The following is a 247,455-nucleotide window of genomic DNA, read 5'->3' on the forward strand; positions in this document are numbered from 1 at the left end:
TATGCCGGGACCACAAGGGTCATAATTGTTGAGGATAGTCCTAATGTAACATTATAATACCATATTGTTGTCTGTAAATAAATTGTCGTTACCTGGTATATGGCCATTATCAATTTAATATTGGAACAAACAGGAAAGTAATCCGAGTATGTATGTTTGTTTGCAATATTACAAGGTCAATCCTGTTATTAAGTTTTTAAAAGACTTGCAAAACTTTTTTACTATTAAATTTGATATACATACATACATATATAGGTACATATCTGTCACGCCTGTCTCCCATTAGGGTAGGCAGAAACAAGGGAACATTGATATACACTACTAACTAAAGTTTCATCTTAACCGTCTGGACGAGTTGCGGTCCTCCACCGTTTTTCAAGGCACTCTCTTTCACGCACAACTGCTCTTTGGAATCAACTTCCAGCAGCGGTGTTTCCGAACCGATACGACAACATAACCTTCAAGAAAAGAGCATATTCCTTTTTAAAAGGCCGGCAACACACCTGCAATGCCGCTGGTGTTGTGAGTGATCATGGGCGGCGGTAGTCACTTACCATCAAGTGAGCTGCATGCTCGTTTGCACCTTGTGTTGTAAAAAAAAACACCTACTATATGGCATGGAAAAGGACAGGCTGCTTTTTATCCCGATCAGTACAGATGTTCCTGTCACGCGCACGAAGTCGCGGGTAAAAGCTAGTAGTTAATGAGACTAGTATACGGTAGTAAAATGCGCGTATATGTTATAGGGGGAAAGGGATTGTTAGTAATGGAGACTGAGAATCCCATTGCTAGCAATATACCCAACCAGGTCGGCCTCCTCGCGGTTCCCCCTGGAAACTATCATGGTAATTCAACAGGAATCTGTTGAATTCATCATGATGGGCTAACTGGCCTGTTTTCATTCTCACCTATCACTCTTCACTGGTGCTCCGCCAGTGTATACCGTTAGCGCAGGCGGGGTTGCCATACCTTTTTCACCTATTGAAAAAAAAATAGTAAAGCCATACATATGTAATTAATTCTCATATATTTATTGAATAACTATAAAATAACACATCGATCATTAATTGAAATACCGGTGGGCCTGCGATAACCTTTTGGTTCGCAGTTGGTTACGATGAGGTCACCTTCGTTGGCTCTTATTGACTGCGGCGTAAGGTGATAAACCGCTTGACAGAGCCGCCACAGACAAAGCACGCACATCAATGAGATGATGTCACCTCTCGGGAATATAGTTCTAATTGCCTTGAAATACTTTTTTTTGTTGCTGCAACGGTCGTAATGGCAACGGCAAATTGATAATTTAAAAAATTCTAAGAGAGACATCTACCCAAAGCAGGGAAGTTTGCTAGTAATTGCCTTGCTAAGCAAACGGATTGGCAACCGCAGTCAGGCCTTTGGCGATGTTTTAAGAGGAACGCTACTGCCCAGCCTTCGCCCTCCCTTAGTCGCCTCTTACGACGCCCATGGGAAAGGAAGGGGTAGTACATTCTATGCAGGGACTACACGGTTCTTCAAAAGGGGGTAAAGAGGTTTCTTCAGGGTCGGCAACGCGCGCGTAATACCTCTGGTATTGCAGGTGTTCATAAGCTACGGTAACCGCTTACCATCAGGTGGGCCGTATGCTTGTTTGCCACCTCAGTGGTATAAAAAAAACACGGCAATATATGGGTTGGTGGTATTATATTCCGATTTATGAACCTCAGAGGTTTCAAGTTTGGGACCTACTTGCTGTGCCCAACATAGGTTTATAATTGCAGTTGTTTTTTTTTTTTAATGAATGATAATGGAATGGTAACCCCACTCGCGCTATCGGTATACACCGGCGGGGCACCAGTGAAGGATGATAGGTGAGGATGAAGCAGGCCAGTTAGCATATCGTGACGAATTCAACAGGAATTGTTCACGATGGTTTCCAGGGGGAACCACGTGGAAGTCGACCTAATAGGGCATATTGCTAGCAATGGGGCTGTCAAACTCCATTGTTAACAATCTCCCCCCCCCCCCTTATAATTGCAGTTGAAATTTTATTTACTAATCGCATTGTGGAATGCAATAAGAAATAAATAAATAAATAAGCTTCCAAATAAACTTATTGACTCAATACAAAGTATTACAAAGATAGAGATGTACCTGTGTATTCTAGTTTTTTTATGCCACTGAGCTGGCGAACAAGCATACGGCCCGCCTGATGGTAAGTAGTTTTATACTAGACTTTACCCACGATTTCGTTACTGACCGCGATAAAAAAAGTAGTCTATCTTTCTCCACCCCATATTGTATGTGTATACCAAATTACACAGAGATCGGTTAAGCCGATAAGGCGTTATAAGGTAACAAACGCACTCACTTAGACATTTATAATATTAGTAAGTATTACCAGCGGGAGACTTTGCACAAAAGTCGATTGCTTGGGTACCTCTGTCCCACTCGTGTTTCAACCGTGAAGCAGTTGTGTTTGCATGGCTGTGTTTCGGTTTGATATGGCGTGAATTTACAGGGTACAGAGGAATAACACCCGAGTACTCAGGAATGGCAACGCATGGGGGGGTACCATGGGTGCAACAGTATACTCTGTTATGTCCATGGTACTGCTCATGTCTATAGGCGACGGTTACCATTTTCCTTCAGGTGGGCTGTCAGCTTGTTTGCCATTCTAAGTTGTATAAAAAAAAAAAGTTAATTAAATAAAAACCTAAACTCTAAATATAATAGTATTAAAACAGTCAACTCGTAAGTTTCATTCGTCGCCAGCCCTCCACCCTACAGCGAGGTCGTATATTTTCTATCGGACCTCAACAATGGGTCTGGCTGCATGGAATGTCCGAGTAACACACCAACCGAGGCGAGGTCCGCGATCTCCAATTACACAAAGCTTGTTGTGGCGTCGAAACAAAAGTTCTTTTATTGCCACCAATTAACAAAAACTCCTTTATGAGGGCCACAATGTTTTTGTTGTTTATTTTGAAACAATCCAAACTACAAGCTTATAAGTGTTTTTTAGGTTAAGTATATTTAATTTCCCGCCAAATTTCCAGTTGACATTTTGGACTAAAAAAATTAGATAAAGAACTATGTCAATTCAATAGTTTTTAAAGGCAAAAGCGCTACGCCCAGTCTGACGTGAGATTAGGATTTATGTAGATATTTAAAGGTATCTTTTGTGATTTTACACCAATACTAGATACATTGTAGTATAAAATAACAAAGCTACGAGTTATTTCTGCCTGTGACCGCATCTGTGCCCTGTAGGCCGTCTGAGTCACGACCACAGATTATCGTGCGCTTCCTGTTTTAGAAATATTAATACATTAAAATGTATGCTGCAAGTGCAAAATAAATTAAAATTTTAATATTACTAATTACAAACTTTCTATAAATGAGTTTTCTATATAGATAATTATAAAAATTGTTCTTTGTTTTTAAGTAAAAAATACCGCGATTTTTATTCGTGAAAAAATTCGTTACGATTCGAATAGATTTAGCGCTAAAGAAAGAAAAAGGACACTTTAAAGTTGGAGTGAATTTGTCGAGAGCAAAAGAATCCCCAAAATTTCAGAATCGGTGACGTAATCGGGTCATATAAGATACTAGCGAATCGGCCCGACTCCGTACGGTTACATTAGGAATACATACCAGAGGGAGACTTTGTACAAAAGTCGTTTGCTTGGCCACCTCTGTCCCATTTGTGTTTCTACCGTGAAGCGGTTGTGTTTGCGTGGCTGTGTTTCGGTTTGAAGGGTAGGATATGGCAGTGAATTTACAGGATACAGAGGAATAACACCCGAGTCCTCAGGAATGACAACGCATGGGGGGTATCATGGGTGCAACATTATACTCTGTTATGTCCACGGTACTGCTCATGTCTATAGGCGACGGTTGTTTCCAACAGGTGGGCCATCAGCCTGTTTGCCATTCTAAATTGCATAAAAAACGCCGGGCCGACCGGCGGCGCGCCGGTTCGCCGTGTGGCGCGCACGTGGTCTCACTCGGCTCGGATATATCTGGTAATTATTTAGTATTAACATCCAGGGGTCCGTATGTTCGAGGTTTTTTAAAAATAAATATCATTTTGCTCGCTACTTCGAAGTAGTAGTTAGTGTTGCCAGATCCGATTTGTTTTAAATCGGTACATGAGGTAAAAAAATCGGGATTTAGGATTGCAGATCGGGAAAGTAAACAAAAATAAGGGGTTTTTAACTCTGTGTTCGATTTATTGCGTTTTAAATTACTAGTGCAAGTATAGTATTACATTAATTATCTAAATTAAATATGTATTTAATCTTACATAACAGAGTCTTGCTGGACTAGTAGAAAAAACTATAAAATAAAATCAGTACTTTAAGTGTAAATATACATAATACGTAGTAATATACATATGTAGCGTAAATATATTTTCTTTTTTATGAAAAAACTTTTTCATTTTTTTTGTTAATCGGCACATTTAGCGTCCCGATCTGGTACAAATTGGGACGCGTCCCCACACCTTTGAAAATCGGGATATCTGGCAACACTAGTAATAGTAGTTTGCTTAGAAGTAGAAAACCCAATGCAACATACCACTTCTAACTGGCGCTTCAAGATGAAACATACACCAGACTTGAAGTATGACCTTCAAGGCCACAACTGTTGAAATTGTATCGAGGGAAACTTTGTACAAAAGTCGATTGCTTGAGTACCACTGTCCCATTCGTGTTTCAACCGTGAAGCAGCTGCATTTGCATGGCTGTGTTTCGGTTTGAAGGGTGGGATATGGCGTGAATTTACAGGGTACAGAGGAATAACACCCGAGTCCTCAGGAATGGCAACGCATGGGGGGTATCATGGGCGAAACAGTATACTCTGTTATGTCCATGGTACTGCTCATGTCTATAGGCGACGGTTACCACATTCCATTAGGTGGGCCGTCAGCTTGTTTGCCATTCTAAGTTGTATAAAAAAAATAAAAAAAAATCTACCCGTGCGTATCTGGGTCGGATCGCTAGTAATAAAGACTAGATAAAATATATAGGGGTCGTCATAAAATAATGGATTCTCAAAGTGTGCGGTGGACTGAATACATGTAACTTTGAGAACAAGGGGGGGGGGGGGAAGAGTCTGACAGCCCCATTGCTAGCAATATACCCTATTAGGTCGACCTCCACGTGGTTCCCCCTGGAAACCATCGTGAACAATTCTTGTTGAATTCGTCACGATGGGCTAACTGACCTGCTTCATCCTCATCTATCATCCTTCACTGGTGCCCCGCCGGTGTATACCGATAGCGCGGGCGGGGTTACCATTCCATTATCGTCTATTAAAAAAAGAACTAAGAGAACCTCCACGCCCATCTTATTCACGGTGAAGTATCAATAGGTGAAAGGAACGCGTCCGATGCGATGTTAACCCAGTTTGTTTTCATTGTATGGAGATGTGTAAATTGGCTGCTTCCTCGAGACGTCCGCGCGCTGCACCTTTTGTGTGTAACAAGTCGTTCGCCGATGTCCTCGCGCTGCTCCGATGGACTTTAAAAATATAACTGATAAACGGAGATAACGATAAGTGAAAAACCCTGGCAATGCGAGTAGAGCTCGCGCCGTGAGGGTTCCGTGTGTTTCGAAGTTTTTTTTTTAATGGATGACAATGGAGTGGTAACTCCGCTTGTGCGGGGGAAAGGGATTGTCAGTAATGGAGTCTAACTGACCCAAGGCTAGCAGGGTGTATCAAGTTGTCTTCCACGCGGTTCCCCCTGGAAACCATCGTGGTTAATTCTAGTGGAATTCGTCACGATGGGCTAACTGACCTGCGTTTTCATCGTCACCTATCATCCCTCACCAGTGACGGATGATAGGTGAGTATTTTTCGAAGTGACCCTTCAGGAAATGTTTTTTTTTTAAAGGTGAAAATGGATTGGTAACTCCGCCTGCGCTAACGGGATACGCTGGCGGAGCACCAGTGAAGGGTGATAGGTGAGGATGAAAACAGGCCAGTTAGCCCATCATGATGCATTCATCAGGAATTAACCATGATAGTTTCCAGGGGGAACCACGAGGGGGTCGACCTGGTTGGGTATATTACTAGCAATGGGATTTTTAGTCTCTATTACTAACAATCCCTTTCCCCCCCCCTCAGGAAATGTATTTATTAATTGTTTTTATAGTCCGTATGGTCCCGGCATAGAATGGACCACCCCTTCCTTTCCCGTGGGTGTCGTAAGAGGCGACAAGGAAATTTAATGGTTAAGCCTAGGCAGCAGAATCCCTCTTAAAACATCAAAAGGTGACGAAAAACGCTTATTTGCAGTGACAATTACTGGCGAAACCCTCCTTATGGGGGTGCTCTATGTTCCGCATTGCGTAGTTAACTCAAGACAATGATTATAATAAGGATATAACTGCGAAAACCGCATCCAATTTGGTGCAGTATGCTTTGCGTGAAGCTGAAGTAAACATATATACAGGAAACAGATGTACAAAATTTCTAAAAGATATTTATTTATTTGTTACATTACATCCACTTCAGCTGCCCGCTAGCAACATGTTTTCTAACTGCATTGGGTTGACTGGAAGAGATCTCTGTCAAAGATAAGTCCACCCTTGCTCACAATATTTATAAATGCATTAACATTGTAATTTACAAGTGCAATAAAGAATATATATACATCCACTGGGTGAGCCTTACAGTATTCCAATACGCTCACCCAGGAAAGCACGAGTACAATAACATATATTGGCTTCTATTACTCTATCCCTCTCATATCAGTTTTTCTTACCAGAGGGAGACTTTGTACAAAAGTCGATTGCTTGTGTACCTCTGTCGCATTCGTGTTTCTACCGTGAAGCAGTTGTGTTTGCATGGCTGTGTTTCGGTTTGAAGGGTGGGATATGGCGTGAATTTACTGAGTACAGAGGAATAACACCCGAGTCCTCAGGAATGACAACGCATGGGGGGTATCATGGGCGAAACAGTATACTCTGTTATGTCCACGGTACTGCTCATGTCTATAGGCGACGGTTACCACTTTCCATCAGGTGGGCCGTCAGCTTGTTTGCTGTTCTAAGTTGTATAAAAAGAAAATCTTTGACGTACAGACATCTAGCTACAATTTTTAATATATCAGTAAGATTTGGACTTAATGCTACTTCATGCATTCTCTCCAAGCTATCAAGGTTAATAGTTATGTAAAATAATTTAAATACCACACAGTAATATGTATTTTTAATTTTTTTTTCTCGGTCGCCGGTCATGGCAGACATATTAATCAAGCGGTCGCGCTTTTTAAGAAATGACGATGCGATATATTTAAAAAAAAAAACTCTATTTTGGTTAATACCTTCATGCCAAAGCCTAATATATTTAAAATAAAATAAAATATAAATTTAAAAAAAATATATATTTAGAAAAAAATATCATTAGAAAAAAGTAAAATTCGTTTTTTAAATATGAATTTTTGATTGCTATATCTAAGCCCTTTCTTTTAATGAGAATATCGTGTATGTATCATAAAAAATACAATGTAATTAAGACACTACAGGACTTTGTCGGTAAGAACAAGCAAGCGCAACAGTTGCTAATTAAAACGGTTTGTTTTTAGTCATACGTAACCCCAAAATTATCATCACGAATGGCGGAATTTATCCATACATGGTATTATGAGTACGTCATCATTTCCAGTCAGCGGTCGACGCTCAGCGCGTGAGTACGTTTCGCGCTTACAAACAAAGTGTCAACGGTCTGTGTCTATGGTGCTGAAGGTGATTCGGAAGCAGTGTATGTGACAAGTGAAAAAAATAATAATTCGAAATTCAAATTTTGGCGGAATCGCAGAGTTGCGACAGCAAACGTTTGTGCCTGCATTTTAGTGCAAAAAAAAAAGTATTGCTCGGTTTTTACGTTGTATGGTATAATAAGAATTTGCGTTTGGTTGGATGCGTTGCGAAATCGGGCCATTAGATGCATATGTTTACGTGTACCTATACATATTTGTTGGACATCCTGTTATTTTGATTAGGAAATAACCAACGACTGTATAAGTATGTGATAAAATTGTCAATGATGTCATATTTTAGAATTTTACAGCTAATTAAATATGACAGGCTGTTTTATGTATTTATACTAGGCAAAGCATACGACCAGCCGTTATCCGCTTATCATAGTCTAAAGACGCACGATACGCCAGGGGTGTCACGTGCGCGTTGCCTTTGCCTTTTTAATTTTTTTTTTTTTTTTTTTTTTTTTTTTTTATTTTTTATAAAATCAACGTGACCTTGTGATAGTGATGATTAGATAAAGAATGCACTAATCATTCTAGGCACCTTCTAAGTTTAAAATATTATAAAAATAAGCATTATTGAATTGAAAATATTGATTCAAAATAATTGTTATTATAATGTTATTTATTATTTATTACAAATGGTTTAAATAATGTCACATCTGTATTCTCTCTTCACTCACTCTATCTGTCTCTGTTTGTCTCTTCTATTAAGTAATTATGGGGTGACAAATGTCAAAAAACCTTCTAAAAATAACTATGGTCTACCAACTGTCGACTAGCGCTTAGTAGTACGTTATTTTTTTTTTTTTATAAAGCAAAGCGCGCATTTTTTCTATATAGCCAGTACTTTATAAGTAAAAATGGAATAGTAACCCCGCCTGCACTGTCGTTATACGCTGGCGGGGCACCAGTGAGAGATGATAGGTGAGGATGAAAGCAGGTCAGTTAGACCATCGTGATAAATTACATATGTACTAATCACAATGGTTTCTACGAAATCCGCGTGGAGGTCGACCCGACAGGAAGGGTCTGATAGGTGCGAGGTGCGGCAAAAAATAATTTGACATTAGAAGACGAAGCGAAATCCAAACGGAACAAACGTACTAAAAAAAAAAAAAAAAACGAAGCGAAATAAAGATAAGATAAACTACTGTATTAAACGATATGTATCATAAAAAAAAAAGAAATAATTGATAATTTTAAAAGAATGTACCGAAAATAGGTACGGTACGTTGATTGCTGATAATTAAAATTAAAAACAATAATTTTTAAGTCATAAACAAATTTTTTTTTTTAATCTATTATATTACAAGTATTAAATTATTTACTAAACAAAATGTTACCTATCGTCGTAAAATTGAAACTTTTATTAAACCATAGACAAATACAAAGTAACGCGGGCGGTTCAAAAGTCAAAAGTGAAACTGGAAGCGTGCGAATTGGCCCAGACACTTCCTATTGTCACAAAAACGCGGGAAACAAACGACTGTTCTACTTTGAACGTCATCTCGTCTCATTATAGAAATAAGAATAAACTTGTGTAATGTCTGTTCATTAATTTAGCAATTAAAGAAGTTTGGTTCGCTATATGATTTTACTCGTATTTTATACTAGCGGCCCGTCGCGGCGTCGCACGGGTGGAAATTTTTAACATTTCCCTTCACCGCTCCGCTCCTATTGATCGTAGCGTGATGAAAAGTATACTCTAACCTGCCCAGGAGTATGAAGAATAATTGTACCGAGTTTCGTTAAAATCCGTTGAGTAGTTTTTGTTTCTATAACGAACATACAAAAATTTTACTGATTGCATTTTTGGCATCAGTATCGATCACTAATCACCGCGTGATAGTTATTTTGTAAATATATTTCATGTACAGAATTGACCTCTCTACAGATTTATTATAAGTGTAGAATATTTTGTGTTGGCGGTTAAATATTATTTGCAAACATTTCGAGTTTTAAAAATGGGACAGTAAAGTAGTTTTACTCAATTTATAAGACAAAAGAAGAATGATAAGCTAGCAACTTATATCAGCTTTAATAGGCATGTTTTTGGTACCTTGGCTTACATTCGCCGTATGGTCCCAACACAGAATACGCCACCGCTTCCTTTCCCATGGGTGTTGTAAGAGGCGACAAAGAGAGAGCAAGGGATGGGCAGCAGCGTCTCTTTTAATACATCTCCAAAGCCTAACTGCTGTCGCCAGCTCGCCTGCCAAGCGTGGCAACAGGCAACAACAGGCGAATCTCTTCTCATATGGGGAAAGTTTATTTTTAGCAGTGGACAGTTAAAGCCTGATGATGGCTTTACATTATTCTTATTTTTGATGGGGTATCAAAGTTTTTGTCGTTGATAATATATGGCCCATGCTTAGATTGTGTAAAGAGAGCATCGAGTTTAAAAAACGGGTCAACTTTTTGTCAGCTGATTGTCAAATTAGCTGACTCGTTTTTTTTTATCAGTGTTCTATATACTTACGCATAAAATGTATTTTGACGTATTATTTAATAAATGAGTATTAATGCTTTAGAAAGATGCAGAATTTATAAGATAAAATAAATATAGAAGTCATAAAGGTAACTATTTATCACGCAAAATTGTATGAAAACGTTGACCTGTTTTTCTCGAAGCATTTCTATGGATATATTAGCTATTCTAAGGGTACATTTTACACACTGATAACGTAACTCTCTATAGGTGAAAGAATTCTTAAAATCCGCCGAGTTGCTTTTGAAATTAGATTATAGAATAGATACGACGTGCCAGTATGTTACTTGTGTTATCTGTGGTTCCGGGTTCACGAGAAAAACTAGCGAGGCATCAGTGTACACGGCAGAGGGCGAGTCTACATTGATGTTTACATCAAACTTGATATGATCACAGATTTTGGATATATTACGATCAAGAACAAGGAATTAAATAGCAGGAATCTACACTAATATTATAAAGAGGAAAGATTTGTATTTTTGTGTGCATGCATGTCGTGTCATATCAAGAGGTGAGGGGACTCGCTGACAATCGTAGTGAGTGGCGAGAGCTCCACCGACAAGAGCGCAGCTCTTAAATAGGATAGATAGATAGTATGTTTGTAATGAATAAACTCAAAAACTACTTTGCCGATTTTAAAAATTCTTTCACCATTAGAAAGCTACATTCACCCTGAGTAACATAGGCTATATTTATTGCTAGAAAAGATTAGGGATCCTTACTAAAACTTCAGTAACGTAACTCGAGGTGAAAACAATGCTATAAAATATCTTTGGTCGCGTGCGCTGCGGAAACTATTGGTGATAGAACAAAAGTATGTTGTACAATATTGAAGGAAATATCAATAACTACAAAAAACTTCGCGACACTACATGTCCAATTATTATCGTTATGTCACAATAACCACTTTTTAAAATGTTGTAAAAATGTCCACCCGTGCGAAGCCGGGACGGGCCGCTGGTGATAAAATAAAAAAATCACACGGTTTCCGTTGGAAACCATCGTGATTGATTTATTACTGAATTAGTCACGATATACCAACTGGCCTGCTTCATCGTCACCTATCATCCCTCACTGGTGCCCCGCCGGTGTATACCAATAGCGCAGGCGGGGTTACCATTCCATCATCACTCGTTTAGTGATACAGACTAGCTTATTACATAATTCACCAGAATAATTTACCAGAGGGAGACTTTGTACAAAAGTCGATTGCTTGGGTACCTCTGTCCCATTCGTGTTTCAACCGTGAAGCAGTTGTGTTTGCATGGCTGTGTTTCGGTTTGCAGGATGGGATATGGCGTGAATTTACTGAGTACAAAGGAATAACACCTGAGTCCTCAGGAATGGCAACGCATGGGGGGTATCATGAGCAAAACAGTATACTCTGTTATGTTCACGGTACTGCTTATGTCTATAGGTGACGGTTACCACTTTCCATCAGGTGGGCCGTCAGCTTGTTTGTCATTCTAAGTTGTATAAAAAAATTTTAATTTTATCCTCTTCGTGCAGTATGACAAATCGTTTCGTGTATCTGTGAAGGTCGTTCGATTGGAAATAATAAAAAAATTACATTGTCAACCCGAGCGCTGTGTCCGCGCGACCTTGGCAATGAACGTTATTTCAAATATGCCTCATTACTTATTCCAAATGATTCACGCCTGTCCACGAACGGATTTCTCTCAATAGACGCGGACCATCGCTCCCCGAGCGGAGCGGCTTACGTTATCACTCACATATGGCTTAAAAAGATGGCGTCATTGTATTTATTCTGCGTACGTTTTATCATCATGTCGCCCGTTAACTGTCCACCGTTGAGCTTTTTTTTTATACCACTGAGGTGGCAAGCATACTGCCCGCCTGATGGTAAGCGGTTACCGTAGCCTATGAACGCCTGCAATACCAGGGGTATGACGCGCGCTTTGCCGACCCTAAATACTAACCTATAAAACCTATTAAAAAAATATAGCTATGTCTCTATTTTTTTTTAATAGGTGATAATGGAATGGTAACTCCGCCTACGCTATGCATATACGCTAGCGGGCCACCAGAGAGATGATGATAGGTGATGATGAAGGCAGGTTAGTTAGTACATTGTGATATAAAGAAATACAGAAATACATATTTACTTTTTTTGTGTAAAAAGCTACGTAAACGAAGATTTGTTTTTTAAACATCTTTTTTTTAAATATTCTTTATCTAAGTTGCATAACTAAGACCATAGAGAAGTGGGCAGCTAAAGAGACGCTTGTAAAAACATAGATTAGTTTGTGAAAGTGATGTGAACGCGGTATACCTGTTCGAGTGAACCGCGCCGCGTCCCAGCTAGGTCAATATACGTATATGTGCGGCGGGGCCTGCGCGCGCGCATCAGAATGCAACGCGCGCGGGGAAAGCAGTGCGCGGTGACGTGCGAATCTGACTGCGGTAGGGTTGTCGACGATTTGTAATTATATTCATTATTTGCCAGTTCCTCTCGTCTGAAAATGCTTGCTGTACTAGACGGTCGGGTTAAAAATAATACATTACTGTAGCGGCCAGCAACTGAGGCATTGATGGACGAAGGTGCAAATGTGGGCCGAGGCATAGCCGAGGCACACATACGTGAGTCCATCAATGCCTAGTTGTGGCCAAGGCTTGTATAGTACTTTTCTCAAACAATGCGCGGAAATCAAAAACACAATTTTACTTTTTAAATTAAATGATGAATAACGAACAATAATAATTGTTCACGCGCCACAATGTTCCTTTGTTTTTTTTTTTTCAATAAACAGCTTTCTATTTGCACGCCAGTTCGAAATTTAAATTAAACCTTTTATTAATTACCTCCTTGGTAGCCATGTTTCGAAGTAAAAGGTCATTCCATTTTTAAATTACAGGACAGATATGAGTTTACATAGTAATTTATCTGGCCGCAAAACACGACAGATATGGATTTTCATACAACTTTTGCCGGCCGCTGCCCGCATGTATCTGGCCAGTACGGCAATTTTGATTTATCTCTAAGAAGATTGTCAAAATAATGCTCACATTTCCAAGCATGTTTGAGAAAAAGAATTTATTTTGTTACACACATAGTTATTACAGCAACTAACAATAAAAACAAATTCTAGTCAATATGTTATGTTCTTTTTTCAGCTATTTTAAAATTAAAGAGGTCTTTTATTAGGTTTTATGTTTTTATCGCTCCGTTACACGATTATGTCGCCAATTCGGAGTCGATTTTAACGATTATTTTTACAATTGATTGGGTTTACTCCTGTGGTAGCGAGAAACTGTAGTTTTTCCCTAAAAAAATTTATTTAGTCTTCTTGTTCAATTAATAACTGGTATATAAAACTCCTTGTGACGTTCATGTACAAATTATAATAAACACATTAAAGATCAAAAGATTTGACTTTATTTTTGTTCACTTCTGAATTAAAATATTTTCATATGAAATTTTTATATAAACACTAGCTGACCCCGTAAACGTTGTTTTACCACGTATTGAGAAATATAAAAATCGCTATTAAAAAATAGGGGTTGATCGTAAAAGGGTAAAAATTTGAAGCTATTGCTTTGAAGTATTTTTCGATGCTTAGTCATAATAAAATAAAAATAAAAAAAATGTCAAAAGAATTAAATAAAATATATTTAGGGGTGGGTCACCCTTATCATTGAGGGGTATGAAAAATAGATGTTGGCCGATTCTCAGACCTACCCAATATGTACACAAAATTTCATGAAAATCGGTAAAGCCGTTTCGTTTCGGAGGAGTTTGGTAACAAACACCGTGTCACGAGAATTTTATATATAAACATTTTGTCGAATGAATCGGAGCATTTGGCGTTCCATTGTTCCGCCCTACTCCGGTGGTAGACAGGCGCGGCGGATATGTATGTATGCACGTTTAAAACATGTCATTTTTAATTAGAATGTATGTGTTTTGTGTCTTCAACACAAATACAACACACAATTTACTTTTTTTTTATGCTAAATAAAAGATGCCTACAAGTTTAAATGTTTATTTTTCTTTTACATCGAAAGATTAACTTTCCGTGGCAACCCTAACACGCGTCGTGATAATAACCTAACCAGCGCCGGTGCTGCCATCTCTGCGTACGTGATCGGTATTTTTTACTGGGTTTACTTGTTTTTATGGATCCGCAAAATTGTTTAAGGAATTAACATTCAAAGTCATGCACCAAATTGCCTCTTCGATTTATTCGTGAAAGGAATTAAGAACTGTTTTCTATTTTTAATATCTCTTAAGAGATATACTTTCAGTTGTTTCCATTGAAATTAATTCAAAATAGTTTTTTTATACAACTTAGAATGGCAAACAAGCTGACGGCCCACCTGATGGAAAGTGGTAACCGTCGCCTATAGACATGAGCAGTACCATGGACATAACAGAGTATACTGTTTCGCCCATGATACCCCCCATGCGTTGCCATTCCTGAGGACTCAGGTGTTATTCCTCTGTACCCTGTAAATTCACTGTCATATCGCACCCTTCAAACCGAAACACAGCCATGCAAACACAACTGCTTCACGGTTGAAACACGAATGTGTATACATACATACTAAGAAATCGTTATTTTTTCGTCATTCTCTACTGAGTCATACGTATTTTTTTTTCATGTCGTGTTTGTTGTCATAACATAAACAACGCTACAAAAAAATTCCGCTCCTTACTGGCTCTACGGTCATGACCTAAATATAACCGCGCCGGGGTGGATGCATATGTATTGTTCCCCGTAAAACCAACCCCTCGACTTCCTTTACGATCACAATAACAAACTAGTTTCAAAGATAGCCGCAGGATTGTTTGTCGTTGCCTGTTTAAAAAGTTGAACGAGTGAGTTTGATTCGAATTTAAAAGCGATTAAAGTCTTCCAATTTTAAATTTGCCGCGTTTGTACAATGGACTTGGAAAAAGTCATAGATAATAGATGTAATGTTAATGTGGAACGCGAACCTCTATGATACATACGACTCCGTGTACATAATTTTAAAAATATCTCCCGTTTATCAGTGTGTTTTATGCATTTTCAACCAACTTAAAAAAATAAAGAGGTTCTTAATTCGCTTGTATTTTTTTATGTTTGCTACCTTCTAACTTTTTTTTTATACAACTTAGAATGGCAAACAAGCTGACGGTCCAAATGATGGAATGTGGTAACCGTCGCCTATAGACATGAGCAGTACCATGGACATAACAGAGTATACTGTTTCGCCCATGATACCCCCATGCGTTGCCATTCCTGAGGACTCAGGTGTTATTCCTCTGTACCCAGTAAATTCACATACATATTTCGCAAAGTCATCATATTTCCTTGTAATTGTTTGTGTCTATAATAAGTTTACTATTGTAATCTTATGGAGGGAACAATAGAGAGTATCTATCTATCTTAGTTTCAGCACGCTCTCTGTTCTGTGGTCTCTCTCTCTCACACTATTCTGTGTACAAAAGTCGATTGCTTGGGTACCTCTGTTCGATTCGTGTTTCAACCGTGAAGCAGTACTACTCATGTCTATAGGCGACGGTTACCACTTTACAACAGGTGGGCCGTCAGCTCGTTTGCCATTCTAAGTTGTATAAAATAAAATAGAAGCTCTCGAAGATTGTCTCTCGTAATAAATCGTCTTTAAAATTAAATCCTGTGTTAGCCCGTTTTAACGAATAAACCCACAACAATATATACAATATTGTGTAATAACAACACGTAATTATCTGTTTTGAACATTACAAATGTATAATAAAATTTATAATCCGTGAAAGGTCAGATAGTCGACTGTTAGTTTGACCTCCATCTTTGTGTGAATATGCAGTTTGGAAAGTGATCGTGGCTCATTGTGGTGCAGTCGACTTACGATGTTGACTTGGCGTTGCTCCAAAGAGTTAAGAAAGTCAATTTTTTTTATCGGTCACCAGTTGTGTACCGCTTTCGATCGTTAAGGTAGCCATCGGATCGAGTTACCTTAGAATTATGCTCGCTTTACATCCGGATTTAAGAACAAGGAGTAACAAAGAAGGAATGATAAAATAAAAACTGTAAATCATATGGTTGTCTCCTTTGTTGGTTGTAGGAGACAAAATGGAGACTGAGAATCCCATTGCTAGCAATATACCCAACAGGGTCGACCTCCCCGCGATTCCCCCTGGAAACTATCATGATTAATTCCTGATGAATTCATCATGATGTGCTAACTGGCCTGTTTTCATTCTCATCTATCACCCTTCATTGGTGCTCCGCCAGCGTATCCCGGTAGCGCAGGCGAGACCATTCCATTTTCACCCATCGAAAAAAAACTTTTTTACCGGGGGGAGGGGAGGGATTGTTAGTAATGCGGACCACCTGTCCCATTGCTGGCAATGTACCCAGTCAGATGGATCTCCGCGCAGTTCCCCCTGGAAACCATCGTGCTGAATTTCAGATATATTTGTCACGATGAGCTAACTGACCTGCTTTATCCTCACCTATTATCCTTCACTGGTGCCCCGCCGGTTTAAGCGCGGGCGGAGTTACCGTTCCATTATCATCCATTAAAAAAAAATCTTTAACGCCCAGAGGAACCCAATGTTTTTTTATACCACTGAGGTGGCAAACAAACATACGGCCCACCTGATGGTAAGCGGTTACCGTAGCCTATGAACATCTGCAACACCAGAGGTATTACGCGCGCGTTGCCGACCCTGAAGAAACCTCTTTACCCCCTAGTAGTCTGCTGTAGTCTCTTGGGAAAACCTCGGCATTCCATAGATTTAGATATATCATAAATGGCAAACTAAACTAAGCAATGTTAAAATAACATATTGTTAAAAACCCGATTAAAGGAGTGTAAACAAATACTCTTTAATACATATATTTGTATTGTTCGAGCATCGAACCCACGACATCATGAAAGACAATTCGTTTACTAACTAGTTTATGACAGTATAGTACTCGAAACAAGGTTAATTGCAGGTCATGCGATTCAACCGGCGCGGCCGGGGATTGAACCCACGACTGTCCTTCACCGTTGACCTTGACCGTCCGCGCGGGGTGGGGGGGGGGGGGCACTAAAGTTGGAATTAAAGGTTTACACTGATGTGAACGATAAATTTTTTTTTATACAACTTAGAATGGCAAACAAGCTGACGGCCCACCTGATGGAAAGTGGTAACCGTCGCCTATAGACATGAGCAGTACCATGGACATAACAGAGTATACTGTTTCGCGCATGATACACCCCATGCATTGCCATTCCTGAGGACTCGGGTGTTATTCCTCTGTACCCAGTAAATTCATGCCATATCCCACCCTTCAAACCGAAACACAGCCATGCAAACATAACTGCTTCACGGTTGAAACACGAATGGGACAGAGGTGGCCAAGCTAATGACTCTTGTACAAAGTCTCCCTTTGGTATAGTTTCTCGCATCTCTCTCTCTGGTAAGTATATTTGATTGAAAAAGTAAACTTTTTAACCGTTTTTGATTATGTTTTTATAGAACCAGTCTGAAAGTGCATGTTTCCTTTCAGATAAAAAGAATATTTTTTCAAATCCGCATTATAAATGACAGAGTTCTGATGTTTGTTGACGTAAAAAAATACAACCTCCTTTTTTTAAGTCGGTTGGAAAATACCGTGTCAAGATGTTCGTTCACGCTAATCTTCGAAACTGTTCCACGTATATATGATAAAAGAAATATGCATTGTTTGCTCCAAGTTGAGAGATACGATAGTTTTTGTTCTGATAAGGAAAATGGCCCTGTACAGAGCAGAGTAACTTTGACCGCATTCGTTAGTGTGTTTATAATATTTACCTGTCTACTAAGAACAAGGAATGAAATAGGAGTGATCAAATTGTCAATTCATAGCAGACTAGTGTATAGAAAATGTTACACGGCCGTATAACCCTACCAAATTCAGATGCAACCCGCTCGCATACTTTCTACATAAACTGTGTCCAATATATAATCTAGTAATGTAAAATTTGTCATTGACAAATAATTGACATATCAAACATTTTTTATAATCGAGAAAAAAAGTATATCTGATAGTATATCTCACGTCCTCTTTTTGCTAATAATATTACCATAGGAGAAAAAGAGGCAGCCTATGTAATTCCTTATTCTTAGGTCTACTTACACTTTAGAAAAAAAAAAAACAAGGAGTGATCTATTTTTGTTATCTTTTCTGTCGAAGGACACGGTCCCATACAGCAGACAACCACAAAACCAGTTTTACAACTTTTGAACTAGTTTTAAGCTCATCGTGACCAGCAATGATTTGTTGCAATAACACATAGATAATTAATTATTAGGTATATGTGTGTAACAAATTATCTAATCGTCCATTATTTATCTGTAGAAAAGTAATAAAACAAAAAACTCATAAATAACATTACCGAATCGTTAGTAAAAAAAAGGAATCAAAAAAAAAATATTCCCGCGCCAACCCGCGATACCTAGACGCTTGTCTGTGCCGTCGTTTAGAGCACGATATTCGAATTTCAACGGCCGTCCGTTATCGCGTAACCACAATGGAACGTGTGATTCCATGTTTAAATTTAAATCCGTAGAAGGCATGTGCGGTGCGAGCGTGACCTTGGATTTTCTAATCGCGTTATGCGTGAGGCGCGAGCGAGTAACGCGCGAGAGACAATTATCATTTACATATTTTTGTTTGTTATATTATAAAGTATAAGAGTTTCAAGTTATTAAGTGAGCTATGGAGAAGGCTATACTCGGAGTCACTTTGCGTGATAGAATCCGAAACGAGGATATCCGCAAAAGAACCAAAGTAACCGACATAGCTCGAGAGATAAGTAAGCTGAAGTGGCAATGGGTTGGTCACATTTTTTTTTTTATTCTAAGGACAAAATACATTGTATAGCATACTACATAATAACTGGACATCGGATGATATGCATTTGCATGTTTGCATATGCAAATGTATAAATTTCTATTTTTATAGCGCTATTGCGTATTTTGGTAATTTTTCATTGACTGCGCTTATTTTAGTAGTTATATAATACATGTTAGGTGTGATTTATTATGCCGTCTACACATCTGCCTCCAGAACGGTGGGATATGGCGTGAATTTACAGGGTACGGAGGAATAACACCTGAGTCCTCAGGAATGGCAACGCACGGGGGGTGTCATGGGCGAAACAGTATACTCTGTTATGTCCACGGTACTGCTCATGTCTATAGGCGACGGTTACCACTTCCCATCAGGTGGGCCGTCAGCTTGTTCGCCATTCTAAGTATTATAAAATTAACCGAATATTTTTTATCCCAATAACTACCTGTTTAACTTATGTGTAATTTGATCGAAAAGGCTCGATTAGTTTCGGAATCATTCAGGACCCTTAATCTTGAGCTGCTGTGACATCAGCGCGAATCTACTTAGGCTTTCACGATCTAATTATGTGTAAGTTAAGCTGGTAGTTATTATTACATTAAAATAAAATGTTATATTATATATTTTTACTAATAAAATTAAATTATTGTTACGTTTAAAGTGTAAAATTAGATAAGATAGCGTTATCTCTACTGCAATGGAGCAGTTTACACAATTGAATCACAGTCGATAGGAGTATGTACTTTTTTTTTTTATACAACTTAGAATGGCAAACAAGCTGACGGCACACCTGATGGAAAGTGGTAACCGTCGCCTATAGATATGAGCAGTACCGTGGAAATAACAGAGTATACTGTTTCGCCCATGATACCACCCCATGCGTTGCCATTCCTGCGGACTCGGGTGTTATTCCTCTGTACCCAGTAAATTCACGCACGGTGAAACACCGTTTAATGATTGTGGCGCCATCTAGGAGCGTGGGACGGTCGTCTGCTCGAGCCTGTTGGCCCACGAGGGCTCTGTTTCATTTCAATATTAAAAAGTTTATATATTATTAAAAAAAAAAGTACATACAATGTCAAGAGAGAAGAGACGCCAATTGCTTCATCGAAAGATGGAGAAAGATACCACGCCGGCATACACAGACTATCCGGGTATATCGGCTTAAAACCTCGTGACTCGGAGGTGGTAGCTTCCGGAGTTGAAGGGGTAGTGGGGTATGCCCCGAGGCCCCTACCTCGCCCGCCCACACCACCTGGCGGGCAATGAGAAGTCTCGTTGTTGTTTAGCCCACGAGGACTCGTGTCTCTCAGATTTTTGTCGTTGAGCAATTTGATTGTGTGCCGTAGTCCAATTTGAACTGTGAAATATTACTGTCTGTGTTTTTTATTCAATGGTTTAAAATATAACCCCATAATTTCTATAGGTTTACGATAGTGGAATAGTTTTTTTTTTATGTAGCTTAGAAAATGGTTGAAGGACGAGCAACAGCGTCCCTCTTAAAATACCTGTGAATGTCTAACTGCGGTCGCCAGAGGGAAATGGGATTGTTAGTAATGGAGATTGAGAATCCTATTGCTAGCAATATACTCAACCAGGTTGACCTCCTCGCGGTTCTCCCTGGAAACTTACATGGTTAACTCCTGATGAATTCATCATGATGTGCTAACTGGCCTGCTTTCATTCTCATCTATCACCCTTCACTGGTGCTCCGCCAGCGTATCCCGTTAGCGCAGGCGGGGTTACCATACCATTTTTACCCGTAAAAAATATAGTAGAGGAACACTGGTAAATTTAGAGGTTTCTAATGTGATGTGACGTGATGTGAACCCGTGCGAAGCCGGGGCGGGCCACTAGTATTTGAATAAGAAAGGATTGTAAAATATAGGTCACTCTGAGTATCACTAGTGTAGTATTGAAGTACGCGTGTAGATAAGCGCCCCGTGTTGTAAATTATCACTTGTATACTGACTGGAAGGTCGGACGGTAATTAACGGTAAGCAGTATGTCCGCTCCGCTCGGAACTGCGCCGCCCTTTGCATTCGTTATGCTTTATTTTTGTCTATTCTTTACATCTACACTTATATTATAAAGAGGAAAGATTTGTATTTTTGTGTGTATGCATGTCGTGTCGTATCAAGAGGTGAAGAGACTCGCTGACAATCGTATTGAGTGGCAAGAGCTCCACCGACAAGAGCGCAGCTCTTAAATAGGATAGATAGATAGTATGTTTGTAATGAATAAACTCAAAAACTACTTTGCCGATTTTAAAAATTCTTTCACCATTAGAAAGCTACATTCATCCTGAGTAACATAGGCTATATTTATTGCTAGAAAAGATTAGGGATCCTTACTAAAACTTTAGTAACGTAACTCGAGGTGTAAAAAAAATGCTATAAAATATCTTTGGTCGCGTGCGCTGCGGAAACTATTGGTGATAGAACAAAAGTATGTTGTACAATATTGAAGGAAATATCAGTAACTACAAAAAACTTGGCGACACTATATGTCCAACTGTTATCGTTCTATCACAATTGAAATAAAATTGAAACCTACTTTAACTGTTACACTGTTTTATCACTTCCTATCAAATTTGGAACTTAACTCGAAGGAGAAAACTATTGAATATTTAAAATTGGTTTATAAGAGGTTTGCCGATTTTATGAATAAGGGGCTTAATTTTTAAATTATTTTAAACATAAAAAAATCCGGACATACAAAAACCGGACGAATCCGGATAGAAGGCGAAAAACGGGAAAGATTGGGATGTATGGTAACCCTACACGTAGCATAAATAAATTGACACTACAAAAAAAAATTAAAAACTTCAGAATAGAAATGTATTTATTGACCTCAATCTGCCTACCTAAAGAAAGTCACACGTTCGGCCAAGCCAGCACCTACCCATCTATAGTTTTATAATGAATGACAAAATAAACTACAATTTTTATTATAATAATAGCTTCCAAATACGGCACGCAAAACCAGTTCGGGAAGCCGGTCGCCGGTCGTTATTCTAAATTCAAATCTATTCGGCGCTCGAGACAAAGAGGCAAAGATAAAATTCGTTGACGTTTTTTTATTTACCTTTTTTTTTTATCTGTGGCCCATCAGAAACAGGTTTTGGCGCGAAGTGTACACAGGCGGCTGGCACATTTGGTTCGCTAAAAATAGAAATTATTTGCAATGTAGACGATTGATAATGTTTACATTTTTGTACAGTGTCACTAGACAGTTTTAATATTAAGATAATAAAAGGTGTACAAGTATTGTAAAAATTATCAGAGCAATAAACTAGCTTTGTGTTCGTGATCTGTTGGCGAAGCCAAGGAACTACACACATACAGTTTTTTTTTTTTTCATTAACCGATACCTATTTATACAAAATTGCAGTAGTTCTCATTGCTTATTGTTTAAAATTATTTACGTCACATTGGAATCGATACTAAGACGCTATTTCTCTAAACCTATCAATTAACCTAACATTTTCGTTTAATAGTTTTGTGAAATTACTGTTATATGAATCATCATAAATCATATTTAAAATAATTTAAACGTAAATCTATTAGAAATTTAGTTCATATTAGTCTTTGAATTTGGTAGCGATATCAAATTGAAATTTTTATCATAAACATAGGTTTAGTGAAATGACGTCCCAGTATCGGACCCATTATGTAAAATAAAAAATCAACTTTCTTCCGGCATCCGGTCCGCGATCTTACTGGTTCAACTTCCGTCATTACGTCTACTTATTATAATTTGTCTATTTCCACTTCTGTCTATAAGAAAAAAAAAATATCGTAGACGCGAAATAAAAAAAAAAAAATTTTTTTTTGATAACGTGTAATATAAGTTCACATTGTTAATTTAAAAGGTGACCTAATTGTACTGTCATCTCTGTCATACCATAATTTTGTAAATGTAATTTTAGTATGTATGTATATCAATAATTACTAGTACCGCATTCGTGTATTCTGCCACTTCCCTACGGTTGACTGGGAGAGAATGCTTCTAGCATTAAGTCCGCCATGTATACATATTTGTACTAATGAATAAATAAATAAATAATAACTAAAGAAATAATAAGTAGTATATCTCTGCTTAGATTATACATATAGATAGAGTATCGAGGAGAGAAAAGAGAGAGAAAACAGATCAAAATTTAGTCCGCTAAATTGTACACATTTTTTTTTTAAATTAAAACAAAAGTACTAAGCAATGGGCACTTTTTTTTTCAGTGTTGCAAGTAATTGAATTAAAAATTTTCCAGTTCAGATTAAAAATTTAAATTGGCAGACATTTTCAACAATTTAAAAAACAATAAACATATTTTATGTCTGTACTTAGGTACAAATCTAAGTGTTAAGTAAATATAAGCATCAATCGAGGTTTTCCCAAGAGACTACAGCATGGGGTTCTTCAAAAGGGGGGTAAAGAGGTTTCTTCAGAGTCGGCAACGCGCGCGTAATATCTCTGGTATTGCAGATGTTCATAGGCTACGGTAACCGCTTACCATCAGGTGGGCCGTACGCGTGTTTGTCACCTCAGTGGTATAAAAAAAAATCATTATGTACTGTTTATTATGTTATTTCAAATGTATATTTGTAAGAATTCTGTATCGATTTTGTTTCAATGAAACCGTACAATATAATGTCTCCCATGTACTTAGTAATAAATGTACAATATGGTGATTCTAATAGGTGGGCCGTCAGCTTGCTTGTCATTCTAAGTAGTATAAAAAAAAAAACTCCGTCAGTTCTAAACCGATGTTGAAAATCTTTTTTAACTGAAATTGTATACTTACAGATTGGACCCATAGACGTTCTATCAAATCGTATTACTAGTTTAGTTTTTAAATCAACATAACTGGGTTTATTACAAATAGAATCAGTTTTTGTGGGATACAATATTTGATTATTAGCGAAGCACTGTATGGAGATACTCTATCTATATAATCTAAGTATATCAGACAAAATTATAATTGCAAACGCATTTGTCGACCGTTTGCAGTGATGTTATAATCTAGTGTAACAAACAATAATTTGTTTTTATCTGTGGAATGTCATTCAATGGAAATATTTGTGCACAGAGTAATTTATTTAGCTTATCTACATTTTTAAATTACTCGTGCTTTGCCAGAGATTAAGGATAGCATTTTCAATCTACGCTACGTACATTATCATCCCTTGGGATCGTTGACGTAATCTAACCTAAACACGTCAGACCTTAGGACAATGTGACCCAGCCTTACAAACATTGTACATAATAATTTGAAAGGAGTAACTGTTAAGTTTTTCATAATATTCATATTTCAAAATGTTTAATGACTAAAGAATTTGCATCCAAAACAAACGTCTAGTTAAAAAAAAAAGTAAATTCGCCCTTAGAGTTAGAGGGCGTTGTTTGTCGGCGACGAGCCGCTGCAGCGCTGATGTCAAGCGGTCCGGATCAGTCGATGATCTCACCCGATGCATCATTTGCTTACATGAGCGTGACGCTGCGCTGTTCACTTTTCTTACTTGCCTTATATGCTTGTAGATTTGTTGCCAACTCGCTCGTAGCGTCGTGATGAGAATATTGCATATTGATGACCTTGGTTTAGTTTGTCACACTACCTCACTTACTGGTTCATTAAATGTTGTTTAAATATTAGTGGAATTAAGCAAACCAACTAATCAACTAGTATTGATGTCCGCAAAATAACACCTAATTTATATGTATATATATATATATATGACTAATAAAACTGAATGGTCCAAGGATGGGCAGTAGCAACTCTCTAAAAACATCACCAAAGCCTAACTGCGGTTGTTTATCTGTCTGCCAAGCGTGGCAACTACTGGCAAAAACACCTTACACCTGTGATATGATATGATAATAATGATAGGAAATAATAGTTCAAAATTTTAATTTAAAAATCTACCTTTTGTGGGAAATTTTTGCACTCGCAACACTGATAAAAGTGCGTTTTTTTTATACAACTTAGAATTGCAAACAAGCTGACGGTCCACCTGATGGAACGTGGTAACCGTCACCTATAGACATGAGCAGTGCCATGGACATAACAGAGTATACTGTTTCGCTCATGATACCCCCCATGCGTTGCCATTCCTGAGGACTCAGGTGTTATTCCTCTGTACCGTGTAAATTCACTGCCATATCCCACCCTTCAAACCGAAACACAGCCATGCAAACACAACTGCTTCACGATTGAAACACGAATAGGACAGAGGTATCCAAGCAATCGACTTTTGTACAAAGTCTCCCTCTGGTAAAAGTTTGTTGTACTTGCTTCGACAGTACATTATATACATATACTACTTCGCGCTTTTTGTTTTCATTTTAAGAAATTTTTCGTCAGTCAAATATCAAATTAGCAGACGAAATGTTGACACGTTGATGCTCTATGTAAATAATTTAAGATTCTCTTATATTCATCGTGCTGTTCTTGTCTATAGGCGACAGTTACCACTGTCCATCAGGTGGGCCGTTAAAAAAAACACTATAGCTGTATCTCAATTAGTCTTAGCTTAACAATTTAAATGTTAAAAATTAATAGCCGTTATACGCACGCATGCGCGGCTAACGTATGGCTTGTTTTATTATAGCTGCCCAATAAAGATGTTGTTCCGTGATTTTGCTCAGTTCGAACTTTGAAACCGTGGGAAGATAAGTCAGACATGAAGGGACATTCTGGCCGGACAATAGATGTACTATATAGTACTACGTACTGACGGACTGGTAATAGAATTATAAAAACTAAGTTTACATTTACATATGGTAACATAGATTTTTGTTAAAAAAAATTGTATGAAGCTATGTCACCATTCCCTGCCAAAATTTTGGAATACAATAACGTAGTGATTGCTAACTCTGTGATGCCATTGGAATACCTCGACGCATACGTAATATGAAGGAGTGGCCCGCGGGTTATCAGTAACGACGCAAGATAACGGCCATATTGCATATAATTGCAAGCAATATTAGATTATTAAACATTCAATTAATATTATAAATGTACCATGTACAGATATTGTATAATTGATTAATTAAAAAAAAGCATTACAGTTTCCGCGTTTTTTATCTTTACAACCGATTTCGAAAAGAAGGAGCTTCTACGATTCTACGTTCTAAATTCAAATATTTTCATCCGAATGTGCCTATCTCTACAAGTATCTCGTTGTTTATTGGTATTTTTAATGGGCGAAAATTAAATGGTAACCCCGCCTGCACTGTCGGTATACGCTCACGCTTTATGAGGATGAAAGCAGGTCAGTTAGCCCATCATGATGAATTCATCAGGAATTAACCATGATAGTTTCCAGGGGGGATCGCGAGGAGGTCGACCTGGTTGGGTATATTGCTAGCAATGGGATTCTCAGTCTCCATTACTAACAATCCCTTTACCCCCACAGTCTTATGAGTTATATTGATAGCAATTGGTTCGCTACACTTCATTATCATCACCATTATATCAGCTTTTAACTGTCCACTGCTGAAAATAAGCCTCTTCCTAGGGGGGGTTTTGTCAGTAGTAGCTACGCTTGGCAGATGGATTGGCAACCGCAGTTAGCTCTTGGAGATGTTTTAAGAGGGATGCTGCTCCCCATGCCCTCCCTTAGTCGTCTCTTACGACACCCATGGGAAAGGAAGGGGTGGCCTATTCTATGCCGGGACCACAAGGGACTATACCTAATTACTAATAATCCCCTTTGCCCCTGTTAGTAGGGGTTGGTATTCCATTCATCTCATAAAAAAGTCGAAGAATTGAAACACCCGAGCGAAATCGAAGTACATAAATACTATACGGGTAGTAGCTATGCTACCAAATAGTGAAACATATAACTTTGCACCGAGTGGAGTAGGCAAGGTAGCAAGTACCTAGTAAACGAGAATGTATCGCGGCTGACCGCTCCAGTGAGAAACAAACATACAGAACAGTGCATTGACCTGCAGTCCCACGCCAATATTGAAATGAACTGTTTGACAAATATGAACTTTTAGTATTATTTATTCGAAGATACTAAGAAAAATATAACTACCACAGATTAAGTAAGATAAAACTCCAATCGTAACAAAACCATAGAAACAATTTTGATGTAATTTCCAAGGGATTAATCTGAAAATATATCTTTTTAAAAATAAAAGTGAATTTCAGATCGGTTTACAACTAAATATTTAAATCAGTTAATAAAGGACAAAGGCACCTCATAAATGGCAGCGCATGAAGGGTATCGCGAGCGTTCATGTCTTTGCGACGGTTATCACTTTCCATCAGGTGGGCCGTCAGCTTGTTTGCCGTTCTAAGTTGCATAAAAAAAATCTAACAAAATATAGCATAACATAGGTCATTTGAATGACCCAAATACCTACATATTTCTTCTTTCGATTTTGTGTGTACGTTCCACACGCTTTGTAAAACACACGCTACGTTATCCTACTAAGTTTGCCAATACTGTCAGCGCGTTTTACTCTTGATTTTTGAAGTTAGTAAGGATACGATTAGTATTTCAAATGGTTTGTTTTCCTTACTTGTACTCTAATAATATGTTAGAGTGGCTAGCCGCCTTGTTAGTATAGTACAAACAAACAGACAGGCCCCGTAGTCGGTTACAGTACAGTTACCCGATGAGTGCACGCGGACTGGTTCGCGCAAATGTTAATTATTGTAATGCGCCCGCGCCGGTCCGGCGGCCGCGCGTGCGCTCCACTGGCGGCGCGCACACTTTATATCCCATTAATTTTTCACTTAACGTGCCCTATGAATTTTTTATACACCGTCAGTTTGGTTGTCATTCTTAGTTGAATAAATATATACTATGTTATATTTATGCTCTGTTAATGTAGCTTTCTATTGGTGACAAATGGTCGTTGCCGTGTGTGCCCCGGCGCAAAATGGGCCATTCCTTCCTTTCCCGTGAGTGTTGTAAGAGGCGCTAAAGGAGGGCGAGGGATGGGCAGCAGCGTCCCTCTTAAAACATCTCTAAAAGCCTAACTGCGGTTGCCAACTCGCCTTCTAAACGTGGCTACTACGGGCAAAACAACCCTTTTCATTAGCCCATCATTAGAGCGCGGCGGCGCGTGTGCGCCTGCGGGTGAACTATGAAGCGTGCCATAACGGTGTCGGTTGGCTTGTAATCGACTAATTGCGTAATTTTCTATCGCTATTACTGTTCTAGTCATTTCTGTCTACCCTTCAATGTAAAGGCGTTACATTACGTACTATAGGGGTGATTTATTAAATGGATTGATAATCCCGCGCGTGCTATGTTAATTTGTATGGCCTTTTTAAAAGGCCGGCAGCACACCTGCAATGCCGCTGGTGTTGTGGGTGATCATGGGCGGCGGTAGTCACTTACCATCAGGTGAGCCGCGTGCTCGTTTGCCGCCTGTGTTGTAAAAAAAAAGCAATTAACAATTGCAGTTAGGGTTTTGGTGATGTTTTAAGATCCCTCTCTCCCGCTGCTGCCCATCGACTCGAATATTAAATTCTCTTAGTGACCTCTTACGGTACACACTAGAGAGGAAGGGGTGGTCCATACTGTGCCGGGACCACAGGGCAATTAGATAAATCTTATTAATATTATAAATGCAGGGGAAAGGGATAGTTAATGGGGTCTAACTGACCCATTGCTAGCAATACACCCTATCAGGTCGCCCTCCACGCGGTTCTCCCTAGAAACCATTGTGGTTAATTCTAGTGGAATTCATCACGATGGTCTAAGTGACCTGCTTTCATCGTCGCCTATCATCCCTCACTGGTGTCCCGCCAGCGTATACCGTTAGCGTAGGCGGAGTTACCATACCATTTTCACCCATCAAAAAAAAAAAACCCAGTGTATAGATATTGGCTAGGTATCCATATCACCCATAGACTACGTAATATCTACTTCATAATCTAAGATACTACCCATGCCTACCAACAGCACACCTTGAATTATTTTGTAATTAAAAATTTGATCCGTAAATCCGTGTTCATTATCGGTTTTCAATGTCGATTGTCAAACGATTTGGTAATACAGTTTGTTTTACTAATTTCATATTATTCACTCTACAAAAATGTCTATTGATACATTATCAGTTCAGTGTGTTACATTTTTTTTTTAATGCAACCGTTTTTTTTTAATCCACTTATCAGTTTATGACATTGGTATTGTAACACGATAAAGTACAAGAGCTACTAGTTGTGCCAAAGATAAAGTTATGCATTCACCTTTGCCTCAAAACTGCTTTAAGGCCATCTTACACGATTATATTACTTTTTCTGAACCATAGACTAATAACGTGCTCAATATACATACATACATATATACATATCTGTCACGCTTGTCTCTCATTAGGGTAGCGCAGAAACAATGGAACGCCAAATGCTTCGGTACAAACAAACCTCTTTCGCTTCTTCCACATTCATCAATCTTTTCATACACGCTCGCCGGTTACGGGTACTTTTAATTTGGCCCTTCTTCAGCACGTCGCCTATTTGGTCGACATACGTCCCTCTAGGGCGGCCCCTACCTCATGTAACATGCAAGACAAACGGTATCGAATTCTTAAGTCTTAGGAGAGATTTTACTTCACATTGCATGTTCTACCGCTTGTACAACGGACTGTACTCAGAGGAATTGTTCAATATGATGCCCACGTCCACTAACTCAGTTCACCCTCATACCCTACAGCCTAGATGGCCGCGTACAACGCGGTTTCTGAGATGTTTTCTCCCACGAACATTCAGGTTATGGAATGAGCTCCCTGCCGAGTTTCTCCCAAGAGACTACAGCATGGGGTTCTTCAAAAGGAGGGTAAAGTGGTTACTTCAGGGTCGGCAACGCTCGCTGAATACCTCTGGTATTGCAGGCGTTCACAGGCTACGGTAACCGCTTACTGTAAGGTGGGCCGTATGCTAGTGGTATAAAAAAAACAAAAAATTCCAACCGTATTGTGAACCTTCTTTTCGAAATGGTTTAAAATTGAAATATAAATGAATTAATAAATATTATTAGTGTTATTTAATTAACTACCTGTCCAGTTAAAAATTATACATCTAAATTTTTTAAAAATAAAACTACGATCCCTTTTGATGTTATTGTTCTGTTAATGACTTTTGTTTAAATGATTAAAGGTAATACTACGATGAAAAATAAATTTCAGTATCTACTAGTTTCAACTAGATGCGTAAATACGCATCCCGCCATTACGACGTGCTCGCGTTTTTTATGTTTCTTGACGTTGTTATCCCGCGATTTTTGTTTTCCTACATTGATATTGCTTCTCAAAATTATTTCCGAACCGATACGACAACATAACCTTCAAGAAAACAGCATATTCCTTTTCAAAAGGCCGGCAGCACGCCTGCAATGCCGCTGGTGTTGCGGGTGATCATGGGCGGCGGTAGTCACTTACAATCAGGTGTGCCGCACGCTCGTTTGCCCCCTGTGTTGTAAAAAAAAAAAGAATCTCGCTAGATGGCTAAATACTTGTACTGCTATTTGTTGTCAAAGCGATGTGCGAAAATTAAAAAAAAACGGTCAAAGAGTTAAATCCATACGAAGCCGGGCTGAGTCGCCACTTAATGATAAAAAAATTACAAAAGGCGCTATAGGTACATTACAGGTACAATTCAGATAAGAATTATAATCGTTATCTTGTGTTGATAATAATGTCATTTTAATGATATAAACATTATAAATATGGAGTTACGTCATCTATATCTGAAGCCATTACTGGTAACCCGAGAGCTGGTAGCTACTTTGCCCAAAAGTTTAGCAAACCAAAGAGGTAATGCTGCCAGCATCTTGGGTGCGCTGCCTCGGTGTGGTGCTTTGGGAGATTGCTTATAATTAGTAATAGTATTTAATAAATTGTATATTATAATACTTAAAAAGTATATGTATATATACATTGTTTTTTTTGTTAATCATTTTAATTCTAGATGGACAATATTTATCTAATAAGTACAAAAAACTTTCCAAACTCTGTGGTAGATTAAAAAAATGATGATTTTAAAGTGTTTATAAACAAAAGTCTATTTGAACAAAGATGATTTGAATTCGAATTTCAAAAAGAGCGTATTAAGGTTTCTTCAGGGTCGGCAACGCACGACTGACGCCTCTGGTATTGCAGGCGTCCATAGACTACGGCGACCTTTTACGATCAGATGGGCTGTATTTTTTTTTTTTTTATTAAAGCACTGTATGTGAGTACGACACCCCGAGCGAGTAGAGACAATATGGACTATGAATACGATCAACCGAAATAGAATGCTCTGCTCGCGGGTGGCCGGCTCACTAAGTGCTTTTTTTACGCTACGTTTGAATATATATCCGGAAAGCCTTAATCATATAAATTAAGGCTTGTTTGTCGCCTTTGTGATATAAAAAAAAGTATAATTACATTCTGGGTAGAGATCTATGTATGTATATGTAAAGCTAAATTAATTCTAGAAGGCAAACCCGCGTATTATAGATTGTAAAAAGTAAATTCGTATAAGAAGATATTACGAGCGTATAAAATTACTCACGGGAATTGTTTGTAACAAAAAATACTAAATTACAGGCACAAATAAAAACCAAAGAGTAGTGAAATAGAATCGTAGAATAGTGTAAATAGAAAAAAAAAAGTGAAATTATAGTTAAATCAGTGTTGTCAACCTGATGAGACATAGCGCGAAACATGCAGCGACAGCTGAGCAATGTTAGCATAGGGAGCTACCAGGACTACCAACCTAGCAGACGATATGGTGAGTATGCTAGTATTGTGTCGTATGGCTACACAGTTTTAACATGTTACAAATTAAACTGTGGAGTTAGTTCGCTCATGTAGTAAAAAATGGCGGCCATCATTTGAGTTTATATCTATTTCTGTTTTTAATTATTTTGTTTTCTTTTTTTTTTTAATTCTGCAGCAATTGTACAATTATCTTAACACTTAATTATTAAATAATCTATTTATACTAATGTGTCTTTAGTTTGACGTAAAATTTCTATTTTTTTATTTAAAAATTTCCGCAATAAAGCACCGATGTCATTCGCCAAACTAGATTTACTAAACTAAACTAAACTAAACTTAAACGATTTTGATAAAATATCTCTCGGATCAATTTTCCAAATTGGTTCACAGCTAACCGAGTATTTTTTTTTATGTTTGTTACGAGATACAAACATAAAAAATGCAGCCTCATTGAGGAGCTCTTTTTTTGATGTCGGTTGCCTCACTGGTGTCGATTTTGAGACGCCGTATCTTTTTTTTTTTACAACGCAGGGGGCAAACGAGCATGCGGCTCACCTGATGGTAAGTGACTACCGCCGCCCATGATCACCCACAACACCAACGGCATTGCAGGTGTGCTGCCGGCCTTTTATCTCTAAACCTATGTCTGAAATTAAAATTTCAGCTACAAGGAATGGATTTCTTTAGTGAACATAATCTATGTAAGCCGGATGGGCCAGCTCTCTTTCTCCTGTGGGTGTCGTAAGAGGCGATCAAGGAAACTTAATGGTAGCCAAACTGTGGTTACCAACCTATCTGCCAAGTGTGGCAACTGCTGGCAAAATTTTAAAAAAAGTGGGAGGTTTATGTCCGGCAGTGGGCAGTTAACGGCTGATAAAATAAAAGAATAGAAAATATTTATTGTCAGAAAATATAGTAATAATAAAAAATATAGTATAAAAAGTGTCCCGTATCAGGCAAGAGGAACTGGCTCGGCTGACGCTGCGAGTGTCCCAGTGCAGTGTGTACAGCTGCACAGCGCTGGTCCTCAGCCAGGCCCCCTCTTAATAAAATTTAATCATTGCATAAGAAATACCTGCTTTCTGGGGAAAGGGATTGTTAGTAATGAGGTCTAATAGCCCATTGCTAGCAATATACCCCTAACAGGTCGACCTCCACGCGGTTCCCCTCTGGAAACTATCATGGTTAATTCCTGATGAATTCATCATGATGGGCTGACTGGCCTGTTTTCATTCTCATCTATCACCCTTCACTGGTGCTCCGCCAGCGTATCCCGTTAGCGCAGGCGGGGTTACCATACCATTTTTACCCATAAAAAAAAGTTAGTTATGTTAGTAATGCAGAGGTTAATCCTCATTTGTATCAATATATCCTATCAGGTCGACATCCACGCGGTTCCCCCTGGAAACTATCGTGACTAATTTATCGTTGAATTCGCCACGATGGACTACCTGACCTGCCTTATCATCTTCATCTATCATCTCTCATTGGTTACCACTCCATTTCTTTTTTTATGGGTGATAATGGAATGGTAACCCCACCCGCGCTATCGGTATACACCGGCGGGGCACCAGTGAAGGATGATAGGCGAGGATGAAGCAGGTCAGTTAGCCCATCATGACGAATTCAACAAGAATTGTTCACGATGGTTTCCAGGGGGAACCACGTGGAAGTCGACCTAATGGGGCATATTGCTAGCAATGGGGCTGTCAAACTCCATTGCTAACAATCCCTTTCCCCCCGTTACCACTCCATTATCACCTATTAAGAAAAAAACCCTTAGTCGCTTCTTACGATGGTCACGGGAAAGGAAGGGGTGGCCTATTCTACGCTGGGAGCATAAGGTGAGCATAATGAAATGTGACCGGCGCCTCTGTCCGTGCTGCAGGGCCGCAGTATGAGCCGGGCGGGTACGCGGGCGCAGTGCAGCAGCGTACCAACATGACGCAACGCGAGGACGCGCTCAAGTTCGAGCAGGGCCGCATCAAGGCATTGCAGGATGAGCGCATGTACATACAGAAAAAGACTTTCACGAAATGGATCAACTCGTTCCTGCAGAAGGTGAGCGATAATTCTGCATTCTTAATTTTTATTTTTTGTTATAGCATAGACTAAGACTAAGAGAATTTAGAGGTTGAATGATGGGCAGCAGCTTCACTGTTTAAACATCACCAAAGCATGACAGCCGTTGCTAACATGTCTACCAAGCGTGGTAACTACTGGAAAAACCCCCTAATAGAGGGAAGAATTGTGTTCAACAGTGAAGAATTAACAGCTGATATGGTGGTAACGATAGAATGATAGGAACATATAAGTTACCCAATTAAAGTAGCTTTTTTACCAGAGGGAGACTTTGTACAAAAGTCGATTGCTCGGCCACCTCTGTTCCATTCGTGTTTCTACCGTGAAGCAGTTGTGTTTGCATGGCTGTGTTTCGGTTTGAAGGGTGGGATATGGCAGTGAATTTACAGGGTACAAAGGAATTACACTTGAGTCCTCAGGAATGGCAACGCACGGAGGGTATCATGGGCGAAACAGTATACTCTGTTATGTGCATGGTACTGCTCATGTCTATAGGCGACGGTTACCACTTTCCATCAGGTGGGCCGTCAGCTTGTTTGCCATTCTAAGTTGCATAAGAAAAATAGAAATTTTAGTATGTATGTATATCAATAATTACTAGTACCGCATTCGTGTATTCTGCCACTTGCCTACGGTTGACTGGGAGAGAATGCTTCTAGCATTAAGTCCGCCATGTACACATATATGTACTAATGAATAAATAAATAAATAAATAGACTACTAACTAATATTCATTTTGTCATTCTGGAAATCGTCATTTTTTCGATACAAAATCAACAAGTTACGTAAGAAACACTATACTGTGCTACCCACTTGTGTCTGCTAAAGGAATTATGATGACGTTATTGCTAATTAAAGTATCTATTTATTTAGAATTATTACATACCAGGCAACGTTAACAATGTTTAAATAGGCGTCAGTGATGTGCCCATGTGTCGGGTTGACTCGAGTAATCGAATAATTGTTTTTTTTTTTAATGGATGATAATGGAATGGTAACCCCGTTTGCGCTAACGGTGTACACTGGATGGGTACCAGTGATGGACGATAGGTGAGGATGAAGCAGGTCATTTGGCCTATCGAGACTAATTGAACGATAAATCAGTGACAAGAGTTTTCATGGGGAACCGTGTGGAGGTCGACCTGATAGGGATATATGGCTAGCAATGGGATTGCTAATCTCCATTACTAACACTCCCTTCTCCCCCCTATCAGTTACAACTAGTGAGCGGCGTCGTTCGATTATTAAATACACGTATGACAAAGTGGGTCGATTGGTTACGCCGCTGTGCTCGTATTGGGAGCCACGATGACCTCACCTCTGACACAATGTTTTCCGTATATTATATATACATATATATATAGGTGTTGATAATAAATAACATTTGTTCATATATACATATTGTTAACACATATGTATGTACAAAGTGTTACGTGTCTGAAACTTAAACAGTGTCTAGTTGAAAGTTTGTAGGAAATTAATTTTTTTTTTGATGGGTGAAAATGGTATGGTAACCCCGCCTGCGCTGACGGGATACGCTGGCGGAGTACCAGTGAAGGGTGATAGATGAGAATGAAAACAGGCCAGTTAGCCCATCATGATGAATTCATCAGGAATTAACCATGATAGTTTCCAGGGGGAACCGCGAGGAGGTCGACCTGGTTGGGTATATTGCTAGCAATGGGATTCTCAGTCTCCATTACTAACAATCCCTTTCCCCCTGTAGGAAATCAATTAAACACTCGTACACCACGTCTAGATGGAATAAAATAGAATAGGAATAGAATAGAAATAGAATAGAAATAGAATAGAAATAGAATAGAAATAGAATAGAAATAGAATAGAAATAGAATAGAAATAGAATAGAAATAGAATAGAAATAGAATAGAAATAGAATAGAAATAGAATAGAAATAGAATAGAAATAGAATAGAAATAGAATAGAAATAGAATAGAAATAGAATAGAAATAGAATAGAAATAGAATAGAAATAGAATAGAAATAGAATAGAAATAGAATAGAAATAGAATAGAAATAGAATAGAAATAGAATAGAAATAGAATAGAAATAGAATAGAAATAGAATAGAAATAGAAATAGAATAGAAATAGAATAGAAATAGAATAGAAATAGAATAGAAGTAGAATAGAAGTAGAATAGAAATAGAATAGAAATAGAATAGAAATAGAATAGAAATAGAATAGAAATAGAATAGAAATAGAATAGAAATAGAATAGAAATAGAATAGAAATAGAATAGAAATAGAATAGAAATAGAATAGAAATAGAATAGAAATAGAATAGAAATAGAATAGAAATAGAATAGAAATAGAATAGAAATAGAATAGAAATAGAATAGAAATAGAATAGAAATAGAATAGAAATAGAATAGAAATAGAACAGAAATAAAATAGAATAAATATTTATTGTTATTACATTACAACTTTTCGTAAGATGTTATTAACGTGTTAAAGTAAAACATTGTATTGTATGCCCGATGTATGGGTAGCCCACCCATACAATACAATTAATCACATAACATTAATTATTTTACAGTCATACAATAAAATCGTCAGTAAAGTTGAAAATAGACTAAAGCATGTCAATGGTGTATTAAAGTGGTTGGTTGGATCGGTGTATCAATCTGGGTCTTCTTTAGCCTTGAACGCGAGAGTATTGTTTTTTAATGGATGATAATGGAATGGCAATCCCGCCTGCGCAAACGGTATACGCTGTCGGGGCACCAGTGAGGGATGATAGGTGAGGATGGAAAGGCACTCAACAAGAAATGTTCACGATGGTTTCCAGGGGGAGCCACGTAGAGGTCGACCTAATAAGGTATATTGCTAGCAATGGGGCTGTCAAACTCCATTGCTAACAGTCCCTTTCCCCCCGATGATTTGAATTTGTATAAACTACTCCTCGGTCGTTCCGCAGGCCCGCATGGAGGTGGAGGACCTGTTCGTGGACCTGGCGGACGGGCGGCGGCTGCTGAAGCTGCTGGAGATCATCAGCGGCGAGCGGCTGCCGAGGCCCAACTCCGGCCGCATGCGGGTTCACAAGATTGAGAACGTCAACAAGAGTTTGAGCTTCCTGCACACGAAGGTGAGTGTTGGTATGATGCAGGGAAACCTTTTGAAATTTCAAGTATGGGCATAATTAAGGAGGGGGGGGGGGGCGAGTAGGTCACGCCCAAAGATGTTTTTTTAATAAAAGTGTTTTTTTTTTAATGGATGATTATGGAATGGTAACCCCGCCTGCGCTATCGGTATACACGGGCGGGGCACCAGTGAAGGATGATAGGTGAGAATGAAAAAGCATGTCAGTTAGCCCATCGTGATGACTACATACAGAATCTAGCACAATGGTTTCCAGAGGAAACCACGTGGAGGTCGACCTGTTAGGGTAAATTGCTAGCAATTGGGTAGTTAAACCCTATTACTAACAATTTACTATTTACTAACAATCCCATTGCTAGCAACAGGTCGACCTCCTCGCGGTTCTCCCTGGAAACTATGATGGTTAATTCCTGATGAATTCATCATGATGAGCTAACTGGCCTGTTTTCATTCTCATCTATCACCCTTCACTGGTGCTCCGCCAGCGTATCCCGTTAGCGCAGGCGGGGCTATCATACCATTTTCACCCATCAAAAAAAAAAAACTACCAATCCATATTATTAATAAGCCTAGTGAACTGCACTAAAGAATTACCAAAGGTGTCGATATCATAGTCCACGATACCACATGATAATTATGTCGTCGAAAATCGAACCCAATACCTCGTCTATACAAAGCAACTCTCTTCCCACCAGACCATGAAGATTCTAATACGAAATTCAATACGGGATTACTTGTTCGTTGTGTGTAGTATGCAGCATTCCTACAGATGCCTTATAAGTTCGGCTCCGGTGTCATTTGTGAGGCTTCTCCATGCACGATCCATTCCCAGCTCTATTACCTTGGTTTTCGGTTAAAAATGTCACTTGACGTAAATTATACTAGTCTATATGTCCTGGCATATAATGGGTCACCCCTTCCTTCCCCGTGGATGTCATCAGAGCCGACTAAGGGGACGAGGGATGGGTAGCAGCGTCCCTCTTAAAACATCTCCAAAGCCTAACTGTGGTTGCTATCCCGCCTGCAAGACGTGAGAACTACGGACAACCCCCCCCCCCCCCTATGAGCTAAGACATATGTCCAGCAGTGGACACTTAACGACTGATATCATCAAATATCAAAGAGGAAACATTAGATTTAATTGTTTGTCTGTAATAGATAAACTCAAGAACTACTCAATCTATTTTAAAAATTCCCTCACCTATAGAATAGGCTACATTATCAACTTGTAATTTATATTATTTTTGAAAATTATATCTACGCGTGCGAAGCAGGGTCGGATCGCTAGTCATAACAATAATAGAATAGTACATTAATGCAGCGGCCAGCAACTGAGGCATTGATGTACGAACGTGCAAATGTGGGCCGAGGCGTAGCCGAGGCACACATACGTGAGTCCATCAATGCCTAGTTGTGGCCAAGGCTTGTATAGTACTTTTCTCAAACAATGCGCGGAAATTAAAAAACACAATTTTACTTTTTAAGTTCAATGACGAATAACGAACAATCATAATTTTTCACGCGCCATAATGTTCCTTTGTTTTTTTTTTCAGTAAACAGCTTTCTATTTGCAAGCCAGTTCGGAATTTAAATAAAACCTTTTATTAGTTACTTCTTTGGTAGCCATGTTTCGAAGTAAAAGGTCATTCCATTTTTAAATTACAGGACAGATATGAGTTTACATAGTAATTTATCTGGCCGCAAAACACGACAGATATGGATTTTCATACAATTTTTGCCGGCCGCTGCCCGCATGTATCTGGCCAGTACGGCAATTTTGATTTATCTCTAAGAATATTGTCAAAATAATGCTCACATTTCCGAGCATGTTTGAGAAAATATATTTTACCACGTTCTGAGATAAATATATTAATATGAAATATGAAGGCTAGTATGGAAGGCTGGGGAAATGGTAGTAACAGTGGTGGTCCATCTTCGTGTGTTGGCAGTCACACGTGTACTGATGGTGGCGGGATTAAACAAAAAAAATTTTATCAACAAACCAGCTTCTTTCTTTCTCTCTAATCCAGGAAACTCTTTTAACTTTGTACTCTACCTTTCTTTCCCCTCTTATTTGGATGCATTGATCAATGATTGCGGTGTGCCTGCAGGTGCGGCTGGAGTCGATCGGCGCCGAGGACATCGTGGACGGCAACCCCCGCCTTATCCTCGGCCTCATCTGGACCATCATCCTGCGCTTCCAGATACAGGAGATTGAGATCGACGTGGTAAGTATATACTGACTTTACTGAATAGCTCTCTGGTGATCGGAAACGACGTTAGCAGACCAAATCGATGGCGTGATAGAGATACCACCATAACCGCAACAGGCCTCTGATGTCTCTGACTGCCCCATTTTGTTTATAGGTGATTGTAATATGGTATTTTCGCCCGCGTTATATCCAGGTAACATAGTGACAACGTCCAAACTATCGGTTTACACATATACTTTACCAGAGGGAGACTTTGTACAAAAGTCGATTACGTGAGTACCTCTGTCCCATTCGTGTTTCAATCGTGAAGCAGTTATGTTTGCATGGCTGTGTTTCAGTTTGAAGGGTGGGATATGGCGTGAATTTACAGGGTACAGAGGAATAACACCTGAGTCCTCAGGAATGGCAACGCATGGGGGGTATCATGGGCGAAACAGTATACTCTGTTATGTCCACGGTACTGCTCATGTCTATAGGCGACGGTTACCACTTTCCATCAGGTGGGCCGTCAGCTTGTTTGCTATTCTAAGTTGTATAAAAAAAGAAACCACTGGCGGGGCACCAGTGACACCTAGCGATTCCTGTCCCATGTAATTACGAGTATTTTACTAAAGTATCCAATGGTCGCACACAGTGCGGATTCAGAGATGTTTCCTCCCATGAACACTCAGGTTATGGAATGAGCTTCCTACCGAGGTTTTCCCAAGAGACTACAGCATGGGCTTCTTCAAAAGGGGGGTAAAGAGGTTTCTTCAGGGTCGGCAACGCGCGCGTAATACTTCTAGTATTGCAGGTGTTCATAACCACTTGCCATCAGGTGGGCCGTATGCTTGTTTTTTTTTTGTAATGGATGGTATACACCGGCAGGACACCAGTGAGTGATGATAGGTGAGGAAAAAGCAGGTCAATTAGCCCACCGTGACGAATCTAATAATAAATCAGACATGATGGTTTCCAGGGGAAACCACGAGGAGGTCGACCTGATATAGTATATTGCTAGCAATGGGGCTATTTACCCCCATTACTAACAATCCCTTCTCCCCCCGGCCGTATGCTGGTTTGCCACTTCAGTGCTAAAAAAATCCTAAAAATTGTCGTATCTGCGATCAGGACGAAGAGAATGAGTCGTCCGAGAAGAAGTCTGCGAAGGACGCGCTGCTGCTGTGGTGCCAGCGCAAGACCAGCGGCTACCACGGCGTCAACATCCACAACTTCACCGACTCGTGGCGCTCCGGGCTCGGGTTCAACGCCCTCATACACGCGCACAGGTACCGTGCCCGCCACTAGTTCAAAACACATACAGTACACGTATGTCCAGAGGGAGACTTTGTACAAAAGTCGATTGTTTGGGTAGCTCTGTCGCGTTCGTGTTTCAACCGTGAAGCAGTTGTGTTTGCATGGCTGTGTTTCGGTTTGAAGGGTGCGATATGGCAGTGAATTTACACGGTACAGAGGAATAACACCTGAGTCCTCAGGAATGGCAACGCATGGGGGGTATCATGGGCGAAACAGTATTGTTATGTCCATGGTACTGCTCATGTCTATAGGCGACGGTTACCACTTTCCATCAGGTGGGCAGTCAGCTTGTTTGCCAATCTGAGTTGTATAAAAAAAAAACTATTAGTACCGCATACGAGTACTCTGACACTTCCCTATGGTTGACTGCCTCCCTCTTAGGTTTTGCGAGTAGTTGCCAGGTTTGGCAAGCAGGTTGGCAACCGCAGTCAGGCTATAAAGATGTTTTAAGAGGGACGCTTCTGCCCATCCCTCGCCCTCCTTTAGTCGTCTTGCGACTCCCTTGGGAAAGGAAGGGGTAGCATATGCTATGCTGGGAACACACGACCGAAATGCTTACAATGAAGTTTATTTTAATAGTATTTTATATTTAATTAATTTATTTATTTATGTTGTCACGTGCCACAGGCCCGACCTGTTCCGGTGGGCGGAGGTGCCGGCGACGGACCACGTGGAGACCTTAAACCATGCGTTCGACGTGGCCCACAAACACCTCGGCATACCCAAGCTGCTTGACGCCGAGGGTACGTACCATTGATTACAGTAGATATTCTCCTGAACTAGGTGTTTTTTTTAATGGGTGATAATGGTATGGTAACCCCGTCTGCGCTATCGGTGTACACTGGCGGGGCACCAGTGATAGATGACTAATGAGGATGAAAGCAGGTCAGTTAGCCCATCGTGACGAATTCAACTAGAATTAACCAAGGTGGTTTTCAGGGGGAACCAAGTGGAGGTCGACGTGATAGAGGGTGTATTGCTGGCAATGGGTTTAACCCCCATTACTATCAATTACTCCCCCCCATTAAGTCTTTTTCAGTAAAGATTATTTGTATTCTATTCTCTTGTCTAGACGTGGACACGAGCCGCCCGGACGAGAAGTCGGTGATGACTTACGTGGCCAGCTACTACCACACCTTCGCCAGGATGAAGAACGAGCAGAAGAGTGGTCGCAGGATCGCCAACGTATGTCTACACTAATATTATAAAGAGGAAAGATTTGTATTTTTGTGTGTATGCATGTCGTGTCGTATCAAGTGGTGAGGGGACTCGCTGACAATCGTAGTGAGTGGCGAGAGCTCCACCGACAAGAGCGCAGCTCTTAAATAGGATAGATAGATAGTATGTTTGTAATGAATAAACACAAAAACTATTTTGCCGATTTCAAAAATTCTTCCACCATTAGAAAGCTACATTCACCCTGAGTAACATAGGCTATATTTATTGCTAGAAAACATTAGGGATCCTTACTAAAACTTTAGTAACGTAACTCGAGGTGTAGAAAAATGCTATAAAATATCTTTGGTCGCGTGCGCTGCGGAAACTATTGGTGATAGAACAAAAGTATGTTCTACAATATTGAAGAAAATATCAATAACTACAAAAAACTATATGTCCAACTATTATCGTTATGTCACAATAGCCATTTTTTAAAATGTTGTAAAAATGTCCACCCGTGCGAAGCCGGGACGGGCCGCTAGTGCATCCTAAAACAAACATATCAACAAGAATCTAACAATTTTCTGATTATTTTAAAAAGAGAGGATGGATGAAAGAAGATTTACGTAAGAGATTTATCGAGCAAGAATGAATGGAGATGTCGGTAGGTGCCGCCGTAGACGGACGTATGTCGACCAAATAGGCGAAGTGCTGAAGAAGGGCCAAATTAAAAGTACCCGTAACCGGCGAGCGTGTGTAAAAAAGATTGATGAATGTGGAAGTAGCGAAAGTGGTCCGTTTGAATCAAAGCATTTGGTGTTCCAATGTTTCTGCCTACCCTAATAGGAGACAGGCGTGACAAATATGTATGTATGTATTATAAAAAGCGCTCTGCTATCGAACTGCAATGTACTATGTTACTTTGATTTCCCACACAAGTACTTTCATCCCGTATTTCATCCCCTTCAAGTTTTATTTTTACTACAAAAACTAGTCTATGTCCTTCTTGAAGGTCCAATCTGTTTCTGTATCAAAATTCATCAATATTAGTTCAGTAGTTTAAGTGTAAAATAAGGTAACAGAGAGACAGTAACTTTTCCATTTATCAGTAAGTATGTGGAGACTAAGACAGTAAGTGCTTCTACCAGATCATCGGCCAACTGAAGGACTGCGACGACCGCAAGGCGGAGTACTCGCGGCTGGTGAGCGCGCTGCTGGAGTGGATCCGGCTCAAGATACAGGAGCTGAACGGCCGCCAGCTGCCCAACTCGCTGGACGGCATACAGCGGCTACTGCTCGCCTTCAAGCAGTACCGCACTGTCGAGAAACCGCCCAAGTGAGTTCTGATGCTCTTCATCATCAGAATGGAGTAGCCAGTACTTTTTATATACGACAGTGAGATGGTAACCCCGTCCGCCCTACCAGAATACGCTGATGGGGCTCCAGTGAGTGGTAATAGGTGAGAATGAAGTCAGATCTATTTAGTCTATTCTGGTGAATTCTCTAAAGAGTAAGCCACGATATTTTACAAGACCTCCTTACCTACTAGTAATAATATCTATTACAAACTCTAAGATATATGAAGTAAGTTAGTACCCCCGCTACTAACAATCCCGTCCCCCCGCCTACTGTAGGTCAGACTAGTCCTCCCGGATACATACCCCCGCTACTAACAATCCCGTCCCCCCGCCTACTGTAGGTCAGACTAGTCCTCCCGGATACATACCCCCGCTACTAACAATCCCGTCCCCCCGCCTACTGTAGGTCAGACTAGTCATCCCGGATACATACCCCCGCTACTAACAATCCCGTCCCCCCGCCTACTGTAGGTCAGACTAGTCATCCCGGATACATACCCCCGCTACTAACAATCCCGTCCCCCCGCCTACTGTAGGTCAGACTAGTCCTCCCGGATACATACCCCCGCTACTAACAATCCCGTCCCCCCGCCTACTGTAGGTCAGACTAGTCATCCCGGATACATACCCCCGCTACTAACAATCCCGTCCCCCCGCCTACTGTAGGTCAGACTAGTCATCCCGGATACATACCCCCGCTACTAACAATCCCGTCCCCCCGCCTACTGTAGGTCAGACTAGTCCTCCCGGATACATACCCCCGCTACTAACAATCTCGTCCCCCCGCCTACTGTAGGTCAGACTAGTCCTCCCGGATACATACCACCGCTACTAACAATCCCGTCCCCCTGATTACTCCCGGATACAGACCCCTACTAACTCTTAAGTCTTTTAGAAAAACCTCCATTCCATAACTTGAGCGTTCGTGGGAGGAAACATCTCTGAAACTGTGCTGTACGCGACCATCTAGGCTCTAAAGTATGGTGGTGAACTCCCCGTCGATGGCAAACCGTACGATGGTAGACAGAGGTAACATTTCCCCTGAGCACAGTTCGTTGTACAAGTGGTAGAACACGCAGAGTGAGGCAAAATCTCTTCTAAGACTTAAGGGTTCGATACCGCTTGTAAGCCTGGGATCATTGACAAATCTTCTAGCTTGTTGTAATTAAACTCTTGTTAAAACAGATACAAGGAGCGTTCAGAGATCGAAGCCCTGTACTTCCACATAAACACTATGCAGAAGAGTCTCATCGGCGAAGCGTGGGCCCCCCTCGAGGGCCAACTGCCCCAGGACCTGGAGAGGGCATGGCAGCAGCTTGAACAGGTTCTTATATTTAATTATATTCCAGGCGACATGATCTTCGTAAAGCAGTTGTATTTGCATGGCTGTGTTTCGGTTTGAAGGGTGGGATATGGCGTGAATTTACTGGGTACAGAGGAATGACACCTGAGTCCTCAGGAATGGCAACGCATGGAGGGTATCATGGGCGAAACAGTATACTCTGTTATGTCCATGGTACTGCTCATGTCTATAGGCGATGATTACCACTTTTCATTAGATGAAATGGTCCTTTCTAAGTTAAATAAAGACAAGTCCTCAGGAATGGAAATGCATGACGGGGTATTGGGGGCATCACAGTGTATCCTGTGATACTTATGATGCTGTCGAAGTCGTGCATAGTCCGCGGGACCGGTATATATCCACTGATCGGGATGAAAAGTAGCTTATGAAGGATATATAGATATATAGATTCATCCCATGTAGCGAATTTCATAATGATTGTTTTTTTTTAATGCATGATAATGGAATGGTAACCCCACCTGCGCTTTTAGAATACGCTGGCGGAACACCAGTAAGGGATGATAAGTGAGGATGAAAAGGCAGGTTAGTTTTTTTTTAATGGGTGAAAATGGTATGGTAACCCCGCCTGCGCTAACGGGGTACGCTGGCGGAGCACCAGTGAAGGGTGATAGATGAGAATGAAAACAGGCCAGTTAGCCCATCATGATGAATTCATCAGGAATTAACCATGATAGTTTCCAGGGGGAACCGCGAAGAGGTCGACCTGGTTGGGTATACTGCTAGCAATGGGATTCTCAGTCTCCATTACTAACAATCCCTTTCCCCCCAAGGCAGGTTAGTTAGCTCACCGTGACGAATTCAACAGGAATTAAACAAGATGGTTTCCATGGGGGACCGTGTGATGGTTTAACCTGATAGGGTACTCTTAGACCTCACTATTAAAAATCCCTTTCCCCGAGTAATATATCTATATATAACAATGTCTTTGACTTCTGTCTGTACCGTACTACGTGGGTGTTGTCCGCAGGCCGAGCATGCTCGCGAACTGGCGCTGCGTACCGAGCTGCTGAGGCAGCAGCGACTCGAGCAGCTCAACTACAAGTTCAACACCAAGGTAACGTGTCCACCAGTCCAGAACAACCCATTATGGGAGAGCGATGTGAGGAGGAGGGTAGTGTCTTTTTTAAAAAAAGATGGTAATGGAATGGTAACCCCGCCTGTGTTAACAGTATACACTGGCGGGGCACCAGTGAGGCATGATAGGTGTGGATGAAAAGCAGGTTAGTTTGGCCACCGTGATGAATACACCTGGAATTGAGCAGAATAGTTTCCAGGGGGGATCGCGGTGAGATCGATCTGAAAGGATATATTACTGGACATGGGAATAGAAATTCGCATTACTAACAACGAAGTGTAGTCGAACTACTGCCTGGGCAAGAATGGGAGGCGGCAATATTGCAAAGGAGGGGGGTTGAGAGGGGGTGCAGACGGCTAAAAAAGCTGTAACAGCTGCATCAATATTTATAAGGTATCGGTGAGATCGATTCCGACGCGCCGTTCCTCTAAATCTATCTTTTAACCTGACAATTTAATAGTTCCGAAATTTATAATAGTTTGTACCTAAATTTATTAGCAATAACCAATTAATTCATACTAGCTCTTACCCGCGACTTTGTGTGAAGAAACATTCATTGCTGTAGGCTCGCCTATTGTCACGTTGGATTCTAACATTTTTATACCACTAAGGTGGCAAACAAGCATACCAACCACCTGATGGTAAGCGGTTACCGTAGCCTGTGAACGCCTGCAATACCAGGATATTCAGCGCGCGTTGCCGACCCTGAAGAAACCTCTTTACCCCCCTTTTGAAGAAACCCATGCTGTAGTCTCTTGGGAAAACTTTGACGGTATGTTATATATACATAGCAGTGGTTATATCTGTTTTTGTCGTGGACAGTCGGTGCTGAGGAAGGGCTACCTGAAGGAGATGGTGCTGGTGCTGTCGGACCCCCGCTACGGGTCCAACCTGGCCCAGGTTGACGCTACTGTCAAGAAACATGAAGCCATATCGGCCGACATCCTCGCCAGGTAAGTTTACTAGCTAGATACTCAATTCAGCTTTGTACGAATGTGTTAATGTATTCATTATTATTTGTATGAGACAAAATCTTCCCTCTCGCTCACTTAATAACAAGATTTTGCAATTTAAATTTTTGACTTCCTGTACGATTTATTAAATTTCTTTCAAACAAACTATCATTTCATACAAACACAAAAAAATAGAATCAAATAGGTGATGGGTTCACTATATTCGGCAATTAAGTTTTATTTATTTATATTAAAGCGAATTTAATGACCTTTAAGGGCATATTTACAACAATCCGTGAAGTGCTATTGAATTATTTACCAGAGGGAGACTTTGTACAAAAGCCGATTGCTCGGGTACCTCTGTCACATTCGTGTTTCAACCGTGAAGCAGTTGTGTTTGCATGGCTGTGTTTCGGTTTGAAGGGTGGGATATGGCATGAATTTACTGGGTACAGAGAAATAACACCTGAGTCTTCAGGAATGGCAACGCATGGGGGGTATCATGGGCGAAACAGTACACTTTGTTATGTCCATGGTACTGCTCATGTCTATAGGCGACGGTTACCACGTTCCATCAGGTGGGCCGTCAGCTTGTTTGCCATTCTAAGTTGTTTAAAAAAAAAAATTCTTACATGTTTTAAACATAAAGTCCCATTGCCCTGAATCGCTACTTAAAAGAAAGTATAGTCCACAAAAACCTCCCTGACCAAGTGGCTTTGTATTGTTTTATTTCGAAGTTTCCTTTGCAAATAAAAGAATAATAGTCATGACACATTTATATTACTGTCCGCGTGGTCCCGGCATAGAATAAGCCACCTCTTCCTTTCCCGTGAGTGTCGTAAAAGACGGCTAAAAGAGGGCGAAGGATGGACAGCAGCGTCCCTCTTAAAACATCTCTAAAGCCTAACTACGATTGCCAATCTTCCTGCCAAGAATGACAACTACTGGCAAAACCTGTCTAAGGGGAGGCTTATGTTCAGCAGTGGACAGTTAAAGGCCGGTATGATGATGATGACGATTTTATTAAACAAAAATTGGTGGACTATGGGAAGCAGGTGTTAAAGTCAGAACATTTGTTTTAGAACCGAACGCTTCGAGGATCTATCGGCAATGGCAGCGGAGCTCGTCCGCGAGAACTATCACGGAGCTGAAGCGGTGTCCCGCACAGAACAAGCAGTGCTGCAGCGCTGGCGCGAGTTGCTGGAACTGCTGGAGAGGCACCGGACCTCGTTGGCGAGGCTCGCGCACCTGATGGCGCTGTTGCGGGAGGCTGACACGGTCGGACACACGCTAATGGAAATGAAGGTATGGTGGCACATGAGGGGTATCATGGGGTTTACCGTTTAAGTATTGTTTTTTAATGACGTTAATGAAATGGTTGTTAGTATTTTCTGGCGGAGTACCTGATTGCTCGGGTACCTCTGTCCTATTCGTGTTTCTACCGTGAAGCAGTTGTGTTTGGATGGCTGTGTTTCGGTTTGAAGGGTGGGATATGGCGTGAATTTACAGAGTACAGAGGAATAACACCTGAGTTCTTAGGAATGGCAACGCGTGGGGGGTATCAAGGGCAAAACATTAAACTCTGCTATGTCCATGGTATTGCTCATATCTATAGGCAACGGTTACCACTTTCCACCAGGTGGGCCGTCAGCTTGTTTGCCATTCTAAGTTGCATAAAAAACTATCAAATCCATCGTTAACACCAAAGGGCAACACCAATAGTAGCAATACTGACGTACATGGAACATTTCCATAGGCGCAGTTCCAGTCAGAGGAGGTGGGGCGGCACCTGGTGGACGTGGAGCGGCTGCTGCAGGCGCACGCGCTGCAAGAGCTGCAGCTGGGTGCGCTCGACGACTCGATCCGCCGCCTCGTGCGCCAGGGCGCTGCTGCTGAAGGTCCTCCGCAGCCCAAGCAGCAGCTCACACAGCAGCTGATGCAACTTGAAGAAGCTTATGACAGGTGGGAACCCAATGTGAATATTTTTAGAATGACAAGCTGATGTTCCACCTGATGGAAGGTGGTAACTGTCGCTTATAGACGTGAGCAACAAGGTGGACATCACAGAATATAATGCACAGCACTTAGTACCTCTCAAGCGTTGCTTTTCCTGAGGACTATGGTGTCTTTTTTAATAGGTGATAATGGAATGGTAACCCCGCCTGCGCTATTGGTATACGCTGACGGGGCACCAGGGAGAGATGATAGGTGAGGATGAAAGCAGATCAGTTGGCACATCGTGATGCCACTAGAACTAACTAGGATGGTTTTCAGGGGAAGTGGGGCTGTTAAAACCCCACTACTAACAATCCCTACTCTGACTATGGTATAACTACCTCCAGGCTTTGTAACTTCATTGCCATATCCCACCCTTCAAGCCGGAACACAGTCAAGTACAACTGCTTCACAGCAGAAAATGGGGGTTGTTAAAAAGGGTTTGTTAAGATTTCTTCAGGGTCTGCAACGTGCAGGTGATACCCCTAGTGTTGCAGGTGTCCATAGGCTCTACAGTGACCGTTTACTATCAGACGGGCTGTACGCTTATTTTTATGTGGTGTAAAAAAAAAAGAAAAATAGCCGAGACAGTTGTGTTTGCATGGCTGTGTTTCGGTTTGAAGGGTGGGATATGGCGTGAATTTACTGGGTACAGAGGAATAACACCTGAGTCCTCAGGAATGGCAACGCATGGGGGGTACCATGGGCGAAACAGTATACTCTGTTATATCCACGGTACTACTCATGTCTATAGGCGATGGTTACCATTTTCCATCAGGTGGGCCGTCAGCTTGTTTGCTATTATAGTTGTATACAAAAAAAGGTACTACTTATGTCGGCAGAAGTACCTCTGTTCCGTCTGTAGAGTTTCCTTTAAAAATATTTTTCGGCTAGTTTTCGTCCATGTAATTTATAATAACTAGGATCATAGATTGATCTTCTCCATCTCCAATGTTAAATCCTTTACTGCTGTTACAGCCTCCTGGCCGCAGCTAAGGATCGCAAGGCGAGACTGGAGGACGCCAGGAACCTCTACCAGTTCCTGGAAGACCACGACGAGGAAGAGGGTAAGACGCTCTTCCATTGGGCACTTTTGATCCCGGAATGATGTTTATAGTACAGCCTACGTTTCATTTGGATGTGTAAAACCGTGTGGCTTGAATCCTGTGGTGTCGTGTGCAGGCTGGGTGACGGACAAGCAGCGCATCTGCCGCGCGGACGTGGCGGCCAAGGACCTGCGCGGCGTGATGGCGCTGCGCCAGAAGCACACGGCGCTGCTGCACGAGCTGCGCGCGCGCGACCACGTCTCGCAGCGCCACCGCGCCAAGGGACAGAGGTACCTCCGCCACCACGCGCCACCACCGCCGCCACCACACACCATCACACTACCACCACTTCTATCACATATACCACCACCACCGTCACCACCACTACTACCACATTCCACCACCATCACTATCATACTCCACCACCATACGTCACTACCGCCACACATCATCACCGCCACATCATCCCCACCATGCATCACTCCCACCATACATCACCCCCACCACATCACTACCACCACACACATCATCCCCATCACATACATCACCACCACCACACACGTCACTACCACCACACACACATCACCACCACCACACACACCACCACCACCACACACATCACCACCACCACACACATCACCACCACACCACATATCACCACCACCACACACACCACCACCACCATACACATCACCACCACACACACCACCACCACCACCACACACATCACCACCACACCACATATCACCACCACCACACACCACCACCACCACACACACCACCACCACCACACACACCACCACCACCATACACTTCACCACCACCACACACACCACCACCACCACCACACACACCACCACACATATCACCACCACCATACACATCACCACCACACACACCACCATCACCACACACATCACCACCACACCACATGATTATCTATTGACCCACAAACTTTATGAAGTAGTCTACTTAATGTACTCCAACGTATGTTGCAGCTTAATCGACGCTAAGCACCCGAAGAGCGCGGAGATCGAGCGGCGGCTGTCGTCGCTGAACCAGCAGTGGGAGGTGCTGCGGGAGCTGGCCGCCGCCAGGGAGAAGCAGCTGGCCGACGCCGCTGAAGCGCACCAGGTACTGTGCCATCATATAATTAGGTACCCCGCATAATATATGCAGACGTGACATGTATATTGCAGCTCTATACCAGCGAGTTGGTCAAACACTGATTTATTTATTAAAAGAATAAATGGATTACATTTTTACTGGCCAGTACTTAAATTTTTTTTTTTGATGGGTAAAAATGGTATGGTAACCCCGCCTGCGCTAACGGGATACGCTGGCGGAGCACCAGTGAAGGGTGATAGATGAGAATGAAAACAGGCCAATTAGCCCATCATGATGACGATGGAATTAACCATGATAGTTTCCAGGGAGAACCGGGAGGAGGTCGACCTGGTTGGGTATATTGCTAGCAATGGGATTCTCAGTCTCCATAACAATCCCTTTCGTTACAATATTATTAGTGGCCAGTACGTGAACATAATATATGTCAACTTTATTTTTTGTTTGCAGTTCTACGGCGACGCCAACGAGGCGGAGTCGTGGATGAAGGAGAAGCGCCCCCTGGTGGCGACGGAGGACTGTGGGCGCGACGCGCCGTCGGCCGGCGCGCTGCTGGCCCGCCAGAGGGCGCTGCACGACGACATCCGCGCCTACAGCGCCGAGCTGGACACGCTCAGCGCACACGCCGCCCGGCTGCTGGCCGCCGGCATACACTCGCTGCAGGTACTGCACGGCACTGCGCCCGACACATGGCACGCTTTAACATTCATGATATTTATTATTTACTAGCGGCCCGTCCCGGCGTCGCACGGGTGAACATTTTTAACATTTCCCTTCACCGTTCCGCTCCTATTGATCGTAGCGTGATGAAAAGTATACTATAACCTGCCTGGGAGTATGAAGAATAATTGTACCAATTTTCGTTCAAATCCGTCGAGTAGTTTTTGTTTCTATAACGAACATACAGACAGGCAGACAAGAATTTTACTGATTGCATTTTCGGCATCAGTATCGATCACTAATCACCGCGTGATAGTTATTTTGTAAATATATTTCATGTACAGAATTGACCTCTCTACAGATTTATTATAAGTATAGATTAATAACAAATGTGTGTACCCACCAGCTGCCGACGGAGGTGGACTCGTCGCCGGCGATGGAGGAGGAGGAGTGGGTGAACGAGTCGCGGCTCGTGCCCACCGAGGTGTGGGAGGAGGAGCCGGTCGAGCGGCTCGAGCACCGCACCGTCACCGAGGAGCGCAGCGTGCCCCAGGTACGGCAAACACTGCTGGCTCTTTTTTAATGGGTGATAGTGGAATGGTAACCCCGCCCGCGCTAACGGTATATACGCTGGCGGGGCACCAGTGAGGGATGATAGGTGAGGATGGAAGCAGGTCAGTTAGGCCATCGTGATGAATACACCAGGAATAGAACACGATAATTTCCAGAAGGAACCGCAAGGATCAAGATTATTATCAACAGTCCCTTCCAAACTCTCCCCCACCCCCCATTACATTCCATTACTAACAATATCTTTACCAGTTATGAAGTATTTTTTTTTAATGGATGAAAATGGAATAGTAACCACGCCTGCGCGTTTAAAATCTGTTCCAATGTTGGGGGAAGGGATTGTTAGCAATGGAGTTTGACAGCCCCATTGCTAGCAATATGCCTTATTAGGTCGACCTCCACGTGGTTCCCCCTGGAAACCATTGTGAACAATTCTTGTTGAATTTGTCACGATAGGCTAACTGACGTACTTCATCCTCACCTATCATCCTTCACTGGTGCCCCACCGGGTGTATACCGATAGCGCGGGTGGGGTTGCCATTCCACTTTCATCTGTTAAAAAACAACCACGCCTGCGCTATCGGAATACGCTAGCGGGGCACCAGTGAGGGATGATAGGTGTGGATGAAAACAGGTACTGATCTGTCTAGCCCATCCTGACGAATTTCATAAGAATTTATCAAGATGATTTCCAGGGGGGGAACCGCGTGGAGGTCGACTTGATAAGGTATATTGCTAGCAAGGGAGCAGTTAATCCCTATTACTAACAACCCTTAACCAGCCCTTCCTCCCTAAGTTACGGGTTATACAACCCATTAGTACGTAGTACCCACTCTGATATCTTGCTTTTTGTCCACCAGGTGAAAGCGCTGTACGCGTTCACGGGGCAGGGCATCTCGATGCAGAAGGGCGAGGTGATGTTCCTTATCAACAAGACGAATCCAGACTGGTGGTCGGTGCGCAAGGCCGACCGCACCGACGGCTTCGTGCCCGCCAACTACGTAAGGGAGATCGAGCCCAGGCTCGTGCCGGTGAGTGCCTGTTCTTTATCAGCGTTTGACCCATTTAGGATCACTTTATAAGAAGAGTTACCTACTTTAGAGGGGGGGGGGGAAGGTTTATTTTTAATGAGTAATGATGTAATGGTAACCCCACCGGGGGAAAGGGATTGTTAGTAATGGAGACTGAGAATCCCATTGATAGCAGTATACCCAACCAGGTCGACCTCCTCGCGGTTCTCCTTGGAAACTATCATGGTTAATTTCTGATGAATTCATCATGATGGGCTAATTGGCCTGTTTTCATTCTCATCTATCACCCTTCACTGGTGCTCCGCCAGCGTATCCCGTTAGCGCAGGCGGGGTTACCATACCATTTTTACCCATCAAAAAAAAAAAAATGGTAACCCCGCCTGCGCTAACAGTTTACGCCGGCAGGGCACCAGTAAGGGGTGATAGGTGAGGATAAGAACAAATCAGTTAGCCCATCATGATAAATACACCTGGAATTCAGCCCGATGGTGTCCAGGGGGTACCTCGTGGAGGTCTTCCTGTCGGGGTATATTGCCAGCAATGGGACTGGTAGTTCTCATTCCCCCTCCCTCTGTTTGGCTGTATTTGGCGCATTTAGAATTACTTTATAGGAAGAGATACCTACTTTAGAGGAGTGTGGGGGGGGGGGGTTAATAAGTACCTACCTATTATCTACTTATACCTATCTTGATTACTTTTTTATAAATAAAAAATCATAACACAGTATCTTGCAACACTGGAATTGTGAGTTTACTGCATCGAATAAAAAGTCCAAAAATAAAAAGCTGTTCGTAGCAGAGAGCGGTAGAATATTGGTGTGGTGTTGTACGCAGGTGCAAGTGCGGCGGCCGGAGAAGGTGCGCACGGTGCAGCGCGTGAAGAAGACGGTGCTGGTGAAGCAGGTGGTGGCCGTGCGGCGCGGCCGACCCCCCGCCCGCCGCGCCTCGCGCACGCCCGCCGCGCCGCCGCCCGCCGCCGCCGTCGACGCGCGCATGGCCGACATACAGCGCGACTACGGTGAGCCCCAGCCACGCACTGCCGAGGACGGTTCACGCCACGCACGCGGCCCGTCGTTAAACCAAAAGCCGAAATCTCGAGTAATCGAGTAATAATACATGAAGTAGATCGACCTCCTGGTTCTCCTTGGAAACCATCGTGAACAATTCTTGTTGAATTCGTCACGATGGACTAACTGACCTGCTTCATCCTCATCTATCATTGTTTTGGCTTTACCACGGTTACCACTTTCCATCAGGTGGCCTGTCAGTTTATTTGCCATTCTAAGTATCTGACCTCACTGATCACCCTCGCCCATTCCAGACGAGCTGCTGACCCTGTCGGCCAACCGCCGCGCCCAGCTCGAGGACGCCATAAAGCTGTACAGCTTCTTCGCGGAGTGCGACGACTTCGACAAGTGGATACGAGACAAGGAGAAGATGCTGCGAGCGGACGACGCTGAAGATAGCGTCGACACCGCCAAGAGGAAGTATGAGGTGAGGAAGTGCAGCCAAAACAGTAAAATCATGGACTGAATTAGGTACAGTTATAAAAGAAATTTGGGTTCTTCAAAAGGGGGGGTAAAGAGGTTTCTTCAGGTTCGGCAACGCGCGCGTTATACCTCTGGTATTGCAGGCGTTCATAGGCTACGGTAACCGCTTACCATCAGGTGGGCCGTATGCTCGTTCGCCACCTCAGTGGTATAAAAAAAGACCACATTAAAAAGACTTCTTTAGTGGCATGCATTTGAGTGTTTGTGATTTGAATTATTCCATAGAAATTCGTGACGGATCTGTCTGCGGCCTCCAAACGGCTGGAGCATATCGACGCAGCTGCCGAGGAGCTGGTGGCTGCGAAGCACGGCCAAGCCGCTAAAGCTACCGCCAGAAAGCAGCAGTTGCGTCAACAATGGGACCGGCTGCTGCGGCTCAAAGAACAAAAGGAAAAGAGTTTGGAAGGCGCATCAAGGTGGGTTTTCAATAAAGTGTAATAACCCTGGATTTTTCAGGAGTTTGTGATTAATTCAAAGAAATTCATCTTTAAAATGGCTATTAGAATCCAACCTTGACCAGGCAATTAGGTCAACTCTGGACCAGTAACAATTATGAGGAGTTGGAGAGTCGTTCCACTTCAGTCGATTTCTTCTACTCTACTGTACATCCAAACCGTTTTGTCATCTAGATGAGTAGGTACCATGACTCTGTAAATTTAATATCTACTTGTTATGGAAAAAACCGCTGAGTTTCCAACAAGTTCTTCTCAGTAGATAAGAATATTCTTGATTAAGCTAATATTATTTACTTCCTTCCCAGCGTGGAACTCTTCAGCCGCACCTGCGACGATGCCCTCGACTGGATGGCCGAGAAGGAACAGCAGCTCGCGGCCAGCACCGACCCTGCTGCTGACCTACGAACCGTCAGGGCCTTGCAGCGTCGTCACGCGCAGCTCGAGAGGGAGCTGGAGCCGTTAAAGGAGAAAGTGAACACTGTGAGCCTGCTGGCAGACTCGTGAGTGAAATGACCTACTTTTATACCATTTTAACGGCATCAACGCAAGGCAGGACGATCCCACACTAGATGGAGTGATAACCTCGATGCAGGTGGATCAGGAGCGTTCCTTTTGGCAGTCTATGGGGAGGCCTATGTGTAACAGTAGGCAGATAATGGCTGAGATGTTGATGATGGTGTAATGGGGTCAAGCTAGCCCATTAGCCGTCACCAGAGGGAGACTTTCTTTTTTGTTCTTTGTTTGCCATTCTAAGTTGTATATAAAAAAAAACGTAAAGTGTCATAGACTTTATAGAATAATGTTGCTTAAGAACCTCTCATGCTTCGCCATTCCTGAGGATTCGAAGTATTTGAAGTGATTGTCCCCTTATTGATAAAAACGATTCATAAAAACTTACCAGAGGGAGACTTTGTACAAAAGTCGTTTGCTTGGCCACCTCTGTCCCCAGCTGTGTGTACCGTGAAGAAGCGATTGAATCGAAACTTTGTGGGGTTCTTATGGGCATATTGAACTGTAAAAGGCACACTCAACATTACTGGTTTTCTCGGTATTACCATTTTAGCGCCCGATTATCCCAGAAGCCACCAGAAGCCCTTTTTTCCTTGATTTTTCAAATTAATGTAAAGAATAAAAAAAAAAGAAGATAATGATACTAGGTTTATTAACAAGATCAATTAAAAAGTAAATTAGTTTCCAATGCAACGCGAAATCCTTACCATAAAAGTAACATTTCATACTGAGCAATAATTTTTCTCTCGCACGCAGCCTTTTGAAATGGTGTGAGAAGCATTGGTAAATAAATGTATAGCTAAATCCATGTTAATATTACAAAGTGTGTTTGTTTGTTACCTTATAGCACCTTAACGGCTTGACCGATTACTATGTAAATTTGGTATACGCGTACTATACGGGAGGGAGAAGGTCATGGGCTTTTTATCGTGATCAATGAGTCCCGCTCATGCGAACGAAGTCGCGGCTAAAGACTTGTAATAAATTAAGGAAAATATAAAACAAGATACTATTAAATGTTATAAGCAGAAATTTAAAAAAAAAAACTGTAATTACATTTAATACGTGAAAGAAGAGGATTTGATCGTGAATTCTCATAAGCGTTAAACGACGAGGTAATGTATACATACCCTGGTCCATCCACATGTCACTAATTCATATCCGGCTCGAAGGACCATATGAAAGCCTGAACTAGGGTCTTGTGTTTTGATTAAATTAAATAAAAAAAAAAACAATTACATTTAATACGAAAAATAACAATATTTTACAGAATCCCAACCTTGCCACACTTCGGCGTTGCTACTATACAATTCAAACACAATTATGCCAGTTCTTAAATGCACTAGCGTAAATTCTCCCCAAATTTTGAAGGGCTCTCAGTGATGCTCTTGGAGTTTCAACTAGTACTCCTGGATCCTTCACTCCCAGATCACAACTACACCACTGATGCTGTATTTAATTCCTCAGCGTCAAATCCCAGTACCCCAACGAGAGGAGCAACGTGGAGGGTCGCCAGCGGGAGATACAGCAGATGTGGGAGCGGTGCCAGGCGCAGGCGGCCGAGAGGAGGAACCGGCTCGAGAGCGCCGTCGGCCACCAGATATTCGGGAACAGCTCTGCGCAGCTGCAGGACTGGCTGCAGGTGAGTGCGGCAGGCTTGAGTAACTGATGACCACCATGGCATCGTGGTGAGCACCGTTGCTTTGTAGAAACGAGGTCCCAGGTTCGATTTCTGGTCGATTTAATTTAGTAAATGAACTTTCCTCGAGTGTGAGAGTTCGATGCCTGATTTCCCATAACCCTGAGTATCATTCTATGATATACGATTACACCAACCGCTGGATGACCATACAATTGGTGTCTGGTACTTATGATTATGGAAATTCACTAGGGATTAAATGATGGTTTCCAGGTGCAAAGTGTGTAAGTAGACCTGATCCCCTTCCCCATCAGGTATACTGCTGGTGGTGGAGCCACTATACACCATTATTAGCAACTAACAGACTACTGTATGGGGTTTTCCAAAAAGGGAATATTAAGGTTTCCTCAGGCTATAGGCTACAGTGACCGTTTACCATCAGACAGGGTATATCCTTGTTTGCTACATTCTCCCCCCTCGATTGGGATATTGAGATGAAAATATCAATAGGATTGCTGACATCTTGGTGAGGGGGGAGGGGGAAGTTTAACACAACCTTCAGTTTCTAGTCAATTAAAATAAATGTTGTTTGTGGGCAGACTGCGCAGGCGCAACTGGCGCAGGAGGCGACCGCGAAGGACGTGGCCACGGCGGAGGCTCTCCACAAGCAGCACCAGGAGTTACTCGATGATATCAAGACGCACAATGACGAGTTAGTATTGTACCAAATATTCTAAGGTGTAATTGAAAGGTGTGGTCCATTCTATGCCGGGACCACACGACAAATATAAATGTTTACTTTTGTTTTTTTTTTAAATGAGTGTTAATAAAATGGTAACCCCGCCTGCGCCAAAGGTGGTTTGTTGGTGGTGAAGTGTGTTTTGAGGGAATGGAAGGTCAGTTGGGCCATCGTGACAAATCACCAGTACACACTATGTCAGTTTCCAGAACCATGTGTACGACTGGAGTGAACATATAGCAATTGGAGTGTTTTCCCCTTTTACTGATGGTTTTTTTTTTATGATAATGGAATGGTAACAACGCCTGCGCTATCGGTATACGCTGGCGGGGCATCAGTGAGAGATGTTAGGTGAGGATGAAGCAGGTCAGTTAGCCCGTCGTGACGAATTCAGCAATAAATCAATCACGATGGTTTCCAGGGAACGCCGCGTGTAGGCCCTGACCTGATAGGGTATATTGCTTGCAATGGAATTGCTAATCTCCATTACTAACACTCCCTTGCCTCTCTTTACTCATGGCAACCATCATTCGCAGGTTCAAGGAGGTGATAGGGCTGGGTCAGCAGCTGCTCGCCAACAACCCGTCCCTCACCGACGTCGCGGAGAAGATCAAGCTGTTGCAGGACGAGCAGCGGGCACTCGACAAAGGTCTGTACTATAATCACCAGGAGGAGACTGTACATGAGTCGTCTGCAGCTGTGCTGTGCTTATAAATATTTCGATTTGAAGAGTCGGTGATAAGACATTAGTCCTCAGGTATGGCAACGCATGGGGGTATCATGGGTGAAACAGTATACTCTGTTATGTCCACGGTACTGTTCGTGTCTTTAGGCGACGGTTACCACTTTCCATCAGGTGGGCCGTCAACTTGTTTGCACAGTAGCGGGCACTTTGCTTTACCTAAATGCGGTTCCGGATTCGGTTCTTGGTCTAGTCATTCAGAAATGAACTATTCAGGGTGTTCCGGATAGTGCTCCTAGATATTCGTCGTGTGATTTTTTATAATACAAATATGATCGGTTTTTATTTCCAAATTTTAATTATCATCTTCCATTGCAGCCTGGCAGGAGAAGGAGGCGTACCTGAAACAGCTGGTTCAGCTGCAGTGCTTCAACCGCGAGGCGGACCAGATAGACGCGACCAGCGGCGCGCACGAGGCCTACCTGGAGTACAAGGAATGCGGGGTCGGTATAGTTGAATGACAGATAGATGTATTGATAAGTGTGTATTGTTGTGCTGAACACAACGAAACAGTATACTGCAACATAACACAGTAATACATTGATATCTATCAACAACACAACAATACGCTGCAACTCAACACTAACACAACAATGTAGTGTAACTCAGCAGCGACACAACAATACGCTGCAACTCAACACTAACACAACAATGTAGTGTAACTCGGCAGCGACACAACAATACGCTGCAACTCAGCACTAACACGCAACAATGTAGTGTAACTCAGCAGCGACACAACAATACGCTGCAACTCAACACTAACACAACAATGTAGTGTAACTCGGCAGCGACACAACAATACGCTGCAACTCAGCACTAACACGCAACAATGTAGTGTAACTCAGCAGCGACACAACAATACGCTGCAACTCAACACTAACACAACAATGTAGTGTAACTCGGCAGCGACACAACAATACGCTGCAACTCAACACTAACACAACAGTGTAGTGTAACTCAACAACGACACCAAAGGGAGATTTTGTACAAAATTCGTTTGCTTGGGTATCTCTGTCCCATTTGTGTTTCAACCGTAAAGCAGTTGTGTCTCGGTTGGAAGGGTGGGATATGGCGTGAATTTACAGGGTACAGAGGAATAACCTGAGTCCTCAGCAATGGCAACGCATGGGGGAGTATCATGGGCGAAACAGTGTACTCTGTTATGTCCACGGTACTGCTCATGTCTATAGGCGACGGTTACCACTTTCCATCAGGTGGGCCGTCAGCTTGTTTGCCATTGTAAATTGTATAAAAAACACAACAAATACACTGCAATTGAGCACTAACACACAACAATGTAGTGCAACTGAACAGCAACTGGTTGCGTGGTGCGCAGGCGTCGGTGGACGAGGCGGAGGCGCTGCTGAAGCGGCACGAGGAGCTGGAGGCGCGGCTGGCGGCGCAGGACGAGCGCCTGGCCGCCTTCCAGGCGCGCGCGCTGCAGCTGCAGCGCCTGCCGCACTACGCCGCCGCGCAGTCAGTACAGAGCCCGGGGACGTGCTCCACGCGTCTTTATAATATTCTTCATTTCAGAAAAACTACTCGACGGATTTTTTTAATTCTTTCACCTGTACAAAGCTACATTGTCAACGATTAATATAGTTTACGTATTATTTTGGAAAATTCTGTCTACCCGTGCGAAGTCGGGTTGGATTGCTAGTCACTACATAAAATAGTCACTTCCGTTTGTCTAAAAAATCAGAGAGTCAGTGGATGCAGGTGGCTCAGGACCGTTCCTTATGGCGGTCTATTGGGGAGGCCTACGTCCAGCAGTGGACGGATAGTAGCTGAAATGATGACCATGAAAGGCTGTGTGTTTTGACCTAAAACCTTGAATAATTAACTCGCCTGCTCCATGACTGCGTTCGCGCCAGCATACGGCTAGCCTGATGGTCTGTTGCAGTATCGCGGCGCGGCGCGAGGCTGCGCTAGCCCGCCGCGACGGCGTGCGGACGGCGGCCGCCACCCGCCGCCGCCACCTGCAGGCCGGGCTTGCTCATCACCAGGTGCGTACACTGTTCATACTTCACTTACAGAAGGGGGAGAGGATACAGTGGAACGGTAACTTGTAAAATGACCCCGGAGGCATCAAACTTTAGTCTTTGCTGTCGGTATACACTGACGGGGCACCAGTGACAGATGATAGGTGAGGAAGGAACAGGTCTGTTGGCCCACCAGAACGTATTTTTTTTTATTGGTTGAAAATGGCATGGTAACCCCGCCTGCGCTAACGGGATACGCTGGCGGAGCACCAGTGAAGGGTGATAGGTGAGAATGAAAACAGGCCAGTTAGCGCATCATGATGAATTCAACAGGAATTAACCGTGATAGTTTCCAGGGGGAACCGCGAGGAGGTCGACCTGGTTGGATATATCGCTAGCAATGGGATTCTCAGTCTCCATTACTAACAATCCCTTTCCCCCCACCAGAACGTATTGGCCAGGAGTTAATCCTGTCCGTTTCGAGATTTATCAGTTATTTTTTTAATTACATTGCTTACAGGCGTAAGAATCGAAATGTAATTGTCATATTTTAATAATTATTATCGATCAGTCGTTAATTGTCCACTGCTGGACATAGGTCTCCCGTTGGGGGGTTTTCCCAGTAGTTGCCACGCTTGGCAGGCGGATTGTCAACCGCAGTTAGGCTTTGGTGATGTTTTAAAAGAAACGCTGCTGCCCATCCCTCGCTGTCCCTTATTCGCGTCTTACGACACCCACGGGAAAGGAAACGGTGGTCCCATTCTATGCCGGGAATGTGGCGTGAATTTACTGGGTACGGAGGATTAACGCCTGAGTCCTCAGGAATGGCAACGCATGGGGGGTATCGTGGGCGAAACAGTATACTCTGTTATGTACACGGTACTGCTCGTGTGTATAGGCGACGGTTACCACTTTCCATCAGGTGGGCCGTCAGCTTGTTTGCCATTCTAAGTTGTATAAAAAAAAACAATCCACACGGCAATTTTAATATTTTTTTCAATGTAAATCTGTAATTAATAAATTGCCAAATACAAATCTATATATTTTTTTTATACAAGCGGTAGAACACGCAGAAGGTGGCAGTCTCGCCTTAGATTCGAAAGCTAGATACCGCCTGTGAGCTTGGTATCGCTTTTAACATAATAATTACTGTGTTAATTAATATTTATACTGTATGTTTCATTAATTAATTAAATATAGTATTTATGCATCATTTATATAAGTATCTATCTATCTATCTATATATATATATATATATATATATATATATATATATATATATATATATATATATAATGTGTGTGTATGTATGTAAAACGGGAAACAGTGTTAACGGTGCACTGTTCTCGAGTATGTCAAGTAAAAATGTATCGAGCAAAGCTCGCCTTGCCATAATTCAAGGAGCACTGACACCAGCACTCATGTATGTAAGCGAATCGTGGGTATGGCAGAAGCATGAAAGTAAGACAAATGCTGTAGAGATGAGAGCTCTGAGAAGTATGTGTGGTGTTACATTAAAAGATAGAGTAAGAAACAGTGTGATTAGAGAGAAGTGTGGACTGAAAGACGGTGTAGTGACAAAAATTGAAAAAGAAATGTTGCGTTGGTTTGGTCATTTGGAGAGGATGGATGAAAGAAGAATTACGAAAGTGATTTATCGAGCAAGAATGAATGGAGATGTCGGTAGGGGCCGCTCTAGACGGAAGTATGTCGACCGAACAGGCGACGTGCTGAAGGAGGGCCAAATTAAAAGTACCCGTAACCGGCGAGCGTGTATGACAAGATTGATGAATGTGGAGGAAGCGAAATAGGTTTGTTTGAATCGAAGCATTTGGCGTTCCATTGTTTATCCTAATGGGAGACAGGCGTGACAGATATGTATGTATGTATGTGTGTGTATGTATGTATTTTGCATATATAAAAACCGATCATTGTCATCACATAGATATAAATTTGATTATGTATGGACTGTAATACAGCTGTATGTTTTCCAAAAAATAAATAAATAAATATAATACAATTTTACCTTTGGCTGTTAAATTAACACAGGTTACACTCTGGGTTTGTTGCACGCGTCCGTGTAGCCTTACTTCAGGTTGCAGCTGAAAATCAGTGCTTTGCTTTTAAGCTAAACTCACTGAGCTGTAGCCTGTATGGGTCACTGCGACACACTTGGTGAAAACATATCTCCATACTTCATCTTTTGGTTTTTATTTGAAAAAGTGTAAATAATCTGATTGTATAAACTCATTTGTTAATTTGTCGTGTGTCGTAAATGGCTCAAATAAAGTGTTTATCTATCTATCTATCTATCTATCGTGGACTGATCTCGTAGTGGAATGTTTACTTAAAAAAAATATTTCGTACAACAGTTCGTGGCTGCCACGGAGGAGTTGCAGGGATGGATCCAGGACAAGACGAGAACTGCCAAGGACCAGAGCTACAGGTAAATAGGAAACGAGCTGACGGCTCGCCTGAATCGGAAGTGTAACAGGCGTGTAACATGAACAGCACCGTAAATGTAGTACGTAATCACGTACTGACAGACTGGAAATGCAAAAATTTTATTTATTATTATAACCACTTTTTTTTTATACAACTTAGAATGGCAAACAAGCTGACGGCCCACCTGATGGTAAGTGGTAACCGTCGCCAATAGACATGAGCAGTACCGTGGACATAACAGAGTGTACTGTTTCTGTGTAAATATTGTGAGCAAGGGTGGACTTATCTCTGACAGAGATCTCTTCCAGTCAACCCAGTACAGTGAGAAAGCATTTCGTTAGCGGGCAGCTGGAGTGCTACAACTATTAATACATAAACAAATATACAGTTAAATAAAATATTAAAATATATAATAAAATATTACATAAATACATACACTATAAATACATACAATACCTACCTACGTATATAATATTTTACCAGAGGGAGACTTTGTACAAAAGTCGATTGCTTGGGTACCTCTGTCCCATTCGTGTTTCTACCGTGAAGCAGTTGTGTTTGCATGGCTGTGTTTCGGTTTGAACGGTGGGATATGGCGTGAATTTACTGGGTACAGAGGAATAATACCTGAGTCCTCAGGAATGGCAACGCGTGGGGTGTATCATAGGCGAAACAGTATACTCTGTTATGTCCACGGTACTGTTCATGTCTATAGGCGACGGTTACCACTTTCCATCAGGTGGGCCGTCAGCTTGTTTGCCATTCTAAGTTGCATAAAAAAAAATGTTAAAATAAACGAATTATTATTATTAATACTTACATTAGAAATTTAGTCAAATGATTTTAAGATTTAACAGTTCAAGTAGTGTGATATATATGTTAAATCTAAAACTAATGCGATGTCCATACGAACAGAGACCTGGCCAACCTGGAGCGCAAGCTGCAGAAGCACGAGGCGTTCGAGCGCGAGCTGCAGGCCAACGAGAAGCAGCTCAGAAACGTGGAGAGCGTAAGTACATCCTTATTGATGCTGCAAACCAGCCGACCCCATACAAGTAGTCCTGTCAAACGCGCCAAGTTAACATGGTCGTTAGGTTTTTGTTACAAGACAGGAAGCAAACGAGCATACGGCTCACCTGATGGTAAGTGACTATCGCCGCCCATGATCACCCGCAACATCAGCGGCATTGCAGGTGTGCTGCCGGCCTTTTAAAAAGGAATATGCTCTTTTCTTGAAGGTTATGTTGTCGTATCGGTTCGGAAATACTGCTGCTGGAAGTTGATTCCAAAGGGTGGTTGGTTGGCAATTTTTTTAGATTTTTCAAATTTAAGCAAACTTGGCTCCGAATTTGCTGAAATTTACTTACTGTCCGGTTCGACCCTCTGAAACTGCGCAGAGATGTTGCATCTCTGTGCATCTTCTACCGAATTTATCATGGGGAGTGTTCTGAGGAATTGTTCAGATTGATACCTGCTGCTGATTTTCACCACCGTACAACCCGCCACAAACTAAAGTTTCATCCCAACCATCTGGACGAGCGGCGGTCCTCCACCGTGCGTTTTTCAAGGCACTTTCTTCCACGCACAACTGTTCTTTGGAATCAACTTCCAGCAGCGGTGTTTCCGAACCGATACGACAACATAACCTTCAAGAAAAGAGTATATTCCTTTTTAAAAGGCCGGCAACACACCTGCAATGCCGCTGGTGTTGTGAGTGATCATGGGCGGCGGTAGTCACTTACCATCAGGTGAGCCGCGTGCTCGTTTGCCCCCTGTGTTGTAAAAAAATATTTCAATTCACTGCGCAATCTTCTAATATTTTTGTATTTAATTATCTATTTATACTTTTGCATATATTACGTATATCTACAGTCTACAGGGCGGATTCAAAGCCTGATGGCATTCTCTACCAGTCTACCGTTACGATAAACAGAGAGAGTGAATGGCGGTGCACAAATTAAAAAAAAATGTTAATTAAATAAATATACTACCAGAGGGTGACTTTGTACAAAAGTCGATTGCTTGGGTACCTCTGTCTTATTCGTGTTTCTACCGTGAAGCAAAGAAAAAAAAAACAGCAAGCACTTTATCTTTTCAGGGCCGGGGTTATGGTTTAGTCTGATGTAAAAGATATTATATTTTTCTTAACATGATCTTGTTACATTAACTTTTTCTTACATTAATTGTCTTTAAAAAATTATAATGATTGCCTACAGACTTGAACAATACCATAGATATAGTATTTCACTGCCATATCCCACCATTGAAACTGATACAGCCGTGCAAGCATTGACACGACTGAAACATGATTGAACCAGAGCTGTCGATGGAGATGCCATAATAATAATAATAATATTTCTTTATTATAGATTACAAAGATCCATTTTTGTTAGTAACAATTGACTTAAACTATGTTAGTAGAAAAAAAAATACAAAATTCATTTTATGGCCCCTATAATAATTTTGAGCCACAATGAGAGGATCGGGCTATCGTATTTATTACACAATGCCCTCAGAATGCTGTTACTGCTGCCACGCAATCGGTATAAAAGAGATGCGATCCGTTTGCGTCTGATGGCGTAGAAGTCATCTGTCCATGCCGCTGCAAATATTATGGATGCAGTACAAAAACGTGGCAGCCGTAACAACACTCTGAAAACATTATTGTATTGAACACGCAGAGCGTTGTATGCCCGCTGTGTATAGTCAACCCACAGGCTGCTCGTGTAAAAAGATTGGCAATATGCCTTGAACAATATTATTTTGACTTCAGTCGAGCAACGAGCAAACCTGCGAGCCAACATATTACCCCTTACAGCCATCGTCCTGCGTTTACGTTCAATGTCAGCGTTATCTTTCAAGTCATCGGTAATAATATATCCTTAAACTCGCCCCTGTCTCCAGATCGGTCAGTCGCTGCAGCAGTCGGACCCGGCGCGCGCCGACGAGGTGTCCGCGCGGCTGCAATCGCTGCAAGCCGCTTGGGAGGAACTGGTGGCCGCCTCCCGCGACAAGGGCAGCAAGCTGCGGCAGGCTGCACTGCAGAGGAAGCACAGGAGGTACGTGCCAACTAAAATATTTGTTTAAGGCGTTTCCAAAAAGAAAATACTGATCAAACTCGTGTACGACACTCGGTGATTGTTTACTTCAATGTGACGTCACTGACGCCATATTGCTCAAAGTTGCGTTTCGGCGGCTTATTCTAATTGTACTATTTTTTTTTTACTATTTTCTTAAGAAATATGTGAAATAAAAATAGCCACTTTTTTTAGTATATTTAGAAATATTCGGACTCTAAATTAACACTGCCGGAAATCAAATCCGCGTCTTCATTTACGCAAAGCAACGTACTCAATACCGCGTTTCGGAGGTCGTCGAAACGTATGCTAATAAATATTTTAATATGAAAGCTCTTAAACAAATATACACGTGTCCAGGTCGGTGGAGGACGCGAAGGCGCGGCTGGTGGAGCTGGAGCGCGAGCTGCGCAGCGAGGAGGTGGGCACCGACCTCAGGAGCTGCAGGCGGCTGCTCAACCAGCACCAGGTAGCCACCACGACCGGGACTAACCATTTTAATGGGTATAGAAACCTAGGTGTCGGTAAACGCTGACGGCGCTCCAGTGACGGATGGTGGGTGAGGACGAAGCAGGGCAGTTAGCACATCGTAACGGATTCAACAATCATTAACCACTAAGGTTTCCAGGACATATACTGCATTGCTAATACCTTCTTCGACATTGTGATACATTATGAATAAGTATTTATCCCTTAATTCCGCAGCTGCTAGAACAAGAGCTATCGTCCTGGGAGCAGAAGGGCAAGAGTCTGGCAGCGCAGGGGGCGGACCTGGTCTCGGACGGCCACTTCGACGCGCCGGCCATAGAGAAGGAGTCGGCGGCGCTGCTGCAGGCCGTGCGCGCGCTGCAGCCGCGCACCGCGCAGCGGCGGCAGGCGCTCGACAGCAGCCTGCAGTACGTGCAGCCCGCACCATACTTTACTTATTTATATACATATTTGTTGAAATGAAATGAAATGAAATGAAATGAAATTTATTTGCTAGAAACATTGTAGAAAAGGTGTTGCATTTGTGAAGTTTATAAGATGTCCATTATGTTTCGCCACATCAAATGGCATGCAAATATTAATTATTGAATTTATCCATTTTCTATTTTATACAGGTACATCATATATTTAATTTTCAATTACATATACAATAAATCACTATTAGTACGAAGTGTCACTTTGGTCATGCATTACAAACAGTCAATAAAGCTACTACAAATAATAAAATAATAAAAATGTCAAATAAAATTAAAATTACAATTTAAATTTCAACTAAATCAATGTCACAGCATTTATATTTTACAAAAACTCATTAATATTGTAAAAATTATTTTCTATTAACCATGTTTTCAATTTTAATTTAAAATAATTTAATGGCAATTCTCTTATTTTTTTTGGTATCCTATTATAAATTCGAATAGCCATTACACCGCAATTTTGTTGATGCAGCGTTGACTTACAGGTGGGTAGTTTCAGTTGTGTGGGGTCTCTGGGTGTGAATTTATTATATTCTGTCATTGTTGTAAATAAATACAAATGTTTTTTACAAATATTCCCACCTCATAAATATACATTGAGGTAAGTGTCAAAAGCTTTAATTTTTTAAATAGAGGTTTACAAGATTCTGTTGGACCAACACCACAAATCGCTCTTATACATTTCTTTTGCGCGATAAAAACTTTTCTTACTACTTAAACAGTAAACATGCTTTAAAAGTGATTCCTGAACTCAAGGATTCATTCTATCTAGGCCTTTAACTGTCCACTGCTAGACAATAAGCCTCTTCCTTTGAGGAGAGGAGGGGTTGCCACTAGTTGCCACGCTTGGTAGGCGAATTGGCAACCGCAGATAGGCTTTAGAGATGTTTTAAGAAGGACAATGATGCCCATCCTTCTATGATTAAGTTCTCTTAATCGGGCCTTACGATACTCACGGGAAAGGAAGAGATGGCCCATAGAATACTATCGCCATGGCAACTATTAACTCCCCCCCCTTTCGGGGAGGCCTATGTCCAGCAGTGGACAGTTAACAGCTGATGTGATGTTGATGGGCATTCTTATTAACTTGTTACTAAAAATTTTGTTCATCTGACACGATTTTGTTTTATCGAAGTCTCCCAGATCATACTAACGTTTCCTTTATCACAGACTACACAAGTTCGCGGCCGAAGTGGCCGGCGAGCTAGACTGGCTGTCGGAGCGACAGGCGGCCGCGTCTTCAGAGACCATGCCTACTGACCTGCACGCGGCACAGTCCGCGCAGAAGAAGCACAGCAAGCTGCGCAACGAGCTGGTTGGGCGCCAACCCCTCATAGAGCGGGTCATCGCACAGGGGAGGGCGCTGATCGAGGACAAGCATCCGCAGGCTGAGAAGGTAATTTATTGTTTCAAATACAATCGATACGTTATGAGCCCAGTCATTATTCGGTCAGAGGGAGATAAATCATCTGCAGGTATCTATGTGTATAACAATTGTAACTCTTTTTAGTTATTTTTTATTTTATAGTCAAATTGGTATATATTTTTATTTTTAATGAAAGATATTACACAACTTTTAACAATATTAAATTATATGGTTTATTTCACACCAGTTGTATAAAAAAAAGGTGGTAATTTGTATGCAATTGTTTATAGATGTTATTTCGTTATATAATTTTATATTGTCCACGTATGCCAGACAGTTACATTTAAATGAGTCTAACATTAATAAATATAAGAAAAAATAAAGGTCCCAAGTTGGAACCTTGAGGTACGCCTGTTGATGCCGTAAATGGTACGGACTCATATCCATAAACTGCCACGAGTTGAGTTCGATTCTTTAAGTAACTTTCAGTCCATCTGAGCAGATCTCTCTGTATACCAATGTGAAATAATTTCTTTAAAAGAAAAGTTGAACGAATGAAACTTGTATACACCAAAAGATTGGATGTGGTCGAGTGATTTTTAAATCCATGTTGTTTATTACTAACTAGTGACCTGCCCCGGCTTCGCACGGGTGCAATGCTGATACTAAATATACCTACCCATTACAAAATGTTATAAACAACGTTTACAGCTTTTTTGTCATTACACAATACAAATATGATAAAGTGCTATAGGGCGATGCGCGGCCTTCGATGCGCTATTATATAGGCACACGCCGCCGGCCGAGCCGGTACCGCCGCACCGCTATGTCCCCGCATTTTAAATCTGTAATATCTTCGAATATATTCATTTAGATTACATGCTGTAAAGGGCAATATTGATCTATGTTGAATGGACAATGTGTTTAAGGTACTTAATTGGATAAAAATTAATGCTGTACTGCTTAAAATCACTTTGTAAGTAGCTCTATTAGACGGTGGTAGATGTTGTTGTGTGGCGGTGCAGATGGAGCGGCTGTGCGCGGAGCTGCAGCGGGCGTACTCGGCGCTGTCGGCGGCGGCGGCGGCGCGCGCGGCGCGGCTGGACGCGGCGCTGCGCGCGCAGCAGTTCCTGCACGACGCGCTCGAGCTGGACGCCTGGCTGGCCGACAAGGCCGCCGCGCTCGGCGCCGCCGACGTGGGCCGCGACCGCCACCGCGCCACGCAGCTGCTCACCAGGCACAAGGTGCGCCGCCTCTACCGTGCGCTGCCATCCCTCCCTAACTGCGGTTTATTTTTGTAATGGATAATAATAGAATAATAACTCCACCCGCACTAACGGTCTGTGGCAGGGTACCAGTGACGGGTGATAGGTGGAGATGAAAGCAGGGCAGTTAGTTTCCAGTGGAAACCGCATAGAAGATGACTTGATAAAGTATATTTCTAGTAATGAGACTGTTATGTCCCTAGTATTAACAATCCCTCCCCCTTCCACGCCCGTCGAATATACTAGAACTAATCACTTGGAGGTACAATAAAAACCTACTGCCATCACTTGAATTAATTTGATTTCTTATCAGTGTTTTTATTGCCTGAAAGTTTCGGGTACATTTTTTTATTGACTAGTCAAAAGTTTCTTGTCAGATACGAACTCACGACCTGTGTACTCTACAACTGGTATATATCACTAGGATATTATGAACTAAGTCTTCTTTTCATTTCAGAGTTTCCTCTTGTCGGTGCAACCAACTCATGCATCTTCCTCCAGCCAGCTCTATCCCAGGCCATATCCTTTATCTCCCTATACGACATGACGCCTAGTGTTTCCTCTATCTGTCCCATGTAGTTATTCCTCGGTCTTCCTCTTCCTCTTTTGCCCTCTATCTTTCCTTCTACTATGCTCTTAAAAAAATCGTCATGTGGTATAAGGTGGCCCAGCATTTTGGCTCTTCTCTTCTTATAAACTAAGCAGTAACATTATATTCAGGCTGTAGAATTGGAGTTGGACACATACGCTGCGATAATATCGGAGATGGGCCACGTGGCCAGCTCGATGGCCAACAGCGGCCACCCTGAAGGCCCGGCGCTGCTGGAGCGGCACGAGCTGCTGGCCGGCAGCCTCGCGCGCCTGCAGCGCCTCGCAGCGCAACGCCAGCGCGCGCTCGTCGAGAGCGTCTGCAGGTACGTCGTCAAGCACTTCGCCACACTCTCCCACGCACCACCAATTGTATGAAAACCACCGCACGTTACTTCACGCTACCACATGTAGCTATGCGCAATCTCACAATACTACAAAAGACGACATGTCACCAAATGAAATCTCACACATCCTTACACTATTCCACATATAGTCTGACACATATGGTATAACTCCACAAGAAGTGACTACGCACCACCATTCGTAACTACACGCTGTCACACTTAATGATTGTTACATTTATTTATCTATTAGGTTTTGCCGCCTACTTTTTACGTGTGGATTTCAGAAGTACAACAACGTAATAAACCAATTCTAGATAACGTATTACGATAAAACACCCACCAGATGGAGACTTTGTACAAAAGTCGATTGCTTGGCCACCTCTGTCCCTTTCGTGTTTCTACTGTGAAGCAGTTGTGTTTGCATGGCTGTGTTTCGGTTTGAAGGGTGAGATTTGGCGTGAATTTACAGAGTACAGAGGAATAACACCTGAGTCCTCAGGAATGGCAACGCATGGGGGGTATCATGGGTGAAACGGTACACTCTGTTATGTCCACGGTACTGCTCATGTCTATAGGCGACGGTTACCACTTTCCATCAGGTGGGCCGTCAGCTTGTTTGCCATTCTAAGTTGCACTAAACGACCTATTTTACAAAGTCCTACTCCCTCTAGTTACAATTTTATTACGTTATGACGATATATAGCACTTGCAATGATATTACAGGCATGAGTACATAGCGGAGAGTGCGGAACTCGAGACCTGGATACAGGAGCAGTACGCGGCCGCCTCCAGCGAGGACTACGGACAGGACTACGAACATTTGCTGGTCTGAATTTGTACTTTATTAGCAACGTTATAAAGTTTATTATATTATAAGCACGAGTTAAATCTATTTAATTGTGTTGCTAAATTTGTTGAAACAGAACTTAATTAATATTTTAACTATATTTTCCGTTTCGTATTCTGGTTACTAATTGCACAGGTTTAATTAAAACACTTCTAATTTTTTTAACCTTATTTCGTTAAAATCCGGCTCGATGGACCATAAATATGTTGATTGATTTGCAACTCAATTTTAAACAAGAATTTGAAAAAATAATTAATACAATGAACAAAAATCATACAATGAACTTAGCTAAGATCTGTTCCGATTCAGTCGGCGTTAAAAATGCTTTGAAATGATCCACTTGTTTGAAGCTGTTATCTATTTTAATCCGGCTCGACGGACCATAAGGATACAAAGTAAAATGTACCATACGTACAGATCTTAACGTCCAAATTCGACGAGCTGCGTCACCGCGTCGAGAGCGGCGCGGAGCGGTTCAACCAGTGCGAGGAATTGGCGAAGAAATTACTGGCGTCTGAGAGTCCTTACATTGCTGACATCGAGAAGCAGCAGGAGACGCTCGGGTGAGAGTCACTCGTGTAAAACTAGTCTTCCTGATTAAAACTATGATTACATCATTTCCTTTTATTTCTTTATCAACATTAAAAAATAACTATTTTTGTTAAAAACCAAATTACTGAACTGATTTTGATAAAATTTCTACGGGTCTAAGCTGAAAGTATATCCTTTCAAGTAAAAAAAGAATTCTTCCAATCGGTTTATAAATGACAGGGTTATGTAGTAACTGAGAGGCTCCTCGTTTCCAACCGGTTTCAATATGCCAGTGAACCGGTTATTACTTGGTCCCTCCCCCTGCGCCGCACGATTGTCGCGAGCGCGCGCAGTGTCTGTGTGTGTGTGGGCGTGTAGTGACGGCTGGCGGCGGCGCAGGGAGCGGTGGCAGCGGCTGGTGGAGCAGCTGGCGGCGCGCGGCGGGCGGCTGCGCGCGGCGGCCGCCATCCACCGCTACCACCGCGACGCGGCCGAGCTGCGCGCGCGCGCCGCCGACAAGCGCGCGCTGCTGGCCGCGCCGCCGCGCGCCGCGCGCGACCTGCCGCACGCCGCCGCGCTGCTGCGCCACCACGACAAGGCCGAGGCCGACCTGCTCGCCGTCGACGCGCAGCTCCAGGTCAGTGTCCCGCGCTGCACACCCTCCGCCTATTATACTGGGCGAACTGCGAACCGTACCGGTACACCGGCCAATCATTCAATACTAGGTGATAAATCTTTATGAGGGGGGAAAGGGATTGTTAGTAGTGGAGACTGAGAATCCCATTGCTAGCAATATACCCGACCAGGTCGACCGCCTCGCGGTTCCCCCTGGAAACTATTATGGTTAATTCCTGATGAATTCATCATGATGTACTAACTGGCGTGTTTTCATTCTCACCTATCACCCTTCACTGGTGCTCCGCCGGCGTATCCCGTTAGCGCAGGCGGGGTTACCATTCCACTTCCACCCATCAAAAAAAAAATCTTTATGAAGGATCGCCAAAAATATTTTGAACTCTTGTTCCCGCCGCGGTTAATTTTTTTATATTACCACTGCGCTTGAACTGGGACAAAAGTAAATTGTATTTTTTGTTACTTATTGAAGTTGTCATTCGATAATTTCGACTGGATGCGCTAGGTGGCCTCAGTGATCCTCGTGTACTTAAGAATACTAATGAGAAATAAGTTACAGCATAATCCTCGACATTCACTTTCCAGGTGCTCCAAGAGGAGGGCACCCGTCTCCAGAAGCTGTACCCGGGCGGCAATGTGCAGCAGATCAGCCTGCAGCAAGAGGCACTAGCCGAAGCGTGGACGGCGCTCCGAGCGGCCGCCGATGAGCGCAGACGTGTCCTGCAGCAGCATCTCGAGCTGCACCAGTTCCTCACACAGGTCAGTCATTGTGACCGTCCGGTTGTCTCTCCCGGTGTCGGTACGACTGTAGATGAGTTTGTTGTATTGTGACGGCGGCACGCGTGGTGACAGTGGACGTTAACGACGCAGGCGCGCGACCTGGGCGGCTGGGCGGCGGCGCTGCGCGCGCAGGTCGCGGGCGGCGGCCGCGTGCAGTCGGCGGCGCACGCGCACGCCGCGCGCGCCGACCACGAGGCGGCGCGCGCCGAGCTGGACGCGCGCGAGGACTCGTTCCGCAGCGTGCTGCAGCACGGCGACGCGCTCGTGCGCCAGGGGCATCCCGCCGCGCAGGTAATCACCTCTTTCTAATCTTACTTCTTGTTGCACCACATTCTGATGATGTCCACGTCGATTGGAGATTGACCAGAGAGCCTACCATGAAATATTTTCCGAAATTTCGGGGACGAACGAAATAGAAATTTGATGTTAAAATTACATGATACATGCCGTTTACAATTATTAAAAATATTAAAATATCGTTCCTCTGGACTATTAGGATAGGATTTATGATGAACGAAACGTTAAGCTCCATTTACTGAGTCGATTTAGGTACGAACAAAAGCACGAAATTGAGCGCGAAAATTCGGAATTTCATTTCATGGTAGGCCCCCAGATCTCAATGGTGTCGGATGGCAAAGTATAATGTTAGCAACGGAGTTGTTAGAATTTAAAATGCCTTCATTCCTCCATTGATTCTAACTTGTGTAACACTAAAGAGATATTTAATATGTAATTTTTATGTTAAAGGCAAAATAAATTTTACGAGATCAAGTTTGGATACAGGTTTCGTACGTATACGTTACAAATTTTTATAAAAACAAATAGCTGAAGCAAAATGGGGATTTCATGGAGATATAGTTTACTTTTTACAGCGTGTTAATTGACGCAGTCGGTTAGAAGGTAATGCGAAATGAAAACATTAAGGCGGTAAAATTATTGTGTTACAACGACCGCTGGCCATGCGTGTATAGAAGGCGGGGCGCGGGGGTGAGGGGCGCGGGAGGAATTATATAAACGCGCGCATATCAAATTGCTAATTAGGCCGTTCATTTTATAATTTTATTCATTTATTTAATTCTATATTGTACACACCAGTTACAAGAATATGTCAGAGGTAATCAAATGTACAGAGGCGAGCTTAACTCTAATAGAGTTCTCTTGCAGCGACACCCAAAGTGGATTTTATTTATTTATTTATTCATTAGTACATACGAGGTTTGTCCGGAAAGTACGTATAAAAGTTTTTTAAAAATTTTATTTTACAATTATTCAGGTAAATCAATTTTATCCCCTTCAAAGTACTCCCCCTGTGACATAATGCACTTGTGCCAACGCCGTTTCCACTGTGAGAAGGCTCCTTGAAAGTCCTCTGGTTGTAGGTTTCTCAGCTGCCCCGTCGTAGCTTTTTTTATCTCATTTATGTCCCCCAAATGCCGCCCCCGAAGTACCAATTTGGTTTTTGGGAACAAGAAGAAGTCACACGGGGCCAAATCCGGCGAATAGGGGGGTGTTCGGTCACCGTAATGGAATTTTTACTCAAAAACTCACGGAACGATCTTGGCGCAAATTTTTTTCATTTGAAGTTCGTTTCTTAGAATTTCGTGGACCACGGTTTTGCCCAAATTAAGCTCTTCAGCCACCTGTCTGACCGTTAAACGACGGTCCCCATTAACACAAGTTCGAATTCTTTCCACGTTTTCGTCGGAATGTGAAGTGGAAGGACGTCCTGAACGTGGGTCATCTTGAACGCTTTCTCGACCCTCTCTGAATCTTTTTAGCCACTTGTGGACGGTTGGTTCCTTCACAGCATCATCCCCATAAACTGTTCTGAGATCGGCAAAAATTTCACGGCCATTCTTGCCGAGTTTCGAGAGAAACTTGATTACGACGCGCTGCTCTTCAACGGAAGCGGGCTCCATGCCGACGGGGTTTCGTTAAGAGGTAACTTCACAGATGGCGTGACAAGCCAGTTCGCACCGCACGGCGGTCAGACCAGAACTGAAGCATTGTTAGGGACATAAGGAAGGGGTCCTGCGCTTACCTGGCCTCCCCACTCCTCTTTCTCGCATTCCAGAACACTTTTATACGAACTTTCCGGACAGACCTCGTATATGTGTACATGGCGGACTTAATGCTAGAAGCATTCTCTCCCAGTCAACCGTAGGGAAGTGGCAGAATACACGAATGCGGTACTAGTAATTATTGATATACATACATATTAGTGCAGCATTTTTACACACGCCGAAATACCAGCTTTACTAAAATGTGTTGGCAAGTTTAAAAGCTACACAAACAAGTATAGCACCCGTGCGAAGCCGCGGCGGGGTGCTTGTTTTTCCTTAGTATACAGATTTCGCTGTGACGTCAAATTGAAATTTTTATTTTAGTGGTAGGTTCAGATAGATGGCGCCTCAAGTAGAGCCCAGTGTATGAATAGTTAAGTTTTTTTCAGGTTGATGGTAATTCCTAAGCGAGCACATTTTTATAAGAGATATTTGAAATGTCATTGGGTATGTGGCCGCAGGAGATCCAGGAGAAGTGCTCGGCGCTGCTGGAGGAGCGCGCGCGGCTGCAGGCGGCGTGGGGCGCGCGGCTGGTGTCGCTGGACCAGCTCATCGACCTGCACTGCTTCCTGCGCGACGGCAAGCAGCTGCACGACCTGTGCGCCGCGCAGGAGGCCGCCCTCGGTCAGCCGCCCACGCACTCACTCGCTCACTCGCCCACTCACTTGCCTATCCACTTACTCGCCCGCCCGCTCTCTCGCCTACTCACTCACCCATTCACACTCCCGTCCACTCGACCACTCACTCGCTCGCCCACTCACTCGCCCACTCACTCGCCCGCCCACTCACCCACTCACTCGCTCGTCCATTCACTCACCCACTCACTCTCCCGTCCACTCGCCCGCCCACTTGTTCGCCCACTCACTCGCCCACTTACTCGCTCGCGCACTCTGCCGTCCACTCGCCCACTCACCCGCCCACTCACCCGCCCACTCACTTGCCCACTCACCCGCCCACTCACTCGCCCACTCACTCGCCCACTTACTCTCTCGTCCACTTGCCCACTCACTCACCCGCTCACTCACTTGTCTGCCCACTCACTCACTTGCCCGCCTACTCACTCGCCCGCCCGCCCACTTGCCCGCCCACTCACTCTCCCGCCCACTCACTCTCCCGCCCACTCACTCTCCCGTCCACTCGCTCTCCCGCCCACTCACTCTCCCGCCCACTTACTCATTCGCTCACCCACTCACTCTCCCGTCCACTCGCCCACTCACTCATCCGCTCACTCACTTGTCCGCCCACTCACTCGCCCGCCCGCCCACTCACTTGCCCGTCCACTCACTCTCCCGCCCACTCACTCACTCTCCCGCCCACTCACTCTCCCGCCCACTCACTCTCCCGTCCACTCGCTCTCCCGCCCACTCACTCTCCCGCCCACTTACTCATTCGCTCACCCACTCACTCTCCCGTCCACTCGCCCACTCACTCACCCGCTCACTCACTTGTCCGCCCACTCACTCGCCCGCCCGCCCACTCACTCACCCGCTCACTCACTTGTCCGCCCACTCACTCGCCCGCCCGCCCACTCACTTGCCCGTCCACTCACTCTCCCGCCCACTCACTCACTCTCCCGCCCACTCACTCTCCCGTCCACTCGCTCTCCCGCCCACTCACTCTCCCGCCCACTTACTCATTCGCTCACCCACTCACTCTCCCGTCCACTCGCCCACTCACTCACCCGCTCACTCACTTGTCCGCCCACTCACTAGCCCGCCCGCCCACTCACTCACCCGCTCACTCACTTGTCCGCCCACTCACTCGCCCGCCCGCCCACTCACTTGCCCGTCCACTCACTCTCCCGCCCACTCACTCACTCTCCCGCCCACTCACTCACTCTCCCGCCCACTCACTCTCCCGCCCACTCACTCGTCCACTCACTCTCTCGCTCGCCCACTCACTCGCCACTTTTTAATTGGTTCGTAATTAAACGACTCGTCTCCGCTCCAGGCACCGAGATATCACCGCAGAGCAGCGTGGAGGAAGTCGACAATTATTTGAAGAAACACGAGGCCTTCGAGAAGTTACTGGCCACTCAGGTAAGTACTGGTGTCCGCGTGGTCCCGGCATAGAATGGACCACCCCGTTCCTTTCCCGAGGGTGTCGTAAGAGGCGACTAAGAGAGGTCGACGGATAAGCAACAGCATCTATCTTAAAACATCACTAAAAGCCTAACTGCTGTTGCCAATCCACCCGCCAAGCGTGGCAACTATTGGCAACACCCTCCAAAGGTGTTAAAAGCTGATATGACGATGATGGAGGAAGTCACCGTGTTTATAGTTTTCCCCAATTGTTTCGACTTCATCAGGAAGTCTTCTTCAGGGAGCTTGAAGAGGACTGTCGGATTAAGGGAATGAATGAGACAAAACATCCTAATATTGTTAATTTCTCGTTATGTATGTATGTAGACATAAAGTATTTGAGGTACATTCATACATTTTACAATAAGGTAATACAATAATATTCCATGAAAGTATTTTTTTATGGATGATAATGAAATGGTAACCCCGCCTACGCTATCGGTATACACCGGCGGGGCACCAGGGAGGGATGATAGGTGAGGATGAAGCAGGTCAGTTAGCCCATCGTGACGAATTCAACGATAAGTTAGTCACGATGGTTTCCAGGGCGAACCGCGTGGAGGCCGACCTGATAAGGTATATTGATAGCGATGGGAACTAACCTCGCTATTACTAACAATCCCTTCCCCCCATGGGAGTATTTGCCCGTAATTACCACATTGGGGATCAACATTACATCATCCGTTACTTGTTCACTGCTGTACATAGGCCTCCCCCTATAAGGGGGTTTTGCCAGTAGTTGCCACTCTTGGCAGGTGGATTGGCAACAGCAGTTAGGCTTTGGTTATGTTTTAATGGGTTACCTGCCCTGCGGGGCACCAGTAAGGAATGATAGGTGAGTATGAAAGCTGGTTTATTAGCCAAGATGGTTTCCAGGGGGAACTGCGTGGAGGTCGACCTGTTAGGATGTTTTGCTAACAACGAGGCAGTTAAACCCCATTATTGACAATCCCCTTTCCCCCTAATAGAGGTATTTGGTACTGCTTTATTACTCGCAGTTATATAAAAAAGAAATTAATAGAGAAATAATGTTGTTTGTGTTAGGATGAGAAGCTGGTGACCCTGAACAGCCACGGCGCGAAGCTGCTGGAGCAAAACCACGTGGAGAGCCAGCAGATCGCTGACGAGCTGCAGAAGATCAACGACCGCAGGAGCAAGGTATCGCTCTTATACCATTCAGAATTGAATATTTTTTTATGCAACTTAGAATGGCAAACAAGCTGACGGCCCACCTGATGGAAAGTGGTAACCGCCGCCTGTAAACATGAGCAGTACCACGGACATAACAGAGTATACTGTTTCGCCCATGATACCCGCCATGCGTTGCCATTCCTGAGGACTCGGGTGTTATTCCTCTGTACCCTGTAAATTCACTGCCATATCGCACCCTTCAAACCGAAACACAGCCATGCAAACACAACTGCTTCACGGTTGAAACACGAATTTGTTTTGCTAGTTAGACAATATATTTGGTATAAAAAAAAAAGAACATTAGGTTTTAAAATAAAAGATCGCTCCCAGCAATAAGACCGGCTCACTGTACTCATACAACTGTATGGTTGCATTTATTAATTGTCTTGCTTGCTCCCTATATTGTATAATGCAAATAAAGTATACTCATTCATTCATTCATAAACATATAGTACATTACTGCAGCGGCAAGCAACTGAGGCATTGATGGACGAACGTACAAATGTGGGCCGAGGCGTAGCCGAGGCACACATACGTGAGTCCATCAATGCCTAGTTGTGGCCAAGGCTTGTATAGTACTTTTCTCAAACAATGCGCGGAAATCAAAAACACAATTTTACTTTTTAAGTTCAATGACGAATAACGAACATTAATAATTTTTCACGCGCCATAATGTTCCTTTGTTTTTTTTTTTTCAATAAACAGCTTTCTATTCGCAAGCCAGTTCGAAATTTAAATAAAACCTTTTATTAGTTACCTCCTTGGTAGCCATGTTTCGAAGTAAAAGGTCATTCCATTTTTAAATTACAGGTCAGATATGAGTTTACATAGTAATTTATCTGGCCGCAAAACACGACAGATATGGATTTTCATACAACTTTTGCCGGCCGCCGCATGTATGTGGCCAGTACGGCAATTTTGATTTATCTCGAAGAAAATTGTCAAAATAATGCTCACATTTCCAAGCATGTTTGAGAAAATTATATTTTAATTATTTTAAATTAACTACTATTGATAATCTTAAATTGATACCAAATGCTAACAATGACGACCTCTGTCGCGCTGTGGTGAGCACGGTGTTGCGTCAAGAAGGTCCCAGGTTCGATTTCCGATCGGGTCAATTTAAAAAACTATTTTTTTAAGTGTTCCATGTTGTGTCAAGCCAGTTGACGTGTAGGCGATTGGTATAATGGAGGGGGGGGGGGGGGCATTTATTATACTAATTTGCTTATTACTTGATGGAAGACATAACTAAGCGTATATTGTGTCCGGCAGCTGCACGCTCTGTCGGCGAAGCGGCGTGCGCAGCTGACGCGGCTGGCGGCGCGGGCGCAGTTCGCGCGGGACGCGGCCGAGACCCGCGGCTGGGTGGCCGACAAGCTGGCCAAGCTCAACGCCGACCAGCAGCTCGGTGAGTCACCGCTGTCTTATAGTAGCCTAGTATGGACCCCTGCAACACTAGGGGTGTCACATGCGCGTTGCTGACTCTGAAGAAACCTTAATACACCCTTTTGGAAGAACATCATACTGTAAGCTCTAGGAAGAACCTCAGTAAGGAGCTCATTTCACAGCTTGAGCGTTATTTTAACATTATCAGGTGAAGTCACCAGCCTAGACGACAAGATCAAGAAGCTACAGAAACACCAGGCGTTCACCGCCGAGCTGGCGGCCAACAGGGCCAGGCTCGACGAGATCCAGGCCTTGGCTGAACAGTTGAAACCGGACGAGGAGGTGGAGAAGCAGCTGGCGGCTCTGCAGGCCGACTGGCAGCTGCTGGAGCACGCGACCGAACAAAGAGGTTAGATTTCAAATGTACTTTGTAGTCTTTACCAGGGGCTTCCCAGAGTCCTATTACTTGGTCTCGGCGCTGTATATTTTTTTCAACTATCAGCTGTTATTTATCGACCTCTTTGGTAGACACGTTGTGAAGATATGATTTTCGGTTTGGTTCTCAGTTAAAACAAATATTTTCAAACTTATAAATTATAATTGGCTTCAAGTTCCACCAAGTGTCAAATTTTCCCGTGGTAATAGTATCTAATAAAACTTACCATCCTTTCATAGGTCGCGGTCTGGAAGAAGCTCAGGATATACTGGAATTCAACCAGCAGTTGGACAAAATAGAAGCTTGGTTAAGAGACAAGGAGATGATGGTGAGTCTGTCGCGTAATTAGCATTTCAGATGTAAATTTATTGACAGCCATTTATTTGTCATGTGTAATTTTTCATCTCACAAATGTTCAGGTGCAAGCGCACGAGCTGGGACGCGACTACGAGCACTGCAGCGCGCTGCTGCGCAAGCTGGACGACCTGGACAGCGACATGAAGGTCGACGATAAGCACGTGAAGAATATATGCGCGCTCGCCGACAAGCTGCTCGACCAGGTACTTAGCTCGCTACTATCGGAATAACCGGCTCGAAGGACCAATACGTCAGAATGGTTATTTATAGTAGCAATAAAACAACATACCGACAAACTGTTCGATTGGGTATCTACCTGGCTACTGTTGAGATGTCGGGCTGGAAAGACCAAACTTACTTCCTTACTTCTTGGGCAACTGTCCGCTTCGAAGGACTTAACTGGAGATAGATTAGTGTTATTTATAATCATAATAAAACGAAACTCTATCAAGCTGATCAATCTAGCTAGCTACTGTCTAGCCGGCTAAATATCCGGCTTGAAGGACCAAAATGCAGTTCGGTGTTACTTATAAAGATAAATAAATGCCAAACTAAGCCGATCTTGTATTATGAGTATTAGATAATTCACAGATATTTAATTGTTTTTTTTTTTTTGCAAATATATATTACATTTCTACAGCAAAACATACAGACCTCTTATCCAACCTCCACCTCTCCTCCCCAGGGTCCGACGCAGCAGGCGGACGCAGTGTCGGGACGGCGAGACGCCTTCCTTCAGAAGTGGCGAGCCCTCAGCGGCGCCCTGCAGCAATACAGGGACAACTTATCGGCCGCCCTCGAGATACATTCTTTCAACAGGTCAGTGACTTCACTATGTTCCAAACTGGCTAGCTGTTCCCGCTACTTTGTCTGTGCAGTAGCCAAATCTTTTTAACAATAATAATATCAAGTTGGTAACTGTCTGTCCGGCTTGAAGGACTAAAAAATATGTACAATATTGTAAATTTGATTATCTCTATTAAAAATAGAATCTATTTGATATACAATAAATAAAAATTATATGTGGCCAGTATTAAACAAGGCTATTTAGAAATTGTTAACATTAATCCCAGGAAAATTTTACTGATTTCACTATTTGAAAAGAGATGGCGCTGTGTTCATTTTTATATTTTATTTTGTAACTGGCCACAATAAAGTGATGTATATTTTATGTATATTGATTGTCAAAGTCAATATTATTTTTTTATTTAATTGTTTATGACCACTCCTCTCCATCCAAAGGTGGCGTGCAAGAGATCGCTCTCAGCGATAAGGCCGCCCATTGTTCTCTCAGTGTAATATTTCCTTGTAATTGTTTGTGTCTAATAATAAGTTTACTATCGTAATCTTATGGAGGGAACAATACAGAGTATCTATCCTCTCCCTTCCTCCACGGGCGTGTTTACTATTAATTTTAAATGGATGAAAATGGAGTGGTATCGGTATACGCTGACGGGGCATCAGAAAAGGATGTTGGGCGAGGAGCCCATCATCCTTTGGATGAGGCGGGCAGTAACGAGGGCGGGGGTGATGGTGCCGGCGGTGTCGCAGGGACGTGGAGGAGACGCAGGAGCGGCTGGCGAAGAAGGCGGCGTTGTTCAGCAGCCGCGAGCGCGGGCGCGAGCTGCGCGCGGCGCAGGAGCTGCAGCGGCGCCACGCCGCGCGCGCCGCCGAGGCGCTGGCCGTGCGCGGCCGCCTGCACGCGCTCGCCGCCGCCGGCCGCCGCCTCGCCGCCAGGTGCCACACGACCGCACACCACTACAGCGAACCTACACTCGACACTAATAGTGACGATTTTCCTTTGATAACTACACACAATAGTGAACCTAAACCACATAGTAATAAAGTCGATGTCTCTCTGATAGCTACACACAATAATGAACCTAAAGTTAATAGTAATAAAGACGATATTCCTTTGATAACTACACACAATATTGAACCTAAACATAAGAGTAATAAAGTCGATATCCTTCTGATAACTACACACAATAATGAACCTAAAGTCAGTAGTAATAAGGTCCATATCACTCTGATAGTTACACACAATACTGAACCTAAAGTCAATAGTAATAAAGACGATATTCCTTTGATAACTACACACAATAATGAACCTAAACTACATAGTAATAAGGTCGATATTCTTCTGATAACTACACAATAATGAACGTAAAGCCAATAGAAATGAGGTCGATATCCCACTAATAACTACACACAATAATGAACTTAAACTACATAGTAATAAGGCCGATATTCTTCTGATAACTACACAATAATGACATGAGGTCGATATCACACTAATAACTACACACAGTAATGAACCTAAAGTCAGTAGTAATAAGGTCCATATCACTCTGACAGCTACACACAATACTGAACCTAAAGTCAATAGTAATAAAGACGATATTCCTTTGATAACTACACACAACAGTGAACCTAAAGTCAATAATAATAAGGTCGATATCCCTCTGATAGCTACACACAATACTGAACCTAAAGTCAACAGTAATAAGGTCGATACTCTCTGACAGCTACACACAATAATGAACCTAAAGTTAATAGTAATAAAGACGATATTCCTTTGATAACTACACACAATATTGAACCTAAACATAAGAGTAATAAAGTCGATATCCTTCTGATAACTACACACAATAATAAACCTAAAGTCAGTAGTAATAAGGTCCATATCACTCTGATAGTTACACACAATACTGAACTTAAAATCAATAGTAATAAAGACGATATTCCTTTGATAACTACACAGAATATTGAACCTAAACTATATAGTAATAAGATCGATATTCTTCTGATAACTACACAATAATGAACGTAAAACCAATAGAAATGAGGTCGATATCACACTAATAACTACACACAATAATGAACCTAAAGTCAGTAGTAATAAGGTCGATATCTCTCTGATAATTACACACAATAATGAACCTAAAATCAATAGTAATAAGATTGATATTCCTCTGATAGCTACACACAATAATAAACCTAAATCACATAGTAATAAAGTCGATGTCTCTCTGATAGCTACACACAATAATGAACCTAAAGTCAACAGTAATAAGGTCGATACTCTCTGACAGCTACACACAATACTGAACCTTAAGTACATAGTAATAAAGTCGATATCTCTCTGATAGGTACACACAATAATGAACATAAAGTCAATAGTAATAAGATCGATGTCTCTCTGATAGCTACACACAATAATGAACCTAAAGTACATAGTAATAAGGGCGATATCCCTCTGATAACTACACAGAATATTGAACCTAAACTATATAGTAATAAGGTCGATATTCTTCTGATAACTACACAATAATGAACGTAAAACCAATAGAAATGAGGTCGATATCACACTAATAACTACACACAATAATGAACCTAAAGTCAGTAGTAATAAGGTCGATATCCCTCTAATAATTACACACAATAATGAACCTAAAATCAATAGTAATAAGATTGATATTCCTCTGATAGCTACACACAATAATAAACCTAAAGACAGTAGTAATAAAGACGATATTCCTCTGATAACACGAACACAGTCATTTGCCTCTAACAACAATAAACCTGACCACAATAGTAATAAAGTGGATATTCCCCGCAGCCACCCGGAGCACGCGGACCACATCGAGAAGTCCCTGAATGGGCTACAGGACGGGTGGGACAAACTGGAACAGCTCGCCGCCCAGCGCACCGCGCTGCTCGAACAAGCCATCGCGGAACACAAGTTCGACGAAAGCCTCAAGGTAAGTGTTTGATTATTTACTAGCATACTGCCCCGGCTTCGAATGGCCCCTATACTTGTTTGTGAAGCTTTTAAACTGTTCAACACATTTTAGTAAGGCTGGTATTTCGTGCGTGAAAGTACTGCACTAATATTCACTAAGATTTTAAAGTTTTTTTTTATACAACTTAGAATGGCAAACAAGCTGACGGTCCACCTGATGGAAAGTGGTAACCGTCGCCTATAGACATGAGCAGTATCATGGACATAACAGAGTGTACTGTTTCGCCCATGATACCCATTCGTTGCCATTCCTGAGGACTCAGGTGTTATTCCTCTGTACCTTGTAAATTCACTGCCATATCGCACCCTTCAAACCGAAACACAGCCATGCAAACACAACTGCTTCACGGTAGAAACATAAATAGGACAGAGGTGCCGAAGCAAACGACTTTTGTACAAAGTCTCCCTTTGGTATATTATTCATACACATTTTAAAAAACTTGTCTACAAATATTTAAAAGGCCTGCAATGCACAAGCAACTCCTCTTATGTTGCAGGTGTTAATGGGCGACGGTAGCCGCTTCCCATCAGGTGGACCGTCTGCTCGTTTGCCTCTGTAGAAATAAAAAAGCACGTTTGAACAACTTGTATCTTGTCTTCCAGGAATTGGAGGTGTGGGTGTCGGAGACTGTGAAGCGGATGGACGACAGCGAGCCGCCGGAGAGCGTCGCCGACGCCGAAGCTCTGCTCGAGACGCACAACGAGCGAAAGGTACAGTTCTAACGTACATACAGTCATAAGACCTAACGTACAATCACACTACCTAATACATAGTCACACTACGCAATACACAGTCATTCTAGCGGACACATAGTCACAGTACGCAATACGCAGTCATACTAGCCGACACATAGTCACACTACGCAATACACAGTCATACTAGTAGACACATAGTCACACTACGCAATACACAGTCATACTAGCAGACACATAGTCACACTACGCAATACACAGTCATACTAGCAGACACATAGTCACACTACGCAATATACAGTCATACTAGCAGACAGACAGTCACACTACGCAATACACAGTCATACTAGCAGACACACAGTCACACTACGCAATACACAGTCATACTAGCAGACACAGTCACACTACGCAATACAGTCATACTAGCAGACACATAGTCACACTACGCAATACACAGTCATACTAGCGGACACATAGTCACACTACGCAATACACAGTCATACTAGCCGACACACAGTCACACTACGCAATACACAATCATACTAGCCGACACATAGTCACACTACGCAATACACAGTCATACTAGCCGAAACATAGTCACACTACGCAATACACAGTCATACTAGCCGACACATAGTCACGCTACGCAATACACAGTCATACTAGCAGACACATAGTCACACTACGCAATACACAGTCATACTAGCAGACACATAGTCACACTACGCAATACACAGTCATACTAGCAGACACATAGTCACACTACGCAATACAGTCATACTAGCAGACACATAGTCACACTACGCAGTACACAGTCATACTAGCAGACACATAGTCACACTACGCAGTACACAGTCATACTAGCAGACACATACTCACACTATCCACACACACACACACTACTTATTAGTTACAATATCCAACATGAAAAGCTACTCAACACACAAACGTATCCACTACACCCATTTGATCTATACAGACACTGCCTACACACAGTCATACTATCCACCACTTAGTCATACTACCTACTCTATTCCCACTACACAGTTCGTCCACCCACCATCCCACAATCTATAATACTCAACTTTTATTTAAAAAACAGCAACAGCCGAGTTTATTGCCCGTTTTTCTCAACTGAAATTGCATTCCGAATTGGGTGTTAGATTTCATAAAAAAATAACTTTATAAAAATGCTTATAGTTAAGTTTACCATACCAGTTGTTACTTGTCTACTGGTGAACATAGACCATTCTCTATTGGAAAGGGTTTGCCAGTAGTTACCACGTTTGGCAGGAAGTTGGCAACCGCAGCTAGGTTTTGGCGATGTTTCAATTTCTGCTGCTTCCTATCTCTTCACCATTAAGTTCCTTTAATCGCCTCTTACAACACTTGAAAAGGTGTGGTCCATTCTATGCCGGGACCACACTGTCCATGGTTGAGTAAAAATTATTTTTAATTATATACATTTTAAGTTCAAAATCTGCCATTCCGTGCAGGCGGAGATCGCGGGGCGGCAGAAGGCGATAGCGGCGCTGCAGAAGGAGGCGCCCGTGGTGCAGGCGCCGGAGAAGCTGAAGCGGGTCGAGAGCCTCGCCGCCACCCTCGACAACGCCTGGCTCCAGAGGAAGCAGTACCTCACGCAGGTACGCAGTGCTGTAACCCATCTATTATTCCGCCGTTGGCGTCACTCCTGCTACGACATTTCTCTGAACCTATCTTTTAGCCTAGTTTTATTTATACCACTGGGATGGCAAACCTAAGAACAAGGAATTACGTAGAAGGGATGGTAAAATAAAAACTGTAAACCATATGGTTGCCTCCTTTCTTCTTATGCAAATATAACTAGTAAAAAGAGGACGGAAGATACACCATCAGTTGCTGTTTTTCTCAATTCACAGCAGGCTGGTGTATAGAAAATGTTTGATATGTCAATTATTTGTCAATGACAAATGTTACATTACTAGATTATACATTCGACACAGTTTATGTAGAAATTATGCAAGCAGGTTGTATCTGAATTTGGTAGGGTTATACGGTCGTATAACATTTTGTATACACTAGCCTCCAGAGAGACGAGACGCGGCAAGCGTTCTCATGAGAGGACTGGCTAGTTTATTTACAAACGTGTTTTTTTTTACAACTTAGAATGGCAAACAAGCTGACGGCCCACCTGATGGAAAGTGGTAACCGTCGCCTATACACATGAGCAGTACCATGGACATAACAGAGTATACTGTTTCGCTCATGATACCCCCCATGCGTTGCCATTCCTGAGGACTCGGGTGTTATTCCACTGTACCCTGTAAATTCACGCCATATCCCACCCTTCAAATCGAAACACAGCCATGCAAACACAACTGCTTCACGGTAGAAACACGAGTGGGAGGTTCACCGAAATCGGAGCTTGTAGCTGATTTTTGCCATCATTGACTGTACTAATATTGTCTCATGGTGATTTCACTGTAATACCATATTAAGTTTCAGAGTACACGACTCGTATAAGTGTTTACTAACTTCATAAGTTGACCACCATATGTTCGCGTGTGTCCAGGCCCACCAGCTGCAGCTGCTGAAGGACCAGGCGCGCCAGACTGAGGACTGGCTCGCTGCCAAGGAGGCCTTCCTCAACAACGACGACCTGGGAGACGACTTGGACGGTACGCACCAATTATATTAATTTCTTTTTTTTTTATACCACGAAGGTGACAAGCATACAGCCAGTCTGATGGTAAACGGTCACTGTAGCCAATGGACGCCTGTAACACTAGGGGTTTCACGTGCGCGTTATCGATCCTGAAGGAACCTTAATATAATCTTTTTGAAGAACCCCATACTGTAGTCTGTAGGGAAGACCTTGGCAGAGAGCTCATTCCACAGCCTCAGTGGTCGTAGGAGAGAATTCCTTTGATATCTTGAAACCTAAACATTTTTCTTTTTTAGGTGTCAAGGCATTCATCGACATTTGTTTTTATACAATTTAGAATGACAAACAAGCTGTCGGCCCACCTGATGGAAAGTGATAACCGTCGCCTACAGACGTGAGCAGTACCATGAACATAACAGAGTATACTGTTTCGCCCATGATACTCCCCATGCGTTGTCATTCCTGAGGACTCGGGTGTTATTCCTCTGTACCCAGTAAATTCACGCCATATCCCACCGTTCAAACCGAAACACAGCCATGCAAACACAACTGCTTCACGGTTGAAACACGAATGGGACAGAGGTGGCCAAGCAAACGATTTTTGTACAAACTCTCCCCCTGATAAAATCTGTTTTCTCTTTTTGTAAACATATTTTCGTGTTTTGTGCTTACACTGAGTGGACACTTTCCCCACCAGCGGTGGAGACGCTGATCCGCAAGCACGCGGAGTTCGCGAAGCTGCTGGACAGCCAGCTGGGCCGCGTGGACGAGCTGGAGCGGTTCGCGGCCGGCATGCTACAGGACGGACACTACGACCGGCCGTACATACAGCGCCGCCTCGCGGAGATACTCGCCAGGAGGGACAAGCTCAAGGTACGTGCGAGACAACATGTGCACCAACGAACTAGTTTATGTATGTATTAGCTGTTAGCAGTCCGCTGCTGAACATAGCCTCCCCCATTAGGGGGGGGGGGGGAGTTTATTGGATGAAAATGGAATGGTAACCCCGCCTGCGCTAACGGGATATGCTGGCGAGGCACCAGTGAAGGGTGATAGATGAGAATGAAAACAGGCCAGTTAGCCCATCATGATGAATTCATCAGGAATTAATCATGATAGTTTCCAGAGGGAACCGCGAGGGAACCATTACTAACAATCCCTTTCCCCCCGGGGGTTGGGGGGGGGTGTCAGTATTTACCACGCTTGGCAGGCGCAGTTTGGCTTCTAGTGGTGTTTTAACCCTTAAATACCTGAAGTTTCAAATTTGATGCCGGGGTTATAAATCGCATTGGGCGCCTACAATCGATTTTATTTTAATATTTGGCTGTTTACATGTTACCAAATGTTTTTTTCAAAATAAATATATAAAAGTATCGATTTGATTTTTTTTTTACTATTTTCCCCCATTAGTAAACACAGTAAAGGGTACACTTGTATATTTTTTAATTTGATTTAAAAAATCAGGCTTTAAAGGGTTAAGAGTGTCCTGCTGCTTATCCCTTGAATGTTCAGTTCCCTCAGTCGCCTCTTACGACACCCACGGGAAAGGAAGGGGTGGTCCATTCTATGCCGGGACCACACGGCTGTTAAACTAGTTATTATTGAGTGATATTTATAAAGGTGTGCATTTAATTAAGAGATTTACAAAAACGTCTCTTTTTGAACCACGATGAAGGCAAATATGCATACAGACCAACTAATGGTAAACGGCCATTATAGCTTATAGAGTTTGTATTTTTTATGAATACATCAGGTATGCGATATCGTACATTTTGGACCGATAGATAGATAGATACTCCCTTATTGTTCCCTCCATAAGATCACAATAGTAAACTTATTATAGATACAAACAATTACAAGGTAATATTGCACTGAGAGAACAATGCGCGGCCTTATCGCTGAGAGCGATCTCTTGCACGCCACCTTTGGATGGAGAGGAGTCGTCATCTTAGCCATTATCTGTCCAATGGTGAACATAGGTTTCCCCTATAGACTGCCATGAAGAACGGCCCTGAGCCACCTGCATCCTTGTCCAGAGTCATTGGATACAGTTACAAGTTAGTAGTTGTATCAATTCATATCGTGCGTCTCTCTCTCTCGCCAGGAGTCGTGCACCCACCGCGGCGAGATGCTGGAGCAGTCGCGGCAGCTGCACCAGTTCCTGCGCAACCTGAGCCACGAGCGGGAGTGGATCGCGCTCAAGATGCAGACCGCCAGCGACCAGAGCTACAGGTGACACGCACGCCGCTTTTTATCGCAGAAACTCGGATTTATCATGCAGTAACAGTATCTTTTTTATACAACTTAGAATGGCAAACAAGCTGACGGCCCACCTGATGGAAAGTGGTAACCGTCGCCTATACACATGAGCAGTACCACGGACATAACAGAGTATACTGTTTCGCCCATGATACCCGCCATGCGTTGCCATTCCTGAGGACTCGGGTGTTATTCCTCTGTACCCTGTAAATTCACTGCCATATCGCACCCTTCAAACCGAAACACAGCCATGCAAACACAACCGCTTCACGGTTCAAACACGAATGGGACAGAGGTGGCCAAGCAATTGACTTTTGTACAAAGTCTCCCTCTGGTGAGTTTATTGTATTTATTTATTTAATAAATACAAGAAATCTACAATGTGAACATATTGGAGCCTGCACTAGGCGAACCTGTATCGCCGGAGTCCATAAGAGATTACTAAGACACGGGTACAGAGGAATAACATCTGAGTCCTACACAATACTACTACAATATTAATTTTTTTTTTGCAGAGAACTATCGAACCTGCAAAGTAAAATCCAAAAGCACGCAGCCTTCGAGGCGGAACTGGCGGCGAGCAAGGGACGCATCGACGACGTGTCCAACAATGGGGAGGAGCTTATTGGTAACTATATTATATTAAATATAATATAAAAGAGGAATTGTTCAATATGATGCCTACGGCCACTTTCTATCATCGTACGGCTCGCCATCGACAGGGAGTTCACCCTCATACCTTACAGCCTAAATGGTCGCGTAAAACGCGGTTACAGAGATGTTTCCTCCCACGAACACTCAGGTTATGGAATGAGCTCCCTGCCGAGGTATTCCCAAGAGACTACAGCATGGGGTTCTTCAAAAGGGGGGTAAAGAGGTTTCTTCAGGGTCGACAACGCGCGCGTAATACCTCTGGTGTTGCAGGCGTTCATAGGCTACGGTAACCACTTAGCATCAGGTGGGCCGTATGCTTGTTTGCCACCTCAGTGGTATAAAAAAAATATGTCAACATATTTATTATTTCTTAATAGTAACAACTATACTGTCACCTCCTATACGCTGTCACTGTACGCGCACTGTCCGCTGGTAATCAACGCTCCTTACCACTCAGGGTGCGCTGCAAGAGAACTGTTACAGAGTGATGCTCGCCTGCTGTACAGCTTTATTTAATAGATATTATATTAATGTAATTTTTGTGTACAATAGAGTATAAATAAATAAATATAGATCTTCCCTATAGACTAATTATTATTATAGAAGTTTCAAATTAACATATACATGAAATTGATAGAACTAAATTACACCAGATTGTACAAAAGTCGTTTGCTCGGCCACCTCTGTCCCATTCGTGTTTCTACCGTGAAGCAGTTGTGTTTGCATGGCTGTGTTTCGGTTTGAAGGGTGGGATATGGCGTGAATTTACTGAGTACAGAGGAATAACACCCGAGTCCTCAGGAATGGCAACGCATGGGGGGTATCATGGGCGAAACAGTACACTCTGTTATGTCCACGGTACTGCTCATGTCTATAGGCGACGGTTACCACTTTCCATCAGGTGGGCCGTCAGCTTGTTTGCCATTCTAAGTTGTATAAAAAAATAATAATAAGGAAAGTAAAAAAGTGTATTTACTAAGAATTTGAACAATTCATTTTTTAGTTTTTTGCCCCTGTGTGGGTGTAGTCGTATATATGTGTAAAATAAAGTTTTTTTTTAAAAGACCACGTTAAAATGTCTGCTGCGTAAATTTCGCCCTATATCATCTTGCTACCCTTATCCCAATCATTTGGGGTCAGCATAATATGATTTTACCATATTACAAAAAGATTTGGTTTTTAGTTTTACGACCGGTCACCTGCCTAACGTCAACCCTCTATTATTATTACCCTCTGTTATTGCACTAACGTAACGAATTAAACAGCTAGCAAGGGGGGGGGGGAAGGAATTTCATCATAGGTAAACTGCAATGATAACAGTCGATCGAGTATGCCTCTGATTTATACTGTCGCGTCTGGCAATGTAGTGCTGAAAGAATTTTTATCTTTTTCAGAAATGGGACACTACGCGTCAAAGGAGATTTCGCAACACGTGGAGGACTTGGAGAATTTGTGGAGGGAACTGCAAGTGAGTATATAGGTTTAGGAAAATTAAAAAATAGATAGATAGATAGGTACTCTCTATTGTTCCCTCCATAAGATTACAATAGTAAACTTATTATAAATATAAATAATTACAATACAATAAAAAATAAATAGATGATTATACCTTTTGTTCTAGTGTTAAAGCTGCACAAGTAGTTTACTTCCAAAACGAAATATTTGCACGTCACACGGTTACTGTATATATAAGTATAGGTGTTGAAGTTTCATAGACCCGAGTACCTCTTTTCTATACTTAAATTCACCAGATTACATAATCACAGTACTAGAGAGTCACGTTTTCTTCTAGCTTGTAATCCCCATAAAACAGCAGCTTTTAATGGTAGCTTCCGATATCAAGCCACAAAATGTTGGAACAATATACCACCTTCCATAAGACTGATCGCCACTAAGTCCAGTTACAAAGTTAATTTCCAAAAATTCTTAATTGAGAGGCAAAAGTTAGACGTTCCTGCAAGTTGCCTCTATGTTCCATTTGTCTGCTAGTGAACTGTCATAATTGCAGAGGAATAACACCTGAGTCCTCAGGAATGGCAACGCGTGGGGGGTATCATGGGCGAAACAGTATACTCTGTTATGTCCACGGTACTGCTCATGTGTATAGGCGACGGTTACCACTTTCCATCAGGTGGGCCGTCAGCTTGTTTGCCATTCTAAGTTGCATAAAAAACGAGTCAGCTAATTTGACAATTAGCTGACAAAAAGTTAACCCGTTTTTGGGGCTCGAAGCTTTATGTATATAATCTAAGATTGTACCCTGTTTATCGGTGCAGGCGGCGGCGAAGCTCCGCCGCGAGCGGCTGCAGGAGGCGTACCAGGCTCGCGTGTACCTGCGCGGGCTGGACGACTTCACCGCCTGGCTCGACGACGTCGAGGCGCAGCTGCTCAGCGAGGACCACGGTCGGCCACCACCTACACACCCACACGCTTTCCAATATACATCAGCAGTTCCACGAGGTTCCCAGGAACCGTCGTTAATCCTTCTTTGCACTAATGGTTGAAATTTCCATCATAACATTGAATGTCCAAAAATTAAAAGGACAAGTTCACTTTAACTTGATCGTGTCTGGATACCTTTATAATGTTCATTTGCAGAAAAAAAAACATAGCTGTCAAATTTATTTTTTTAACCATTTTTCCTTTAATTTTGAACATGAATTATATCACCTTGATTTATTTCACCAATAAAAAAATCATGCAAAGAGCCGACCGACTTGGGTGTCTACCGTGGAATGAAATTTCGAATTGTTAGATTCAATTTCGTGTTTCGATCTCGTATCGATGTCGATCCAGTAAATGCACACACTTGGTTCGTTCAAACAGTTCGTTCGTCATAAATCCTATTATAAAAGTTCAAAGGAACGATATTTTAACATTTTTTTTTATATATATTTTAAAACGGTATGTGTATTATGTAGTTTTAATATAAAATTTGTATTTCTTCTGGTCCTCGTAGAGCCTCTGCTTTCGTTCGTTCTATCTTATCATCGCTCACACGATGAAAGCAGGTCAGTTGGCCCATCGTGATGAATTAAACAAAATTAATCACGATTTCTAATGGGAACCGCGTGGAAGTCGACCTGATAGGGTATATTGCTAGCAATGGGTCTATTAGACTTCATAAGTAAAGAAAGAATGAATAAATGAATTTATGAATGTATGAATATGTATGTATATGTATCTATGAATCTATGATCCTACGAATCTATGATCCTATGAATCTATGATCCTATAAATCTATGATCCTATAAATCTATGATCCTATAAATCTATGAACCCTAAATCTATGATCCTATAAATCTATGATCCTATAAATCTATGATCCTATAAATCTATGAACCCTAAATCTATGATCCTATAAATCTATGATCCTATAAATCTATTATCCTATGAATCTATGATCCTATGAATCTATGATCCTATAAATCTATGATCCTATAAATCTATGATACTATAAATCTATGATCCTATAAATCTATGACCCTATAAATCTATGATCCTATGAATCTATGATCCTATAAATCTATGACCCTATAAATCTATGATCTTATGAATCTATAAATCTATGATCCTATGAATCTATGATCCTATGAATCTATGATCCTATGAATCTATGACCCTATAAATCTATGATCCTATGAATCTATGATCCTATAAATCTATGATCCTATAAATCTATGATCCTATAAATCTATGATCCTATAAATCTATGATCCTATAAATCTATGATACTATAAATCTATGATCCTACGAATCTATGATCCTATGAATCTATGATCCTATAAATCTATGATCCTACGAATCTATGATCCTATAAATCTATGGCCCTATAAATCTATGATCCTATAAATCTATGATCCTATAAATCTATGATCCTATAAATCTATGATCCTATAAATCTATGATACTATAAATCTATGATCCTACGAATCTATGATCCTATGAATCTATGATCCTATAAATCTATGATCCTACGAATCTATGATCCTATAAATCTATGGCCCTATAAATCTATGATCCTATGAATCATTGATCCTATGAATCTATGATCCTATAAATCTATGATCCTATAAATCTATGATCCTATAAATCTATGATCCTATAAATCTATGATCCTATAAATCTATGATACTATAAATCTATGATCCTATAAATCTATGATCCTATAAATCTATGATCCTATGAATCTATGATCCTATAAATCTATGATCCTATGAATCTATGATCCTATAAATCTATGATCCTATAAATCTATGATCCTATGAATCTATGATCCTATAAATCTATAATCCTATAAATCTATGATCCTATAAATCTATGATCCTATAAATCTATGAACCCTAAATCTATGATCCTATGAATCTATGATCCTATAAATCTATGGCCCTATAAATCTATGATCCTATGAATCTATGATCCTATAAATCTATGATCCTATAAATCTATGATACTATAAATCTATGATCCTACGAATCTATGATCCTACGAATCTATGATCCTATGAATCTATGATCCTATAAATCTATGATCCTATAAATCTATGATCCTATAAATCTATGATACTATAAATCTATGATACTATAAATCTATGATCCTATAAATCTATGATCCTATGAGTCTATGATCCTATGTATCTACGAATCTATGATCCTATAAATCTATGATCCTATGAGTCTATGATCCTATGTGTCTAAGAATCTATGATCCTATGAATCTATGATCCTATGAATGTATGAACCTATGAATGTATGAACCTATGAATCTGTAAATCTATGAATCTATAAATTTGTTCATAGAAAGTGACTCACACAGTAGTATAAATAAAAAAAATAGGTCTAACAATATAATTTAAAACAAAAATTACTCACAATCCCTTTCCTCCCATGTACAACGAGTATACTCATGACGCGATGATGCACCAGGCAAGGACCTGGCGTCGGTGACGGCGCTGCTGAAGCGGCACACGCGCCTCGAGCAGCAAGTGTCGAGCAAGGCGGACACCGCCACGCAGCTGGGCGACAACGCACGCCAGCTGGCCGGCAGCGACCACTTCATGGCCGCCGAGATACTTGACAAGGCCGAAGTGGCTGTTAAAAGGTTAGTGGCCAGTTGCAAACTTGAGTTGTCTCTGGTTTGGATGTTTTGAAATATTTGCAGAGGGGGGGGGGGTATCATAGGCGAGACAGTATACTCTGTTATGTCCACAGTACTGCTCGTGTTTATAGGCGACGGTTACCACTTTCCATCAGGTTGGACGTCAGCTTGTTTGACATTTTTAGTTGTGTATAAAAAAAATTAAGACTAGCTTAGCGTAGAATGGGCCTTCCCTTCTTTTCCCGTGAGTGTCGTCAGAGGCGACTAAGGGAGGGCTAGGGATGGGCAGCAGCGTCCCTCTTAAAACTTATCTCTAAAAGCCTAACTGCGATTGCCAAGTCGCCTGCCAAGCGTGGCAACTACTGGCAAAACTCCTCATATGGGGAAGGCTTGTTATATATATTTGTTGCAGGTACCGACAACTACAGGAGCCGATGCAGAACCGCCGCGACAACCTGGAGGACGCCGCCCTCCTGCACCGCTGGGAGAGGGATGCCGACGAGGAGATGAAGTGGTGAGTAAGCTGGTATCTCCACTTCTGTCCCTCTCACTCTTGTTATAGTTAAATGAGACGACAATAGAATGGTAGCCCCGCCCGCGCTATCGGTGTACGCTGGCGGAGTACCAGGGAAACATGACAGGTGAGGAGGAAAGCAGGTCAGTCAGCCAATCGTGACGAATTCAACAAGAATCGTTCACGATGGTTTCCAGGGGGAACCACGTGGAGGTTGACCTGATAGGGCATATTGCTAGCAATGGGGCTGTCATACTCCATTGCTAACAATCCCTTCCCCCCCCCACCCTATTGTATTAGGTCTGTAAAATAGTAATAATGTGGATCTAAATAAATAAATAAATGTATTGCATCAGGCTGCGTGAGCGCGCGGCGACCGTCGGCTCCACGGAGTTGGGCAGCACGCTGGCGGATGCGCAGGCGCTGCTCAAGAAGCACCTGGCGCTGGAGGCGGAGATCATAGCCAGGTACATAGCCTCGCTTGCTTGTTGTTGTTGCAACCAGAGGGAGACTTTTTACAAAAGTCGTATGCTTGGCCACCTCTGTCCCGTTCGTGTTTCTACCGTGAAGCAGTTGTGTTTGCATGGCTGTGTTTCGGTTTGAAGGGTGGGATATGACAGTGAATTTACAGGGTACAGAGGAATAACAGCTGAGTCCTCAGGAATGGCAACGCATGGGGGGTATCATGGGCGAAACAGTATACTCTGTTATGTCCATGGTACTGCTCGTGTCTATAGGCGACGGTTACCACTTTCCATCAGGTGGGCCGTCAGCTTGTTTGCCATTCTAAGTTGTATAAAAAAAAGGCAAAATACGTTGTGCTTAAAGAAATAAAACGGGTTCATTCATAAAGAAATAAGACCAGTATAAGATGTTTCAGCGCAAACAAGTATATTTTAAACAGCATACAAGTGTTTAGATCAGCAATTAGAAGAATTTTTGCTCCGCATTTTGCTCCCAACGAGTTAAGATTTATTTTGCCCCACAAACAAAATTTGTTTTGCCCAGCAAACAAATGTATTTTGCTCCACAAAAATTATTTTGCTCCACAAACAAATGTATTTTGCTCCTCAAACAAAAGTATTTTGCTCCACAAGCAAATTTATTTTGCTCTACAAACAAATATAATTTGCCCAGCAAGGGAACCTATTTTGCCCCATAAAACAGTTTTTGCCCCACACACAAATACATTTTGCCCTATAAAAACAGCTATTTCCTCCCCTCCCAGATAACATTGTTGTTTACACGCTTGTTACAATCGCCAGAGAGCCAACGATCAGCGGCTTGATCGGGCGCGCGAACCAGCTGTCGAGACGCGGGCACTTCGCGGCGGCCGCGCTGGACGGCCGCAGCCGCGAGCTGGCGGCCGCGCTGCGGGCGCTGGTGGACGCGGCCGCCGTGCGCAGCACCAGGCTGCGCGAGCGCTGCGACCTGCTGCAGGTGCGTACCGACCGCCGCGGCCGGTCGTTTCTATGCCGGGACCACGCGGCAATTCAATGTATTCTATGGTGATAAATTGAGAAAAATATGAGGATTACTACATAGTATAAAACAAAGTCGCTTCCCACCTGTCTGTCTCTATGTATGCGTACATCCCATAGCTAGCCATATAGGCCGTATGCTTGCCATATGGCCCACCTGATGGTAAGCAGTTACCGTAGCCTATGAACGCCTGCAATACCAGAGGTATTACGCGCGCGTTGCCGACCCTGAAGTTACCTCTTTACCCCCCTTTTGAAGAACCCCATGCTGTAGTCTCTTGGGAAAACCTATGTATCTTTACATCTTTAAAACTACGCAACGGATTTTGATGCGGTTTTTTTAATAGATAGAGTGATTTAAGAGGAAGGTTTATATGTATAATACATGCATAATATTGTAGAGAAACACTGACAAATTTAGAGGTTTCTAATGAGATGTGATGTGAGCAGCCGTGCGAAGCCGGGCCGGGTCGCTAGTTAAAAAAATAAAAGTTATCTTTCTAATATGAATTCGAGTGGTTTGTGTCCGTGCGTCGTAACCTCACGTGAACGTTTTATGCGGCGGTGCGCACGCGCAGCTGACGTCGGAGATGGCGGAGGCGGAGGCGTGGCTGCTGGAGCGGCGGCCGGCGCTGGTGGCGGCCGACGTGGGCCGCGACCAGGACTCCGTGCTGGCGCTCAGCCGCCGCCTCGACGCCCTGCAGCGGGAGCTGCACGCCTTCGACGCCACCTACGCCCGCCTCGACAAGGCCGCCGCCGCTCTACTGGTCAGTACGCTCTTGTTGACCCTTGTTACTAGCGACGTAAGCTCGAAATTCGCTCTATAAAAGTGTGTGACATATGTAACTCTTAATACTAAAGAGGTAAGTTCGAAATTCGCTCTTTGAAAATGTATGCCAATCTCGATACAAGTCTTTAATAATGCAGTACTGGTTGGTAACTTGCTGGTTAATGGATAACTCTTATTGCTAAATGTTTATGATTGAAAATCGCTTGTTTTTCTTTTTAAAGAGCTAAAATGCTTGTTCATCCTACACGTGTAATTTTTTTATACCACGAAGGTAGCAAATAAGCATACAGCCCGTCTGATGGTAAACGGCCACTGTGTGTTACTAATGGTGTCGGTTTTTTTGGATGACAATGGAATGGTATTCTAGGAATTCAGCACGAAGATTTCCAGCACGTGGAGATCGACCTTACAGGATATATTGCTAGCAATGGGACTGGTAGTCCGCATTACTAACAATCCCTTTCCCCCCGGTAGGGGTCGTTTAAACAATGTATATTTGAACATGGATGTGTGTTACCAGGAGCGCAACACGTCAGACAAGGACATCGTGTCGGAGCGGCTGGCCGAGCTGCGGGACCGCTACGAAGAGATGAAGCTGCTGTCGGCCAAGCGGCAGCAGCGGCTCCAGCAGAGCCTCAAGTACTTCAAGTAAGTCGTGCCCCGTCACTGCCAGGAATTTATTGTATAATGTCTCATCCCAACCATCTGGACGAGTGATGGTCCTTCACCGTGCGGTTTTCAAGACACTTTCTTCCACGCGCAACCACTCTTTGGAATCGTCTTCCAGCAGCAGTATTTCTGAACAGATACGACAACATAGCCTTCAAGAAAAGAGCATATTCCTTTTAAAAAGCCGGCAGCACACCTGCAATGCCGTTGGTGTTGTGGGTGATCATGGGCGGCGGTAGTCACTTACCACCAAGTGAGCCGCATGCTTGTTTGCCCCCTGTGATATGCCGATTGTGTCCGCAGGTTCGTGCAGGAGTGCGAGGAGGTGCACGAATGGATCGGCGAACAGATGACGGTGGCGGCCAGTGAGGACTACGGCCTCGACGTGGAGCATGTAGAGACTCTGCAGCAGGCCTTCGACAACTTCTTCGCGCAGCTGCAAGGTCGGTCGACACACTGTACTGTGTTTTATTCGTGTACTTTGAGGATTGCCATGTTGATATGGCCAGAATGAGAGTGAATTCGAAAATGACTGTGAATAGGGAAGAATGGAAGCAAAGAACATTTTTTTTAATGGATGATAATGGAATGGTAATCCTGCTTGCGGTAACGGTATACGCCGAAGGGCACCAGTGAAGGGAGATAGGTGAGGATGAAAAGGCAGGTCAGTTAGCCTACCGTGACGAATACATCTGCAATTCAGTACGATGGTTTCTATGGGAGAACAGGTGGACGTTGATTTGACAGGGTATATTGCTGGTATGGGGCCGTTAAACCCTACCATATAATTAATAATCTTTAAGCACTGATTGCCAAATAATAAAAAAATGTAAAAATAGATTAGTAACAGGTATTTGTGTCTATTATAACCAGCGAGCGAGGGTCGCATCGAGGCGGTGTGCGAGGGAGGCCAGGCGCTGCTGGAAGAGAATGCGCCGGAAGGTGAACGCGTGCGGCAGAGGGTTGACGACTTGCGCGGCCTCTGGGACGACCTGCGCGAGTTAGCGCTCGCCAGGCAAGAGGTGAGCTTGCAAGTTTGGTCCTTCTGACCGGGTTACACTTGTTAATAATATGTTTAGGGTCTGTGTACACTTGCACTAGTTAGGGACGAGGATAATATTTTGATCCTTTGAGGCGGATTACAGTTCTGGATAATAGTACTAAGTATTTTGTAATAAAAAACAGTGGCGGATTAATGACTTGCATAAACATGCACTGTTTAGGCAGTAAATGAAGATAAGTGAGGTTCGGTCCTTTGAGCCGGATGGTAGTTATAAATAATAGAGATAAGAGTTAAAATGTGTATAGTGGCAGATCGATAAATTTTTGTGAGTTTACACTTACCAGAGGGTGCTTCAAACTTAAGACAGAGACGGAGAATTTGGTCCTTGGAGTTAATTTACAAATATGAGTAAAATGCAGTAAGTAGCCGAGTAGGATGAGGATAATAAGTTTGGTCCGTGGAGCCGGATGGTGGTGACGTGCGCGAGTGGTGGGTGTGCGCAGGCGCTGGCGGGCGCGCGGCGCGTGCACGAGTTCGACCGCGCGGCGGAGGAGACGGCGGCGTGGGTGGCCGGCAAGGAGGCGCTGTGGCGCGCGGACGGGCCCGCGCCGCTGCTGGCGCCGCACGCGCTGCACGCGCAGCGCCGCCGCCTGCGCGCGCTGCGGGCCGACCTCCTCGCCATCGCCGCCGCGCACCGCGCGCTGCAGCAGGAAGCCGCCAGGTACGCCACTCTGTAAATGTGCCTCTCATTTAGGCCGTTGTGCGTATGAATCGTGGCTAGTACAGCCGACCTAGCACCGCCCAGAAGCGCAGAAGCTTCCTGGGATCTTCACAGGCCTCACGGAGCGACCTCACCGTTCCGAGGATTTCTAAACGTTGATGGGCCACAGCCTCACATTCCAGGATTACGTGAGCAGCCGTTTCTTCAGCGTCGAAACAGCCTCGACATAGAGGGCTGTCTGTGGCTCCTATTGTGTATAAATGTTTGTTTAATGGACAATAGCCCGTTATTGTCCCTATCATTATTTTGATACGCCAGATCAGGTATGCCACATAGGATTAGAAAATAAAACGAAACGTCGTCTTATTCATACAGAAGCCATCCCCATAGTGTATTTAAATAGGGGAAAATTTCATTTAGAAACAATGGTCAGCAGTGGACGGTTACCGGCTCAAAGAATAAATTGTTTATAAAATTCAACTTTCTTGAAAAAGTAACAGCTGAGTTCCTTGTCCAATCTTTTCGGCCTGACATTGCATTCCGAACTGGGGAGCAGATCTTACTATTAGTAGTTTCATAAACACACAAAAATTATGATAAATTATTACTATATACTTGCGCGTCTTTTTCGGCTCTGCTACTCATCGGGCATAGTCCCAAAGTTTTGGAAGACTGCTCTGGTACATCCGATCCCTAAAAAGGGAGATCGCTCTGATCCGGCTAACTATAGACCCATAGCTATCACTTCTCGAAGGTTATGGAATCCATCATTGACCGTCAACTGCTCCGGTACCTAGAAGAGCGCTGGCTGATCTGTGATCGCCAGTACGGTTTTCGACAGGGACTTTCGGCCTGTGATCTTTCATTAAGCTTACTTAACACACCGATGGGCAGTGACAATCGAGAGTAAGGGAGAAGCCTTAGCTGTTGGTCTGGATATTGCGAATGCCTTTGATCGAGTGTGGCATAGAGCACTGCTTTCAAAGCTACCTTCGTTTGGGTTGCCTGCGAGACTGTGCATTTGGGTCGCCAGTTTCCTCAAGGAACGTAGCATTAAGGTCATAGTCGACGGAGCATGCTCTGATTTAAAACCTGTGAATGCTGGTGTCCCGCAAGGCTGTGTACTCTCCGACTCTGTTTCTTCTGCATATCAATGATATGTTACAGAACAGTAATATTCATTGCTATGCAGACGACAGTACAGGAGATACATTATATACCGGTCATGCAAAGGTCTCGCGGGCACATACCGATGAGTGCCGGAATAGACTTGTGTCTGAAATCGAAACTTCACTCCATCAAGTTTCGATTTGGGGTGAACAAAATCTTGTCCAATTTAACCCTAAGAAGACACAAGTCTGCACGTTCACCGCAAAAAAGATGCCGTTTGTCGTATTTCCTCACTTTCAGGGCACTTCCCTTGATAAAAAATCGAGTCTAGGAATTTTGGGCGTTGATATATCTTCCGACGTCCAGTTTTGGGGTCATCTGGAGGAGAAGCCTAAGATAGCTTCCAAAAAGTTAGGAGTGCTGAATAGGGTGAGACGGTATTTCATGCCGGAACACCGCCTGAAATTATATAAAGCTCAAGTCAGGCCGCATATGGAATACTGTTCTCACCTGTGGGCAGGAGCGCCACAGTATCAACTCCTTCCGTTAGACCGCATTCAAAGTCGGGCGGCTCGAATTATTGATAGTCAACGCCTTACTGTTCGACTTGACCCACTGAAACTGCGCAGAGATGTTGCATCTCTGTGCATCTTCTACCGAATTTATCATGGGGAGTGTTCTGAGGAATTGTTCAGATTGATACCTGCTGCTGATTTTCACCACCGTACAACCCTTCACAAACTAAAGTTTCATCCCAATCATCTGGATGAGTGGCGATCGTCCACCGTGCGTTTTTCAAGGCACTTTATTCCACGCACAACCATTCTTTGGAATCAACTTCCAGCAGCAGTATTTCCGAACCGATACGACATCGTAACCTCCAAGAAAAGAGTATATTCCTTTTTAAAAGACCGGCAGCACACCTGCAATGCCGCTGGTGTTGTGGTTGTATACTCGTTTGCCCCCTGTGTTGTAAAAAAAAATAACTGTCGGTTTACAATTGGTGACCATGAATTTGTATTACTTAATCATTGCCGTCAATATTTGAACTGTAACAACATGGATTTTAATTATTTTGTATATCAATTAACCTAACTTTATGGACACTCATTATCATACATGGTTTCTTTCATACATGCACTTGTATTACTTGCATACGCCCATTCTAACTTGCCTACCTCGCTTTGGAATCAAAATTTTTGTTTGTATAAATAAAATCCGTTATTGGCTGTACGAGTATTCATAAGAGACTTAGCATGTTAAGTTGTTTTTTAAGAGCTGTGGATTTTTGTATAAAATAAAATAAAAATAAAAATACGTTAAATTAGCTCGAAGAAAGCTCAACTATATTCGACTAGGGCGGTAGATTCATAAGAATTTAAGTTTACTTGTTTAAAAGTATTTCTTTCACGATAAATAGTATACTCATGTGAATTATTCGTCAGCCTGGGCGAAGCGTTCCCCGACGCGAAGGAGCACGTGACGGCGAAGCTGGAGGACGTGACGGAGGCCCTGGAGGCGCTCACGCAGCGAGCCGACCAGGCCGACCAGCAGCTCGACCTGGCCGAGCAGCTGCAGGCCTACTTCGGCACCTACCAGGAGCTGCTGTGAGTCACACACACACACACGCACACACATACATTGTCATATCCACCATTCATAACTCTCGTTCCCGCCATTCATATATAGCTTGTGGGAATGGGCGTACCTCAAGGGTCTATTTTGGGGCCATTCTTATTTTGAGTTTATATCAATGATCCCGCATTTGCCATGCAGGATAAATATGGCATAATATTATTCGCATATCGCACCTCTGTCCCATTCGTGTTTCTACCGTGAAGCAGTTGTGTTTGCATGGCTGTGTTTCGGTTTGAAGGGTGCGATATGGCAGTGAATTTACACGGTACAGAGGAATAACACCTGAGTCCTCAGGAATGGCAACGCATGCGGGGTATCGTGGGCGAAACATTATGCCCTGTTATGTCCACGGTACTGCTCATGTCTATAGGCGACGGTTACCACTTTCCATCAGGTGGGCCGTCAGCTTGTTTGCCATTCTAAGTTGCACAAAAGAAACTTATTGTTGCCTCTTTATCTTGCTTTTATGTAATGTAATTAACCCATTTTGTTTGTGTACATATTGTTCATATCTTTAGAATCTGTATCGTTCTTTGAAGGGAACGATAAAAGAGTTTCCATTCATTCATTCATTCAATAGTTGTTGTGTCAGCCATTGCTGGATACAGCGTCCCTCATAAGGAGTTTTTTTTTTTTATTGGTGAAAATGGTATGGTAACCCCGCCTGCGCTAACGGGATACGCAAGCAGAGCACCAGTGAAGGGTGATAGATGAGAATGAAAACAGGCCAGTTAGCCCATCATGATGAATTCATCAGGAATTAACCATGATAGTTTCCAGGGGGAATCGCAAGGAGGTCGACCTGGTTGGATATATTGCTAGCAATGGGATTCTTAGTCTCCATTACTGACAATCCCTTTCCCCCCCCCCCCATAAGGAGGGTTTTGCCAGTAGTTGGCATGCGGGCCTGGGTTCTAGACAAGTGGCAAGCGAATTCGTCGCTGGACTCGACATCGCTAGCGAGTCCGTGAGTTGGAATGAGTGGTCCGGTGTCGTTGTCTCATTCTGTCTCGCGGCCTCGCTAGCGATGTCGATGTAGAGTCGACGTACTGTGATGCATGCATGTGCTGTGCAGCGCGTGGACGAACGAGATGGTGGCGCGCGTGACGGCGGGCGAGCTGGCGCGGGACGTGGCGGGCGCCGAGCGGCTGCTGGCGCGCCACCACGACCTGCACGTCGAGGTCCTCGCCAAGGACGACGCCTTCCGCACGCTCTACGCCGACGGTGAGTACCCGTGGCCATGGCCTGCTCACGTATTGTTCATACGTTCATTTAATCCAGGTGTACCCAAACTTATTTTGTCTACTGCCCACTTTGAGAATAAATTATAATATTTAGCGCCCCCATTTTTTCACCTAATAAAAAATCACTATTACTTCTAATTACAACCCCCCCCCCCCTCCCCGGCTTCTACACGACGCCCTCATTTTTTTCTGGGTCTCCTACCGCCCTTTAGGCCTGCAGCGCCCACGAGGGGGCGTTATCGCCCACTTTGGGAAAGGCTGATTTAATCACTCACTAGTTGTATCCCGCGGCTTTGCTCGCGTGAATCAGTTTCATAAAGTATTCTATGTACTATGTTACAATATAAACAACCCATACCTCATTCCACTTTCTTCCACGCGCAACCACTCTTTGGAATCAACTTCCAGCAGCAGTATTTCCGAACCGATACGACAACATAACCTTCAAGAAAAGAGTATATTCCTTTTTAAAAGGCCGGCAGCACACCTGCAATGCCGCTGGTGTTGTGGGTGATCATGGGCGGCGGTAGTCACTTACCATCAGGTGAGCCGCATGCTCGTTTGCCACCTGTGTTGTAAAAAAATGTACCAAACTTCTTTCAAGTTTCTTCAGTGGTTTTTGCTTGAAAGAGTAAGAAACATCCATTTGTCCATCTTTAGTATGTATGTATTTATAATATTTTAACTCGGTTAGCTTCGTGGGATTCTAGAAAAACATGCACACTGCTTTAAATAGTTTTTTTTATTATAAAATCCCAATAACAAAGTTAGGTTTAACGTTTAGAGGTAGCATTTCGGCGCGTGAGAGACGCGGCGCCATCTGTAATTGGTCCGCGCGACGCATGCGCCTGGAGTTGGTTTTTCAGACGCGGAAGTGAGTTCGACGAACCACTAATAGATGGAGCTACTATATTAGAATAGAATGGAATTTATTCATTATTATTATTATTAGTTATTAATAGGATTTATTCGTTCATCTATTTTTTTCTCTATTAGTCTAAAATCCGAAGCCTAGTGTTGCCAGGTGAGAATAAATAAAACTTTTGATATATTTGGTAAACTTGTTATGATTTTTAATAAAATTTACACCAAAGGGTAAACTACCCCTTCTTTTATATTCACGGTAACATGTGGTTAAGTATGAAATATAGCCACCAGTGAGGGTTGCCAGCATCTAAAGAATCAGTTTCCTTCATTCATTTATTCACTCAATAACAAACTTGTTCGTTCTGTTATTCAATGCATGGTCTCGCAGGCGAGAAGCTGGTCCGCGAGGGCCACTTCATGTCGTCGGAGATCGAGGAGCGCATGACGACGCTGCGCGCGCGCCGCCAGACCCTGGACTCGGCCTGGGCTGCAAGAGCCACCATCTACGAACAACACCTAGACGCGCTCGTCTTCAAGCGGGACGCGGACGCACTGGACGCCTGGATTACCAACAGGTCAGCTACCACCACTACGACTAGTCGTGTGAGGGTAGCGCCCTCTGGAGTCGGGATTTTCTAGATCGCCTATGTAGTACATTCTAACGCAGTTTTTCCAGATTTGAAATTCAGAGAACTGGATAATATAGACGTATTTTATTTTAGGGTCTCTTCGCCGTATTTAAGGGTATTATATGAGTATAATAATGGAATGGTGTCCCCTCCCGCGCTATTGGTGTAGGCTGGCGAGGCACCGACGATGACAGGTGAGGATGAAGTTGGAGCAGTTGGCTCATCATAACCAATTCACCAGGAATTAACCATGATGATTTCTAGAACTGCGTGGAGGTCGACCAGACAGTACTATTAGCAGTGTTGCAGTAGGAAAGTCCCTGTAGCTGATTTTTTTTTATACCACTGAGGTGGCAAACAAGCATACGGCACACCTGATGATAAGTGGTTACCGTAGCCTATGAACACCTGCAATACCAGAGGTATTACGCGCGCGTCGCCGACCCTGAAGAAACCTCTTTACCCCCCTTTTGAAGAACCCCATGCTGTAGTTTCTTGGGAAAACCTCGAAAACCATATTCTTCTAAGAATAATAATAATTGAAGAAAAAAAATTTTCATATACAATTCGCTTCTATTGGTAATTTATTTTATTGGTCCTTTGAGCCGGATTCTTGTATTTTTTACCTGTAATTCCTCATTCCGCCGCAGGGTGCCGCTGGTGCGCGACGGCAAGTACGGCGACAGCGTGTCGCAGGTGGAGGAGCTGATCAACAAGCACCGCGACCTCGAGGAGACCATCGAGTCGCAGAAGGACAAGTTCAACGCCCTCAAGCGGATCACACTTGTGAGTATGCGGCGATTAATAAGGCTGATGGCCGCTGAATGCCGGAGGCAGCACGCATCTCCTGACCCTCAGGATGGAAAGAGTTTAAGTAATAACTCTACCATATGTTGTATTAGCCATTAGCTGTCCACTGCTGGTTAAGGTGAGGATGAAAGCAGGTCAGTTGGCCTATCTTGGTGAGTTCACCAGAAATTAACCAGGATAGTTACCTTCAGACATCGTGTGAAGGAAATACTTCACATGTTATATTGCTAGCTACCATTCCTTCTCCTTCAGTCAGAGCCATCTGTCGGCTGTTGTGGTGAACGAAATATTTAACTTACCTACATTTTGCTGAGCATGTTAGAATCCAACATCGCAGGATGCGAGTTTACTTCTGCCACACGGCTTAATTTGGTTTTTTGTGCCTCTCTCTTTACTAAATGGCTCCAAAAGATTTTTTTTAATAAATGATAATAAAATGGTAACCCCGCCTACGCTATCGGTATATGCTGGCGGGGCACCAGTGAGGGGTGATAGGTGAGGATGAAAGCAGGTCAGTTGGCCCACCGTGACGAATTGCATTAAAATTTACCAAAATGGTTTCCAGAGGGAACCACGTGGAGGTGGACCTGATAGGGTGTATACTTAGCAATGGGTCAGTTAGAGCCCATTACTAACAATCCCTTTCCCCCCACTCCAAAAGATTACATTTAAAATGTTATCGGGCAGGTGGAGAAGGCGTTCAAGGACCAGAAGGACGAAGAAGCGGAGGCGCGGAAGCGGTCGGCCGAGCGGCAGGAGGCGGAGAGACTGGAGCTGGTGCGGCGCCGCGAGGTGGAGAGGCTGGCCGAGCAGCGGCGGCGGGAGGCGCCGCCTGGACACCCGCCGGAGGTACGGCCTTCAGGCCAGGAGGGGAGAGCTAAGAGATGATGTCACGGCTCGTAACACGAGTAAATGAAGTCGAATTTTTAGAAGTTTTGTCTCTCTGTATGTTTGTTTGGATACCAAGCGAAATCTACTGCAAATTGAATGCAGTTTTCACAGTTGATTGTCTGACAATGCCTCACCTAAGTTTCTGTAAAAGTTTAGCTTAAAACCTGGTGTATGTTTCATTCTGATACGTCGTATGTACGCCACTTTAAAATTTTTTAAGTTTTTTAATACCACTGAGGTGGCAAACAAGCATACGGCCCGCCTGATGGTGAGCGGTCACCGTAACCTATGTAACGCCTGCATTAGTACGGACATTTCACGCGCTTTGCCGACCCTGAAGGGACTTCTTAACCTTTTTTATTTTTTGTTATTGGTATTAATTTTGAAAAAAGATGTAATGTAAAACTGTGTGCCGATTGTGATGGTTGTTCCCGTGCAGGCGGAGCGCGGCGCGGCGCCGCCGTCGCCCGAGACGCTGTCGCCGGCGCCGCAGTTCGACCGCCTGCCCAAGCACGAGGTGAAGCGCGCCGAGAGCATGAGCGTGAGTACCTCGTCATCATCACCCGTCACCATCGCTTAACACAGGGGTCCCCATTCCTTTTTTTTTGTTTTTTTTTTTGTATGGGTGAAAATGGTATGGTAACCCCGCCTGCGCTAACGGGATACGCTGGCGGAGCACCAGTGAAGGATGATAGGTGAGGGTGAAAGCAGGTCAGTTAGCTCATCGTGACGAATTCAACAAGAATTGTTCACGACGGTTTCTAGGGGGAGCCATGTTGAGGTCGACTTAGCAATAGGGCTGTCAAACTCCATTGCTAACAATCCCTTTCGCTTCCATGTAAAAATATTGCAATAAGAAATAATAAATAAACTTAAACTTAGAGTTAAGGAAAAGAGACAAATTATAAGAACTATTGAGGATAGAAGGGAGAAAATGTTGGGACACTTGATACGACAAGACGAACTTGTGAACATTATAATAGAAGGTAAGATAGAAGGAAGGAGGGGGAGAGGGAGGCCGAGGCATAGTTACAGCAGGCAGATCAAGGAAGGAGTAGGTGTCGTGTCGTATCAAGAGGTGAAGAGGCTCGCTGACAATCGTAGTGAGTGGCAAGAGCTCCACCGACAAGGGAGCAGCTCTTAAATAGGATAGATAGATAGATCCAAAAAGATAAATTTTGGTTTCACGACCAGCCGCCTGCCCGATGTCCATCCTCTTTAGTAAACAACGTATGTTGCAAGTTGAAAGCTGGTTTCGCTCGCAGGTGATGAAGACCCCGAAGCGGACGCCGTCGTTCACGACCCGGCGCCGCACGCAGAGCTTCAGGCGGCACCGCGCCGACGTCGACAAGCTGCCGCCCGTTGAAATAGAAGGCAAGCATTGTTTGTTAACTAAATCTTACTCCCAAGCTCCTCCCCATGATTACACACTGACATCACCATATCAGTCGTTAAGAGCCCACTGCTGAATATAGGCCTCTTCTAAAAGGAGAGCTTTGCCAGGAGTTACCACACTTGGCAGCCGAGTTGGCAACTGCAATTAAGCTTTGGTGATCTTTCAAGAGGGACGCTGCTGTATCTCTGTATCATTGAGTTCCCTTAGTCGCCTCCTTCGATACCTACGGGAAAGGAAGAGGTGGCCCATTCTTTGCCGAGACCATTTTATATCTTGCATATCAAATTTCATAGTGAAATGGTAACTCCGTCACGCTATCGGTATACGCTGGTGAGGTACCAGTGATAGATGATAGGCGAGGATGAAAACAGGGCAGTTAGCCCATCGTGACGAATTCCACTACGGTTAACTACGATGGTTTCCAGGCGGAACCGCGTAGAGTTCGACCTGACAGAGTATATTGCTGGCCATGGGTCAATTAGACCCCATTACTAACAATCCCTTTCCCCCCTATAGTGATTGGTTTAGCTAAGGTGCTAAGAGATAATGAACAACCAAATTTGCACATTTATGATAATGGATTAGGAAGTAAGGTTATTAACCCGTTATGGTTTCGTGTGGTCCCGGCATAGAATAGGCCATCCCTTCCTTTTCCGTGAGTGTCGTAAGAGGCGACTAAGGGAGGGCGAGGGATGGGTAGCAGCGTCCCTTTTAAAACATCTCTAAAAGCCAAACTGCGGTTGCCAACCCGCCTGCCATGCGTGGCAACTACTTGCAAAACCCTCCCTGTTGAGGAAGGCCTATGTACAGCAGTGGACAGTACTGCAGCGTAACTGTATGAAGTAGTTCCAAGTCGCTAATGCCAAAGGCTGAAGCATTTCAGTGCTCGATAGCCTGAATGGTGGAAGAGTATATGCTTGGTTTCTCCCTGACAGGCTACCTGGAGCGCAAGCAGGAGGCAGGCTGCGGCGGCAAGCGAGCGACGGTGCGGTCGTGGCGCGGCTACTACTCGGTGCTGTGCGGACAGCTGCTCTGTTTCTTCAAGGACGAGACCGACTTCGCCAACGCCAAGGCCACCGCCCCACCAGTCGCCATACTCAACGTAAGTTGCGCTTTCATTTTTTTTTTTAATTTGAAATGACCAAAGGGAGACTGCAAAAAGCTGTTCTGCTTGGCCACCTCTGTCCCCTTCGTGTTTCAACCGTGAAGCAGTTGTGTTTGCATGGCTGTGTTTCGGTTTGAAGGGTGGGATATGGCAGTGAATTTACAGGGTACAGAGATAATATTTTTGTGGAGAATGATGCGGAGGAAGTGAGTAATGGGTTCTCATCTTCATCTCATATCAACCATTATCCGTCCACTGCTGGACATAAGCCTCCCCCATAGACTGCCATAAGGAAAGGTCCTGAACCACCTACATCCACTGATTCCCTGCAATGCATTTGTTGCATGTGAGGTCGTCACCCCATCTAGTAGAGGTGGGGTGGTGGGGGGGGGGGGTCCTAGACTGTTTCCGTACTGGTCTAACATCTATCAATTAATTGCCTATCAAGTTGTCGTTGTAATATGAGACGTTAGCCGTCCACTGCTGGGCATAGGCCTCCTCCGTAAGAAGGATATTGCTGGTAGCTGACTACGCTTACCAGGCAGGTTGGTAACCGCAGTTAGGTTTGGATGTTTTAAGAAGAACGCTGCTGGCCATCCCTCGACTGGTAAATCCGTCATAGTGGGCTAATTACCCAGCTTTCATCCTCACCTATCATCCCTCACTGGTGCCCCGCCGGTATATACCGATAGCGCAGGCGGGGTTACCATTCCATTGTCACCAATTTTCAAGTTGAAAGAAAGGGAGAAAATATTGTAATAGTTAATTTACCACGTTAAGGGTAACAATATGTTTTTTTTTTAATGTACAGGCTCGCTGCGAAAGAGCCAGTGATTACACGAAGCGCGCGAACGTGTTCCGGCTGGTGTGCGCTGACGGGGCGGAGTACCTGTTCGCCTGCAGCAGCAAGGAGCTGATGGACGAGTGGGTGGCCAAGCTGGCCTTCCACGCGCAGCTGCCGCCGGAGCTGCAGCTAACTCCATACTCACCAGCCTCAGAGTCTCCCACTGCTGAGTTGAAGAGGCGGCTTCACGAGTAAGTTTATAAAAAATAAAGATAAACAAGTTAGCAGTCCACCTGATAGAAAGTGGTAATCCTCGGAATACACTGTGATACTCATGGTACCTCTCATGAGTTGCGACAAGTCTCCAGACCGCCTTTCTTATACATAAAGGCTTCTGATGTGGCTGACTGCACAATGACTTGTATGGGAGCATGTACACTCCGAAACACAGAATGACAATCATTTTAAACAACATAACTCACCGAAGCTTAAAAAAATAACGTATGTAATGTTTTACTATAAACAGTTTCTTAGAAAAAATCTACAATATAGAAAAACTAATTCCATAAACTTGATCTAATACCTGAGCAACTACCACATGCACTGTAGTTGATATAAAAAAAAAATCAACATAATGGTTTCTTCCACAAAAATCAAAATATTTTAATTTCAATTGCATCTCATGGTTGCATACCATTCTGAATCCCCAGGAACGCGTCATCATCATCATCGACGGAGTCCACACCGGAACCTCGACGCAAGCCGCGCACCCAAACGGAAATATTACAAGAGCATAGGAATAGTCAGAAACGGGCGAGCACCACTCCAGAGAGGAACGACAGGAATATAGGTGAGTTACTTTGACTCTTAACGCTGGAACTGAAATGAAGTTACTTTCTTTTATACAACTTAGAATGGCAAACAAGCTTACGGCCCACCTGATGGAAAGTGGTAACGGTCGCCCATAGACATGACCAATACCATGGACATAACAGAGTATACTGTTTCGCCCATGATACCCCACATGCGTTGCCATTCCTGAGGACTCAGGTGTTATTCCTCTGTACCCTGTAAATTCACGCCATATTCCACCCTTCAAACCGAAACACAGCCATGCAAACACAACTGCTTCACGGTAGAAACACGAATGCAGAATAGCAGAAACATGAAAGAGCATATTCCCTTTTATAAGGCCGGCAGCACACCTGCAATGCCGCTGGTGTTGTGGGTGACCATGGGCGGCGGTAGTCACTTACCATCAGGTGAGCCGCGTGCTCGTTTGCCCCCTGTGTTGTAAAAAAAAGAAGGCAATTTAATAGTTCAAACAGATTTGTAGGAGGCTTCAGTTTTTATTAATAAGATGGTAGTAAAAAAGTGACCAACTGTGATTTTTTTTTATTTGTACAGAGTCGACGGTGCTGCCCTCGCTGCCGCCGCGGCAATCGTCGCAAGAGGACGCCACCGACGTGATACTCAGGTACCGTCTACACTATTGTCATTTTTATGCAACTTGGAATTAAGGTAACTTAGACGTTATTGTAGGTTAAGCAGACGGCCCGCCTGTTGGTAAGTGGTAACCGTCCTCTATAAATATACAAATTATAATATTTAAGTGGTGATAGGTGAGGATGAGAAGACAGGTCTGTTGGTCCATCGTGATTAATACATCTAAAATTCAGGATGTTGGTACCCAGGAGGGACCACGTATAGGTCGATCTAACAGGGTTGTAACCATAGGGAGACTTTGTGCAAAAGTCGTTTGCTTGGCCACCTCTGTCCCATTCGTGTTTCTACCGTGATGCAGTTGTGCTTGCATGGCTGTGTTTCGGTTTGAAGGTTGGGATATGAGATGGGGCAGTGAATTTACTGGGTACGGAGGAATAACACCTGAGTCGTCAGGAATGGCAACGCATAAGGGGTATCATGGGCGAAACAGTATACTCTGTTATGTCCATAGTACTGCTCATGTCTATAGGCGACGGACTTTCCATAAGGTGGGTCGTCAGCTTGTTTGCCATTCTAAGTTGTATAAAAAAAATTAACAATCACATCTCCCTCCCCCCCCCCCCTTCAGGGGGATGACAGACCCTTTTTCTGACGATTCCCTCACGTGTGCAGGAACTCGGAGCCGGCCGGTGGCTGGGGCCGCTCGCGGTTCTCCAACGGACGCGACCTCAGCATAGAGTTCATACGCTCGCAGAAGGACGGTTAGTATTTACTCATAAACTAGGCGAATAGATTTATTGTCAGAAAAACACATAATTACAGTAGAAAATACAGAAAATAGTACATATGTAGGTAGTGTCCCGTATCAGGCAAGAGGAACTGGCTCGGCTGATGCTGTCAGTGTCCCAGTGCAGCGTGTACAGCTGCACAGCGCTGGTCCTCAGCCAGGCGCTCTCTTAACAACATGCAACAAAAATCACTCTAGAGCGGTATTTCCCAACGTGGGGCCCGCGCCCCTCAGGAATTTGATAGTTAAGGGGGGGGGGGGGAATTAAAAAATGGACTCAGTGATTTTAACCCTCTTGCTCCGGGCCATTTAAATGCAATCGGTGACAAATTTAACAAAAAAAAGTTTATAAAAAAATGCTGTAAATATTTATTAGGTACAATTTCGTTTGACGTTACCAAAATATCAACTGGGCGATTAGAGTCGTCAAGTAAACTTTGTCGGGAAAAATTATGTGCGGGGACATAAAAATTTTAGAAAGATCCAAGTGGGGCATGGCACAAAAAATGGTTGGGAAACATTGCTCTAGACTGTATTGACACGAAGCAATTGTAAAATTAACTTTATTTGTAAAAAAAAAAGCAACAGCTGTCTTCCTCGCGTCTCGTCCGTCGTTCTCAGATAAATTTGCACTCCGAACTGTTACTACTGACAGTAGATTTATAAAAAAAAAATACAATTAAAAAATGTTTGAAATTATTTCTAATCTGTGATTAATTTTCGTTTTTTTTTTCTTAACAATAGGCAGGTAATTTTTTTTTTTTGTTGTTTTTAAACACCGTTTTAGTCTTCTACCAGCAATTTAGGCATTTAGAATGACGATTGTGAATAGAGAATCATCAATATCGGTTTCTAATTGAAATTCAAAAATATATATACATATATATATATATATATATAAATATATTTTTTTTGAGATTTTCCCTACAGACCACAGCATGGGGTTCTTCAAAAAAGTTATATTAAGGTATCTTCAGGATCGGTAACGCGCACGTGACATTTCTAGTACTGCAGACGTTCATAGGCTACGGTAACCCCGTTCACCATCAGACGGGCCGTATGCTTCTTTGCCAGCATAGTAGTATAAAAAACAAGCAAGTTGGATACTTGTCCTGAGATCTTATTCATTAAATAATGATAAAATTAAGTGAACGAATGAATGAATAAGGATGTGAAATTATAAAATTGATCCGTTCCATGTACGCATGCATGTTTGTGAAGTCGCTTGTATGTTTGTATTGTCCGCATGAGACTCGGTTCCAAATGTACATACAGAATTAGTTATTGTTCTGTTCAACTAAACGTATGTCTGTGTGATTTATGTATTATTAAATAGTATATTTGGAAGAAATAAGGAATTCTTAAAATGCAAAAAAAAATGGAAAAAATGTATGTAAAATAAAAAAAAAAATGGTCCAGAAATAGTATTTTTACACTATACGTATAAATAAATATGTAAAATATATAAATCACATAAACACAGTTTCAAAATATTAAATCCCCAACTAGCCGCCAACGAAGCACCGCCATTACCTTCGTCCGGGCCGCCAGATCGCGCCCCCGCTATACCGGACCGCCCATCAGTACCGGAACGCGCCCCGGCGCTACCAGAACGGGCGCCCACTGAACGAGGCCACTCAACCGAAAGAGGCAAACCCGTTCTCGAAAGAGGCCACTCCAATTCCGAAAGAGGCCAGTCGATCTCCGATCGTGGACACTCCAATTCCGAAAGAGGCCAGTCGATCTCCGATCGAGGACACTCCATCTCCGAAAGAGGCCAGACAATATCTGATCGAGGACAATCTATTACGGAGCGAATGCAGTCCATCACCGAAAGACATGGGACGGAACGAGGCCAGTCCATATCAGAGAGAGGCTACGACCGTTCGCAGCCCGAGAAGCAGTCGGTAACGGCCCTGGTGAACAGCTACCAGCAAAGGATGACCACTAGTTACCAAGGGAGAGACGGTAACAGGAACACGTACACCGAGAGGCCGAACAATAACTGGCAGAATGTGGAGACTACATCGCATTTTTATACCGCAAGCGAACTTGGTCAGTCAGAGTTGACGCTTTCAGCTTAGCTTGGTTTCCTTCTTCGCGTGTTATTTACTCTCTTATTAATACTCTTCTAGCAATTAATCCTTGTAGAACATTCTAGATTTTACAAAATACAGGGTGAGATCAGTATTAGACGGCGTCCTTTGAAATTCTACCAGTGAAATTAAACATTTTCAATTGACTTCCAAAAGAGGCTGTCAGTTCGGTTGTCTTTACGTTTGTCACCTCATTACTCAGTCAGTTGTGAACCGATTTGGTTAATTCTTTTTTTATCCGAAAGTGTATACTTACAGATTGGTCGTGTAGAAATTTTATCAAAAACGGTTCAGTGGTTTAGTTTTGAAATAAAAATAACTGGTTTGGCCACGATTAAAGTCAGTTTTTTTTTATGAAAATCTTAAATTATCTATAAAAATGTGGGTCAAATAAAATTAAGATTTAAGAATTAGAATTTTTTTAAATCGAACGATGGTGTTATGAGGCGACAAACTGTAAAAAAATACAACTGAAATGAGAATCTGCTTCTTTTTGAAGTCGCATCAGAAATGTAATAATTTTCCCCACTCGTCTGCACCATATCCCCGGCCTTGAAAACATAAAGTACTCACTATTTGGACGCGTAGTGTAGTAGATAGATACTCTTTATTGTTTCCTCCAAAAGATTACAATAGTAAACTTATTATAAATATAAATAATTACAAGAAATAATCACAATGAGAGAACAATGGGCGACCTTATCGCTAAGAGCGATCTCTTCCAGCCAACCTCTGGATGGAGAGGAGTAATTCTAAACAATTTGGTGGGAGGCACGATGAAAAATTTTGTTAGTTCTAAATATGGAGATGTGATACATATAATAATATAAATATTATCCCTACTCATTATATATATATATATATATATATATATATACATACATACATACATACATACACACACATACACATACATACACATATACATACATATTATTTAAATCTAAATTTAGTAGTATTTAAATCCTAAATAATATTACTAATTGAATTTAAATTGTACATGTTGAATGAAAAGCACAAAGTTTTGAATGTCCCATACATACGTCATTCATGTATGACCTGCCATTTTCAGTATAGGTAGGTTTTTAATTTTACCAACTGCTAACCATCTCATTTTCACTCTGTATTATTATTTAAATTGCCGTGTGGTCCCGGCATAGAATGGACCATTTCCTATCCCGTGGGTGTTGTATAAGGCGACTAAGGGAACTTAACGGTCGAGGGGTGGGTAGCAGCGTCCCTCTTAAAACGTCACTAAGCCTAACTGCGGTTGCCAACCCGCCTGCCAAGCGTGGCAACTACAGGCAAAATCACCCAATAGGAAAAGGCCTATGTTCAGCAGTGGACAGACACAACAGCAACATCGACAGAAGACTCTGACTACCCCGTTAGAGGTTACAGTCGTGAAGATATTAAGTAAAAACTTTTATATTTCTACAGTACCGATACCACAGTGTAAAAAACGACCAGTGACCCAACGCATTTGATATGTACCAAACGATTATATGACGCCATCGGGACGCATGTCCATTGGAACACTGGTAGTTCTTTAGTCTGTGATTATTGACCTAGAAGAATTGATCAGCTTAGCTTGGTTCTTTGCATAGAAATCCCTTATTAATAATCTTCTAGCAATTTATATACGTAGAAAATTCTAGATTTTCAAATATATCTACTTCAATTTCGACTCGTTCATTTAAAAAAAGAATCATCAAATCATTTCAAATGTTATTACGTACTACCGCTACAATCTGTACTTTTATTTTACTGTATAACGACAGCCCAATTTGTGAAGAGTTTCTCACACGAAAACAGTTGGAAACTAATTTAGTCATGGAATTCTAAATTAAATTTAGAATTATGGAACTAAAAGGGGAATATTCAGAATTCTAAATGTATTTTCTATGTTTTTATTTAAAGTACTTATACTTTGTTATATTGTAGTCATTGAATTCTAAATTAAATTTAGAATTATGTAACTGTAAAAGGGAAATATTTAGAATTCTAAATGTACTTAGTAAATTTATGATATTATTTCAAATACTCATTCTTTGTTACATTGTCTGTAAATGTTTTAAAATATATTACCTTGTATTCGTGTGGGAATCCTCTGTTTTGACAGAAAATGCTCAGCTTTCTATACTTAAGCTCTTTCTTTCTTCAAATTTTGCTCCATACCTTGAAAGTTATAGCATTTAAATATATTTTTATTTAAATAAAAGAAACCTTCGTATTTTTTAATTGGCAATTTTATAATTTATGATAAATGTGTAATCACATGTCTATTTTGTCTATTGAGTAAATATTTTTTCTAAAGAGGTCGATTTTAAGGCGCAATTTCTCTAAATCTATCACTAAATATAATAAATAGAATTGGTCCCAGTGTTATTTGACAATTAATCTTTGAAATAATCTACTCTCAGCCTCACTTTACCAAAAGCAGAAATATATAATATTAAAAAAATCTGTATATCCCATCTTGGTTTTGTTTGGTTTTGAGTTTCAACTTAAACGTGATTACAAAATAGACCATGTGTTTATACTATACGCCAATTATTTCACCGCCATTTATATATATTTCTTTTCCTGCTTGTAATAGGTATAATGTTATTAAGAATTTTAAATTAAGAATTCTAAATTTTTAATCGTCGAATTATCTTATTTATGGCGCGCTCAGGATCGAGCCACCTACTATACGTGTTACACCGGGTCCAGTGTACGACTCTGTATTATTTATATGTGTTTACTGTCGCTATATATTGTTTTGTGGCTTCGCTTGTTTATGTGTGTGTTTTATAAAGCTTTATTGCAAAGAAGAAGAATATAAATATAATATTTATCAATGCCAATCATAAATAATCATATTATAAACTCCTTTTTATTAGTTGGTTAATATTTCTCTCTTAAAAGGACTTTTATTTCAAATCAATTCAAAGATACTTTTATATTTCGATAAATATAAAAATAAAATTACAAAATAATCGAATAATTTCCATTTTTTTTTCCTCTGTCTTTTCATTGGCATAATGAGAATGTGTGATTTTTTTTTAAAAGCACATTAGACGTGGATATATGGATACCGATCCAATATCTATATATCGGATTCCTCTGCACACTGATGGCGGGAAAATGGTCATCACACATTTCGATATCGCCCATATCGGTCGGATATCTATTTTCGAATATATTAAAAGTCTGTTATCTAAATATGATTTTTTGGATAACAGACTTTAAACGTATTCGTTATTGGACCAAGTATATAGATATTGTAACTAAAATTTATAGATATTGCTATATATTTCCCACCCATAATGTACACTATAGTAACATATGTTAAAAATATAAAAGTATCTTTAATGCAATGGAATATTCTTTCTTCCTTGTAATTCTACTATTATTTGGATATATTTAGTTTGTACTATTCCTTTCAGCTTATTTTATTGTGTAGTTATTCTGCAGTTGTTTGATGTGCTTTTATATTGTATGCTTGAATATATATATATATTAGATAGAGTGTCTTATGCCATACAAATGCTTCGAGAAAAGTGGGTCAACTTTTCTATAGAATTTTGCGTGATAAATAGTTATGAATGATTCCTTTATAACTTCTATATTTATTTTGTCTTATAATTTCTGCATCTTTTTAATGCGTAAAAACTAATTTTGTTTATTAAACAATTAAATATAGATACGTCAAGGTGCATTGTGTGCGTAAGTATATAGAACACTGGTAAGGAAACGAGTCAGCCAACTTGACAATTAGCTGACGAAAAGTTGACCCGTTTTTGAGGCTCGATGCTCTGTCTATATAATCTAAGAATTGTATATTATTAAATATAATGAGAATGGTTATGTTTGTATCGTTTGCTTATTTTTTTTTTTATTGTGTCCTGTCGCTTTTTAGTGGTTTGGTGTGTGGGATTTATGTAGATATTAGTATACGAATAGTTTTAATTTTTTTTTTTAGATAATAAATGCAAAATGAATGATTTCTAAATTACGCAAAGTAAATAAAATCGTACAGTCTATTTTGTTCCTTTTCTAAAGGGGTTTGGGTGAAGTTGGCGTTATTTTAAATGATCTTTTATTCATAATAATGATATATTTTAAAAGATATAATAATAATATTTATTTACAACAAAAAGTGAGAAAGAGTACAATTTTTGTATTTAAATATAATTTTTGAGTTCTTTGTTAAATGACGATTATTATAGAATTCTATTTTCAAATATCTCTACACCTCAAAAAAAAAAAAAAAAAAAAAGATAAAAAAATTGTGTTTAAAATAGAAATAATATGATCAGTAGATACTACAAAAGAAATACGACGTCAACAAGTCTGTACGCAAGTCCACAAAGCCAGGGCCGTAGCTAGATCCAAGTTTAAGATAGGGCAAAAGAACTATTTGGTAGGACAGAAGTCATAATTCTTCGAAAGACTTCGAAAAAACAAATCTGTCAAATTTTCTTGTGGCCTTTCATTTTAAGGTAGGGCATTGTCCTTCAATGATCCCCTCCCCCCAGCTACGACCAAGCTCAAACCCCTTCCAATTAATTTTTGCATCACTTTGCTGCATTTAGAATCATTCAAATGTACCAAAATTTAATTTATTTAATTTTTAATTTTCGTGTTGTTTACACATATTTTAAATACACAATCGGGACTTAACGCAACCAAAAATGTTTACAAGTAAATAGTACCTACATACCTACTTCTTCATTGCCGACGTTTCGATGTGGATTGCACCACGTCGTGGTCACGACAGGACAAAACATTTTCTATCGCGTTAAGTCCCAATAGTGTATTTAAAATTCTAAATTAGTTGAATAATTCTAAATGACGTAAGAATTCTAAAGCTTAGCTTTCAATTCAGCAGCGTACGCTAACAACAGTGGCACGCGGCCAGCGTCAATCGCCGGCAGCGGCGGCTCGCCCGCGCTCGACCAGAGACCAGCATCCAGGTAAGACAATTAAAAAAAATGCAATTTAGAATGGCAAACAATCTGACGACCCACCTGATGGAAAGGGGTAACCGTCGCCTATAGACATGAACAGTACCATGTACGTAACAAAGTACGAGTATACTGTTTCGCTCATGATACCCCCCATGCGTTGCCATTTCCTAGGACTCAGGTGTTATTCCTCTGTACCGTGTAAATTTACTGCCATATCTCAACCTTCAAACCGAAACACAGTTATGCAAACACAACTGCTTCACGGTTGAAACACGAATGGAGCGGAGGTGGCCAAGCAAATTTATTATTATTTGGAACTGGTGTAATTAAGTGTAAATAAATGAAATAAATAATTTAAAATGCTACTCATTCCTCCCCGAACATATCTCCCAGTATAACTCCGCTAGGTATTTCTATAGGCAAATTTCCTCTACAGGTCCTCAGGCGAGTCCGAGTTGTCCGTGAGTGGTGTTACGAAAGAGAAGAAAGACAAGAAGGGCGTGTTCGGCGGCCTCTTCAGTCGGAAGAAACGGCCGCAGAGTCACATGTAATTATGTTAAGCCAATAATAATAGTCTTAAGCAGAACGGGATGTTTTTATCCCCTAAATTTAATATGTTGATAATATACAGGGCGAAAATGAGGTTGTTGGGTGTATTGAAATAAAGAATACCCTAGTGGATACATTAGGACCGAAATTTTTGATATTCCAGACGTAGCTCAATTATTTTTAGACATTCCAGACTAAACTCTATTATTTATGGATATTCCAAACGAATAGATCGTATTCCAGTAAAATCTCGATAGGTTATTGGGCATTCCAAACTAAATTAAATTCTTTTTGGACATTCCAGACTAAACTTTAAAGTTTTCGGAAGTTTTAGAATAAACTTGCTAGTTTCTGGACATTCCAAACTAAACTTGGTAGTTTTTGGACATCCTAAACTAAACTTGGTAGTTTTTGGACATCCCAAACTAAACTTGGTAGTTTTTGGACATTCTAAACTAAACTTAGTAGTTTTCGGAGGTTCCGAACTAAATTTAATACTTTTTGGACATTCCACACTAAACTAAATTGTTCATTGAACATTCCAGACTAACTTTTTAGGACATTCCAGATTAAACTCAATAGTTTTTTTGAAATAAATTAAAAGTAATTTTTATGTATAAAATAAATAAGTTAAAGAAAAATTATGCACATTAAATTTGTGTCCCCAAACAGGGACGGCTCATCGCTTGACATTTCATTCTAGTTCTAATGTACTCGGTTACTTTCTTAATTTTTAATACGCCCAATGATTTCAACCTGTATTTTTAATATTAAATCGCAATTTCTAATAAGCAAATCGGTCATTCGTAATACGGGATTTACTATAAAAATACTTATTTCAAAGTACATTGTGTATTTCTTAATGATTCTTGTTGATTGAACATTGTTTTCTTATCAGAGTAATAATGTCTTTGTATACATGATCACGGTAAAGTAATATCGTTATTTGGTTCTAATTTCGCGTAAGTCATTTTGTGTTTTTGTCTCTTATTTGCATTTGAGGCGCCTGAGCTAATTAGAAAATATCAGTTTTTAAAAATTTTAGTTTATCACAACAAAATAATACGATACAAACAGAAATAGTGATATTATAAAACTATTTTACGCTTCTGCATAGCACCAAATTGTGAATTACGCGAAATTAGAACTTTATTTACAATATATACAATATAGTATCACAGTTTATAATTGTATATCATAACTATAAGAATGTAGCACCAAAATTTGCCAGTTTGTATATATATATATATATATATATATATATATATATATATATATATATTGCAATATATACTAGTGGCGGGCGGAGTAAAGTCGGGGAGTTGTTAAAATCGTGCCTTCTTTTATATATACTTACCGTTATTCGGTATATTATAAATTTACAGTTTCATTTGTTATTTTTTAGATAATTACGAGTTTTAACATGTGTTTGTGATATTTATATACATTACAGAACATGTTTTAATCAAATACATTATTAACCGACCAATTATAAGTTTTAATATTGATTTATAAATCTTCTATTTAATGATTTACTAGTAAATTCTAACATGCTCGGCGAAATGTGGGCATTGTAGTAAGTGTGTATTTTTCTATATATTTCTCACGCAATTCGCACTGTTCGTACAGCGTTATGACGGTTGGTCGGTTTACACTTTTTACTCATTGTATAAGTATTTACTTTTAGTATATAAGCGATACATTCCTGTTGATGTGTTGACAGTCACAAACTATTGGTTTAAGACATTCGGGGACCAGACATATCGCAGACATTGAGAAACTGATGCTTTATTATTTCATATTTGTAAAACAGTATATATATTTTTCAACCATTGTATATTTTATCACAATTATCACGATTATCATATTTACAAATAAAAAAAAAAAAAAAACAGTAATTAGAACGAGTATAGTGTTTTTATTTTTTTAATTTACTGAACGGAATGCATTATTTTTGGTATTTTTGCTTTATATTATATAAAATGTATAGATTAAAACACATGCCTGTTAGTGCCTTATAAAAGACGTTTTATGTTCCCTTATACAAAATTATGTAGCTTTTATATTTATTATAATTTGTAGATTTTTATATTTTATATATTACGCTTTTAATATACAATTTTGACTGATTTGAATTATATGTTTTATTTCAAATCAAACATAATGTTTCTCAAATGTCAGTGTGCCTTTTAAATGGACGTAAAAGTATTATATGAAAAGCAATATACGAAATTTGACAATAATAGTGTTACATGTAGTTATAATTAAGTTCTCTATCATAATAATATGTTAGCTTGCATCATCTGTATTGTGCTGTGAACGCAACTAATGATGTGTTAATCGTGATAGAATATACTTAGCAAATATAATATCACATAAACAGCTGTTCCAAATCTAAGTTATTTTTTTATTCAAAATTTATCTGTATTTACACAATAATTATATAAGTTTAAGTATATACTATAAAATATAAAATAAGAAACAGAGATTTAGGTACAGATTAGATTCAGCGGTTACTTCTGTGCTGTCAGTCAGTCAGTCAGTCAATCAATCAACTACCTTTTTTTTTTTACTTATGGCACGGCACAAAGTGCATCCGCCAAAAACAAAGTTTGGGAAACAGCAAATCTACTACCTTCTATTTATTTATATATAAATGTGTTCAAACGATCGACATTTCATTGTATGCAGTCACAGATCAATGTTAAATTCGCTGCGTATATTTGCCGCTGCGTACTCGCGTAGCCTTGTACTGCATTGTTGTTTTATTGTGAAATTTATGTTTGATTGTGTATAGTAATGAGAGAAGAAATTTATACCTGCATATATAACTGCGTTGATGATGATGATGATGATGATGAATATGTAACTGGACAACGGGACTTCTACAAAGTTTTCTTTTACACAATCAAACTAATAAATTTACACACTTTAATGTCATACCGCAAGGGTTCGCATCCCTTCCCACGGATCCCTAATAGTACAATAACTCCACCTAGCGTCGTTGATTTTTCTAAGTTTATAGCATTGTTATTTTCTCCGCAGTGCAAGGTTACGTGCCGCCATTCATCTGTCACGTTTGACAGCTGTCAAATGCGTTGTATTTTTTTTTTTGTAATATCAATTGTATTAGTAAGGAAGGACCGTGTTATTTTAACTGAAATATGAATATATTTTTCTTGTAATAAAACAATTGGTTTTCTTTTAAAATTTTTACTCACAAATATATCCTTTTTTATTACTTAAAAGATACAACTAGCTAGGAAATACCAATTCGTTGCCATCAGTCAAAATAATATAAATAAAAAATTTATATACATTTTGGACAAACTGCATAATATAATAATAAATGGGAACATGTTTAACTCAAAAATTCAATTTGCAAAAAGGTATTTTAGTGTATAAACCACTTCGATATTTTTTGTTACACTCCAGACTGGTAAAGCGTGGGACTGGTAACACGCATAAATTACCGAATGGAAAATAATTTCTTAGCAATTTAAAGACAAATCAATTGAGCAAAAAGTATCACTTGATATTTTTTAGCATACATAAAGTATTATAAAAATATATTACATACATATATCTATAATACCTAAACCGTAAGACGAAGCAAATAAGCAAGCCGTTATTGTCCCTATACATCGGCTACAGATCTCACAATACCAAAGTAAAACGGATTTGGCACAGCAGGATTGTAGTTCGCGCCGTACCTTCTTATCACTTCAATGTTGCCAGTCTGAAATACCTGTTCTAAACCGGCCCTTACCAGTAATGCCTGCACAGGATTCCTATTGTAAACAGTGTCTTTCTTGTTTTTAACATAATAACTCAAATCTTGAAAGGGATCTTCAGGTTTGCGCGGTGAGTAAACGTTCTTGTAATGAACAGATCTTTTATGAATATGGCCCAAATGGTCTTTAATTTTGAGGTTATGCGACACAACTGACGCGTGGTAGAGTTTCTCTAGCGTTTCTTTAATTTTATGCGCGCGCGCATGATTCTTTTGTATGTGTACTTTAGCTTTGTGTCGAATGAACTCGCCTATCTTCTGGATCGGATGTTTTTCCGGGTAATGTGGAGGAGTTTGAATGACAACGTTCGATTTGACTACAGAACGCTTTTCCCGCCATAATTGCTTGCTCGAATCGTTGGTTGTTTGATTACGTATTCGCTCTAAAGCGGCTTTGATTCTTTCAATTAATGTTTTGTCATTGATGTAGTGTATTCCCTCTTTGTTTTTGACATATTTACTTAAATCCTGCATAGGATCTTCGGGCAATTTCATACGAATATTATTTTTGACCTCTATAGATCTCTTATGAATGTTTTTCGGCAAATCCTTGCTAAGATCGTGTATGCCGCCTATTTTATGTTTAAAATTATTGATGAGCGTGAATGAATTGCTTTTACGCATTTTATCCAGAAACTCCTTGACTTTGATCGTTTGTAATTTACCTTTGGGATAGTGTATTTCGGCCTTCTTTTTAAACAGTTTGCTTATACCTCGTACACGGTTCTTTGTGGGAAGCAGATGGCGGCCCTTCTTGTGAAATAGGGAGCGTTTCTGTATAGATTTTATGGGTAAATTATTGGAAACATCATAATCGCCATTATTATTCGTGTCTTTATCTGATGGGTTAGAATTTTCCCACACTTTGTGTTTCACAAAATATTTCATGAATTTCATCATGGCGCTCTCGTCTATGGACCGTTTTTGTACGGTTTTGACATCTGTCAAAATGTTGGCGGGAAGGTAGCTGTTGGCTGATTGAGACGAGGCAGCGATCAGAACTTCGGAAGATGATGGTGTTGTCAAAGAGTCGGTAAATTGTCTAAATCCTGCTGCTCGGTCCTCGAGGGTCATGAATTGTTGTTGATTGCGACTATCTGTCAAATTAAAATGTTAAACATAATTTTGGTCTTTGAGAAGAAGGGATCTCCTAAAGGAAAACAAGGGGAATCATTACTAGTGCAGGTTGCACTGGTAATGATCAGAATTGATCATATCCTAATTGAAATATACAATAATATTCTCCATTCGTCATCATCATCACTCATCATCCATTCCAGAACTGTCATGGAGAATATTATCTGTGTCCTGCGGCTTCGCTCGCTTACTTGAAGTACCTATGTATTTAGAATATAGCTAGCTCTTATGGCCAGGATTAAATCATTCCAAAGCCTTGATTAAGGGGTTAAGAAAAATACTCTTAGAAATTAATTGATTTGAATTAAAATAATATGTGTGTAGGGCTCTAACTGGATACTGCAAACTAAACAAGCACACGGTCCAAGTAGGCTTATGCCCAAAAAGTGTTTACAGATCTTGTCACAATGAGGAAGAAACGCCGCAGCATCAGATATGTGGCTGTAGCCCACTCGTACATACACGACATATCTCCTTTGCAAAACACATTCTGTATCCTGAGAAGATAAGAACATCGCTACAAAGAACATCTTAAAATTCCTATCACTGATCGGGAATTAGCAGCGAACTTTAAGAAAAGAGCGAATAAGAAAGGTTGCAATGTTACAGGTTTTTCTGGCTGAAAAAAGCCCGTCTTTTTTAATAATAATAATAATATGTATTTTTAAATATTTTATTTACTAAATTTCATTCAAATCCATTCAGTACTTTTTGCATGAAAGAGTAAGTAACATACATACAGACACAAATTTTCAGATTTATAATAATAGTGGCATGATTATGGATAAGGCAATAGACGTATGTTGGGACCAACTTCTTCGGTATTCAGACGTCTTTGGTATACAGTTTTCTCTGCCTTTCCTGCAAGAACATAGCGTGAAGATAAATACAACAATGGAGAAATACTAACTGCTCATATTGAGGATCAGCTGTATAACAGGCGGCAGTGATAACGGGTAAGCACAGCGTATGGTAGCAGGCACCGAGGAGTTCCGCTTGAGGCAGTCCATCATGGCTGCAGTCACGCTGGGCGGCACCGCGGCAACGAAAGATGGTAGTGTCACAACATTTGGAGGTTCTGCAGAGGGATTAATAATAATTACCAAACGAGTATAGCAATCGCCTGCTCTTCAAGCTAGAATGCCCTATGAGGAACCAGGCGATGACCCTTTGGGGGCACAATCCGGAACATCCAGATCCGAGCCAATTCAGAGAAGGAATCGAACCTGGGACCTCATTAATGCAAAGTAACATGTCTACCACTGCGCCGCGAATGATGTCCGGAGGCGCCGAGAACCATTATTATTTGTATTTGAGTCCAAAGAGTTTTTATGCAATTTGGTCAGGCAAATAAATAGACAGTTTATCTTCCATGGATGAAGATAGAACAGTAATCACGCTTGAGATATCAGTACACGCTGGCGGGACACCAGTGAGGAATGGTAGAGGACGAAATCAGATAAGTTGGCCTCATAATGAACTCACCAGCATTTACTGATGATGGAGTGACCGCTTGGAGGTAAACCTAAGAACGTGTATTGGATAGCAATGGAGCCGATACTTCCTGTCAATAACAATCTCTTCCATTCCATTCCCTTCCATTACCTTTTGTACCGTTGTCGAGTATCTGCTTAGTATACGTGTGGATACAATTTTAGGAGATTTATTATGACTTGAGTAAAATTTTAGTTGAGAATTGTCATCCCTAGGATTTGAAAAGCCTGGAAAGATGAAGCAAATTTCGACTGGAGACAGAAGATCCTCGCCTTTGCAGGGCAGCATCAAATATAATGTATATCTTAAAGAATGATGTATAGTGTTAAACCCACTTGTGGTGGTGGTAATGTAGTCCTCGACCTTGGGGTCGAAGCCAGTGAAGTGCGCGAGCCTGTCCAAGTACCACGCCAGCCGCAGTATCAGCTCCTTCTCCTCGCCATCGCTGTGCTGTTAATAATTATAAACATCATTGCCAAACAATTTTCAACGACACTTTGATTTCTGGCAGAAGCCAGTTTCGGGTCAAAGGTGGTCGGTTTAGGCAGCAAATTGGCCGAAACTAAAGTAAAACTTTTGAAAATTGTACGAAAGTGGCCAATGTGACCACTTCCAAACAATATTATAAAATTCCTTATACAAATATAACATTACGGCAATAGAAGTAAAGTTCTGAATTTGATACAATCATACTTTTTTTTTAAAAGAACACGTTTTGCCAAAATAAATGGTGTAAAGTTTATAGGAGCTAATGTCAAAGTGGGTGTTCCTCAAGGCACTATTTTAGGTCCGTAAAAATTCTGACCTTATGATATTTCTCTGCGTAAACACTGTCTTCTAGTCTCTTGGTGGCCCACAGCGCCAGGTCTGCCAGCCTCCTGATATGCTCGCGTTTCTCCGTAGCACGCTGACACGTCGCATTCCAGTTTCTAGTGAAGTTCAACAGAATTTCCGTGAAGTTCGCGTTGGTGTAACTGGTACCGTTGAAGACGCCAGTGAAGTTTAGATTGGACGTGGCATTGAAAGCAGACGAGGCGTTGAAGACAGGCGAGATGTTGAAGTCAGACGAGTTGCCGAACACTTCCGTGAAGTTAAATATTGTTACATTGCCCTAAAAAATTAAACAAGTATATTACGATAATCAATAGACAGGAATGGCCGTAGCGGGGGGATAAAGGGCATAAAGAGAGGCAATGCCCTACCTTAAAACGGAAAGCCCCAAAAAACTTAGATAGATTCGCTTTTTTAACTTCCGCCCTACCAAAAAGTTTTTTTGCCCTACCTTCACTGTCACATCATTGTAACACATATTTCATCATCATCAGCAGCTTTTAACTGTTCACTGCTGACCATAAGCCTCTCCCTAGGGGAGTTTTGCCAGTAGTTGCCACGCTTGGCAGCCGAATTCGCAATCGCAGTTGGGCTTTAGTGATGTTTAAAGAGGGACGCTGCTGCCCTCCTTTTAAATACCTCTTACGACACCTACAGGAAAGAAAGAGTGACCTAGTCTATGCCGGGACGTTACAGCCAAAACAAAATTATACATATGGCATAATATATAAGAAATACTTTTTTTTATATACAACTTAGAATAGCAAACAAGCTGACGGCCCACTTGATGTAAAGGGGTAACCGTCGCCTATAGACATGTGTAGTACCACGGACATAACAGAGTACATACTGTTTCGCCCAAAATACCAACCATTCTTGAGGACTCAGATGTTATTCCTCTGTACCCTGTAAATTCACACCATATCCCACCTTTCAAACCGAAACACAGCCATGCAAACACAATTGCTTCACGGTTGAAACACGAACGGGACAGAGGTGGCCAAGCAAACGACTTTTGTACAAAGTCTCCCTCTGGTAAAACAATCGGTATACAATCTAGTAATCCAATGTATATTCTAACATTACATTAATATCTTACCCAATTAATAGCAGTGATGTTGGACCTGCTGCAGTTCTTCAGAAGCTCCGTGTACTGCTCGATGGAATATCGCAGGCCGTCCAGGTAGGCGGTGCCCTTCTGCAGTGCGTTTTGTACCTGTACAAATCATTGCTAGTGTATACTATTCACCCGCTACTTCGTACACGTGGAATTCAGATGTAGGAAAACTAATGAAAAACGCCAGTTCTAGATGGAGTATCAAAAAAAAACATATACCAATTTTTAAGTTAGATCTTAAGGGACACGAAAGTGAAAACAGCATTCATTTCGGTGTATTAGTTTTTGCGTAACGCTGGAGCGAAAACATAGGTAGACAAAAATTTTTTTAACGGGTGATGATGGAATGGTAACCCCGCCTGCGCTAACGGTATACACTGGCGGGGCACTAGTGAGGGATGATAGGTGAGGATGAAAAGACAGGTCAGTTAGTCCATCGTGACGAATACACTTGGAATTCAGCACGATGGTTTCCAGGGGGTACCACGTGGAAGTCGACCCGGTTGGGTATATTGCTAGCAATGGGGCCCTTAGTCTCCATTATTAACAATCCCTTCACTCTGACAGACAGGGAGGTAAGGGATTGTTAGTAATGGAGACTGAGAGTCCCATTACTAGCAATATACCCAACCGAGTCGACCTCCTCGCGGTTCCCCCTGGAAACTATCATGATTAATTCCAGATGAATTCATCATGATGGGCTAACTGGCCTGTTTTCATCCTCACCTATCACCCTTCACTGGTGCTCCGCCAGCGTATCCCGTTAGCGCAGGCGGGGTTACCATACCATTTTCACTAAAAAAAAACCATGACAGACAATTTCTAAAAAAAAATTGTTTTGTCTTCTATTGCCCCCTATTACTAAATCCATTACATATTTTTTTACACCACAAAGATGCCAAAAAAACATACAGTCCGTCTGATGGTAAACGGTCATTGTAGCCTATGGACGTCTGCGAGCGTTCATGCTGTAAGCAACCTATATTTCCCAGATATACAGATATCTTTCAGTTACAATTTTATTCTATTACTAAGATACATAGAAATAAAAGATAGTATGTCATGAATGAATGAGTATGCTTTATTTGCATTATACAATATAGGGAGCAAGCGAGACAATTAATAAATGCAACCATACAGTTGTATGAGTACAGTGAGGAGGGAGAGTACGTGTACAAAAGTCGATTGCTTGGCCACCTCTGTCCCATTCGTGTTTCAACCGTGAAGCAGTTGTGTTTGCATGGCTGTGTTTCGGTTTGAACGGTGGGATATGGCGTGAATTTACTGGGTACAGAGGTATAACACCTGAGTCCTCAGGAATGGCAACGCATGGGGGGTATCATGGGCGAAACATTACACTCTGTTATGTCCACGGTACTGCTCATGTCTATAGGCGACGGTTACCACTTTCCATCTGGTGGACCGTCAGCTTGTTTGCCATTCTAAGTTGTATAAAAAAAAGTCTTATTGCTGAGAGCGATCTTTTCAAGACAACCTTAAGGTAATGGACTAATTCTTGTACAAATAGCTATGATAATATTGTGTAATTAAGAAAGATAATTGGAGATGTTTTAAGAGGGACGCTGCTGTCCATCCCTCGTCGTCCCTTAGTCGTCTCTTACGACACCCACGGGAAAGAAAGGGACGGCCTATTCTATGCCAAGACCACACGGTAAACTCGCTTAAATGGTTACAAATAAATAAATAAATCTCATGCCATGACTTTTATGTTAGCCACTAATGTTAAACAAGCTGACGGCCCGCCTGATGGAAAGTGTTAACAGCACTGTGACCATTCTGTAACGTTCATGGACCTCACAAAAAATATGCTATAATTGTCTTATAAAAATGTTATTAGAACATTACATTTAGATGTTAAAAATATGAAATGGGCACAAAGATTGTTAATAATTAATTTATAATGCAAAATATTTAACAATTGCCTAGTTCTAGTTCGTTAGTAGAGCACTTTTTGAATAATCAATCATAGACAATTAAAAATGTTTATTTTTTTTTTTATTATTGCGCAGTTGGCATACTTCACGTTCTCGAAGGTCATAAATATAATCAAGGCATCCTGGCGTCGACATCCATTCGAGCGCCTGCTAATTATGTTTTAGCACGTCGAAGAAAAAAGAATTTTCCACGTTTTGTGTAAATTAAATTAAATAAATTTAACACAGCAGTAAAATTCTATGTACATATGGCGGATATAACACCGGACGGTGTTCTCTACCAGTCGACCTGAGTACTGTTCATGTCTATAGGCGACGGTTAACACTTTCCATTAGGTGGGCTGTCAGCTTGTTCGCCATTCTGAGTTGCATAAAAAAATATTATAATATAAGGTAAGATAGAAGGAAGGAAAGGAAAAGGGAGGCCAAAGCATAATTACAGCAAGCAGATCAAGGAAAAATTTGGTGTCGTGTCGTATCAAGAGGTGAGGGGACTCGCTGACAATCGTAGTGAGCGGCAAGAGCTCCACCGACAAGAGAGCAGCTCTTAAATAGAATAGCCCATAGTCTGAAGCTATTTCTCGCATTCATCGCAGTTTAGATTCTAAAACTGTTCCTTTATCTTAGACTTAGCAAGAGAGCAGTCCTTGAAATCACAGGATTCATGCGGAAAAGAATAAAGTGAGTAAAAAAAGCTTCTCTATCACTGACATTGAGTTTACTTGATGGTATCTTGTACCAGCATCTGAACACTTTATTATGTATTATATTAATATTGGCCACAACAGAATATCAGTGTTTTGCTCTTTTGAGGGCAAAGCAAAAAGCTGACTCGTGGCCATTTTGTATTACCGTGGAATGCACACGCGTGAAGAAAAAAAAAACTTTACTAATTTTATGCATTCTGATTTTGTTTTTGATTTTTTTTTTTTATTATTTTTTGTACATGTATCTTTTTTTTTATCTTTTTTCACTTTGCATTTGTGTCTTTTGCTGTTTGTGTGCTGTAAGTGATGCAAATAAATTATCTATCTATCTGTCTGTCTGTCTACTTACTTGTTGCGCTTGTCGAATTTCGTAGAATGACAATAAATTATTTATAAAGTATCTAATGATTAAATTTATTCTGTACTTTATATATTAACCGATTCCTATAAGAATTAATTGAGGTAATTTTCGAGCTCCCTTCATCATTTCACCCGTTAACTGTCCACTGCTGGGCATAAGCATTCCCCATAAGGGCAGTTTCGCCAGTAGTTGCCACGTTCAGCAGGTGGGTTGGCAACCGCAATTAAGCCTTTAGCGATGTTTTAAGAGGGACGCTGCTGCCCATCCCTCGCCGTCCCTTAGTCGCCTCTTACGACACCCACGGGAAAGGAAGCGGTGGCCCATTCTATGCCGGGACTACATAGCAAGCTCGCTTAAATGGTAACAAATAAATAAATCTTAAATCATGCCATGACTTTTATGATAGCCACTAATGGTAAACAAGCTGACGGCCCGCCTGATGGAAAGTGTTAACAGCACTGTGACCATCCTGTAACGTTCATGGTACCCCTCGTGCGTTGCTATTCCTGAAAACCATGGTATTATCAGTTCCCTATCACAGTCGTGCAAACATAGTTGCTTACTAAATAAAATGTAAAAAAACAAGATATATTTTAGGTAACAGTGGCATGAATTTACTGGATACAGAGGAATACACCTGAGTCCTCAGGAATGGTAACGCATGGGGGGTACCATGGGCGAAACAGTATACTCTGTTATGTCCACGGTACTGCTCATGTCTATAGGCGACAGTTACCACTTTCCAACAGGTGGGCCGTCAGCTTGTTTGCCATTCTAAGTTGTATAAAAAAAAATGCATAATGCCGAGTACGATAGGCGTTACAGTATATACTGTGATGTCACAGATGACGTAATCATTGACCGTCAATTTATGTGCCATTTTTAATGGTTTATTAAAGGGGGAAAGGGATTGTTAGTAATGGAGACTGAGAATCCCATTACTAGCAATATACCCAACCAGGTAGACCTCCTCGCGGTTCCATCTGGAAACTGTCACGGTTAATTCCTGATGAATTCATCATGATGGGCTAACTGGCCTGTTTTCATTCTCATCTATCACCCTTCACTGGTGCTCCGTCGGCGTATCCCGTTAGCGCAGGCGGGGTTACGATATCATTTTCACCCATTAAAAAAAATGGTTTAATAAAACTTACTTTTTTCTCCATGTAACCTCGATATTTATAATCTTTGGCGTATTTATCTGTAGGAGATTTCAATTCATTGCTGCCTGAGTATTCGGAATTGTCAAAACTATTTACATAGTAATGATTCTCGCTGTTGTGCAAGCTATTCCCTTTAATATTGTCATACAATACTCTGTTTTCATCAATATGACGGACGTCATTATTGTCTCGGTCGTGCTTGGTGAAAAAGTATTTCCTCACTTCCGGCAGGTCTATGGTCCACGACGTGACCCCGTTGACCGCGACCATAAATAAAATACCACTGATCGCGACATTTTTAAATGTCATTTTACGCGCGCTTTTCGATTATTATTTTTTTTAATACCAACTGTACCCGGCAAAGGTGTACGTGAATAGTGGTTTAAATAAATTTCACTTATTAAAAACTAAACGGGTGCTAGTATAAATGATACAACGCGATAATTTGTGCGCGTGTATGTGCACAGGAATTGTATGAAGAACTGGGAATGGAAAATTAACAAACAAACGGACGTGCGATTTTTTTTTTGCATAATTATCAGTTTCCCGCGCGTGCATTGTCCGGTATTGAGGTTAAGCAAGATGTTTACCTCTTCCGTTAGATTAGAAACAAGATTTTAGACATGCTACATTAAACCTAACGATTATAATTCATTTCAACACCCAAACAGGTACTTTGGTTCGAAAGTTCTAGCTATAAATAATAACAAAATCGATTGTTCAGATTTATTAGAGATAAACAAAATTTGTACACCCATAAACGATTATATCTTACATTTAAAAAAAAAATATAACCGTATTGAGACCTTCTTTCAGTCTTCAGAAGTCAGTTTAAAAAAAACTTTTGGTTGCATGTCACTTGGGACTTTGTATAAAAGTCGATTGCTTGGGTACCTCTGTCCCATTCGTGTTTCAACCGTGAAGCAGTTGTGTTTGCATGGCTGTGTTTCGGTTTGAACGGTGGGATATGGCGTGAATTTACTGGGTACAGAGGAATAACACCTGAGTCCTCAGGAATGGCAACGCATGGGGGGTATCATGGGCGAAACAGTATACTCTGTTATGTCCATAGTACTGCTTATGTGTATAGGCGATGGTTACCACTTTCCATCAGGTGGGCCGTCAGCTTGTTTGCCATTCTAAGTTGTATAAAAAACAATTCAAATAGACTTGTTTACAAGCACTTTTAAATCGTCATTTCTTTACGTATGCAGGGTTCGGAAGGTTGTTATCTGTTGTGAAGAGTCCGCGAGAAACTCAACAGTTACTCTTTTAAATCTCTGTTAACATTATGTGTGTTTATTTAAATGCACTATGTCTAAATTCTACTATGGCGACCTTGTACGGGCAGACGCAGTGTAGAACGACTCCCCACTAGATGGAGTGACGATTTCAAACGCAATGCAGGGAATCAATGAATGCAGGTCGCTCAGGTGGATGCTTCCTTATGGCAGTCTATGGGGGAGGCCTATGTCCAGAAGTGGACGGATAATGTTGTCAGTATGCACTGTACTGCATCTGTATTCATAGATGCATGTATAGGAACAGTTCTTAATTACCTAATAATTACATTGTATGCAAATTAATACACAGGTTTTTTTTTAATGGGTGATAATGGCATGGTAACCCCGTCCGCGCTATCGGTATACACTGGCGGGGTAGCAGTGATAGATGACTGATGGGGATGAAAGCAGGTCAGTTAGCCACGATGGTTTCCAGGGGGAACCGCGTGGAGGTCGACCTGACAGGGTATATTGCTAGTAATGGGGGCTATTTGATCCCATTACTAACAATCCCTTTCCCTCCCCAATTAGTACACAGGTAGGTGTAATAGTTTCGGCCAAAAGATTGAGAACTTATTAAATCTTCTTTGCATTATTTTTTTTTTATTGGTGTAATAAATCAAGGCGATATAATTCATGTTCAAAATTAAAGGAAAAATGGTTAAAAAAAGTAAATTTGACAGCTATGTTTTTTTTTTCTGTAATGGACATTAAAAAGGTATCCGGACACGATCAACTTAAAGTGAACTTGGTCTTTTGTATAATTTTTGGGCGTTCAATGTTATGATGGAAATTTCCACCGTTATGCAAAGAAGGCTTGACTACAGGTTTATTATTTCGTCATTATATCAACCGTTAATTGTCCACTGCTGGACATAGGCCTCCCCCATAAGGGGGGTTTTGCCAGTAGTCCTCACGATTGACAGGCGGATTGGCAACCGCAGTTAGGCTTTGGAGATGTTTTAAAAGGGACGTGTTTTTATTGTTTACAACGGATAAGCTCGGAAACTAGTGAATCGTTTATAGAGACTCTTTCACCTATAGAAAGCTATATTAGCAACTCCTATAATTAATAATAACTATGCTAAAAAAGAACTATGCGAAATCAGGGCGTGTCAATATATGCCTCCACACTTACACCAACCATTAACGCCATTACATTTCAAAAATCTAATGAAGAAAAGGATTTTACTTATGCGGAAGCAACCCTCGGATCGTGGAGCTGGCTCTCGTCATCGAATGTAGTGCATCGCAAATTGTATGACACTTTTAAGGATTTTTTTTTTCTTGTCGTTAATTTGGTACATTGGATTTTTGTTCTGTTATGTTTTATTTTTTTTTTTCTTTTATTCATTGCTTTTATACTTGTTTATTTTAGTTTTTGTATTGTTTTCTTTTATTTTTTACGTAATATCTACATCAATATATATATAATTGATAATGAAACGGTGCCCCGTGTAGGTGCAAACTGAAAATCAGCTCTGAACCAACATCAGTCCAGCAAAAGCTGAGTTTGTACCTATTGCCAGGCGCATACGATTAATGGACAATATATTGATTAATTAATATATGTACATTATAATTTGTGAAGAATGGCAATAAATTTTTATTTATTATTATTATTATTATTATATTTGTTTTTTTTTTTAATGGATGATAATGGTATGGTAACCCCGCCTGCGCTAACGGTATACGCTGGCGGAGCACCAGTGAAGGGTGATAGATGAGAATGAAAACAGGCCAGTTAGCACATCATGATGAATTCATCAGGAATTAATCATGATAGTTTCCAGGGGGAACAGCGAAGAGGTCGACCTGGTTGGGTATATTGCTAGCAATGGGATTCTCAGTATCCTTTACTAACAATCCCTTTCTCCCAAGAAAATAGGTAAATATGTAAAAAAAAGTTTATTTCTCTCACAAAATAACAGCATTATAAATCTTACAACTACATAGGTTACGATTTAAAACAATCTTTGTGTGAGACCGGAGTCAGTACTAGGATTATTTTTTATACAACTTAGAATGGCAAACAAGCTGTGGGCCGTCAGCCTGATGGAAAGTCGTAACCGTCGCCTATAGACATGAGCAGTACCGTGGACATAACAGAGCATACTGTTTCGCCCATAATACCCCCCGTGCGTTGCCATCCCTGAGGACTCAGGTGTTATTCCTCTGTACCGTGTAAATTCACTGCCATATCTCACCCTTTAAACCGAAACACAGCCATGCGAACACAACTGCTTCACGGTTGAAACACGAATGGGACAGAGGTACCCAAGCAATCGACTTTTGTACAAGGTCTCCCTCTTACAGATCACCAGGCTTCCAAACTCGAGGACATCTATTTTACTTGATCTATAAAGAGTATACAAGTTAATAAATGAAATTAGAAAAAAATTATAATCTACATGTATGTACTAGTATGTGTGCGAGTGTGTGTGTGTGTGTTTTTTTTTTATGGGTGATAATGGTATGGTAACCCCGCCTGCGCTAACGGGATACGCTGGCGGAGCACCAGTGAAGGGTGATAGATGAGAATGAAAACAGGCCAGTTAGCACATCATGATGAATTCATTAGGAATTAACCATGATAGTTGGGGGGAAAGGGATTGTTAGTGATGGAGACAGAATCCCATTGCTAGCAATAGACCCAACCAGGTCGACCTCCTCGCGGTTCCTCCTGGAAACTATCATGATTAATTCCCGATGAATTCATCATGTATATATATATATATATTTCATTTATATTTATATACATTTCATTGTAGGCTAGGCCCTCTGGTTAGTTGGCTTATCGAATTCGAAAAAAAAAAAATTTTTTTATTTATTTTTTGGAAAACGTACAGTTGAATTACAGTTAATAAATAATCAAATTTATATCTATGTTAAGCCATGAATCGTTTTATAATTATATTATTAAGAATGGTGCTGGTAGACACCATTCAATCAATCAATCATTGTTATTCATATACGTCTGTTACAGATTCTTATGATACGTCACTTTGTTATTATAATAATTACTATAGAAAATAATATAAATTTAAAAAAATTACAATAATTACATTTAAAATACAATGCACATTAATACAATATTCAAATCCATGCAGTTTTGTCATTTAAATAGTCATTTAATTTATAATATGCTTTTGTGCAGAGAGTCCTTTTTATATATATCTTAAATTTTCTTTCATTTAAATGTAAAACGTCACCTGGAAGTTTATTATAAAAATGTATACAGTTCCCCATGAAAGATGTACTGACTTTTCTAAGTCGATAACAAGGTACATTCAATTTGTTTTTATTTCTTGTATTGAAATTATGTGTGTCACTGTTATTTTTAAAAAGATTTATATTTTTACGTACATACATAATAATTTTCGTATATATATATATATATATATTGCGAGGGAACAGTAAGTATACCTGTTTGCTTAAAATATTCTCTAAGAGATTCCCGAGAAGGCAAATTAAATATTGACCGAACCGCTCTTTTTTGCAGTACAAAGATTGTATCGATGTCAGCAGCCCTCCCCCACAATATAATGCCATATGACATGATATTGTGAAAGTGACTAAAATACACAAGCTTAGCTGTTATTGTATCAGTTAATTGTCGGATTTTTCTAACAGCATAAGCAGCTGAACTCAGCCTGCTGGCCAATTCAAATATATGGGAGCCCCATTGCAACTTATAATCAACTACTATGCCAAGAAAAGTGGTTTTATTTACAAAGTCTAAATCCTGGTGGTCTAATTTAACATCACTAATGTTTCTTCCCCTTGTTTGTACCCCCCCCCCCCTGTTCCCCCTGGAAACCCATCTCGTGAAAGTTTGTTAGCAGAGCAATGGGAGCAATTGAAATCGTTATCATCGCCAGATCAGTAAGCGATCAGCGATTAATGCTTTACAAATCGCAAATCCGACCCCACATGGAGTATTGCTGTCACTTATGGGCGGTAGCACCTAGATACCAGCTTGAACGCTTCGACTCGTTACAATGACGAGCTATGAGAATTGTCGATGATCCCAGGCTTACAAGCGGTATCGAATCCTTAAGTCTTAGGAGAGATTTTGCCTCACTCTGCGTGTTCTACCACTTGTACAATGAACTGTGCTCAGAGGAAATGTTACCTCTGTCTACCATCGCACGGCTTACCATCGACGGGGAGTTCACCCTTATACCTTAGAGCCTAGATGATCGCGTACAGCACGGTTTCAGAGATGTTTCCTCCCACGAACACTCAGGTTATGGAATAAGCTCCCTGCCGAGGTTCTCCCAAGAGACTACAGCGTGGGGTTCTTCAAAAGGGGGGTAAAGAGGTTTCTTCAGGGTCGGCAACGCGCGCGTAATACCTCTGGTATTGCAGGTGTTCATAGGCTACGGTAACCGCTTACCATCAGGTGGGCGGTCAGCTTGTTTGCCATTCTAAGTTGTATAAAAAAAATTAGATTCAAGAGTAGTCCTGGCTGGTCCAATTTAGGTTATCAATTAAAAACAAAACAATATTTGGTTTAGTAATTTATTATTATAATTAATAATATACTAAAATAACTTAAAAACTAGCGTTTTAACTTTGTGAAAGCAATAAGGCAGATACAATGTTCATGTACCCTATAATTTTAGTCGAATTTTACAACATTTAGACGACTATCATGCACGTGTACGGGCCACTTAATACTTTTATATGACATAATAATACGTAATTAGATCGAGAAAGTTCGACTAGTTTCGGGATCAATTCGGGACCCTTAGTCACAAGCGACTGTGATTCGAGCACGAGCCTGACGCATTTACTTTATGACTTTATGACTGTCCACAAAACAGTAATTTCACGAAACTATTACATTAAAATATTTGAAAAATTACGCTTTACAATCGGCCCTTATTTTTTTTACAACACAGGGGGCAAACGAGCATGCGGCTCACCTGATGGTAAGTGACTACCGCCGCCCATGATCACACACAACACACGGCATTGCAGGTGTGCTGCCGGCCTTTAAAAAAGGAATATGCTCTTTTCTTGAAGGTTATGTTGTCGTATCGGTTCGGAAATACTGCTGCTGGAAGTTGATTCCAAAGAGTGGTTATGCGTGGGAAAAAGTGCTTTCAGAGATGTCTCTGCGAAGCTTCGCTCACATCTTGCGGTGGACACCGGACAGTTCTAGAGTGGGCACAGCCAACCCCGCCTTTTTTTAATTACGCTTATGCCCATACACGTGCATTTTTACATTCGTCTATAGGGAATTGTTACATTAGAGCATATTGTGGTTGCTTCCTTATCCCATGCGCGGACGGCCTCTGCCACGACCCGGCATCTGAGGGGGCGCGTCTCCACCCTTCACGTTCTTTATGGTTTCATCCACCAACAAAATCTGTGAAGAAAATACATTATTTATTTATTTATTTTACCTAATGGTTAGCTGGTAGAGAACGCCATATGGCATTAAGCTCGCCACTTGTACTAAGTTTTTTTTTTTTAACGGGTGATAACGGAATGGTATCCTCACCCGCGCTATCGATATACACCGGCGGGGCACCAGTGAAGGATGATAAGTGAGGATGAAACAGGCCAGTTAGCCCATCGTGACGAATTCAGCAAGAATTGTTCACGACGGTTTCCAGGGGGAACAACGTGGAGGTCGACCTGATAAGGCATATTGCTAGCAATGGGGCTGTCAAACTCCATTGCTAACAATCTCTTCCCCCCCCCCCACAAAGTTTTATTGTGCAATAAAGAATAAATAAATAAATAAAATCATTTAACAGTTTCCTATCGAAAGACTTACATTGGTACCATTGTCTCTGGACAAAAAAACTCGATTGGGTATATCATTTAGGACTATTTAAGTGAATAAATTCGAGAAACACAAACAATGGGTCATTTTAATTGCTAATCCAGCGGAAGAGAGAGAGAGGGGCGGGGGGGGGGGGGAGAGCAATATACAGTGCTTTCATAGATACAGAGACTAAAACTGTACTTCATATACATACAGCGCCATCTCTTGTGGTACGGATAAACGATTATTGAACTTTGACAGTTGGAATAAAAGCCATTTATTTTAGGCAACATTGTCTCCGACCTTAGCCTGTTCCACAACGGAACAAACGTACTAAAAAAAAGGAGATATTTAACGTAATTTGACGACAGATGGCATGAGTTCTGTCCAGTCCCACTCGTATTGAACCAGCTGTTCTCGTATGGCTGTGTTGCGGCTTGAAGGGTAAATATGGCAATAAGACTACACGATACGGAGGTGTAACACCATAATCCGAAGGGAAGAGACTGTTAGAAATGCGGACTACCAGTCCCATTGCTAGCAATATACCGTCAGGTCGACCTCCACGCGGTTCCCCCTGGCAACCATCGTGCTGAATCCCAGGTGTATTCATCACGATGGACTAACTGACCCACCCTATCGTCACTCACTGGTGCCCCGCCAATGTATACCGATAGTGCAGGCGGGGTTGCCATTCCATTACAGATGCGTTGAAAGCAATATAGATGTTACCGTCTCTTTTACGTTACCAATTTGTATACTTTCAACCGACTTTAAATAAAAGGAGATTTTTAATTCGGCTATATTTTTTCTCTATATTTGTCACCTCATAACTCCGTCAGTCTTTAACTGATTTGGAAAATTATTTTTATATCACGATAAAAAAAAAACCAAAAAGCGTACCTGTGCGGCGGCCTCGCAGGCGGCGGTGACGGCGTTCACCTTCACCACGGCGGGCTCCCACACGCAGTTCGCGAAGTTGTCCGCTATGTCCTCGCGCTGGATGTCCACGCCGTACCACACCTCGCCTGCGGACCGAGCGGACAGCGGCGATAGGTTATGGGCCCAGCGTGTGACAGGGGACAGTCAGTTCACTGCTGAACACAGACCTCCTCTCCTTGGGACATATTGTGAATAGTAGCCACGCTTGGCAGACGGATAACCACAGTCAGGGTTTTGGTGATATTTTAAGAGGGATTCTACTACCTATCCCTCCACCACAAGCCCCCTTATTCGCCTGTTACGACACCCACGGGACAGGAAGGGGTGGCCTATTCTATGCCGGGACCGCATGGCAGAAGTCAATATATTATCAGAATCAGAATTATTGTTATTTTCTTTCCTCCTTCATAAAGGCAAAATAATAAGAAATAACACCTGTCAAATGTAGCAAATGAACCAGTAGGGAAAAACCTTATCAGAGGGAGACTTTGTACAAAAGTCGTTTGCGTGGGCACCTCTGTCGCATTCGTGTTTCTACCATGAAGTAGTTGTGTTTCGGTTTGAAGGGTGGGATATGGCAGTGAATTTACTGGGTACAGAGGAATAACACCTGAGTCCTCACATGGCAACACATGGGGGGTATCATGGGCGAAACAGTGTACTCTGTTATGTCCACGGTACTGCTCATGTGTATAGGCGACGGTTACCACTTTCCATCAGGTGGGTCGTCAGCTTGTTTGCCACTGTCAGATACATAAAAGAAGACCTATATTCAATAGTAGACAGTTAAGAGCTGCTGGATGGAGGCAGTGAACAAAGTGCAGGTACCCTGGTGGTGCTTCTGGCGCAGCTTGTTGAGCAGGTTGGTGGCGTCGAAGCCGGCGTTGTCGCACAGCTGGCGCGGGATGGCCTCGAAGGCGCGCGCGGCGGCCGCCAGCAGCAGCTGCTCCTTGCCCGCCACGCCCTTCGAGTACTCGCGCAGGTGCTTCGATACCTCCATGTCGATCGCGCCGCCACCTGGTGGTGTCAATTGGAAACTGATCATTCTCTCATGTAGGCCATTAATCATTATGTTATTACGTAAATTAAATATTAGACATTCTTGCAATGTTTAGGCATTCTTTGGTGTCGCTCAGAATGATGTGGTCACGTGTCGTGCTGTAATAAAAAAAACGAACTCACCGGCAACTACCGCGTCATTTTTGATGGTCCTCCTCACGATCATGATGGCGTCGTGCAGGGACCTCTCCGTCTCCTCGAGGAACTGCTCGGCGCCGCCGCGCAGCACCAGCGTGCACGTCTTCGCGGCTGGACAGCCTGCGATCAGGTTGAATGGCAGTTACAGATACGTATTTATATTGACATTATAATTTAATATATATATTTTTTTACGTCAATTTTGTGTTTGTCAAATTCCTTTATATCACCAATAAGAGTTGATGGTCCTTCGAGCCGGATCTTTCATATTTCGATTTGTTGTTTGAGGGTAGTAATCTAGTTTCACAAGTAATTTATGAGGGTTTCACTGGGGAGACAGCGGGAAGGTTGAGACCTGATGACAGGGTATATTGCTAGCAATGGCGTTGCTAATCCCTTTTACTAACAATCCCATCTCCACAAGAAGAGCATGATAGACCAACCAACTCAAGGATCCAAGCGAATCTTCGCAAAAATATATTAGAAAGTAAAAAAAAAACGCATATGTATATATGCGTTTTTTTTTACACCAGATCTACTTTGAACAATATACTTAAACATGCTAATTCAGATACAATTGGACGTTCAGTGTCAGTATGGGAGATTACAATTTTATTTTTACTTTGCCAACATTAGTCACTCAAAGAATACACCCATGAAGGGATGTAAATATCTTAAATATATAAATAAATAAATAAAATAAATAAATGTCACCATACATAAAAAGCTGCCTCATACAACAACGTGGTCCACACAACCATTTCAGTAATTGGATCCGTGTTTATAATCATTGGCAGACATACATACATTTAGTTTCCGTATTATACGTAAAATCTAAGTACCCACACGTTAAGAGGTCAGGAAAACTTTGAAATATTAGGGTTCTAAGGGAGACAGAAATGTTGGAGGTTACCAATGTGAGCATTAAAATACTGGTGTACTCATGCGAGTATTATAATAACAGGGTACTTAGGGAGCATTACGATACTTGGGGTACTTATGGAGCACTGATAATGTGGGCACTGTTGGAACACTACGATAATGGGGAGTACTTACGGAACCCTACGATAATTGGGGTTATTTGTGGAACTCTACACTAATGGGGGTACTTAAGGAGTACTACGTTAATTGAGATTGGTAATGGGAAACGCTACGATAATGGGTTACTAAGGGAGGATCTGAAATGTTAGGGATGGAGAACTATAACATTTATGTACTAAATACTCTGAAATACTGGGGTAATTATGGAGTATATTAACTAGATAGTAATGAAAAAAATTACTGTGACTATTATATAACAAATAACCCCTTTGGTTAGTATATATATGTCTATACTATGTACTAGAACAAGGAAAACATTATTAACTGTGGTGTAATTTATTTAGGTATCTCACCATCGGGTGCATTCTCCTTACTGTAACCTAAAGAATAGAGGAGGATAGGTTAGGATTTCACAATTAAGGGATAGGATAGGAATTGGTGATTGAATGCACAGACAAACGAAACATACAGTATATATATATTCAACTTTAGTCCATTTTTTCTTATCTTATTATTTTCTGTTACGCCTTGACCAGACACAATTTCAATTACTCCTCTCCATCCTAAGGTTGCCTGGAAGAGATCGCTGTTTAGCGGATAAGGCCGCCCATTGTTGCCTCTTTATTTTGCTTTTATGTATTTAAGTTTACATATGTCTACCCCTCATCTAATGGTATCTGATATTTATTTATTTAGAATATAATATCAAATGGATGCGAATGTAATGAACACATACAATGCAGTTTATTTATATTTCTTTTTATTGTTATTTTTAATGAGGAGTTTCGCGACTGACTCTTGGCCACAACAGAATATCAGTGTTTTACTCTTTTAAAGGCAAAGCAATAAACTGAGCTGTGATGAAGAAAGGAGATTGTTACTTTATATATAAAAACATACATACATACATACAAACATATATATATATATACATGTATGTTTTTTTTTATTGTAATTTGTGTGTTGTAAGTAATGTAAATAAATTATCTATCTATCTATCTATATAATTAATTATTATTTCTATTTATGTGTATATTGTTAATCTTTATAATAAATTCTTTAAAGGGAACAATAGTTTTCATTCATTCATTCATTAATATATATATATATATATATATATAACAATCATATTGTTATACTGTTAACGTTGAGTAAAACATCAATGATCTTCGTGACGCAGTGGCGGGTATGTTGCTTTGCGTAAACAGGTCACAGGTTCGATTCCTGATCCATACAATTAAAGATATAAACTTTTTTTTTCTTAATGGATGATAATGAAATATTTATCACGCCTGTGCTATCTATGCTGGCTGGCTATATATATGCTGGTACATATTGGCGGGGCACCAGTGAGAAGTGATAGGTGAGGATGAAAAAGCAGATCAGTTAGCCTACTGTGACGAATTCAACAATAAATTAGACAAGATGGTTTCCAAGGGCAACTGCGTGGTGGTCGACTTGCTAGGGTATATTGATAGCAATGGCGACTAACAATCCCTTCACCCCGCTCCCAGATGTTATTTATTTATTTCACACTTTATTGCACTGTCGCGTACAGTAAGAAGCGAATGATAACAACACCGGACATGCCCCAGGATTGGTCCGTCTACGTTAAGAAAAGGGAACAAAACGTTGCTGTATGTGTCAACGGACGACTTTCAAAAATTTTCAAGTGGATCAACGCAACTTATCTAAATTTATATTTTTATAACTAAACGCAAATAAAATCGAATAATTCAAGCTTGTTTATATGAAATTGACCTTTTTAACGATCTGTTGAAGACATCAGCACGTAACATGCACCATTTATAAAATAGTAAATACATTTAACTGTAATGAGAAATTATACAAAAGGCGGCCTTATCGCTAAGCAATCTCTTCCAGACAACCTTTGGGTAGAGGACATAGATATGTTAGTTGCCTGACTCTTTACAAAAAAAGGGTATCCTTCAGTCTTCTCTAATAGCCATGTATTTATATCTTTAGTAATTACTTAGTTTACACCTAGATTTTTTTTATACCACTGAGGTGGCAAACAAGCATACGGCCCACCTGATGGTAAGCGGTTACCGTAACCTATTAACGCCTGCAACACCAGAGGTATTACGCGCGCGTTGCCGACCCTGAAGAAACCTCTTTACCCCCCTTTTGAAGAACCCCATGCTGTAAGTCTTTTTTTTTACAACACCTAGATGTCGCTGTGTAAAATGTTCAAGGGCAACAATGAAGCAATACAGACCGGTGAAGATGTTGTAGCGGTCGCCGCCGACCTGGCGCTCGGTGAAGTGCCTGCAGGCGCCGAGCTCGGCGCGCCGCACGTCGCGCGCCGAGCTCAGCACCGCGCCGCCGCACGCGCGCTGCGTGCGCCGCATGTCCTCCTCGGCCACGCGGCCCGCGCAGAACATGTCCCTGCACACGCACATCAGCCGCTACGGTACCCTGTCACTGTGCCGCACGCTCTTACGGACCCCCACAGTACCCCGTCACCGCTACACATCAATAACAGGCCCTTATCGGAGTCACAGACATCCGAACATGTCCCTGTACAACCACGCCGACCCCTACAGTACCCTATCACTGTACTACAAACTCTTAATCCCCACAGTACCCCATCACGACTACACATGAATAATAATAATAAATTTATTGTCATTCTTTATAAATATGATACAGAAATTATAATATACATATATTAATAAATAAATAAATACATTGTGAAGTATCCGTATGCCTGGCAATAAATACAAACTCAGCTTTTGCTGGACTAATATGCGTTCAGCGCTGATTTTCAGTTTGCACCTACACGGGGCAATGTTTTATTATATTTATATATACGATATATAAATGTTACACAAAAAGAGAAAAACAAGGGACCCTATCAATGAATCATCTATCAAATAGGGATACTATTATTATCGCTAGTTAGTCGATTAGAATTACTTTGTTTAATTCAAATTTTTTATACAACTTAGAATGGCAAACAATCTGACGGGCCACCTGATGGAAAGTGGTAACTGTCGCCTAGGGATAGATACGAGATAGATCAATATAATTTACTACAGAATTATACACCTTAAGATGGTCTACAAAAAAGTCCGCGATGGTATACGTCTATCTCTTAGGGATAATTGTGGTTTCAGCATTGCACCCGTGCGAAACCGGGGCGGGTCGTTAGTTAAAAACAATTATAATAAAAAGGAATTTCCAAAAAGAACTGCTAACTAAAACGTTAATTGTATAATAATACACTGATTAAGTTGTCGTTGAAAATTTTAATTCTGATGGCAAAAAAGATGAAAAATTTTAAAGCAAAATATGAAATAGATGTTATGTTTTTAAATAGTAAATCAGCAACACTGAAAATTCTTTAATTGCTTTTGAAAACTGGCAAATAACTGTGACATGCCACACTTCTTTGTGGACGCTCTTAGTGTCGCGTACAGGCCTCATATGCACTGTGATCCACACGTACGGTTCAGTAATTGGATCCGTTGTTTATAATCATAGGCCATAACGAGACAGATCGGACTGGGAACAAACAGAGATTGGACCAGGAACAAACCAAGACTATTCTGGGAACAAACACGATCGAACTGAGAATAAAAAGAGATTGGACCAAGAACAAAAAGAAATTGAACTGGGACCAAACCGAGATTGGTCAAAAAAAGAATCGAGATAGGACACAGTACGAGTCGAGATCGGCCCGAGAACAAATCTAGATTGTACCGGTAACATGCCAAGATCGGACCGGGAACAAACCGATATAGAACCGAATACGAGCCGAGATTGTTTCGAGAACGAACTGTGATTGGCATACATTGGTAAATCTAGTCTAAAACCTCTCAATACAATTTAGTACCGACCTGTCTGCGAAGTACTGGGTGGCGACATCCCCGATGGGCAGCTTGCTGAGCACGACGTTGGCACCGCTCGCGTGTATAGCAGCCAGCTTCTCGTACAGGATCTGCCACTCGGCGTCCACCACCTTCTGGTACTCCTTCACGTTGTCCACGCGCACCTGACCGAAAGATGTTTGTGATTTATATATTCACTGGCGATCCGCCCCGGCTGCACATGGATAAATAGATAATTTTCGTAGGGGTTCATAAAATACAATCCAGGGGGTTTTGTCAGTAGTTGTCACGCTTGGCAGGCGGGTTGGTAACCGCAGTTAGACTTTAGAGATGTTTTAAGAGGGACGCTGCTGCCCGTCCCTCGCCGTCCCTTAGTCGCCTCATACGACACCCACGGTAAATCCACGGTAAACCCACGGTAAGATCCTATCGCAACAAGAACTATGTAAAAATTCGTCTGCTTGGATACCTTTATGTTACTAGTATAAAGGGGGACAAAATTACATAAACAAGCCGCCGGGCCTAATGGGAAATGATACCTGCCGCCTACAGACGTAACAGAGTATACTGTCGACGCCCTTGACACTCCCTATGGGTATTTACAAGTATCTTGTCGATATAAAATACAGCTCGTGTTATTCACAGATAATGTAACTTTCTAAAAAAGAGGGAATTCTTAAGAATTCCCTCTTCCATCCATATTTCTTACCTCTAAGTTTAGATCTTGGCCATAGCTAGGGGGTGGGTGGAGGGGATAGAGGAGTAATGTCCTACCTTAAAATGAAAGGCCAATAATTACTAGTACCGCATTCGAGTATTCTGCCACTTCCCTACGGTTGACTGGGAGAGAATGCTTTCAGCATTAAGTCCGCCATGTACACATATTTGTACTAATGAATAAATAAATAAATAAATACCTCGGCATTATCCCTCTCGGCCTTCAGCTCCAATTCGATATTGAGGAGGGCGATCTTGCAGTTGTCGTAGCTCTTTGGTTGCATCTCGAAGCCGGCGTACGAGAAGGTCTTCTTGAAAGCCACGCCCGCCACCAGGAACGAGTCCTCCAGGGCACCTCCTGACACTTTCTTGATTCCTGGTACAATATCGTGCAATTTTAGTTTTAACGACCCATAAAACGTCCCACCGCTGGGCAGAGGACAATATTTTTGTGATACCTAGTATGTGCGGATAATTTATAGCATACATACATACATATCTGTCACGCCTGTCTCCCATTAGGGTAGGCAGAAACAATGGAACGCCAAATGCTTCGATTCAAACAAACCTCTTTCGCTTCCTCCACATTCATCAATCTTTTCATACACGCTCGCCGGTTACGGGTACTTTTAATTTGACCCTTCTTCAGCACGTCGCCTATTCGGTCGACATACGTCCGTCTAGGGCGGCCCCTGCCGACATCTCCATTCATACTTGCTCCATAAATCTCTTTAGTAATTCTTCTTTCTTTCTTAATTTATAGCAATATTTATAAATTGTAGTAAAAAATATCTTAAAATTCCCATCACTGATAGGAATTAGCAACGAACTTTAGAAACGGCGAACACAAAAGACCATGGATAGGTTGCAGTGACACTGGTTTTTTTGCTTGCTAGCACTTCAGCTAACGGCATGCTTTCTCACTGTACTAGGTTGACTGGAAGAGATGTCTGTCAGAGATAAGTCCACCCTTGCTCACAATTTTTATAAATGCATTATATTACATGTAACCAGAGGGAGACTTTGTACAAAAGTCGATTGCTTGTGTACCTCTGTCCCATTCGTGTTTCTACCGTGAAGTAGTTGTGTTTGCATAGCTGTATTTTGGTTTGAACGGTGGGATATGGCGTGAATTTAACGGATACAGAGGAATAACACCTGAGTTCTCAGGAATGGCAACGCATGGGGAGTATCATGTGCGAAACAGTATACTCTGTTATGTCCACGTTACTGCTCATGTCTATAGGCGACCGTTACCACTTTCCATCAGGTGGGCCGTCAGCTTGTTTGCCATTCTAAGTTGTATAAAAAAAACTAAATAATGGTAAGTGTTAACCGTCGCCTATAAGGGGGGAAGGGATTATTAGTAATGCGGACTACTAGCCCCATTGCTAACAATATACCCTGTCAGGTCGACCTCCACATGGTTCCCCCTGGTAACTATCATGCTGAATTCATGATTCATCACGATGGGCTAACTGACCTGTCTTTCCATCCTCAGCCATCATCCCTCACTGGTGCCCCGCCAGTGTATACCGTTAGCGCAGGCGGGGTTACCATTCCATTGTCATCCATTAAAAAAAACCGTCGCCTGAAACATGCTGATATCGAAATGGGTGATGGTAAACCTTTATTTCCGTCTTTAAGATTCGATTATATACACTACTAGCGGCCCGTCCCGGCTTCGCACGGGTGGACATTGTTACAACATTTTAAAAAGCGATTATTGTGACATAACGATAATAGTTGGACATGTAGTATGTAGTAGTAGCGAAGTTTTTTGTAGTTATTGATATTTCCTTCAATATTGTAGAACATACTTTTGTTCTATCACCAATAGTTTCCGCAGCGCACGCGACCAAAGATATTTTATAGCATTTTTTTTTACACCTCGAGTTACGTTACTAAAGTTTTAGTTTCCCTAATCTTTTCTAGCAATAAATATAGCCTATGTTACTCGGGGCGAATGTAGCTTTCTAATGGTGAGAGAATTTTTGAAATCGGCACAGTAGTTTTTGAGTTTATTCATTACAAACATGCATACACACAAAAATACAAATCTTTCCTCTTTATAATAGTCAGTATATAGGTATAATATCTATTTATTGACTATTATATAGATATTATAACTAGGACTTCTGTAAAATATCAATTGAGTAAAATATTAAGTTGCAAACATAATGATCTCACCAATCATGTCTAGCGGCAGCAGGGGCGCGTCCAGCGACAGCACAGCGTCCACCACCATCTTGGAGAAGTGGTCTTTCTGCTGGTGGATCAGTTTGGACGACATGGCTGTGGCGGCGCACTTCCTCAGCAGCTCTCTATATGTATGACATTAGATCGGGGATAAAGAGGTTTCTTCAGGGTCGGCAACGCACACGTAATACCTCTGGTATTGCAGGCATTCATTAGCTACGGTAACCGCTTACCATGGGGGGGAAAGGGACTGTTAGCAATGGAGTTTGACAGTCCCATTGCTAGCAATACGCCCTATTAGGTCGACCTCCACGTGGTTTCCTCTGGAAACCATCGTGAACAATTCTTGTTGAATTCGTCACGATGGGCTAACGGACCTGCTTCATCCTCACCTATCATCCTTCACTGGTGCCCCGCCGGTGTATACCGATAGCGCGGGTGGGGTTACCATTCCATTATCACCGATAAAAAATCACTTACCATCAAGTGGGCCCTATGTTTGCTTGCCACCTCAGTGGTATAAAAAAAAAACATACAATGTCGCTTGTTAGTGATTACTGATTACTTGGTATTAGACCCTACAGATCTAGAAAGTCGATTGCTAGGGTACCTCTGTCCCATTCGTGTTTCTACCGTGAACCAGTTGTGTTTGCATGGCTATGTTTCGGTTTGAAGGGTACGACATGGCGTGAATTTATACGGTACAGAGGAATAACACCTGAGTCCTCAGGAATGGCATCGCACGGGGGTTGTCATGGGCGAAACAGTATACTCTGTTATGTCCACGGTACTGCTCATGTCTATAGGCGACGGTTACCACTTTCCATCAGGTGGATCACTGGCCATAGTCATTCATCACACTTGACTAATCGAGGGACCCCTCACCATGCCTAATACATTTTCCCGAGGGGAAAGGGATTGTTAGTAATGGAAACTGAGAATCCTATTGCTAGCAATATACCCAAACAGGTCGACCTCATCGCGGTTCCCCCTGGAAACTATCATGGTTAATTCATGATGAATTCATCATGATGGGCTAACTGGCCTGTTTTCATTCTCATCTATCACCCTTCACTGGTGCTCCGCCAGCGTATCCCGTTAGCGCAGGCGGGGCTACCATACCATTTTCATCCGTCAAAAAAAAAAAAAATACATTTTCCCACTATTTTTGTTACATTACAATTTTCTATTACTCAACCAAGAGATCCGTGGATCACGTCCAGGGATCACTGTCCACTCACCACTGATTACTGCACACACACACGCCAGCCGCCACGCACTTGCACTTGTTAGATATTTATTTTAAATTATATTAATTTTCTTAAAAATCTTGTGTCAAAATGTGTACCTACATTTGTTAATAAAAATCAGACTAACTACTTTAAATATAATAAAACGTTAAAATTGTTATTATACCAAATTTGGTATATTACACAGTACCCCGCATATCATTATATATATATATATACACACACTTACCTCTGCTCATCTGGCGATTTGTTGTCGATTCTCACAGACAACTCCTTCACTCTGTCGACGGCGAGCCACGACGCGGTACGGACCGCGCGAACTATGATGCGAGGGTGGACGCCTGCCAGCGAAAAAAAAAAAACAATATTGATGAATTAACCCTTTGCACTCGACGCCTTTTTGGCTACAATGTAAGCAGAGCCTAGTCCACGAAAGTACTTCCGAGAAAACTTTCTTATCGCATATTGTAAATAAGGAGATCCGGTTACAAAAGGCCATAGCGTCGTAGCAGCGTAGATCGATTTAAAGTTTTAAAACACTCGGGCGCAGCAGCAGCACCGCTCGAGTTGCCACTTCGAATCAGCCAGCGCCGTATCGGCGCCGCTCGAGTGCAAAGTGTTAAGCTAATTCTATTGTTTATTTTTTTACGTTTTTTTTTTATACAACTTGGAATGGCAAACAAGCTGACGGTCCACCTGATGGAAAGTGGTAACCGTCGGCTACATACATTAGCAGTACCATGGACATAACAGAGTATACTGTTTCGCCCATGATACCCCCATGCGTTGCCATTCCTGAGGACTCAGGTGTTATTCCTCTGTACCCAGTAAATTCACGCCATATCCCACCCTTCAAACCGAAATACAGCCATGCAAACACAGCTGCTTCACGGTTGAAACACGAATGGAACAGAGGTACCCAAGCAATCGACTTTTGTACAAAGTCTCCCTCTGGTAAAGCACATCAGCACATACAGCCCATCTGATGGTATACGGTCACTGTAGTCTATAGACGCCTGCAACACTGAGAGTGCAGATGGGGTTACCATTCCATTATCATTATATTAGAAGACTCACCTTCTTCAATGAAAGGCTTCAATCGCTTCAGGAGCTCACCAGCCAAGATCACAACTGACGTAGTCCCATCGCCGACCTAAAATATATAAAATTTATCATAAACAAGTATCTATAGACAAAAAAAAAATATAAAACAATTGCACTGGCATCTCATAATAGTAGAATCCTCAATGGAATTAGGAAATTGGATCCGATGTTAAAATCATTGATAAAATATTTTTTTATACAACTTAGAATGGCAAACAAGCTGACGGCCCACCTGATGGAAAGTGGTAACCGTCGCCTATACACATGAGCAGTACCGTGGACATAACAGAGTATACTGTTTCGCCCATGATACCCGCCATGCGTTGCCATTCCTGAGGACTCAGGTGTTATTCCTCTGTACCCAGTAAATTCACTGCCATATCCCACCCTTCAAACCAAAACACATCCATATAAACACAACTACTTTACGGTAGAAACATGAATGGGACAGAGGTGCCCAAGCAAACAACTTAATATTAATTACAAGTTGAAAACGGGTCCTGCCAAATGGACAACAAAGTGATCCCATAAGGGATCCATTTCTCCTCTCGAGGTACGGAACCCTAAAACATTGTTACCCTTACCTCTGCATCCTGTGACTTTGCAATATCGACCAGAGTCTTCGCAGCCGGGTGCACGATGTCCAATAACTGAAAATAAATGCGATACATATTAAATATGGCGTAACATTTAGTGGGGAGGGGGGGGAAGGGATTGTTAGTAATGCGGACTACCAGTCCTATTGCTAGCAATACACTCTATCATGTCGACCTCCACGTAGTCCCCCTGGAAATCATCATGCTGAACACCAGATGTATCCATACACCAGGCCAACTGACCTGCTTTTACATCCTTACCTATCATCCCTTACTAGTATCCTGCCAGCATATACCGATAACTCCGACAGGGCTACCATTCCATTATCACCCATTAAAAAAAAACAAGCAAATACAATATACTGATGCATCGAGTCTCATGTCTACTATCAGGAACCACATAGCACTTCAGGTCCAAAAGATATTTAATCATAGACTCATATGCATAGCAACTTTTATGGGGTAACACTAATGGTGGGAGGGAAAGGGTTTTCAGTAATGAAGTCTAACAACTCCAGCTCCCAATACTAATAATCCACACTAATATTATAAAGAGGAAAGATTTGTATTTTTATGTGTATGTTTGTAATGAATAAACTCAAAAACTACTTTGCCGATTTCAAAAATTCTATCACCATTAGAAACCTACCCTGAGTAACATAGGCTATATTTATTGCTAGAAAAGATTAGGGATCCTTACTAAAACTTTAGTAACACAACTCGAGGTGTAAAAAAAATGCTATAAAATATCTTTGGTCGCGTGCGCTGCGGAAACTATTGGTGATAGAACAAAAGTATGTTCTACAATATTGAAGAAAATATCAGTAACTACAAAAAACTTCGCGACACTATATGTCCAACTATTATCGTTATGTCACAATATTCGCTTTTTAAAATGTTATAAAAATATCCACCAGTGCGAAGCCGGGACGGGTTGCTAGTAAAAAGGGGTAGATAACCAATCGTTCCTGACCGTTAGTCCAGTGGATGGTGGCAAGGCGAACAATATAATATATTGCTAATCCAGCGGAAGATGCTCGGACGCAATGCTTGCACTAATATAAACAAGTAATCGCTGAGAAGCAGTTTCAGTTTTATGTTCTCCCTCTTAATACAATAAACAATACTGCAACACTACACGGTCGTGTACTGAACTATGTTGTTACATTTGTGATTTCAAGAAGTATGTAATTGGTAAATTACAGAGGGTCTCGCCAGTAAACAGTAGATTTTGGGTCCAATCAAGTCGACCACGCCTGCCCTATAATGTCAACATCCATGCAATTTCCTATTCATTCAATTAGACTGCAGATCTCAAAAGCTACAAGTATAGACTTGCCTTCATGATGGTGGCGCCATCGTTGGAGATAACCGCTTTACCGTTGTGATCTACAATCAGCTTGTCCATGCCACGCGGGCCCAGGGTTGTACGCACCTGCAATTGATAATATTTGTAAAAAAAACTAGCTTTTTTTTATACTACTTAGAATGGCAAACAAGCTGATGGCCCACCTGATGGAAAGTGGTAACCGTCGCCTATACACATGAGCAGTACCATAGACATAACAGTACACACACATACTTTTTCGTCCATAATACCCCCCACGTGTTGCCATTCCTGAGGACTCAGGTGTTATTCCTCTGTACCCTGTAAATTCACTGCCATATCCCACCCTTCAAACCGAAACACAGCCATGCAAACACAACTGCTTCACAGTAGAAACATGAATGGGACAGAGGTACGCAAGCAATCGACTTTTGTACAAAGTCTCCCTCTGGTATAGTTTAACTTATCATCATCTTATATTATTTTGTAGCATAATTATTATATCAGCCTTTAACGGTCCACTGCTGACCATAAGCCACCCCCATGAGGGTTTAGCTAGTATTCGCCATGCTCGGTAGGCGGATTGCCAACCGCAGTTAGGCTTTAGTCAATTTCATATTTCTTTATTAACCAATGTAACAGTTTTCACCACACAATGGCAAGTCAATATTTACATTATAATTTTGAAATTAATAAAATTAATAATAACAATAATAATAATAAAGATTTAAATTATAAAATAAAACATTACAAATTAATTATAGTTAACATTATATTAACATATATATAACATTTGTTATTTTGGTATTTGTTATTTTTATTTGATGAAGGGTATATATATAACATTTCAAAGACAAAGATAAAAGGTGGACTCTCCAAACAACAAAATGGCGAGGTCCAGCAGGAAAAAGAAATGTTGGAAGACAAAGAAAGAGATGGGCTGATGACATAATAAAGATAGCAGGAAAGAACTGGACGGGTATTGCTATAGATAAGGAGAAGTGGAAAAAGATGGAGGAGGCTTTTACCCTTGGGGACCACGGAAGTGGATAAAAAAAAGCTATAATAATAATAATAATAATATATAACATTTAGAAATGTTTTAAGAGGGACGCTGTTGTCCATTCCTAGCCCTCAGTTAGTCAACTCTTAGGACACTCATGGGAAAGGAAGTGCTGGCCTATTCTATGCCGAAACCACATTGTCAACTATATTGTATATAGGTACACATTATTAGTGGTTATTTTCTTTACATATTCCAACAATGAATGATTCACTGCTAATCCCACTGGTTGACTGGTAGAGAATGCTTTATTATTTTTCTATTTTTTTTTTGTCCCCACCAATTCAGAATTTTTATCAAACATTCATAGGTTGACTGGTAGAAATCCTTTTTATGGGATAAGTCGGCCATTGTACCCATTATTTTCTTAAGAACTCGTATATCTTGTAACTTAAGACTTTATATATATATATATATATATATATATATATATATATACCAAAAGAAGACTGTACAAAAGTCAATTGCTTGGGTACCTCTGTCACATTCATGTTTCAACCGTGAAGCAGTTGTATTTGCATGGCTGTGTTTAGGTTTGAAGGGTGGGATATGTTGGGCCCTCAGCTTATTTGCCATTCTAAGTTGTATAAAAAAAAATATGATACCTGAAAACATTACTGTTTATTTTTTCTACTTGTGTAAAAAGGAAAACTACTTAAAACATGAGTGTCATATTGGTATACATACAGCATCGACAACCAGTTGGCAAGCATTGATGTTGGAGATCAGCTGCGGTTTGCCCTGTGACTGATCTGTGCCCTCCCTCAACACCAGAATCTGAGGTTGCTAAAAAGATAATAAAAAAAAAATTATTAAAAACAAATATAGACTTTAGAAAAATTATCTTTGCTACCTGAATGCTAAAAATAAACTTTAAAATACAAGTCTATGGTATCCATCAATTTAAAAAAAAAATAATAAAAATAAAAAATTCCATGCACAATTAAAGTTTTTAGTAAAACGAACAATTTCCATGAATTAAGACCATCACGTGATGTAATTTATGTGATGTATTGAACATATAAAAAACCATTTGGTTTACATTATTCATGATTCATTGATGAATCAAAATTTATTTTAAAATTTCTCTAATTAAGACGAACACGATAATTTTAAATATCATGATTAAAAGGTCTATATTACCGGCGTTACACATAATTAATAACACTATTTTAAAAATAAAAACAAAAACCGGATAATTAAAACCGAATATCCAAGTTCTTTGATTCTTCTTTTACAGTACATTTACGGGAGTTAAGCACAAAATAAAAATATGCATTTAGAGTTTAATGTATACAGTTTCAGGATTCATAGAAATCACATTAAAATAACAAAAGATTATTAAAGAAAAATTCGCTTCATTTACCATTTTGTTGTTTTATACAAATCTCGAATAATACAGATTGGTTTTGACAGTTGACAATTATGATAAAAAAAAATCTAGAAGAGTATCATAATGTTACCAAGAATGAAACAGATACTGTACAAATAATTATTAGACAATTTTAATAGCATTCGGTAAGTTTTAGAATTATTTTATTAATTCAATTCTATGTATTAAAATTTTAAAATAGGGAATCTAATTATTTCAAATATGGATTAAATATGGAAAAAATAATTGAGGATTATTTTAATAACAAATAAGGTAAACAGGTGTCCTATATGAAAAAAATATTTTGTAAAATAAATTGCTATAAAAATGTTGAATTTATAAAAAACAGGAATAAGTGCGACAATAAATTTTTACAAGTTTTTTATTATATGACAACACAGACCATTATTTTCCAGTTGGTAGCAATTTTTTTATTTGAAGTTTGTCTCAATGTGTAGAGACGTAGATTTTGTAATAATCAATATATCGATTATCGATTCACAAAACCTAAAATATTTAAAAAAAAATCTTAAAGACCTGTATACTAACAGAAAAATTAATTATAAATTGATGATTTTATTATAAATACAAATTACATATAAAAAATTATAGTTTTTACATAGAATTATCTCCTTCTACACTTAAGACTAATAAAAGAAAGAAGGTATTTAATATTTTTAATGTATAATGTTTTAAAAGAATGATAATTCTATTTATGCTAATGGCACACAGTTGTAGGGCATTCGTGATGAATAATAAGAAGTGATGGAAGGATGATAGGTAAGAATGAAGTCAAGTCAATTGGTTCATCGTTCATTCGTTCGTTTTGCAGGTATTTATGAGCAACGGTAAGTAGCTGACTTTTCATCAAGTAGACCGTCTGATCTTTTGGCTACCTAACAATAAAAAAAAAATATGAAAAAATAACCATGATGGTTTTTCGGAGATTGAGAGATGGTCAACAGGGTACATTGCTTGTAACGACTGCTGCTAACATTCCTTCCCTCCACCTCGATACTTAAAATTGGAATGGTGAAGAACTGGAGGCATGTGTACGCACGACTACTCATTCAATTATAAGAGTGGAGATAATAATTATCAATTTTTATTATGTAACCTCGATAATTCTGGAGATAGCTCCTAGGAAAGACTAATTTTAATTTAATAAATAAATCATAACATTATTTTGTTTTAGTTTGATTTTTATAATACAATATTCTGTTATTTTTTTTTAAGTATAACTTATAAAAAAAATCAACAAAACAGAAATTGTATAAAAGAAGTATTTTCTTAAAACTTAAAAAGATAATGTTATTTAAGTTAGTTAATTATGTTTGGTAATTTTAATGATAAGCAGTATAAATTTACAGAGTGTAAATTCTTCGATTTCAGTTAACAATAGTCAAAATGGACATCCCTATAACTGTCAAACCAATGAAAATAAATGTTCATATAAGTATTTTATTTTAGAACCATTTGCCGGTTCGTTAAGTTTTCTATAAATGTTTAATTAGTAATACGGCGAAAAAAGCGAAAATAGTAATTAAAATGACTAGAGAAGTGGACATCAAGGCTTTGGTATCGCACATAGTGCGTGGAGATGGGATGGATAAATGCAGAATATGCATGGGCGATACAACTGAGGGCCAAGTATTTCTTGGTGACACTGTAATGACCGACGGAGACAAACCGGTTACCCTTGCCGAGTTATTGGAGACCATAACAGGAGTAGAGGTTAGCATAATTTGTTTCATTTTGAAACTTTATGTTTATTTTCTGTGAATAACGGAACGCGTCATTCCCGCCTTGTACCTGCGAACAAAATGGCTGCCATTCTTAATTTAAAGAAATTCAATTATTATAGTTTTATTTTCATTATAGACGCAAAAGCGTTTAATGCTATTGTTGGTTAATAACTAAAATTCTCCATACATTAGTATTTTTTATATAATTAAGAAGTAAGCAAAACAAATATCGCTTTGACAAACGCGTTTATAAAGATCGCGTCCTTTATGACGTAATCTGCCTACCATCATCACATCGAATAAGAATTGAGCAAAGAAATAGAATAAATTAACAATAATAAATCCCTAATATATTTAAATTTCTTGATTATTTTTCGTACACTTATTGTTATTTTATCTATTAAAAATTATTTAGACCTGATACAAATCATGAATTAGCCCATAGTCAAATACAGCGTACTTTGTGAATGACATTTAGTTTTGATAATTCTACTTTGTTCCGTATTGTGAGGCAATAAGATTCATTTTTATATACTTTGTAAATTTAACCTCTGATATAAATAAAACAGGCCGATTCTGAGGTACTGTTTCTCTAAACTTAATTTGCAAATTTCATTATATTATTGTTTTAAGAACCATCATGAACTAAAATTATAATAACTGACTTAATCTATTAAAAAAAAGTAGTTCATATTGTCCCTTACAAAGTTTTTGCTGTGATATCAAAATGAAATGGTAATTTTTGAAATGGGTTTAGAAAAATTATTAGACAGCTATAATTATTATAAATACTTATTTCTTATTTGCCTATTTGTTTTATATTTGTAAAGAAATTTTTTTTCATGGGCTGCTGAAAGCTTTAAATCATGAAATAAAAACTGCAATGCAGGTACTAGGGATACAGAAAATATTAGTAATACTTTATTTTTTTTTTATTTATTTTTTTATTACACTGAACATATTGACAGTAGTACAGTCTCTGATCTTTACCTATTTCTCACAGTCTATAACAGAAAAAGTCTAGTTTCTTTAAAAATTGACGCAATATTGTACACCGCTCTACCCGCTGACATTAATGCTCCTTTCCACTTTGGGTGTTGCTGGAAGAGAACTCTATTAGAGTTAAGCTCGCCTCTGTACATTTGATTACCTCTGTCATATTCTTATAACTGGTGTGTACAATAAAGAATTAAATAAATAAAAAAAGAAAATAGTAGTAAATTTTTTTAAATTACTTTGAAATTTATTTTATATTTTACTTTATTAAGCATATATAAGACTGTATATTTTCATGTGCAATAAATCTTTTATTATTAATATTATTATATACTAGCTGTTCCCCGCGACTTTGTCTGTATTTCCTTTGTTTTTCGTAAAATAAGTAGTCTATGTCCTTTCTCACGGTTCAGTGGTTTCGATATAGCAGACGCATTTCCCTTCACTGCTCTGCTCCTATTGATCATAGCGCTATGAAAAGTATACTATAACCTGCGCAGTAGTATGAAGAATAATCGTACCAAGTTTCGGTAAAATCCGTCGAGTAGTTTTTGTTTCTATAACAAACTTACAGACAGACAGACAAAAATTTTACTGATTGCATTTTTGGCATCAGTATCGATCACTAATCACCGCCTGATAGTTATTTTGTAAATATATTTCATGTATAGAATTGACCTCTCTACAGATTTATTATAAGTATAGTTTTTTTTTTATACAACTTAGAATGGCAAACAAGCTGACGGCCCACCTGATGGAAAGTGGTAACCGTCGCCTATACACATGAGCAGTAGCATGGACATAACAGAGTATACTGTTTCACCCATGATACCCCCCATGCGTTGCCATTCCTGAGGACTCTGGTGTTATTCCTCCGTACTCAGTAAATTCACTGCCATATCCCACCCTTCAAACCGAAACACAGCCATGCAAACACAACTGCTTCACGGTTGAAACACGAATGGGACAGAGGTATCCAAGCAATCGACTTTTGTACAAAGTTCCCTCTGGTGCAATATATATTTATATATATATTTATTAATTCTGCACTCTCGTAGGGGTCAAATGGACCTTTTCTTGTGTTTAATATTATTAATATTATAAAATACTTATTTTTTTTATAAATACTATAAATTAGAATACTTGTTACCTCTTGGTGAGGTAACAGCTTGACCAACTGTCATGTGATAATCAGTGTGATCTTAAAGCCCAAAAAATTATAATATCATAATTTATTGCCATGTGGTCCTGCAAATAGGCCACCCCGGGGGGAAAGGGATTGTTAGTAATGCGGATTATCAGTCCTATTGCTAGCAATATACCCTTATAGGTCGACCTGCCCGTGGTCCCCCCTGGAAACCATCGTGCTGAATTCAAAGTGTATTTATCACGGTGGGCTAACTGGCCTGTCTTTGCATCCTCACCTATCATCCCTCACTGGTGCCTCGCCAGCGTATACCGTTAGCGCAGGCGGGGCTACCATTTCATTATTATTTATAAAAATATTGAAAAGTAAATTGTACTTCTATATTTTTGTAAGTTTATAGCTGTTATATTAATTTTATGTTGGTATCAGACACTCCTTTTACATCATCATCATCATCATATCTGTCACGCCTGTCTCCCATTGCCTACTCCTTTTACATTTATAGAAAATTCTTCAAACCCCAGAATAGTATAGAAATAATAATTATTTAAATAAACTTAATTAAAAGTATGTTTAAAATGTAATTTTTTACGATTCTACCACTGTTTCCTCTTGATATACATTATATACATCTTGGAAATCTTATTCTGAGCAGTGGAGAAAAAAAAACCTGACAAGCATTATTTTGGGAATCAAAAAAAAAAAAAATGGTGTACAATCTACTGTGGCGGATTGACTGAACGGTGGTTGCAGGTGGTGTGTGACGGTGACCTGCCGTCCGGACTCTGCTTGTCATGTTCCAGCTCGGCATTCGTAGCCGGCAACTTTCGGACACTGTGCCAACAAGCTGCCAAACATTGGGACGCGACATTGGCACTGCTTCAGAACATACCAAACGCAGACGACGCTCCCACAGTGTTTGTGGTGATCGGTAAAGACGAAATGACCCTGGTTGACGTTGATGAGCAAGGTATAGAGTCGGCTAAATTAGCAGCGCACCGGCTGACTGCACAGTTGAAGCCAAAAGCAGGTACGAACAGAAACACAGTCAAAACCTTCCGCTGTCAATGTCCGACGTGTGGAAAGAAGTTTTTGTATGCCCAACATTTGTTCCAACATTTGAAAGAGTCAACCGACTTGAAGAGAGCTTGCTACATATGCGCAGAAGTCATGTCTAGGGACGATTTGGTTGCGCATTTGTCAAAAGTCCATAATAAGAAGCCTTACAAATGCAAGCAATGTCCTGCACTGTTCTGGTCGGAACCTCAGTTCACGAGCCACCTGAAACAGGCCCACGCGCCTGGTGCTTGCACGTGTGGCGACTGTGGCAGGAATTTCCAATCGTCACACGCCTACCATGCTCACTTATCCGTTCACGCTGTAAAGACGTGTCCAGGTTGCGACCAGTCATTCCGAAACCAGACCTGTTACTTGCACCACGTGAAGAAATGTTGCAACTTGGACAAAAATAGGAAAGACACACACCACACGAAGCACAAAGTGACGGTGGAAGTTAAAAATAGAAAGAGCGAGAAGAGGAAACGGGTAGGACTGCGTGGGAGCGCCTCGAACGAATGTATCTGTGATTACTGTGGCAAAACGTTTGCAGGAAAGAAATTTGTTGGCGCTCACATACAAATTGTCCACATGAAGAACACACACAGACCTTGCATCTACTGCGGGAAGTTCCTGGCGGCCGCGCACATGACCGAACATGTCAAAACTCACGAGTTAGTTCGCAGTTACAAATGTAATTGCTGTGGTATCGTACTGAGAAGCAGATTGGGCTATATACAGCATATGCGCTTGCACACCGGCGAGAAGCCTTACGCGTGTAGTTACTGCAACGAAACATTCTCGGCATCTTCCAGAAGATCAGAACACGTACGGAAGGTCCACAAATGTCAGAAGGTGCTACGGCACGGATGTGATTTCTGTCCTGCTCGGTTCAATCTACCATATAGGTTGAGGAAGCATGTAGCCACGGCGCATAGCTCAGAAGCCGGAGCCCAGGTGCAGTTTGAGTGTTCCGAATGCCACGAGAAGTTTGGCAGCTGCCGAGGACTGCTGCATCACAGTCGGAAGCACCAGCACAAAGTGGCACCGCCAAACGAAGAGTACAATATCCAAGTGTAGTTAGCCTTTGAAATTGGAATTGAAATAATTGTTTTTAAAATATTGTCTTGTATCCTGTTTATATATTTTTATTATATGTATGAATATAAATAAATGTTTGAATTCTACTTTTCTTGTCATAGCAGGATATAGCCTGACACGGGGCATAATAGCGTCATTGCTAACAATAGATCTTACAGGTCCACCCCCACGCGTCTCTTTCTAGAAACCATCACTGTTATTTCTTGTTTAAGAAGTTACGATGGGCCAACTGGCCTGCTTACGTCCTCGCCTATCATCACTAACTATTGCTCCGCTAGCGTATATTGATAGCGCAAGCAGGGTTACCATTCCATTTTCATTCTTTAAAAACTTGTCCAAGCGACTTGATATAACAGTGGAAGCGTCCTGGGCCCATAACCTGATGTAAACAGCGGAATGTATGTAGTACTAAAACATATATGTGTTTGTAATGTAAAATATTCAGTTTAAACAAAAACCTATAAGACTTTTTTTATAAAAGTCTGACACAGAATAAACTTAAAAATAATACATGTTCTAAAAAACCTCAGTGGCAACAGTTTTCCTTTTCTTGCAATGCTATACGGTACTTAGTCACTTAACCGCGTGTAACAAATCCCCGGGAATGTGTAAAATATATATTTATTCCGTCACTACATGAAAAAATTCGTATGTTTTTTTTTTTATACCACTGAGGTGGCAAACAAGCATACGGCTCACCAACCAAAATCGTATGTAAAACCAAAGGATTAAATAAATCTATAGTCCTTACTAGGATATATATTAAAAAACCGCAATTGGTATAGTCAGAAAAAGACAATATCAAAATTAAAAAAAACAGAAGATATATCAGATACACACACTAGGCCATAGAAAAAGGATTCACAAAATTATAATGTAGATAGATACTCTTTATTGTTCTCTCCAAAACATTATAGCAGTAAATTTTGTAAAATACAAAAAGGGAATTACAATTAAACATCACACTGAGAAAATAATGGGCGTCCTAGGTGAAGATGCTGTAGTTGATGATGGACTGTGTCAGGAATAGCAGTCTAGGGAAGATAGTGATAATCATAATGGGTTTAATGTAAGAATTATTCAGAGTATTCTAGCGAAACTGGCGCAAGAACAGTTTGTTGTTTAGTTGGTTAATATTGTAACATATTCATAACTTTTTTCTTATTTAATGTGTATTAGGTTAGAAAACAATAGGTCTGGCATGTTCATGTTTTGAATAAAAGTTTCTAAAAGAAACAAATTACAAAAATAATTAATTTTAATTCAATGTCTAACAATTTCAATTATAATGCCTTATGTAAATCATAAGCAATTTTATTAGGTAGATTACCACGTTGAATTAAATTTACATATGTTATTAAAAATAAGTTTCTGAAGCTATTAAATTGTCTGAACCAATTACACTCGCACATAACCATCCAATTGCGAGACTGAATACAGAAATTCCCGGATAAACTAACTACTTCAAGAAACTATAAGATAGTGAAGCACTTACTAGGAAGCACTTGTTACAGATGGAGAGATCAGCACTCATGCCACTGCAGATATGCATTCAGTGCTACAACAGTGCGATCCGTGCTTTACCGTTCATAAAGCTGTACAGAGACTCGACCAAAAAGATTGCCTCAATCTTGAACAGTCTGAAAACAATTCAGATCCCAAACAGACAGAAGAGTGTATATATTTTGATAGATAATGGGAAAATAGATCGTTTCGTGGACACAAGAGCGAAAACAGACGCTAGAAATGAAGAGAGATTGAATAACTTCAAAGAAAGGTTGAACCGGAGGTGTAGAGAAAAAAATGTTAATACCAAACAGGTAAACACGAAATTCACCTGTCCGGAATGTGAGAAACCATATAAGAATCTTTACAAATTGAACGCACACATGAAAACGATAAAAAAGAAAATGTGTCATGTATGTAAACAGATTCTGAGTACTGAGCTCTTTTTGAAGCACTTGAAAGGTCATTCTGTTAAGATTTATAAGTGCAAATTCTGTATGGACACATTCGAGGGTCCTATAAGGTTTTCCAAGCATAGGAAGAAATGCCACAAAGTGCTGTCACATTTCTGCGTCGAATGCAAACAAGGTTTCGAATCGGCGACCAATCTAATTTGTCATATGCCAGTACACAAACCGAAAGTGTGCAGTGGCTGCTCGAAAAAGTTTGTAAGCCGTTCTTGTTTTCGGAATCACTCGGAACGTTGCAACCCAAAAACCAATTTTGCATCCCAGAAATACGTCTGCGATTATTGTTCTAAAGAGTATGGGTTTAAAAACGCTTTGAAAGTGCATATAATGCATAATCATCTATACGGTTTCCAATTTCAATGCGAGGAATGCGGTAAAACATTCTCGAATCGTTCCGTCTTGTCGGAACATGGCAATACACATAATAAAGTTTTGGATAGATACATTTGTAATGTTTGCGGCGCCAAATACAGCACTAGAAGAGGTTACGAGAGGCACAGTAAGAAGCATACAAAACCAAATGCAACGATTATCCTAAACGATGGAAAAGGCAAAATTTTACAAGAAACAAGTGTTAATTCGAATATCAAATATGAATGCGGTATGTGCAAAATGAAATTTTGCTATCACAAAAGTTTTAAGACCCATCTTAAAGTTAAACATCAAGTAATATATAATAGTTGAGACTAGACACAGAGATATGTACAGTTTTAAACTCGTCCTTGATTCTGTAATAAAGTTCTTTTGTAGAAATGGTTAGAAGTTTATTTTTTGAAAGCTATTGTTTCAGTCCACTTCAAAAAGTAGTTGTCAATTCGGTTGTGTTTTTTTATGTTTGTCACCTCATAACTCCGTCAGTTGTGAACCGATTTGGTAAATTCTTTTTTTATCTGAAAGGATGTACTTACAGATTGGTCGCATACAAATGTTATCAAAATCAGTTCAGCGGTTTAGTTTTTAAAATAAAATCACTGGATTTGTTACAACAAAAGTTGTTTTTTTTTTGGAACACAATCTTTTCTTGTTTTTTTTTTTCAATGTGTTTACAATTAACAAAATTACAAAAAAAACCTAAATAAGATTAATTTCATACTAGCTTACCGCCCCGGCTTCGCACTAATGTATTTCTTTTAATGGATGATAATGGAATGGCAACCCCACCTGCGCTAACGGTATACACTGGCAGAGCACCAGTGAAGGGTGATCGATGAGAATGAAAACAGGCCAATGAAAATAGGTGAGGATAGAAAGGCAGGTCTGTTAGCTCATTGTGATAAATATAGCTGGAATTCAGCACAATGGTTTCCAAGAGGGACCACGTGGAGGTCAACCTGACCGAGTATGATGCTAGTAATGGGACTGGTAGTCCGCATAACTAACAATTCCTTTCCCCTTCGCACTAGTGAAGAAAATGAGACCGAATATTCCTTTGTCTGGCTAATCTGTTAACTATATGATACCATTCATACTTTACTTTTTAACCTACGTATATTTTGTTTCAATGTAACTTAGCAAACGAATAGAGAAATGAATAATTGATCCAACCATATTCCCAGAGAGGGTTTTTTTTAATGGGTGACAATGGTATGGTAGCGGGATACGCTGGCGAAGCACCAGTAACAGGTGATAGATGAGAGTGAAAACAGGCCAGCTAGCCCATCGTGACAAATTCATCAGGAATTAACCATGATAGTTTCCAGGGGGAACCGCGAGCAGGTCGACTTGGTTGGGTATATTGTTAGCAATAGGATTCTCAGTCTTGAATTTTATTATGTTTCCTCTATACTGAGATTGCTTAGGGGACTTGTCAAGCTCCCTTAGTTGATAAATATAATAAATCAATTTTAACATTTTAAAGGTAATAAATAATAAATTTAAAATTATTAATCTTCATAAAAAGACATTCGCCCCTTCGGTAAGACAAGGGCACAACATACAAAACCTCATACATAATGAGTTAAATATGCAAAAGAACAATAAAAACATTCCTTTTTTGGTCGAACAAAGACTTGAAATAAATACGGATTATTCGCCGCTAGTACAGCATCAGTGTTTATGTCGTTTTGGATGAATTTGGCAAACAACACAATAATGAATGTAAAAAAAAAAACTTTAAATGACTGTTCTGTAAAATAACAAAAAGTACAGTGTGCCCTTGTCTTACCGAAGGTGCGATATTAAAGTTGTTTATTCAATACCCCAAGCGAAGAAAACGATGTTTTATAGTAACCACATATAGTTTATTCGAACATAGCTACATACAAAGGAATAACAAAACATTTCCAATCTCTTGATCAAACATCAATAACAATGTTAATATTTATAAATAGAATCAAGTACCACATTATAAATTAAAAGCGCCTCAAGAATAGTGCTAAGATAGATGTATAATTAACAGAGTGCCACAGGAAGGGCGGACTGATCAATGCCGTGGTTTCAGATGGAGGAGCAGCCAGGACTGCCAAAGGGGATATGCCGAGGGTGCACCGCTCACACCATAGCTGCAATAAGCTTCAAAGACCTTTGCAACACATCCAAAAGACTATGGAACGACGCTGCCGACTACCTGTCGCTTATAGACGGCGCGACAGACGAGGACAAAGCGTTTTATGTATTCTACAACGCAGACAGAACGTTAATCAGAGATCAGACAGAAAGAGTGAGCTCAAAAGAGCGAGCGGTGCAGAAATTGAACACAAAATTCCTAACGGATAAGAAAAAGAAGCCTTACGCACCACGAGTTAAAAGATCCAATGGCGTCGTAGTGCCTTGCCGTTGTTCAGATTGCGGCAAACGGTTCTCCGACCCCGTTTACATGAATCTCCATCTAATGAATACAAGCAAAAGAATATGTACGGAGTGTTACATGATCATACCCAAAACGAAGCTGGCGCAGCACCTCGCTACAGCCCACGGGAAGTGGGTGCACGATTGCAAGATCTGCCATAAATTATTCGATACTAAAGACGGCTTGAGCCAACATGTCTATGAACATCACGACGATAAAGGCTACCCGTGCAAGGTTTGCGGCATCAGTTTCGCCAACGAGAGAGCTCTGAGCGCGCACATGTATTCGCATTCACTGTTCCACTGCAACACGTGCAGGCGCAGTTTCGAGAACCGAAAATGTTATAAGTATCACCTAAAACAATGTTCGTTCCCCAAAGAGTCGTCTCAATACACCAAACAGTACATTTGCGATTATTGCAACAGTTCGTACACTAAAAAGCCTTCGCTACGCATTCACATAATCCAAAAACATTTGAATGTTCTTCCCTATATATGTCAGATTTGCGGTAAACGCACGTCCACGGTCGCACATTTGAAATCACACCAGAGTGTACACACGAACGTGAGGAAAATCTACGAATGCTACTGCGGTGCTAGGTTGCGGACAGAGTTAGGTTATAATTTACATCAGCGGATCCACACCGGCGAGCGACCGTACGAATGCAAGGAATGTGGCGAGAAGTTTCTATCGGCTTCCAGAAGGTTGGATCATATCAAACGCCGGCACCGTAGCACCCAAGAAATGCCGCACGGATGTGATAAGTGTCACGCTAGGTTCGTAAGGCCGTTCGAACTGAAGAAGCACTATCTGTCGGTGCATTATGCTCATATAGAGGTGACGCCAGCCACTCGAGGTGTCAGGAAGAAGTATTGAAGGTAGTTTAAGTGTACAATCGAGTATGGGTTTTTCAACTTAACAATTTCGATCTGGGGGGGGGGGGATTGTCAAGCCGGGATATCCTGTATATTATTTATTTATTTATAATAAAAAAAAATTTAGAAATATCTTATTTAAATAAAGTAATGGCCCAATATCAATAATTAGATGTATTTGCCTCGCAACTTTCTGGAGTTTCGTCGAATGGCTATGAAATATAATATATTTAGTCAGTTAAAATACACAAGTATATTTCTTTTATTAGTCATGCGGTTCTGTCATAAGCCATCTCTTCCTTTCCCGTGGGAGTCGTAAGAGGCGACTAAGGGATAGCGAGGGATAGACAGCAGCGTTCCTCTTAAAACATCTTTAAAGCCAGACTGTGGTTACCAATACGCCTGCCAAGCGTGGCAACTATTAGCAAAATCCCCTACAAGTAGGCTTATGTCCAACAGTGGACAGTTAAAGGCTGATATGATGATGATGGTGACACGTTTATTCCAGCATCACAGAAAGACTGCTGCATCAAATTGAATGCAATGGTTTTCACAGTTGTATTTCTAAAGCTCAATCTTAAAAACTGGTATACGTTTTATTTTGATACGCCATCTATAAATGGTATTTTGCATTAGTTTTCTGAAATCCATGCATACGAAGTAGTAATTGTATATTTGAGTCGGAGCATCATGGCTAAAGAAAGGAATTTAAATGGAAATTTGTTTATAATCTGCCATAATTCTAAAAATGGTTTGTGACTTTGGAGGATTTAGCCAGTAGTTGCCATTACTGCTAGGCGCATTGACAACCGAAGTTACGACTTTAGAAATGTTTTAAGAGGGACGCTGTGGCCCATCCCTCTATCAATTTTTATTTATTTATTACATCCACTGGTGAGCCTTACAGTCTTCCAATACGCTCACCTAGGAAAGCATGAGTACAATAACGTATAAAAAGGAATAATACACATAAATAACAAGAATAATATATAAAAACCATGCAAATAATGATGTGAACACCAAACATACACATAAGTACTTATAATAGTATATATTACATAAATATTATCTAAAATACATAAGATATATACATACTGTAACTGTAATCTAAGATTACTTATGTTATTTATATATATTTTGTAAAAAAATCTTGTCTAATCGTTTCAGATGCTCGACGAATCGCTATGTCCCCACGGCGTCTGCGTTACGTGCGTCAACTCCGTGATCGCGGCGCAAATGTTCAAACTGTTCGTGAAGAGTTCCGAGAAAATATGGCAGAAAGCCTTAAACTCTTTAACCGAACTCCCAGACGCCACCAACCACATGGTCAAAACGTTATTCGGCATCGTCAAACCAGACACGTTAACCCTACACACGATGAAAGATTATAGTCCTTGCGACCCCAAGGATGTAGTGCATAGACTGAACAACAATCGGCCGGGAAGAAAAACCCCTAAATCCATCAGAGCCGGACCTCAGTGCGAGTGTCCAGACTGTGGGAAGAAATTCATGAGCCCATACTACCTGAATATGCACCTTATAAATAGTGGACAGAAGGAAGCCTGTTTAACATGTGGCGAAGTTCTATTCAGGGGCCGAGATTTACAGGACCACCTAAATTACGCGCACAACACAAATTCTATACTTTGTCAACAATGTCCACTATTATTCACCGACGAAGCCCAATTGAGAAAGCACGTAAAAGAGGCCCATTCGGTGGGCGCGCTCACTTGTGGGGATTGCGGCCGGTTCTTCACTAGGAAGGCGTCGTTCGAGGCACACTCACAAATGCACGCGGTGCGCACGTGTCGAAAATGCGGGATTCAGTTCAGCAATCGGGGCTGTTACAGAGAGCACAGGCTGCAGTGTGAGCCCGACGCTCGGCCGGACCCTCACGCGTTGCCCCGAAACAAACGCTCCAATATCCGGGACCCGGCGTTCTTCACTTGTGACTACTGCGGAAAGACGTACACTTCCAGACCGCAGTTGAAGAATCATATCTTATGGATACACATGGACGTACGGCCGCATCAGTGCCAGTGGTGTGGGAAACGGTTTTACACGTCAACTCGTTTAGCTGAACACAGCATAGTCCATACAAGGGAGAGGAAATTCGAATGTGACATTTGTGGTGTGAAATTGGTGTCGAAAATGGCCGTCGTGTACCACAGACGACGCCACACCGGCGAGAAGCCGTACGAGTGTGAGGATTGCGGTGAAAAGTTCCTGTCGTCGTCGCGTAGGTCCGAGCACGCGAAGCGAAGACACGGTAAAGGTCTTAAAATCGAGTGTAAGGAGTGCCCCGCGAAGTTCGGCAGGACTCAGCAGCTGAAGAAACACATGACCAAGTTCCATAGTACACCGATGATAATTAAAGTGGAAAGCTGTTGATGATAGACTGATTTATAGATAGTTTTTGCGGATGGAGAATGGCTCAAAGCCATGAAAATAAAAGCTATATAGTCTAATGAAATGGTATCCAAATTTGATCACTGATATTAAATTAAATTTAATAATTAACGAGGAAGTCTTAAAAAGGGTGATTGATACAAGAGCATTAAATAAAACTAACCAACCCTCTCCACCCCTCATCCCACCACAGAATATAAACTGAAAAATGCCACTGCCTCGTCTGATTTTTTTTTTTATACTAGATCCAGGGCCATAGCTAGACCTAAGTTTAGGGTGGGGCAAAAGAACTTTCTGATCCTCTGTCTGTCCTAGACGCTTAAAATGACTTCGAAAAAGCGAATCTATCTAATTTTCTTGGAGCCTTTCATTTTAAGGTAGGGAACTGCCTCAATGCCCCCGCCCCCCCCAAGCTATGGCCATGACTCAATCCTCTATATGATTCCATGCTCGACGTATGTAAGTACTGTTACAACGTTTATTACTGTAAATATAATTTTATTATTATACATTTTGTCTTTTTATTTTTAACCAAATTAAAAAAAAAGGTTCTAAATTCGGGTGCATAACCTCCGATCCCCATTGATTATAAACTGATTTGAAAAAATTTTTTTTATCTAAAAGCTTATACTTTCAGATTGATGTCATAATTTCAAGAAAATGTAGTAGTTTGGTTTAAGAATCAAAATTACTGGTTTTGTCACAGTTAAAGTTTTTTTTTTTTTTATATATATAATAAGCGACTATTGAACGAAAATGGAATGCTTAATAGTTTTATAAAATATTCCGAGTGGTAACCAAACAGGCGGCCCATCTCATGGCAAGTGATAACCGTCGCCTATAGACACGATCAGAGTGCCTACCATGAAATATTTTCTGAAATTTCGGAGCCGTACGAAACACAAATTCGATGTTAATATTACATAATACATAAGCAGCCTGTGGGTTGACTATACACAGCGGGCATACAGCGCTCTGCGTGTTCAATACAATAATGTTTTCATGGTGTTGTTGCGGCTGCCACGTTTTTGTACTGCATCCACAATGTTTGCAGCGGCATGGACAGGTGACTTCTACGCCATCAGACGCAAACGGATCGCATATCTTTTATACCGATTGCGTGGCAGCAGTAACAGCATTCTGTGGGCATTGTGTAATAAATACGATAGCCCGATCCTCTCATTGTGGCTCAAAATTATTATAGGGGCCATAAAATGAATTTTGTATTTTTTTTTCTACTAACATAGGTTAAGTCAATTGTTACTAACGAGAATGGATCTTTGTAATCTATAAATAAAGAATTATTATTATTATTATAACGTTTAAAAATATTAAATATTTTAAAACACGCACATATTTTATTATATTGAAAGTCTATATGTGGGCAGAATACGTGATGGCATTTATGCTATTTAAACTATAATGCACAGTGTACGGTAATTCTAGTTACATTTGGCAAACTTAACACCGGACGGTGTTCTCTACCAATCGACTATTGGGCGAACAGAGAAAAAGGTAGGCTGTGCATTATTGAATAGAAGAAAAAAAACAATATATATTCATATAGTTTATCCGAACAATAAGTACTAGTATATATTATCCTTAGTTTCGTGTATAATATAGTATATTTTATATATATAAGTATATTTGTTGTATGTATATATTTTATTTTTTATTTAATTATTGATATTTTTTTATATCAATAATTATTAGTACCGCATTCGTGTATTCTGACACGTCTCTATGGTTGACTAAATGAATAAATAAATATAATTAGATTGATTATACATACACAAAATATATAATATATCTATTTATTGTAATATACACATTATAATAAATATATAAAATACGATATTAAATAATTAATTGTATTAAAAGAGCAAAGAAAACAATTTAGGACTCACAGTAATCAGTAGTTTTTTTTAATACATGACATTGAAATTGTATACCCCCCAAAGATTTTTGTAATACCTTGTTCTTAGGTAGACGCTGCCCGTGCTTACGGTATACGCCGGCGGACCACCAGAAAAAAGTTCAAGTTTGACCGTTAACAGATTGCATATCCCTAGATTGTAATCTATGGTTAAATCTTTTTTCACTGTGGTGGCGGTAAAAATCAAATGTCAATTTGACAAAGGATATTTCAACATCTATCTAATACCCATATCTTACGTCTCCTCTTATTTTATCACAAAAATAATTCAAATTATTAACACAAAACAATGTCTTTTAATAAAGATTTGCGGCAATTAATAAAGCCGTATTATTGGATTAACATTTTACTCAGTGTTTCTTACGTTGCAAGCAAGCGGACGTCCGTAATTTGTAATTTCTTATTCCCCGGTGCCGATTGTGAACTAGACAGTCATGAGACGGAAATATTGTTTTTCTTAATTATAGTTGTGATGCTGAGGACTCGTAAGGCGGGAAGTGTGACAATGATCAATTATTTGTCGTCCTCGTTCGTTTATACGAAGATTACTAACTTAATCCTGTGGTTTTATGCCGATATAAGGTTTGATTTATTTTAACTTAGCAGTGGCATACAAATTAAGGGAAAAGGAAATGTTAATAATGTGATCTAACTGTCCCATTGCTAACTATATACCCTATCAGCTCGAGGGAAACTTTGTACAAAAGTCGATTGCTTGGGTACCTCTGTCCCACTCGTGTTTCTACCGTGAAGTAGTTGTGTTTGCATGGCTGTGTTTCGATTTGAAGGGTAAGATATTGCGTGAATTTACTGGGTACAGAGGAATAACACCTGAGTCCTCAGAAATGGCAGTAGACAGTATACTCTGTTATGTCCATGGTACTGCTCATGTCTATAGGCGACGGTTACCACTTACCATCAGGTGGGTCGTCAGCTTGTTTTCCATTCTAAGTTGTACCATTATACCATTTTCACCCATCAAAAAAAAAATTATTGCCTATAGACATGAACAACTCTGTGAATATTGCACACAGCATTTTATGGTACTCCTCATGTCTATCTTGAAGACTAAGGTGTAAACCACCAAACCCTGTAATTTTACTGATATGTCCCTTCAAATTAAAACAGCCATGCACACATAAAATACAAGCGAGAATGATACCTGTTAGAACTGTTTTAGAACAGAGAACAGTTGCTTTCTCTTTTTATCACTGTTTAACTTCATTTATTTCTAGATACAAGAATAACGTAGTCTGCCTAACAACAGGAATCATGATCTCTCGGATAGATCATGCACAGTCTTTAAAACAATTATTTTATTTTAGATGTTACATTTAAATAATAAATATACATAATGTTAACAGAGACTTTAAAGAGTAGCTGTTGAGTTTCTTGCATATTCTTCTCAGCAGATAACAGTATTCGTATCCCACCAGTAGATTTTTTATTTTATATTATTTTAAAGGTTCACCTTCTTCAGGTATATCAGTCCTATTGTACCCTGATCTGATTTCTCAAACAAAACTTTATCTACTTTCCCTAGACACATAAAGAGAAGAATTAATGGGCATCAATAATTTACAGAGATGTTCAAAAATTTCTGGTTTAAGTTCAACTAACATAGATTGAATAAGACCAACATTCAATTTATTTAAGTTAAAGTGGCGCAAGAGTTCTTCTCTTTCCTTCGTGTTAATACGACACTCTAATAGAATATGATTCACATCATCGATGGTATCACAAGTTTGACAATGGGGTGACAAGGACTTTCCCATCATATGTGCAAATTTTTTTGATGGATAATGACCAGAGCGTAGAGGAACAGCTAATTTAATAGTGTACCTATTGATTTTAATTCCACAAAATCAAGGAATATGTGGAGGTTCAGCCTGAATAGTTTTGTACCAAATGTCTTTTTCTTTTGAAATTTCGTTAAAATATTCTTTCCAATCTTTTTGACATTGATTTTTGAATTTAGATATATAATCAGTAAAATGTGGTAATGACTGATGTTCCCTACCTTTCTCTATGCCCAGTAGATTTATAAAAAAAATTGTAAATATGTCATCTTTGAATAAATATAATTTGAATTTAAACTCACATTTACTAAATATTTATATACTCTTTACTGAACTTGTAAATTACATTGTTAATACATTTATAAATGTTGTGAGCAAAGGTGGACTTATCTCTGACAGAGATCTCTTCCAGTCAACCCATTACAGCTGGGAAATATGTCATTAGCGGGCAGCTAAAACAAAAAAAATATGCATAAACTTTTATTTATATTTAAATAAATAAAAACTCCATTACAGATACGGTCTGCCATATGGAGCAATAGTGATCTTATGTGCCCTACTGCTCCCCGAACCAACATACTCCGGTCCAGAGCATATCACCTACTTCCGCGGCCAGCAGTCTCTTGAAGATGAACTCAAAAGGCACAAGACAACATGGCTAGTCTGTCTGTACGCGGCGTGGCATCCAGCCTGCGTCAACTTCGCTCCAGTCTTCGCCGAATTGTCAGCTAGTTACAGTTTGGATAATTTTAAATTTGGAAAATTGGATGTGGGCAGGTAAACACTGGGATTTTTTAAACAAAAAATATGAATAATAAATTTGTTATAATAGTTTTTTTTTTTTATATAATAAATATATGAATGCACTGAAACACTCCATAGTATCCCTCAAACATAGCCATTTCCGAAAGATATGCCTTTTTGCCCTGTAATTTTACTGTCTTGTCCATTATGTCCTTCAAAACGCAAACAATTTTTTCTTATATATATAATTGTATATTTGTATACTTGGATAGATGAGGTCGATCATAGAGGACTTATCTTGTTTTACCATTCATTATTATGTACTGTTACCTAAATATCACAAAATAAATAAATGAAATAAATAAACCATGCATGCATAGTTACCATAAACAGGATTGGCTCAAAACTATCAAAGCAGACTACTTTTGGTTGATTGAAATTAAATATCCTAACAGAATTTTACAGGGGGAAAGGGATTGTTAGTAATGGAGACTGAGAATCCCATTGCTAGCAATATACCCAACCAGGTCTACCTCCTGGCAGTTCCCCCTGGAAACTATCATGGTTTTTTTTTTTTTTTTTTTTTTTTGATGGGTGAAAATGGTATGGTAACCCCGCCTGCGCTAACGGGATACGCTGGCGGAGCACCAGTGAAGGGTGATAGATGAGAATGAAAACAGGCCAGTTAGCCCATCATGATGAATTCATCAGGAATTAACCATGATAGTTTCCAGGGGGAACCGCGAGGAGGTCGACCTGGTTGGGTATATTGCTAGCAATGGGTTTCTCAGTCTACATTACAAACAATCCCTTTCCCCCCAACTATCATGGTTAATTCCTGATGAATTCATCATGACGGGCTAACTGGCCTGTTTTCATTCTCATCTATCACCCTTCACTAGTGCTCCGCCAGCGTATCTCGTTAGCGCAGGCGGGGTTACCATACCATTTTCACCCATCAATAAAAAAAAAACAGCATTTTACATAGTTTTAAAACCATTACCAATATGCCATAAATATTTTATCGCTCACGCGTATAAGTGGACGCTTTCACCGGAACAGCGATTAGACGACAGCTGGGCTATTCATGAATAATCATCTGCAACAACAACCAGTCATAGGGGGGAAGGGATTGTTAGTAATGGGGATTAGCAACCCTATTGCTAGTAATAAACCCTATCAGGTCGACCTCCTCGCGGTTCCCCCTGGAAACCATCATATTATTATATTCTTTATTGCACTAAAACATACAGTAACAACAATAAGTTAGCAAATAGTTAGCAAAGGCGAACCATCGTGATTGGTTTATTGTTGAATTTGTCACGATGGGCTAACTGACCTGCTTCACCCTCATCTATCATCCCTCACTGGTGTCCCGCCAGCGTATACCAATAGCGCAGACGGGGTTACCATTTCATTATCATCCATTAAAAAAAAAAAACAACCAGTCATAGGAGTGGTTCATCACGTCATCGTGAGAACGCCAATTATAACGCAGAAGACATTTACGCGATATACCCTAGGGTACCTCCACGCGGTACCCCCTGGAAGCCGTCATGCTAAATTCCAGATGTATTCTTCACTATGGCCTAACTGGCCTGCTATTTCATTATCTACCCACCCTCCTCCCAAGGGGGAGGTTTATGTTCAGCAGTCGATATGTATATGAAAATGTAATAGCTCTACATTTTTTTTTATACAACTTTGAATGGCAAACAAGCTGACGGCCCACCTGATGGAAAATGGTAACCGTCGCCTATAGACATGAGCAGTACCATGCACATAACAGAGTATACTGTTTCGCCCATGATACCCCCCATGCGTTGCCATTCCTGAGGACTCGGATGTTATTCCTCTGTACCCAGTAAATTCACACTATATCCCACCTTTCAAACCGAAACACAGCCATGCAAACACAACTGCTTCACGGTTGAAACACAATTGAGGCAGAGGTACCCAAGCAATCGACTTTTATACAAAGTCTCCCTCCGGTGAATTTTTGGTGATAATATATGAAAAACTAATATGAAGCTTTTCACTATAGGTACCCCGAGGCAGCTGCAAAATACCGGATACAGGACGGCCCGACCAGCAGACAGTTGCCTACAGTTCTTCTATTCAGCGAAGGTCAAGAGAAAATGAGAAGACCCCAGCCAGATCACACTGGAAAACTTCAGAAGTGAATAATTCATTTTTATTTTTTTTTATTCAATTTAAAATGATTAATAAGCTGGTGCTCTACTTAATGGGAAATGGTAACCATCACTTGTAAATATGGACACCATAAAAACAGCAGGATACCTTGTAATCTCCAGGGTGCTGGTCAGATGTTACATACATGCACTTTTTATTAATAAAAGAGCAAATTCTTTTGAAAAAGGGCATGATTAATAGATTAATATACAGTTTACAAATGGGGGAGGAGGGATTGTTAGTAATGGGGTCTAACTTCCCCATTGCTAGCAATACACCCTCATTTCATCCTCTTTGGGGGGAAAGGGATTGTCAGCAATGAAATTTGACAGCCCCATTGGTAGCAATATGCTCTATCAGGTCAACCTCCACGTGGTTCCCCCTGGAAACCATCGTAAACAATTCTTGTTGAATTCGTCACGATGGGCTAACTGACCTACTTCATCTTCACCTTTCATCCTTTACTGGTGCCCTGCCGCTATATACCGATGGCGCGGGTGGGGTTACCATTCCATTATCATCCATTAAAAAAAGTTCGTGCTCGTGGTCCTCCCTGTAAACTATCATGTTTAATTCCAAGTAAATTGATTTTTTTTTTGATGGGTGAAAATGGTATGGCAACCCCGCCTGTGCTAACAGGATACGCTGGCGGAGCACCAGTGATAGATAAGAATGAAAACAGGCCAGTTAGCCCATCATGATGAATTCATCAGGAATTAACCATGATAGTTACCAGGGAGAACCGCGAGGAGGTCGACCTGGTTGGGTATATTGCTAGCAGTGGGATTCTCAGTCTCCATTACTAACAATCCCTTTCCCCCCCAAGTAAATTGATTAGGGTGTGCTAACTGACCTGCCTTTTCATCCTTATTAATCTTCTCTCACCGGTATCCTGCCATTCCATTATCGTCCAATTAAAAAGGACTATTTACAAATATTACTTAATGTTTTTTTTTTTATTTCAGATTCTTATTCTCAAAAGATAATATGAAAGCGGCCTTCGATATAGACGGCCTATACCAGGAATGCAAAGAGAAGCTTTCAAATGCCAAAAATAATAAGAAGACTGAGTAGACCAGTAAAAGACCGAGTAGACCGAGTAGACCAACAGTAGACCGAGCGTACCTAAGCACGATAAGTATTGTAATGACTCGACAAATTAGTTAAACGCAAGAAATACTATTAACCTATTGCCTAAGTGAATAATGTACACCTAAGTGAAGCTTTTCTATTTATTTTAAGACAATTTCGTTATATGCACAATATCTGATTTGTATTTTTTTTTTTATATTTAAATAAGTTACATTGAATCTCTTATTTAGGTTCGACCAAGTAGTAAAACTGTTTGCTGTGTGTATTCCGGCATAAAATGGGCCACCGCTTCCTTTCCCATGGGTTTTGTAAGAGATGAATAAGGGACGGTGTAGGATGGGCAGCAACGTTCTTATTAAAACATCTCCAAGTGTCTTGCCAAGCGTGGCAGCTACTAGCAAACCTCCCGTTATAGGGAAGGCTTATGTCCAGCAGTGGACAGTTAGTAGCTGGAATATTAAGTAGTAAAACTGATTATTTTGTTCAATCCCTTTACCATTATTATTATTAAAAAAAAACCAGGTTTTTTTTTTCAAACAGAAAAACCTGTGACACCGCGACCTTTCCATGGTCTTTTGTGCTCGCCCTTTCTAAAGTTCGCTGCTAATTTCCTATCAGTGATGGGAATTTTAAGATGTTCTTTGTAGCGATGTTTTTTATCTTACGATACAGAGTGTGTTTTCCAAAGGAGATCTCACTATTATAAAAATTGATTCATTGATATTTTTTTTTATACAACTTAGAATGGCAAACAAGCTGGCGGCCCACCTGATGGGAAGTGGTAACCGTCGCCTATAGACATGAGCAGTACCGTGGACATAACAGAGTATACTGTTTCGCTCATGATACTCGTTATTTTTCGTGAGTTCTCCCATTATTCGTTACCTATTCTCTTATATGTCTAATTATAAGCGTTGTTAAAGTATATTAATAAATTTGTGTTCAAATTTACATTAAGTATGTGTGAAATTGCTTTAAATAGTTTTTTTTTTAAATAAATATTTATTGTTTAACCAATATTTCTTTTATTTAAGTAATGCTACCATTAAAAGGGTTACCCGTATAAAAAATATATAAATACCCTGTGAAAACAGCTAGGCGACAATACACTGTATACACTGGCGGGGCATCAGGGAGTATAAAAAGTGAGGATGAAAAGACAGGTCAGTTAGCTAATCATGATGAATTCATCAGGAATTAACCATGATAGTTTACTAACAATTGCTCCCCCCTTGGGCGTTGGATATTTTTTTTTTTATAGGTGAAAATGGTATAGTAACCCCGCCTGCGCTAACGGGATACGCTGGCGGGGCACCAGTGAAGGGTGATAGATGAGAATGAAAACAGGCCAGTTAGCCCGTCATGATGAATTCATCGGGAATTAACCATGATAGTTTCCAGGGGGGACCGCGAGGAGGTCGACCCGGTTGGGTATATTGCTAGCAATGGGATTCTCAGTCTCCATTACTAACAATCGCTCCTCCCTTGGGCGTTGGATTATTATGGATGTCCATTGCCTGGTATCTCATATCACTCTATCTCGTATCTTTTAAAACACGTCCGAAGTTTAGCAATCAGTAAGGTCAGATGAAAGCTGCTTCATTCCTCACCAATTATCTCTCACTGGTGCCCCGTACAGCATATGCCGAAAGCGTGGACAGCTCATTCCACTATCACCAATTATGAGATTTTTTTTTAATGGGTGATAATGGAATGGCAACCCCACCCGCGCTAACGGTAAACACCGGCGGAGCACCAGTGAAGGATGATAGGTGAGGATGAAGCAGGTCAGTTAGCCCATCGTGACGAATTCAACAAGAATTTTATTCACGATAGTTTCCAGGGGGAACCACGTGGAGGTCGACCTGATAGCAATGTCGAACTCCATTGCTAACAATCCCTTTCCCCCCCTACCAATTATGAGATAGAGTAGTACAGTACTTAACAGGGGAATTACAAATCTATGAACAAACACACAAGTAGAAACAAAAATGGATTTATTTTAAAAATATTTAATGACTAGAATTAATAACATAACAGCTACAATAAATTAAAAAACAAAAATTATAAATCCTGAAGTCACCATACACGTTACTTCCATTACTGTCCTATAGTTAACTTTAAATTGCCCAAAATACTGAGTCCAACACACCGATGCACCATCGAACGGCGGGCATTCCATTTACGGAAGACAAAATTTCTTGAGCCACGTACACGAGTTACATTGTAATGTTTTGGAGGAAACGAGTATATAGAATACCAGAGGGAGACTTTGTACAAAAGTCGTTTGCTTGGCCACCTCTGTCCCATTCGTGTTTCAACCGTGAAGCAGTTGTGTTCGCATGGCTGTGTTTTGGTTTGAAGGGTGGGATATGGCGTGAATTTACAGGGTACAGAGGAATAACACCTGAGTCCTTAGGAATTGCAACGCACGGGGGGTATCATGGGCGAAACAGTATACTCTGTTATGTCCATGGTACCGCTCATGTCTATAGGCGACGGTTACCACTTTCCATCAGGTGGGCCGCCAGCTTCTTTGCCATTCTAAGTTGGATGAAAAAAAGTTTTAAAAACAAGTGATACATTTATAGAAGCGTTCTAAAATTTACATTTTATATTAAAGATACGTTCCTCTTCAAGTCTCTATTCGCTCGCTCTGCATGACCTAGTCGACACAGGCGATGACGCACGAATAAATCCGAACGCAGTAACGATTTGCTATTTCAATAAACGATATTTAATATAACCGTTATTGTGCCAATTTATAAATATTTAATATATCTATATAATTACTGGAAAACCCCCCCTAAAAGGGGAGGCCTATGTTCAGCAGTGGACAGTTACCGACTGATATGTTGGTAATATATATAGATATTGCTATATATCACCCTTCCTTAAGTATCAGCAGATGAGAAGGACAATTGAAACTAAAGCCTCCATGCCAAATACAATGTCTGAGACCCGTGTCCAACAGTGGACGACGACGGGTTGTCATGCTGAGTGCACACAGGACTCATAGCTGCCTACAGGACAAAGGTCTCGAATATCATGTCCAATATGCTCAACAACTTCATGAGACGCGGTTTGTTTTCCTCGTCTGTCTTCTTCTGAACTTGCTTCTCGCGACTTTTCTTGTCTTGATCTGAAAATAATAATAAATTAATGTTATATTTTATATATATACCAGAGGGAGACTTTGTACAAAAGTTGATTGCTTGGGTACCTCTGTCCCATTCATGTTTCTACTGTGAAGCAGTTGTGTTTGCATGGCTGTGTTTCGGTTTGAAGTGTGAGATATGACAGTGATTTACAGGGTACAGAGGAATAACAGCTGAGTCCTCAGGAATGGCAGCGCATGGGGGGTATCATGGGCGAAACAGTATACTCTGTTACGTCCATGGTACTGCTCGTGTCTATAGGCGACGGTTACCACTTTCCATCAGGTGGGCCGTCAGTTTGTTTGCCATTCTAAGTCGTGTGTATATATATATATATATATATATCATCATCAACTACTACTGACTACTACTGTCAACCCCCCCCCCCCTTGCCCGCGTAGCTAAGCTACGCTCTGCAGTGGACAAATAACAGCTGATATGATGATACTGCATAATTACCAGATCTCTCAGTATTCCCTTGATGTGCCTTCTCGATGGCCAGCACCTGCTCCTCGCTCAGCACCGTGCTGGTGTCCAGGAACACCTGGATGCTGTACTCCGAGAATATATGGGACCAATGGCCGAATACGCCAATACCTGTTGACATAATTATATATACTAAAACTAATGGACTTGGCAAATTAATTTTTTTTTTATTGGATGAAAATGGAATGGTAACCCCACCTGCGCTAACGGGATACGCTGGTGGAGCACCAGTTCCTCAGGACTCAGGTGTTATTCCTCTGTACCAAGTAAATTCATGCCATATCCCACCCTTCAAACCGAAATATAGTCATGCAAACACAACTGCTTCACAGTTGAAACATGAATGGGACAGAGGTAGCCAAGCAATCGACTATTGTACAAAGTCTCCCTCTGGTAAAACACTGGTCACTATTAGCATTTATTAAAAAAAAGCCCATATACTCTATTTGGTATTGTTGATCAAAAGCAACAGAATGGAAAAACGAAAGTCAAGCTACCTATTGGTCTGGGAAAGTCAGCCGGTATGTTGACCATGTCGGGGCCACACGTTGCTGAACTGAAGTTGTTCCTGTCCACCTCGTAGCTCGGTCTGCAATTGACAAATACAATATCTTTCTTTCACATACATTACTAACATAAACATACATACAAATACAAAATTTACATAAATATGTGTATAATACATAATTTTTTTTTTTATACAACTTAGAATGGCAAACAAGCTGACGGCCCACCTGATGGGAAGTGGTAACCGTCTCCTATAGACATGAGCAGTACCATGGACATAACAGAGTATACTGTTTCGCCCATGATACCCCCCCCACGCGTTGCCATTCCTGAGGACTCAGGTGTTATTCCTCTGTACCCTGTAAATTTACACCATATCCCACCCTTCAAACCGAAACACAGCCATGCAAACACAACTGCTTCAAGGTTGAAACACGAATAGGTCAGAGGTACCTAAGCAATCGACTTTTGTAGAAAGTCTCTCTCTGGTATATAAATAAACACAAAGGGAACGCTTAGTACCAAAAATGGTAGTTCAAAATACATATATTATACTTTGTAACAATGTTAAGACATTTATGTAGTTTATTTTTATACAATTGTCAATACTCACACATACACAGACAGAGAGAGAGAGAGAAAGCACAGTATACCGTGTATGAGGAAAAAACTATATGATCAGTGGATACTCTTAGGCCCTGAGGGTATCCACTGACCTAAATCTGTTACTTATTAAAATATGTTTCATTAACAAATTCCTTTTTTTAGTCCAATGCACCATCATTTACTCTCTGTTTAGTAATGGTTAACTGGTAGTGAATCCTATCAGTCATTACGTCTGCCCCGTAGACATATTTTGTGTGAGCAAAAGAATAAATAAAAAATCCAAGGTTCACAATCTCATTCAAACACTGAAGTAACGCTAGTTTTTTTTTTAATGGGTGATAATGGAATGGTAACCCCGCCTGGGCTATCGGTATACGTTGGTAAAGCACCAGTGAAGGATGATAGGTGACAACGAAAGCAGGTCAGTTAGCCCATCGTGACGAATTCCACTAGAATTAACCACAATGGTTTCCAGGAGGAACCGCGTGGAGGTCGACCTGACAAGGTGTAGTGCTAGCAATAGGTCAGTTAGACTCCATTACCAACAATCCCTTTCCCCCCAGTAACCTTAGAGTTGGCTTGATAAGTAAGTTTTATTCATTTCTGAACACCGACCTTATACTATCAGAAACGTAGAGATCCGCATCACCACTCAGGGAAGTCAATTCCACCAGCAAAGGACCAGTATGTCCAAGTTGCCAGTAGGAGAAGTTACCAGCGCCAACGGCACCAACTACTGTGTCCAGAAGCACTTTGTCAGTCTCAATTTGAACATAACCTGACAATAAAGAAGATAACGTCGATATACATATGATTCCAAGGAATACTAGTATAAATTCCCTACGCATAATGCTCAATTTTGAATTTTGTAATCGTAAACAATGTAAAAATTTATTTCCTCTTTTAGCCCCTAGTCTCGGACAATTGAAAACTGTCACTGTCATTTGTCCAATTGTCACTGTCACAGGCTGATTTAAAAAAAATCTCTTCTTTTTCAATTGCAGCTACGGCACAGATATATCATTATGTCAATGAGTTCAGACAATGGTTATTTTGATTTTTTTTAATAGGTAAAAATGGAATAGTATCTTCGCCTGCGCTACCGGTATCCACTGGCGGGACATCAGTAAGAGATGATAAGTGATAATGAAAGTAGATCACTTAGCCCATGATAACTAATTCCACAAGAATTAACTACGATGGTTTCCAGGGGGAACCATGTGGAGGTTGACCTGCTAGGGTATATTGCTAGAAATGAAGCTATTAGGCTCTATTACTAACAATCTTTTTTAGGTTAGGCTTCGACGGTGGTCTAAGAGGGACATGGTTAATAATAGAATGATATCCTCGCCTCCGCTAACGGCATACGCTTGCGGGGCACCAATGAAGTGTGATAGGTGAGAATGATAAGGCAGGTCAATTAGTCCATCGTGGTAAATACACCTGGAATTGAGCACGACGATTTCCAGAGAAGACCACGTGGAGTTCTGGTAATTTGTATTAATAATAATCCCTCTCCGGGGGGAAAGGGATAATTAGTAACGGAGACTGAGAATCCCATTGACAGCAATATACCCAACCAGGTCGACCTCTTCGCGGATCTCCCAGGAAACTATCATGTTTAATTCCTGATGAATTCATCATGATGGGCTAACTGGCCTGTTTTCATTCTCATCTATCACCCTTCACTGGTGCTCCGCCAGCGTATCCCGTTAGCGCAGATAGCGGGATTACCATACCATTTTCACCCATAAAAAAAATCCCTCTCCCCCCGTACATGTATTACTTTTATCGATTTATACTGATTAATGTATTTTTTATCGTTTTTTTTTCCTAATCACAATAGTATATTATCATAATGTGACTGGTGATTCAATATTTTATCAATCGAGTCGTTTAAGATAAACTTGTCTTACTAAATACGTAACAATTCATTGATTAGTTTTTCCTGTTCTGTGACCACCAGGTCAAAAACTAGAAAACGACGTGGTCTTCATAAAAGCCATCATGGTTAATTTTTTTTTTATTCAACTTAGAATGGCAAACAAACTGACGGCCCACCTGATGGAAAGTGGTAACCGTCGCCTATACACATGAGCAGTACCATGGACATAACAGAGTATACTGTTTCGCACATGATACCCCCCATGCGTTGCCATTCGTGAGGACTCAGGTGTTATTCCTCTGTACCCAGTAAATTCACGCCATATCCCACCCTTCAAACTTCTTTGAATTCGTCACTATGGGTTAAATAACTTGACTTCATCCCATTATCCTTTACAGTGTACACTGTTAGAACAATTGAAACACCATACGCCGATGGCAGTGTAAGAACAGCACCCCTGTTGTCGGGTCCCCAAATTGGACCACAATAATGGAGAGATGTTTAAATTACAGAAACAATGGCTCGTAGTGGTCCTCCCACGAATTTACACCATTTGTTTGTTTTTATAATGGTTGCGTCCCGTGTGAAATACATACATTTATTTACAGCATTTGTAGGGTACAGAGGAATAACACCTGAGTCCTTTGGAATGGAATGGCAATGCTTGGGGGGTATCATGGGCGAAACAGTATACTTTATTATGTCCATGGTACTGCTCATTTTTTCTTTTACAACACAAGGGGCAAACGAGAATGCGGCTCATCTGATGGTAAGTGATTACCGCCGCCCATGGTCACCCACAACACCAACGGCATTGCAGGTGTGCTGCCGGCCTTTTAAAAAGGAATATGCTCTTTTCTTAAAGGTTATGTTGGCGTATCGGTTCGGAAATACTGCTGCTGGAAATTGATTCCGAAGGGTGGTTGTGCGTGGGAGAAAGTGCCTTGAAAAACACACAGTGGAGGACCGCCACTCGTCCAGATGGTTGGGATGAAATTTTAGTTTATGGCGGATTCATGTTTCTGCCAAAAAAACATATATACCCTATAACATATACACTTGTTTACAAAAAAACCTTGAATTATATACATTTACATTTCGTCTTGATTGTTTATTTGTATAATACATATACATTGTTGCGTTAATACTCTAATTTTTAAGTTAAATACTCTTTTTTACTGACATATGTAATAAAAAAAACAAAATTCATCTTATATTCACGACTAATCGAACAGGGGCCCCCTCAAGCCAAGGTTCGTGACATTTTGTCCGCTCTGCCACACCATTGTTACGCTTCTGGTTGTATATAACACATGGCACACTTTATACATTGATACACGCGAGCAAAGCCACAGGAAACAGCTAGTTTAACATAATTATCAACTACTCATATCAATATATTTATCTTGTAAATTTAAAACGTCTTCCGTTCAGATCGAGAGGCATAGATAAAGAATAATCCGTATTAATACATATATTAATCTCTCCGCTAATCAATAATTCTTTTTTTTTTTTTTAATAATTACTTTATATTATATCAATTTAAAAGCATTAAAGAGGACACAAAAGGCTTCAGCAGACCCAAAAACAACCAAAATTGATCACAAGAGACGTGAAAATTCACTTAATAACACTTCCTTTCTAAGACACGATTGACCTTTTTTTTTTCAACTTTTTTTACAACATTCCAAACTACGCAACCCGCCACTATCCTCGCAAGTCTCTTTCGCACACACCGCAATAAAAGAGACAGCTGATGCGACGTAAACAAAAAGTGCAGACGGTGCATCAGCTGTTCTATATTTTTTTTAGGGAACAGGTTTGTCTACATACAGCTATATCACAGAATGGATCTTGTGTTCTGTGGCTATATTATTATTAAAGACGGCTGGAAGATGGAATCTAAATGGATACAAATTTTATTAATGCTTGATAATGGTATGGTAACCCCGCCTGCGCTATCGGTATACACTGGCGGGGCACCAGTGAGGGATGATAGGTCAGGATGAAAGCAGGTCCGTTAGCCCATCGTGACAATTTCTATCAATCTCAACATTGTCTAAATGTAGATGACTGAAATAATGATCTAAGTAAATTGATGTTAATTGAACTTAACTTTTTGCTAAGTCTTGCTGATAAAATTTCAACCATAAACTAAAATTTCATCCCAACCATCTGGACGAGTGGCGGTCCTCCACCGTGCGTTTTTCAAGGCACTTTCTCCCACGCACAACCACTCTTCGGAATCAACTTCCAGCAGCAGTATTTCCGAACCGATACGACAACATAACCTTCAAGAAAAGAGTATATTCCTTTTTAAAAGGCCGCCAGTACACCTGCAATGCAGTAGGTGTTGTGGGTGACCATGAGCGGCGGTAGTCACTTACCGTCAGGAGAGCCGCATGCTCGTTTGCCCCCTGTGTTGTAAAAAAAAAATTTCAAATTTTTTTTATCGTAAATACAATAAAATTTTTGCATATAAAACAGAAGTTTATTTTTTAGACCTAAATAACCTTTTTTGCTACTGTTTTGCTACAATTAAATTAGTTTTTTTTTTTTGTAGGACACAATCTTTGTAATACGAATAGTCCTTATAAGTTGGGGGGGAAAGGGATTGTTAGTAATGGGGTCTAATAGCCCCATTACTGGCAATATACCCTCTCAGGTTGACCTCAACGCGGTTCCCCCTGGAAACCATCATGTTTGATTCTTGTCGAATTCATCATGGTGAGCCAACTGCCTGCATTCATTCTCACCTATGATCCTTCACTGGTGCCTCGTCGGTGTATACCGATAGCGCGGGCGGGGTTACCAATCCATTTTCACCCATTAAAAAAAAAGTCCTCTTAATTTGGGGGGGAAAGGGATTGTTAGTAATGGAGACTGAGTATCCCATTGCTAGCAATATACCCAACTAGGTCGACCTCCTCGCGGTTCCCTATCATGGTTAATTCCTGATGAATTCGTCACGATGGCCTAACTGGCCTGTTTTCATTCTCATCGATCACCCTTCACTGGTGCCCCGCCTGCGTATCACGTATCAAAAAAAAGTCCTCATAAGTTTGGGAGCTACGATGCCACAAACGAACATACACACAGCCACACAAATACATAGTTAAACTTCGAATAACCCTCGATAATAAAAGTAGCGAGTCTGAAATGTAGTTTACCGCGCCCCTAGTCGATTCTTTCCCCTCAGTTTATTAAGCGTCCGGGTCCTAAACCAGGGCCGGATTATTTCTTGCCAGGGGAGGAACAAATGTATTACGTAACCGATTATTTAACACTAATTTCTTTCTAATTTCCAAAGACGTTTATTTTTTTTTGATTGGCAGTACCGTGGACATAACAGAGTACTGTTTCGCCCATAATGCGTTGCCATTCCTGAGGACTCAGGTGTTATTCCTCTGTACCGTGTAAATTCACGCCATATCCCACCCTTCAAACCGAAACACAGCCATGCAAACACAACTGCTTCACGGTGGAAACACGAATGGGACTAACTGACCTGCTTCATCCTCACCTATCATGTTTCCCTGGTACCCGGCCAGTGTATACCGATAGCGCAGGCGGGGTTACCATACCATTATCACCCATTAAAAAAAAAACTCTCATTCATTCGTATTTAATTTACTATTATTTCTATATTAATACGTTATATTTTTATTATATATATATACATACATACACACACAAACACACACACACACATATGAGTCATGCGAGTGCTTTTAATGTTTTTCCCCCCAAAAGTGCCCTAATCTGGCCCTGTGCCCATCGATCCCCGTTCAGCCGGGACCAGCTCTCCTCCCGCCCCCCTCGACCGGTTAGCTGTCCCTATTCGCCTAACGTTTGCTAGCTTTCACCTTTTAAACTTTGCTTGTTAACCGACTGTTAAAAAGGGAGGTTCGTATTTTGTTTATTTTTAAATTTCACACAAATTTATTTGAACGCATCTATTGCTGAGTTTTCTTTTTAACCGACTTCAAAAAATAAGAGGTAATCGATTGGGTTGTTTTTTTTTATGCTCGTTACCTCATAAGTCCGTCAGTTGTGAACCAACTTCGATTTTTTTTTAATCTTGTTATTATTTCAGCCTTTCCCATAAAGGGAGTTTTGCCAGTAATTGCCAAGCTTGGCAGGCGGGTTGGCAACCGTAGTTAAGCTTTTAGAGATATTTTAAGAGGGATACTGCTGTCTATCCCTCCAACATAAGCTCCCTTAGTCGCCTCCTACGACACCTACGGGAAAGAAAGGTGTAAGCCACACCTTTCTTACTTTATGCCGGGACCGACACTGTAAAAGCCTAACTGCGGTTACCAACTCGCTTGCCAAGCGTTGCAAATACTAGCAAAACACCCCAAGGGGAAGGCTTATGTCCAGCAGTGGACAGTTAAGGGCAAATGTGATGATATCCCACGTACAGACGTCGGCTAGTAACAATTTTATTATATTAATTCGATAACGTATCACACTGCATAATGTTGGCATTTCTTGGTTACAATAACACTCGAATTTCGTGACTATATCACGTTTTTTCAAATATTATGTACTTCTTCTGTTATCTGTGAGTTGTAGAGAAAAAAAAAGCCCGTCAATTGCGAGTCGGACTCGCGCAACGAGAATTCCGTACAAAATCTTGTACCGTGAAGCAGTTTTTGCATGGCTGTGTTTCGGTTTGAAGGGTGGGATATGGCGTGAATTTACTGAGTACAGAGGAATAACACCTGAGTCCTCAGGAATGGCAACGCATGGGGGGTATCATGGGCGAAACAGTATACTCTGTTATGTCCACGGTACTGCTCATGTGTATAGGCGACGGTTACCACTTTCCATCAGGTGGGCCGTCAGCTTGTTTGCCATTCTAAGTTGTATAAAAAAAAGTATTATACTAGGATTTATAGCGAACGAAATGTTAGGCTCCATTTGCTGAGCCGATTTCGATACTAACTAAAACCCAAAATTGAGTTCATAAATTCGGTATTTTACTTCATTGTGTCTACTATGAAATATATAATTCTAAGTAGCGGGGGAAAGGGATTGTTAACAATGAAGTTTGACAGCCCCATTGCTAGCAATATGCCTTATTAGGTCGACCTCCACGTGGTTCCCCCTGGAAACCATCGTGAACAATTCTTGTTGAATTCGTCACGATGGGCTAACTGGCCTGCTTCATCCTCACCTATCATCCTTCACTGGTGCCCCGCCGGTGTACACCGATAGCGCGGGTAGGGTTATCATTCCATTATCATTAATTAAAAAAAAAATTCTATGTAGCTATTTCTCTGAACCTATCTCTTAATGTAATTTAAATTAAATCTGATTAATTTCTAATATATAAAATTCTCGTGTCACAGTGTTTGTTACCGAACATCTCCGAAATGGTCTTACTGATTTTGATGAAATTTTGTGTGTGTATATGGGGTAAGTCTGAGAATCGACCAACAACTATTTTTCATACTGTTAACGGTGACCCACCCCAAAATATTTTTTTTACCTTTTTTAACAATTTTTTTTTTATTTTATTATGATTCAGCATTGAAAAATACGTACAGCTTTCAATTTGTCACCCTTTTACGATCAACCCCTGTTTTTTAATCGAGATTTTTATATTCCGCAATAGGGTTGCAATATTTTAGATACTACGTACGGTACAACAGTTTTAAGTAAGATTTGATTGGTACCTTGTGCTGTGATGAACAGGATCACTTCCATCGCGCCGATTGAAAATTGGCCAATTTTACTTTTTCGATGTTTAGTCATAGCACAATTAATTAGTTATTTAACCAATGAATTCTTACTTGTTTTTCGAAAACTATAAAAATTCTTGGTTGGAACCTAAGAACAAGGAATTACATAGAATGAATGATAAAATAAAAACTGTAAATCATACGGTTGCCTCCTTTCTTCTCATGCAAATATAATTAGTAAAAAGAGGACGAAAGATACACCGTCAGTTGCTATTTCTCTCAATTCACAGCAGGCTGGTGTATAGACAATGTTTGATATGTCAATTATTTGTCAATGACAAATGTTACATTACTAGATTGTATATTGTACACAGTTTATGTAGACAGTACGCGAGCAGGTTGTATCTGAATTTGGTAGGGTTATACAGCCGTATAACATTTCCTAGAGAGAGTAACAAAGAAGGAATTTCTATGCACCCACCACAACGTAAATTTCCATAATCAGTTCTAATCATCACGTATTTTGTTGAGATTTGGGAACATGGTAGAAATGTAACTGCAAGGGTTCCACCGGAACCAGCTGAATTCTGAAAGTGGTCTGTGAGAAAGTCTGGGATACCCTGGTTTAGAGGAATGGCGTCGCGGAATCGATACGGCGAACATTGATTTCTCCCCACTGTCACTTACCGGGCCCCTTGTATATATTGCTAGCGATCCGGCCCGACTTCGCTCGAGTAAACATATCATAACCGTAGACTCCTGGGGGAAAAGGGATTGTCAGTAATGGAGAGTGAGAATCCCATTGCTAGCAATATACACAACCGGGTCGACCTCCTTGCGGTTCCCTCTGGAAACTATCATGGTTAATTCCTGATGAATTCATCACGATGTGCTAACTGGTCTGTTTTCATTCTCATCTATCACCCTTCACTGGTGCTCCGCCAGCGTATCCCGTTAGCGCAGGCGGGGATACCATACCATTATCACCCATAAAAAAACCCCGCCTATTTTTAGTATCTACGAGTAAAGAACGACCGTGGAATTTGTTTACTACACTGAACGAAACGAGTCCGGAGTCACGTACGCTCGAAAACATCACGCTCCAATCCTTCGAAGTAATATTGGAAATTGTAAACAATGCTGGACGGGAGCTTGTTGTTCGTGGGTCAGGACTAGGAATGCAAGTTTTTGAAAAATAACCAATGCAGTATCTATATTTTCGGGCGTCGATATATCGATATTTATCGGGTTCCCGATATATCGTTGCAAACCTAGTCAGGACGTCCGGGACTTTACTTTGGCTAGATCGTCACGCGGAACGGTTGTCGGTCCTGTTATTTTTTTAATTCATTTATTTATTAACAGTTAATTATATTAGATACAAGATGTACCAGAGGGAGACTTTGTACAAAAGTCGATTGCTTGGGCACCTCTGTTCCATTCGTGTTTCAACCGTACAGCAGTTGTGTTTGCATGGCTGTGTTTCGGTTTGAAGGGTAAGATATGGCAGTGAACTTACAGAATAACATCTGAGTCCTCAGGAATGGCAACGCATGGAGGGTATCATGGGCGAAACAGTATACTCTGTTATGTCCACGGTACTGCTCATGTCTATAGGCGACGGTTACCACTTTCCATCAGGTGGGCCGTCAGCTTGTTTGCCATAATAAGTTGTATATAAAAAAAAAATGTAAGAGTCTTTAAAGAACTATTTTTATTAACTAAATAACAATTCTACATAATTAAAACCCTGAATTATATGATTTAATCCTTAACTCTGTTACAATTTTATATATCATTCATATTTTACAATCACTACGATAAGCACAAGTGTTCATTGCACGGTTCAAGCAAAGAATGACTCAAAGCCAGCATATTACAATATATATTGTCCACATATGTATGTATTTGTTTATATGCAACTTAGAATGACAAACAAGCTGACGGCCCACCTCATGGAAAGTGGTAACCGTCGCCTATACACATGAACAGTACCATGGACGTTTGAAGGATGGGATATAGCAGTGAATTTACACGGTGCAGAGGAATAACAATGCATGGGGGGTATCATGTCTGCTGCAAATGGCAGACTTACTGCTGTATAGCATTCTCTCCCAGTCAACCTTTGGCAAAACAGAAATGTAATTAATTCGGTGGAAAATTGAAAATTATATATATTCTTTATTACACTAAAACATACAGTAATAACAACAAATTAATAACAATGTTAGCAAAGGCGAACTTATCTCTAAAAGAGATCTCATCCAGTCAACCTAACACAGTGGCATAGGAAGTAGAAATACATATATACATACGTTACAAATAATAAATAAATATTACTTACATATATTTACAAATATATTTCATAAAATACATATACCTTTATAGAGTTTATTGGTATTACTAAACTATCACTTAAAATTTCCAAATAAATTTCACCCAAATTTCTTCAAGTCCATTATAAATTTCTTAAAAATTCCGCCAACAATAAAATTTTTACCACAAATTGCGACAAAAGTACAGTCTGGCAACTCTGCATTCGCGCCATACTACAACTAGAATGGAAAAATATTTTATCTCACTATTGGCCTATTTTTATTTGCTGTGCCTACCCCAAAATTATCTGGTGCCCAACCTAAAGACATGTTTATGAGCCAATATGGGCCTCTTTTAAGGCGCCCTTGGAAAATAATACTAAATATACCAATTGTAACCTCAGTATTCCATCAAACGAACTTAAATCACATTTTTCGTACCTTACTATATATGTACATATCCTCTGCCTAGGTATACACCCAAAAAAAACCATCAATTTGAGAATCTTCAAAAATTTTTTTAGTTTGTCGAAAACTGCGTCAATATATATGTAGGTACAAGATAACAAATACGTCAACATCGTGAAAATTGTACATATTCGCTCGCCATATCTGTAAATTCAGCTATTGTAACATAAACAAACAAGTCTTATCGTATCATGTCGAGGCGAAAATAACATAATAATATTTATTCACTTATAGTACGTATATACGCCGCCATTTGCGTTATTCGGCCTAGTTTTATAGTGCCAGTGACAGAGCAAAGTCTTTGTATCTATCGACTATTCAATTTGGTCGGCTTACCCTCAACCTCCTTGTTTTCAATGCTTTTTTTTAGCGTTGCTACTTACTATTCTATTGGTGTGCGTATAGTCGAATATAATCCTCACTACTCATGATACTTTTTTATGACAAAATAAATTTGTACGATTTGACATTAAATTTTTAATCATACTGACATGAAGGGAATCTCGTAAAATTTTCCAATATTTATGTCGTTTTACATTAGTTATACTCTATTGGGAAGTGTTGACTCACCACATTGTAATATTAAATGCTTTTTTATGATGCTTGCGCTTATGGTGTTTGCGCTAGCGATATACGTCATCGTACGGACATTAATCAGAGATAATATAGATGATTAAAAAAGCAGGTCAATTAGCACATTGTACCGATATTAAAAAAAATGTCACGTTGATTTCTAGGGGGAGCCACGTGGAGGTTAACCTTATAGGTTATATCACGGGCAATGTAGCTGTTACTAACAAACTTATTCATTCTGGTTTTTTATGGTTGGTATTTATCCTTCTCATTTAACATTTGGAGAATAGATGGTATCCAGGAGGGATCATTTATTCTCCAACTGGTTCTCCAAGGGCAACTCAGCTCCACCACGTGGTGGAGATATATCGCTAGCGATAGTACTGCTAATCCGCATTACTAATAATTCCTTCCCCCACCAGACAAGTATACCAACCCAAGTTGTATAAAATTGGTGGAAGTGAGTTTGCTTGTTTGAGTTTTTCGACTCAGACTCTATTTTATTGTTTTTATTGTAGTAGTGTGGAGAAAATAGTTTTATTACCTTGTCAATCAATGTATTCTGATCATGCAGATAACTTTATAACACATGATTACATACCGTTACATTCATACCATTACGATGATTTTAACACTGAGTGCCAACCACGCCTTGGAGCGCACCTTATGGATACCACTTCAAGAGGCCAGGCCTTGGAGTGAAGTTGATACTATCCTAACTAAATCAATCAATATTCCGTTGGAATCGGTATTTGTACATTATTTTTACAGAGTGAGAGAGAGAGAGAGATTACAGAATGGCAGTTAAAGGGTTTAAGAAATATATTAAATATAATATATAATTAAGATTCTTAAAATAAAACGATCAACTTGGATTTTAATAAAATTAACATGGAGTTCTCTTGAATCTTTTATATTAAAAAATACACATCAAATTAAATCAATCAATCAAAACAAATCGGCCCAGAAACGTCAGATAAATCGGTGTATTTATCCAAATTAAAAACAAACATGTTGAATACATAACTGAAACAAATAATTATTATGATTGTTAATTAAATAGCACGGTACAGGTTATTTACTGAACACACAAATCATATTATAATATATAAATTATAAGGTATCTTTTGAACTTTCATAATATTTTACTGAAAACAAATTATTTACAACTTAATAAACCTTATAGTCTGGGTTTTGTGACTTAATTTTTATTTATATTTAGTATTCTTCATATTTACACAACACAATTCTAGGATATTTTACAAGTCATTAAAAAAATTCAGTATTTTTATTTAAAATAAGAAAATTCTTTAATTTTGCTGTGTCTTAGTTAAAGTTTCTTAATTATTTTAAACGCCTTAGCGATAATTTACTAGAATTTATTTATCTAACGGATTAAGTATTATTTAAAAAAATAAAAATTATCATTCCTGTATACTTTGCAGGTAGAATTATTTGTTAAAAAACATCTAACGATATAAAAAAAAATGTTCAGACGTCTGATAAAATTATTATTGCTTGTTGAATGGGTGCCTTTATTTCCCACCGCGCAGCTGTATCGCGCAGCCGCCATTACCGTATAAATACTGTGAGAGCTGACGACGTCACGTAGTCGAAATCGAGAGGTGAAGTAGTGAATAATGGAGACTTGGCGTCCGTATTACGTTCTAAAAATCGATTATCACCGGAGCTAGCAGCGCGACCGCCGACTGTAAGTCGTGAAAGTGAATCAGTGCAGTGTTTCGACGTGTCATCTGTGTAGTGACAGCGGTTCGAGGCCAATATTCGGCGGATCACGGGGTCCATACCATACCATCGGCCCGCGTGTAATCGACAGACGACCATTTTGTTAAAAGTACACCGCGCTCCGCTCTGACCTGGGACGCCGTGAACCACCGTAAAAGCAAGCATACAAGTGATAATTGTCGTCCGTAGTGTAACTTATACAAGATCTGGGAACCGTCACGAGCCAACGGCGGCGCCATGAACTGCCAAGGGCAACAGCAGGCGCGGGCCCGCCGCCGCGGAGTGGTGCGGACTCCGCTGCCGGCGCTGGCGCGGCGCGAGCGCGAGCGCGAACGGCGCGAGGAGCGCTACGCGGGCAGCAAGTGGGGCGCCGCGCCCGCCGCGGCCGCGCTGCCGCCGCCGCCCACGCACTGGCGGCGCGACGGCCGCTGCCGGCCCGAGCCCGACCGTGCACTCCCCCTGAAACTGCTGCTGAATGTCGCGTAGGCCGCCGCCGCCGCCGGCCCGTATGGACTCTAGTGTTAGTGCCGCGGGGCCGCAGCCCGGCGCAGTGCCGGGCCGCGCTCTCGTCTCTGTCGTAATTACTAAGTTTTTTATTTTGTAACGCGAAGCGTGTTCGCTACGGCGTGGAGCGGCGCCGCCGCGCCCGGTGCGCCTCGGCGTCGCTCTTCGTCGACAAAATTTCGGCGTTAGGTATTATTTTATGAAAATTTTAGTGTTAAGCGAGACCGCGCCCCCGTGCCGGCCGCCGCAGCCGGCCCCCTCTCCGCCTCATTAAAATACGAGAAAAACACAAAAAAAATAGCAGCGCGAGGTGATCGGCGGCGGCAGTTGGCACGGCGGCGCGGGCCCGGCGCGGCGCCCCTCGCCGCCTGCCTTGCACCCTCAAGCGGCCCGGGGGCCCTCGGCGCCCGGCCTGGCGCGGCCGCCTGCCCTGCACGTCGGGCGCGGGCGGCCGCGGGCCGGGCGAGGCGCCTCCCCTACATTATTATTTCTCTGTGGGCCGACTCTTGCCGTTGCAAGGCGCGAACGTTGCATTTCTTTTACGAATGAGGCGTTAATATAATATTTTGTATTGCGCGGCCGGTGAGGCTCGCCGCGGCGGGCCGGGTGACGCCCGCTAGTCGTGTCGTTTTATTTATCTCGAGACCAATGTATTTTATTTGTAAACGCCGCCTCCGGCTCGAGTGAGAGGTCCCTGAGCCGGCGCCGACCACGCGCCACCACCTCACCAACACAGAGCTTTAAACAAATTATGTCGGAGCCTCGGAGGCGGTGTTCCTAATTCTAGTTATAGATTTTTAATAAAGTAACAATACGGCGCACGCCGAATGTTGACATTGGAAAAGATTATATATATGTATGTACAGAGAGTAGCATATTGATCTCAGCTGCCGGACTTTCGAGAAAGATTCTGTGATGAACAAAAAAAACGAGTATATTTGGGATTTTACAAGTTTTATATTAGTTTTGTAATGGTATACTTTAAGTGAAGATGTGAGTGCGGCGGCGGCGCGCCGTCGCGCTGAGACTGTCCGCAGCATCCCTTGTTCCCACCTGTCCCGTCCCACTATCCTGTCCTATCCCAGGGCTCCTCGGAGCCCGACAAATGGATCAATGTTTCTGAGTGGTATAGTCTACAAAGCCTTCACTCTTCTCGAGTGGGCCATTTTTTTTGTAGCTATTCAAGACATGAAAATCAAGAGCAAGAAAGAAAAACCTGTGCTAAAGCAAGAACCAAGAAATAAAATAAATAACCAATAGGAGAAATTGCTGAAGACTCGACACGTTCACTGCGGACTCGGTGAGACCATTTTTTCCATATTTATAATAAACTTTTTTTTATATGCTTGGCGTCGATACTAATATTATAAATGTGTGAGTTTGTTTGTTACCTGATAGCCCCTTTATGGCTTACCAATCACTGCAATTTGGTATACACATACTGTTTTGTATGGTTTTTCAACAAGGGTGAGGGCTGGGGGGACCATTTGTTAATAAATGGGGTCGCAGTCTTGAAACCAGAGGGAGACTGTACAAAAGTCGATTGCTTACCAAGTCCTTAAAAGTCGATTGGTGCCCCTGTCCCATTCGTATTTCAACCGTGAAGCAGTTGTTTGCGTGGCTGTGTTTCGGTTTGAAGGGTGCGATATGGCGTGAGTTTACATGGTACAGAAGAATAACACCTGAGTCCTCAGGAATGACAACGTATGGGGGGTATCATGGGCGAAACAGTACACTCTGTTATGTCCGTGGTACTGCTCATGTCTATAGGCGACGGTTACCACTTTCCATCAGGTGGGCCGTCAGCTTGTTTGCCATTGTAAGTTGCATAAAAAAAATATATATATAACCTGAAAAGATTATTTAAATGTAGTGATTCATGACTTGACCAAATCGACTACTGGTTATTCGACCGAGCAATTGTGTAGGTTTTTTTTTTAATGGATAACAATGGTATGGTAACCCCGCCCGCGCTAACGGTATACACTGGAAAGGGATTGTTAGTAATGGAGACTAAGAATCCCATTGCTAGCAATATACCCAACCAGGTCGAGCTATCATGGTTAGTTCCTGATGAATTCATCATGATGGGCTAACTGGCGTGTTTTCATTCTCACCTATCACCCTTCACTGGTGCTCCGCCAGCGTATCCCGTTAGCGCAGGCGGGGTTACCATACCATTTTCAACTATAAAAAAAAATGGTATACATTGGTGGGGCACCAGTGAGGGATGATAGGTGAGGATGAAAAGGCAGGTCAGTTACCCCTTTTTAATGAATTTACTTAGAATTGAACACTAGACTGAGTGTATTGCAATGGGGCTACTAGTCCCCGTCACTAACAATCCCTTCACCCCCCGATGAAAGCAGGTCAGTTGGCCCATAGTGACAAGCTCATAATAATCAAGATGGTTTCAAGGGGAACCGCGTGGAGGTCGACCTGATACACCCTGTATTGCTAGCAATGGGTTGGCAATCGCATACGTATGTTACATATATAGATCCGTCAGTATTCTACGACTATGACGATTTATTAATGTTATCAGGAACTTTTTTTTTTTAATAATCTTTACGTTGACCTAATCACTTGACCTCTTTAAACATGACGTAAATAATAAATTTTTTTGTTACACCTTGTCACAAGCTTACATAGTATAAAATATTATGTTTCTCAGAAATTAGGCTATCTATACTTATAATAAATCTGTAGAGAGGTCAATTCTGTACATGAAATATATTTACAAAATAACTATCACGCGGTGATTAGTGATCGATACTGATGCCGAAAATGCAATCAGTAAAATTCTTGTCTGCCTGTCTGTATGTTCGTTATAGAAACAAAAACTACTCGACGGATTTTAACGAAACTCGGTACAATTATTCTTCATACTCCCGGGCAGGTTATAGTATACTTTTCATCACGCTACGATCAATAGGAGCGGAGCGGTGAAGGGAAATGTTAAAATAATGTCCACCCGTGCGACGTCAATAAAGAATATATAATACACATATATATATATATATATATATATATATATATATATATATATATATATATATATATATATATATATATATATATATATATATATTTTCTTTATTGGACTTTAACAATACATATAGCGATTAGTTTATCAACTTGTTAGCAAGGGAGGACTTATCTCTAAAAGAGATCTCTTCCAGCCAACCCAGTGTAGTTAGAGAGAAAATAATTAATTGGCGGGTAATCTAGTGCAGGAAAGGTACCGGTTATGTTTGCTATACTACTATATTGGTTTCATATATTGATTTGATTTAATTGTTTCTAATCCTAACAATCACAAACATTAGTCTTTTAACTTATTTAATGAATACATTCAATCTGCATGCGTACAATTTTAAGGCAATTAAAAACAGATGCCAAAAAGTTCTGTCACGTGGCCTTTATTAGGTTAAATATCTGTTTAAAGCAAATAAATATTTCATTTCATTTTATTTTTAATTTTCCAATGAGACGGAAACGTGCGGAGTAACATTTTAAACTATTTAAGCACCTATTAATATGTACATTATTGCAATTGACTCATATTCGGGTGAAGAACCGCATGACTCAGTTTAGAAGTTTCTAGTCACTAAGATACCCGTGCGACCAGCAAAAAATCATTTGGGGAAATAGATTGATGTGTCATTCAAAATTATAAATTAACATCTCTTTGTTACAGGTGATTGACAAAAGATTTTTAGTCTGTAGTCTGGTGCAGTGTAGGCGAGAAGTTATAAAAAAAAAACTTACTTTCCCGCCGTTCTGAATTTTTTTTTAGTCTTTGTTCTTTGTCTATGTAGTATACTTCTTGATTATTTGTTCTTTATATTGTGACACGGTTGGGCCTTCTTGGCAGAGCTTAGCAAAACTTTTCCTATTAATTTTTTTTTAAACTTTCATTGAACATTTTTATTGTGATTTTTTTAAATAAGAGAATAAAAGAATTGTTTCCGTATCAACGTATATTCTATACAAAGCGTAGGCGGGGTTACCATTCCATTATCATACATTGAAAAAAAAAACGTAACTGCTTCACGGTAGAAACACGAATGGGACAGGCGCTCAAGCAAATGACTTTTGTACAAAGTCTCTCTCTGGTAAATTATATTAATTATAGTTATATTAATTATTAGTTTTTACCTACGACATCCCCGTAACCAAGATATGTTAACTGACATGCAGTACTGATTATCATAGTCTTTGGTTCGCATATGTTCTGAAATATTGCATAAATATATAGTAACTGAAATTAAACAGAGCAATTGTTGAAATTAATACGTTCATTAGGCGTAATATAATCATAAATTAATTTATAATAATTATATAATAATAATAATAATAATATAATTTATTTGCTGAAAAACACGGTATACATATGTTAGCAATAATATGTTAGGAACAGGCGTGTTTTGCCAAAACAATGGCATGCAAAATTTTAATATTTATGGTAACTTCTTTTCTACTAAATACTACTACTACTAATACTATCAACAAAATATTATTTATGTGCTTATAGAGTAGAATTATTCTTTAGTCCAACAAGTCCTTAATTGAGTAATAACATTTGTCCAAAAGCCATTTGTACAGTGTGTTCTTAAATTTTGTCAGTGTTTTTATATTTATAATATCTTCGGGTATATTATTAAAAATTCTTATACACATATTATAACAATTTTTTTGATAAATCGTAGTCTTATAAGTTAATTAAACCTTAATCTATGACTTAAACAATTTTTTTTTTATATTAGGCTTTGGCCAGTCGTCATCAGCAAAAAAAATGTACATTACAGAAGTATTAAAAAAAAAGTAGCTTCAGAAATCATAGACAAAGAAGCTTGCGTGCTAGATGCGTAGTCACGTTTTAAAAAACGTTTTCAAATTACGTACCTCTATAAAGTTATTGCCGATATCTCTAGCGGAGTCGGTTATAGTTTACGATTTTCGTTATGTACACGGCTGCGTTACGTAAATTTGTTATTCAATACTACTATACAGCTATCGCCTGTGTGGCGTATTCCTTGACATCACACGTTGAGTAAATAAGGCAAAGATAATATTTAGTCTACGTTATTATTATTATATACCATAGACTGAGTATAACGTACTTTCATAATCTAAGTTATATTTTAGTATTTTGCCCGCCATTTCGAACATGTGGATTTTAGAAGGAAAACGAATAAAGTATATATATATATAGGTATATATATTATTTGCTAGTAATAACGATAATGGCCATGTGGTCCCAGCATAGAATAGGCCACCCCTTCCTTTCCCGTGGGTGTCGTAAGAGGCGACTACGGGAGGACGAGAGATAGGCAGCAGCATCCCTCTTAAAACATCACTAAAGCCTAACTGCGGTTACCAATCCGCTTGCCAAGCATGACAACTACTGGCAAAACCGCCCAATATAGGGAGGCCTACATATATATATATATATATCTCTCAAAAAATGCGTGACACTTTTTTACCTAAATATTTATCCGGCATATTTCAGTTTTGACCTACATTTTGTAAGTTCATTTTACATAAAATTTACGTAAAATATATTTAACTAGAGCTTATGTTAATTGTATATACAAAATATATTTTTACAGACTGACAAAACAAAACGATTAAATTAAAAAAACAAAATTAGATCACTTCTATTTTTTTGTTTAAAGTTTGTATTCGAAATATCTAGTGTAAACAAGTTAATAAATCAACTGCATTGATAAATTAAAAATAGGCTGGTTGCTTATCTTTTTTTTAGTCAGTTATTTTTTTTTTTCAACCGACTTCAAATTCAAATTATCTTTATTTAAAAAGACATTCTATAGGCGACGATTACCACTTTCCACCAGGTGGGCCGTCAGCTTGTTTGCCATTTTAAGTTATATAAAAAAAAGACTTGTTTACAAACACTTTTAAATCGTCATTTTTTTTAATCTACTGCAGGTGCAAGTCAGTCAGCACCGTGACAAATCTAACAATAAATCAATCACGATGGTTTCCAGAGGGAACTGCGAGGAGGTCGACCTGACAGGGTGTATTGCTAAAAATGGGGCTAGTAACCCCATCTTTAATAATCCATTATCCCCCCAGTTTATCTATGATGCAGACGGGGTTACCGTTCCATTTCCACATATTAAAAAGAAAACTCCAAGCACACCTGCAATTTCTCGTAATGGGAATTAGCAACCCATTGCTAACAATATACCATATCAGGTCAACTACCACATGGTTTCCCCTGGAAACCATCGTGTTTGATTTATTGTTGAATTCGTCACGACGGGCTACCACAGGGAGACTTTGTACAAAAGTCGTTTTCTTGTCTACCGCTGTCCTATTCGTGTTTCAACCGTGAAGCAGTTGTGTTTGCATGGCTGTCTTGCGGTTTGAAGAGTGGGATATGGCGTGAATTTACAGGATACAGAGGAATAATAATGGTGACTTGCTATTGAACGGTCGAAACTTTACGTTATTACCATTCTGTTCTTCCATAAAAACCCCATACGGGCCTCTGCTTGGTTTAATCTAGCCCAGATTAAAAAAGTTATCATATGAATTATTTATCCAGACAAATACGATAAGAATTATCGACTGTGTAAACATTTCCCCATAGCTACAGTATAATATTTAAATTTCATATAAAATTTACGACTAAATTTTATATCTGTATTTTTAAAATCACTCAGCAAACAAACATATGGCCCACTTAATCGTAAGCGTAAGTCCACCGGAGGGAGACTTTGTATAAAAGTCGTTGAGTTGTCGTTACATGGCTGTGTTTCGGTTTGAAGGGTGCGATATGGCGTGAATTTACAGGGTATAGAGGAATAACACCCGAGTCCTCAGGAATGGCAACGCATTGGGGGTATCATGGGCGAAACAGTATACTCTGTTATGTCCACGGTACTGCTCATGTCTATAGGCGACGGTTACTTCTTTCCATCAGGTGAGCCGTCAGCTTGTTTGCCATTCTAAGTTGCATAAAAAAAGCGGTTACCGTAGCCTATGAACGCCTGCAATACCAGGGACATTACACGCACATTGCCGACCCTGAAGAAACCATTTTTACCGGTTTTTAGAAGAGCCCCATGCTATAGTCTCTTGGAAAAACCTCGACAGGGAGGTCATTCCTTAACCTGAGCATTCGTGGGAGGAAACATCTCTGAAACTGCGCTGTACGCGATCATCTAGACTCTAGGGTATGAGGGTGAACTCCCTGTGGATGGCGAACCGTACGATGGTAGAAAGTGACCGTGGGCATCATACTGAACAATTCCTCTGAGCACAGTCCGTTGTACAAGCGGTAGAATACGCAGAGTGAGGCAAAATCTCTCCTAAGACTTAAGGGTTCGATACCGCTTGTAAGCCTGGGATCTTCGAGAATTCTCATAGCTCGTCGTTGCACTGAGTCGAAGGGTTCAAGCTGGTATCTAGGTGCTCCCGCCCATAAGTGACAGCAATACTTCATGTGGGGTCGGATTTGCGTTTTCCAGAGCATTAATCGTTTATCCGACGTGAAGTATATATAAATTAATTGATGTTTGTGGGTCTCTCTAAAATTGAAAAACTGCTTGACGAATTAATTTTTTTTGTTTTCCATACCATAATCAGCCATTAACTGCCCACTGCTGATCATAGGCCTCCTCCATAAAGGGGGCTTTTGCTAATAGTAGGAAGATGACAACCGCAGTTAGGCTTTGACGATGTTTTAAGAGTTGCTTTAAAATACAAATTTTAAAATCTTGATAATTTCTTGTAAAAATAGGAAATAGTACATTACTGCAGCGGCCAGCAACTGAGGCATTGATGGACGAACGTGCAAATGTGGGCCGAGGCGTAGCCGAGGCACACATACGTGAGTCCATCAATGTCTAATTGTGGCCAAAGCTTGTATAGTACTTTTCTCAATCAATGCGCGGAAATCAAAAACACAATTTTACTTTTTAAGTTTAATGACGAATAACGAACAAAAATAATTTATCACGCGCCATAATGTTCCTTTGTTTTTTTTTAATTAACAGTTTTCTATTCGCGAGCTAGTTCGAAATTTAAATAAAACTTTTAATTAGTTACCTCCTTGGTAGCCATGTTTCGAAGTAAAAGGTCATTCCATTTTTAAATTACAGGACAGATATGAGTTTACATAGTAATTTATCTGGCCGCAAAACACGACAGATATGGATTTTCATACAACTTTTGCCGGCCGCTGCCCGCATGTATCTGGCCAGTACGGCAATTTTGATTTATCTCGAAGAAGATTGTCAAAATAATGCTCGCATTTCCAAGCATGTTTGAGAAAATATCTTTTAATTATTAAGAATACCAATTGTCGAGACGGCGACTCTAACCCGCCTGTTATCTCTCAAGGTTATAAAAATATGTTAAAAATATTTCTTATCATTACGTCGGACTGTCAGTGTTTTTTAGGTTAACTCAACTGGTGCGGGTTTGTCAATAATGGGGTCTAACGGCATATACCTTGTCAAGTCGACCTCCTCGTGGTTCCCCGTGGAAACCATCGTGCTGAATTCCAGGTGTATTCATCACGATGGGCTAACCGACCTGCCTATTCATACTCACCTGTCATTCCTCACTGGTGCCCCGTTAGTGTATACCGATAGCACAGGCGGGGTTACCATTCCATTATCGTCCATTAAAAAAAACCGTCTTTTATTAATAACTACCGTCCCGGCGTCGCGCGGGTGGACTTTTATATTTTAAAAATTGGCTATATAAGGCTGCACACGCGACAGAAGCTTAAAAATGGAGTAACTTCTCCCGTTTTCTCAACATTTCCCTTCACTGCTCCGCTCCTATTGATCGTATCGTGATGAAAAGTATACTATAACCTGCCCGGGAGTATAAAGAATAATTGGGCCAAGTTTCGTTAAAATCCGTCGAGTAGTTTTTGTTTCTATAACGAATATACAGACAGACAGACAAAAATTTTACTGATTGCATTTTTGTCATCAGTAGCGATCACTAATCACCCGCTGATAGATAGATAGATAGATAGATACTCTTTATTGTTTCCTCCAAAAGATTACAATAGTAAACTTATTAGAAATATAAATAATTACAAGAAATAATCACAATGAGAAAACAATGGGCGACCTTATCGCTAAGAGCGATCTCTTCCAGGCAACCTTTGGATGGAGAGGAGTAATTATAAACAGTTTGGTGGGAGGTACGATGAAAAATTTTGTTAGTTCTAAATATGGGAGATGTGATACATATAATAATATAAATATTATCCCTACTCATTATTATATATATATATATATATATATACATATACACCTACACACACATATACATATATATATACATATTATACATATACAAATACATATACATACATGGACATAAACGCCTACACAAATACATAAAAATATATAAATACTGTTCACGAAAAGTATGCAAGTAATAAGTATGCTAACCAGACGTATAAACACATTAAGAAGATGACAACTTGCTCAAATAATAGTTCTTCAGTTTTGTTTTAAAACCAGCCGTACATTTTATATTTCGTAAGGAAACTGGTAAAGCATTCCATAGCCGTACAGCTTGCACCGTAAATGATTTGTCATAAAAATTAGAGAAATGTACCGGAGTCTTCAGCTGGAGGCCCCCAGAAGACCTAAGATTAAAAGAATTGACGGTATGCAAGAATTCAAACCGCTCCTTCAGATAGTGAGGGGAAGAAGAGTTGAAAAGGGCATTGTGGAGCAGTGAAAGAATTATAGTTATTTTGTAAATATATTTCATGTACAGAATTGACCTCTCTACAGATTTATTATAAGTATAGATTAGCGTTATAAACATAATAAATTTGCCAATTTAGCTATTATAAACGGCAGACTTCATAATTTCAAACCGTCGAACACTCAGCATAATAATTTATCGCGGATTCGTCCACAAAACTAAGCCAAGGTCAGCGTACTCATAGCCACATACATATTAATATTTTACCTCTTTGTCAATTGTTACAACATGACAAACGTGACGTTGTTTCCGAGTGAAGCCTAGTTTTTTAATAGTATGGCAAGTCTATTGTCTATGGGTCGAAACATGGTCGAAAGCTAAGAACAAGGAATTACATAGAAGGAGTGATAAAATAAAAACTGTAAATCATACGGTTGCCTCCTTTCTTCTTATGCAAATATAATTAGTAAAAAGAGGACGAAAGATACACCATCAGTTGCTATTTTTCTCAATTCATAGCAGGCTGGTGTGTAGAAAATGTTTGATATGTCAATTATTTATCAATATTTTTTTTCTTTTTTTTTTACAACACGGGGCAAACGAGCATACGGCTCCCCCGATGGTAAGTGACTATCGCCGCCCATGATCACCCACAATACCAACGGCATTGCAGGTGTGCTGCCGGCCTTTTAAAAGGAATATACTCTTTTCTTGAAGGTTATGTTGTCGTATCGGTTCGGAAATACTGCTACTGGAAGTTGATTCCAAAGAGTGGTTGTGCGTGGAAGAAAGTGCCTTGAAATGTTACATTACTAGATTATATATTGGACACAGTTTATGTGGAAAGTATGCGAGCAGGTTGTATCTGAATTTGGTAGGGTTATACGGCCGTATAACATTTTGTATACACTAGCCTGCTATGAATTGACAATTTTATCACTCCTATGTAATTCCTTGTTCTTAAGTCGAAAGACAGACGCTGTGCCCACCTCAAAAATAGCTGATCTCCACTCCAGAATGCGAGCAAAGCTTTATAATGCGTCATCAAATCAGCGGTTTTCTGTCCACTGCAGAACATAGGCTTCTCTCAATTGGGGGATTTACAAATGACGGAGTTTTTTTTTATACAACTTAGCAACAGCAGCTGCAATCAATTAACAAGGGCATCTCATGCCCGCCAAACGATGTGTGGGCGGGCGAGGTAGGGCCCTCGGGGTATACCCCACTACCCCGGCTTCAACTCCGGAGGCGACGACCTCCGGGTCACTGGGTTCTTCAGCAGCTACACTGATGGTCTGTGTATGCCGACGTGAAAAAATAATCCTCCAACTATCCTTGTATAGAGGGCGCAGTAGTCGAATATAGCGACAAACTGGATTCAAAACAGTGCCACTGATATTCTACTGGGCTCGTGCATGACCGCATTACAGGTTACTTTGCCTTTCTCTTTTAAAAAAAATATAAACAAACTAGCTACGACCGCGGCGTCGTCTACGTGACCCGGACATATTAATTGACTGTCGTGTATTTATCCGTAATACGGAGTATGACACAAACAGCATGCATAATTAATTACATAAAAGTAGAATAAAGAGGCAACAATGGGCGCGTTTTCGCTAAACAGCGATCTCTTCCAGGCAACCTTAGGGAGACTTTGTACAAAAGTCAATTGCTCGGCCACCTCTGTCCCATTCGTGTTTCAACCGTGAAGCAGTTGTGTTTGCATGGCTGTGTTTCGGTTTGAAGGTTGGGATATGGCGTGAATTTACAGGGTACAGAGGAATAACACCTGAGTCCTCAGGAATGGTAACGTATGGGGGATATCATGTGCGAAACAGTATCCTCTGTTATGTCCACGGTACTGCTCATGTCTATAGGCTACGGTTACCACTTTCCATCAGGTGGGCCTTCAGCTTGTTTGCCATTCTAGTTATATATATATATATATATATATATATATATATATATATATATATATATATATATATATATATATATATATATATATATATATATACACAATCATTTCACACACAATAAGGAGACAAGTAGATATGAACAGTCAAAAAAAGTAACTATATTTTTTTAATGACTGTACCGAAATAAAATAAAAAAAAAATCTGCATGATTTTTTTTATTGGTAAAATTAAATCAAAATGATACAGTTCATGTTCAAAATTAAAGGAAAAATGGTTAAAAAAATAAATTTGACAGCTATGTGTTTTTTTTTTCTGCAATGCACATTAAAAAGGTATCCAGACACGATCAACTTAAAGTGAACTTGGTCTTTTGTATAATTTTTGGACATTCAATGTTATGATGGAAATTTCCACCGTTATGCAAAGAAGGGTTAAAAAAAAAATTAACAAAATGTACCTTATGTTTTATCTGAATAAAGAAATATTATTGTTATTATTAACTAGACAGGCAGGTCCGTCCGTCGTCCGTTCTCGGGGCCTACCTCACCAGCAGCGCGAAACGTGTTCTGTTCTGTACAGTTAGAAACTAGACCGGCATGGGAAATCATTGGCTGTACCGCATCATGGTAGGCAGATGTAAGTATATCATCTTACATTATATAAACAGAGTGTCTCCATACAAATGCCTCGAGAAAAGCGGCTCAACTTTTTCATACAATTTTTTTTTTGATAGGTGAAAATGGTATGGCAGCCCCGCCTGCACTAACGGGATACGCTGGCGGAGCACCAGTGAAGGGTGATAGATGAGAATGAAAACAGGCCAGTTAGCCCATCATGATGAATTCATCAGAAATTAACCATTATAGTGTCCAGGGAGAACCGCGTGGAGGTCGACCTGGTTGGGTATATTGCTAGCAATGAGATTCTCAGTCTCCATTACTAACAATCCCTTTCCCCCCTTTCCATACAATTGTGCGTGATAAATAGTTACGAGTGATTCCTTTATAACCTCTATATTTATTTTGTTTTATAATTTTTGCATATTTTCAATACGTAAAATTTCTTTTTATTTATTAAACAATTAAATATAGATACGTCAAGGTGCATTGTGTGCGTAAGTATATAGAACACTGATAAGGGAACGAGTCAGCTAATTTGACAATCAGCTGACAATAAGTTGACCCGTTTTTGAGGCTCGATATTGTTAAAGTTATATATATATATATATAGACTCGGCAAACGTTGTTTTACCATATACATTATTTCGAGACCTATACATGAAAATTTATCCTACTACAATTATTCGATTGCCATCTTGCAACCCTTTTTCGGAATATAAAAACCGCTATTAAAAAGCAGGGGTTGATCGTAAAAGGGTAAAAATTTGAAGTTGTATGTATTTTTCAATGCTTAGTCATAATAAAATAAAAATAAAAACATTTGTCGAAAAAATAAAAAACAAAATATATAGGGGTGGGTCAGCCTTATGATTGAGGGGTATAAAAAATAGATGTTGGCCGATTCTCAGACCTACCCGATATGCACACAACATTTCATAAAAATCGGTAAAGCCGTTTCGGAGGAGTTTGGTAACAAACAACGCGACACGAGAATTTTATATATTAGATTTTATCCTTAGAACCTTTCTTAGTAAATGCAACATACATACATATCTGTCACGCCTGTCTCCCATTAGGGTAGGCAGAAACATTGGAACGCCAAATGCTTCGATTCAAACAAACCTCTTTCGCTTCCTCCACATTTATCAATCTTTTCATACACGCTCGCCGGTTACGGATATTTGACACGTCATCAATAATCAAGAAATTAATTGATTTTCCTCCTTTTTTTATACAATTTAGAATGGCAAACAAGCTGACGGCCCACCTGATGGAAAGTGGTGACCGTCGCCTATAGACATGAGCAGTATCGTGGACATACCAGAGTATACTGTTTCGCCCATGATACCCCCCATGCGTTGCCATTCCTGAGGACTCAGGTATTATTCCTCTGTACCCTGTAAATTCACTGCCATATCCCACCCTTCAAACCGAAACACAGTTATGCAAACACAACTGCTTCACGGTAGAAACACGAATAGGACAGAAGTGGCCAAGCAAACGACTTTGTAGAGTCTCCCTCTGATACTTTTGAAAACCACACAGACGAAGTAACGGGCAGGTAGATAGTAAAAAATAAATACAAATTCGATAACAGACAAACAAAAACTTTATTACAATATTCATTTTATCATTCAGATATGTACAAACAAACGTACAAACGTACATCTATACAATTCGCAGTAAACAACTTAAATAAAAAATTTTGCTTGCATAGAACTTAGATTCTTCTGTATATAAAATGAACTTACTCAAGTTAAGTGGTATTAAAATAAAATCACGTTTAAGTTATTTACTGGATTCTACAAAAAAGGTAAACTTACTGTCGATTTATTCGAATAGTGTAGTCACTATTATAACCTAAGATTATAACAATATTAAATATATATATTAAATATAATAATATTAAAATAAACAAATCTGCTCAAGCCTGCAGTTACAGGCGGGAAATTAAAAAAAAGTCCCGCCATTATGGAATTTCTTTTTCTTAATAAAAAAAAAAGTATTATTTCCCGCCATTACGGAATTTCTTTTTTTTATTTACTATTTTATCAGTAGATTTTAAAGTGGCGCCATGTAAGGAAAGTTTTGTGTAAACTTCCCTTATTAACTTATGTATTAGAAAAACTAGGTGGGTATACCTATTGTTATTTAACTGAATCTAACTAAATATAATTGTTTTACAGTGCCCACATCACAATAGAGCAAGAATTGTCTTTGGATTTGAATTAAATCAAACTGAAATATCTTTTTTTTTATATATATTTATCACCATTTTAATTCTTCATTAATTAAAGTCAATTGACATTATTCATTTGCAATTTCGTGTTATAATTTTCATAAAAATATCTTCACACAAATACTTCGCCAAAAACAGGTCAACTTTTTATCTTCGGTGCATGAATAGGGTTACCATAATGTATATTTACTACTCAATTTATGGGAGAAATTATATTGTAAAGTTGAAAAATAAACAATAAAATACAACAGAAATAGAAGAGAAATAATCTTTACTAAGACAGACTTGTTTACAAGCTCTTTTATATCGTCAATTTTTTAATGATTACACTGCTGGATCTGGGATATTTTTATTGCTAAGAACTCGCAAGAAACTCAACAGTTTTTTTTTCATTATTATGTACGAAATAATTTTATGTTTGCATGGGTATTGGGACTATAATAATTAGCTTTAAGTTCTATTTAAATGTATGTATTTATTATTAAAAATAAAACAAGATATACAGTGCGTAATGATTCGTAAAGATACTTATCTTTACTCAATACTTTGATTTACTAGATATAAATATATATACATAAAATATGTTTTTGTTTCTGCATTATTTAAAATGGCCGCCATTTTAATTAATATATGTATATTAATTTATAAGTAGCTGTGTGGTCCTGGCATAGAATGGGCTACCCTTTCCTTTCCTGTGAGCGTCGTAAGAGGCAACTAAGGGACGACGAGGAACGGTCAACTTCCTCTTAAAATATCTCCAAAGCCTAACTACGGATGCCAATTCGCCTGCCAAGCGTGGCAACTACTGGTAAATTCCCCCAAGGGAAAGGCTTATGTCCGACAGTGGATAATTAAGGAAGGGATAACTGGTGAGAATAGTAGGTCAGTTGACTCATCGTGACAAATTAATTGAGAATAAGTGACGATGGTTTTCAGAGAGAATAAGTAAAAATTTATAATATATATATTTCTTAGAAGAAATAGTTCCCAGTTCAAATGGAAAATATCGACTTTATTTAGGAAATTTTGCAATTAATTACTTGCAACACTGAACAAATAGCGCGTTTTGTCTTGATTAAAAAAAAATACTAAATTGCGTTAGCCAAACGTCAATTGAGTTAAATGTTGACCCATTCTTAACACAAAATTCTCTATCTAATCAAGGCTTTACCTAAAAAAATAAATTTTTCAGTTCTTGCCTAAGTGAATTTAGTATATACAGAAACCACATTTAAACTTACAGGATTTGTCAGTATGTACATGATATTTACATTTATTATTTACAACCCTGAAAAAGGCAAGTTCTTTATACAATTCTTATAAAGAGAAAAAACTTGATTTTTTGTATGTTTGTAATGAATAAACTCAAAAACTACTCAACTAATTTAAGAATTCTATCAACTATAAAAAGCTGCATTACTAGCGAGTAAAATTGGCGCCATTTTGTGTATGTTACTCTGTAACTGACTAAAACCGTTTACTTTCACTGTGTCAATAACTACAAATGTCACAAAGATTTTTTGTAAAGAAAACGTTACCTATATATCTTCACGGCAAGTCCGTTGCGAGGTAGGCAGCGAGAACCGAATGCTGTACATACATTCTATCCTTACATTGTCTTTTGCAAAAGCAACACTTTAATAACTCTTCTTACGCATGCACATGTAAGAGTCCGGCAGTATACACACAATTCCTAAGCCTTGTGGGTTTGTACGATAAAAAAAGTTGCTTTATTGTGTCAACCTTAAATAACTTTTTACATTAACTTTAGTGTAATTTTAAAAAATAATTACGTACTATCAGTTTCTTTCATTGAATTTACCGAGTTTATAATAATTGTAGGCGTGGATGTATTTATATCGGCACTATTTGACACGTCAGTCATTTGACTAGACGTTTGTATCACTTTATCCGGCATCGTCACGTAATAACTAGTGCCGGGTGTTGCTATAGTAACGGTACTGTCACTTTGATTATTTATTGACGCCTTCATAATTAAATTGACAATTTCCAATTGCAACTTCATACACGTGTCGGTTGGCAATTTTTTCAACAAACAACGTATGTAACGTATGAATCCCTCTAATTCGTCGTTCTCGTCGCTTTTCGGCTTTTTTATTAGATACTCGTCGGACGATGTGCTCGCCCGCCTTTTCTGTGGTCTAGTTTTTGTCAATTTTGACGGCTTGGAGGGGCGAACTTTTGGCGGGCTTTTCTCGATGTTCCGCGCGTCCTCGACATAAACGACATCGGTGAACACGTCCTGTTCTGGCTCGTCGTCGCTGTGGAACGGCATACGCTCATCCTAGGAGATGGAAACAGAGTTAGATTTTGAATTTAGAATATACATTATTCAAAATTTAATAGAAAAATAAAGGTTGTTGGTTGACAGTCTTAACAAAGTTGTAGTGACTAAAGATATTTACTGAATTCCTTCACTAACTTTGCTTGCAGAATGAATCTCCTAGTTGAAAGACAAAAAGAAGCTAGTAATCAGCAAACGATGATTGATACCATGATACCTCGCATGGCAACGCATGGGGGGTATCATTGGCGAAACAGTATACTCTGTTATGTCCATGGCACTGTTCATGTGTAAAGGCGACGGTTACCACTTTCCATCAGGTGGGCCGTCAGCTTGTTTGCCATTCTAAGTTGTATAAAAAAAAAGAGTGGACAATAAACGGCTGATGTGTCGATTATACCTGATCTTGATCCTGCTCGTTATCCTGATCCTGTTCCCCGACCAGCTTGGGATGCTTCTCCTGCATGTGGGTGCGTTGCGCATCATCCCGATGCGGCACCGACGTGCGGCAAACGATGCAGCGCACCCGACCACCGGTCTCCCTCTCGAAATAAGAATTCAGGTCGCTCTGCTTGGTCGAGGTGTCCGTGTCTTCGTCTGCGTAAAAAAAAATAAAACAATTATCAGATACTCTATGTTTTCCGGCATCCTTTCCTAAATCCTCTATCTATTCGTTATAATATATCCCAATTAATATTTTTTTTATGGATGATAATGGAATGCTAACCCCACCCGCGCTATACACCGGTATACACCGGCGGGGCACCAGTGAAGGACGATAGGTGAGGATGAAATAGCTCAGTTAGCCCATCGTGACGAATTTAACAAGAATCGTTCACGATGGCTTCCAGGGGGACCACGTGGAGGTCGACCTAATAGGGCATATTGCTAGCAATGGGGCTGTCAAACTCCATTACTAACAATCCCTTCTGCCCCCCCCCCCCCCCAATTAATTTATTGACGACTCCAATTAAAATTTTCGCGACCGGCGACCGACCGGCGAACCGGCGGTTTGAATGTTAAACGCAAAAATATCTTTATGGCGGTCGCTAGTACCTGAGCTTGTGTCGCTCATACTCTAAGTGGAAAAAAGATCAGAAAATCTATGGACATTCGCCACCCAAAGTAACTATCATGGTTAATTCCTGATGAATTCATCATGATGTGCTAACTGGCCTGTTTTCATCCTCACCTACCACCCTTCACTGGTGCTCCGCCAGCGTATCCCGTTAGCGCAGGCGGGTTTGCCATACCATTTTCACCCATCAAAAAAAAAATATGTTTCCTAGATAGGTGAATAAAATCCCATAGCTTTGCTTTGAAGTTTATCGTCATAATATACCACTATGAATAAATGAATGAGTGAGCATACTTTATTTGCATTATACAATATAGGGATCAAGCAAGACAATTAATAAATGCAACGATACAGTTGTAAGAGTACAGTGAGCCGGTCTTATTGCTGAGAGCAATCTTTACAAGACAACCTTAGAGTAAGTATTTGAAGGTTTCTTAATCTTTTTGCGGTCACGGACCACTTTCACAAGGACTGCTGTCAAAAAACTTTTTTTTTATACAACTTAGAATGGCAAACAAGCTGACGGCCCACCTGATGGAAAGTGGTGACCGTCGCCTATAGACATGAGCAGTATCATGGACATAACAGAGTATACTGTTTCGCCTACGATACCCCCCATGCGTTGCCATTCCTGAGGACTCGGGTGTTATTCCTCTGTACCCAGTAAATTCACACCATATCCCATCCTTCAAACCGAAACACAGCCATGCAAACACAACTGCTTCACGATTGAAACACGAATGGGACAGAGTCACCTAAGCAATCGACTTTTGCACAAAGTCTCCCTCTGGTAGGTTAGTTAGGTCCTAAAACTTGGGGGGATAAAACTTTTATTGGTAGTTCCAATGGTTTCTATTTAATTCGCCGACGACGACGATGGGTCCCGTCAAGTTTACTACACAATTTCCCAATAAATATTTTTACAGTCGACTGATTTTTCGTTTTTTGTCGAAGGAAAATGCTCATGCTCACTCACATATCTCGGGGAAGATATGTAAAACCCCCGGTGCTCGTTCTCGGCTCAAATTTTGGGTGTGCACGAGCAATCGTCCCATCATAGGACGGACCTACTGCGAACCTCTGATACGGGGGGAAAGGGATTGTTAGCAATGGAGTTTGACAACCCCATTACTAGCAATATGCCCTGTTAGGTCGATCTCCACGCGGTTCCCCCTGGAAACTATCGTGACTAATTTATCGTTGAATTCGTCACGATGGGCTAACTGACCTTCCTTTTCATCCTCACCAATCATCTCTCACTGGTGCCCCGATAGTGTATACCAATAGCGCAGACGGGGTTGCCATTCCACTATCACCAATTAAAAAAAACATAATAATATAACGCCCCCTTATGAGATTTTCAGGGGAGTGGTAGAAGGACCAGAGAAAATTAGGGAGCGAGAGATGAGATTATTCATAAAGATGGCGGAGCCTGCCTATGCTCCTTAGGCAGTTTAAAAATATAGTATTAAAAAAAGCAGAAGGTAAGTAAAATGGCGGACTTTAGAAAAAAAAATATATTGGCAAAGTACACGGAGGCTTCAAGTAAGGCAAAATAAGGTTCAGAAATCGATATTAACTGACCCTAAATCAGATTTTTTTTTTAATTTCTGTAAATTTATCAATGCCTATTATTTTTTCTCTTTCCGTGAGCAGACAAAGTGTATAAAATCTTATCTGAGAAAACATTTCATGGTACGATATATCTGATATACCTAACGAAGGTAAAAGCTCTGTAAAAATATTTAAAAAACTAAAAAAAAAAGCTTTATAAACTACTCGTATGCTCTACGAGACCTGTACAATAATTTTAATAAAACGAAACATCAGTCCGCGCGACGCCGGGACTGGTCGCTAGTCAATGATAAAATTACAGTAAAAAAAAATATGAATGTCATTATGATAGTCTATGATTACTGTTACCTTGTAATTGTTACTTTTTGGCTGATGGCTTTCGCCAAAGTCACAATAAATGAAAAAAAGTCTATGATTACTTTAATAAGATTACCATAGATAAAAAATAATATGTATAGATAATTATTAATCTATGACAATGACAATAGCAACAGTCTGTCAAAGAAATATAAATGGTATTGTTCTGTTATTAAGGTCTTCTATTATTGTTTATTGTAAGCCCTTCAACTTAATACCGCAGTCGAAAGGCACTTGTATTGCATCACGCTGTAGTTCATTGAACGGGCTTAGATATATCAAATGTCAATAGAGAGTTCGTATACGTACTCTGTGTACACTGTAATAGGTAAATAAACCTGCCATTGTTACACTCGAACAGGATTTGTTAGGGGGGGGGGAGGGGGTTAGTAATGGGGATTAGTAGCCCCATTGTTAGCAATATACCCTGTCAGGTCGACTTCCTCGTGGTTCCCCCTGGAAACTATCGTGATTGATTTATTGTTAAATTTGTCATGGTAAGCTAACTGACCTGCTTTCTTCCTTGTGTAGACCGACAGTGCAGGCGGGGTTACCGTTCCATTTTCACCCATAAAAAAAAGCCACGATGGTTTCCAGGGGAAACCACGTGGAGGTCGACCTGATAGGGTGTATTGCTGGCAATGGGTCAGTTAGACCCCATTACTAACAATCGCTTTCCCCCAGAGTAAGTCAGTCAGCCCATCGTGACGAATTCGGCGATAAATTTGCCATGACAGTTTCTAGGGGGAACCGCATGGAGGTCGACTTAATATTATATTCTTGTTTCATTCGGCCGATTATCTAACCCGAAAAAGAATCGCGACAAACTTTCGACTAATTTTTTATACAACTTAGAATGGCAAACAAGCTGACGGCCCACCTGATGGGAAAGTGGTAATCGTCACCTATAAACACGAGCAGTACTATGGACTATTTAATGATATAATTACACTTTTTTTTTATTTATAATTTAAGATATTTTCCACAAAAAAAAAACCTAGTTCAATCGTGATAAAACCAGTTTTTTGTTTTGAAAAGTACCGAATCGATTTTAGTAAAACTTCTATGGACCCAATCCGAAAATAAACTTTTTTAGAAAAAAATTTGTTTTTAAATAACCTAACCCATACTTTACCTCATAGGTAACAAAACTTAAAAAAAAATATAGGGTATATGTAAGGGTTAAATTAAACGCAAGAAAAACAACATTTTTATAAACAATTTATTACTACTCAACTCTCATTCTCCGCCTGCACTGTGACATAGTGCAACTCTCCCGGCGTTTCTCGTTCCTGATCTATATGTATCGAATAACCGTTAGAAGGCACGTTCCTATGCACTTTCTTCGTACTGTTACATGACAACTGAGCATTGATGATTTGCTTAATAAAATCACTTTGAAACTGATTCGACAGCTCTCTCGGCAACTCTTTTAACAGCGACACCAAATACTTGCCAAAGTGTTCCAGGCTGTCATTTTTTTTTCTAACGTACCGATTCTGGAACGAGAACTCGCCACTACTGTCAATGTCACTGTCACTGTCATCGACGAGTCGGCGTTTTCGCGCCATTTTCGCGCCGCCATTTTGTAACAGTGTACTATCTCGCGCGTTTTGCGTTACATTGGAGTCTTCTCTATTTTCCTCGTCTGCGGACAAGTTCTCTTCGAATTCTTCTAGATACAACGTATCTACGTCCATTGTGTCTTGCTAAAAAGAAAACAGGATCTGTTTATACTTGTTCGACCGAGACCCAAGAGGGCGCTGAGATCCAAAGGGGGCACCTTAATAAATTGTCCAGAGGTGCCAGCTACATTAAGACTGACTGTTTACAAAAATACTGGCATACAGACCAAAGATTTTCCTTGTTCTTGGAACACAGACAAATAAAACCATAGACAAACTTGCACAGAACTGTCATGCGGTTTAATGAGTTAATGTAATATATATATAAAAAAAAATGGGTGGAATAAATATAAATAAATAAATATTTAAAATGGTATTCCACAAAAAATCTTTAATTGTACCAATACCAGATATTTTGTTTTAAAAACAAATACTTAACCGATTTTGAGAACATTCTATGGGTTACACTAACGGAGAAATGAGGTAACAAACAAAAAACAAATTCAAAGAAACTGAGTAACTCATTCTTTTTTAAGTTGGTTGAAAATCAAAAGCACTATCAACGGCAAACTGACGACCCACCTGATGGAGAGTGGTAAGTCACAAATAAATATGGACACCACTAGCCATCACAAAATCTATAGTCCCCTCACGCAATGCCATTCCTGAAGACTACGATGTTATGCCTCTGTACCCTGTAATTTCACTGCCATATCCTACCTTTCAAACCGAAACACAGCTGTTTCAAGATGGAAACACAACTGGGACCTTAAGTTAGATAAATAAGTCAAGTAATCACCGGTTCCTCATCATCCACTTCATGTTCTCCCTTAGTCTCCTCTATTTCATATAATTGTCCATTGCTGGATATTAACACTGTTTTAGTCTGAAACAAGGATTAATAATTTCAATACTGGACTCAGCAGGGCTTGAGGTTCAAAGGGGGCGTTGAGAGTTAAGGGGACATCCAGAGAGGGCGCCGAAGTTCAAAGGGGGCGTATAAATCTAAGTTATACGTTCGGATTTAAGAGGAACGTCGAGTTCTTTTAAAGCGCATCGAGGTTTCAGGAGGGCATAGGGCACGTCTAAAAGAGACGCTAAATTCGAGTGCGCTGAGATCCTAGTGATGTCTCTAACTAGCACCGGGATCCAAAAAAGAGCATTGAGTTTTAAGGAATAAGCTAAGATCCAAAAGGGGCAAGTACAAAGGGGGCTTTGAGAGCCAAACAATGCTGAGGACTAATGCGAACGTCGAGATTTCAGGAGGCGCTAAGGTTCAAGGCGGCGATACAGAGCGCCATAGCTCAATAAAGGGTCGTATCAAATTAGACGTTAATACTTTTGACTCAACATTTTCGCCAAATTAAGTTGTCGCCGTCGACTCATTCAGTTAAACCTGGAAACAGTTAAATCTTATGGACTTTGTCACGATGTGATAACTGATCTGCTTTCATCCTCACCTATCACCGCTCACTGGTGCCTCTCCGACGTATACCGATAGTGCGGGCGGAGTTACTATTCCATTTTCTCCCAATAATAAAACAAACAAAAAAAAAAAAAAAACAAATATTGCTAGTTTAAATAAAAACTTGAAAAACACTTACCTCCCCTGTGCCAGATAAATCGATTTCGGGATGTTTCCTTTTCAGATGACGTCTCAAATGGCTGGTAGTGGACAAATATGAGAATCTTTTATTACATATTAAACAAGCTGATATTTTATTGACTGTATCTAAGCATTTGTAATACGACCACACTGCGGATCGACTGTCCGATGACGATTCTGATCTGAGGACAAAAATTGAAAATCATTTGTGATACTCTGTACCCCCTGATTACCCCGCTGAGGACAAAAGTCCCAAGTCACTGTGATACTCTGTACCTCCTGATTACCCCGCTGAGGACAAAAGTTCCAAGTCACTTGTGATACTCTGTACCCTCTGATTACCCCACTGAGGACAAAAATAACAAGTCATTTGTGATACTGTGTACCCCCTGATTACCTCGCTGAGGGCAAAAGTTCCAAGCCACTTGTGATACTCTGTACCCCCTGAGGACAAAAGTTCCAATTCATTGTGATACTCTGTACCCCCTAATTACCCCGCTGAGAACAAAAGTTCCAAGTCACTTGTGATACTCTGCACCCCCTGATTACCGCGCTGAGGACAAAAGTTCCAAGTCACTGTGATACTCTGTACCCCCTGATTATCCCACTGAGGACAAAAATAACAAGTCATTTGTGATACTGTGTACCCCCTGATTACCTCACTGAGGGCAAAAGTTCCAAGCCACTTGTGATACTCTGTACCCTCTGAGGACAAAAGTTCCAATTCACTTGTCCCCAGTGAGTTAACACTGATTAACTCACTGGGGACAAGTCCAAGTAATTTGTGATACTCTGTACCCTCTGATTAACCCACTGGGAACCAAAGTTTCAAATCATTTGTGATACACTGTAACCACTGCCTACCCTTAAAAGAAATTTACAACTGAAGAAGTTATAAGGTAACAAATAAAACTTGAGAAGTCTTTTTTTGGAGTCGGTTAAAAATAGAAAAAAGATGCGACACAGTTTTATATCACAGGATACATTGAAACACCCATGGAATAGTAATGCATGGGTGGCCTTGACATTTCCTAGGATATAATGCTATGTCTCCATACAGGGTCTAAAGGACAGGTTGGCCAAAAACTAAAACAGTGAATTCAGACTATTATTCTAAACTAAAAACTAGTAGAAATTCGTTCGAGGTTTTTTTTCTTCTATTGTTTCATTTAATATCATGTAATCTATAATGTTATATTAGCCAACAATCTCCGACTGCCATTTCGTCCATGCACGTTTTGCGAGTTTTGTGAAACAATCAAATCTTTTTATATTATTAGTACAGAAAGAGTATGGAGGCATAACACATATTGTAAATTTAAAAAGCATATGCAAAACCAAATATATTAATATATACTTTCTGACACCAACCAGTATGAATCCATTCATCATCTCAGCTCTAACCAGAAAGAGACTTTGTACAAAAGTCGTTTGCCCCACCTCTGTCCCATTCGTGTTTCTACCGTGAAGCAGTTGTGTTTGCATGGCTGTATTTCGGTTTGAAGGGTGGGATATGGCAGTAAATTTACAGGGTACAGAGGAATAACACCTGAGTCCTCAGGAATGGCAACGCATGGGGGGTATGGTAGTAAACAGAGGAAACTAAAAGAGAACATGAAGTGGATGATGAGGAACCGGTGATTTGGTTGTTGGGTTTCTGCCTTGAAACAGCTGTGTTTCGGTTTGAAGGGTGGGATATGGCTGTGAAATTACACGGTACGGAGGGGTAACACCGCAGTCTTCAGGAATGGCATTGCATGAGGGGTACCATAGATTCTGTGATAGCTATGGTGCTGTACATATCTATCAGTGACGGTTACCACTTTCCATCAGGTGACCCGTCAGCTTGTTTGCCATTCTAAGTTGTATAAAAAAAAAACTGTCCACTGCTAAATGTAAGCCTCCCCCATAGACTGCCATAAGGAACGATCCCGAGCCACCTGCATCCAATGTCTCCCTGCAATGCATTTGAGGTCGTCTCTCACAGTACGCATTACAGATTTTATAAAACATAACTTGCATACACGCTTTTTAATATAAAAATTACTTGGGCTGTGATGGCCAGCAGTATACTTGGAAGCCCGTAGTCCTCAGGAATACCAAAGGTCACCATGGGCAGCACAGTACATTCTGTCCATTCCAGGTACATTTCATGCCTGTAGACCTTAGGGACTACTCACACTTATTCAGCTCCGTTCGCATTTCGCTAAACGATTTTGGTCACACATATACAGCCCTGCTTCTATTAGCCGCGTACGGCGTCGTAAGAATGAGAAAAGCCGTCATAGCGTGCTATCGCCGCTGAAACGCTTGTCTACTGCGTATGGCGTTGAATATGTTGCATTTCGTAAAAATAAATTAATTATAATTACTATAAAATACGTCAGCACTCTTTGATTCTTGCGTGCATAATGATTACGCAATAATAAATTAAATCAATGCAGAAACAATACAGGTCGCAACTTGTCGACAAGGAGTCGCGAAACATCCCTGTGAAGAGCTGTTTCGCCGCGTTCGACGGTGAATGCGGCGGAACAGCGCTGAACGTGGCGGAACAGCGCTGAACGCGGCGGAACAGCGCTGAACGCGGCGAAACAGCGCTGAACGCTTTCTACAGCACTCGCATGATAAATACACATTTATCCTCATTTTATACTAGATTGCCGCGAAAGCAGAATATACGCGGAAAGCCGAATGGATGCGTACACGTCTCCATACAAAATCGTTGTTTTCTATGGACAAAAGCTGAATAGAGCTAAATAAGTGTGAGTAGTTCCTTGTTCCTTCCATCAGGTAGACCGATAGCTCACCATTTTCAGTATCTTAAAAAAAATATATATATATATATATATAAAGGCACTCACTTCGACTCATCACCGTCCGACTTGGAGTCATCCTCGGAATGTTTCCCAGGTACTTCGTCGCTGTGCATCTTTCTTATATGCCTCATGAGATTGGACACAGAGGAATAATACGAGAAGTCATTGCCACACAGCTTGCACACTGCTATACGTCGCTCCTTGTCTTTCACCTCAAAATATTCCCACGTGAGAGACTTGGTTGAGCGTCTTTTGCTGTTATTACGTCTGCATAAATTACAACACGTTAATATTACTGCTGTGGTGTGGTCCCGACGTAGGATAGACCACCCCTTTCTTGGCGTGGTCCCGTCGTAGGATAGACCACCCCTTTCTTGGTGTGGTCCCGTCGTAGGATAGACAAACCCTTTCTGGGCGTGGTCCCGTCGTAGGATAAACCACCCCTTCCTTTCCTGGGAGTGTCGTAAGAGGCGACTAAAGGAGGACGAGGGATGAGCAGCAGCGTCCCTCTTAGAACATGTCTAAAGTCTAACTGCGGTTGCCAATCCGCCTGCCAAGCGTGACAACTACTGGCAAAACCCAAGGGGGAGGCTTATGATCAGCAGTGGACAGTTTTTTTTAATGAATAATAATGGTATGTTAGATACGTTATGTTACGATGTTAGACCCGATAGCGCGGGTGGGGTTACCATACCATTTTCATCCATCAAAAATAAAAAAAATAACTATCTTATTTTGAAGTCCGATAAAACAATTGATAAAAAAAAACTCACTCCTGACTTGGGACGTCCTCTTCGTTGATATCAAATTTCTTGTTATTGGTAACATTATGCCTTCTCTTCAGGTGTTGCCTCAGGTTACCCGACGTTCCTTTGTACGAGAACACTTCCTTACAAAAGCTGCAGGTGGCCAGTTTCTTTTCGGCGTCCGCCACATCGAAGTATTGCCAGACGCCAAATTTGGGCTGTTGCTGGCTTTTGAGCTTATCACTAAAAGAGTAAACTTTCATTTGATCACAGTTGCTCCAGAGCAAAAGGTAAATAATAAAAATTACAGCCTTGTAACCTCATGATATGTGGGAGATATTTACGAAACTGATATCTTAATGCTTTTGAGGTGGTCACTCCATCAAATGGGGGGTAAGAAATTGTTATTAATGTGGACTACCAGCCTCATTGCTAGCAATATACCCTGTAAGGTAGACTTCCACATGGTAACCCTTGGAAACCGGGGGGAAAGGGATTGTTAGCAATGGAGACTGAGAATCCTATTGCTAGCAATATACCCAACCAGGTCGACCTCGTCGCGGTTCTCCCTGGAAACTATCATGGTTAATTCCTGATGAATTCATCATGATGGGCTAACTGGCCTGTTTTCATTCTCATCTATCACCCTTCACTGGTGCTCCGCCAGCGTATCCCATTAGCGCAGACGGGGTTACCATACCATCTTCACCCATCAAAAAAAAAACTTTGGAAACCATCATGGTGAATTCCAGGTGTTCTCGTCACGATAAGCTAAGTGCAGATCAGTCTTTTCATTCTCACTTATCATCCTTGACTGTTACACCATCAGCACAGGTGGAACACCAGCAAATGAATATAATGCATTATATTTAATGTTACTCATATATAAATTTCTTATCAATGCTATTTCATTGGTTTTACTTCTGAAATCCACACATACAAAGTTACATACAAAAATCCAATTTTTTCATATATACAAATTAAAATTATAACGTTTAATTTTAATTGATTCTGTGAAACTATCAAATTAAAATATTAATTAAAAAAAAAAAGGTATAAAGAAAGGTTAGAAGAACGTATCAAGACCTTTTTATACTATTAACAACCAGTTATATTAATAAAAAAAAACTCTTTTATTTAAGCTATTTATTTTATAGACTGTTATTTCGATAAATTTGCGGTTATTTAAGTAATAAAAAAAAAACATGAATATTGTTTATTAAATAAGTTATATTAAAAATGAAAAAAAAAAAAAAAAAAAACAATTAAATTGAAAATTTCCTTTTGTTTTAAATAAAAAAAAAACACAAAATATAATTGGTAAGTAAGTAGTAGATAGGTAGGTACCAATTTAATTTTAGAACATTGATTTAACTCCTTATGCTGCCATGTTTATTTACTATCTTGTTGATATTTTTTGCTAGATATATGAAACAAAAAAAATTAAAGATTGTCCCAGAAAAAAAACTATATTGTGAAAAAAAAAAAACAGTTGTTTTCATATAAAAACTAAACTACTGTAGCGATTTTTAAAAATGTCTATGGAATCAATTAATCTGTAAATATATCCTTTTAGATAAAAAAAGAATTTTCGAATCAATTTAGAATTGACCGAGTTATGTAGTAACAACATAAAAAATCCTCCGTTCCGTTACAAACTCACATTTTTAATCAATTTCACATTACAAAAAAAAGTTTAGTTTACCGCCAAAACAAATATATAGTTTCATAGTTGACAACTATTCACACGAAATGGGTATTAAGTGACAAAATAAAGCAAATTTATTCATAGTTAAGTGACATAAATATAGCAGTAGCGATATTAGGACGGCCCTAACCAAAATATAGGTTATATTAATATATAAATAGATAGGTACTTACTATTTTACCGCTTTTATATATGCATCGTACACTTCGTCGTCCTCTTCGGAACTGTCAACGATATCCCGTTTACTAGTTCTTCCATTACTGACACATAAAACAAGTTTATTTTAAACGAATAAAAACCCATTGAAATGTCATTAAAATATATATTACAGGTTTTAAACATTACGATTTTGTTGTCAAACACTGATGATATTTAAACAATTACAAAAATATATTGAAGAGGTAAATATATAGAGATAACGCAATAACTAGATCACTGATATTTTGGAACACTATATTCAAATATAAAGATTCACAACATACCTCAGTAACTCCATTATGGCGTCGCATCGCGTATTTATGTATTACGTATCGTGTAGGTATCGCGCTTCGATCGCGGCTTCAGTGTTACCCGTTTTTAAATTAAAATTATTACACTTTTTGCAAAAATTTAATTTTTTTATAAATGCATTTATTACGACAAAGTAATGACGTACGCTAATAATAGGAATATCATAATCTAAATCTATACAGTATATTAACATGTATTATATATATATATATATATATATATTCGTAGTGCACTATTAAAAATATACACATTATGTTAAAATAATATAATACCTTGTATTTACAAAATAATATGTTATTATTATACAATGCACATTTTATATTTTTCAGTATTTTTTGGAATTAATAACGCACAAAACCGCGTTTAAAGTTATTTATTTATAAGTAATCTGACATTATATATATAATACATTATTGTTTATTTATTAAACATATATAGCTCATGTGTATCCCCAAAGAGGGTTGACGTCAGGCAGGCGGCCGTAAAACTAAAAGTAGTAATATGGATAAAACCATATTATGCCGACCACAAATAATAATTGAGATAAGGGTAGGAAGATGATGATGATGATAATATAGCTCATGTGAGGATTTCATAAAACTGAACTAAACCTGGTATTGCAAGCGTTTAAAGGCTACGGTAACCGCTACCATAAGGTGCGCCGTATGCTTGTTTGCCACTTCAGTGGTATAATAAAAAAAAAAACTAAATACTCGTGTTGGCCTCACAATTTTTTGTAACTTGAAGAATAAATAAACTATCATCAATTTCGGTATTATAATGATTTATGTTATTTTTATTAATATATTTTACCTTTTGGAATATAAATACTAATAAAAATAACAATTTTGAATAAAATGGCAACACTTGGTTTGTTCTCTGCCAAATAATGTGATCGATTCAGAGGAGTCACTGCTCTAAACCTATTTCAAAAACATCAATTTGAGGTCACAATGAAATTTTTAGTCTTAGGAGCAATATAAACTAAATTTCTAATAGATTTACGTCAAAATAATTATAAGTTTGTGTTAGAAATAGGTTTATTTTCATACAGCTATAAACTACTGGCCGGTTGTAATTTAAAAAGATATGTTTTTAAATTTAATTGACACACTGTTAGAAACAATCGTTGCTTTACTGTATTTGCCTCTTCTATTAAATTTTATCGTACTTTTATATTGTGTTTATCCTATTCCCTTCCACTACGGAAATATAAGCTGATATCTCAAGCTAAATACCAACAGTTTGGTTTATGATCGTGTATAAAACAGTAATTTCGCCAAACTGTCAAATTAAAATATTGGTTTACGTGAGAAATTCACTTCAGAATCGACACCAAAGTTACGTTTGAAGTAACAATGTCAATAACGCAGCAGGTATGATTGTGAACAAATAAATATCGGATTCGCATCCTGTTGTTTTTTATTTTACGATAATGTAACGCGTATCTAAATATTAAATATATATACATTAATAGGTATCTAATATATAACGTGATTAAAACGTGATTAAAACGTGTTATCAAAACAAAAAACTATTTTAAGTGACTTAAAAAAGGAACTAGGTAAAAATTTTAAGTTTTACATAGTATACATGTACCTATGTGTCCTATATACATGTCCTATATCATATATATACATGTTAGGTTGACTGGATGAGATCTCTTTTAGAGATAAGTTCGCCTTTGCTAACATTGTTATTAACTTATTGTTCAAGGGTAGGATATGGCAGTGATATTACACGGTGCCAGAGACATTTTTTTTTTTTTTCATTTATTGTGACTTTGGCGAAAGCCATCAGCCAAAAAGTAACAATTACAAGGTAACAATATAAAATTACAAGACAAATTACAAAAATTATTATAGTTATAAATTAATTATAATATACTAAGAAAGTAAGTTAAGTAGAAAAGTATAAGTTACAATTACATATTTAAATTTCACCAATTGTTGAAGTAATATAATTAAAAATTTCTTGATACAAAATGGTATGTTTTAGTAGATCCTGCACTGAAGTAGGAATATTTTGACATTTTAATAAATCTTGACATTGACAAATAAAAAGTAACCGTTGAAGTGAGAATTTAGGACAAACAAAAAAAATATGATCCAAATCAGAAAAAATGTTTTGGCAGTATTTACAGATAGAATTATCCAATAAATTAATACGTTGCAAATGTGCAGGAAATTTACAATGACCTATCCGCAATCTACTTAATGTAGTATAATATTGTCTACCAAGAAAAACATTAGATTTTTCCAACCAATATTGTAACCAGACAATTTACAGATTTTGTTAGAATCAAACCAAGTTTCATTTAGTAAAATGATATCAAAATGTGATGTAAAGTTGTAAATAAAGTTTTTAAATTGAAATATTTTAGACAGAAAGCTTCTTGAGTTCCAATGAACAATATTAATTTCCTTTAAAGATGTAATGGTTATGTTGAAAAATTAGATATGAGTATTTCCTTAATTAATTTGGATGAAATTGTATCAGAATTAGTTTGAGCTTTCTTAACTAGCTCAATAAAAGTCTTAGTAATTGTGTTGAGTACAATGTCTGAGTTAATGATGTCAGTAACTAATGCCCTTTTTTGAGGAGATTTATTTTGCATTGGGCTGTTAATAGACACAAGAGTATTTGAATTAATTACAGAGTTAACCGATTTTGAAGTCACTGATGCATAAGATGTTTTGCCTAGAATTTTATCTTTGATTTGAGACAATTTCATCGATTTAGTGGGACAGCTATTAGATACTGCTACATGTTGTCCATTACAATTAACACATTTAGGGTTCTCTTTGTTGATACAGGATCTATAATCATGGGCACCGGCACATATGGAACAAACTTGCTTACTTCTGCAGGAACTGCTTCCATGACCAAATTTGTAACAAGTGAAGCATTGGAGTAGAGGTCTAATGAATTCACGCACATCCAGCCAAATATGGTCATACGTTACGTGATCAGGTCGCTGCGTAGAGAGGAAAGTTACTAAAACTGTAGGAAGAGGATGAAAACTTCCATCTTCTTTCTTTTTTTTTGAAACATTTAACACCGATGATATCTACAGTAGATTTTAAGTTATTTAAGAGATCTTCCTCAGATATTTCAGTAGGAGCTCTTATAACTCCCTGAGATTCCAGCTGATTATTGGGTATCCTAGCCTGAAGTTTATGTTTCTCTAATAAATCTTTATTTAATAAAAATTCGTTAGCCTGTTTCATTGATCGAAAACATATTTTGAATGCAGTAGGACCCATAGTACGAATATAGAATACACCAGGTACAGTCCTCAGAATAGAATTGACTTGCAATAAGTTTACATTGTTGCCCTCAATAGGAGACAACAGAATAAAATATTCATTTTTAGTAGTGTCAGAATATAGGTAATTTTGATCTTTAAACAGTCCTCTTTTTGAGTGAGTAAATTTAATACTCATCTTAGCATTTGGCTCTTCATCAGATATGGAAGTATTTTTTTTTCTTTTTAACTTGCCTCCGCTTGACTCGCACATACCCTCTAACAACACACGAGGGCTTAAATTGGAGAAATAAGTAAAAGAAACTAGGAGAAGCAACAAATAAATATTAAACAAATAAAATGAATTTAAAATTTCCGCCCTCGCGTTACAAGTTTTCCCGCCTTTTGGTACCACAGACTACAAAAAGTCTGTGCCAGAGACAATAATAAAGAGTAATATCTTATTATAAAAAAAAACACAATTTTTTTTTATAAAATTTTGAATGGCCAAAGAGCTAAAAGTCAACCTGATCAGAAGCGGTAACCTGCATTTCTAGTTTGAGGTAATAACCGTTGTTTATAGATATGGACAGTAAATCAAGTTAGAAATCGGATCAAGCAGAAGATGGCCTTCCCACTATGTACTAGATTAATATATTATACACTTGAACAATTAAATACAAGGTGTAACATATAAGAAGCATGAGTACATGTTTCGCCATACACACGTAAATGATGGGCCCTTAATACTTATTTTATTTAACATTATTATCCATGGTAATTCACGGTAACCCATTGTATTAATTACTCGAAAAGATGTAGTATAATGCAATAAATTAATAAAAAAAATAATAATAATTAAATGACTTCATAGACAAAAGATTTTAAATTCTTTTTTTTTATATTTCTGTTACTTCTGAACTCTGTCATTTAATAACCTATTTGGATTTTGTTTTATAAGTGTTCGCGACATTATTTGTATATATCGTAATTTATAGTTGTTAAGTCCTAGTTAATCGTTTTGTATAGATTTACATAGATTTAAGATAGTGTAAGTTAAATAAAGTATTCCTTTGTGTATTGTCCTTATTACCTACGAATAGAAATAGAAGTTGTAACAATAAATAGAATTAAGAAATTGTAAATTGAAATAAAATAAATAAATAGACGCTATAGAGTACCGATCTGAAGAGACACGCGTCTCGTTCATTCTCGCCCCGTCCCGCTCGCACAGATCGCTAACGCGAGTTGGAAATGTTATCGTGCGAGCGGGCGGGTATAAAGATAGGCCGCCTCTCGTCGAGCGGCATTCGCTTCCGGGCAGCGACGCACTACACTCGAGAAGAAATAGGACAAGAAAAAATACTCTCTTCAGACGGTACCGGAGGCTTCAGAATAGTAATCGCTGTGTTTCACTCCAGCCTGAACCAACGCCCCTACAGTCCAAGCTCACCGAACGGCAGTCCACACCGCACATCGTGGTCCTTCGAGAAGCCGGATTGCTGGAGGAACACCGTTGGTACATCGAGAAGCCGGATCGCTGGAGGAAGACCATTCTGAAGCCGGATCGCTGAAATGCCGACTACGAGAAACATGAAGTCGTCGCAACAAAAAGTCGCCGTCACCGAAGCCACAACGTCCGCCGCCACGTCGACTACGGCCGCCGGAACGCTGTCCGTCGCTGCCACGCCGTCCGTTGCTGCCACCACGTCGTCTGCGGCTGTCAGAATGCCTTCTGTCGCTGCCACGTCGTCTACCGCCGCCACCACATCGACTACGAACACGTCCGGCGATACGACGACCACAGGAGCCACGGAGACTACCGAAGCCACAGGAACGACAGAGGAGACAGCAAGGAAGAAGGAACCGAAGCACGGCACGGCACGCACGGTTCGCACCACGGCCTCGCAGAAGAAGAAGGCTCTGGCCAAGGCACGGGAGGAGCTACTTCGAAAGGAGGTGGAATTGGCCGCCGCACGTGTCGCCGCCCTGGAAGCCGAATCAGAGGACGACGAGGAAATAGAAGACGACGACGCTACCGTCAGAAGAGAACGAACGTCGGATTGGGTTCGTCGAAGCACGCTGGCACTCACGATGGAGCCGCATGTACCAGAGATAGAAGAAGTCACCGGCAAGCGTCAGGGGTTCGTCCCATCGAGACCCGTTGAAGAGGATTCGAGAGCGCCGCCGCCACAGCCGAGCAGCGACGCACTTCACCGGGACCACGCACGCCACGTTGACCCACATGCCGCCATGCCTACGATAGCAGCAGCGATGCAGTCGATGAAGAAGGAAGAACCGGTGCTGAAGGTGGGCATCGATTGTAATGAGTTTGCGATCGCCATGCAGATGGCCGCTCGCAACATACTGCCCTCCACAGCGTCAAGAGTCACCGAATTGCCAGTCTTCAATGGATCGTCGAGCGAGTGGTTACCATGGAAGATGGCCTATGAAGAGAGCGCAAGTCAACTCACAGAACAAGAGAACCTAGCAAGACTGCGCAGAAGCTTGAAGGGGGCCGCAAAGGACGCGGCACGCTCCCTATTCGTCGGGTCTACGACCGCAGAAGAAGTAATGAAGATGTTAGCCGCGAGGTTCGGCCGCCCTGGAGCACTCGTCACAGCCGAACTGAACAAACTCCGCGCGCTACCACGACTCTCGGACAACGCAAGAGACGTCTGCCTCTTCGCAAGCAAGGTGCAGAACGTCGTCGCCACGATACGAGCGCTGAACAAGAGTCACTACCTCTACAATGAAGAAATAGTGAGAAACGTCACAGAGAAGATGCCGTCGGTACTACGCTTCAAGTACTACGATTTCGCCAACGACCAACCGGAGGGACAACCGGACCTCATAACACTCTCTCAGTTCCTGCAAAGGACCGCCGCACGATGTGGAAACTTCGCCCCCGCCGAGGAGATACCGTCCGAAGACCGGCGGGAGTCCGCTCCTAGGAAGATGGCGAAGACATACACGACGCAGGAGAAACCCGCTACACCACCGTGCCCGATGTGTCGACGAGAGGGACACGCTCCATCGGACTGCAAGACGATGAAGGAAGCAGACACATCGGCGAGATGGGAGTTAGCGAAGACTCATAGGCTGTGTTTCCGTTGCCTCAAAGTGAGAAGATTTCGCCACGCCTGCAAGAGCAAGAGATGTGGAGTAGATGAGTGCACGCAGACTCATCACCCTCTGCTGCACACCACGCGACAACAGCCGGAGAATGAAGTAACAACACACGTCGTCGAGGACAAGTCCGCCGCAGTCACCGCATCGGCAAGGGAAAACGACAAGATCGCGTTCCTGAAGATCCTGCCGATACGAGTCACCGGTCCCACGGGAACGTGCGACACCTACGCGCTACTGGACGACGGGTCGACTTGCACCATCATCGAGACGACGGTGGCGGAGCGAATCGGTGCTACGGGTCCCCCCGCACCATTCTACATGGAAGGTGTGGCCGGGGCACGGATCAACGCAGCTCAATCGACGCGTGTTCACTTCAAGATCCGCGGGCGGAATTCACAAGAATACACAGTGGGGGCACGGACGATGGACAGACTGCAGTTATCACCGCAGTCGGTACCGCGCAGCGTCATCAAGGGCTGTCCACATCTGCGGGACATAGAGAGGGAGTTGGTCTATGAAGAGGGCAAACCGACGGTACTGCTGGGGCAAGACAACTGGCACCTACTGCTGGCCCACGAAGTCAGAAGAGGATCCGACACGCAGCCGGTCGCATCACTCACCGATCTGGGATGGGTACTGCACGGTACGAGTCGCGGCAGGGCAAGACAGCAGGTGCACAGAATCAGCCACATAGTGACGACACATGAAGAGGAACAATCGATGGAAGAAATGATGAAGCAACATTTCGCGCTCGAATCGCTGGGGATCGCACCGAAGAGGTCTTACAATGAAGAGGAACGTCGCGCCCTACGCATTTTAGAGGAGAAAACTCGTCCGTTACCGGCGGGAGGATACGAGACGGGGTTATTATGGAAGAAGGACGACCCTGTGCCGCCGGACAACTACGAATCGGCAATGCGACGTCTCCAACTGGTCGAAAGGAAACTCGACAAGAATGAAGAAATTAAGAAGAGGTATGAACAACAAATGGACACACTACTCAAGAACGGGTATGCTGAAGTCGCCCCGCCACGGAGTTCCCAACGGGTGTGGTACCTGCCACACTTCGCCGTCATCAACCCGCAGAAACCGGGGAAACTGCGGATCGTACACGACGCAGCAGCCAAGACGAAGGGCATCAGTTTGAACGACATGCTGCTGCCGGGGCCCGACTTACTTCAATCGCTACCGGGGGTCCTCATGCGGTTCCGGCAACGACGGGTGGCAGTCACGGCGGACATAAAGGACATGTTCATGCGGGTCACCATACGGGAAGAAGATAGGGACATGCAATGGTTCCTGTGGCGAGGAGATCGACGAGAGGGTCCACCTGTGGAATATAGGATGAAGAGTGTCATATTCGGCGCAACATCGTCACCGTGTACAGCGATCTACGTCAAGAACAAGAACGCAGAACAGTACAAGGAAGAGTTCCCGGAGGCAGCAACGGCGGTGGTCATGAACCACTACGTCGACGACTACCTCGCCAGCTTCGACACGGAAGAGCAAGCCGTACGCGTCTCAAGACAGGTCGCACAGATCCACGGTCGAGCCAACTACTATCTCCAACGGTGGGCGTCGAACTCGCATCAAGTGCGCGCCGCGTTCTCCGACACCGGCGGGGACAGCGTGGTACAACTCGACGCGGAGAAGATACTGGGGATGGTATGGCGACCTTCTGAAGACACCTTAGGCTTCAACTTCAACGGACACAAGCTTCCGCCACAGATAGCCAGCGGGGAACAGACGCCGACGAAGAGGGAAGCGCTACGAGCGATCATGTCACTGTTCGATCCACTGGGCCTCGCCACTCCCATCACCATACAGGCGAAGAAGATATTGCAGGAGACGTGGCGTACCGGTATCGACTGGGACACCGAGCTGCAACCACGGGAAGCGGACGCCTGGCGGAGCTGGATGGACCACGTGCGACGGCTGTCCGCGCTGGAGGTGCCGCGGTGCTACCCGGAGGTAGCCACGGCCGATACAGCGGAGCTGCATACATTCGTCGACGCCAGCTCGGACGCGTACGCCTGTGCCGTGTACTGGCGGGCCGTAAGCGCGACCGGCGAGGTCCACGTGTCGCTGATCGCGGCAAAGGGACGAGTGGCCCCACTCAGCAAGGTGACCACGATACCGCGACTGGAGCTGCAAGCGGCCGTCCTCGGGTGTCGCCTATCGCGCACGGCAGTCGAAGAACACGACCTGAAGCCCGCTCGCCGAGTATACTGGTCGGACTCACGCACCGTGCTCGCATGGCTACGCACCGGTCCTCGCGCATACAAGCCGTTCGTCGCGCATAGAGTCGCCGAGATCGTCGAAGAAACGAAGACGAACGAGTGGAGATGGATACCGACGCGGCACAACGTAGCAGACGACGCCACACGCGACCCACCGACGGACTTCGGCTCGCAGCATAGATGGTTCCGTGGGCCGGACTTCCTGTACCTCCCCGAAGAGCAGTGGCCGCGTGAAGATAGTACGAGCGACGATAGTCAAGCGGAAACGGGAGAAGAACGCGTACACAAGCTACAGAACGCGACGCAGTTGTCTATAGCATTACCCGATCCGTCACGTTTTTCTAATTGGTTGAAACTTGTTCGCAGTTCAGCACGAGTGTTGCAGTTCATCGACCTCCTGCGACCGACCAATCAACGCTGCACCGCCATCCGAAAGAGAAACAAGAAGAAAGAGAGCGCCGACCCCACTTGGACCCGCACGAAGAAAGTCGATAGAGAGAAGACGAAGATGAAAATCAAGAACAGCAATAGTCCATCTGTGTGTTTCATCCCCATAGACACACACTACCTCGATCGCGCGCGACGGCTATGGATTCGCGCGATACAACAAGAGGCGTTCGGCGACGAAATCGCAGTATTGAAACAAGGGAAACAGCTGCCGTCATCCAGTCGACTCATACAGCTGTCAGTCGTCATAGACAACGACGACATTCTGCGACTTCGATCGAGAATAGCAGCCGCCGCCGATCTGTCAGCCGAGCAACGAGAACCCCCCATCGTCGACGGAAACCACGCCTGGGTGCGCCTATACATCGCATGGGTGCATCGGAAACTTCACCACGGCGGCTTCGAGATCACCACGAACGAGGTGCGACAACACCTGTGGGTGTTGCGCCTACGACACGCCGTCCGCAGTGAACTGAAGAGGTGTCAGCTGTGCCGCCTACGAAGAGCAAGACCGGCGCAGCCGTCAACGGGCAACCATCCACAGAGCAGGCTGGCGCATCATCAACGACCGTTCACGTTCACCGGCCTAGACTACTTCGGGCCTATGACCGTGACAGTGGGCCGCACTCACCAGAAGCGGTACGGAGTGCTCTTCACCTGCCTAACGACGCGCGCAGTCCACCTAGAAATCGCCGGCAGCCTCAGCACGGACTCCGCCATAATGGCCCTGCGGCGCTTCATAAGCCGCAGAGGGTGTCCCACTGAGCTATGGTCCGACCAAGGCACCAACCTCAGAGGTGCTGACGTCGAACTGAAGAAAGCAGCCGAGGAAGCCATCCAAGAAGAGTCATCAGTCCATTTCATCCGGTGGCGCTACATTCCCCCGAGCGCACCCTTCATGGGAGGTGCGTGGGAACGGCTGGTGCGTAGCGTGAAGACCGCACTAGCCGCTACGTTGAACGAGCGGGCCCCCAAGGAAGAGGTCCTCCACACTCTGCTGGTCGAGGTCGAGCACACCCTCAATAGTCGACCGCTAACCCACGTGTCAACATCGGCAGACGACGACAGCGCCCTAACCCCCAATCACTTCATATTGGGCGGTCCATCGCGCGTCCCACTGCCAGGCAGCTTCACAGAGAGCGACGCGGCGGGACACAAGGAGTGGCGTGCCAGCCAGAGGCTAGCTGACTGCTTCTGGAACCGGTGGGTGAAGGAGTACCTACCCGAGTTGCAACACCGGCGGGAGCCCCGAGCTACACACGGAGCCATCAAAATGGACGACCTGGTCCTGATAGCTGATGGGACCTTGCCTCGCAACACGTGGCCGCGAGGCGTGGTGGTGGCGACCTACCCTGGACCAGACGGCGAGGTTCGAGCGGTCGACGTGCGGACGCAAAAGTGCATTCTACGGCGACCCACTAAGAAGCTGATCATACTGCCCACATCGACATCGAGCGACGCGAACACGAGTTAACTCCAGCTACGAGAGCTGCGGCGGGAGATTATGTTCGCGACATTATTTGTATATATCGTAATTTATAGTTGTTAAGTCCTAGTTAATCGTTTTGTATAGATTTACATAGATTTAAGATAGTGTAAGTTAAATAAAGTATTCCTTTGTGTATTGTCCTTATTACCTACGAATAGAAATAGAAGTTGTAACAATAAATAGAATTAAGAAATTGTAAATTGAAATAAAATAAATAAATAGACGCTATAGAGTACCGATCTGAAGAGACACGCGTCTCGTTCATTCTCGCCCCGTCCCGCTCGCACAGATCGCTAACGCGAGTTGGAAATGTTATCGTGCGAGCGGGCGGGTATAAAGATAGGCCGCCTCTCGTCGAGCGGCATTCGCTTCCGGGCAGCGACGCACTACACTCGAGAAGAAATAGGACAAGAAAAAATACTCTCTTCAGACGGTACCGGAGGCTTCAGAATAGTAATCGCTGTGTTTCACTCCAGCCTGAACCAACGCCCCTACAGTCCACGCTCACCGAACGGCAGTCCACACCGCACAATAAGTATTATACTTTCAGACAGATGCCATAGAAATTTCATTAATATCGTTTCATTAGTTTCGTTTATAAATCAAAATTTTTGGTTTTATCACGAATGAAGACGGAATTTTTCTTTTTTTTTATTTAATGGAACAAAATGTACTTGTATACGCTGTTATTTCAGTAAAAAGACAAGTTAAGGACATTTCACTTTGCCTAATATAGATTAAAAAAGAAAAAAAACTATTATAAAAATCAATAGGCTATTTTTGAATTTAGATCTATTCTAGAATGATTTGTTCCGTATCTGTGTATCCGAGTTTAGTGACCAGACGCGAGATGACGCGTGAAATGACGTGAGTCTTGGACGTTACGCGAATGAATACGTCATTTGGTTGGAATCACTACACGTCACATATTTAGGTCACATTATATTTTTAATGCGTTTATTTATTCAGGTGAAGTAAATTATTTACTGGAAAACACTATATCTTTTGGCTTGTTTTTAATTAAGTTTTAGAGACACGGTTTATAGCTGTTTGTATGAGTACCTTTTTTTTTATACAACTTAGAACGGCAAACAAGGTGACGGCCCACCTGATGGTAAGTGGTAACCGTCGCCTATAGACATGAGCAGTACCGTGGACATAACAGAGTATACTGTTTCGCCCAAGATACCCTTCGTGCGTTGCCATTCCTGAGGACTTAAATGTTATTCTTCTGTACCGTGTAAATTCACTGCTATATCCCACCCTTCAAATCGAAACACAGCAATGCCAATACAACTGCTTGACGGTTAAAACACGAATGTGACAGAGGTATCCAAGCAAACGACTTTTGTACAAAGTCTCCCTCTGGTATTATTTATTTCCGTGATGTTGGCACAGGTGATTAAGAGAAAAATTTACTTTAAAATAAAAGAATTTATTTAAGAACTAACGACCAAACGAAGTCACTGCCATTTGTCCCATCGCTGTCATTACCTTATGATAAACTGCCATAACAAATAGTCCAGTTCTTTATGGCAGTCTATTGGCAAGGCATGTTTTTTTTTATACAACTTAGAATGGTAAACAAACTGACGGTCCACCTGATGGAAAGTGGTAACCGTCGCCTATAGATATGAGCAGTACCGTGGACATAACAGAGTATACTGTTTCGCCCATGATACCCCCCCCCCCATGCGCTGCCATTCCTGAGGACTCTGGTGTTATTGCTCTGTACAATAAATTCAAATATGTTCAACAACGGACAGATAACCTTTGTTTTTTACTTGGAGTCAAATGTTTTTCCAATTTACGGAGTGAAATATGGCTATAACGGAGACAAGGTTTTGGAAGGAAGGATTAGCCGCGCCATTGCTAACAATATACCAAGTCAGCTCGACCTCCACGCGGTCTCACTGGAAACTCACCCATTAATTCATTCATGTTTTGCCAGTATTTGCCATGCTTGGCAGGCGAATTGACAACCGCAGCTACATTTATAATGATATTTTAATAGGAATGCTGCTTCCTGTCGCTAGACCGTTGTTTTTTTAATCGCCTCTTACGACACACACGAGAAATAGAAAGAGGTGGCCCATTCTATGCCGGGACCACACGGCGACACTGGAACCTACTGTGGTTAATTTCTGTGACACACGAATTACCGATGGAATCGCTTCGGTCAGCGTTTACTTGTAAAAGAACGAGATATCTCGATGAAGTGTCAGCGCAGGCGCATAATCAGGCGGTGCTAATGGCGGAGACGTATTAGGGGTCGATAAAATACAGCAATATTTATATATTGTATATACGATATCCATATATTGATAGACAATATACATATATAATTTAACCCTTAAATACCTGAAGTTTCAAATTTGATACCGGGGTTATAAATCGCATTGGGCGCCTACAATCGATTTTATTTTAATATTTGGCTGTTTACATGTTACCAAATGTTTTTTTTTTTTTTTCAAAATAAATATATAAAAATATTGTATTGATTTTTTTACTACTTTTCGCCCATTAGTAAACACAGTAAAGGGTACACTTGTAAAGTTTTTAATTTGATTTAAAAATCAGGCTTTTAAGAGTTAAGATCCTATTTGTCTATGGGCGACAGTCATCAGTAATCACTTTGTTTTCCAGCTTGTTCAACATACTAAGTTGTATAAAAAAATATTAGTACCAACTGTTTAATAGGTCTTTCTACATTTAGATGTGATTCATCTCTCCGTACGTTAATTTTGTACGTAATATACCAGGAATGCAGTAAACAACATTTGGTTTTGGTATATTTAGAATTTGAAACGTGAAAGTGCGCGGGCGGGAACTATGGAGCACGGGTGTTTTGGCAACAGAATATGCAGCCGAAACTTGTGGAACATTATTAGATAATCACAATTATGTAGGTTAATAGGTATTTATTTAAAATCACGAAAAATTACTACGTTAAAGATAAGGTTAAGAAAATGGCGCGCTTTGTTTTATTAAAACAAAAAACTTGCGTCAGTCCGGTAAAAGTCATATTTATTTACCTATCCTTAATCTATGTCGTAATTTGACCCTTTTTTTAAATATTTAATATAGGAACACGTCACTTCCAAAGTTCAAACAAAAAAATATTTTATATGAAATCTATGCAACCAGTTCGTTGAATTTCAAAATTGTACATTAAGTATAAGGTTGCAAGGGCTTTTATAATATTTATCACTATCGATATTTTGGGTAGCGGCATATTAAAATAATTGTAAATTAATATAAATATTCCTTAGATAATACAAATGTGATTTTTACATATTAAATAACGAAATAAAAAAAAAAATACATGGCTCGAATGACGTCGCGAACAAAGTAAGTGTATATTATGTATGTCTAACATACAGGGGAATGTAAATTTCTTTGTTTGTCCAATCGAAGCAAGGACGTCACGTACGCACCTTCCTGTGGTGTCATAGTTGGAGAGACGGTTGCTTATTTCATGATTGGCATTTTTACTTATTTATTTAGTTATTTACCTACTGAGTCCATTTTTAACCGACTTCAAAAAGATCCTCAATACGGTTGTATAAATTTTATTGTTTGTTACCTCATAACTGACGGACAGTACTAAAGCGATTTGAAAAATTCTTTTTTATCTAAAAAATATATTTACAGACTGGTCGCATAGAATTTTATGAAAATCAGTTAATTTTTAGACCGAAATAACTGGTTTTGTCATTGAAATTAGGCTTTTTTTGTGGGACACGATATCTTTTTATTTCCTATCGGTACTACCCTATCTGTTTGCCACGTTCCGTTTAAAACAGGAGGTAATAAGAGAATACTAAAATTATTTCATGTACCTTATTGTAATAACAATGTAACTTTTAGGGGGGAAAGGGATTGTTAGTAATGGAGTTTAACATTGCTAGCAATATACCCCATCAGGTCGACCTCCACGTGGGTCCCCCTGGAAACCATCGTGAACAATTCTTGTTGAATTCGTCACGATGGGCTAACTGACCTGCTTCATCCTCATGTACCATCCCTCATTGGTGCCCAGCCGGTGTATACCGATAGCGCGGGTGGGGTTACCATTCCATTATTATTATTACACTCATACCATTACACTCATTAAAAAAAAAAAAAACTTTTAATGATCCTCTGTTCCGCAGGTGCAGACTGTACAATAATTGTAATGAATTGGACATTTTTACTTACGGTTTAAATTCTTTTCTTAAAATGGCAAAAGAAGTGTCTGAATTTAATATGTAATTGTTCTCATTCTCTATAGTTATTGTATATAATATTGAAGCTAGTATAAGCTAACGCTGTGCGTAGCAACTAACGGTGTACAATTTTATAACAATTACTCAGTTATAAAGCTTATTATAGTCAACGTAATATGAATTGTATTACTGTTGCTGTGCCTAAATGAACAAACTGCTTGTGTATTTATATTTATTGATTTTACTAATATTTATTATGTCAATTTTGCGGGCGGGTTGTGATATACCTTTTCTTTTATATCACAACCCGCCCACTATTTACTTTTTATTATAACAGATTGTGAATTGTCAATCTTTATCGGGTGCCAAAGATAGAGGTTCGCCTAGTGTGGGGCCCATCGTATCTTGTGTTTGTAGCTTAGTGTTTTTGTCAAATAATAAATTTCTAAATCTATTCTATTAATTAATTGTGCAATTTCGGAGATTAACCTGAAGAGAGACTTGAAGAACAACGTGACAAAGATTTTTATTCCTTGAAGATAATAACTTTTTTAGCGCTTGTTATAGGTTCTAACAAAGGTTCTAAAAGGTTAAAACTCGGTGTGCTCAATAGAGCGAAGCATTACTTCACGCCGGATCAGCGACTAATGCTTTACAAATCGCAAATCCGGCCCCATATGGAGTATTGCTGTCACTTATGGGCGGGAGCACCTAGATACCAGCTTGAACCCTTCGACTCAGTGCAACGACGAGCTATGAGAATTGTCGATGATCCCATGCTTGCAAGCGGTATCGAACCCTTAAGTCTTAGGAGAGATTTTGCCTCACTCTGCGTGTTCTACCGCTTATACAACGGATTGTGCTCAGAGGAATTATTCAATATGATGCCTACGGCCACTTTCTATCATCGTACGGCTCGCCATCGGCAGGGAGTTCACCCTCATATCTTACAGCCTAAATGGTCGCGTACAACGCGGTTTCAGAGATGCTTTCTCCCACGAACACTCAGGTTATGGAATGAGCTCCCTGCCGAGGTTTTCCCGAGAGACTACAGCATGGGGTTCTTCAAAAGGGGGGTAAAGAGGTTTCTTCAGGGTCGGCAACGCGCGCGTAATACCTCTGGTATTGCAGGCGTTCATAGGCTACTGTAACCGCTTACCATCAGGTGGGCCGTATGCTTGTTTGCCACCTCAGTGGTATAAAAAAAAAAAAAAAAAAGGTTCAAAGTGGTTGTTAAGGTTTTCGGAATTTCGTAACTCAATAATGTAGTTACATCACTATGATTTATTTCCGTGATGTTGGCACAGGCGATTAAAAGAAAAAATACTTTAAGATAAAATAATTTATTATTAAAGAAGTAACGACCAAACGAACTTATTTGTTTTTTTAGTACATTTCTTCCGTTGTGGAACAGGCTAAGGTCGGATGCTGCCTAGTCTTCAATATGATAAATTGTCTGGAATTTTATGTTTCTAATGTTTTTTTTAAAATCCAAAATAACACGCTGCCATCCGTCACATCGCTGTCATTAGAAATTTTATCAATTTTTTTTATTTTGTAAAACATTTTCTTGCAATTCCTTATTCTTTTTGATGTTAGCGCTCGTTCTATATTTCAATAACAAGTAAATATGTATTGAGACCTTGTGCAGTGGCTGAAGGCGATTCTCCCGTGACGCAATATGAATGCAAGATTACATATACTTACTGATATTATAAATGTGAAAGTGAGTTTGTTTGTTATTACTTAGCATTGTAATGTCACTATATATTTATTTCTTTTTAACGGATGAAAAGCGGTAACCGTCGCCTATTATTAGTACTATTATTAGTAATATTATTTATTAGTACATGGCGGACAGTAAATTCCCAAATTTACATTTAGATAGATTAAAAATAATTATCACTTGCTCCGTACTTCGAAGGTCACGTAAAGCTGTGATTCGGTATAAGTAACGTAAAAATAAATATGGCTGACACCCTTAGACGAGTAGTAGCGGTAACCCTTGAGATGTCCCGAAAGAATATTTGATAGTTCGGAACGCAAAACAAGATTACTCCATTTAGAAGTTTTTTTTTAAAGGATGATAATGGAATGGTAACCCGCGCTATCGGTATACACCGACGGGGCACCAGTGAAGGATGATAGATGAGAATGAAGCAGGTTAGTTAGCCCATCGTGACGAATTCAACAAGAATTGTTCACGATGGTTTCCAGGGGGAACCACGTGGAGGTCGATCTAATAGGGCATATTGCTAGCAATGGGTCTGTCAAACTTCATTGCTAACAATCCCTTCCCCCCACTCCATTGTAGAAGTGTCCTTAAAACTGTAGAAAGAGTTCCTTAGAGACGGTGATATTACACGTCAGATCAGGAAGCGGCCTTGTAAAAGACTAGCACAAACTACTTCCGTCTGTAGGATATTGATACTGCACGGAAAATGATTATTAGCGGATCGAATCGTGAAACGACTCCAGTCGAGATCAAAATTTAACGTACCACAGAATATATAATCTAGTAATGTAACATTTGCCATTGACAAATAATTGACATATTAAACATTTTCTATATAAATTTTTTGTACTCTATTATTAAGTACTGCAGTGGCCAGTCGGTTCAGCTTATTTCAATTAGGGAGAGAGTCCCGTATCTAGCAGTGAAAAATCATAGGTATTTTTGACGAAAAATATGTATTCCCTCCCACCTCACCCCCACCCCCCAGCCCGCGCTTCACACCCTCACACTGTAGAATGATATGTAAGGTTGAAGAAAGTAGGTAAATAGGCAAAAAACGTCATATATTAAAAATTAAAAACAGCGTTCCATTTTACGAACGCAATGTTAATTTCTTAATATTGTATAGAGATGATTGCACAGACCTAACTAACGAGTTTCCGTTTCAAATAATGCGAAAAATTTCTCTGCGAAAAAAAAAAACTAAGTATTATGTAGTAGCAATCACATCACTGGATATATGAAAAACAATACTAGTTAATGAGATGTATATACATGATATCATAAACTGTAATTATTTAACATTATAAGTGATTTAACCTGTGATAAATTATAATTATTTACGCTCCCGATAACGACTTAATTCCATTATTAATGTATGTAGGTAAACAGTTCTTAATTCCTTACCATCGTCGTTATATTCCTCAAGGAAGCGCCTCCCGCAGCGAGTATCCGACCTTCTAAGCATCTCATTGTACTGATCTTTGTGTTTATACCTCAAATGTTTTTTTAAGTTCGTAATAGATGTTTTGTAAGAGAACCAACGTTTACAAACACTACACACTGCTAATTTGTTCTCATGATTCTTCACAAAGTAATCCCATACTAGGCTACTGCTACCTTTGTTCATTTTGCCAACACTTCCTTACGCGTAAAGGATTAAGGTCCAAAACCGTTTGAGTTTACAATAAATAACTGATAATTATTTAGATTATTTATAAAGTATAACACAATGTAAAATAACAGGATTTCACCGAATAAATGATAGCAATGTGACGCGTCACATTCACAGATTTCACAGATTCACTGACCTCGAAAGTGACATGGCGGTAAGCTGCGCTGTTGGTCGCGTGTTGTACGCGCCGCGCTCTCTCTGCGCATCTATCACTGACATATAACATTGACGTCTTATGTCCATGAATGACAGGAAAAGTTTTTTAGTTTCAGAAAATCGAATACTAAGGAACCGCAGTGTAAGTGCTAGGAAAAACTTAATCTGACTTTAATATCGAAAACGTAACATTAAATGAAAGAAAATAAGCAAAAGCAGTTTTTTAAGCATTAAGTTGTTTACAATTTTATTTTATAAACGGTTCAGACACACGAATCCTACATAAACTTAGGTGATTCTTTAAATTTTAGACACCAATACATTTAGGAATTCAATTAAGCAATATTTAGTTAACAGTAAAATTAAACATAACAACGTTGTAACATTTCTAACAGTAGTTACGAATAACTATTAACGTTAAACAGTGAATAACTTTCAACATGCTATAACGCTGTTATAACATGTTACTTTTTTTGTTAGCTATTTTTACGTTATTTATTTATATTATACTAGCTTTTATGTTACCCACCACATTGTACGCGTGAATTTCTGATTTTCTGATCAATGAAATATTTTAGTTCTAGATGACGTATTAAGATAAAATGTACACCAGATTTTAAATTAAATCAGGAATAAGACTGTGAAAATCATGTCCAATTTAGTACAGTAGCTTTTGCGGGATACCAGAACGTATAAACAGACAAATAGAGGGACCAGAGGTCTACCAAAGGGCGACTTTGTACAAAAGTCGATTGCTTGGCCACCTCTGTCCCATTCGTGTTTCAACAGTTATGTTTGCATGACTGTGTTTCGGTCTGAAGGGTGGGATATGGCTGTGAATTTACAGGGTACAGAGGAATAACACCTGAGTCCTCAGGAATGGCAACGTATGAGGGGGGGGTATCAAGGGCGAAACAGTACACTGTTATGTCCATGGTACTGCTCATGTCTATAGGCGACGGTTACCACTTTCCATCAGGTGGGCCGTCAGCTTTTTTGCCATTCTAAGTTGCATAAAAAAAACAAGACAGATAGACAATTTTTAAAAAATAATTGTTTTAGCTTTTATTACTCTTATTGGGTTATCATTTTTTCTTATATATCTTTCATGTACAGATATTGACTAGTTATAATTTTATTATATTAGTAATATTTATGCACACATACACACACACGCGCGCGCGTACGCACGCACACACACACACACACACAATTTGTATAGTTGTTATTTATATTACCTTCCTCGTGGGATTCCTCTTCCTTGCCCATATCACGGTACGCACGTAATTTTCTATCCATCTCATAGAACACATCTGTGTGTTTTAATTTCAAATGTTGTTTCAAGTTAGTCGTTGTAGTCTTGTACGATAGCCATTTTTTACAAAATTTGCACATCCCTAGTTTGTTTTCATTATTCCTTACAAAGTAGCCCCAGATTACTGTGTTACCAGATCTAGACATTTTTACACAGCACTTTTGTATTACAGCAGTTATAAATTCAATGTTTCAAAACGCTTGCGTTGAAAATTAATGATAAATGAAGCTATAAAATAGTTATTTTCAACGGAAAAATATAACGAATAATTTAACGATTTAACGTAACGAAAGTTGGTTACACAACGCTACGCAGTTACTGAACTCGCGCTAGACAGATGCCACGTGTTCGTAAGCTGACAAGGGCGCCGCTTGGGGTTGCCAGATGCAATTTTCGATTTTTACCCAAACGTTAAATACGTTTTCATCAAATCGTAGCATTTTTTTGCTTTTATCCAATCAGAAATTTATGTTGATTTTCACTAATTTTTATATAAATATAAAATAAAAGACGAAAGGTTACCCCATTTTCGAATATTCTATTACATTAATACGTTTACAAAAAAAAAAAAACTAAATTTCTCTAAAAACTTTTCACTTTTCTACAAGAATTCCATATTTTCTCCCACGAACACTCATGTTATGGAATGAGTTCCCTGCCGGGGTTTACCCAAGAGACTACAGCATGGGGTTCTTCAAAAGGGGGGGTAAAGATGTTTCTTCAGGGTCGGCAACGCGCGCGTAATACCTTCGGTATTGCAGGCGTTCATAGGCTACGGTAACCGCTTACCATCAGGTGGGTCGTATGCTTGTTTGCCATCTCAGTGGTATAAAAAAAAATCAAAAATTATACACAGAATTTTTTTTTTATACAAAATTGCTAAAAACATACCTGATAATCAGGCAACACTGATACCTCGTACTGCCTCGATATCTTTGACCTACTTCGAACATCAAAACATATTGACGTTACAGGATGACAGCTAAAATAATTTTTAATTTAAATACATACATACTAAGGAAACATGAGAGAAAGATAAAAACATAAGAAAATCTATGGTACTGTTTGTTTTTTTTATTACATGGGGAAAACCTACGAGACTATTTTTTTAATCGCATGGGCGGTTGATTAGCCCTTGGTTTTATTTTTCCTGATGGTAATTGTTGGCAAGGTCTTTCCCATAAACGATCACGTATCTGACGCATCCGTTCGACTATTATTGATTTTAATTGATTGTAAAACTCTATGCACACGAAGACAAGTCATAGATATAGGGGGGAAGGGATTGTTAGTAATGGAGACTGAGAATCCCATTGCTAGCAATATACCCAACCAGGTCTACCTCCTCGCGGTTCCCCCTGGAAACTATCATGGTTAATTCCCGATGAATTCATCATGATGTGCTAACTGGCCTGTTTTCATTCTCATCTATTACCCTTCACTGGTGCTCCGCC

General features: G+C 40.6%; 11 protein-coding genes across 19 annotated transcripts; 6 read left to right on the top strand and 5 right to left on the bottom strand.

The window, feature by feature from the left end:
- Positions 1-7,647: 7,647 nt before the first annotated feature.
- On the top strand, positions 7,648-124,083 carry LOC113517173 (spectrin alpha chain, non-erythrocytic 1). 5 transcript variants are annotated; one of them, XM_052899539.1, is made up of 86 exons: positions 7,648-7,875; positions 31,628-31,811; positions 33,690-33,862; positions 36,818-36,985; positions 39,111-39,227; positions 40,323-40,480; positions 41,136-41,251; positions 41,581-41,693; positions 42,815-43,002; positions 44,210-44,348; positions 45,355-45,441; positions 46,285-46,415; positions 47,498-47,720; positions 48,172-48,377; positions 49,389-49,477; positions 49,593-49,746; positions 50,455-50,590; positions 51,032-51,244; positions 51,648-51,794; positions 52,672-52,842; positions 53,676-53,859; positions 54,163-54,335; positions 54,617-54,807; positions 55,152-55,346; positions 56,824-56,998; positions 57,595-57,707; positions 58,271-58,383; positions 58,795-58,919; positions 59,813-59,952; positions 60,380-60,482; positions 62,831-62,904; positions 63,819-63,912; positions 65,808-65,962; positions 66,341-66,449; positions 66,686-66,876; positions 68,116-68,341; positions 69,337-69,555; positions 70,297-70,490; positions 71,235-71,337; positions 71,776-71,921; positions 72,289-72,526; positions 73,108-73,281; positions 73,393-73,593; positions 75,827-75,989; positions 77,316-77,404; positions 78,491-78,604; positions 79,913-80,048; positions 80,235-80,435; positions 80,702-80,790; positions 80,882-81,022; positions 81,505-81,638; positions 82,371-82,556; positions 84,442-84,583; positions 85,228-85,335; positions 86,814-86,960; positions 87,869-87,974; positions 88,659-88,834; positions 90,066-90,193; positions 90,736-90,848; positions 92,269-92,342; positions 93,151-93,277; positions 95,800-95,974; positions 96,384-96,485; positions 96,842-96,952; positions 97,751-97,925; positions 98,545-98,733; positions 99,277-99,404; positions 99,729-99,868; positions 100,299-100,447; positions 100,932-101,149; positions 103,705-103,866; positions 104,973-105,121; positions 106,397-106,583; positions 107,288-107,423; positions 108,135-108,296; positions 108,778-108,879; positions 109,604-109,712; positions 110,670-110,836; positions 111,651-111,874; positions 112,334-112,473; positions 113,031-113,100; positions 113,742-113,830; positions 115,366-115,911; positions 118,630-118,668; positions 120,829-120,913; positions 121,344-124,083. In XM_052899539.1, the coding sequence occupies exons 2-86, from the start codon at positions 31,745-31,747 to the stop codon at positions 121,456-121,458; spliced, it is 12,675 nt and encodes a 4,224-aa protein (XP_052755499.1). In that variant the 5' UTR covers positions 7,648-7,875; positions 31,628-31,744; the 3' UTR covers positions 121,459-124,083. The 5 variants fall into 5 exon arrangements, with proteins under 5 accessions (XP_052755499.1, XP_052755503.1, XP_052755508.1 ...); XM_052899543.1 differs by lacking the exon at positions 118,630-118,668 and having other exon boundaries at positions 120,826-120,913; XM_052899548.1 differs by lacking the exon at positions 118,630-118,668.
- Positions 124,084-125,007: 924 nt separating this feature from the next.
- LOC116413149 (uncharacterized) lies at positions 125,008-134,390 on the bottom strand. Its single transcript, XM_031910525.2, has 6 exons — positions 134,006-134,390; positions 129,811-129,927; positions 128,686-128,991; positions 128,216-128,330; positions 127,297-127,464; positions 125,008-126,346 (listed from the first exon to the last, which is right to left on the bottom strand). Exons 1-6 carry the CDS (start codon positions 134,321-134,323, stop codon positions 125,094-125,096), a joined length of 2,277 nt encoding a protein of 758 aa, XP_031766385.1. The 5' UTR covers positions 134,324-134,390; the 3' UTR covers positions 125,008-125,093.
- Positions 134,391-139,807: 5,417 nt separating this feature from the next.
- On the bottom strand, positions 139,808-157,888 carry LOC113516567 (T-complex protein 1 subunit eta). The gene is made up of 14 exons (XM_026900994.3): positions 157,736-157,888; positions 157,057-157,155; positions 155,319-155,414; positions 153,968-154,033; positions 153,357-153,432; positions 152,509-152,620; positions 151,021-151,154; positions 149,031-149,206; positions 148,123-148,277; positions 146,499-146,668; positions 143,204-143,338; positions 142,850-143,038; positions 141,983-142,107; positions 139,808-140,674 (listed from the first exon to the last, which is right to left on the bottom strand). The coding sequence occupies exons 1-14, from the start codon at positions 157,736-157,738 to the stop codon at positions 140,579-140,581; spliced, it is 1,632 nt and encodes a 543-aa protein (XP_026756795.2). The 5' UTR covers positions 157,739-157,888; the 3' UTR covers positions 139,808-140,578.
- A 1,260-nt stretch (positions 157,889-159,148) lies between these two features.
- Positions 159,149-163,867, top strand: LOC116413154 (zinc finger protein 184-like). Of its 2 annotated transcripts, none has more exons than XM_052899573.1 (2): positions 159,149-159,475; positions 162,383-163,867. In XM_052899573.1, the coding sequence occupies exons 1-2, from the start codon at positions 159,290-159,292 to the stop codon at positions 163,763-163,765; spliced, it is 1,569 nt and encodes a 522-aa protein (XP_052755533.1). In that variant the 5' UTR covers positions 159,149-159,289; the 3' UTR covers positions 163,766-163,867. The 2 variants fall into 2 exon arrangements, with proteins under 2 accessions (XP_052755533.1, XP_031766436.1); XM_031910576.2 differs by lacking the exon at positions 159,149-159,475 and adding an exon at positions 160,076-160,221.
- On the top strand, positions 159,521-166,524 carry LOC128201741 (zinc finger protein 699-like). Of its 2 annotated transcripts, none has more exons than XM_052899580.1 (2): positions 159,521-159,699; positions 165,301-166,524. In XM_052899580.1, exon 2 carries the CDS (start codon positions 165,301-165,303, stop codon positions 166,444-166,446), a length of 1,146 nt encoding a protein of 381 aa, XP_052755540.1. In that variant the 5' UTR covers positions 159,521-159,699; the 3' UTR covers positions 166,447-166,524. The 2 variants fall into 2 exon arrangements, with proteins under 2 accessions (XP_052755540.1, XP_052755543.1); XM_052899583.1 differs by lacking the exon at positions 159,521-159,699 and adding an exon at positions 159,708-160,067.
- A 1,663-nt stretch (positions 166,525-168,187) lies between these two features.
- LOC113516564 (zinc finger protein 431-like) lies at positions 168,188-169,426 on the top strand. The gene has a single exon (XM_026900984.3). It carries the CDS (start codon positions 168,188-168,190, stop codon positions 169,424-169,426), a length of 1,239 nt encoding a protein of 412 aa, XP_026756785.2.
- Positions 169,288-172,343, top strand: LOC128199970 (zinc finger protein 345-like). The gene is made up of 2 exons (XM_052899576.1): positions 169,288-169,428; positions 170,593-172,343. The coding sequence occupies exon 2, from the start codon at positions 170,593-170,595 to the stop codon at positions 171,814-171,816; it is 1,224 nt and encodes a 407-aa protein (XP_052755536.1). The 5' UTR covers positions 169,288-169,428; the 3' UTR covers positions 171,817-172,343.
- A 1,636-nt stretch (positions 172,344-173,979) lies between these two features.
- Positions 173,980-180,611, top strand: LOC113516569 (thioredoxin-related transmembrane protein 2 homolog). Its single transcript, XM_026900995.3, has 4 exons — positions 173,980-174,352; positions 176,086-176,346; positions 178,358-178,492; positions 179,472-180,611. Exons 1-4 carry the CDS (start codon positions 174,060-174,062, stop codon positions 179,578-179,580), a joined length of 798 nt encoding a protein of 265 aa, XP_026756796.1. The 5' UTR covers positions 173,980-174,059; the 3' UTR covers positions 179,581-180,611.
- A 967-nt stretch (positions 180,612-181,578) lies between these two features.
- LOC113516572 (UPF0669 protein C6orf120 homolog) lies at positions 181,579-185,388 on the bottom strand. Its single transcript, XM_026900999.3, has 4 exons — positions 184,971-185,388; positions 183,740-183,831; positions 183,216-183,353; positions 181,579-182,740 (listed from the first exon to the last, which is right to left on the bottom strand). Exons 1-4 carry the CDS (start codon positions 185,297-185,299, stop codon positions 182,622-182,624), a joined length of 678 nt encoding a protein of 225 aa, XP_026756800.2. The 5' UTR covers positions 185,300-185,388; the 3' UTR covers positions 181,579-182,621.
- Positions 185,389-211,335: 25,947 nt separating this feature from the next.
- LOC113516571 (uncharacterized) lies at positions 211,336-246,962 on the bottom strand. The gene is made up of 3 exons (XM_026900997.3): positions 246,893-246,962; positions 214,734-214,930; positions 211,336-214,333 (listed from the first exon to the last, which is right to left on the bottom strand). The coding sequence occupies exons 2-3, from the start codon at positions 214,797-214,799 to the stop codon at positions 213,818-213,820; spliced, it is 582 nt and encodes a 193-aa protein (XP_026756798.2). The 5' UTR covers positions 214,800-214,930; positions 246,893-246,962; the 3' UTR covers positions 211,336-213,817.
- LOC113516557 (uncharacterized) lies at positions 218,545-226,483 on the bottom strand. 3 transcript variants are annotated; one of them, XM_026900977.3, is made up of 7 exons: positions 226,330-226,483; positions 226,021-226,107; positions 224,167-224,382; positions 223,439-223,660; positions 220,573-220,756; positions 219,768-219,854; positions 218,545-219,052 (listed from the first exon to the last, which is right to left on the bottom strand). In XM_026900977.3, the coding sequence occupies exons 1-7, from the start codon at positions 226,341-226,343 to the stop codon at positions 218,576-218,578; spliced, it is 1,287 nt and encodes a 428-aa protein (XP_026756778.2). In that variant the 5' UTR covers positions 226,344-226,483; the 3' UTR covers positions 218,545-218,575. The 3 variants fall into 3 exon arrangements, with proteins under 3 accessions (XP_026756778.2, XP_026756779.2, XP_031766482.2); XM_026900978.3 differs by lacking the exon at positions 223,439-223,660; XM_031910622.2 differs by lacking the exon at positions 219,768-219,854.
- Positions 246,963-247,455: the final 493 nt, after the last annotated feature.

This window comes from Galleria mellonella, unplaced genomic scaffold, assembly GCF_026898425.1.
Source record: "Galleria mellonella isolate WM207_F2 unplaced genomic scaffold, CSIRO_AGI_GalMel_v1 utg121, whole genome shotgun sequence".
In the NCBI taxonomy this organism is placed as follows: domain Eukaryota; kingdom Metazoa; phylum Arthropoda; class Insecta; order Lepidoptera; family Pyralidae; genus Galleria; species Galleria mellonella.

What these genes read in the sequence shown, in the direction of transcription:
- LOC113516557 (XM_026900977.3), bottom strand. An exon ending in TATATAAAAGCGGTAAAATA is followed by an intron (nt 224,383 to 226,020) that starts GTAAGTACCTAT and finishes TTACTCTTTTAG; the next exon opens with TGATAAGCTCAAAAGCCAGC. An exon ending in GAGGACGTCCCAAGTCAGGA is followed by an intron (nt 223,661 to 224,166) that starts GTGAGTTTTTTT and finishes TAATTTATGCAG; the next exon opens with ACGTAATAACAGCAAAAGAC.
- LOC116413154 (XM_052899573.1), top strand. Translation starts at nt 159,290, where the DNA reads ATGACTAGAGAAGTGGACATCAAGGCTTTGGTATCGCACATAGTGCGT. An exon ending in AGACCATAACAGGAGTAGAG is followed by an intron (nt 159,476 to 162,382) that starts GTTAGCATAATT and finishes CGGTGGTTGCAG; the next exon opens with GTGGTGTGTGACGGTGACCT.
- LOC128199970 (XM_052899576.1), top strand. Translation starts at nt 170,593, where the DNA reads ATGCTCGACGAATCGCTATGTCCCCACGGCGTCTGCGTTACGTGCGTC.
- LOC113517173 (XM_052899539.1), top strand. Translation starts at nt 31,745, where the DNA reads ATGCAGCGACAGCTGAGCAATGTTAGCATAGGGAGCTACCAGGACTAC. An exon ending in CTGCAGAGGAAGCACAGGAG is followed by an intron (nt 65,963 to 66,340) that starts GTACGTGCCAAC and finishes ACACGTGTCCAG; the next exon opens with GTCGGTGGAGGACGCGAAGG. An exon ending in AGTTCGACGAAAGCCTCAAG is followed by an intron (nt 84,584 to 85,227) that starts GTAAGTGTTTGA and finishes CTTGTCTTCCAG; the next exon opens with GAATTGGAGGTGTGGGTGTC.
- LOC128201741 (XM_052899580.1), top strand. Translation starts at nt 165,301, where the DNA reads ATGGAGAGATCAGCACTCATGCCACTGCAGATATGCATTCAGTGCTAC.
- LOC116413149 (XM_031910525.2), bottom strand. Translation starts at nt 134,323, where the DNA reads ATGACATTTAAAAATGTCGCGATCAGTGGTATTTTATTTATGGTCGCG. An exon ending in GAGGTTACATGGAGAAAAAA is followed by an intron (nt 129,928 to 134,005) that starts GTAAGTTTTATT and finishes TGATTTGTACAG; the next exon opens with GTACAAAACGCACTGCAGAA. An exon ending in ACATCACTGCTATTAATTGG is followed by an intron (nt 128,992 to 129,810) that starts GTAAGATATTAA and finishes TTAATTTTTTAG; the next exon opens with GGCAATGTAACAATATTTAA.
- LOC113516567 (XM_026900994.3), bottom strand. An exon ending in ACCCAGTACTTCGCAGACAG is followed by an intron (nt 146,669 to 148,122) that starts GTCGGTACTAAA and finishes GTGCGTGTGCAG; the next exon opens with GGACATGTTCTGCGCGGGCC. An exon ending in CCTGCGAGGCCGCCGCACAG is followed by an intron (nt 140,675 to 141,982) that starts GTACGCTTTTTG and finishes TTTTCTTCACAG; the next exon opens with ATTTTGTTGGTGGATGAAAC.
- LOC113516564 (XM_026900984.3), top strand. Translation starts at nt 168,188, where the DNA reads ATGCCGTGGTTTCAGATGGAGGAGCAGCCAGGACTGCCAAAGGGGATA.
- LOC113516572 (XM_026900999.3), bottom strand. Translation starts at nt 185,299, where the DNA reads ATGACAGTGACAGTTTTCAATTGTCCGAGACTAGGGGCTAAAAGAGGA. An exon ending in TACGTTTCTGATAGTATAAG is followed by an intron (nt 183,832 to 184,970) that starts GTCGGTGTTCAG and finishes TGTCAATTGCAG; the next exon opens with ACCGAGCTACGAGGTGGACA. An exon ending in AGGGAATACTGAGAGATCTG is followed by an intron (nt 182,741 to 183,215) that starts GTAATTATGCAG and finishes TATTATTTTCAG; the next exon opens with ATCAAGACAAGAAAAGTCGC.
- LOC113516569 (XM_026900995.3), top strand. Translation starts at nt 174,060, where the DNA reads ATGTCTTTTAATAAAGATTTGCGGCAATTAATAAAGCCGTATTATTGG. An exon ending in GGAAAATTGGATGTGGGCAG is followed by an intron (nt 176,347 to 178,357) that starts GTAAACACTGGG and finishes TTTTCACTATAG; the next exon opens with GTACCCCGAGGCAGCTGCAA. An exon ending in CACACTGGAAAACTTCAGAA is followed by an intron (nt 178,493 to 179,471) that starts GTGAATAATTCA and finishes TTTTTATTTCAG; the next exon opens with ATTCTTATTCTCAAAAGATA.
- LOC113516571 (XM_026900997.3), bottom strand. Translation starts at nt 214,799, where the DNA reads ATGCAGGAGAAGCATCCCAAGCTGGTCGGGGAACAGGATCAGGATAAC. An exon ending in ACGAGCAGGATCAAGATCAG is followed by an intron (nt 214,334 to 214,733) that starts GTATAATCGACA and finishes TCCATCTCCTAG; the next exon opens with GATGAGCGTATGCCGTTCCA.